Source organism: Tyto alba, unplaced genomic scaffold (genome assembly GCF_018691265.1).
Source record: "Tyto alba isolate M040663 unplaced genomic scaffold, T.alba_DEE_v4.0 Super-Scaffold_7, whole genome shotgun sequence".
Classification (NCBI taxonomy): domain Eukaryota; kingdom Metazoa; phylum Chordata; class Aves; order Strigiformes; family Tytonidae; genus Tyto; species Tyto alba.
Genome location: NW_024881328.1, coordinates 1,640,743 through 1,876,343, shown reverse-complemented (window position 1 = coordinate 1,876,343; position 235,601 = coordinate 1,640,743). Strand labels below are relative to the sequence as shown.

At 47.7% G+C, this 235,601-nt stretch overlaps 2 protein-coding genes across 13 annotated transcripts; both read left to right on the top strand.

Moving 5' to 3' along the window:
• The first annotated feature begins 10,347 nt into the window (after positions 1–10,347).
• GALNT13 (polypeptide N-acetylgalactosaminyltransferase 13) lies at positions 10,348–153,429 on the top strand. 8 transcript variants are annotated; one of them, XR_004407744.2, is made up of 14 exons: positions 10,348–10,497; positions 56,473–56,641; positions 74,945–75,111; positions 76,916–77,123; positions 78,158–78,328; positions 87,015–87,132; positions 95,919–96,099; positions 118,150–118,289; positions 121,585–121,683; positions 135,305–135,439; positions 140,875–140,904; positions 142,119–142,317; positions 151,677–152,104; positions 152,529–153,427. XR_004407744.2 is itself a non-coding variant. In XM_032997347.2 (13 exons), the coding sequence occupies exons 1-12, from the start codon at positions 10,356–10,358 to the stop codon at positions 142,302–142,304; spliced, it is 1,746 nt and encodes a 581-aa protein (XP_032853238.1). In that variant the 5' UTR covers positions 10,348–10,355; the 3' UTR covers positions 142,305–142,317; positions 151,677–153,429. The 8 variants fall into 8 exon arrangements, 7 of the variants coding, with proteins under 7 accessions (XP_032853238.1, XP_032853237.1, XP_032853240.1 ...); XM_032997347.2 differs by having other exon boundaries at positions 151,677–153,429; XM_032997346.2 differs by lacking the exons at positions 151,677–152,104; positions 152,529–153,427 and adding an exon at positions 145,347–145,456.
• A 22,549-nt stretch (positions 153,430–175,978) lies between these two features.
• Positions 175,979–230,450, top strand: KCNJ3 (potassium inwardly rectifying channel subfamily J member 3). 5 transcript variants are annotated; one of them, XM_042784322.1, is made up of 4 exons: positions 175,979–176,802; positions 183,100–183,316; positions 216,343–216,447; positions 218,882–219,061. In XM_042784322.1, the coding sequence occupies exons 1-4, from the start codon at positions 176,125–176,127 to the stop codon at positions 218,896–218,898; spliced, it is 1,017 nt and encodes a 338-aa protein (XP_042640256.1). In that variant the 5' UTR covers positions 175,979–176,124; the 3' UTR covers positions 218,899–219,061. The 5 variants fall into 5 exon arrangements, with proteins under 5 accessions (XP_042640256.1, XP_032857155.2, XP_042640257.1 ...); XM_033001264.2 differs by lacking the exons at positions 216,343–216,447; positions 218,882–219,061 and adding an exon at positions 229,148–230,450; XM_042784323.1 differs by lacking the exon at positions 216,343–216,447.
• The last annotated feature ends 5,151 nt before the right edge of the window (positions 230,451–235,601 follow it).

The window sequence follows — 235,601 nt, the reverse complement described above, 5'->3', positions numbered from 1 at the left end:
AGAAAAAAAGGATTGGACAGTGCATATTCCAATTCTGTGATGATCAGTTTTAAGTTAGAGTAAGTATGATGTGACAACTTATTGCTTGTCAAAAATGGCTTTTGGTATTGACAAGCTTTGCTTTTTCCACGGCTGTTCTTCCATTAGATTGGAAGAAGTGAGGGAGTTCTGGTCTCCCAGCACTTTAAAGCAGTTCCTTTGGCCTTAGGATGTAGAAAAAAGACTCAACAGGTCCTTCTCTTCACAAAATAGGTGAACTACCTGTTCTCCATGGGTGAGGGTACCTCCTCCCAGCTTGTGGGAGCAGGAGTGCCTTACGGTTGCTGTTTGCTTGACTGATTTTCAGGTTCAAGTCGATGACTAATGCTGAGTGCTGTGCTCCGGCTCTTCTGCACTAGTACTGCATGGTGCTGAGCGTGGGTTTGTGCCGTGGCCTTGACCTGTACACCTGCATCGAGTAGCTTACTACCCTCTGAGGTGATGCAGAGCAAGAAGTGGCTCTTACAAACAGGACTCAGGTAGGAGACTGTCTTACAGAAGGCAGTGGCTAGTTCTTTGGTGACGTTCTGGTTCCAGCAGTTTGAAGTTTGGGGTTTGCAGTAGTATCTTTGTCCCTTTGGTCAGCGGGCTTGCTGCAATGTGGGTGTTGAATTATTTTTTTGGTGTGAGGTTAACGTTGATAACGAGTACATCTGGGCAGCTGGTCCTGCGTCTCTGGGGGATGCGTGGTGTCCACGCTGGCAAGCCACACGTTTGGCAAAGGTTTGTGGTGAAATCCTCAGGTCCGCGTGGCAACAGCTGCTTGGGCTGTGTTTTCCCTCAGATACTTGTCCTGTAGTTTTTCCCCCTGATCGTTGTGTCCGCTGCCTGCCTTGCTCCAGCGTTTTCTTCTTGTTTGAATTGCTGGGAGACTGGTCCTGGGTCGTATCTGTCAAGTCATCAATACCACTCAAGTACTTGTTACTTTTTAATTTCACTGGTATGTGGGAGAGCACCCACCATCTGAAAACAGGATAAATATAGTCAGGTTAGTCTGCTAATTAGCTGTGACAAGGTCATGCAGCAGCTTACAGGGCGGGTACCTGCCTCTGGCTTGGTCAGTGTAGGTTAGAGAGAGGGGAGATGCCAGGTCTGACTGTTGAGGGGAGGAAAAACCTGTGAAGTCGGTGACCAAAGTCCTTGGATTTGTTTATATCTGTTCCGAGATGGGCTGCGCTTTGGGGGAGGGATGTGGAAAAAGGAATGAGAGGGCTTTGCATCTCTTCTGTGAGCGTGGATTCTACTGTTGAGGGCTGAGTGTGAGCTTGTGCCGTGGCCTTGACCTGTACTCCTATATCCAGTAGCTTATTACCCTTTTAGTTAGTTTGGAACATAGATTAGAACACCTGGGATTGTCTTCTGGTATCTGGATTATGCCCATATTCTTTTGGAGTGTTTTTTATTTTAAGTTGGCTTTACATTTTTTTGTGCTTTGTGCCAACACATTGGTAGAAACAGCTCGGTTTAGTACAAGATTAGTTTCTGAAGACATGGACTTCAAAGGAGGGAGTAAACCCAGGTAAATTCTTCACAAATTTGACATCATTTTCAAGCTAAGTGGCTTACAGTGAGGTGGCTCTGAACACAAAAGCTTTTTTTTTGTCTGAATGTTGGGGATGTGGTGCTTTGAGGTATCGATTCTGGGCGAAACTGGTGCTAGTCATTGCCTGACTCTGGTCTGAACAAAGCAGCGCAAAATAAAGGGTAGGCTTTTATTACACAGAAGTTTGGTTAGATGAATTAATAAGTCTTTTCCACTTTAATTTCTGAGTCACGGAAATGCATTTTAAAATGAAGAATAGGTCTATTGTTAAATGCCAAGCAGCCTATTTCAGGAAAGGAGAGAGGGGGAGAAACTTACCACACAAAACAGTGGATAGTTCTAACTAGAGATACCTGATTTTTTTGTTCCCCCCCCTTTTTTTTTTTTTCTCTTCTTACTAAATGTGAAGGAGCTTCCTGTATTGATCTTGAAGATTGATAGTTCCAGCATTATAAGTTCTTCAGATAGCTATACATGAATTAATAAACTGCTTATGGTATTAAATGACGATTCATGTTTTTTGGTTAGATCAATCTAGTCATAAAACTTTTGTAGGCAAATTATATTTTAAAAGTACTTATTTTAAAATTAAGGTATGCCTTAGAAAGATAGGGTTGCAAACCTCAATAGTTCTTAATGGAAGCTTGCCTCTTCAGTTTTTTAATAATTGCTCTTGTAGCAACTCTGTTAAATTTAATTTATAATGCAATGAAGCACATTTTACCTAGAGCTTAAGCAGTGGACTTTAGCGAGTTAGATTGTATTCCATGGTACCATGGTGCTAGTATGCAGGGATGCTGTTATGTTTTAATAGAGTTTTGTCAGTTCACGCTGGCTAATTGCCATTTGGTGCAGTACTGCCTGCATTGGACCCGGCTTCTGCAGCAGAGATTGACAAAAAGTAACAATGCCAAATCTTTCTGTGACTGGCACTTAAATATTGTTATTGTCTGTTTTATACTCCCGGCAGCTGCAGTGAATCGCAGGAAAGCTACGAGGAACAGTTGCATTCATCCTTTGATTTATTAGAAGTGAAGGCTGGAAATCTTAGGTTTCAGATGAGCTGCACTCTGGTCTGCCTTCTTTTAGGTGTGAAAAAGACATTTGCGATAGCTCTCACTTCTGCTTGGGAATTTCTTCCAGCAAACTTCTTTCTGATTACTCTTCAGCTGACCTCTTCCCCATCTTTTGAAAAAGTCTGTTTGGAGTGGCTGTGACGGAGCAGATGTGCACTACCCATCAGGTCTGAAAGGTTGAAACACAAGTCTGCTGGAGGGCTTTATGGATGCTTTCACTACTGAGTTGCATTCATTTTATTTATTTATTTATTTATTTTAAATTAAGCATTCTGCTACTGTCACGAGCTCAGCGTTCATTAATATGTGCATCACTTGAGTGTCAGATATTGCGTTATAACAAGGGTTTGTCAACAACAGTAATATTTGAATTGACTGCTTCATAAAATGATCTGGTATTCTCATATACAATACTCTTGTGGTCAATAGCATAACAGTATCTATGGCCATCCTAAGGTTTCTATTTCTTTGCATTTAGCCTAAATACTTTCAAGTGGGGATGAGAGAAGCACTTGAAAGGCTGTGAATTGAGATGCTTGCTAACATACCGAGATGTCAAACAGGATAAATTTCAGTGCTGACTGAGGTGTTAAGTTGCATACATTAAAAGAATGGTCTACATGACAAATAACAGATTCACTGGTAAATGCAGCCTGCCCCAGTTAAATAAGGAAAAGGCAGGAAATTACCACTGGAGTCATAACAGGAATGTAACTCTGTCCACTTACTTGTCTTTCTAATGTGCCTGCTGTCTGAGGGCCGTGTCCAGCAACGGACATGGACCCCGAAAGGTCAACCAAGGCAGCTTTTTCCCCCTCGCCCCTGCCAATAGCATATTTTTTTTTTCCCTTCATACTGTTAGTTTAGAGGGGTGAGGAGGAGGAGGACTTCTGCTTGTACTTTAGTGCCATGCAGAGGTATTGGGGGAATGGTCTCTGTGGAAATGTATAGCTGTACACGGTGACGATTGATAAAACCTATGCTATAAAACTCCAGTACAAACAACAGATTATGAGGAATAGTCATTTTTGATTCTGCTTTTCAGCTGTGAAGCCCTGTGCCCGTGGCGTGTGCTGCTCAGCGGCTGTAAGGACCGTGGTGCCGCTGGGAAAGCCGGTACTGCCGTGGCGTATTTGCTGGCTCTCCTGTTCCCCTGTTGCTCTCCTCATCCTGCCCCTTAAAGCTCCTACAGCAAAACTCATCGACGTGTGTGCTGCCCCGGAGGCAGAAGCAGCCCTCCTTTTCCTTCTCCTGCGAGATGAGCTTCGGGGTGCCGGTGGGATCCCCCGGTGCACCCCGCTGGCCGAGTCCCCTTCCCCTCCCCGCGCTCTGGAAAGCCAGGCTGGTCTCCTGAGTTGGAGGTGTTGCTGCGGGGAAGCTGGGAGCTCAGGGGGGGCTTTTGGCAGCTCCTGGTACCCAGGGGAGCAGCTCCCCCCCCCCCCGTTGCCAGGCAACCACTGGCTGATGCTGCGCCGCAGCACTGTTGTGGATGTATGCAGATGTGGCCACATCTGGCAAAGGAAGGGGCAGTGTTCCTCCTCACGTCCTGGGCACATTCCTATAATACACGGTAGATTAAGCTGCATTTTTATCAGGCCCTAGCTCCTGTAGGCACTTCATTAAGCTTTTACGGCTAACATTAAGATCAATATTGACTTGAAAAATGACGCGCAGCTCTCTTTTAGATTTCATTCCGTCAGAAACTGACTGTTTTGTTTTGAAAAATACCTTCATAATAGTAACTTGCAGTTTGTGTCTCTTCTCATCCGAGCATCTAGACATCATTAGCCAGTTTCGGTCTTCCCAGGAGTACAGATGGCAAACACAAGTTCCTTTGCACAGGTTGCAGCCTTGTGGGGTTGGGAGATTAGATTGAGGTCAGAGTGGGTTTGATATTCATTTGCAAGACGTAATCACGGTCCTGGGGTGTAGGTGGGCTCTGGAACTCTGGGTGCTTCTGTATTAAATCAGTAAAAGTGTGGAGTCATAAATTGGGCAAATCTGTTTTTCTTTTGAAGAACTTTTGTAAACAGTTTGTTTCTGTCTCACTATGGATCAGGACTCTTCATTCACCTTGAGCCTTAAGAGTGGCAACAGAGTAGGGGGCCATTCAGGGGTGTGCTTGTCCTGATTTACAGCAACTGGCCATTTGTGAATGTGTGGAGAGAAAATTCTATTTTCTGAATATAGTTTTTTGCATGTAGGGCTTGAAGCGCTGCTGTGTTGGACTTCCTCTTACCCGTACTCCTGTGTCGCTGCAATTCATGTCTCTTAAGTCCGCAGCAGAGCCTGAAATTGCCACAAGCCTCACTAATAAAGTGTGAAGACAAAAAGCAGTTGGAGGAAACCATCGGCCTGTGAAACAGGTGGACGCTTCTCGAAGGAGCTTGGGTCAAGATGATAAGCAGGCATGTTACAAAAAGCCATTTACAGTGCCTCGAAAAGGTGTTACTCTCGTTAGAAGCTTTCAGTTAACACCTTAAATGAAATTATGTGCAGCATATTTGTAGTTTTAATACTTCTAGTCAATTAAGTCAAGAGATGATGATGATGCTTATCACTTTACAGACCATTCTTTCCCTTGGGCAGCTTCCATCCTTCTCCTTTTCTCTCTGGTGTAAGTTTTGATGCGTGTTCCCGGGGCCAGGCTGGAGCTGACTCCTGCGGGGTGGACGCTGATCCTGCTGGAGCATGTTGGAGGGGGGGGATGGCTTCAAGGGATCCAGGGAGGTGAGACCGAGGGGCTGGTCCCCTTTCTGATAGGAAAATACTGGCTGGAGAATCGGGGCTTTTGTTGAATTGATGTGCTAACGTGAGCTACATGTCAAACTTCGCAGGGTGTGACTGCGGGAACATCACCAGGGAAGCAAAATTGGTGAATGCTTTTCAAAGTCTTGGCCTCAGTCTGTGCTCCTGTTGTTTCTACAGACAGGATAATATTTTTATCTCCCGGAGATATGGTGAAAGTGAATTAAAAGCTTTTGAGGCAACTGGACAGAGTAGTGATGAATGCCGTGGCTCTGAGCCCCTGAGAAAATTAAATATTGTTCATTCTGTGCATGGCTTGGCTGGTATGAAATAAAGGGGGCATGGGGCCTTGTGGTGAGTTACAAGAAGAAATACTGAGCAATTGCTTCGTTTTACCAAACCTGATCTGCTGTGTGCACTCAGTGAAAGTGGGCTCTGCAGAGAGGTTTTTTTTTTTTTAGTACACGAGAAAGGAAAGTCAAGGTTTTGCAGCTATCTTTAATTCTGCCAGTTTTTCAGAGCTTGGATTTGCAACCTCCATAACATTCTCTTACCACAGCATTTTATTGTGGCAGTTTTAGGAAAGGCTGGCGGTGCAGATGATTTCTAAATTTGCATACTGTTTTCTATTATAAAACCCTGTTTTATTGCTTATAACACTGCCAAACTGCAGGATTTTGGGGCAGGAATTTCCCTCGCTTTGTTGCTGCTAGATACTGGTTTTAAATTAACTTTATTTTTAGAAGTGGTAGCTCAGAACCGCAGCATATTTACCTTCCTCCTCTTCCTGCAAACCTTTTTACTCTAGATTTTGGTAACCTCCCCCCCAAAAAAAAACCCCAAACAAAAAAAACCCCAACAACAAAAACCAAACCCAAGCAAAACAAAAACCAAAAACAAAACATACTTTTCTTTGAGAAGCTTCATCTCTTCTGAGGTCTGGAGGAGGCACTTTTGGTTATAAGAACTACTGAGGTGGCCAGAGATGGTGTTTGTGGTGAGAGGTTCCTTCTGCTGGTGTCCCGTGTGCCAGCAGTGCCAGTCTTGCTCCAGGACTGGGGAAGGAGCCCGTTTATTTGAGCGTGGGCAGGAGGGAAAAGTCTGAGCTGAGCAGAAGAGCCCTGGAGAGAAACAGGTATTCGGAGGCAGAGAATCAGCTCCTCAAAAAAGGAGGCTGGGGGGAGGTGGGTGGAGAAGGGCGCTGAGGATGGGTGGTGGAAATAGCTGGGTAAGGAACTATTAAAAGCTGGTGAGGGGCTTTGGGAAGTGAGGAATGCAGCGAGATGAGACCTGCTTTTCTTCCCGTTGCGCTGGTGGCACTGGGGTGCCTTGGTGGCAAGGCTGGGCGGGCAGCGGGGCTGCGTGCCCAGGGGAAGAGGCGGGCGAGCAGGCGGTAACGCACGCGTGCTTTGGGAGCGACCTGACGCTCCCCGTCCGGCTCGTGGGGTTGCAGGACGGGGGGTTTTATTTGTTTTCTTTTCTTTTTTTTTTGATTACCTGAACTTATAATGGTTCTGTTAGGTAGTGCTGATGTTTCCCCTGTGTGACCGGAGCTGAGCCGTGCTCGCATCCCCGAGTGGCTGGTGCTCCAGGCGTGGGGTGAGCAGGTCAGCCCTGCTCTGCCTGGGAGGAAGGTGGAGAAAATGTTTAGTGTAATTCTTACTGTAGCCACAATTCTTTGCTTAAGTTCTTTTTTTACTGCTAAGAAATCTTGGGGAGGCAGCCGAAGGCTTTTAGTTTTGTTTGGGTTTTAGGTTAGTGGCCATTGTATCTAGTTCCTGGTTTAAACATTTGTATCTGAGTTCTTTTTTTCAAAAGACATATTAATTAAATTATCGCTTGAGGAATTGTAATATGAAGCATTTTGGGGGACTGAAAAGCATTCAAAGTCCACGTGTGTATTGACAGAAACGTGGAGATTTTGGCAGAAAATCTGCCAAGATTGGTGTGAGGTGGTCTGGATCATGACTGAAATGTGTTGTGGGTTTTCGTTTTTTGGTGTGGTTGTTTTTTTTTTTTTTTTATTTTTTTATTTTTCTTCTGTATTTTGTATTTCCTCAAATGGGAGGAAGAGAACCTTACTCCAATGTGCCTAGCCCTAGCTTTATACATATATCTATATATTTTAAAATTTCCAATACTTGCTGAAAAATGCTATCTTGGCTAGTCAAAATGATTGTGAAATTTTTGTGCAAATGTGAGGGAAGGGGGGAAAAAAGGGAGAGAGGAGATACTTCCATCTTGAAACAGGCCTAGGTTTAAAAAAAAAAAATCCAAATGATAAACTTTGATTTTTATTAATATTGAAAATTGTTCTGTCTGAAACTGTTTTCTTCAAATTCAACTCAAGCACTTGATTGAAGAAAAAGATCCATTAGCCTATCTTGGTGATTTACGAGTACTCATTTGGCATCCTTTTGCTTATTTTATTTGTTTCTCTAAACCTTAATTGCAATCCCAGCTAATTGGAGGATTGTTTGTGGTGGGGCCAGGTGGAGCCCCGGGGGGGGGTTTGGGGCACGTGTGGGGGCAGTGGAAAGGGAGCAGCGCCCAACCCAGTTACAGGTGGGACGTGGTTCTGGTTTGCCCTGGTCTGGGAGGGCTGAGCTGGGGCCCTGCCCGGGGCTGGGGCAGGGCAGGTGGCTCTCGAAGATGATGATGATGCAGAAAACAAGTGATTCCTCCTCAACCCTTCGATCTTAATTCCTCATCCCACGTGGATGAAACGCAGTGTTCCAGCAGGTACCTCCCCGGAGCGAGTGCTGCGCTTACCTGGGACTACCCCGAAGCAGCTGGGCTTTACAGGACTAAAGCGGGTTTTATTTTTATTTAGGGAAGGGGAGGAATATTGGGTGGAGATGTTTAACTGCTCTTCAAAAGCCTGCCATTGTTGCTGCTAACTTCATCGCAGCCTGTTGCACCCCTGAAATCTGCCCAGCTAGCTAACGCATCGCAGCCGACTGCAGTGGTTTCTGTCCAGGCTGTTTGTTTAAAAACTGCACAGCGTTGGGAATAGAAGCTTTTTTTTTTTTTCTTTTTTTTTCTCCAGTCGCTCATCGGCGACAGCTACGCTTCTGAGGTTTACTCGCTTCTATCAAAACAGGAGCCGACGAAGAAAAAAATTCTTCTATGTTATTAAGATCTTGGGGAGGAAGTGCCTTTGTATCTCAGCTGGTGCTGAACAAATAACTATTCTACTCAACACTACAAAAGCCAATTACAGCCGCCATGGTGACAGAGACTGTGTGGGGAGGGTTAACACTTCAGCTGGTTTCTCCTTTTCTAATAAAGATCTCTGTTAATTTGTTTTTTTTTTTTTTTCCTTTGTGATTTTTCTTCCTATAATTAAACTGTTCCTGTTGACTAGCATGAAAATGAATTGTGCTAACCTGAAACACGTATTCCTGAGCCCTTGAAATTTTAAATCAGCTGGCTGTGAATCACTTCAGCAAGAAAAAGAGCTATTAGTTGTGTTTATATTTAAGACAGATGGAAAACTTTGTTAATGATTACATAGTAAAATAGCACTTGGAGAATAATTTGAAGAGCTGTGTTTAAGTCATGCCATCTTCCAGCTCGTTGATTCAAATGAACTATAATTAAAATGCAATCTAAATTTCTGATATTTTGGAACTATTTCAAATGAACATGACCTGTTACAGAAGCTCCCTCAGCGCTGTTTTTCACCTGGTGTGCGACTCGTTAAACAAGAGTAGGAACCGGCCCAGTTGCGTGAATCTCGTCTCCCTGCGCGCGTTGGTGTGACGGTGTGCGGCTTGGAGAGCGCTCTGGCAGGGACAGAAATCCATTTTATTAGAAAGTAATGCTGCAGGGTGAGGTAGTGTGGCAAGAGTGCGACGATGTGTAAAGAAAGCCAGGCCAGGAGGGAGTTAAATCTGGAAAATTACCAGTTGTGATACTGGTGGATTGAAAAGCTGGGGGTTTTGAGAGCCAGGATAGAAAAGTGTTACGTATAAAATTACGTCTAATTAAGGTAGGTTGGTTTAAAATACAGACAAAACTTAGGAGAGCTTCTTTTTTAATTCTAAGAAACTTCTTTATGTTCTAGAAAAAACGGGTAAGGACCTTCTTCTGTTTGTTTTCTTTTATAGGCACTTGGGAAGTTATCCAGCAGTTCAGTGCTGAGAGAGCGCTTTGGGAGCATGGCCGAAGCAGAACTCCCAGTCTTGACACGGAATGCAGCTTCTAATGGCAAGTGTAAAGGTTTAAATTGTCCTCTAACTTACAAATCTGTGTTGAGGGTAGATACGGGGCCCTTGCACTTAGCTTTTGGTGGCCAAACTCATGGTTACAGGCAGGAGCCTGAATAAGTGGGTGAGCGATTGCAGCGTTCTTTTGCAAGGCATCTTCGGTGGTGGTCAGAATTCTTCTGCAAGATAAAAATTAATTGGCTTTTGGTGTTCAGAGGCCGTATTTAAAATGGCACGATAAACACGTTATTTGGGGAAGATGAAAGTTTCAGTTTTCTCCTTTGTGTTAATATGGCTAATAGTCAATAAAACGACGACTGTCATCTAGAGCTGTTAGCACTGCTTTGTTTGTCTTTTTGTGTATTCTTTATTAAAATTTGCTACGCTGCGTGAAAGGTGTCTCTATTTTGCACGTGTTTCGAAATGAAGGCAAGCCCCATAGGCTGTCCGTGACACGTGCCCGTCAGCATGGTTGGTATTTGTAGAAGGATGGTTGAAAACAGAAAGTACCTGCATATATGGAGAGAAACAGATACTTTAAACATCTCCACGCTGCACTTTTCTATATGTTTTTCAGTTCAAGCTGTGTGCACTTGGCTAATTCAAACTTTCTGTATTTCTTTACTTGCAGTGGGATGCTTGCCTTTGCTTCCATGTTGGATTCTAACTGTGGGAGTTTGAGACATCTCAGCAACTGCTGTCTTTCCTCAGCTTTTGAGCCAGAAACCGAGTAAAGCAATGAGGAGATTTGTTTACTGCAAGGTGGTTCTGGCCACTTCTCTCATGTGGGTGCTTGTGGACGTCTTTTTACTTTTATACTTTAGCGAATGTAATAAATGTGATGACAAGAAAGAGAGGTCTCTGCTGCCTGCTCTGAGGGGTAAGTGCCAAGTCTAAGCTATCTTTGAAGGTCATAGATTTTTTTTTTTTTAAAGTATTTTGGCCTCCTATATGTTTCTCTATACTTTCTAAATTATTTTTCCATTTCAAACAGACAAAATACCAGGATCTGAAGTACTTTGTTTCTATAGTGCTTTAGTGGTTTCTAAATTAGTTTCCGTTATCTTAGTGTTTGACCTTTGCCAGAATGAAGCCTGAGCCTTGTGTGTTTTCTTCAGCAAAACTAATATAAAATGTCTCCGATAAGTGGAAGAGAAAATTGAAGTAAACATATTAACAACCCTTTTTGTCGGAAGTCACTTGACCTACAAGAGAATTGGTGCTCTCTGATTATTTTTATTTGTGAAAGATACTTACTTGCAAGCTTGTTTTTAAACTCTTAACTGGCTGAAACAATAGTTTTAAAAGATACTTCGGTTCCCTCTACTGTGTGAGAACATTAGGATCAAGTCTGGAAGGCAGCTGGAACAGATTATTGTCTCACTCCAGATACTTTTAGCAATGTAATTTACTCCGGGGGAGTTTGTGAAGACTGAACCTTGACAGAACCAACAAGTTTTGGGGTTTGTAATAGCTGATTTCCAGGGCAGTCATTCCCAGGCCAGGTGGTGTGCTCCTGTGCAGCCAAGAGATGCGGGTACTCGTGGCTTAGTTCTTGAAGTGAACTTGGCAGTGACCCGTAGAAGCTGGGACGCTGTCTCCCGGATGCCATTAAGACACTAAATCTGTGGGAGATTCACCAGAAAAAGAAGGAAGAGAAATCTATGAAATATTGGGGTGGGCTTTTCCTTGGGAATGAACATCCTATTCTTAAGGAGTTTAGGCTCAGCATATGGAAGAAGGAAGAGACGTTGAATCCCTGATAGGATCAGAGCAAGATTAATTGGAACTAGTGCAGCTGCTCTTGTAACGTGGTAACTGTTGACAACAGACAAAAATTGGGTCTAATGCTGTTCCTCTCTTTATAAATACGTATGTAAGTTCAACTACTGAACCTCAGTTTTGTCCGCAGGATAAATCATTGTCATCCCTTTAAAATCACTTCGGGGTTATGGTTCAGTTGAGTTTATAACTTTTGCAATAATTTGAAATGAAAATACCATTCAGTGATGGGTTTGTCACATGGCAGTCCTTACTCAGAATGTATTTGGAAGACTTCACTTTGACCTTCCAATCACATAACTAACTACATGGTATTAAAAATAAAAGAAAAAAAGTTATTTTTCCAAATGAAAAGGATATTGCTTGTCAGGTTTTTTTCTGTGTAATTGAATTACTGTAGTTTTAAACAAATATTAGGCAAGAATCTGTCACAGCATGAATAAAACTACCCGTTTTACCTATACTGTCAGCTGCAGAGGAGTAATCATAGATTGTTTTTGAAGTATCCATTGGAATTTTCTCAAAATTGATTACATTTTGTGAAATGTCTTTAATTGGTTGGGTTTTTTTTTTGCTGTGTAATTGGATAATTTGTAAAGAAAAAATACTATTAGAGTGATAGATTTAATTTGAACAGTAACAACTTTTAAGTTCCTCTAGGCTAAAAAAATAAGGCATAAATACATGTCCCTGCCACCACCACTCAAATTTAAATGAAAATGTCTGGAACTTGCAAAAGTATAAATTCACCTTTTTGACAAGTGGTTTTTGTCCTCATGACACTATGTGATCCTTGACATTTATTTTGAAATAGTTTGTTGCCTTTGACTTCTCGAAATGACTTTTTTACATTCCACTTGCTGAGTTCTGTGCGCTCTGCCTGCTATAAAGAGGTGAAGTTTCTGCACAGAAATTCTAAAAGCAACACTTCTTGTTCTTGGTTTTGAGAAACAAGTTATATTGAATCTATAACATTATTTCCACTTTAAAGCCTGGTTAAAAAAAAAAAAAAAATTGGGTCTGTTACTGTAATACACATATTCTGTGTGATCCCAGAAGAATATTTGATTACTATACTTTTTATACGATTATGAAAGCGTAGGTAATGTTTGGGGACGCTAGGACGGTTTTATTGGAAACTGATTGCATGTCTTTTTTTGGAGATTACTGAAATTCTAGAAGGCTTCTGTCACAGAGGAACAAAATGAGAAAAGGCAGAGTTAATCTACTTTATTGTTAAGTTTTTGATTGGTTGTTTAAAAGGAGAGAGGAAAAAAAAAAAAGCCAATACTTTAGAACTTAAAAACATGGCCTTCACTGATACCTCTACTCTGCTTGGTGACATACGGACTTAAATTGCAACAATTCCAGTAAACAAGAATCACTGAGCATTCGCATTTAAAAGGTTTTTGGGTTTAGGAAAAGATTGTTTAGTAGATGAGGGCTGTTAGTTGACTGAAAAATGACTCACATAAATAATTGTAAGAAACCCACTGTTTCTCCTTGGCAGTTATAACTGAAGGTTTGGTAACTTCGTATGTAGTTTGTGGGGTTTTGGTTTAGTGTATCTACAGGCTTGAAATACTCTACAGACTATTCCAAATATGTGTATCTGTTCTTGAATGAAATTTATATTCCAGTCCACTAAATTCAAAGCTAACTTGTCCTACTCTTGGGTTTTTCCAATGTCCTAAATATTTGTTGTTATACTAGATAGCCATATGTATTGCAACGTCATTATGCATATTTGAAAATAGAAAAAAACCCAGAGTAATTTTTAACTTTGTTTTGCAAAATGTCTTCGTTTATTTCTGCCGAAACTTTGTGTCTTCTGGTGGAGTAATTCGAAATGTTTTTTAAACTTCTGTAGCTTCCAGTGCAGCAGACAACTAAAACCTCTTTGCAGTAAGTGCCATGAGCTATTACGATGGAAATGCAGTGTAGTGCTGCTTTTTTGCTGTAAAGTACCTGCATGGGTACCGTTACCTTTGTCTTATTAATAGTGTATTTGTCAGCCTCTGAATACCTCTAATTGAGAATGCAGATTATCTGTAAACGTAAAAAGCAACATAATTACAGTATTTCCACAAGGATATTAAAAAAGACGCAACAAGAATCAATATACTAATAGAAATTTAAATTAGGCAGGGTAATCCAGTATTTGAAGTCACGTAATCCCCCGCCCTTGTCATTAGTTAGAGAGGAAGGATTCTGCTGACGTCGAATGGTGTGTTTAGAGGTGAGAGGGGGGGAAACTTCTTGTGCCTTTTTCAGTCGGAATTACTGCATTCTAAATGATTCATAAAGACAACTTCACGGTGGCTGTTGAGCTGTGAGCAGTGACAGTCCATAGACTGGAACAGCTGTCGGAAATCCCCCTCTGATGTCTGGCTGCACATCTCTAAGTGCACAAGTGACACATATAAAAGCTGAGCGTTACAAAAATGAGCTGGGTTAGTGGTGTTGCTGAACAACCTGCAAGTGTTACCCTAATCAGCCCCGAGTTGGCTTTCGGTCAAGTCATCTTTACTTGCCTCTGGCTTTGTGACATTATTGAAAGAACCAACATTTAGTTCTGAAACTTGCTTCTTCCTCTGGAAGAAAATGACTGTTGGACAGCCTTCCAGCAGCCTGTGTTTAGCAGTGGCATATGCCGAAACTGTGAAAATATCCTATCAGTAGGTCAGCAGATCTGCTTCCCCTTAGTGTAGGGTTGAGTTATGTCACTGCTGCTTTCTCCGAACGTTTTAGTGTAGGTGTTTGAACATGCCTTGGGGTGCCTAATGCAGTGTTGTTTGGGCAACACTGTCTGATAAATCTTGCGGCGGTGACGAAGGAATAAGTTCCCAGGATGTGCATCAGACTACGGGGAAGCTCTTTCAAGAGCAATCAATAACACAGAAACAGGATTGCAGCCCCTTTCCATTCCCGGAGGCTCCTTGCATCTTACAGCAAGCTGCCCAAAAGCATCAAGATTTCCCTGGGAACTCAGGTTTTACCTTAAATTTCAGGAGGTTTAGAGTAGGTCTGACCATGCCTAAACCATTTCGGAAGAGCTAGGAGAGATCTAGGTTTTATGGAGAGCGTCACATTAAGTAGAAGCTGGGTCTGGCTTCTCCCCAAATGGAAATAAAATGCGTATTGTGGTGGGAAAGGAGGCAGGGCAGCACTTAGCAGTGCTCCTGCTAGGAGAGAGCAGTCTGGGGAGGCGGTCCTTCTCTCTTTTTCCTCCTCTCTGTGGGGCCCTTCCCGCAAAAGCAGGAGCCAAAGCTGATTTACGGATTGAAAACATCAAGAGCCAAGGTGCACCAGTCAGCACTTTGCTTAGACAGGGCTTTGGAGGGAGGGAACAAGTTGGCGAGTCTAAAATAAGCCAGACGTGCAGAGCGTGTGCACGAGACCGGAGGGGCATGGCGCTGAGTAAATTGACGGGGGAGGCACAGCGTAGCCATCGCTTAATTTCTGAAGTTTGTGAGAATTCACAACGTAGGGCACTGCCTCTTGAAGGACCCTTACCGCAACCTGAGCCGGCGGTGGACTCAGCACCACCGGGGAGAAAATAGTGCTCGGTGTTTCGGATATGCTGACTCGTCTTGGGCTCCCGGTGCAGTATGTATTCCTTCTTTGACTTCCAGCTAAGAATGGTGCAACTCGGTCATGTTCAGTGCTAGTATTACTTGAAAATGTCGTCATTATTTCTCAAGGACAGGCCTGGTCCTTCCAGAAAAGCTGGCTCTCAAGGTCTGTCGGTGTGGCACTGTATCAAGGGAAGTCTTTTTTTGTGCACAAACTAGAAGTCGGTTTACTCGGCACAGTATGCTTACAATGAAGGAAATGTTTAAACTATACTGGAACACTATTAAATTCCAAGCTGTGAGATTGAAAGGAATCTTGCAAAGAAGTTACGGTACCTAAAAGCTGAAGCCATGTTCCTTTTATTTAAAAAATGGCTCGAGCTTTCCCTTTACTGCTTCTATTGTCTTCTAGCAACTCATGATTGTAAATACTTTCTTACTAACTCTGAAAGTTTTGTTTTCTGAACACACAAATGAAGTGCTTTTGAAAAAATATTCAGTGTGTAATCCTAAAAAGCTAAGAAGGGGTTTACGTCTTGAAACAAATCCGCAGCTGGTGTGTATTACTGCAGCTAGAGGTATTGGCCTACATATATATCGTAATAAAGCTGGCTGCCACCAAAGATGTCATAACGTCTCTAATAAGATGGTCTAAGCACTGCAAGGCCAGCACTTTTTTTTGGGGGGGAAAAAAAAACCAGGGGTGTGTGTGCAGGTGACTGGTGAGGGTGTCCCAGCAGAGGTGTCTGTCCCAGACCTTCCTCCTCTGCGGTCTCCTGTCGTGGGGATGGGGGTTACTGTCCCATAGGCTGCACCTGTAGCAGCAAAGCTACCGCCTGTTTCTAAGCCGAGGCAACTTGTCAGCCTGGCATTTTATCAATTAAGCTTTATTTGAATTTTCTACTAATTAGGGTGATGGTGAATGCCTCCGAGACCTCTGTTTCACGGTTACTCCTTGCTGGGAGCCCGGTGAAGGGCACTGTCCCCCGGGGTCAGGAGCTGGGACAGGGCCAGACGCTCCCCGGCCGGGTAGGGGGTGTTGGCGGAGCCCTTGGTGTCAGGGCTCCGGCTTCTCTGGTTAAAGATGCCCCTGGGAGGAGGGGGGAACAGGACTCGGAGGAAGAAGACCTCCTCCTCTTTTGATCTGTTTGGCCACTCGTGCGGATTTCCATCTGTAACCTCCGTCCGTGATCTCAGATACTCTTAGAGCATCCTGTTGTCTCCCCAAGTCTCTGTCGTGCCAGGAGGGAGTTTGGTTTATTGTGCCTGGTGCAGCAGTTGGGAGAAGGAGGGTCTTAATTCATCTCTAGGCATCTTGTCGGGAAGAACATGCCCTGGAGTCAAAAGAGGGGGTTTTGTGCATATGTTTTGGTGGCTCTCCTTCATTCATGGTTCAGGAGTTCGAAATGGGAAAAGGACTTCACTTCAGAAAACCCTCTAATCTTTAATTTCAAATTCAAATATGTTAAATAAATTTGGTGGTTTCTGTTTGGGAAGCTGTTTTTGAAGGAAGTTGCTGCTGGTCGTTTAAAATCCAGATTAAGAGTAAAATATGTAGTGAGCTTGGGGGAAGTAAAATACTGCTCTCTGAGTAATGAAATGGGGAGCGTGTGCTGTGATTGAAACAGTAATTGTAAAGGAAGTGTGATTAATTAAAATGAGTGCATATGAGTAATGAGATGAAATTGTAATTTGAGCGCTTGTCTTCGCAATGTGAATAATGCTTTTAATGCAGCTTGTAATGTCAATGTATGTTTTAGATTTTCAGGAAGTGGTGACATCTTTAATGTTATTTTGGTGTCCAATGCTGTTATGCAGATTTTTCTTTCTGTGTTGTTAACTGTGTTCTCAAGTGCTACAAAAAGGATCCATCATGCAATCAGCAGAAATTATTAAAATGCTATTTTGAAGAAAACTCAATATAAGAGGAAGGTTCATTTATTCAGATCCTGTCATGCGTTTATGTATTAAAGAGAAAAGGTCTGTGTTATGATCATATAAAGCAAGTGAATGAAACATTTGGATGCTGTAATAAAAGTTTGGGGTTATGGCCAAGTTTAGAAAATAAGGCATTCATTTTGGTAGTTTCCATAGTAACATGTTTATCTGTCAGATAACTGTATGCATTGGACTGTCTGCAATAACAATAGTAGCAAATATTTTTAATAGCATAGCATAAAGATTTAATAGATGGATGGATGAGTATGTACATTGCACTGAAATCTTGTCACAAATTTGTTGACAAATAAAATTTAAAGTGCTCATTTGGATATTGTGGCAACACATTAAGTTTATTTATAGATCTTCATCACACAGTTCAGGAAAAAAGCTTTTCTGAAGCTTGAGGGAAAACTAGCATAGCAGACTTCTTTTTCTGATTGCAAACTTTAAAAAAAATGATAAATGGAGGCTGTCTTGCTGAGAGATGTGGTGCTCGCTGGTTTGAATGTACAAGCTTCAGCCAGAAAATGTCATGTTTCTAGCACACTGTGGACTCCCATCCGAGGACGAATTGACAGATATTTCTTACAGTAGCGATATTGTTCCACAGCTTCCCATTAACTTTTTTTTTTTTTTTTCTTATTGGTTAGGTATTTTAAATACTAGACATCAGAAAAATGACCGCTAAGCTGTTTTGACAGAATGAAGGGCTCGTTTGTTGTGGAATGGCTCTTGGTAAATAAGTATCTTCGAAACTATGATTTGTGTCTCCTGGAAATGGTGTTTGTCATCCTGCTCCGTGTGTGCTGAATGGTGCATACATAGTCCCTCGCTGGGGGTATTGCGAGGAGCAAGTGAAAATGTTGACAGGCACTATATAACCTTTTCCTTCCTTTAAAGAAGGGGGGGGGGGGAAAAAAAAAAAAACGAAGCCCAGCAAGTATCTCTCAGTAATTTCTGACCCCCTGAAAAACAAATAACCGGCCCCGTGGTCTGGAATCCCTCATTTTTCCACACCTCGACCAGCGGAACTTTGAGTGCCGCCCAGCTCTGGGGGTCGAGGTGGGCGATTGCCCAGCGGGCTCCGCGCCATCCACGTCGGTGGTGCTGGCTGCAGCACCGGGGGCTGGTTGTGCTTCCCACCCCTGCTGCTCTCAGGGAAGAGGGAACACGTGTTTCTTGGTGCCCTAACCAGGAAACAGCTCCAGCTTCCGGCACCGAGAAGCGCGTGGACTCCTCCTCGAGGGATCCAGTTCGAAAAAACAAAACCACAAAATCCAGAAGAGAAAACACCATCGCCATCATCTCCCCTCAAGCAAAACATGGGGTGGTTTGATTAAATTGTACATGATTATCCTGACATACAGAAAATGTTGATTATTACGCACGGTAGTTTGCCATAAATGTAGAGTAGGAAGGGGAGGACGTTCTCCCAAGTCTCTGAGTTCCCATGGAAATCTGAGTGCACAAAGTATCATTTTCACTTTTTTTTTTTTTCTCTTTTGGTGTTGCTTTCCTGATTATTTTTGTATGGATAGGCTTATCTCAAGGTTTATTGTTGAAAGTATTTAGCCGAAGAAAGAGTGAATGAAAAAAAAATCTGAAGAATGATGTAAGAGTGAGCGTGTACAGTATGTATATACGCACAGTATGTATACGTATCACACACTACACGCAATCACATGGATGGACTTACAAGGTACACATGCTCAAGCCAAAAGTCTGCCCTCTCACTCATCCTTCCTTCTCTCTTGCCCAGTGAGAGGTTCTGTATGATCGGAATGGCTTATGATTTTTTTTTTTTTCCATTGTTTTTTATACTGCCTACAAATTTAGTGTAACAACTGAAAATCTGGCAAGGGGAAAAAAATGTCGTTGCTTATGTATGCCATGTTTTGAAATATTGATAGTAGTTCTGTGGTTAAAATGAGGAAGAATCTATCATACCTTTCCAAATAATAGGAAAATCTGTCAATCAAAGGTTGGTAGGAATGAACAATATTACCTATATTATATTTTGCTGACATTCACAATACCTTCCTTATCTTCAGCATTTCTCTATCTAAACAAGTGTTGTGTTAGGCCCTTCTTCACATAACAGCATGAAAATTTTAGAGATGCTATTGGGGAAAACTTTTTGACTTATTTATAAGCGTGTAGCATACCATGCTTGTTCTCGTAAGTAGGTACAATTTAAAAATTCAGGTTTGCTGTATGAAAATGTGTTTCAGCATTTTTGTACATCACACGGTCCTGCTGTAGTATGTCAACGGTGTCCAGGCTTCTGAGCTCAACTGCGACGGGAGTTTCAGGGCACAGTATCCAGGGGAATTGTTCAGCGCACTCTTAGCTTGTTGACAGTAAACACAGAAATATTGGAAGATGTCAGAAGTACTTTCCATCTGTAGTAGCTGACAGAATAATGACATGGTAGTGACAAAATTGCGATTATGTTCTGCCTTGCTGCCAAAAGTCGGATAGCTCTAGTGCAGTGTGGGGTAGGACTGCATTTTAAAGCCTTATAGAAACTTGCAGTTGTCAGTCCCTGGATTATTTGTTGAAATGTGATTGTTTTGGTTTTTTTTCCTATGCGGTAAGGGTTTTATAATGATTCGTTTTAGCTTTGTGGTGGATGTTCGGGAAGTAAATTGTTGGTGTGAAAAGCTTGCGTGGGTCTATCCGGTATCCTAAAGGTATGAATAAAATATTGTTAACTTTACATAAGATCTGAAGTGTTAAGGGAGAAGGGTAAAAACCGTTGGGTTTTTTGGCTTGTTTATTTTTTTCCTCTTGAATATTCCACATTGTTTTGAAGTGCAAAACTTGTGACACATTGACAGTATTATCCCTGGTGCCCAAGTACTATTCCAGCTGTCCTCCTAAAGCCTGCGTAGGATTTTCTGGGTGGCAGGGGCCCTGGCTGTAAGAGGACTGCCCCAGCTCATCCGACCTTTGTTAGCAGGTACCATTTATTAGGCTGTACTGTTAATTATTCCTTTAAATTGATCTTGCCGTTCAGAAGCGTCTTCAGTTAAGCTTTCCATGGTTTTGTTTCATTGCTTCAGCTTGGCACCAGGCACGTTTGTCAAGGCAGAGCTCATGAATGAAATGTAGCCATGGAGAGGTCTCGCTGGTTGGGGCTGCCTATATTTAATAAATTTCTGTATTTTTCCAGTAACAGCTTAAATTTTTATGTCTAATAGTGCAAGAGAGAAACAGTTTTCATGTAAATGGTGACATGTAAATTTGCTTTCCTTGATAGATTGATCAATACTAGTGGTTTTAGTGATGTAGGCATTATATAAAATCTTAAGTACAAAACCAGGAAGCTGTAAAAAGTTGAAATACTTAAAGGGCAGCGATCTTACTGTAAGCTGAATGTGGAGATAGGCAGGCAAATGTATTGTCCTTTCTAGAAAGAGGTACTTTGGGCTTGACAGTTTTTGAGGCAGCCAGTTCGGAGTGATGAGTGGCTGAGGATGCTGGTGACTCCACGGCGCACACAGGTGCGCGTCTGCGGTACAGGGGTGGTTTGATGTTGCACGATAACTGATGCTTTTCTCAACAACAGTTACTCGGATAGCAAGATATGTGAATTGTTTGGCTTCTTTCTTCTGCCTTACAATACAGTCCTCTAGCCGTGTTGAGAAACCTCAAGTCATTCTCACGAGGATTAACAGAAACCCAGAGTTTTAGATCTACTTTCTTTTGGCGATGGCAGAATATACTTTCCAGCTGCTTTGAAGGTTTTTACATTTTTGGTTTTATTTTTTATGTTTAACAGAGGAATCATAAGATTTCTGGCAGTTCTTCCCGGGCACTACCTTTTCTTTTTGCAGAATACCTATTGCCATTTAGACCTACTTGCTTGCAAAATTTGTTGACAATCGATACCTCAGGAGAAAATAGGTGTATGAAAACCTCATGTACTTCTATCATCAGAAGCTTTTATAGTGGATATTGTCTAAAAATGAGGACTCCTATCTTGTTATTGATGCCACACTTCCAGACTGTGAATGAAACCTCATTGATTTCAGGAAAGCTCTACAAATAGTCTCAGTGCACACAAGTCTGTTTGCAAGAATCGAACTGTAAAAATGCGAAGCTCAGGCTGCCATCAGCCTTTCTTAATACAGATTTAAATAATCTTTAAATCGTTGCACAAATCACACGGTATATTTGAATCTCCTCCGTACTGTTTGAAACTTCAGCACAGCAGAGTAGTTGTTCACCTGGAATGAGTTCTGTGTAGGAAATACAACACAACACCGGAGGAATCGGAATTACTGAGCAGGCGTACAGAATCGTAAGCGGTACCTCAAGTGAGGTCGCCGTATGCTGCAACTTTTCTATTTTGCAAAGGAAAAGTGGGGTTTCTGGTAGCTTTAAGCCATCATTTTTGACTGCTGGTTTCTTTTATTTTTCCTGAAGCAGAATGATGGGAATTCAGGGGAAACTTTTGAAATAAATAGCGATTGGGTTTACTACTAAGAAGTACTTTAAAATCGTGTTTGTCAGTATTAGTGTGGTCTGGAATTTGAATAATGATTCGAAATCATGACACCTGTTGTAAAGCCGTGATTGTTTATATATCTGAGTGCCATCCTTTGAGACTTCTTAAAGTAGATGTCACGCACAGTATTTGTGAATGCTGCAGTGAAAGTTTTTAGCTACAGACACTCTCTGGGGCCTTGATTGCCAAATCTGACAAGCTAAAGTTGAGCATTTATTTGCATAATAAAGACTGAAGAATCAGAGTGAAATTCATTCCAATGTCATCCTTCTTGTCCTTGGGATTCTACTCTGTGTTCAAACAAACAAATAGAAACCAAAGCGGGTTCTTTACTGTCGAGTTGCCATGCAGAAAAATGAGTTTCTGTAAGTGAGATTAACCATACCATCTGGTATTTTGTGCCCTTGGTGATACGCCAGCTACGAGTGGCAGAAAGGTGTCATTTACCTTCAGCGTTTGGCTAAAAAGGGTTTATTGTTGAATGAAAAAGGAACTAGGAAGCATTTGAAGGATGAGTTGTATGGCACGGTACAATAGTGAGTCAGAGGGAATTTCTGCATCAAAGCGGTATGACTTCTGGCACCTCCATACTGAGTTTCATTCTAATTTAGCTAACGGCTTTTCTGAGGCTAAACAGCAAAATAAAATGTACAAAAGACCAGTTCATTATTTTTTTTCAAATGGTTTAAAAATGATCTGCAAATGTGCAGAATTTTGTTTTTCACGGATTGATACACATTCACCTAGAACTGTTAATGCAAATACTCAAAACCTCCCAGTTCATACCTTATAGAAAACGTGCAAATACACTTTAAAATTTGTGGATTTCTTTTTTTTTTTTTTTTTTCCTTTTAAAAAGTAAGTAGAGTGCATTACCAGTATGTTGCACCCTGCTTTCAGTATTCTTCTCTAACTGTGAAGATTGATGTTCTTCCCCATTTCACCCTGCCTGGTTGGGGGATCGGTGTGGGTGGAACCCGCGGTCGTGTCACGCATGCTCAGAGGAGCTGCTGCCCGTAATTAGATCTCACGTATTGGGCTCTTTCCTAATTGTCTGTCTTCATTTACCTGAAACTTTTTTCATGATAAATATTGGCTGGATTTAATTCAAGGATAACATAGTCCTATAATTCTATGTGGAAATTAATCTTTTTGCATTGTATTGTATGACTTCAGTGTTCGGGCTCTATTAAAGTTGGAAGTAAACTGGAAGCATTTAAATCCTGAATCGCTCAATTTTCTGCCCCTATAGCGCTGAGTGTAGCTGCCCAACATTTCCTTTCTTTCTCTTCCCTCTTAAAAGTTGGTTTTTGGCAAGAAATTAATGCTGGGAGTTCATGCCAGCCTTGGGCTTGCTTGCACCTTGCTGGCAGGATGGAATCCTGGGGTCAGGATGCCCGGTATTAGCTGTGCCAGAAACAGCCCTGTCCTCCCTCAAGCCACCATTAATTACATGCTTCATAGCTGATCTACGTGAAAAAAAAAAAAAAAAAAAAATTAAAATAATCCGTAGTAGTGCTTCCACGTGGACGGAGGCAGATATGGCTGTGGACTCTGCCTTCCATCAAGAGAAGGTAGTATGCACCTTAAAGTTTACAAAAATTTGACCAGCGAAGCAGCCTTTTAGGATAAATGACAATATAAAGTTGGTAGGTAAGTCTAGTAGTCTTAAATCTGCGAATTAAGAAATATAATTCCATTCTAGGTAAAGCTTTGTTTATAGGCTTATAGGAATAAGCAGCATGCTGATCTCCAAGTCACAACTTTTTCCCCTTTTTAGTAAGGTTTTGTCAGTCAATGCCAGTGTTTTCAATTTCCTTACACAGAAAGCTAGCACTGTGTTAATGGAATTAGTGTGTCGTGTGCATTTGCGAAGCGAAGGGGGAGGCTTCTGCAGTGTTTGACACCTCTCTTCCACGAGAGGCAGGAATTTATAGAAAGCCATCCATGTGCTGCCTGAAACTGGTGGAATTATTCCTGTAAAAAATTTGCCTTCGCGTTTCAGTGGTTTCCTCTTCTGTGCTTTGCACAGCTTGCTCTTAAATGTTAGATAATTTTAAATCTAATCATCTGGAGAATATTTTTATACGCAGAATGCCTACTTGTACAATTTGACTACAGTGCTAGCAGACACCAAAAAAACCCCTGGAAAATATTATTTTATATTAATTTAAACAGTACCTCGTCAAATTATGTTGTGAAACTGCAGTGGTCAGCAGCACGTTTCGATATCCTGTGCTGAAGGAATATACTTGCTACAGTAGGTTACAGAATATTTGAAAGTCTAAAAGACTAGTGTATAGTTCAAGGGTGTTTCTTTTGTAAAGGAACATTCTGTTTTCGGCAATGTAAAGTTACATTTATGCTTAGCTTCTGTTTTCTCCTATTCAAACTGAATCTCTGACTTGCTTTGGCCTTGGGCAGTGATTAAACAGTTGAAAACCTGTGTTGGGGTCTCATTTTTTTTGTAACTTACTTCAAGTTCTTGTTGACAAATATTTGCCAAGCACAGTGTGAGACAGGTTTGTGCAGAGAACTTGTCTTTGGGCCTTCAGTTTAAAAACTAAGTTGGATTTTTTCAGATGTAGATAAAACTGTATACAGAGAACTGTTGCTAGGTCAGTGTTTTGAGCTTAGTAGGGTTTGGGGTCTTTTTGTTTTCGTGAGCCCATTTGAACAGGAGTGCAATGTGTTGGGGTGTGTTGTGTTTTGTTTTTTTCCTGTTACAAACCAAAGTAGATTAGATCTTTAATGCATTTTTGTTGGAATTTCACTTCTTTTTGTAAGTGCGTTGTATTGTAGTGTGTTTTTTAATTATTTTAGCTAGGCACTTAAAACATTTAGACGTGAGCACGTGTACAGTTTGTATAAAAACTACAGTAGCACAAAGGCTGCATCAGATTAATATTTTGTTGCGTTCTTTTTTAATACACCAGAAGTAATGAAAAAACTTGATTATTTTTTTCCCTCTTTCCCAGTTTTAGGCAAAATAAATCACTTCTGTACGGTGTTTCTAGCTCGTTTAAGTTTCCTATGGGAAATGGCAGATGTAGGCCTATTCCACAGAATGCTTATTATGAAACACACGAGCTGCACCATTTGGGAGTACTGTGCCGTTATCACGCAGAGAGTTCTTCATGAATCAGTCCTTTAAAATCCAGAATCCCCCTTAGGACAAAATGGAATTAGCTGGGATACAAAGATCCTCTTGTGTGCAGGACACCGCGTTAATTTGCACAAGCTTGTAATGGGGGAGTGCAGTCTTAAATTGCTTCGCTCGTGTTCTTTCCTGGATTATTTTATCCTGCTTTTCTCCGGTAGATTCAACTCATTTCATTAGCGTACCGAGTCATGCCTTGCATAAAATAAGCAAAAATACCTGTCCACTAGTGTCGGCCAACGCTGGGGAGTGCCGTGGCCCTCCTGCTCTGCCGGGATAATTTAGAGCCGGCGTTATTACACTCAATTTGCCTCGAGTCGTTGCGCGAGGGCTCAGGCGAGAGGAGCTGGCTCCCGCGGTAATTCATCGGTAGGCGCTGTGGGGCGGGAGGACGGGGCGTGCACGGGGCGTGCGAGCTGCTGGTTGCTTCCCCCACGTACTTCCCGAGGGGGCAGGGAGTCGGAGGGAAACCTCATAACGTTATTTAGGAGTGGGCGAGGTTTTACTCTGGGTGCATGCATGTGTGAGCTGTCTGGTAGGTGAAGGAGATGGAGCTTGAGTACCGAATATTGAGAATATTCGCGAAGAGCAAGGAGTGCTGAAAGATAGCAGTGAAATAAAGTATAACCCGGTTTATTTACGGTGCGTGGCTCTTTGTGTGGTGATTTAAAGGTTGCAGTAGTGATTGCTTGTCTCTGTGGGATTGCAGATTTTCAGCGCACTTCAGAAGTCCGTGGCATGCTTAGATTTGCCAATTTGGTGCATTTTTATACTAGAACTTAATTTAATAAATGGCACTTTCCAATCACATAGCCTTTAAAGCCCTCAATTTTATTTATACTTAACGTTACGGGACCTCCGCAGCGGTGATGCTGTCTTGGCAGAAACGATGAAACTGTGTTGTCCAAGTTTGCGTTGTGGAGCCAGGCAGGAGATCAGATTCTGCGCTTGGGGACAGGTCTTGGCTCCCCTGAGGTCCACAAAAGTGCCTAGGGACTAGGACAAACAATATTTAAATAAAAACCCCCGAACCGCAAAAAACCTCCACCAACCACCCCCCGAAAATCCGACCAAAGCACAAATGAAAACCGCGTAGACCTCCAGGATATGACATCCTGCAGAATTATTGTAGTGGATTCAGCCATAAGTATCGCAGGCTCCTGCACCGAGGTAATTCAGTTCTCCAAAATGTGTTGAATTACAAGAACGATATTCTTTGTGTAATGTTGATATCTGAACACCAAATAAAACCTTAATCATAAGAGACTTTCTCCATTAAGTGATAAGAGCCCTTTGTAATAAAAACTTGTCAGTCTTTCATGGTTGAGGAATAACTTAACCGTGTTAAATTCTCTTGTTTTAGACTTTACATAGCAGCAATCTCCCTTATTTGTTACTTCAGTGGAAATCATAAGTTTAAATATGGTGTGTTGGGACTTAGCGCTCGCGGGTTCAGCAGTTGGTTCCACTTCTGATAGTCTTAAAATTTATCTGCATTAAATGATCCTGTTTTAAACTTCATAAAATGTCAATTTGCCTCATTTTGCTCCTCAGTGGAAGCCGTAACTCTGGGCTGAACGCGCCACGGCTCCGCTGCGGGCAGATTTCGCTGTTGGTAGGGGCGTGCTGGGAGCCTTGAATCGCTTTTTTTTTGCCACCAGCTGGAGGCAAAGGGATGGCGGGTGGTTTTTTTTTTTTCGCGGAGCCTGCGGGTGGTTTTGTCAGCAGCGCCGGGGGGCTGGGGCGGTTCCTCCCGCGGGGACACGCGTGTTCCTTGGGGGGACGGGGCAGGGGCGCCCACCTCGCGCTCCCCGGGGTTGTCTGCTCGAAGGGGAGATGTGGAAGTAGCAGCGCCGAGCAAAAACGGGGTCGGGGGAGGCGGCTTTTGTCGGCTTGCTTTGCTGTTTTGATGACTCACGGGTCTGTTTCTGTCTTGAAAGTTAAAGATTTGTATCACTGATAAATGCTCCATTCCAGCCTTTAGTTCAATTTCCTCAAGGATACTGTATCTGATGGTTTTCGTTATTTAGGTATCTGTAGAGTCCTGAGGGTTAGGTGCTTTAATCCTTATACGACAGGACAAGACAATGAAATTGAAATATATGCTGTGTGAAAAGCATTTGCATTTATATATTGTATTTGCTCTACTTCAGGAGTCCTTTCGTTCTTTCTGTTTTAAGGATGAGGAGCCGGGTTGCCCTGTTACGGCTGCAGAGCTGCCACAGTGTGTTTACCCCGCGCACCCCACTGGGGCCGAGGAGAAGAGTGCTGGGGGCATTTGTGTACATCCAAAAAGAAAACAGCAGGATAGGATTTGGTTGGTTGGGGCTTTGGGTATTTTCTTTGCTTTCATTGGAGTATTTTATTTTATTTTACTGCATGCTGGCAATTGCTATGAAGCTCGAGTCTACCTGTAGATAATTTTTTTTTTTTTCTTACAGAAAATGCACGTAGTTTTTCTTGCTGCTTTGTTGTAATTCTGAAGATGCTGGTGCTAAAGGAAAGCGCTATGCTATCTCTACGATGGGGATTTCTTTAACTGTCTTTTAACTGCTGGTTATGTCGTCTTTAATTAAATGGTTATGCTTGAAATAATTTTCTTCTGGGAATGCTTGTGACTTTCTGTAGATACAGTAATCGCTCTGATAGTCTGAGGGTGTACTTAAAATAAAAAAAAAAAAAATACAAAAGTGGTGGGGGGAAAGAAGCCAGAGTTGTGAACCACAAATTAGGCAAGGCAGATGGTACAACAGTAAACGCTGTTTATCTCGAGTTAAATTTTATGGTGTGATGACACAGTGAGACTTGGAGAAAAGAACTGCTTTCCCACAGGTAGCTCAAGCATTTCAATTGTAACTTCTAAACTAAACTGGCTGTGGTGTATTGTTTGTTAATGCTAGTTACAAGGAGTTAAAAAAAAAAAAAAATAAAAAATGTACTAAAACGATTCACTCAGGTGGTGTGATGGATGTGTATTATTTCAGTTAGTAGCGTAGAAAAGTAATTTTATAAAACCTTAAATATCGGGTATTTTGTAAAATGAACTTTGGCTGTAGATTCACTTAAAACTCTCTCGCTCTTCTGTGCAGGGCTGGGGTTTGAGGGTCCCTCTCCTGTGCCTGTGGGCAGACGTGGGGAACCACGGAGGGAGGGTGGAATATCCCGAGAGGCTGGCCCGTCTGATTCACTCGGCAATCCTTCGGAACTACCCACTAGCCCTCTGTGCTCGTGGCGGGTGGCCCGGAGGGTTTTGGGCTGAGCTGTGGCGCGGCTGGAGCTGCCCCAGCTGGTCCCACAGCCGGGGCTCGGGGCTCGCCTCGGGGTGTTGTCCACAGCTCGGGACGAGCGTGGCCACTGATCTCCTCGGGCCACCAATTCCAGAAACGTGGCACCCTCCTTTTTAAAAAAGTGGTTTGCTTATTTTCTTTTTTTCTCTTTTTCTTTTTCTTTTTCTTTTTCTTTTTCTTTTTCTTTTTCTTTTTTCTTTTTCTTTTTCTTTTTCTTTTTCTTTTTCTTTTTCCCTTTCCCTTTCCCTTTCCCTTTCCCTTTCCCTTTCCCTTTCCCTTTCCCTTTCCCTTTCCCTTTCCCTTTCCCTTTCCCTTTCCCTTTTCCCTTCCCTTTTCCCTTTTCCCTTTTCCCTTTTCCCTTTTCCCTTTTCCCTTTTCCCTTTTCCCTTTTCCCTTTTCCCTTTTCCCTTTTCCCTTTTCCCTTTTCCCTTTTCCCTTTTCCCTTTTCCCTTTTCCCTTTTCCCTTTTCCCTTTTCCCTTTTCCCTTTTCCCTTTTCCCTTTTCCCTTTTCCCTTTTCCCTTTTCCCTTTTCCCTTTTCCTTTCCCTTTCCTCTTTCCTCTTTCCTCTTTCCTCTTCTCTTCTCTTCTCTTCTCTTCTCTTCTCTTCTCTTCTCTTCTCTTCTCTTCTCTTCTCTTCTCTTCTCTTCTCTTCTCTTCTCTTCTCTTCTCTTCTCTTCTCTTCTCTTCTCTTCTCTTCTCTTCTCTTCTCTTCTCTTCTCTTCTCTTCTCTTCTCTTCTCTTCTCTTCTCTTCTCTTCTCTTCTCTTCCTTTTCCTTTTCCTTTTCCTTTTCCTTTTCCTTTTCCTTTTCCTTTTCCTTTTCCTTTTCCTTTTCCTTTTCCTTTTCCTTTTCCTTTTCCTTTTCCTTTTCCTTTTCCTTTTCCTTTTCCTTTTCCTTTTCCTTTTCCTTTTCCTTTTCCTTTTCCTTTTCCTTTTCCTTTTCCTTTTCCTTTTCCTTTTCCTTTATTTTTTTTTTCTTTTGGTGTCATCAAGCCCACTGTTTCCTGCCGCTGCTTCCGCAGAGCCCCAGGTACCCCACGCCGCTCCCGCAGCGGTTGGAAGCCGGCGCGTCGTGCTCTCTTCAGGCTGGGCAGCCGCCGTTCCTCCGGTCTTGCGTGATTATTTTCCGTCCGTCCCGTCCCCCCCCGCCTCTCCCCGCGGTTCTCCCCGCTCTCCTCCGGCGCCTCCCCACGCCCTGGCTACCTCCCCGTTTGTAATTCTCTGCAGCTCTCCTGCCGTCGGCGGCGAAGTGGAGCCAGGGAGAGGAGAATTGCGGTACAAGAACAGCTTAAAGGTCAACTAAATGCGAAAGTGGTACGATGAGAAAACAATAAGCTTCGCAGGCGCTAGGACTTCTCTTCCTGAAGAATTTCAGGTGCTTTTTTAAACAGTGGAGACGTGGCCGTTTCTAAAAGAAAATTTAAAAAGCCAGGAATTTTAAGAGTAGAAGTTAACAGCCTATTTCTTCTGCCGTATTGTAAGGTGTAATTAAAACCTGCTGCCAGAATGAAAGCGTAATTGCTAATGTGAATTATTATACCAAGGAGACCTACAACAAGGGAAAGTATCAGGTATGGGGTGACAGTGTGGAGCTCCCAACTCTATTTTCAGCTTCCTACTGCTTTTGTAGTCAGAATTGTTATACCATAAATGTGGAAAAAGTAAAAAAAAAAAAAAATAAAACCACCTTCCTAAATTATCACACAGGGTACAGTTAAAACAACTTTGAGAGACGGTACAAGTAGATAAACACTACCATCACTTTCATTTGTAAGTCTGAATTTTAGCTCTCAAATACTTCTACGCACACTTTTTATTAAAAATGCCTTTTGCTTTGAGCTTTCCATGGTTAAGGACGGCACTGCTGCCTTGGCTGGATTATGTGAAATCCTCGCCGTTACAGCAGAAATTCTGGGTTAGAACAATACTGAGCCCGTGGCGCTGGTACTTTCCTGTCCGGTCTGCTACCGGCGAGCTCGAGGCTTTGCTAAGCATTTGAGCGTGAGATTTAAGATTTCCTTCGGTGGCCTTACGGGAAAAGTTGTGCAAAAAACCTCTCGTGCTCAGAGTTCGCGGTGCGGGGGGGGGAGTGGCGGCAGCGGGCAGGAAATCTTTGGGCGGGCGCTGCCAGGAGGGCAGCAGCGTGCTGCGTGATGTTTGTGAAGGGAAGAAGCTTTAATGTTTCCAACTGTCGGAAGGTACCGGGGAGGGGTGAGGCTGTAGGTGTGCGCTGATGACAGGCGTACGTCCTCTGCTGCTGTTGCCAGGCCCGCTGCCGTGCCACGCCGTCACCTGGCTTCCCGGGTGCGACGGCCGGAGCGCTCTGGCTGTCGTCCCTCTTGGGTACCAGTTCTCCGAGCGGCAGAAATCATCCTACACGCTTCGAAGCCCTCTGTCAGGGAGGGGCGGAGGAAAAACTTGGGGGAAACTCTTTATCTAATAAGCTTTCAGGGGCTTGTGGATGGAAAAGGTCTCCGGTGATGGCAGAATCTGTTCAAGGGGTGGCCTGAGTTGCTGGTAAGCCAGTTACAAAAGTCATTTGTAGATTCTTCAGGTTTATGGGGTGGCTCTGCACTCGTGTTTTAGAATATACGCTTAGTCTGTAGAGTGCTTGGTCTTCCTTATGTTGGAGTGATAAAACCACACGAAGAAAATGATAAAAGTACACAAAGAAAATTATATAAATAACAAGTCCAGCCATAGAGCAGCAGAAGTAGTTGTAAGACGTGGCAGTGGGACTAGCTCCCTTTGGAGCTCAGGGGCAGGGTTTCAGTCACTTCACCCCAATCACCTCCTTGGTTTTTGCCTTTGCTAGTTAAAGCTTATCCTCTCGGACCGAAGATTGGAGACAAACATAGCTCATCAGTGAGCCTGGGCTGTAACGGGAGCCATCTCGTTTGTGTGTAAAATCGGGCTAATGCGCAGTTGTGCTTCTATTCCAGGCAAAAGTGCAGAGCTGAAGGCGGGGAGAATGAGCCCTCTCAGGGGGTGACTTCGGGGTGCTTTCGAGGGTGTCTTTTGTGAAAGTCTGGTGCAGGTCGGTGGGCCAGGCGAGGCTTTTATTTGCTTGTCTTCAAGCCACACGAGTAGGAGGGTTCTAAGTGTGTTCTCTTGACTGATTTGCCCTGTCTGCACCTTCTAGAAGGTCCACGGAGACGGGCTGGGAGCGGTGCTGCCCATCTCATCTCCTGACACAGGCAGGAGGGAAAGGGGGCCACAGAAAATGGCCTGGCAGACACAGTGTTTGCTCTCGCTCTCTCAAAAAAAAAAAAAAAAAAAAAAGCTGCCTTGCAACCCTGCAACTTGTGTTTCTATCCTGCAAGCTAAGAGGCTGGTAATGAGATTTCCGTAAGTACTTCTGGGAATTCCCCAATGATCATCTCCTCATTAATTCCACATGGTAGAGGGCTGCTGGCAGCCGCCCACCTCCTTTAATTGCTGCGGGGGCCGTCTGGGGTGGGCGCAGGGGAGGAGGGCAGGAGCTCGGGGGGTCAGCGGGGGAGGAGGGACGGATGGGGACGTGCTGGTTTGGGGAGGTGATCTCCTGTGATCTACGTGTGATCTGGTTTTCCAGCGCACAGACCTTCTCTTGGATCAAGTAGGGGCTCCTTGCGCTTGCTAAATTGTTACGGGATTAATTATTGCAGTCCAATGTAGTCGCTGGGTTATGTGGGGAGAAGGTTGGGGAAAAAAAAAAAAAAAAAAAAAAAAAAAGGCAATCTGTTAGGAAGAATTTTCATTCTGGCCAGCAGATTTGGAGGGGGGTGGGGGGTGCTACTTGATGTTTGTGTCGCAGTGTAAAAGCAAACGGGTGCACGCGCAGAGCCATGGTGCGCTTTAGAAGAGAGGAGGAAAGGACTGTGAGTTAATGAATCGTTTTGCTTTAGCTTTGGCAGTTCTGGAGTCGGGCCCTGAATCCCTCTGCCCATCCTCTCCTTTAGCAAAGAGTGTAAGAAGATTGAGGGGCCGGGGGCGAAGCACGGGTGCCAAATCGGGGTGCTCTGTGCCTCAGGCCGCCAGGAGAAGCCTTTGCTGGGAGGAGGGGGTGAGATGCACCCAGTAAGTGTGCAGCCCCCCCCTCTCGGGGCTCCTGGGCTGACGTGCCCCGTGTTTCGCACGAATGCAGCCAGCCCGAGCTCGGGGCGAGCGGGTTCTCGGAGTGAAGCGATGGGAAAAATCCCGTCGCCCGATTATCCTTGGGAAAGGCTGCTCCCGGGGTGGGAGCGGGGGCCGGTACGAGGAGAGGAGCGCTGTGCTTGGGTCCTGAGCTCTCCTCTCTTCCCAGGGCAGCACAGGGGGGCCTTCCCCCCTCACTCATCACGCCGTGTTTCGATCTAGCTCTGCATGAGCACCGAGTTACTGATGGCTGTGCTGGCCGCTACAGGACGGACATGGAAAGGTTCACTCTGAAGTTATTTCCCAAAGCGACTTCGGATTCTTCATTTCGTGGAAAGGTGCTTTCTTGAGTCCACGCTCACCCTTCTTCAGATATTGAAATGCGAGTCTTTGATATTAACTTTTATAATGCTGAGACATTCACGACTATGAGAGCAGCTATGGTTGTTGACGGGTGTTGGCTTTGCTAGCTCTAGATTCATGCAAGTTAAGAGAAACAAAGTAAAGAAAGGGCAAAGAAGTAAAAGCCTTTCTGCCTAGTCAGCTTGGGAACATTGAAGAAACCCAGGAGGCCATCGGCTACATACAAATGGGATTAAATTTTCCTTTTCCCCGCTAAAGGACAGCGTATGTCCATTGTGTATCAGTTGGGGGGGCCCAGCCCAGGGCACCCCATTCAGGGTCTGCGTCGTGCCGTTCCCGCGGCTTGGGCCGAGCGCTGCGAGGGCAGGGGGGGTGGGTTTGGCTGCGTTTGCTCCCCCCCCGGGCACGGGGAAGATCCAGCCGCTGCCCCGGCTCTGCCAGCGCCCCGTGCGGCATCGCTCGGGCCGCGCAGCCGGAGCCGAAATTCCCGCACGCCTGGCTTGTGCCGGCTCCTAAATGCCACGGATAATCTTTTACAGGTGAAGAGGAGCGGTGTGAGGCTTATTAATGCTTGAAAATGTTATCGGCTCTGGCGAGGAGAAAAAAAAAAAAAAAAAAAAAAAAGCATTAACCTTCTGATTAAACAAATAGTATCTAAATGAATTTTAATTTAGTTTTCAACCTCTGTGTTTTACTTTCCCTTATTGCTATTCTGAAACCTTTTGGAACAAGTCTACGAAGCGCCTTCACGCGCTGCAGGAGGAATTCAGGCCTCTCTGTGCTTGATTTCACTATGCCTGTGTGGAAGTCCCCTGGATATCACCGCTTTAATCAGTATTTCTTCCCTTGTCTTGCAGATTTTTTGTTCTTAAATGGGTTCTTTTCCAGGAACACAAGTAATTACATTCATTGTTGTGCATTAGTTACTTATTACTGTAGCTTGTGGAGCTGACGAGTTTAAATTTGTTTGAAGTCTATTAATCTTTAGACCCTATACGACACACTACCATAAGGATGATGCTAACACATCCATTAATTTAGCTAATGCTTTACAAAATTGACAATTTTCTCATCTGTTGCAGCCATACATAACTGCTGAAACACACACAACATGTCACGCCCCCACAAAACCTCTTCAGAAGAATAAACATATTTATGTAGCCTCTAAATGCAGTCTGTTTTCCTGCAGACTTCATGCTGTGCTGAAAATAAATTTAACTGAGTTTTAGAAGCACATGTTTAAAACATAATTAAAGTGAGTTTACATAGAAATTTCTTCTTCTTTGCTTGCCCACATACATGCACGCTCACGCTAATTCCTTGACTGGGAAACCATCTTTGCTTTCAAGTTCATTTCATCCGAGATCTGATAATTTTTGACTACTGGGTTTCTATTTTTGCATTTGACAAATTCGTTTTTGTTGACAGCGCATTTCCTGTCCCTCTTCTGTCTTACTAGATTAATTTTTGCCACTGTAGTCTTTCAGATCTTCTTTGGTTGTTCTTATGTAAAGAAGGACCCGGAGCTGCTCGAGCGGGGCCAGAGGAGGCCACGGAGATGCTGGGGGGGCTGGAGCAGCTCCCCTGGGGGGCCGGGCTGAGAGAGTTGGGGGGGTTCAGCCTGGAGAAGAGAAGGCTCCGGGGAGCCCTTCGAGCGGCCTCCCAGGGCTTAAAGGGGGGGCAGGAGAGGTGGGGGGGGACTCTGGGTCAGGGGGTGGGGATGGGATGAGGGGGGACGGTTTTGCACCGAAAAAGGGCAGATTTAGGTGAGCTCTGAGGCAGAAATCCTTCCCTGTAGGGGGGGGGAGGCGCTGGCCCAGGGTGCCCAGAGCAGCTGTGGGTGCCCCCTCCCTGGAAGGGTTCAAGGCCAGGTTGGACGGGGCTGGGAGCCCCCTGGGCTGGGGGAAGGGGGCCCTGCCCGGGGCAGGGGGGGGCACTGGGGGGGCTTTCAGCTCCCTCCCCACCCAAACCATTCCATAATATTCACTTTTTTCTAACCTAGGTTGGTATTCTGTGGAGTTGTTACTCTTTTAACTTTGCCACGTTAACGCTTCTCATTAGAGGTCTGATTAGGCTCCCGTGTCCGTGGGTTGCTCACCACCATGTCCCCCTCGGCTCCCACCGCCCATCCTAGCCGGCGGCACGGCAGCCTGCGCGCAGGAAAATCCCGTGCCTTCGTGTAACCCCCCCTGGTGCTTCTAGTCCCGATGGTCAAAGGCTTTTAAGTGAGAGGTAGCCTCTAAGAAAGGGTAACGCATCTTTTGTTTCTCGGCTGATAGAGCTGGAAGGGAAAATGCAAGCTTTCCCGGCACGCAGGAACCTGAGGAAGGTCCATCTATCAGCTGATCTAATGAAAACTCTTCCCTGCCTCCCCCCAACCCTCGTTAGGATGAGCTTAGTGGAAGCACAGCCAATTGCTGAGGATCTCTTTTTTGGGGTATCACCGGGCAGTCGCTTCGTTCTCATGAAATAAGTTTACAGAGGCGATGATGAGCTGCTGTTAAGGCGGTGATATCGATTGGCAGGTAATCAAACACAAATTGTTGTTACTCCTCACCGCCGGTGACGCAGTTCCCAGGGCAGGATGTACCCTGTTTTTTTGTTTTTTTGTTTTTTTTTTTTTTTTTTGTTTGTTTTGTTTTGTTTTTGTTTGTTTGTTTTTGGTTTTTTTGTTTGTTTTTTTTTTTTTTTTGTTTGTTTTTTTTTTTGTTTTTGTTTTGTTTTTGTTTTTTTTTTTTTTTTGTCGTATCTAACAAGCAAACGTATGCTGGAAGGTGACACAAATGAAGTTGCAGCTCAGCGCTGAAGCCTTTGAAATACTCTTAACGTGTCAAAGAAGCGAGGGTCAACTGGCCGCCCTTACTCTGGGGAGCAGTGGGGGCCCTGGAGGCAGCCTTCCCCCCCCGGCGGCCGGAGGAAGGCCTCCTCCACCTGCCATGGGTAAACTTCAATCCGATTAACCCCACCCTAACTTTATTTTCCTGTCCAATATTAATAAGGTCTAAATATCGCTGATCTCCTAATCAGAAGGCTTGGATTTTATGTTTTATTTTTCGCCGGTAGGCACGCTTGTATCTTTGTGCATGCTGGAACTAAATAGTAAATTGTAATCTGAAACGCCAAACTCTGCGGGTGGTGTGGGAAGGCCCTTCCCCTGCTCGGATATGAAATAGGAAAGGGAGAGAAGATGGAAATCCCAGAGTTTTTCATTTAGGAGGCAGTTCAGTACTTTATTCCGGCCCCGGGAGAGGGTGGTCCACGTTGCTCTGCTCCCAAAGGTTCATCTTGGTTGCATTTGGGCACAGAAACTGTGTGGAAATGTAAGGCATAATTTCGTGCTTAACTTGTTTCAGCGGAGTGCTGGAAGATGTTTTGTCATAAATTTAAGAAAATGTCTTTTCTAAAAAAGAGGCTGCTCATCTAATATCAGAAGGAGGAAGGTTCTAGAGATTGAGAAAGGAATATTTGTCCTCCCCAAATTCTTCATCTCCTAAACTTAGTCAAGAGTCCAGAGCAAACGTATTTTCCATGGCTGCTACTCAGCCATTTTTGTGGCTAATGTTAAACTTCAAACTCCTTTTGTCTTTGTTTTAAAATCAGAGTGAACTTGCTCTCTCGCTGCAAGTTTCCTCCTTTTTTTTTCCCTGCTGGCTGTGGGGCTGTGCTGCCAGCCTGGCTGCCAGGAGATAAACCGCTCGTGGGTTTATTTAAATGAAAAACTACAGCGCTGCTGACTCGCGGTGATGGCCTCGTGCGACGCTGCGCTTCCAGCAAAGGAAGAGGGGTAAAATGCAAGCTCATTTTAGAATTATTGGGTTTTTAATGTGAATACATTCATCCTAGCCATGACTTAGTGTAATGAATTTCCTGGCTCTGTAGCGCAGCTTTAGCGCAGATTCCATAAGAGCAATGAATATATGGCAGGAATCGGGGGAAGGTGACTCTTCTCAGGTTAAAAAAAAAAATGGTTCTCAACGAAACTTCATGTAGGTTCAGCTGGGAAATAGTGACAAGATAAATACTGCCTAATTTAATTATATGGATTTTTTTTTTTTTTTTTTCTTTTTACAGTTCTGGTTTTCCATTGAAATATGTTGCAAGCTGGAAGACGTTACCTGTGATATTGTCCTAATTTTCATTGGAGCCATTTCTCTTACAGCTTTTCTGACTTTCATTACCCAAGCAAGGTTCTTTTTCTCAGCGTTTGCTGTTAAACAAGAACCCTCGGTACATTTACAGATATGTGTTTGTGGTTGTACTATTTTCTTCTCCAGGAACATCTTTCGGGAAATATATTCCATCGAAAACTAAGCTTTGAATATAAACCATAGAAAAAATTAATATATATCTGTGTTGTGTGTCGTTAATAACAAATTACTTTTAAAATGGTTTTATGTGTTTTTTTTTTTTTTCTTTTAGCAGCTCATGATTTATATAAAAAGAATGTGCCAGTAAAGTGTCATCTATTGTATCGTGAGCTCTTCTTAAAAATACAATGCTGTACTGATCATCCCTGCTGTCCTGTATAAATGCGATCAGCCTGACTGAATTTGTCTATATAAACAGCCTCTTGTGTTTTTGTTTTTTTTTTTTTTTCCTTAATCTATTTCAGCAATTAAAAATGCATGAAGTGCTTTAATGAAGCCATCCGGCGTTTGCACGTAGGATGCAGTTTCTTGGAAGAGTGATTAGTTTTGTGTGTGCAGGGATTACTGGCTCTGCACAGACTGATACCGTGCTGGCGACCAGCAGTTGGTGGGGTGACGCGGCGTATCGGGCTCGTCGTAGGCTGGGCAGAAGGCGCCGTGCATCCAGGGCCTTTTCTCACTGACTGGAAAAGCAGAAAAGTTTCTGTTTTCAATTCTAAAGCAGATGTCATCTTAAAAAAAAAAAAAAAAAAAAAAAAAAAAAAAAAAAAAAAGTGGACTTAGTTAGTCTAAATGTATTTTAGAAAAGCTAAGTTACACGTTCCTATGTATAAAATGCCTTTTAATATCTTACAGTTTAGCTTGACAAAAGCAGTATTTGCACTCCTCTGAAACAACAGAAGAGCTATTTATGGAATTACCCAGTCCAGTTCTAGTCTCTTAACGATTCTTTTAAAGGGGGAGCGTTTTTTGCTTTACAAAAGACAACTCACAGAAGTTCTCCACATGCCTCCATTCGAGCGATTTGTCCCAAATTGCAATTATGATGCGATTCATTCGTGAGGTCCCTGTCCCCTCAAGTTGCATGGTTTATGTTTTAACTTTCTCTTTATATGCTCGACACAATGCACCCAACATATATATTGTGAGTGTAGGCAGTATATGTCTGTGTGTCACCACAGACTTGCAGTTACGGTATTTTTAATGTGGCACTCTGGTATCTCCCTTTTCGGCGATGCTGTGGTTAGCATCTTTTGCAAGGGAGGACTGAAAAGGAAAGTGAAGTTTCGGAATCAGTTACGGTCCTCCAGTTTTAATTGCTGTCGTCCCACAGTCAGGTTTGTTAGTGCCCTTCATTCCTGCTCCTGGGTGGTGCTCAGTCATCATTCACAGCGAAGGGCTCAGGAAAAAAACCTGCTTTTCCTGCTAAATGTATTCATAGCGATGGATGGGGGTTTCCTCTTTTTTTTTTTTTTTTCATGGTGTAGTCCAGCTAATTAATTCTAGGCAGCACTCACGTAAATATGTGAAATTCGTATTTTAGGAAATTTCAGATTAAGTAGGAGTCCTGTAAACAGCGTATCGCAGGTCACTGATCTGAGGCAACTAATACAGATTTTATGCTGAATGAGGTTGGTGTGGGGACTGTGGTTTGCATGCAGTGAATTGGCCTAATGGGAAGATCGATAGACATTATTTTTTCTGCCTGATTCTTCTCTTGTCTGTAAATCAAAACTTCCTCTCCTGCAGATGTTACGTGTGTGCTCCTCTTATAAGTGTAGATTGCTTTGGGTTTGGAAAGCCAATTTCTAACGGTGTTCAGGTACAAGTTTGAATTTTTCAGATATTTTACTGTTAGGAGACTTTCTAGTTTAAACTCAGATTGCGTATTTTTTCTAGTTATATTTTTTCTTTTTTTTGCGTATTTTTTCTAGTTATATTTTTTCTTTTTGCCCCCCCACCCCCACCCCCGTGCCTCTTTAGGGTGTAATATGTATTGACTTAATTTTACTTACCGCTTTCTGTACAGACCAGTCACTTGGCTGGTTTATGTAGGTGGGAAACTATGGATTAAGTCAGTCAAGGATGGGATGTGTTACTGTTATGAAAAGGATAATCTGGTCCTTTCTTCATCCTTAGATAGCTCTTCCTAATAGGATTAAGGTGGATGTGTGTGGCCTGCAAGCTGATGTTTAAAATATGTTGCAAATAATAAAACCTGAAGAATTTAAAGCCTGCAAGTTAAAAAAAAGGTACCTGTTAATACTACGGATCGTCCCGCTGTCATTTAAGACTAAATCAGATGTGATTTCATATCAGTGTGGCCCTTAACCTCGTTATTAATTCAGGGATGCTCTTTCTGGAGTTGATTACCAGTTCTGTAGCTGTTTATATTACACAGCGTCTTCAGGGTTTTTTTTTTTGTTTTTTTGTTTTTTTGTTTTTTTCTGTATTTCTGAATAATAAACCATGCTAACAGATGGCAAGGAGAAATGAAAATAGATTTGTAGCCTTTAATTGGAAATGAGAAACATTTTTCCAGGTTGCTTTCAGTATCCATCTCTCTCGTGTTTTCCTAGCTACTTACCAAATCCTGGTGCACGTTCACGTTCCCTCTTGCTGGGAAGCGACTAATTAGGCTGATGCATAATTTTGCCCAACGCACAACCCGTCTGTGGGGGAGAACGGCGTGTCCTTGGAGGCTCTAGGCCCCGTGGGAATCCGTTTTTTTTTCAGCTTGCTGCTTTTGCTGGCGTCGGGTCTCGCTTCGGCGGCGGAAAGCAGGAGGGCGAAGGCGGCGGGTTCTTATTAATACTCTAACCATGAATTCTGAACTGTTCTGTCCATTATTTTGTAGACATGTTCATTTTTTAACTTTCCAGTTCTTCCTTTTTTTCATCAACAGAGTTAATTTATACTTCACACTTGCTGCAGTTAAAACTCCTGGGTATCTCTGTCCTTTTCTGTATTACTGCACAAAGTTTAGTAAACTCAGTTTTACTAGCCACAGAAGGCATTTTATTTCTGTGATGGATTCTGTGTGTGAACACAGTCACCGATCACACCCTGAAGAATCACAGGTGCGTGCTTGTTTTATCATTCGTTATTTTATAGTTATTTTATCAGTCGTCGTGTGCAAGTCTAGAAAGGACCGGCTTAAGTCTAAAATTCAACAGGAATCTCTTCCTAGACCGCTGTGATTTACTGTCTGTGGGAACTGTCGATCTTCCTTTTCTTTTACGTATATCGCGAGTTTTCGTAGTTTGTGACATGATAGTAGGGGACTTACTACAGCCTCCACAAGTTAGTAAGTTTAAATTAGTGATAAAAAGAAGATTTAGTGCCAAGCAGACACCATGATTTAGGTCAACAGGCCTAGACAGGGAAGTGCTTCTCTTGATAATGTAGAACTTTTCAGTAGCTTTTTTTATAAGGGAAGTTGAACTGTGATTCTTTTGGGTGAAGAGAACTTTCGTTTTTGCACTTAATTTTCATTACGCTTAATACAGCCCAATATTTGTTAAAAAGGTATATAAATCTCTACAATCACGTCAAATTTCGCTGATTTCTTTGCAATAATGAAATACTTCCTTACGACTGTTTTTCGTGTAGGGAACCGTTCGATAAGTGGAACATAGCAGTAATTAGGGCGAAAGTGCAACGTTCGAAGCTGCCGAGAGATACGGAGCTTCACGTCCCGGGCGCTGCTGTTACTCACAGGGACCTGTTTGCGCACCGTCTTTCCTTTATAAAAGGTGGTGATTTTACACGGGAACTTCCCAAGCTGCCTCTTGCTGGGTTTTGAGTCTCTTTGCCAAGGTCGGATTTGCCCGTCCCGTCTCCTCTAGCGTGGCTGGTTGCCCGTCCGGGCGTGCGGCTTCCCCACCCGCGGGGGGTCCCTCTGTACCACCCCGCCAGCGTAAAAAATCCTGCACGTCCCCCTTCCCATCTGTAAGTGGGTTTTGCCCCTTGCAAAGAGGAGTGTGAGTTTTTCAAGGAGACGGGAGATTTCTTAAGTAACTTCAGGCTTATTCACAAGTCGGTGGCTCTTCAGGAGGAAGCTCTTTTCATTTTTCTTTCACCAAAAGAACGTTTGCTGGGCTAGACCAAAGTACGTCGCGTCTGTGCGCAAGTGATTGATAACTGCTGCTGAAATATGACATAATTACCCGTCAAGCCTCATCTCAAATACCAATTAGGGTAATGGATGGTGCTCTGCGTGCATCCCGGCTGCGGGCTCAGCGGGTCGCTTCAGGTGGCGGTCGTCCTGGAAGCAATTAATCCCGGTGCTCATAACTAACTCACCGGACGCGCACACATCGAATCGCTCTTCCTCGGCCTTAGGGCTGCTTTTGCTACCTGCCGGCGGGTGCTGAGGGGAAGCCCTGAGAGAAGGGGGATTTGGGGACGTGGAGGAGGAAGCCTGCGGCCCTCAGCCCCGCTTTTCACGAGCCGAGAAGATTCAAGAAATCCTTTTCTCACCAGGCTTTTGCCTCGTTTAGGTATAGCACGGTAGACCAAAAAACGTTGAGTTGTTCAGCCCTGCAGGAAGAAAGCGCAGAGCGACCACAAAGGATCTTTTACTAAAGATTTACTGGAGATATGTGTAACTAAATTCAGGCAGCTATTAAATATTGCCTCTTTCATAAATGTGGAAAAAGCAAACCTGTTAATGAAAGCAGATAAAATGCTGAGATAGAAAAACTGTATGTCAGTAGTGGTTTGACTTTATGAGGCACTTTAAAATACTGGAATGCCAGCCAAGCAGGTCAGGGAAGGTTCAGAAACTAAAAATAAATGCCTCTTATTTTCATACCATTCAATTACTCTCTCTTTAATATTCTTTTGCAGAAGTCTGGTTTCGCTGTCACTGTTAATCTTACATTTCTTACTCTGCCTTTACTTCAGTATGTTTGGCTTTATTTGTGATGGTGATTTTTTTTTTTTTAATAAAGCGCCGCTACTGCTGCAGCAAAAAATGATGCAAATTTATGTACGTGAACTCGTTTGAGAAAGATCTGTGCAGGCCGATAGAGCCACAGGCGGTAGTTACATGGAGTGTAGGCCATGCCCTTAAGGCAGTAGAAAATATTCTTATAAAGAGCAACCATCGCGTGGTGCCCGTGGTGGGCAGGAGGGCAGCGGGAGCCCAGGGGGGACCCCCCGAAGCGAGGGACTCTCTGAAATGTGGCCCCCAAATGCGTGGCAGGCCCCATCCTCCCTCACCCTGCTTCCTGCTGATTGAGTGCTTAGCATCAGTCAGGTACTTCCGTTACGTTTAAGTTAATACCGAGACACTAATACGTCTTTCCTCGGTTGTTGCTCATAATCATTTTTAGAGAGAATTCCGGTGAAATTTGTGGTTCTCTGCAAGGTGAGCACCTTCCACTTTTCTTCCCTCAGCTGTTCCCAAGGCGGCCTTATCCCCGCTCTTTCCTCCGATGGCTACGCTCCACGGTTCTGAAACAAAAAGGGGCCCAAACAATCGGCCTCAAACCCAAGTTGGCTTCTGAGTGAATTCCCCGACCAGCAATCAGCATCTTATCCGCAGACTGAAGCAACCAGTATCTTATCAGCATGAAAATGTAACCCTGGGAACAATCCTTGGGAACTATAAGTAAACAACAGGAAGTAACTATAAATCCCAAATGTAAAGAAAAACAGAAACTCCTCAGACATGCCCGGATCCTGGCCAGATCCGGACACGCCTGAGTGAGGCATATCAATCTACCAGATATCTCCTGTGCGTTTTGTTTAGACTTGTTTGTTAAACTGTACAAAAGCTGGACCCTCTCCCAGCACAGACGCAGACCTCCCCTACGAGCGGACGCCCTGCGTGGGGCTTCCCAGCTGCCGGGACAGGCTCTGCGACCCTTCGCTGGGACGGGGCTCCCCAGCTGGTGCACGGGTCTGGATGATGGTAAAGTAGGAGGGCAATTGGTGATGGATCTTTCTTAATCACTATAGCTAGCTTTAAATAGTAATGTCTAGGTGCATTCCCTTGCTTATTCTTTCTGCTATTTCTCCTATAGTAAAATTTCTATTTCTACTAAAGTAAAATAAGCCTATTTCTTTAGCTTGGTGTCTGTGTCCTTTGTGTTAACCCCGTCAATTGGCAAAACAGTTTCCAACTACAACTTTGAGAGGGAGAACCACCCCGGAGGAGCGGGCTAACAAGAGCCTGGTGAAGGTCAACAAGGCCAAGCGTAAGGTCTTACTCCTGGGAGAGCATAACCCAGGAGTGCAGCACGGGCCGGGATCTACCCGGCTGGGGAGCAGCTCTGGGGAGAGGGACCTGGGGGGCCACCGAACGCCGTCGGGAGCGAGCAGAGGGGTGCTGCTGCGGCAAAGCAAAGCCAGCTTGGGCTGCATCAGCGAGGGCATCGCCAGCAGAGCTACAGAGGTCGCTGTCCCACGCTACTCAGCGCTTGTCAGGCCACCCCTGCAGTGCTTTGGTCGGTTCTGGGCCCTGCTACTGCAACAAAGCTGTGGCCAGGCTGGGGAGAAGCCAGAGGAGGGTCACAGAGCTGAGCAAGGGCCGGGGGAGGGCTGAGAGAACTGGATTTCTTCAGCCTTAGGAGGAGAAGGCTGAGAGGAGACCTTATCCCCATGTTCCAGTATTTGAAGGGTGGCTCCGAAGAAGACGGAGGCTCCCTGTGTGCAAGGAGTCCCGTGGAAGAGACAAGGGGTAACGGGTACAAGTTACACCTGGGGAGATTCCAACTGGACACAAGAGGAAGATGTTTCACCATGAGAACAACCAGCCATGGGAATAATCTCCCCAGGGCAGAGGTGGATTCCCCAGCACTGGACCCTTTTAAGATGCAGCTGGGCAGGGTGCTGGGCCGGCTTGTCTAGACCGGGCTGTGCCCAGAAAGGTTGGACCAGCTGATCCTTGAGTCCGGCCTTGAAGCCGACCTGGGGTCTGATGGTCCTATGATGATAACGAAGAGTTAGTGAAGGCAGCGTAGAGCGTGGGAGGTTTTTGGGCTTTGCTGTTGTAAACGTGCCCTGACCGGTGCCTGGGGTGCCCCGCGGGCCCAGCTGAGCTCCGTGGAGCAGCGTCTTCCGAGGGCCTGGGTGGAGGGGAAGAGGGTGATTACTTGTGAAACAGGATTACAGCGAAACCATTTGGCAGCGTAATGAGGAGCAACGTATTTAGTTTCTTCTTTCGGAGCCGATAACGCAACTGTGGAGAATCGAGAGAGGCTGAGGTTTCACAACACCTTTCCGCAGCCGACTGACAGGCTTTTTCAGAGATTCTGTGATTACCTAATATCGGGGCTTTCGCGTTGCTTCATTCTCTAGTTTGTCTTGAAGTCCATTATAGTGGAAAATTAAAGCAAGCAATACCTGGAGATGCTGTATTTTTTTTTGAAAAAGATACGAGCCTTGCATTGTCATGTACCTAAAGATACTGTTTATTAACTGATGAGATATCGTGCAGTAAGATTTGAAGGGGAAGGGCTAGAGTGGATAATTGTTTTTATCCTCTTGAAAGCAGTTTGACTGCTCAACCCAGTCTCTGTTTTTTTTTAACTCTGTATTACAGCTGATTTGCTAAAAAGAACAGTTATGGTTCTGAATTGCGTTGAACTAGCGTGATATTTAATCACTGTGAATTTTTATCAAAATCTAGCAGTAGCTGTTACTGCAGTGTGATAGCAAAGGCTCGTGATTGTGGACACCTTTTACCTTTAAACTGCGTTGTTTAACTGTGTGTAGGTTTCTTATTTATGAAGAATGTTCCTGAGAGTTGATGTATTTTTTTGAGAAGGTGCCTCCTTTCAGATCTTCGCTTAGAAATGGCAGCCAGTAGGCTTCACATCCATCCTAAATGCTATTGTTTCTTAAATCTGATGTTCAGTTTATTTATTCTCTCACTCCAGATCCCCTTGCACCTCTTGGGGCATTCTGCCTTGAGGCTATCAGTAGCAGAGTCGATGTAGGCTGGTATGTCTCCAGACAATATGTGTAGCAGGAATGCTAAAAAAAGTGTATTTATGTCAGAAGTTACAATGAGTTCTGATGCTTTTAGTAGTGGAAAGCAGCATTCGTTTTTTTTCAGAATCATGAAACTCTTATGTTGAGAAATACTGTGAAGTAAATGATCTATTTAATGATGTTTATGACAGCTTTACAGGATTTATGGCTACCGTGTAATTAAAACTAGAATTCTTTATGCTCTGGATTAAGATAAGTCTGTGTATCATTCTGAGCTGCAGAGATACATCACGTAAATGGCAAAGGACTGCGAATTGATCCTTTAGTTTATTGGGTTCTGTATGGAGTTTAGGACAACAAATTATTTGGGGTAAAATATATCCACTGTAGAGATGCAACTGAGAATTATTTGTTCAGGATTCAGGTTTAAAAAAAAAAAAAAAAAAAACGAAAAACCAAAACCCCCCCCCCCCAAAAAAAAAAACCAAACCAAAACCCCCCAAAATCCCAGCCTTCTGTGTAGCAGGCTGCTAAAAGGTTACTGCAATTCAGATGGTCGTGCGCACAGAAATATGAAATAGCAGTGGTGGGGGTTGTGATGGGTTGCACCGGGCCGGGGCTGCTCCTGGTGACTGTGAACTTGGCCGTGTGCTTTGGGGGGGGTGGAGCAGGAACCTGCCTTCGCTTCACTGCGCTTTCCTCTCTGAACTCGGAGTGGAGGTTGCGGGGGCTTGTCCTGAATTTTGGATGAAGGCTGCTGCGCATCGCCGTGGCTGGCAGCGCGGGGCGGCAGGCCACACAGCTGTAAGGGGTTGCTCAGGCAAAACCGTTGGGAAGACAGTTATTACCTCCAGCTGCATTACTGAAAAGGGAAAAAATGGAAGAGGATAAAAGAAGCAGTAAAAATCGGGCTTTGCACTGAAATATTAGGCAAGTAATTTGATGACAAACTAGAACGAAATCCCAGAGCTGGCGTTTGTACAGGAGGCTGGAGGCTTTCCCTGTGAGATGGCTGCTGCAGGGAGCGTCTCCAGTGCAGCTCCTGCTGGCAGGGATTCCCCGTGTTTGCTTTAGAACCAAAGAGCAACGTTACACGGCCTGGAATAATTGCTTATGCGATCTTTTTTCCCCCTGAATTTTGTTTAGCAGTAGGGAAAAACCCCAAGGAAGTTGGTCGATACTGTGTGACAACTTTTTGTTTAAAAAAAAAAAAAAAAAACAAATAATGAAGAAAACCAAAAAGGAATGCTGTGTCATGCTCATGATGAGTTACTGATTGCGGTTGAAGCCCTGCAGTTCTCCCGTGTAAAGCTATCCCCAAAGTGTTTTTAGTAAAACCGAGTCATTGTTATTTAGAAAATACGATTGTACACCATGTATAGGTAAATTGGATAGGGAGGTACAAACCGCTGTTGGTCTTTAAATAACGGAGTTATGAATGAGTCTTCTTTGGACTTAGCCCTTTAGATATCGCTTCTGCCGGAGTCCAGATGCTGCTCCGACCGGCACGGCCGTGCGGTGGAGGATTTCTTGCTGTCTCCCCTCCCTAAAGACTAACCTCCACCCTCCCAGCTCCAGCTGTGCCGTTGCTTCTTTTCCAGTTAAGCCGCGGTTTGTCGAGGGTCGCCCTCGAGGGAGCAGCCACGCGAGGGCTGCAGACCCCATCCCTGGGAGAACGCAGCACGCCTGAGCCCTGCGGCCACCCTCCTGGTTTGCCGGTGGCCGGCAAACCGCGGGAGGAGAAACCTCCTAGGATTTGTCAGATGGTCTCTTCAACGGCTCGTAACGCGGCTACGGCAGCTCCTGGCTGGAAGGGGAAGATGCTGGCAGGTCTGTTTGTCCCTGGTGGGTGCGCGGGGCAGCGGGAGCGGGGCTGTGCTCCGGCCACGTTAAATTTGGGAGCATCTTCCTAGCGTAGAGCTCTTGGTTCAGCCAGCTTGCCTAGCTGAGGATGCGTGCGGTATCGGAGAGACCCGAGCACAGGGTTTGGGAAGATTCCTCTCAGGATGAGACTAGCCCGATTGATTTTTTTTTTTTTTTTTTTTTTTTTTTATGCCTCGTATTAGTGTTGCAGTAAAACCTAAATCGGTGGCAATTGCATAATGAATAACCTGCGTCTGGACAGACGCGGTGGAGGCAGCGGCCACCTCTGCCTGGTGTCCGGGTCCCAGCTACGGTACTACCTGTTTATGTATCTGCCTCTTTCAATCAAAAGTTTATTTATGAAATACGTTTTTCAAATTTTCATCGTCAGTAGAGAGAAATTATCACTTACTAAGATGCGTTTACCGGTAAGCCGCTCACATTTTATCTTCTCCATGTCCTGTGTAGGGGGATGGCTGAGAAGACTTTGTGTATCAGGCAGGTAGTGACTGCACGTGGCTTACATCCCTTTATCCACTTTCATCCCTGTCTCTAGACTGAGATCAGTTTTATCCCCGTCTGAGTCGTTTTTACCTTTCCAAACAGCGATAACATAATTATTTCCTCGCTGTCTTACAAAGTTGGGAATTTTTCATTTCAAATAGCTGATGATCCTGGCAGCAGAATAAACAAGATTTCAGGCTGGTGTCAGACCCTTTAAAAAAGGAGTTTTCTGCCCCGTTGTTCAAGGAGTTGCCATCAAGAGTTGTCCCCGCAGAGGTGGTAGGCAGCGCCGTGGTCGGGCGCCTAACGCGTCCCTACGGAGGGAGATTTTGGATTTCAGAGGACGGCTCGCAGCCCGTGCAGCAAACTGGTAGTTTTGAAGCTCTCTAGTCTCATCGTTGCTGTTGGGGAAAACCGAGGGGTTTATCTGTAGTGGAAAAGTATAAAGTGGCATTTCCAGCGTCCTCTTTTAGAAGTTTCAACCAATTAATAATATATGAGTAAGATTGGAATAACTTACGGACTAGGCAGTTTCTGAAACGGGAAAATGCTTTTTGATGCTGCGGGTATTTTTAATTTTTTGCAGTGCCTGTTGACGTTTCTCCAAGGTACCCACAGATCGCCCCTCGCCTGCCAAGGCGTTTGTGCCGTCCTTGGGGGTTTAAACCAAAAAGCTGTGGTTTCTGCCCGTCGGCATCGCCGCTGCTTGGGTGTCACCGAGGGGGGCTGAAGGTACTCCTCCTCCTCCTCCTCCTCCATCTCTTCCATCTCCTCCATCTCCACCATCTCCACCATCTCCTCCTCCTCCTCCTCCACCATCTCCTCCTCCTCCTCCTCCACCATCTCCTCCTCCTCCTCCTCCACCATCTCCTCCTCCCCCTCCTCCTCCTCCCCCTCCTCCTCCATCTCCTCCTCCATCTCCTCCATCTCCTCCATCTCCTCCATCTCCTCCTCCTCCATCTCCTCCATCTCCTCCTCCTCCTCCTCCTCCTCCTCCTCCTCCTCCTCCTCCTCCATCTCCTCCTCCTCCTCCTCCTCCTCCTCCTCCTCCTCCTCCTCCTCCTCCATCTCCTCCTCCTCCTCCTCCTCCTCCATCTCCTCCTCCTCCTCCTCCTCCTCCTCCTCCTCCTCCTCCTCCTCCTCCTCCTCCTCCTCCTCCTCCTCCTCCTCCTCCTCGGGTGGGACGAGCCGGCAGCTAGGCTGTGCTCCCAGTCTGAGGACTCTAAGGAGACCATCAGGAAGGAAGATTGAACATTTGGGGTGAAAAAAACGCCACAAAAAGGCAGGGATAATGAGTCCTTATCCCTTCTGAGTGTTGCCGGGCTTATTTGTGCAACAGTCCCTGTGTAGTGCCTTTACAGGATTGTTAAATAAATTGAATGCTTTGAAATCTACTGGCTTCTGCTTTTTCCCCCCGCCTCTTCTTCATCTTGAATTTTGTGCTTTCTATTCTCCACTCCACCAAAGACCTCAGCACTTCTAATAAGCCCTTGTGAGGGGGTTGTGTTCATTTCCAAAGGAGGCCTATCTCCTCTGACAGATGATGAAAAATGTCTGCAGGCAGAATGCTGGAAAAATAACATTTTTATTCTTTGTGGGCATGCTTCATGTCAGTTCCATTATCCCCGCGTGCACCAAGATCGTCATTGAAGAGATGAGCTGTTAATTCTTGTGCTTGGAGGTAAAGCTATTTTTGATAGACTTTTTTTTTTTTAAAAAGAGTGCACTTCAAAAATATTTGCAACGCGCTCCAGTAAGTTAACAAGCAAAACTGCTGAATCACTGCTCCTGCTAAGTTGCAACTGTTAAATGGAGTGAACTGAAGCACCGTGAGGCACATGCAGCTGCCTCCTTCGAAAGGTGTGATGTGCACGCAGCTCCTCCTGAAGTTACAGAAGTGTGACACGGTGTAGAGCTCCGCAGAGATTTGTAGATTACTTTGGTTTCAAGATCTTGAGAGATAAACACAGAGTTCTGCTGCAAATGAAAGCAGCCTTATTTCCTTTGCTAGAAGCATATGAATTTATGCCCTTGAAGGACAAATTTTTTTTTTTTTTTTTTTTTGGTGCTCGATTCAAACCAAGCTCGATTTCACTGAGTGAAACCAGTGGTTCAGAGAAGGCAGGCAGGGATGATTTTGAGGTACTGTTTGGCCTCTGTGGGGAGAGACTAAATTAAATAATTCTGCCGCTTGGAAAAGCGGTAAGCAACGAAGGATAAACTGAGGATTTGTAAAGGCATAAATAAGCAGAGAAGGTTGATTAGGTAGGGATTCGCCGTGTCTCCCAAGGTAAAAACCAATGAAAATGTGAGATAGCAAATCCAGAGCAAATAAAAGGGACGCTTTTTTGGCCAGCACCGCTCAGTTAGGTCACGTAATTTGTTGCCAAAAAGATAAATCGATTTAAAAGGGGCGCACGCAAGCTGGTGGCGATCTGTTGGACACAGCGGTCTGGGTACAGCCCCCACCTGAGCAAAGGGAAATCTCTGGAAGAATTATTTTGAAGTCTCTGTCTCTTATCTTCTCTGCCATGATCTATTAGTTGCTCTGAGACAGCGCATTAAGCCAGACAGACCTTTGTCCTGATCTGGAAAAAGGATTTGTTGTCTTGGGATTTATTGGAAGCCTTTCCCAGATGGGCACAAAGCGCAGAAAGGTTTTTTTTTGGTTTTGGTCTGCTGAATTACAATAGTGAAAACCAGAAGAGGCCTGAAGACAGGTCATCTAATCAGTTCTGCTGTTGATAGAATTTATTCCTGTGTTTTCCATAGTTCTGTTGTAAATTCCTCGACAAACAAGTTTTTCTTCATCTGCGCGCTGAGTGCTCAGCGCAGACCTTGGTTTCGGTCCGAAGAAGCCTGACCTGCTCCGTGCCGCTCACCCTCTGGCTTCAGCTGAGATTTCCCTTTGCTCAGTTCCCCGCATGTACTTCTAACTTTGTCTACCTGTGCTCAAACCTTAAATATTCTGAAAGAGCCTCAGTTCTCCCATTTTTATGTGTTTAGCTCATGAAAATTCCTTTACTTCCTTAGGTGTATTGAGGTACGAGTATAATTTCATCTCGATTTCCTTGAGAGGCTGTAAAAACTCTTTATCTTCAGAGGTTTCAAAGCAAATATTTTAACCCCCCCCCCCCCCCAAACCAAACGCCCACGTATGCTGTGGATGTTTTAAGCCCAGTTAATTGTGTCCTGTGGTGTGGGGAAAGCTCAGGTGACCTCCTGAGATCCACCTCCATCCCAATTCTTCTCTCGTTTTCTTTCTTTCACCTCACATTTAAACAAAATGACAAGTAGACCGCAATTTCAAGTTCATTAATCAGTGTGATTTACGGAGGAAAAAGAGGGATCTAGGTCTCTATGTTGTTAAGGGTTTTCACAGCATGAATTCTTACTATTAGATGATTGAACTAATGCAGGCTTTGTGGAAAGAAGAATCGAGGTGTGGTGTGTATTTGTCATACGCACCTGGCAGCAGTAATGGGATTAATGTGATTGCAGCTCTGTGCAGCTGTCCTTCTCTTTATTTTGCTTACCGCTGAAGATGTGTATGTGTATGTATGTGTACATATGTAACTACATATAGGTGTGGAAGTATTTTCCTCCTGCTTTTTTTGCTGGAGCGTTGTGTGCATCACAAGCTCGTCCTCGTGTGTCAGGATGGCCAGTTGTCTTTCAGATCTGCAGTACGTGTTGCCCCAAACTGATCTGTACTGAAAGCAGAAAGGCTCTCTGATGCGAGCACCCAAGTTATTTGAGCTATGACTACGAGGAGCTTATTTAAAAAAAAAAAAAAAAAAACAAAACCAAAAAACCCAACAAAAACAAAACAAAACAAAACAAAACAAAAAAAAACCAGGACAAAATTGCTGAAATAGTCCCTGCCTTTGAGGCACACGTGGCAGGATCTCTGATTACCACAGCACAAGCCATCTCGGGCTTTTTCAAGGGTGCACAGAGGGCACGCCGTGTAGCTCGCGTCAGATCTCGGCGGCTCCTCCAGGGACGGGTTCTGCTCTCTCCTCCCCAGCTGAGATACTGCTGGGTAAGGACAGAGCCGTGAAAAACAACCTTTGCACCTCTGCAGTATTTCAGTTTCCTCAGCCTCCCCTGGAAGCGGAGTATTCCCTTAAATATTTCAGATATCTAAAAAACTAATTATTTTGACTTAGCATCATCTCATGTAACTAGTATACAAGAAAGATACTTGATGAGCTTTGATGGTTGCTGAGGATTAAGACATTACTTGTAAATTCACTAAAATATGTTTAGGGATGTCACGGATGCTTTACGAAACGTTGATAGAATGTCTGAGGTTATGAAATGTCCTTTGCTGTTGACTGAGACTCATTTCACTCTGTGAACGGTCAAGGTAAGTTGGAAATTTTGAGTGTGACTCGAAACACGGTATTCTAATTAAGTTCTCATAAAAGTGAATTCATCTGGTGTACAAAATCATTTTCCTCTCGGCAGGATACCCAGGCTCTCAGTTTTCAGGTGCCCCCATGCAGAGGGATCGCTTGTACACGGAGATGCTGGTGGCTGAAAGCCCTGAGCAGCACTTTTTGGGTGGGATTTCACGCAAAGCGAGTCAAACGCAGACAAGTTCAGGGTTGGGTTGTTGGTTTTTTTTTTTTTTTTATTTTTGCAGCATATATGGTCAAAACCGCAGCCTGTCCCAGTGCTCAGAAGCAACGTGAAGTACGGCCTGACACAAAAGTGCCGGCACCTATGACCCCGAAGCCCAGAAAGTATTGTACAGTAAATAAAAATTCAGTCAAATTGCCGAGAAGTGCTGTGAAAGACCAACACGAGCCCCTGGGGACCCATCGTCGAGGCCAGAAGTAGCAAAGGAGAGTGAAGCGTGGCACTGGAGTATTGTACAAGTGTAGCAGCAAGGGGGGAGCCTGATAAAAAGTGAGGTGGGGGTTTCCACACAAAGGAAAAGCAAATACCGGATGAGTTAAAGTTCTTTGTTTCCTGTTTTTTTTTTTTTTAGTATTCGCTAAAACTTTTGACTTACCAGCACTGTCAGAGTATTTATGGGTCAGACATGCTGGTAAGCTTATTGATAGCTGGGTGGTTTTTATATAGAAAAATTAAATAAGTCCCTCGGCTGCTTCCACCCTGGCTTCAAGGATCGTGGCAACCCCTGAGTTCCCCCCGCCCGGGTCCCCATTACGACTCCAGGTTATTTCAACCACGAGCCCGGAGGTGAGTTCCAGGGCTTTGAAACTGTGTCACCCGTGGGTTTGGGCTGGGACGGGCTGTGCCCGATGGGGACGTGCGGCTTTCTGCGGGGTCAGTCGGCTCCACGGAAGAACTCGGAGGCAACAGGGGCTGGGAAATCTCAGACCTTTCCCAGTTGGAGGATCCGTGTGATTTTTTTACAACCTCTGGGCAGCCCCTGCTTGTGAAGACCCATCTTTCCGTTCCTGCTGCAGGGGGCTGGAGTTGTTACTCACCGCCGAGTCATTTGAAGTCAGTGATGGTCACCAAGCCGTTGAAAAGGAGTAGAGAAGCTGGGTAGCAAAAGCGGTGCTGACAGTAAGTTCTAAGTGATATTTTGGAAGATGCACTGTAAGGAAGTGGCTTGCTACGCTCATTTTAGCTTATAAACACCAGTACAGGTGGAGTAATTCATAATCAGCAGCGTGCATGCACTGATTGTTGCCTCTTTTACCATTCATCCATTCTGAATACTTAAACAGATTTTTTTTTTTTTTTTTTTTTTTATCCTCTAGATGAAGTGATTCAGTGTTATGTTTATGTCTTCTGAGCCTATGTGTGTTTTACATAAAGATTTTGGTATGGAAACTTGAACACAGATTTGGTATTTCATAAAATAATCCGAGCAGTTTGATTTGAAGTGTGCTGTACTAATGAAGTATGCTGTACTTCCTAGGAAGAGGGTAAAGCAGAATGTAAAACTGTGGTGAAATGGCAATATCAATATTATTAATCAATAGTGTTGTTTTGTTTGCTTTGGATAAAGAACAGATCATTCAGTAGAAATATTTGTAGTGGCTTTGTGCAATCTGAAAGCCAACTTTGGTGACGTGCCTGGTGTTAAAAAACTTTTGACACCATTTTTAGATTCTCACATCTATTCAGCGCTGGCAAAACCTCAATTTTCTATGAAAAGTTTGGTCAAATTGAATATTTGCAGAAGATCTTAATTTGCCAACTGTTCCTGCCATCTCTGGTGCCGTGATGTTTACTTGGTTCTTATTTTAATATTTTACCTTTCGTCTGGAAAATGGAAACTGTCATTTTTCCTAACTTGAGTATGGTTGGATTGTTGTGTGCTCCACGTCGGCCGGGTTTGAGATGGTTGAGGACTGGTTCTTACAGAGTCTCTGGGCTCAAAACTTGTTTATTCAAATACGGGAGAGAAAATGCAAGAAGAGATGGTCCTGGGTATGGATTCAAGTTACACCTCTGCAAATACTCTGTTAGTGTATATGTGGTTGTTAATTCATAAACTCTGTGCATCTTCTCTAAATATTTAATAAGTTGAGGTTGCTGCATTTTAACCACAGCGGAATTAAATACGTTTCTCCATCACAGATATGTGTTAGCTATGATTGAAATGTAATCTGATAATACTTTGGTTTGAATAAAACTCTGAGAGTGGAAAGGCTGTTTAGGAAATTTCTTATTAGTTTTATAATAAGCTTCAGGACGGGAAAATCTCTTTGAAGTTCTATCTTGATGGTCCTTAGTAAACAATAGAAGAACACCGAATCTTGGAGTGACAATGAGTTTTGCAGATGAAGGAACATATAACTCGTGCTTTCAAGCAGAATAAACAGAAGTTTTCAGGCTGAGTTTAATCCGAGTCCCTGTGATGGTACACTGCAAATGAGCTGGGATTCCTAATGAATTTACAGTGAGCTTACATTGGAGCATAACATCCTCTACAGCTGTCTTCCTGTTATTTGGGCTTAGACTATGAAACCCTTCACTGTTGGTGTTCCACACGTTTTAGGGAGTTACAATTTTGATATTTGGCTTACTACAAGGAGAGGCAGCAGATTTACTGTCACGATAATGACTGTGGTAATAACGGGTTGCTAAATGTTTTACTTTTTTTTTTTTTTTTTTTTCCCTCCTTGAATAATTTGTTTTAATGGAAAGTTTCCGATTTCTACAGGAGCAGATTGCCAGGAAGATATTTTTAGCCAACCCCGAAATACTTCAGCAGAAAAGAAACCCGTTTGGCTATGCTGCCTTGCTATTTCAGCGCCGTTTCGTTTGGGTGCCTCCTCGTGCTCTGCCTCGTGGTGCTCCTCCAGCTCTCGTGCTGCGTGGCAGGTTCTGGCATGAGATTCCTGGAGGGAACCCCCTCTCCTCTCCCCCCCTGGAGCGAGGGAACCCCCTTTCTTCTGCCCCCCCACCCCTGCCCGTGCCGGGGCTGCCGCGGGTCGGTGCGGACGTGACCCGGACGGCTCCCTGCCCGGGCTGGGCGATGGAGAGGGTGGTCCTGGTCATCTGGGTGGGGTTTGTAAAGTCCTTGGAACTAGTACCGGCCCCGAAATACAGCTTTGGAGGCAGAACAACTAAGAATTCCTCTTCCAAAAGATGACCAGACTGCAGGATGCCCCGAGGACAGACTTCTCAGCGCTCCTTTTTCTCCTCGGGGACGCCCGTGCCTTTTTTGAGGAATTCCTTTCCATTTATGTTGTGTTTCAGGGGGAGAAACCCACTGGCCAAGCTCCTTTCTGTTTGCCCACGGTTGCACCAGCCGGGCTGACCCTTTTCGCCTGCTCCCCGCTGCTGTTTCGATAAATTTGTGCCCTCTGCCTCTTCCAGCCAAAAGGAGGCAGAATTTATTTCTGTAAACAGCAGTTGCCGCTTGAGGGACTGGCGCATCAAATTGCCGTCTCTGAGGAGTCTCAGCGTTTCTCCAGAAAGTGATGATGTGACAGAGCTTAATTACCATCCATTAATCCCAACTATTTCAAGCTCGTATTACGCGTTACATAAAAATAACCTCGGGAGATGGTCCGAGAGGAATTTAATAGCGTCTATAACGTATAATTGTGCGATGCAGGTTTCCACGCGATTCTGTGGGTGAGGCGTAGCTGCTACCAAGGTGCTACTGCTGATCGAAGGGAAGGAGAAGGAAATAGATCAAATAATACTGTGAAATGTTCTTGCTCAACTGAAGCATAAACTAGAACCGCAGAAGCAAAATGTCTGTGCCCAGAGCCTGTAATGCTTAATTTTAAAAAGCCTTTTTATGCAAATTTGTGCTGAGTTGTTCTAGCAAGCCCTGATGTCTGATTTGCTTGGAAAAATCATAGATTTTTTCCTGAACAAGTCACTTAGTCTACTTCTGTGCATTTTGTAGAAGAAGGTTTAATCTTCGAGCATTTTATTCTTTGGGTTGCAAAAATAAATGATTTAATTACTCTTCAGCTAGTAGAGAAGCTTTCATAAGTGACAGTCTTTCAGGAGATGAAGTATCAAATTTTTCGAAGTCATTTTTGATACTAAAGATGAAAAATGAATGTGATGGTAGAAAAATAAAGCCAGGATCCCTCCGTGAAGATGAGATGGTAAGGTTGGAATATGGCACAGACGTTTTCCAGAAGCTGGCAGGTCACCGTCAGCGCCGGTTGGTGCCTGGGCCGGGCGGTCCCAGCTGCCTCTCACACTTCTGCTTCCTCATGGGAGGAGCAAGTACCAGTCATCACCGAAGAGAAATTAATCCGTATTAATGAATCAGCCTCAGTCAAGAGGCTGCTTTAAAGTGTGAATGTAGGATCCCTTAAAAATTCGGGTGTTTCTTGTTCTGTTGGTTGACGCAGCATCTGGGTAATAAGCAGCTGGGAGGGAGAGTGGTCTCAGCTGCAGGTTGAGGTTGGAGAAGGAAGCTGCTGGTGATTCTACCACCCTTCGTCTAAAGCTTTTCCTTTAGAATGATGATCAGAATTATCGGTGTAAGTGGGACGTTTCCTTTCTTTTCATATACCGTTTCCTGAAAGGGCAGTCTGTATCTGGTTTATTTTTGTGTGCTTGCTTGAGATGATACTATAATTTTCAATGAAATTCAGAATTGACTGTACAAATCTTTCTCAAAGGTAGTCTCTCATAATATGGAAAAGATACAGGTTGGAATACTATATTTTTCAGGATGCATTTTTTTTTTTTTTTTTCTTTTTTTGGTCACTGAGGATTGATTGATTTATTTACAGGGATGGGATTACGCTATCACATGCCTGGTGATTAAAACTAATAAAAAATAAAAGAAGTTGGTTAGAATTATTCTAACATACATGTTCTTCAAACATTTTTCAATAGCTATAAAAGTCTTTTCCAAACCTTTTCTGTCTGGAGAATCTGGTGCTCTGCTCTCTAAGCCTGGTGTAAATCTTGAGAACAGGCATTTACTGTCACTGTGATTGCAACCAGAAGCTACAAGTGACCAAATCTGGGGGTTTTAATCATCTGGGAAAGGAACTAGATATAAATTCAGATCCAGAGGGACAGAAAACTTCACAACGGAGCACAGAAAAGATTGGGATGTGTTGTTATTATTTTTTTTTTTTTTAACGTTCCTTGTTGAACACCAAAAAATTGCAGAGCCCCGTCGGTGAAGAATAAAACTGCCGCCCACGCGCTAAAATTTCCCTTTTGCATTTTTGTGTTCCAGCCGTAATTTCCCGAAACCAGGAGGGACCTGGAGAGATGGGAAAGGCTGTGCTCATTCCGAAGGATGACCAGGAGAAGATGAAAGAGCTGTTCAAGATCAACCAGTTTAACCTTATGGCCAGCGACCTGATTGCCCTGAACCGCAGTTTGCCCGACGTGAGATTGGACGGGTGAGTCCCCGGTGCCCTCTCCAGGCGCGAGGTGCGCCGGCGTCTCAGGGTTAATTAGTGGCCGTGATTAGCAGCGGGGGGCCTGAGGAAGTGGTTTGAAAATGCTGGGGGTTTACCCGTTCCGGATTTGGCTTCTAAAACAGACTTTCCTAGGCGAAAGGGTTACTGCATCCCAAACGCCATTACCCTCTGCAATTTATGTTGTGAACAGCTGGAAGATCGTCGACGTGGAGCGATGAGTTTGCACTGTGGCGCATAACAGAATGCCCTCTGGTGTGTCTTATCACCTGGAATAATTTAAATAATTTTTTTTCTTCAGGGAAAACTTTATTTCTAAGGCTTTAAAATGATAAAAACATCAATGTTTGCTTCATAAATTTTCATAACTACGCTGTCGGCATTTAAAAATTGACGTTTTAATGCCGATAAAGAGAAGATGCTACCAATACCAAATACTGCCCGAAGGATGTAGTTTTCTTTTAGTTTTATCCACAGACACTTCTGGCACAATCAGGATTTTATAGAACATCTTTCAAAATGTTTTGCAACAATATAAAAACTGAAGGGAGTTTTGTGGTTGGGGGTTTTTTGGAGGTTTTGGTTTGTTGTTTTGTTTTTGGTTTGTTGTTTTTTTTTTTTTTTTTTTTTTTTTAAAGTCTGGTAACTTTTAATCAATATTTTTGAGTGAAGCCTGAAGTCTGTGTGGTGACTTTGAGACCGTGGAATAGCTTGGGGGAGTGTTTCACCAAGTCCACTGAGTTATTTTTAATAGATTTTAAAGATTAATTTTTTCCAGTCACAACAGTGGACTTGTGTTTGCGCGTGTATTTGATGTGAAAGTACTGATGTGCATGTTTATCTCCGGTTAAATAATGATTCTGATTGCTATGTAAAGATTGTGTAACAAGTTAGAGTCCTTAAAAAAAAAAAAGAAAAAAAACTCTAGGTCTGTTGTATATATTGTTTTCAGCAGTCAAAAGATTTCCTTCTCTCTCCCAGTAGCAGTGTTAACACTGGCTGATGGGGTTTCAAGTTAAATAAAAAGCCCATTTTATTTAACTTCAAGCTTTTGCCTAAAGGGACATTTTCCTAAGAATCTTTAACTGCAACTGCGTGCACAGAGTTTTATCCAAATTTACATACTTTTGGAAGTAAATTTTTAGAGGTGGGATTTGTTTTTTTTTTCCCCTCCCTTAATTTTTATAGAAACCTAGTGTTGATCGAATTTTGTCTTTTTCCAATTCAGCTTTTTTTCCCTGTTCCCCCTTCAGCTCCCTGAACGGTCTGATTTCTAAGTGCTGCAGCTTATAACAAATAAAAATTTAGAGAAATATAAGCACAGCTAAATATATACAAGTGGTCAGGTCTTCCAAAATCTCCCGTTGGTTTTGCTTTTCGAGCCGAATTGTCACTTAGCCGAGAAGGGGCTGAGTTGTCACAGGTCGTGGCGGGCGCTCGCGGAGCCTCCCGGTGCGTTTGGGCAAGCCTTCCCCTTGCCCCGGGAAGCGGAAGAGCATGTTGAAGAATCCCATCAAATGTTCAACTTAATGAACAGCTCTGCTCAGTCTACGGGAGATGAGCTATTTAATATTGGGAGAAATCTGTCTAAATGTGTTTTCTTGATGAACAGAAGTTGTCTAGTATCCTTTCTTGACAGAAAGTATGATGGGATTTAGAAAAAAAAAATAATTTTTTTTTCTCATTTTCCTCTTCAGAGAGATGCTTTCTGTACATCTTCTGTCTTCAGGGAGTATTAAATTGTTCTGAAAGCCAATTTATAACGCTTAGCCATTAAGGAAGAATATGATTTTACGGTTAATATATTTCGTGTATGACAGAAAAAACGTATTTTTATTGACGTGGAGGAGAGAGGCATCTGATTTGCGCTGGGTCTCTAAACTCACTATGCCTTTCACATTATAAATGCAAGCTTTTTTTTTTTTTTTTAGAGGCCAGGAAGCTTTTCTATCTCTACAGGAATTACTTATATTTGCGCATTATAATACTATGTCCACGCGGCAAATGAGTGTCTGCAAACGGACGTAGGAGCTCTGATAAGAAACAAACAGCTCAAGAGAATCTTCTTGCAGTTTCTCATTCTGGAAATTCATCCTTCAGTTGCGCTGCAGTACCTTTGTTGGCAAGGTCACTGGGAAGCTGGCGGTGAAAGGCAGGCAGTGCTCTGGCACGGTAGCTCCTCTTACGACTCTGTTTCTGATTAAATGTGTGATGATTGTGAGCTGATCCTCGATTTACACTGCAACCACACTACTTGTAAGATGAGGGAGATTATTTTTTTTGCCGAAGGAAAAATGTTACTTTTTTTTTTAAAAAAAAAAAAAAAAAAAGTTTCACTTTATGAGTTGCAGGAAGAGAAGGAAGTTTGGGTTGGTTGGTGGCTATTGAGAAATTCCCTTTACGGTTTTGCGAAAGGCGTCGTCTGTCTCTTGTCTCCTCCTCCTCCCAAACAGGGGGGTTTGCGAATAGACCTGCTGTGGTGTCCTCACCTCCGCGAGGTCAACGAGAGTTTGCTCTGACTCCCGGAGGAATGAGTTCTCTCAGCAGGAGACCACCAAAATCCACCTCCATCGTGTCTCTGCTCGGGTGTCGACACTGTAATTCCAGCTAGTGCAGGCGACTGTCAACGCTAACAGTTCATCTTCCCTCCCATGACATCTGGCCTTGTCTACCAGAGCGCGTCCCTCGACTGCCTGGGTTCTGCTGGCAATGGCCAACTTGAAGATTTTAATGTGTCAGGTCTAATTGGAAGTAGCTCTTGATTAAACCTCAAACGCAATTTAATTCAACACAGCAATGGTTAATTTTGCTTCTAAGTATTTCCTCCAGCAAGGGAAGAGAGCCATCCTCAATCTTTTCTGGACGAGTGAGGCTGCAAGTGCTATTCTGCAAATTGCTAAACCGTTATAGTTGGATTTTATCATTGAAATTTGAGTTGAATTTAGCCGTTGCGTTGTGCTTGTGTGTATGCGCTTATGAGCATACATTTCTGATCAGAAACAAAGTCACATTACGATTTTCTAAACAGTAACTGCGGCTTAAACTCCGTGCTATGGTTTGGTGTTGGCTTCTGCAAAGCAAAAACCTTGACAGGTAGTCCCAGGGTGGGGGGAAAAAAGGCTCTGGAAGGAGGAGTGTGGAAGTGGCAGTCACTGCCTGCGAAAATTCCCTTTGTGGATAGTCTGTCAAAATCATTTGGTGCCTCGAACTCGGTGTTACAGGGCAGGAAGCTTTGATTAGACCTTTTTTTTTTTTTTTTTTTTTTTTTGCGAGACCACTATTTGTTCTTTGTGCAATTCAGCCCTGATGAGGGAGGGTAAATTGTTTTATTTTGTGATCTTCACATTTAATCCATTTGTCTTGCACCACAAAGTGTTGTATTAGGTTTTTTTTTCCCCCTCCTCTGAGTTGTGGTGGATAAAGTCCGTAAGAGTTCATTTGTTGCCAGGTTTATCTGCTTGCAGCTTTATGTAATTAAAAGCTAATTTATTTTTTAAGATACACTGTATAGTATAGTATATAATATGTAATTATGTGCAGAGAATCTGTAAACCACTCATGAACAAGTAAGCTCAGGGAGAAATCGGTAATTAGTTTTGGCTAGAAATTACTCTGAAATGACAGTTTAGAAATTCTTTCGCCTTGTTTGGCGGGAGAAAAATCACCCAGGCTGACTGCCAGGAGAGAGAGAAAGTACGTACAGGTAATCTGTGCAAGATCAAAGCCAATTCCCAATGTATAAATTAGCTAAAGACGCTTAAGATTGGAAAAAAAAAAAAAAAAAAAAAAGAGAAAAGTGATTCTCCGGTAAGGAGAAAAATATGTTCATGAGTCAACAGATGGCTTCTAACCTGGCTTTGTGAGTCTCTCATTTGTACTTTCACGTCACAACAGGAACGATTAAAGCGGGTGGTCCCTCTTTCCCCCCCCGGTGCTGTTTCTCCCGTCGGAGCCGGGCTCGGGTTCCGCTCCCCGGGCGGCCGCAGCACGCCCCAGCCCCGATCAGCGCAGCTAAGCTCGGGGAAGGAGAGGAGGAGAGCTGCTGGGTCACGGTTCCAGATAAAACCTAAGTCGGCATTTGCAAAACTTGTCCTCGCTGAGGAGCACCTTGATTTATTTTGGGGAAATTCCACTTAGAATATCTGTTCTAACCATTCGGTAGCTGGTGGGTCTAAGGGCGGCTATAATGGACCACAACAGCTTACCAGGTTTTTTTTACTCATTACTTTTATTTTGGCCGTGCCCACTGGGAGCCCAATAATGTGCAGCTATAACTCAAGAAATGCCTGTAGCGCTTTATTTACTAGCTTGCCATCTTATTAACTTCCTTCTAATTGCTGGAACTCTCAGTTTCCCCATCCTGCCACAGCAATAGCAACCGCCACGAGATTCTAACCCCAGGGGGTTGCTCCTCAAATTAAAAATGCAGCGGTGTCACAGCTTTGGCAGAGGGTGACCGAGGCGAGGAAGGCTCTGCTCTCTGCCCGGTGCTCGAGAGCTGGTGGAGCCTGTTTTCCCAGCTGGACTTTGGGTCGCTCCCAGGAGCTGCCTTCAAGGCAGACCAGCAGTTTGCTTCGCTTTACCCGTTCCCCGGTCAGCAAAAATAAACGCTGTTCTTCAAACTGACAGTTAGTTTTGTGGTTTTAACTAGGAGTGAGCGATGCTGTGATCTCTCTATACGTGCGTGCCAAGCGAAGCCTCCTGCTGTACGTGACAGAACAGCCACGGATACAGAGGGAGGATTTTTGGTTCAAACACCATCCGGCAGAGCACCCACGGGGCAGAAGAGAAGAAAATGTGACTGCTCGGTAGAGGTAGATCTGTACGGCTCATCTGAGTGGAAGTGGCTCACCCTTGTTAATCTGAAAACAGATTAAACTCCTCTACGTCTGGAGGCATACCAAAGGAGCAGAAATGCTGCTCGGGAGAAGGGATTGCCTCCGGAGGTTGTGTAAGTGGTTTTGGCTGTTGACCTACTTAGTTCTTTATACTTAGAACTGGCGGTTTTTTGTAGGCATTGATGCACGTGGATCCTTGAAGATGTCCTTTGTTCAGCGAACTTCCAAAGAGTTGGGATTCCAGAGAGATAAACCCGCTCCTTGTTGACGTGCTGTTTCATGTGGGCTGTAGTCTGCTTTGGAGTAAGGCAGTCAATCGGAGGAGATAAGATTGTAAAATAGAAGTCAGCTCCTTACTTACCGTTAAAATAGTTGAAAACAAATTCCTGGCAGCACTTCTGTCAGCTTGGGATAGTGGCCTTCTACAAGAGAGGTGTGCCCAAAATATCATTCTAGTAAGTATAAAAAAAGATTTTATTTACAGAAAAATGGAGCTAAATAAGAGATGTGTATTTCTTTTATTTATGGCTGAAAGTGACTTTGAAAACTTACTATGTAAATGCTTAGATATATGTTTATGTACCATATTTGCTTATATAAATGCTCAAACAGTTTGTATAAAAGAAAGGAGGACCTCAGTGTTCTTTGGCAGGTGTTGTTCTCATATTTTTTTTTTCTACTGATGAATTTGCAGGCTGCCTCGGAAGCCAGCCCTGATGGGACCTCACCTCCTCCCCATCCTGTCTTCTCCTAGAGAGTCTGCAGGACAGCTGGCGTGCAGCTTTCCCCCAGACCTTTGAAAATGGGGGATGGTGACGGTGTTTAATTGAAGATTTTGATTTGCATGGGTTACTTATTTTTTTAAAAAATCACAGAATCTCAGACTGGTTTGGGTGGGAAGGGAGCTGAAAGCCCCCCCAGTGCCCCCCCTGCCCCGGGCAGGGCCCCCTTCCCCCAGCCCAGGGGGCTCCCAGCCACGTCCAACCTGGCCTTGAACCCTTCCAGGGAGGGGGCACCCACAGCTGCTCTGGGCACCCTGGGCCAGCGCCTCACCCCACCGCACAGGGAAGGATTTCTGCCTCAGAGCTCACCTAAATCTGCCCTTTTTCGGTGCAAAACCGTCCCCCCTCGTCCCATCCCCACCCCCTGACCCAGAGTCCCTCCCCCCCTCTCCTGCCCCCCCTTTAAGCCCTGGGAGGCCGCTCGAAGGGCTCCCCGGAGCCTTCTCTTCTCCAGGCTGAACCCCCCAACTCTCAGCCCGGCCTCCTGTGGTATGTGCTTTAGGAGAATACGCAGTATTCAAGCAGAAGGGATTGGCTGTTCGGGTGGGTCGCTCTCGTATCAGTTCTGCTTTTCCCTCAGCAGCTCGCCCCAGGACGGGTCCCCCGTGTACCCGCCGGGTGATCCTGCCCCTCGCTGGCAGCAGAGTCCACCCCCTGAAGTGGCTGCAACTCAATTTCCTGATTTAATAGTGCAGAGCTGTTCAAGCATGAAATTGCTCCCTTCCCGTGGAGCCGTCCCCTTGCCTGGCAAGTCAAGGCTCGGCAGCGGATGGCGGCAGTGATGGCTGGTGTTGGCCCAGCCAGTTGTTGCGAGGATCAGAGTTCAGCCTTTCTGCGTGCCTGTAAGGGGAATGTGGGAATGAGGCTCCAGACTCAACTGAGAAGTGAGAGGAGCCTGCCAAAGTCTGTGCAGCAGCAAGAAGAACTAAGCATAGTTTCTTTCCTAAAACGAGAGTCTTTAATGATTAAATCATGTTGTTACGTTTATTTTTTTTAAGAGTAAGGGCAGTGAGACAAGCAAATGCCATCTCGGCCACGCAGCCTGTTAAGACGATGCTTCCACAACCAGATCATCAGTGTAAGTTCATTTCTGCAGGCAGCTGAGCACGGAAGGGTCAAAGCAATAAAGATCCTCGGTTCAGCCTTTATCGGCAGGTATGGAGATGGCTTTGGCACCGGAGGGGTTAACTCCAAGCAGAAGTCAGGACCAGTTAAAGCATCTGGCCCAGGCAGTCCTGGCCCAGCAGTAGAAGCTCTGTTCTGCTGCATCTGGTCATGGTGGACGTAACACTGGGCAGCTTCTCTTCTGGGGTACCTGTCCTGCTCTGCTGGCAGTGTGGTCTTGGTTTTTTTTCAAAACTGCTTCTGGCACGTAGAGGAAATTCGCTTTGTTGCCAAGGAGTGATCCAAAATGGTTGTGAGGAGGCCAGGAAATAAGCCCCTGGGGGTAATTCGTGCTCCTGTTTTGTGTCCTCCAACTTCGTGGTGTGCATCCACTCAGAGAAACGGGCTCCTCTCTACCTTACCGCACAGACTCCGTTAAAAATTTATGCATTGCTATTGCAAGTAAGAACGCAATTAAAAAAAAAAAAAAAAAAAAAAAATTTCCCTGTAATGTATACGGTAGTGCGCGCAGGCTGGAAAAAGCACTTTGACTTTTGAAAACTGTCTTTGCAGACTTCCAGCAGTGTACTGACTTACTGCTCTCGACTTGCTTTATGGTACAGTACTAATCCTCGTGAATTTAGGAAACGAGCTGGCAGCCTGTTCCTTCAGGCAGGAGGTGGAGGTGTGGGAGGAGGGCACAGGAGCCGTGAGTTGCCCCGGGGGGACCGGAGCATCACCGAGCCCTTGGCTGACTTCTTGCAGTCCGTTTCTTGCCGGGAATTCAGGCGTGGGAGGAAGCTCCCGGTCCAGCACGTGGGTTACTTGCTTCGCCAAGCACAGCATGGAGACGTGTCTTACACCTGTGAGCAAACGCTGAGCAAAGACCTGAGCAACTGCGGCGTGGAGGGGTGCCGCTGCTCTTCTCTCTGCTTCACGTGATGCAGAATTTCATGGTCTGTGTGAAAGCAGAAGCATGTCAAAATGATTTCTTTTGTTTCTTGTATGCGTTACTGGAGGGATGAATAAGAGATTCGGGGGATTCAAAGTTAGTACTTGTTAAAATATTTTTCAAAAGACTATTTTTCAGAAAAAGTATTTTTCGCAATATTTTAACAAGTAGAGGAAGTTGGAGGTGAGCTTCGTGAGGTTCAGAGAAGGTTCAGCAGTGACGAAATAAAAAATGGCCCTGGACATGGAATGACATTAGTGATCAAAAATGACCCAAGAAAGCCTGATCTCATCTGTAATTTCCATTACAGATCTTTGATTTTTATTGGAAAAAGCGGAGAAAGTACAAGGGGCCAGAGCAGCTGTGGGTGCCCCCTCCCTGGAAGGGTTCAAGGCCAGGTTGGACGGGGCTGGGAGCCCCCTGGGCTGGGGGAAGGGGGCCCTGCCCGGGGCAGGGGGTGCCACTGGGGGGGATTTCAGCTCCCTTCCCACCCAAACCAGTCTATAATATTCACTTCCAACCCAACCCAGTCTAGGACTCCATGATCCTGTAATCCTCTGAAAAAGGAATAGTCCCCTCGATGCTGCATTGTTCGCTTTTAATAATACTGTGCTGTATTATTGTGTTCTTCGTCAAACGTAAAAGGAACTATGGACGTTTAGTAGATGACTGCTGAAGTAACTTTTAAAATATTAAAATGGAGTTTGGGGTTGAAAGTCCCCAAGGAAGAGTTGATAGTCAGGGCTGTCCCCGAAGCTTTACGAACAATGATAGCTGAAGTGTGAGTGAAGGGTCTTTGCTCCTGCAAACCTATTTATACTCTGTAATGAAACACCGGAGAACAATTTTCATAAGATATTTTCACATCCGTCATCTGCTGAATATAAAAATTGGTTAGCTGAGGAGTATTGTGATACAATAAAATTTAGTGAGACAATGTAGACGCAGTTCTGGCGCAGTTCTACTTTCCTCTAAGTGAAATAAATTCCTCTTCAATTATTTTCTATTTACCTTTCACTTGCATAAATTTCAGTTTAAAATACGAACTGGTGCAATTTAAGTAAATTTATTAAAGTAGGGTTTAAAGCTGTGCGCTTCGAAATGCTGCGGGAGAATCTCTTGCAGGAGAACGCCGTATTTCTCTGGGCTGGGAGTGGTGCCTCTCCGTAGAGCTGGCACAGACTCTTCTGCAGCTCCTGCAGAGCTGGGGGGTGCGTGTGGCTGTGGCAAAGGGGAGACTCAACAGCTCAAGCTTAAATTCATGCTGTTCTCACAGGGAACTCAAACACTCGGACAGTCCTCTCTTCATAATCCTGCGCTATATATTTCATTTTCACACTTTCAATTTCCCTAAGTAACTTACAGATTTTATTTAAACTAGATAGGAGGACGCTATTTCAGGCAATAGGATTCTTGTAGTACAGGAGTTATCACTTACTCTGGAAATAACTTACTGCTTGCTGGAGGTAGTTTTAGCTTATACTCCAACGTGTGATTTTTAGAAAGAAAAACCAATAAGGAGCAGTGGTGATCCGCACAGGGCACCGTTAACCGTTTGGAAGGGAAAATTTGCAAGATGGAAGTATTCTCCAAATGCAGTTTTCCGTCAGGGTGCTGGCCGAAGGCCTGGCTGCGGAGAGGTCTGGAGGATGTTTTAGCAGCTCCCACGGCTGGAGTTACGCCAGGGATGATGCACTTGGCTTCCCCTGAGGTACTCGGTGTTCCCAAACCACTTCAGCAGAGCGAGGTGGGGGCTTTGGTTGCCATTTGTTGTGGAGGGAAACCAGAAATGGTCTTCCGTCACCGCTGAACGTGGAAGAAGCTGTTATTTTGTCAGGATATTTTTTTTTTTTTTTTTAATTAAGTGTACCTTTCCTTATGTTTTAAATCCTATTCAAGGTTAGAGGAAGATGGAAATACTTTGAATATTCCTGTGGATACCAACACTATTCCTGTGGATACCAACACTATCCCAGTGGAATAATGCGATATACGAGTGCGCTCTTGCGCGCCAGGTACGGCAGAGCACAAATAACATCCATGATCTGCTATTAGCGTGGGATAAAGCATCAGAATTTGCCTTGGCATGCAATCAGTACGCACTGATAGGATTTGGCATCTTGTGAGGCATCTGAACGCGGTGGCGGTGCGTCTGGGGCCTAAAGAAACGTGAGTGGCATCGGGGGCCGCGCGTGCTGACTTGCTGAATAGCTTGTGCTGCCGGGGCGGGGGATGCTGAGGAAGCGGGGTTTCGGGTTTTCTGCATTTCCTCATGAGGAGAGAGGTGTGCCTGGATTTCAAGCTCTCGCCCCGCAGAGCTGCGGGGCGACGGTGGAGAAGCGCCGCACGAGTGAGCGCACCCCTGGGGGGGGGGGGGGGGGTAGTGTGATGGCCACGGTGCCGGCGTTGAGGGTCAGCGCTGGCGGGAACGCCTCGGGCTGCTGTCGAGCGTTCCTTGAGGGCACCCGGGAGCTGGGACCCCCCCCCAAAGAAACGCTTCCCGAGGTGGGAGGGCACGTGGCTGCACGGGGGGCAAAGCGCTGCGGGGTCCCAGGGGCGGCCCCTCTCCTTCGGCCTCGAGCCGGGGTTCTTCACACGACCAGCCCGGCCTTGCCGTGGGACCCCACGGGGCCTTTCGAGGGGGAAAGGTGCTTTCCTTGAAGGGGAAATCTAGGGTTTTTGTTTTTTTTTTTTTAAGCGCTTCGCGGCACTGGGAGCGGTACGCTACAGAAAATGTACTTTTACAGAGCAGCAGAGCCACACCAGCCCTCAGCTGCGAGATTCAAACACCAAAATAACCGACAAGTAGTCTATCACGATCAGCAGTTCCATAATCTTTTTTCAGTGTGTATCTGTGTCGTGGTTTAGGCCTGGTTGACAGCCAACCACAATGCAGCACCTCTCTCTCCCTTCCCCTCCGGCAATGAGAAGGGACAGAGAGCCAGGGTTGGGGTTCAAGATAGGACTGGGATGGGGGAAAATCCCCCTTTTATGATCATGAGCAAAAGGCAGACTCGTTAGGGGAAGAAAAAAAGAACATACATTTATTACAGACACTAACAACACATAACAGAGTAGGACAGTGAGAAGCATTGCCACATCTTGAGAACACCTTCCCCCCACCCCTCCCTTCTTCCCGGGCTCAGCTCTGCTCCCGATATCTCTACCTCCTCCCCCAGTGGCGCAGGGGCAGGGAATGGGGGGTGCAGGCAGCGCTGCCACTTCCTTCATCTTTGGTGAGGGGAGTGTCCGGAACTTGTTCCTCCTGCTCCATCGTGGTCCCCCTCTCACAGGAGACAGTCCTCCACAAACTTTCTCTGACATGAGTCCCTCCCATGGGCCGCAGCGTTCCCCACACTGCTCCGTCATGGGTCACTAACTTCCTCCGACTGGATTCCCTCCCACGGCTGCAGCCCTTCCCGAGCTGCTCCGGCGTGGGACTCCCCCGCATGCTGCAATCCTCCCAGCACTGAATTACAGCAGCGGGGCTGCCTTTTCCCATGAGACCCCGGCCTTCTTCGGGCACAGAACCTTGATCAGATGAGCAGGAACAACAGGCTGTAAATCAATGTCTGCTCCACTGTAGATCTTCATGGGTGGCAGGGGGGGCCGCCCTGCCGTCTCACCACAGGATACAGGAGGGTCTCTGCTCCGGCACACCTCCCCCCTCCTTTCTTCCTCCGTTCCTCCACTGACCTTGGTGTTCACGCAGCTGCAGCAACTCCTCCTCACCAGTCCCAGTGCCCGTCACCACGTCCCTTCTTAAATACGTTATCGCAGAGGCGCAGCCGATGGGCTCAATTTCCTAAACAGAGGTGGAGCTGACGTGGAGCTGGGGGAGCTTCGAGAAGCTTCTCACAGGGGGCCGCCCCGATAGCCCCCTCCCCTGCCACCAAAAAACTCCACCGCTCACTCAACCCAGGACAATCTGGCCATATGTTTTTCATTGGCAAGGTGCTGGGAGGGGAAGAAGGGTGGAGGATGGTGACAGGCAATTACCGGTGGCGCGGCAGGGTCTACCCTTGTCTGGTCTCTCAAACTGCTGATCCTTTCAGGTCATGCCTCCGCTCGCTTTTCAGAGACAACTTCTGCGGCGCTGATCAATATACAAGTCGTGAACTTTTGGCAGGCCGCTGACAGTATTGTAGAGCTCAGCTGGAGTGCTTTGTTGCTGGGACAGCTTTCAAAATGAAATTTCGGCGGAATCAGGGTGTGGTTAAGGTTGTCCAACCCCCCCCCCCGCTCCCTCACTCCAGTTGAGGTTGCCTTCGATTGCTGCTGTTGGCCCAGGTGCTCCTGCACCACCCGGCCGCAGCCGCTGGCGACCGAGAGCCCTTCCTTAAAAATATTGGTGTTGAAGTGGTCCTGTAAATACTTGAGTTTCCCGGAGCTCGTCTGAGAACTGGTAAACGCTTTCCTAAGAATTTGGCGTGTGAAATATTGCTCCAAATAAGAACACACTTGCTTACATGGAGTTGTTTTGCTACGTGTGATAAGCTGTTTAATGGTCAAGTCTTCGCTGTTTACAGGTGAACTCTTCCGTTGTAGTGATAGGACGAGGGGGGACGGTTTTGCACCGAAAAAGGGCAGATTTAGGATGAGCTCTGAAGGCAGAAATCCTTCCCTGTGCAGGGAGGTGAGGCGCTGGCCCAGGGTGCCCAGAGCAGCTGTGGGTGCCCCCTCCCTGGAAGGGTTCAAGGCCAGGTTGGACGGGGCTGGGAGCCCCCTGGGCTGGGGGAAGGGGGCCCTGCCCGGGGCAGGGGGGGGCACTGGGGGGGCTTTCAGCTCCCTCCCCACCCAAACCACTCTGGGATTCTGTGATTTTGTGCAAAATTATTCTTGATGGTTCTTTAGAAATCACGTGTGGATATGATACTAAATTAAGACAGTAAGGCCAACTGCGAGGTATAAACTTCACTGGAAGGTAACCACGCCTATGAGAAGATAAATGTATCGATTTAATTTGCTTTATAGCTGCTGCTGTTTTGGCAGTTTGCTTAAGTGCAGCGCTGTCGTTTTTAACAGGCGCTTCTGCAGAGGGTCTTGCGTGATGCTGGATTCATCACCTCCGCTCGCGCCGCTCTTTGCTCTGGGTTTTTATGTGCCTGACTGTGAGATCAGGAGCGAGTTCTTCTCGTGTCTCGATAGCGCTGTCAGGTTTTCACCTGGCGCTAGCGGGTGAGCGGCGGAGGCAGGGTGTGGGTGGGAGGGCCGGCGGGTGGTTTGTGCTCGCCTTAGGTGAGGTTGGTGCTCGGGGAAGGGGATGCACCGAGGTCAGGTCGCTGTGGCCAGCGGCAAAGAGGGAGGTGCAGGTGCTTTGGGGAATTTCTGCCGTGGCCCCCAGCTTTCCCCAGCCCCCTCCCGGCGTGGCGTTCCGCTCGCGGCTCGGCGTTAATGAGCGGGTGGGCGATGCTCAAGGCTTCACAGTAGCTGGGCAGGGGGTACAGCAGCAGGTCGTGATATCACATAGCAGGTTTTTAAACGGGGCTGGTTTTAAAACGCAGCGATTTCAGCAGGGGAAGAGGCAGGAGCTAAGAAGCCAAACAAAAACAAGTGCAAAAAGAGAAGCAGTGAGGCAAAGAAGTGAGGAGCGAGCTTATGTTTCTATCAGATGTTACCTACTTACTGCACATATTAATGCTTTTGCACCATCACAGGTACTTTATAATGCTGGAAGTCATGATTCCAGTGGAGTGTAGGTTTGCATTAGTACATTCAAGGACATTGTTCATCATAAATACCTTCCTGTGGGGAGAGAGACCTGGCTAACCCACGGAGTTCAGGTTTCATACGTGCATATATGTAGGTTTTATGTATGTATAGAAAATGTATCTACATACGTGCTCATATAAATATATATAAACCTATATACATTAGGTGCTTGAATAAATAGGCTGCCACGGTCGCACGTGGAACTTTAATCAGAACATAAACATGAATTAAAAGCCGAGGCAGAGACTCAGTGTGTGGCAAGCCCAGGGTTTGTGTGTTTAGCACTGGGAGATGGTACATTCGCCCCTTTCTCATCCCATCTCTTGTCCCCCACTGCCACCACCTCTGCTTCTTGCGCTGTTGCTGGCTTCTCAGTCTCTCTGTGCCTGGAATTCGGGATCCTGACCACCAACTCCTGCACTTTGCTCGATTTCCAGGCTCTTCTGTGTTTCCCTTTGCACACACGTCAGCGGCTGCTCCACAGCAGAAGGGTCAGTCCTGCAGCAGACTGGTTTCCAGTGCCCCGCTGGCACTGGAGTCTACAGTAAGTCTGATTACACAGAGGAATCGTACCAGTGCTCTGCGTTACCAGCCTTTTCTTTATGGGTGTTAATCTTTTGTATTTTCACTGAAGCAAAGCAGCAAAAGGTAATGACTAAATAATCATGAAAATCCCTCAAGTCATATAAACTACAAATATTTAACAGAGTTCTATATGTTCCCAAATGCATCACATAAAAAATACCACAGACTAAATTGTGTGTAATAGTTACGGCCTCGTTTTTTCCCTCCAAATACTTCATGCATGATCTTTTGCCTCGAGTTGCTTCCCTGAGAGCTTCAGCACAGTTCTGGAAGGGATAAACCCACAGTGCAACCCTTCACGCTCACATAATTTACACAGACCAATGGGAAGGGTGGTAAATAGGTAGAGTCTCGCTCGGTTTCCATGTTATTGATCGCAGAAAATGTGTCTTTCTCACATTTAAACAGCTGTATTTACTTCATGTGTATTCATAAAGCAACATCTGATGACTGCACGAGAAAAAAAACGACGTTTCTGGGAAAGTATTTCCAGTGTCGGTGTATGTGGAACAATCAGTATGCATTGTAAATCGTGCAGGGGTGGCGGAGAGGGAGCCCTTGTGCTTGATAGCATTGTGAGTGGCAGATGACTTATTTATCACTTCTTCGGCGCGTGGTGTATTTCTGAATTAGGAAAAAAAAAACAAAACAAAAAAAAAAAACCACCAAACTACAAACCAAAACGCAGCGTGAGTCACGGCCATCGTTTCAGTAAAGAGACGTGGAAGATTTTTTTTTTGTCTTTCGTGCACTTGCAAACGCTTTCAAGTCAGCAGGGCGTTGGGCGGGTGTGTGTTTGGGGCTGAGACACCGCCAGAAGTGTTTCTTCCTCTGGAGAAGGACATGGGGGTGCTACTGAGCCCACATCCCTGAGGTGCTGCCCCTCTCGTGGGGCGCGCTCCCCCCGAGCCCCTCCGTCCAGGAGCCGGTCCCTTGGGTGGGTACTCACGGACGTGGCCAAAAACCTGCCCGAGAGGTGGCCCTGGGGGGGCATCTCGGGGAGGCGAATCACCCCATGGCGAGGTGTAAGGAGCCTCGGGTTGCGAGCGGGGCCGTACGCAGCCAGGTCGGGGGGGGACAGGGTACAAATCAGTCGCATTTGTACGGATTGCGGTGTTTTCCACGGCGCATCTCGTAAATGGCGAGGGGAGTTACTTTCAGAGCAAGAACGGTGATTATACACCCACGGTATGGTTGCATTGTCACCGATCTTTGTTGCTTAAGCGAATCCGGTACTCAGGTAAACTGGTTTGGGTGAGTTGAGTGAAAACTACTCGCTGCCTCGCTTCTGCCGAGAGAGCAAAGGCCTGCTGGTAAAAGCACGGCCTTCCCGGCCCAGCACGGTCTGGGCCTCCCACCGGTCGGTATTTCGGCTTCTGTATCTCCTCGCCTCCTGCCTTCAGCTCCGTCAGGGGTTCCCCGTGGAGCGGTGCCCTCGGTGTGTGCCGGGGCGCGGGGAGGCAGGAGCCGGGACGATGGCGCCGCGCGTCAGTCCCCCTCGGCGGCGGGAAGGGAGAGCGGCGGGTGCGTGAGGGTTGTGTGGACGAGGCGAGGGTGTGTGTCGGTCCGTTCGAGCCGCAGGTGCTTTTTCCGTTTTGTTCGAGCCGCAGGTGCTTTTTCACGGCCGCGGGATGCCGGGTCTGGCCTCGAGCCACCCCCGGGGCCGGGGCGGGAGCCGGCCGCGGTGCACAGGCCCTCCCGGGTTCACAAGCCCCGGCAGCCTCTTGTCTGCGACTCCGGAGCAGCTGCCTGCGAAGAATTTGGTCTTCAATACGCTAGACTAGACTGTTTCAGGCGGAAGGGGCCTACAGCCACCATCTAATGCAACACCCTGGGCACTTCAGGGCTGACCGAGCTAAATCGTGGTGGTAAGTCTCTCCAAATGGACACCAGCAGGCTCGGGGCACCCGCCGCCTCCCCGGGAAGCCTGTTCCAGCCTTTGGCCACCCTCTCGGGGAAGAAATGGTTCCCCTTGTCCACCCTGAACCTCCCCAGATGCGGTTTGGAGCCGTTCCCGGCCGTCCTGTCCCTGGAGCCCAGGGAGAATTGCTCGGCACCTCCCTCCCCACGCTTCTCCCTCCGCGTACCGTCAGATACCCTGGAGAGTAACGAGAACGATACTTAAAGTACTGAAGATCCTGACGAGTACTGCGTGGTGATAAACATTCTGTTCCTTAGTATTCCATTTGCACTACAAAATTAGTGTCAAACTGCAGACAAGGCAATATCCTTTTTTCCTTCTCGTCTCATTTCACTAGTGACATGCGTTTCTGAATAACTTTAAACATAATTTTATGCCGTAGTTCTTTTCCAATTTCTAAAATGGTTTCTGGTTTAAATGTAATTAAAATGACTGTTGTGAAATACAGGACAAGCAGAATTTATTCCAGCTTTGTATATACTTTGAAGTGCGATGTTAAGCTCTGGAAGACAACTCTGAATGTAAACAGCCCTTCTGCTTTTCAGTCTTTGATATCTGACTTTCAGAGGCCAGGATTGACAGGAGACGCCTTCCAAGGGCAATTACATGTGCAAGGAAAACTTTTACTGTGCCTTGGAAACCGATAAATTCAGAATGTCCTTTGCTGGACGTACTGTCCTGCTGGCTCAGCCTCCTTTAGGCACCTCTGGGTAAACAGAGGGTGTCGTCGTGGTTGATGATTAGTAAAGGACTTTTATTTGTTTGTCTGAACTCTGAGTCTAAATCATTAATTGATGGATAGTTGCAGCATTAATTAGATTGCTGGAGTTGTGACGGTGGCACGGCTGCCAGCAAACTTCAGCGGTCGTCAAATTGATATCAAGACTGGAGGGGGTGTGTGTATGCATTTTTTTTTTTACATATATTTTTATATACACACACATATATATGTAGTCATTATTAGAATTGGAATTTCTGCTGTCAGATCTAGTTACCAGTTATTATATGTGTATATGTGTACGTGTACATATATATACACATATTACATATAGGTGGGTGTACATATATATGTATATATATCATTGTGTATGTATGTACACCGTGAACCCTTTACCTGTGCCATAGAAATCAGTGATAATCTGTGTTCTTCTCTATTCTCTCCTCACCTTGTGCTTTGAAAGCCGTGGTCGCGATGTTGTTTTTTCTATTTTCCTTTAAATGTCAGTGAGGCAGAAGAAAAGGTTAAAGAGAGTTTTGTTATGGTAGATGATGTTTGCGAAGGAAACTGTATGGACAAGCTGACTTTATTATTTTTTTTTTTTTCAAATAACAGACAAAAATTATATGCTGACCCTGTGTCACAGTTGGAGAACACAGGGTATGTAAATATTAATGACTAACTCGCAAATTTAGAATTTTTAAGCGAAGCCCCAGATTTGTGGCGTTACAGAGAGGGTGCTCTGAGAAGCTATAGATAATTTCTTCTCGCTTTACGTGCAGTTTAAGTCGCCGGCGTGTGCGTGCCACTGCTGAAGAAACACGCTCTCCTGTCCCTTCTGGAAGGGTTTTCCTGAGCCAGGGTCACAGTGGGAACAGCAGAGCCAGAAAATCATACAGTGGTGGAACAGCAGGAAAAAAAGTGCAAATCATTTTAAGCCACGCAAGTTAAGAATCCCTCGGAGGTGTGTTTGAGTGAGGTGACGTGGCCTGGGTTGACAGGTTGATGTAGGCGTGTTTGTATTTTCAAAGCGTGTCCAAGATGTGGAACAAATACGCAGAATTTCGGGTTGTCTTTTGTGATGAGCAAATAGCTTTAATTTGCTTCCACCAGATCAGCAGTGTTTGCTTATCCGTTGCTCGCTTTGCCTTAATTTCTAGATTTTTCCAAAACCAGGTGTTACTATTGACCTCTCCTTCTTCCATTGGTTGGACATACAGAGTGTCCTGTAAACCGGCAGTTTTCTTCTTCTTGTTGAGAAACCTCCAAAGATGGCAAGGTCTCGGGGGGCTGTATGCTTCAAACCATAGGATTTGGGATTTGTCGCAGTGAAAGGCTTACTTGACCTAACTCTAACCGCTCGAGATAGGAATTTCCCCGCGTCCTGTGCGCAGCCAGGAGGTTTCTGTTGGGGATGTCGGGCTGCGTTGACGGCGAGGCTGCTGGGTGCTGATTTCTCGGCGCAGTGAGCGGGAGCCCAAGGGAGCAAGAAAACAGGATTTGAAATCCCCTCTGCCTTCGGGCTTGAAGAGATCAGTAACCGGTTTGAAACCAATCCTGCTCAAGAGGCTCGAAGCCCCTTTTCCGGGCTGGGCGGTTGGTAGAGCTCCTTAGGGATTTCCTTCACGATTGACCTCCCTTTTCTTCTGCTCTCCTTGCGTATTTTTGGGCAGGTGCAAGACCAAAGTCTACCCCGACGAACTGCCCAACACCAGCGTCGTCATCGTGTTTCACAACGAAGCCTGGAGCACCCTGCTCCGGACGGTGTACAGCGTTATAAACCGCTCGCCGCCCCGCCTGCTCTCGGAAATCATCCTGGTGGACGACGCCAGCGAGAGAGGTGGGTTTTGTTTTTTTTTTTTGGGGGGGGGGGGGGGTCCAATTCTGGGCTCGGGGGCGGAGGTTGGGCATCGCCTCCTCAATCCCACGGACGGTGCTCCTGGCCCCGCTGTCACCGGGGCGTTTCTGCACGGGGGTGGGCACCTCCTGCTGCCGGCAAAGACGCTCCTTTTCCTTTTTCACATCCCTGGCTGGCTCTCAACCCACCCCCCCTCCCCTCCCCGTTCTGGATTTCACATTTTCCTGAATAGCCACACTGAGACAATTTCCTCGGGTTGCTCATATTTCTGCTCCATTTCTTCTGGTCAATCGCTCTTTTATTATTTTTCTTTTTTTTTTTTTTCTTTTTTCTTTTTTTCTTTTTTTCCTTTCCCCTTTTTTTCCCCTTCTCCCCCTTTTTTTTCCCCCTTCTCCCCCTTTTTTTTCCCCTTCTCCCCCTTTTTTTCCCCCTTCTCCCTCTTTTCTTTCCCTTCCCCCCTTTTCCCCCCTTTCCCCCCCTTTCCCCCCTTTCCCCCCTTTCCCCTCTTTTCCCCCCTTTTCCCCCCTTTTCCCCCCTTCTTTCCCCCCTTTTCCCCCCTTCTTTCCCCCCCTTCTTTCCCCCCCCTTCTTTCCCCCCCTTCTTTCCCCCCCTTCTTTCCCCCCCTTCTTTCCCCCCCTTCTTTCCCCCCCTTCTTTCCCCCCCTTCTTTCCCCCCCTTCTTTCCCCCCCTTCTTTCCCCCCCTTCTTTCCCCCCCTTCTTTCCCCCCCTTCTTTCCCCCCCTTCTTTCTCCCCCCTTCTTTCCCCCCCTTCTTTCCCCCCCTTCTTTCCCCCCCTTTCCTCCCCTTTTCCACCCCCTTCCCCCCCATCCCTGCTCCATTCTCCCCAACTTTTTTTTTCCCATTTTCCTCTTTCTGCTTTTGCCTTTCTTTTTCTTCTTTCCCTTCTTCTCCTTTCTTCCTTTTTTTTTTTCTTTTTTTTTTTTTTTTTTCCCCCTTATTAAACACCAGGGTTTAGAAAGAGAACTGTCTGCCTGTGAAACTGATATTACCTGGAAAAGCAATCACATTACATTCTATAAATGGAATCAATGGAATGATAAATTTTCCTGGGGTAGCCAAATGTACATAATGGCAAATACAACATCCAGCTGCAACTGTTCAAGAGACAGAGGATGTGAGCTAAACCGCTCTTTATTTCTGCTCCATGCAGCATTAACTTAACTCTATTTACTCTCCTGGATTTTCCTGCTTCGGAAGACAAGTAGCCTTAATGTTTCTCTGTGCCAAAAGGTGGAGGAGGACTTTAGCCCAAGTAACTACAATTTTTCCTAAAAGCAAATTTTGGGATTCCTAAAGGGCCCAAATGGTGAAATTTGTCAAAAATGGCTGTATTTGTATTTAACCACATAGAAATTAGCAAAAGAATAATCATTCTGCACTCGCTAGCGATCGCTGCTGTGTTTCAAGGGAACTGATCGTGACTTATTTCAAATTTCTGGGATATTTTCCTGAGATGCTCCGGGAGGTGTGTGTGTACGGATGGGCCGTCTTCCCCGTGGCTGCACCGAACGCGGTGCCAGCGTGAACCTCCCTAGCTCAGCTGTCCCTTTTCAGAAAAAAAAAAAACAAACAAACAAAAAAAAACCAAGACAAACCCCACCTCTTAAATATGTTTCCTGCGTTGTGGCAGTCTGTGGAGGGCCGAGCGTGACGCATAAACTCCATGGTAATATTTGGAGTCGTCGGCGGTCGGCTGAACCTGGCTGAAAAATAACTTTTTTCCTTCTGTTCGCTGGTTTCTTTCCCCCCGCCCCGGGCTTTGGCAGAGTTTCTGAAGGCCTCGTTGGAGAACTACGTGAGGAACCTGGAAGTCTCCGTCAGAATCATTCGGATGGAGCAGAGGTCGGGGCTGATCCGCGCGCGGCTCCGCGGGGCCGCAGCCTCCAAGGGGCAGGTGATAACGTTCCTGGACGCGCACTGCGAGTGCACGCTGGGCTGGCTCGAGCCGCTGCTGGCCCGGATTAAGGAGGACAGGTAAGGGTGGCCGTCCCACCCCCGGGGGCAGGGGGCACCCCCCCTGCCTCCTGCCCAGCCCTTGGTTTCGGGCTGCCGCCAAAAAAATAGAAGCGAGAGCGATTCATCCATCTGAAAATTGAGATTTACCTTTTTTTTTCTTTATTGTATTATTTATCGCGAAGGGATTCTCTGCTGTTGGTATCCAAATGTGATTTCTACATCAGCACGCGATAAGGTTTTCAGTCTTGCAGCAGGATTGCTGCTGCGGGCAGTAAGAATAATAATGTGGGTAACAGGGGGGCCCTGGGCCGTTGACCCCCACCCTGACAGCTGCCTCCCCCCCCAGCTTCTCTCTGTGTGACCCACTACGTGCTGAAATCTGCACTCTTTTCCCCACTCTTTCCCCTTTCCCCCCCATTCCCCTCACTTTTTTCCTCTTTCTTCCCCACTTCTTTTTTTTCTTCCCCCCTTCTTTCTTCCTTCCCCTCTTCTTTCTTCCCTCCCCCCTTCTTTCTTCTCTCCCCCCTTCTTTATTTCTCCCCCCTTCTTTCTTTCTTCCCCCCTTCTTTCTTTCTCCCCCCTTCTTTATTTCTCCCCCCTTCTTTATTTCTCCCCCCTTCTTTCTTTCTTCCCCTTCTTTCTTTCTGCCCCCCTTCTTTCTTCCCCCCTTCTTTCTTTCTTCCTCCCCTTCTTTCCCTCTCCCCCTTCTTTCCCTCTCCCCCTTTTTTCCTCCCCCCCTTTTTTCCTCCCCCACTTTTTTCCTCCCCCCCTTTTTTCCTCCCCCACTTTTTTCCTCCCCCCCTTTTTTCCTCCCCCCCTTTTTTCCTCCCTCCCTCCCTCTCTTTTTCCCTCTTGTTTCTTCCCCCCCCCCCTTTACTCTCTCCCCCTTTTTTCCTCCCCCATCAAGCCCCCATCAGCAGTGGTAACTGGGGTTTTATGCAGAGGAGCCTCAACATAAGTGCAATATCCAGCATGCTAGCATGTAAACATAAATATTTTGTTTAAGAGCCTTTTTTTTTTTTCTTTTTTTTTTTTTTTTTTTTTCCTTACAGGAAAACTGTTGTCTGCCCAATCATTGACGTGATCAGCGATGACACATTTGAATACATGGCTGGATCAGATATGACTTATGGAGGCTTTAACTGGAAACTTAACTTTCGCTGGTATCCAGTTCCCCAGAGAGAGATGGACAGGAGGAAAGGAGACAGGACCTTGCCTGTGAGGTGAGCGAATCGAGAGCACTCTGCTCTTTGACTCTGCTGTCACCTTGTTTATGTAGATGATAATGCTCAATACCTAAGATTTTGCTGCAGTATCAGAGAACACATGGCACAATTAAGGATAGGTCAGATTGTGGTCTTCTCTACCCTGATCTATCCTTAGTGCTGCAATGTAGTTATCAGAGCTGAGAAAACTCATTTATATCTTCTTTTCGACATTCAATAATTTAAAATATTGCCTGCTTTTTAAGTTCCCTCTATATCTGTTTTCTGCAACCAGCCTGTTGACCTTGTGCTTACAGATGTTACTGTTTTTTCATAATTTAAGGCAAATATTAGAACATATTTCTGAAATATGCACTTTTGGACATTGAACCCAAGTATTCGGTTATGACGATTTGCACTTCAAATGCATGCTTTTATTGCCTAGAAAATAAAATTGATGACTGTGCACACTGGTTAAAAATGATCTAAGAGTGTGGCCTGTGATCATTCCTGACCTCTTGCATTTAATTGCTCAAACCATGGACTGTAACAAAACCTCTGGAAAGATTTAAAATGAAGCTGAAACAGAACAAATTGAATAAATTACTTGCAATGGATTGTTTGCTCAGCTCTAATAGCTTCAGTGGTCTTCATGAAAAGTTTGGGGAAAAAAAAAAAAAAAAAACAAACAAAACAAAACATGAGAAAAAATGGTGCTTTCACAAGTGGATGTAATGGTTTCAAACCTGTGAGAGAGACATGATGAAGTGGACAGAATTCCAGTCCTGCATACCCCCGATTGTGCAACAGGCAGATAAAGGGAGAGCCAACTCAGGGGACAGCACTCACAGCACAGCTTTGCGAAACACTTCCAGGTAAGGCAGTGCTTGGGCAAAGAAAACCCTTTCAGAATTATTGATGCTGGAAACTGGCCCAAATCCGTCCTTTTTTTTTTTTTTTTTTTGGTCCTTCGAAGCCTGGAGTCAGGGAAGGGCTGGATTTTTTAGATTCTGTTCTCAGGAAATAACCTCGGGAAAAGCGAGAGGTTCCCCAGAGCAGGAGCGGACCCTGCCGTTAGCAGAGGGGGGATGAAGCTATTTTTGAGTGGAGAGCTGGCTTTCTCATGCTCTAAATTATTATCGCAGGCAGCTATTTCATTCCAGCTGAGGTGTGTGATTAATTACCCTAACGAGCTGCGGAGCCCCACGCCGCGCCGGGGTTTCCAAAGAGACGCAAATCTCAGTTCTTATTTCCTTATCTTGAAATGGTGCAGGACTTCAAGTTAATCCAGAATCAGACATGTTATTGACTCTTAAAATTAAAACCAAAAGAAAAACAATAGCTTGCTTCTTGCTTCTTTTTTTTTCTCTTTTTTTTTTTTTTTTTTTTTCCCCCTTCCTCCTTCTGTTTTTTTTTTTCCCCCACCAGCTTTTAGCTGGTGATTGATTGCCGGGGCTTCTGGTAAGACGGGTGTTAGCAGAGCGTGGGTGAAGCAGTCAGAGGTCCATGCCAAGTGCCACGTGTCCCACAGTTCTCACTCAGACAAGTGGTTTAATGTGGAGAGGTGGCTCTGGGGGGGTGTCATTGTGCTGGATTAAGACCAAAGTGTCGGCTTTTAGACATACAGGTGCCCTCCCTGACCACGTAGCGGGGGCATTTCAGCCTCTTCGGAGTCAGAAGACGATGCTCCCTCTTTCATTTTCCCTTCTACCCGACGGGAGGGGAACCAGCAGTGCAGGGAGCCGTGGAGCAGCTTTCCTGGGGGAAACTACATTTCATAGGCCATCGGCTGCGTTCCGCGCTAGCTGGTGTTTCCAAAGGTTTATCAAAAGCAGTCCAGGAGACTGCGGCGGTAAATCGGGAGGCGTCGGAAGCACAGTCACAAATTCTGCATGCAAAGGGGAAAAGTAGAATATTTCAGCTAAGTGAAGAACGGTTTTGGCAGCTCCTGCCACCTGGCTGTTCAATAAATGAAGGGTAAAAATAAACAAAAGCCTAACCCATGCCAAAAATTTAGAAACAGATTGGTGAGTTCTTTTTTTTTTTTTTTGTTCCACGTTGCTTTCCGCGTTCTGTAACGTTATTTCAGTCTCACGTAGATGTAATATGTCTTTATTCACATTTTTATTTTGTAATCAATGGAACAAGTAGAGAATATATAAACAGCATTGGCTTACATGTTTCTATGCACGTTTGCATAATAGAACCGTTGCACTCAAATTCTGCTTTTTGTTGCATTAAAATTCCATGTAATTGACAAAAGTTTTACTCAAAACCTCTTCCGTAATAACATCGATACATTCCTACCTTTGCTATTTAAGATACGTTTTCCAACTGGGAATTATTTCATCGACACTTTATTATTTATATTTGCATTAATTATTTATTGTATTAATAATTTATACAAATTACAAATTTCTATTAATTTGCATTATTTTATAAGTGTTTTTACGGAAGGTAGCAGAACAGCGTACTGACACAAGCTTGCTAGTGGGTATGAAGAGAGCTCAGCCCTCACACCCGCTGTGACCCCCAGCCCCAAGGAAATTAAAGGCAGGAGAGGAGGGTGCCTGGCCCTTTCTCGTTCCCAGATGTGACGCGCTGCTTGCTTGTCTGCCTGGGGACTTCAAGGAGCTGTGAAATTCCTGACTTAGGTACTTGAGCCGGCTGAAATACCTGCCTTTGCTGGGATCTCTAGTTTGAGTGGGAAAAGGTTAATGAATTCGGTGACTCTGATTTCGGAACCCCACAGCTAATTGTCACGCGGCACCGCTGTACAGGAGTTTCCGTACGGACACGGTAGAGGAGCCAGCCCGTTTGTCCCAGCCCTGGCAAACAGAGCGGGGGGTCTGCTCCGAGCGCCGGACGGGGATGCTCCTCCTGCTCTTTGCTCCCAAGGCCCTGCCACTTTTGCCCCTCATTTTCCTCTTCTGGTTCTTAAACCCCAGCCTGACGTCCCTTCTCATTTTCTTCTTCCCTTACCTGGTTTTTCTCTCAGGTCAGCTAACGCCACGATAGCGTAACCTTTCCCAGAATAGTCTAAAACGGTAACTCTTCCCCAAAGAACCAGAGGTTCTGCACAGGTAGCAAAAGCCTTTCCAGTTTGCAAACGGTCCCAGTTTAAAGGCGGTAGATGAAGGGGGGGACGTGTCCTGGGCAAAGAGAGAAGTCAGTGGTCATCAGATACTGGGATTTCTTGGGTTTTTTTTTTGGGGGGGTTTTTTGTTGTTGTTGTTGTTGTTTGTTTTTTTTTGTTTTTTTTTTTTTTTCACAAATGTACTTACATTTTTTTGACACCTACAATGATCAGAAGGAAGAGTAACATCAGGGAGCTTTCAGTTCGTGAGGTGTCTTTGCTAGGCCTGAAACTATCAAGTGGGAACAGGAAGGGGACATTTAGATGAAATCCCCGAAGAAAAGATTCGTCCTGTAGACAGAGCTGTTCAAGACCAATATTTCATTCTCTGAGGTTCGTTAGGGTCAGCTGAAACATATTTTTTCGGGTGTATTTGCAGAAATCAAATATGGACTGTGGCTTGGAGTGCAAATGTTGCCTGAGCCCTGGAGGGGCTTCTGGGTGTTGCTTCAGGGGTACGTTTCTGACTTGGGAGGGTACAGCAACCCCCAAGGACTCGTGTCAGGGGGCACATACGTATTTTAATTTGTTTGAACAGCAAAGGTTATTCATTGCTGTTCTGGCGCACCTCAGGATTTATACCGTGTTTCCATATTGAGCAAATACTGTAACTCCCACTGCCACCAGTAACCTCCGGCTCTGTAAACGCTGTTAAATTATCAGACCTTGTCAAAATGTGTTACTGCAAAGTGCAGAGCCCCTTTGTGGGCCCGGAGGGCTCTCTGGGAGCAAAACCCGGGTGGTTGCCCCGTGCCGTGGTGGAGCTTAGAGCTGAAGGTTCCTGCAGATGGAGGGGTGGATGATGTGGGACCTGCGAGAGCAGAGATCCCTGGGCAGTGCAGTTCTCAGGTGAGCTCGGGTCAGGGGTAAAGGTTCCCGGGTAGTGCCAGCTGTAGCCAGCAGTCTTGCGAAAGCTCTCGTTCTTCTTTTCCCACGGAAAAATCCCTGCACGATATTTGCACTTCGCAGGGCATCCTTTGCCTTTAAGGGAACTCGTTTCTCCTTCTGTGATTTTTGCCTCCAGCGCCAGAAAACTTCTCTGCAGTGAGATCGGTTTACAAATACCTTTTTTTACATCTACAGTATGAAAAATATAAAGTATGTCTGTGCCGGACAGTTACAGTCTCTCCGCAGCACGTTTCTGTGGGTATTTCCATACTTGCCCTTAGTTTTGTTCTGCTGAAGACACTCCAGGCTAGTATTAGAAATACCAAAAAAAAAAAAAAAAAAGAGAATATGGAAAATCTCTTCTCAAGCCTAAATTCGTTACTGAGGGGAAAAATACAAGCTCAAATATTAGGAGCGTATTTTATTTGTCATCTTCTTACGGCTGATTGAACTTCGAGTTGACCAGAACTAGTGCCGCCTGGGTGATGGATGGGCAGCGGTGTTGGGTGTAAGAATCCTTTTTCGGAGCTACGTCACCCGTGGTCTGGCCCGTTAGCGGCGTTGCCGTTGTGCCTGTCGGTCCCCGTGGGCGGGTGCGCGGGACGGGGGGCTGGGAGGGTGCAGGGTGAGGTGATGTTCCGTGGCTTTTGGGGGAGCTGCCGGCCCGGGGGACCCGTGGCAGCCCCCCTCCGGGCTTTGCCTCCCCGGCTGGGTCCGAGGGGTCGGGGGGGGGGGGATGAGGCAAACCCCGGGGGTTCCCGCGCTGCCTTTATGTTGGGCAGCTCTTCCTGTGGGAACGCAAAGGTGCAGGCGCGGGGATGGGAACCCTGCTTGCTGCTGCTAATAATTGCAGGGAGGAGAAGCGGACGTGAGCTCTGAAATAAAATTAGAAGCGGGTTTGAATGATGATCGGGGTTAATCATAACATACTCCGGTCGTTGTCAATACGACTCCGAGTAGGCAAAACATGGCTAATAGGTGCAAAGCTGGGAAAAAACCTGTAGGAACCCTTACTCTTTCTAAAATTACCATTTCAGCCGTTTTTACAGTGAGAGCTCTGCAGATCTGTTTGTGTAACATTAAATTTATCTAAGAGGGAATAGTCCTGCCTGCTGTGTTTCAGTTATCTGAGACTCCGCGGTGTATATGGGCGCACAGTTACTTCCATTTTACAGCGTGAAACTCAGCACTTCCAATTCCAGGTAGTGAGTTATTAGGGAAACACTGTCTGGTTTTCACAAATAGGTGCTGATGACATTTCAGAAGAACCCAGATCTGTGTGTACACCTCAGCTGCATTCATTCAACAGTTACTGAAGACTGAATCTTTGCAGAAATGGGAAATTCTGTGCCGTTACAGCAAAGACCCTCTTCCTCCCAGGAAAGAAAGGAAAGGAGGAAGAAGCAGAGGAGGGAGAGGGTGAGGGGTTTTGTTGCAGGCAGAGGGGTGGGGATGATTTTATTCGTCTGAAACAAGCAAAGAGAGCCACTGCGGTGAGGTTGGTGAGGATGGGAGAGCAGGGCAGGCGGGAGCTGAGGTTTCTTCACGCGCTGCTGGGCACGGGCTCCTCAAAATGTTTGGGCATCGCTGTGGGTCTGAGGGGGACTCGGCCAGTTGTCAGGTAGGTGAGGAACCCAAGTCCTGACGCAGCTTTTGGCATCAGTCTAAACAGCTTTGCATAGATTTCTAGGTGATCAACAGTCGAAATTTCTTTTAAATACTGTATTTTCGCACTGGTATTTATTTGGCACAAAGCTGCTTCAGTTAAGAAAGATTTCAGGGTCGGCTTTATTCTGTGCTCCCCGGACCAGAAGGTCTTTAGCTTTTGTGGTACCAGTCAGGTGGAGGGTCGCACCGCCCGGCCGGTCCCATCTGCTTGCAGAGGAGCTCGGGGGGGGGCAGCGATACTGTTTGTGGCAGAAACCCAGCAAGGCTGAGGGGCAGCACAGCAGCTTTGAAACCGGGGAGGGTTTAGCCCTGTCCAAAATGACAGTTAATCAACTGAGCTTTCAGTGCGGAGAGCAGGGGGAGAAAAATAGAAATGAAGTGTTGGTAAACTCAGCGTCCAGTATTATTTCACTGCTAAACCGTAGTTTGTTGTTGTTGTGTTTTTTGGTTTTTTGTTTTTTTTTTTTTTTTTCTGGGAGTAATGATAGTCAGCTCTTGCAGAAGAGGAAATAATCGCACAGCAGGCAAATTACCCGGGTTTGTTGAGTTTGGGAGTAAGGCTGCCAGGGCTGCGTGTGGTGCCCCCCGCGGGAAGAGCTGCGTGGGGCACAGCACCGTCACCTTGGGCGGCCACACCTGGGATACTCTGCCCAGTCTTGGTCCCCGCTGTGCAAAAGAGATGTGGCCAAGGTGGAGGGGGTCCAGAGGAGGGTCACAGAGCTGAGCAAGGGCCGGGGGAGGGCTGAGAGAACTGGATTTCTTCAGCCTTTGGAGGAGAAGGCTGAGAGGAGACCTTATCCCCATGCTCCAGTATTTGAAGGGTGGCTCCGAAGAAGACGGAGGCTCCCTGTGTGCAAGGAGTCCCGTGGAAGAGACAAGGGGTAACGGGTACAAGTTACACCTGGGGAGATTCCAACTGGACACAAGAGGAAGATGTTTCACCACGAGAACAACCAGCCACGGGAATAATCTCCCCAGGGCAGGGGTGGATTCCCCAGCATTGGACCCTTTTAAGATTCAGCTGGGCAGGGTGCTGGGCTGGCTTGTCTAGACCGGGCTGTGCCCAGAAAGGTTGGACCAGCTGATCCTTGAGTCCGACCTTGAAGCCGACCTGGGGTCTGATAATTTTGTGATCCCCGCAGGTCCCCGGGCATCTGCACTCTGTGTGTGTGCGTAACCCCCACGCTGAGCCGTAACTCAGCGCCGTGGTGCGGGGTGCTGCCCCTGAGTCACGCTGCCTGCAGGACACACGGAAGCTGCTGGAGGAAGATCTGAGACGGGCCCAAGGGATTCAGCTCCTGCCACGGGTGGGGAGTGCCCGTGAAGCCCCTCTTCCAGCTTCTTCCTGCGTTGCACGTGCGCGGTTTTGTGGCTGTCGAGTTGCTTTTCAGAGAAATGCGGGGAGCTTGGTCGAGCTCCTCAGTGTTTGCGTCAGGCTGCCTCCGAACACAGGAGCTCTCGCAGAAACTGAGTTTTGGCCGGGCAGGAGCGCTGATCCTGGAAATGCTGCACTTGCATGGGTCTAATCTGACCGGCTGAGTATCGCGTATTCCTGACAGTCTTCACAACCAGTTGGCTGAATAAATAACTGGAAGAACGGCTTCGTCTTTGCGAGCGAATCCTTTGCAGACAGCCCGTAGCGACCGGCGTGTTTTGGGGGGGGGGGTTGCACAGGTCAGGGTGTGCATTTTCAAAACCCGGGCTTGCCCGCTTTGCTGTTGTTTCTGAACCTGAGGACAGAAACACACGGCTGATGCTTGATCGACGCCCACGTCGACGTGCCGGTCAGTCCTCGCCTGCAGAGCCCGTCGGCGGGGGGACGCCGAGACCCCCGCAGGGCCCTTGGGGCAGAACTGTCACCCCACATCCCACCCCAGCATCTGCAGGGGGACCCGTTTGGGCTTAAACCCAAATGTGTTTGGGGTTTCAGCAGCTTGTGGGAGAGCCGCGGTTTTGGTGGGTCTGCCCGGGTGCAGGAGGGCAGAGCCGTGTTCCTGCTGGCTGCATTTTTCATTGCAGGTAGACTTCAGGCTTGCATTTCATTTCAGGTAGATTTGGGGCTTGCATTTCATTTCAGGTAGACTTCAGACTTTAATTTCATTTCAGGTAGGCTTTGGGCTTGCATTTCATTGCAGGTAGACTTCAGACTTTCATTTCATTTCAGGTAGATTTGGGGCTTGCATTTCATTTCAGGTAGACTTCAGACTTTAATTTCGTTTCAGGTAGACTGCAGACTTTCATTTCATTTCAGGTAGATTTTGGGCTTGCATTTCATTGCAGGTAGACTTCAGACTTTAATTTCATTTCAGGTAGATTTTGGGCTTGCATTTCATTGCAGGTAGACTTCAGTCTTGCATTTCATTGCAGGTAGACTTCAGGCTTGCATTTCAGGTGAGCATTTTTCATTTCAGGTAGACTTCAAATGCTGAAAACGCATAGAGCAGATATTTACGGGGAAATAGGACATCTTTACACAAAGAGAAGTTGCACTCTGACTGGATTTGCCTGTTGTAAGGATTTATAATCCTGTTAAGAGAGATTATGCCTGGTAATTTTATGCACATTTAGTCTCCCTCTAAGGCAAAGCTGAGGCATTAAACTCTCTTCACTAAGCATTTCAGATTGGATTTGAACTGCTGTGCCGGATGCAGAAGGCCAAAATTCCATCCACTTTACCATTACAATGCTGCTGAAATAATCTCTGGAAATGTGGTTTTGCGGGTAGGAAGCAGTCCTGCAGCTCTCACTCGGGCAGCGCTCTCATCGGTGCCGGGGGAGCTCTGCCCGAAAGGCAAGCGCCCAGAGTGTGCAGTCAAAACCATATTATTATTGTTAGTAGCTTACTTTTAAGTTGCTGTACATGGAATATATTTACAGTCGAAATGTCTGAGGTAGTGAAATGTACTGTAGTGTCACTTATTAAATTCCACAGTGTCTTTCAAAAGGTATTTTTTCTTTTTCCTCTTTTTTTTTTTTTTTTTTTTTTTTTTTTTTCTGTTTGTTTTCAACTAGGACCCCTACTATGGCTGGTGGCCTATTTTCTATTGACAGAAACTACTTTGAAGAGATAGGAACTTACGATGCAGGAATGGATATCTGGGGTGGCGAGAATCTTGAAATGTCTTTTAGGGTAATTGCCATTTTCCTTCATTTTCTGTCAACAAACACAGTTGTGCTGTAACGGTTCCTACGCTGCGGGCAGGGCGCTTCTGCTTTAGCTGTCATGCAAGTCATGGGTTAATTTAAATTCTCAAGATATTTGGGAATGCCTCATTATAGTATTTTGGTCCTTTTTTGCTGCATGAAACGTTTTATTACTGTTTAGAAACTTTTACACTTTAAAAAAAAACATGTATTTTAGTAATACCTTGCTTTATAAAAGAAACGAGGCTTTCTGTGAGCTGGTGCAAATGCTCACTGACATAAACAAGATATAAATTTGTATAGCGTAAAAAAAAAAAATCAAATATATGTTTTAACAAAGTTTTTGAAAGTGTATATTGTCATGAACTTGCAAGTCCTGGCTGGGATTTTTATTCTGTGTGAGAGCTGAGCTCGCATAGAAATTTCACATCCTGCAGAAAAGCGCTGGTATTTCTGCCGGGGATAGGTATGTTGCCCATGACAAGAATAAAATCTCTTTGAGTGAAATGCATTTAGTAATTGTCCTTTAGACGTAAAGGAAAATTGGAAAATTGAGTCTTTGATAAATAATTGTTAGAAAGGATGTTGAAAATTACTTGGAACGTCTCTGATGTATCACAATTTATGCACATGGAGTAAGTATGCAAAATAAACCCTGGTATGGTATGGTGGGTTTGGTTTTTTTTTTTTTTCTCTTTTGTCTTCGGCCGGGGCTGGTAGACTATTGCCTATTGACAGAAACTACTTTGAAAATTTTTGTGAAACAGGTATTTCTAGAGAAGATCAACTGCATTTTCGGGCCATTTTCTGAATTTGAAAGCATTTTCAGGGCATTTTCTATAAACTATAATAGTTTACTTTCCGGTAAAATAAAAGAGTAGAGTTACTTCTGCGTGTGGATTTCAACATTTTTTTGGTATGTAGAGCCCTAAGAGTATTCCTTGGATGTGTGTAGGCCCCTATACAGGAGCTTATTTTTAACTTAAGCCTGTTAGCAGGCTTATTTTTCGCATCTTAAGAAGTGATCCCCGGAGCAGGGAGTGCCTAGCGCTGCTTTAAAGCGTTAAATATGTGTCTGTCGTAGACTAAATCTGCGTATTACTGTTCATTTTTCACCGAGTATCAGTGTGTGATTTCTGTAAAGTGACGATCACCCAGGTCATTGAAATTTTAAGATCGGAATTGCTGATGCACGTTAAACCCTGACAGAGGGAACCTCGAAGCCGTTCGTTGTTGCTGGCGTTGGTTATCGCTTGCAGTGAACCTTTTGCGGGACCAGTTTTGGGTCGTTACCGTGGAAAGGTCCCGTTCTCAGTGGTGAAGAGTCTAACATATTTAGCTCTCCTTCTGGAAGAGCACTGCTTTTCATCCGAAAAATGATAATCCCCCCAAAAAACCAACCCTGATACAAAGGGACAGGCAAAGCGATTTTTGTTACGAGTCCGTAATGCAGAATATGTGGACGTTGATTCTCCGTGGGCTTCCTTTGGCAGTGGCTGGTTTTGTTAACAAAGCTACAAATATCGATCAGTTTTCTGTCAGGCCTCGTAAGCGCAACAGAATAAAATAATTTACAATTCCGCGGCCTTTTCCCGCTCCCTGGAGTAATCGATTCATTTTGGCAGAAAGCATTTGATCTCCTGCTGAGTGAGAGCAGGACGGGAGCGTGCGTTCGGCTTGCAGCCTATGCTCAAAAAATGCCCTGGCTAGGATGTTGGGAATGCCTACCCTTGCTGGGTTAGCGCTAATATATTTTGAAAACCCTTCCCGAGGAGCTCAGCGGGTTGATGGTGGTGTTCCCGGTTTCGTCTCGGGCTGTCCTGCTCCGGCCCTTGGCGGCCGCGGGGGATTCGTGGCGCGAGCCCACCAGCCCCTTCCCCGGGCTCATCCGGGTTTTGCGGTCGCGGGTGTCGCAGGTCGAGCCCGTTCCTCTGCCTTTGGCACAGTTCCTCTGCTCCTGGGCACTTCTATAATTTATATAATACAGACAACAAAACTCAGAGGGTTTGTTTCTATGTGTTTTGTTTTGGTTTTTGTTTTTTTTTTTTTTTTTTTTTTCCTTCCCAAAATAATCATTGCCCCGAGTCCTGTTTCCGACCGGACTTGAATTCTATCCGATGCTTAGCGTGAGCAAGGCAGTGCTGAGCTTAACTTGTGTAAATTTTGTGAGAATTCTGTCACGAGGTCTTCAGTTCAGCTTTAAAATAAAATCTCGGCCCAAAATACGTGGAAAGACGAAGACCAACAGTAGCTGTGCTCCCCGTGGAAAGCCCCGCTGATAAAGGCAGGGAAGCAGCTCTGCCGTTACTCTTATTTTACTCGTTGAGACTGAGGTGGGGGGAGCGAGGAGAATGAATTTGCTGGTGGACTCTTTGGGCATGGCATCAGAGAACATTCTTTGCTGTCTTTGGAAGGTTTTCCCACTTAAACTTCAAGAAACATTACCAGCGTGGGAAGCGTGCATCAGCCTAACGAGAGGGCAGGGTGTCAAGAATAGAAATAAAATGATGTGCTTCCAGCACCGGGAGATTGCCATGGAAATGCCGGCAGCCACGCTGATGCTGTTCCTTGGTGTTTAGAGCCTTTGTCTGTAAAAAAAAAAAACAACACATTGTCAAGTGCATCGAGTACGGCTGGATCAATAAAATCCTATATCTGATGTAAAACATCTGCAGAAAATGGGTAGCAAAGGGTGCCGAGGGGCTGGGGAGGTTCCTCCAGCAGCCGCCCTACACACCTGCAGTTATCCCAGAGGTTGCCAGAATATCTCATTGCCGTCAGGAAAACACTGAGGCTAAATCTTGGTTTGGAAAATTACTGTAATAGGAGTCAGCCAAAAGGAGCTCTTATTACATTGGGTGGTTTTGTCAGCGAATGGGAAGGGCACAGTTTTGGTGTTGGTCCGGTAGTCAGAAAACAACCCCCCAAACCATCCCCCCCCCAATGGGTATTTCGTCTTTTAGCTCTGCTGCTGCTCGTGGCTGAACGAATGATGCCTTTTGGAGGGTGTCTGTTAATTATGGCAATTGGGAGGGAAAAAGAATAGATTCTGGCGGGAATCTCTTATGGCTGTAAGAGTCTACTTTAGCAAATGAAAACCTTATTTATTCTTCAACATTTACCGTATTTTTATTTATAGAATTCCTTAAACGTTTTTAATTTTCTGTCAGATTCGGTAAGTGTTTTTTCCCAGTTGGAGAATTCCCTGTAAAACAGGGTAGTCAGAAAGGAGCTCTTGGAGCTCTGGAAAGGGTATTAAAAGTAATCTGTCCGTCAGCAAAAAAAAATAGATTATTCTTTAGAATAATCCAAGTAGGCCAAAGCAAGGCTAGAGAAAACCAACGCGTACTCTACCAGGAGTAAGATGCTGTTTGCTCTTGGTTTTCTGGCAGCTGTTAGAAGTGCAGGAGAGGGGATGGGGAGGTTTCCATACGCATTTCCTAAGGAGGGGGACATACGTCGTCCTGGGTCTCAGAAATTTCTGGTTTGACCGTTGCAGGAATTCCTGTAGGAAATGAACGAGGAGCGAGGCTGTTGAATTCGCTTCTAACTGAGCGTGGTGTCTGATCTTCACAAATCCTCCGATTCCAGCACGTGGGAGTCTTCGTATGGCCCAAGGGACTGCCTCCCCGAGGAGGGGGCACGGCCCAACCGCAGCCCCCGTCCCGTCCCGACCCGCTCGTGGTGCTTGAGGAAGCTTTTCCCAGAATATTCCAGAATATTAACAGCAATTTTTCAGCCACCCCCTATGTGAGGTCTCAACTTGGGGCTGCAAAATTCTAGGTGTAAGAGAGCATTTCAACGCGCTTGAGGGGACGGGTTGAGCGGAATCCTGGATTGGGATTTTTGCCGTGTGTGGCCGCTGGCGGGGCTGGAGAGATTAATTCTCAGAAGTGCGCGGTGACCCTGCAGTTAATTTTGTGCGGTGGTGAGTGGGATTTGGGCTGTGCAAGTCCCTAATCACCCGGCAAACAGGGTGAAAACCCACCTCTGCGCTTCTCAATGGCCCTTCCCTGCGTGACTGCATCAGCTCGTTGTAGGAGCACAAGCGTTTGCTCACAGATTGTGCTCAGAAAATCTTTGTTTGCTTACGTTTAAAGCGCGCAACATTTTTCCCTTTCTTTGGACCGCATTATTTTTTCTGTATGTGTCAGGTTTCTTACATTCCTATAGGGAAAATATTCAAGATACGCCGGTTCAGTTGATTTCATTATAGAGATCTTTGGTATTAACATTTTCAGGTTAGGGTTTTTTTTTTTTTCCTAGTTATTCCTCACACATCACTGCATAGCAACAAACAAGTTTAACTCATTTAACATCACCGTGCTTATGTGTAGGTTTGCTTTCCGACTGCAGTAATCTTTGGGGATTTTTTTTTTTTTTACCATAACTTTGATGTGTGCATATATGTGAGACGTTTAATCGAACACCAACATCACCACGCACACACACACACGTGCCAAAAGAACCCCTTCATGTAAAGGAATATTTTCTAAAATGAGGTAAATAGAATTATTAACGTGGAAGGCATTTGCTTTTGGTGTTTATACCTGTAACCCGAGATTTTAATTTTATTTTACTCTAAGTTTTAATGAGTATCGTATCTCATTTGGAGTTAGTTTTGCATACTTTGTCATAAAGGGAGTATTTTTTTTCTACGTGTTTTAAAATTTGGAGTAAAGCCTCAAAGGTTTTTTTTGTTGCTTGTTTTTTGTTTTATTTATTTATTTTATTTATTTATTTATTTATTTATTTGTTTGTTTGTTTGTTTGTTTGCATAGAAATTATTATTAGCCTTAATTGACATGCACTGAGGTTTGCAGGAACTGACATTGACTCAGTGTTCAACAATGATGGAAGGAGAAAACATCCTGACAGCGAGCTGCGCAGGGATCAGACGGAGTTTAACGCACTGGCGTTAGGCGATAATAGGAACGGTTCTGAAAGGTCTGTGAAATCAAAGGTGGTTCTGAATAGTTAAAGTCTGCGTTTAAAAAGGGATAGATGGGCAGATACAAGCCTTGGTTTTAAGTCCATGGCGTGCGGTGTCTCGCCACAAAGTCTGAATGAGTTAGGATTTCTAAGCAAAAAGCTAAATAGAAAAAGAGTTAGTCTTGCACGGGTTTATAGAAGGTAAATGCTGACGGGCTGGGTCTGGCAGTTCCCTTTCCAGCGCAAGGAAATGTGGCAGAGCTGCTGGGTCCCTTCCCCAGCGAAACCCCGCGGTAAGGGGCACTCTGGAAATTGCCTCTGGGATCGGGAGAAAGGGGGGAGGTTGATAGGGGCCGGGTGGGAAAACGGGTGGTGCTGCGGGCCGAGGCGTCAGGCTGGGGGCAGGACACTGTAGGTTGCAGCTGGATATTGGGTTTGGGGGTTTTGTTTTGTTTTGTTTTGTTTTTTTTTCACTAAATAACTTTTCACAAAAGGTGGGGAATAAACTCATGGAACGTGCTGGGTCGGAAGGTGCAGAGAGGGACTTGAAATACGATTGAAGGACCATGGTTGGAAGAACATCTGATTCCGGGGAATTCATTCAGGTGGAAGGAGAAGGGGTAAACTTCAGAGGAGAGGGGAAGGAAGACACCTTCAACCTTAAAAATTGTGATGTGACAAGAACTGGGTTATGAATAATTCAGCGTGAAAATCAGAGTTGGTTTTTGGGGGTTTTTGTTTGTGGTTTTTTGTTTTTTGTTTTTTGGCTTTTTTTTGTTTTGTTTTTTTGTTGTTTTTGTTTGTTTGTTTGGTTGTTTTTTTTTTGTTTTGTTTTGTTTTTTGTTTTTTGTTTTTTTTTAATTAGCTACATCAATCCTGTACCACAATATTTGCCATCTGGGTGTCTTTAGTCCCTCGGTGCATTTAGTCGCCGGCGGGGCCCTTATTGCCTGTTGTGATGGGTGGGGGGTCAGTAAATGGGAAATATTGCTGACCTAAGGGCTGTGGTTCCTGCCTGCTCCCCCCCCCCCCCACCCCACACACAAAAAAATGTGGGTTACGGGGGTTTGCCAAGGGCAGAAAGTCTCGATGGGGCAGCCTGGGGTGAGACACCGGCTCCGCTTCTTGTTTGGTTTGTTTTGTTTTGTTTTTTTTTTCTGGGAAGAGAGAACTAAAAGGACTGGAAGGGCTGTAGTAAAGCAGCAATTCATAAAATCCGTGCCACGTTCAGAAAAATCTAGGTGTGTTGGAGGAAAGATGGAGTTCACTGGAAATACCTGATTCCCAAGCTCTAGGATCAAGTCAATTCTAGCATGGGAGGTTTTGCCGATTAAAAAAGTAGAGTGAATATTAAAATGAAAAAAAAAAAAAAAATCAAACCTGCAGTAATGGCAGTTTCTCCCCCAAATTCTTGGGGTGTGACAGGGAGCAGCCAGCAGTGCCAGTGGAAGGGTGCTGGTGGGGGCCGGGGACCTGAGCTGGGGTGCCCGTTGCTCCCGGGTAGCGGAGCGTGGGGGTTGGCTCCGGCTCTCGCCGCTGCCAGTGCAGCGTGTCTGCAACCCCACCGTCCTTAGCCATGGTTGGAAAAGTAAGCATTTTACCAAGAATATTCGGAGAGGTTGATTTGTTTGGGTTTGTTTTTGTTTTGTTTTGGTTTTGTTGGTTTTTTTTTTTTTTTAATAATACTGAAAAGCTAAAAGTCCTTTTCTTCGGAACAGGGTGCGGGTTCATCCGCGTTCCCGTGACAACTGTAACAGCTTAGCAGATTGTACCAAGGACAGCCCAAAATGTGCTTTAAGAAATGTGCAGGAACACGCTTTTTCAAAAACGGTGGCGTGGGAGGAATTTCCTGCCAGGGAGAGGAGTCGGAGGGGGAGAGCAGGAGCAACCGGGGAGGGGGGGAAAATGCTGGTCCTGAGGCAGAGACCGTGGGTTAAAGTGCACCTCAAATTGCACGTGCTCGTTACTGTCCCGCCCGGTGAGTTACTCCCGGGTGGCTTTGTGAATATGTCAGTGGGGTATATTTAGGTTTTAATGCACGCTGCCTTTTTGGTACAGCCGCCTGTTCCTCGGCACCCGTCAGCCTGGAGCTTCACCTGAGCTGACTGGTTGGGATTGAGCTGCGAAGCACAAGGTGTTAAACACAAGAATATTTTGATGTTGTCATTGCTTATCCCAGCAGAGTACATCACTTAGCATACTAATGAAATTATGTAAAAGGGTTTAGCCCTAATTAAGTAAAATCTGCATTAAGTTACTATGGTAACTTAGTCTGTGTCGAGGAGCTCTAATTACAAGACCGCACCAGCGCTCCTGTTTGAAACACCCAGTGGTTCTTATACTCTGTGTTTTATTACCAGGAGATATTGTGAATTTGAGTCGTGCTGGCTGCTTAGGAGGAGACTAAAGCAAAGAGTGGGACGAGCCTAAATAAGGAACTGGGCAGCTGGTGATGCCAAAAATGTCAGCGAACCTTAGGGAATCCCGAGGGGCCGAGCTTGGCTGGCAGGACAGCAGAGCTTTGTAACCCTGCAAGCAGCCGGCGGAAGCCTTGGCTCGCCCCTGCCCGCCCTGCTGCTGCGCCTCCAGTCCGGCAAACTTCCCCCTTCAGCCCCAACTCAGTTTCTTCTCCGGTTCTTCCCAGAGCCTAGAAAGACGAGAGATTGCAGAGGAGCAGTTCATACACAAACTGATGTGTGTCATACCAAGGCTCTTGTGATCTGGCAGGAAAATACCTTCTTTCATTTAACAGCAGGGTATTAAAGTTCAGGATTATATGATTTTATTTTTTTTTTTTTTATATATATACTTGCGCAGTCATATTGAAGGCACTGAGCTTACTCAGAGTGTCGATTTTGGCTCCAGTAGTGGAAAGGGTCAGTTCGCATCTAGAAGTTCATCAAATTCTCTTGTCTACATATATATATATTTTTTTTTTTTGAGTTGATCACGGCACTCAGCAGCATACAAACCATCAATTCTCTTGTCTATGTATATATATTTTTTTTTTGAGTTGATCACGGCACTGACCAGCATACAAACCATCAAATTCTCTTGTCTATATATATATTTTTTTTTTTGAGTTGATCACGGCATTCACGAGCATACAAACCATCAAATTCTCTTGTCTATATATATATTTTTTTTTTTTTGAGTTGATCACGGCACTCACCAGCATACAAACCATCAAATTCTCTTGTCTATATATATATTTTTTTTTTTTGAGTTGATCACGGCACTCACCAGCATACAAACCAGAGAACATACTGTTTGCACCTCTGTTTCATTTCTGTGGTTCTGTGATGTTCAGAGTACCTGTGCTTGCTGCTTTCTGTTGCTGTCGGTGATACCAGCCCAGATCTGCTGCACCTTTGCTCAGGCTGGTCATGAACAAGATTCTGCTTTGAAAAACACATGCATATATATATATATTTTTTTATATATATAAATAGAAGTAGAAGTTCTTCTCTGTTTCTTTAAGTACTTTGAAATCCTGGAAAATTCAGATACGGAGGTGACAGCCCCACCCTACAGCTCACCCACTCTGGGATGGCACCTTCCTAAGACGGTTTGTGCTGTAAGGACACAGAGCCGGGCGAACCGTGCACACCAGCTTTCGCCGTGCGGTTAAAGCCCCTGCACTCCCACTGCTGGCACGAGCTGTGCCCCTGCTCTCCCCTTCCAACTTCTGCTTGACGTTCCCCGCTGGGGGAATAAGTGAGAGGAGATAGCTGCTAACCTGTCTGTCAGAGTGTGTGTCCCCCCCTCCCCGCCCTGCTCTGAGCTCGGCGTGCCTTCTGTTTGCTTTAGCCCGCGGTCTCTGCGTGTTTTTAATTCCAGATTTGGCAGTGCGGCGGCTCCCTCGAGATTGTCACCTGCTCCCACGTTGGGCACGTTTTCCGAAAGGCAACGCCTTACACCTTCCCGGGTGGCACGGGCCACGTCATCAACAAGAACAACAGGAGGCTGGCAGAGGTCTGGATGGATGAGTTTAAGGACTTCTTCTATATTATATCCCCAGGTAAGAAATCCTTTTCGGATCGTATTATGGGGCGTAGAGCTGTCGGGGGGAAAATGGCAAGTGTAAATGTAAGGTGCGTACAGGTAAGTGTAGACATGGATGCATGTATATGTGCTGAAAGTTGAGACGTAACAGCAAAAGTGCTTTCAAAATTCAAGGGAACGTCCTTTCCGCGTGTCAAACCCTTCTATATCCTGTCCCCAAGTTAAAAATATCAGTTAAGGCTCCTCCTCTCCCAAAGATCCTACTTTTTTTTTTTTTTTTTTTTTTTCCAGAATGTTATTCTCATAATGTTAGTTCGCAGCCGAGCGGGAAAGCTCGCTGACCCCATTTGGTCTTAGAAATGCAGAATTTGGCCGGATTATCCTTGTGAGCCCGGGAGGTGCCTTCGGGAGGTGCCAGCGGGTGCTCTGGGAGCTCCAACCCGTGAGATGCCTTCAGCGCATCCTCCCGCCTCTCCGCTGCCGGGCGTCGGTCCTCGGGGCAAACACCTTCTTGCAAACATCCACATTCCTCTTCCTTTGCGTTAGGGATGGGCAGTCACATTTCGCTGTAGCTGGTTGTATTTCAGCGTAGCTGATTGTCGGTTATATTTCAGTGTATGTCCTAAATAAATCTTAGTCTTTAGAATAATATAATAATGACCCTCAGGTCTCTCACGTGGCAGTTTTCATGTTCTTACACAATTTTAAAATTTACCTCTTCATTCGAAAAATTCGACTCGGAGACAATTCCGCTTTTATAAAATTTAGAGTTCTAAACAAAACTTTTTTTTTTTTTTTTTTTCTTTCCCCCCGCCCCAAACAAACAAACACAAGAATCAAAAACTTTAATGAGTGGCCGTGCTCAGGAAAGAAAGGGTATGTACCTTCAGTGCTGGCTCTAGTAAAGGCTGTTTTGCACCTGTATTTCACGTAGTCCTTTGGTCACAGCCAGCCTCTTAAAGCAGGCATTTTTGAGCTAAGCCTTTTCTTTCTATAAATAAGGACCAGTAGTTTTATTTAATTTGATTTGGCTAAAATAAATGAAAGCATAATGTTAATATACTTTACAGTGTTTATTTTTCTTTTAAATATTTGTATATAAAACGGGAAACTATTCTGGGTGGGTTTTTTTTTTTTACTCCAAACAGTTTTACTGATACCTCAAAATTATACAGTTAATAAAAACTAAATTGCTTCTGTTCAAAAGCCAGAATATACAATGTCTCATGTAAGAAAGCCAGTTATTTTTCACAGTATTTATAAATTATTACTTTAAATGTCTGTCGTAGAGAGTAGCCACAGACTGTGTAAGCTATTGTTACCGTTTTATTGTGTGCTCTGGCATAATCTTCCCATTCTCCCATCTTTAAGCTTTCTTCAAATTTAAATTCTGTAGCAACAGAATCAGTTCAAATTTTCACTGTCGCCAAAAAATAAACCCCACACCGTATTATTATCCATCGGAGTTTTGCGTTTCATCTCCAGCACAATTTACTGTTATTAGACCTCAGCTCATTCCGGCTGCAAACCTGCTTGTTTCCACAAGCTGGTTTGGTGCTTTTTTTTTTTTTTTTTTTTTTCCCAGGGTTTCAGGACATCTCAGTCAATATCAGGTGCCAACATGTAATTCTCAGGCTGTGAAGTCAGAAAACTCTTGGGTTCTGCATGGGTTATTGCACGTGTACTGTGGTTCTCGCGGTACGTGCTCATGAAAATATTCTGAGCCTGCCCTGGAAAACGCTTATCAAGCCAAAAAATTTAAAGCACTATAAAAGAAAAGCCTATGCACATCGTAAGTGCCCTGTTAACGGCGTAAAAAAGATATTTATATATCTTTTTATAGACACGTACACTACATTTGAGTGTCTATAAATGTGTATACGGCCAAAAGATGTGAGCGTGAAAGAAGTCTTGAAAGAAATGTCAGGGAACTGATGGTCCCCGTGGGTCCGAGGTTTGGGGTGGCAGTGGGTGTGCTGGGGAGGCGTTCGCAGGGCCCTGCCTCCAGCTGGCAGGGAGGGAGGGAGGGAGGCGCGGGCAGATTCCCTCTGCCCCCCTGAAATCCCTTCTGGGGCGCGTCCTCCTGCGGTGCTGTCGTGGTTTGGGCCTGGTTGACAGCCAACCACAAGGCAGCACCTCTCTCTCCCTTCCCCTCCGGCAATGAGAAGGGACAGAGAGCCAGGCTTGGGGTTCGAGATAGGACTGGGATGGGGAAAAATTCCCCTTTATGATCACGAGCAAAAGGCAGACTTGTTAGGGGAAGAAAAAAAGAACATACATTTATTACAGACACTAACAACACGTAACAGAGTAGGACAGTGAGAAGCATTGCCACATCTTGAGAACACCTTCCCCCCACCCCTCCCTTCTTCCCGGGCTCAGCTCTGCTCCCGATATCTCTACCTCCTCCCCCAGTGGCGCAGGGGCAGGGAATGGGGGGTGCAGTCAGTGCTGCCACTTCCTTCATGTTCGGTGACAGGAGTGTCCAGAACTTGTTCCTCCTGCTCCATCGTGGTCCCCCTCTCACAGGAGACAGTCCTCCACAAACTTTCTCTGACATGAGTCCCTCCCACGGGCCGCAGCGTTCCCCACACTGCTCCGTCATGGGTCACTAACTTCCTCCGACTGGAGTCTCTCCCACGGCTGCAGCCCTTCCCGAGCTGCTCCGGCGTGGGACACCCCCGCATGCTGCAATCCTCCCAGCACTGAATTACAGCAGCGGGGCTGCCTTTTCCCATGAGACCCCGGCCTTCTTTGGGCACAGCACCTTGATCAGCTGAGCAGGAGCCATAGGCCACAAATCAATGTCTGCTCCCCCGTAGATCTCCATGGGTGGCGGGGGGGGGCCGCCCTGCCGTCTCACCACAGGATACAGGAGGGTCTCTGCTCCGGCACTCCTCCCCCCTCCTTTCTTCCTCCGTTCCTCCACTGACCTTGGTGTTCATGCAGCTGCAGCAACTCTTCCTCACCAGTCCCAGTGCCCGTCACCACGTCCCTTCTTAAATACGTTATCGCAGAGGCGCAGCCGATTGGCTCAATTTCCCAAACAGAAGTGGAGCTGACGTGGAGCTGGGGGAGCTTCGAGAAGCTTCTCACAGGGGGCCGCCCCGATAGCCCCCTCCTCTGCCACCAAAAAACTCCACCACTCACTCAACCCAGGACAGGTGCTCTGGCGGCTGGGCTCAGAGCCGAGCAGCCAGGGAGGAGGGTCTGCTCTCCTCGGGGGAGAAGGCGGTCTGTGCTCAGCGGGGAGCGGCCCCTGGGGAGGGGGTTTCTTGGCTGGTAGGAGGGCTGATGGCCCCCTCCCCTGCCACCAAAAAACTCCACCGCTCACTCAACCCAGGACGCCGCAGAAGAAGAGGAAAAATTCCCGGCTTCAGGACGGGTGACAAGAGCCAAAGCAGGCAGGGAGGTGACCCGCCATCCCCTCCGGCCCGGGTTTCATGTGGGTGGCTGGGGGGGGGCCGTAGGGGGCAGAGCAGGGGCTCCAGAAGCCGGCGGTGTCTCCGGGTGTGGTTTGTCCCCTGCTGCCCGTGCGTCTGCCGAGGCGCGGCGGGGCCGAGCGGCCGCCTTGGTCCGGGGGAACTGTGATTGCTCCTGCTCCGAAAGCTGCGGGAGTTCGCCGTCACTCGCCGTGCTGGCTGTATGGGCGGTGTGAGGCTGTACGGGCGTCGTGTGAGGGACTGTACGGGCGCTGCTGGGTGGCTGTGCTGACAGTATGTGACTGACTGTACGGACGTTATGTGGCTGCAGGGACGGGATGCGACTGTACAGACATTATATGACTGGCTACACGGACAGTATGTGACTGTATGGACAGTATGTGAGTGACTGTATGGACGTTATGGGACTGAACAGACATTATATGACTGACTGTACGGACATTATGTGACTGTATAGATGTTATGGGACTGTACAGACATTATATGACTGACTATATGGACATTATGTGACTGTATGGACAGTATGTGAGTGACTGTATGGACGTTATGGGACTGTACAGACATCATATGACTGACTGTATGGACATTATGTGACTGCATGGATGGTATGTGAGTGACTGTATGGACGTTATGGGACTGTACAGACATCATATGACTGACTGTATGGACATTATGTGACTGCATGGACGGTATGTGACTGTACAGATATTATATGACTGGCTATATGGACATTATGTGACTGTACGGGTGTTATGTGACCAACTGTGTGGACATTATGGGACTGTACAGACATTATATGATTGACTGTATGGACGATATGTGACTGTATGGACAGTATGTGACTGTATGGACGGTATGTGACTGACTGTATGGACAGGATGTGACTGACTATACAGAGATTATGTGACTGTACAGACGTTATATGACTGACTATACAGATATTATGTGACCATATAGACATTATATGACTGACTGTATGGACGTTATGGGACTGTACAGACATTATATGACTGACTGTACGGACATTATGTGACTGTATAGATGTTATGGGACTGCACAGACATTATATGACTGACTATATGGTCATTATGTGACTGTATGGACAGTATGTGCCTGTACAGACATTATATGACTGACTGTAAAGACATTATATGACTGACTTTATGGACAGTATGTGACTGACTGTATGGACGGGATGTGACTGTACAGACATTATATGACTGCCTGTATGGACGGGATGTGACTGACTATACAGAGATTATGTGACTGTACAGACATTATATGACTGACTATACAGACATTATGTGACCATATAGACATTATATGACTGACTGTATGGACGTTATGGGACTGTATAGGCGTTATATGACTGACTGTACGGACATTATGTGACTGTAGGGACATTACGTGACTGACTGCATGGATGGGATGTGACTGACTATGGACATGACGTGCCACGCCTGATGGAAGTGCCCTGCAGACTTCACTTGTACTGGATTTCCCAAAATGTAGAGGATGAACATACCATGAGTGAAAACCAACCACCTTGACGGGGTTCTCTTAAATATGGAAATTGAGCTTTGTGTGAGGTAGGCAGGATTGTGTCCCTTTATAGTTGATAATTATATCTGTCTAATTAAATCTGAGGGAATAGGGCGCACGACAGAAAATTTGGCTGATTCTTTCTAACATAATTGGCTTCCGTTCTCCTGCAAGAGGAAGGGAAAAAAATGGAAAAAATAAATATAACGCTAACAAAAGAATAACTGATATGATGTAAAAGTGGGTTCAAAACCCAGGCTAAGATACAGTCAAGTTCCAACCATAAATATGCCACATGGGATGAGCTATTCTTTAATTCACTTCTCCCTTATTAAGTTTTTTTTTTTTTTGTGCAGTCTCATACCAAGTTTCTGTTGCATTTTTGTTGAACTAAATGCATTTCTAATAATTTACCCTGAAAGCATACATTTTCTTAAGAGTGTGAGGCAAGCAAGTACTAACAATGTATATTCACCACGTAGCATATGTGGTGAATACATTACGCTCTCTCTGCTTTCATATTCTGCCTTGACAGCAAGTTTTTCTAGGCTGATTAGGAGTTAGTTGCTTTAAAGCTGAAGCTCTAAAGTACCGTACTATGGGCAATTTAAAATACAATACATTTTAAATGAGATATTAGCAAAATGCATTTAAAGGCGACTAGAATAGTGATATACGTTGTAGAATGATTTAAAAGTTCCAGTTTCAAAAAGAGTGCCAGATGAAATTGCTGCTGTGCACTTTTCTGAAATGTTGTTAATATTTCATTTTAAAAATGCTTCCAGATTGGTTATGTTCAAGTTTTCAGATTCCTAAATGCAACATGCCAAATCCTGGATCAGAACGTCTTTGGTTTTTTTTTTCTCTCCTTCTCTCTCCCACTGCTTTTTTTGTTTTGTTTTGGGACCTTTTAAGCAAGGGTCCCTTTGCTTACAGCGGGGCTTCCTATAGGACTCGATTATTTTTTTCAATCCTTTTTTCCACAGAATTTTTACTGAGATATTCTGAGTTGTGGGAGTGAGGAATTTAGTGCTGAGCAAAAGGTTAAGTTCGGGTGTAGAAATTAAAATAAAAAGGCCGTGGAAAAATATATCTGATTTAAGCCCACCTTTGACTAGCTTGACTGTTGCTCTAGCACGTCTGCAAAAGCTGGAGCGACACCCTCACTACGGACTTTACCTTTTCTGCTTCACCGATTTGACGTGTCAGACCTCCAATGTGAGAGATTAATTTGGAACCACCCAATTAAAAAAAAATAAGACTCAGAAGAGCATCAGTAAGAAATACCTCTTTCCATCTGTCAGAGCGCACACATTGCAGAATGCCATGTAAATGGAACGATGAAGTCATAGCTCTGTCAGTCTAAGTGGTTTAAATACAAGATTTAATTTTGAGAGTGGGTGTGAGGAGTGTGTTGGATGATTTAAGTCAGGACCTTAATCCTTTCTGCTGCTGGTTCCAGCCTGGAGCTATTCGGGGGTGTTATTTGGAGTGGGCATTTTCTGTCAAGGTGCTGGATGGGTGGGTGGATGGATGGGTGGAGGGATGGATGGATGGATGGGTGGATGGATGGATGGATGGATGGATGGATGGATGGATGGATGGATGGATGGATGGATGGATGGATGGATGGATGGATGGATGGATGGATGGATGGATGGATGGATGGATGGATGGATGGATGGATGGATGGATGGGGAGGTGGATGGATGGATGGAGGGAGAGAGGGAGGGATGGATGGATGGAAGGATGGATGGGTGGATGGAAGGATGGATGGAAGGATGGATGGGTGAATGGGTGGGTGGATGGATGGATGGAGGGAGAGAGGGAGGGAGGGATGGATGGATGGATGGATGGATGGATGGAAGGGTGGATGGGTGGATGGATGGATGGAGGGAGGGATGGATGGATGGATGGATGGATGGATGGATGGATGGATGGATGGATGGATGGATGGATGGATGGATGGATGGATGGATGGATGGATGGATGGATGGATGGGTGGGTGGATGGGTGGATGGGTGGTTGCTCTCCGGGTTTGGAGGAGTGGTGAATACTGACGTGTTATCTTCTGAACTGGCTGGTATCCCGCGATTCAGATGGATAGAAAATGCCCAATTTGGACGTTTGGAAACCTGCAGATGCTTTTGATGGCAGAAGCCATTGTGAAGCTCTGTCTAGATGAGCACCTGCCATATAAGAGGTCAAATGAGCGCACATTTTGAAGTTGCCTCGTTAGCACTTGTATCTTGGGCAGGAATTACGGATTATTTCCCATTGTATTAGAGAAGAGCTTCTGAGATCGCTTTGGATAGTCAGTTTTGTGGCTACCTTTACAATTTCTTAGGTTTCAGTGAGCAGCGGCGGAGGATTCTGTCAGTGACATTTTTTAACTTGGTTGTCCAATATTAGACTTTCTAGCATGCATTTCATCAGCTGGTTTCTGAGGTGAGAAGACATCCCTTCTCCCATTGAAAAGACCAATTCTTGCCGTAGGCTATTTTAACTGAGGCTCCTAAGCACAGGTATAAATGTAAGACTATCTTTAACGAAGCATTTTTCAGCAGTCTGACATCCAGTGGGATACCATGCATCGCAAATACTGCTTTTCACAGCGATTCCTTTGGGAAGGAAAAGCCGCTAGCGGGGCATCCTTTCCCTCCTTCCCCCTGGGGAGGAGATTTCTCTATCAATTTCCCTATCAAAATTTCCACACCCCACCCCACCCCCCCAGGTTGGTACAGGACTGGGGTCCATTTGCCCTTTCTGTTATACCAGTATGATGCCAAGGTGGCTCTACAAATGCAGTTTTCATCCCAAAAGATGGGAAGATACGCCACAATTTAAAAAGCACTGCAGCATTTCAACTCTAGGTTCAGGACTGTAGAGGGGGGGCATTCCCTCTGTACCCCCCAGGGTAGCCACGTTTGAGCATGCCTTCGTTTATTGGTGATAAAAAGACCTTAATTAATCAAAGCAAAAGCGGCTTAGCTTGCCAGCATTTATATACATGTGAATTCTGCTACCTGGGGAGGGGAGGAAGGCTGTCCTCACCACCAGTTCCTTGCTGGTTCCTCACCAGTTCCCGCCCTGTCCCACCTGATGGGCTTCACTCTTCCATCTCCGCTGTGCGTTGGTGTGCTCCTCGCTGCTGAGCATCCTGGTGGGACAGGCGTCCCCCTTTCGCACACGTTAGCCCAGTAGTGGCAAACAACCCCGGAGAGCTTTCGGTGGGCAGAGGACATGCACAAGAGGTGGGGTTGGTCTTGGTGGCTCAACTTTGGCTGCTCTTGAGCTTTCGGTGGGCAGAGGACATGCACAAGAGATGGGGTTGGTCTTGGTGGCTCAACTTCTTCTGCTCTTGAGCTTTTGGTGGGCAGAGGACATGCACAAGAGATGGGGTTGGTCTTGGTGGCTCAACTTCTTCTGCTCTTGAGCTTTCGGTGGGCAGAGGACATGCACAAGAGATGGGGTTGGTCTTGGTGGCTCAACTTCTTCTGCTCTTGAGCTTTCGGTGGGCAGAGGACATGCACAAGAGATGGGGTTGGTCTTGGTGGCTCAACTTCTTCTGCTCTTGAGCTTTCGGTGGGCAGAGGACATGCACAAGAGATGGGGTTGGTCTTGGTGGCTCAACTTCTTCTGCTCTTGAGCTTTTGGTGGGCAGAGGACATGCACAAGAGATGGGGTTGGTCTTGGTGGCTCAACTTCTTCGATGTTTGAGCTTTCGGTGGGCAGAGGACATGCACAAGAGATGGGGTTGGTCTTGGTGGCTCAACTTCTTCTGCTCTTGAGCTTTCGGTGGGCAGAGGACATGCACAAGAGATGGGGTTGGTCTTGGTGGCTCAACTTCTTCTGCTCTTGAGCTTTCGGTGGGCAGAGGACATGCACAAGAGATGGGGTTGGTCTTGGTGGCTCAACTTCTTCTGCTCTTGAGCTTTCGGTGGGCAGAGGACATGCACAAGAGATGGGGTTGGTCTTGGTGGCTCAACTTCTTCTGCTCTTGAGCTTTCGGTGGGCAGAGGACATGCACAAGAGATGGGGTTGGTCTTGGTGGCTCAACTTCTGCTCTTGAGCTTTTGGTGGGCAGAGGACACGCATGAGAGATGGGGTTGGTGTTGGTGGCTCAACTTCTTCTGCTCTTGAGCTTTCGGTGGGCAGAGGACATGCACAAGAGATGGGGTTGGTCTTGGTGGCTCAACTTCTTCTGCTCTTGAGCTTTTGGTGGGCAGAGGACACGCATGAGAGATGGGGTTGGTCTTGGTGGCTCAACTTCTTCGATGTTTGAGCTTTCGGTGGGCAGAGGACATGCACAAGAGATGGGGTTGGTCTTGGTGGCTCAGCTTTGGCTGCTCTTGAGCTTTCGGTGGGCAGAGGACATGCACAAGAGGTTGGGTTGGTCTTGGTGGCTCAACTTCTTCTGCTCTTGAGCTTTCGGTGGGCAGAGGACACGCACGAGAGGTGGGGTTGGTCTTGGTGGCTCAACTTCTTCGATGTTTGAGCTTTCGGTGGGCAGAGGACATGCACAAGAGATGGGGTTGGTCTTGGTGGCTCAACTTCTTCGATGTTTGAGCTTTCGGTGGGCAGAGGACATGCACAAGAGATGGAGTTGGTCTTGGTGGCTCAACTTCTTCTGCTCTTGAGCTTTCGGTGGGCAGAGGACATGCACAAGAGATGGGGTTGGTCTTGGTGGCTCAGCTTTGGCTGCTCTTGAGCTTTCGGTGGGCAGAGGACATGCATGAGAGATGGGGTTGGTCTTGGTGGCTCAGCTTCTTCTGCTCTTCACCTCAGCTCAGCAGGCAGGAGTGCGAGTTAATACTTTCTAGGTCATCTTCTTGCAAATTGTTAGTTATAGGTAAAACCGTGGAGCCAAGGTTTAATGAAACCATTACTTTTCATTAGAAATGTGAGGGTGAATTGCCAACGTACTTTTTGTGTTTATTATTAAGTTATTACTCATCTTTCTATGAACAGAACCAATATTCACTTCTGAAATGAGCACAAATCAGCAGAAATTTAGTGCTTCTAAATATACTCAGTCTTCTTTACACAGTTATGCATTTGTAAATTCGTACAAAAGTCAAATAGAGAGCCCATGAACATAATTTTATTGAAATAGAAGGGTGAAATTAGGTCGGTAACAGTGATGTTGGCAGGGCAATATTTGTTGAATTCAAAACTTAACGTCTGTTGCCGTTTCAGTCACTGGAAGTAATTTCAGTATAGGTCTCCTTTACATTTTCTGGTGTTTTTTGAAGTTATTTATGAATATGCTGTATCAATTGACGATTAAAATGTGATGAAGATGTTCCCCAGGATTAAGAAGCAAATGGAGGAGAAAGGTACGTAGGGTTTTTAGAAAATAAAATTCATAACATGTTAACTAAAAAAAAAAAAATTCTTCTCAGAAGGGAAATAGTAGATTTTTTTTAGTAGATCATTTCTAAATGTGAGAAATTATTCCCCATATTATATAACTCCTTTTTTTTATCCTTTTGTCTGGCGTGTATTTCTCTTAGTTTATTAATCTGAAAAACACAGATCTCTAGATAATTCTCTTAGAGAACAAAGAAAGTTGCATTTTAGTAATTAGGTCTCTGAAGCTATTATCTGTCAGTGCACACTCATCTACCCAGTTCTCCTCTGGGACCTGATTAATTTGATTTCTTAGATGCTGTCCTGAGAGAAAGAGGAACCAACGGTCGTTCACAGTGGCGTTGTGTTAAATATATCTCTTGGCATAATGAGGGTGCACACCTAGTAATTATACTTCAAGGTAAAAGTCTTGATCAGTCAAGTTATGAATCGCTTTCTTGAGGATGTTTGCTTGTAAAAATATAACCCCCACCGAAGAAGAGCCCACCTGAATTTTTTTGTGGTTTTAGACATATTTAAAATTGCTGCCTGCCTTTATCTTTGTAGAAGCTGTGTGTGGATAAGAATAAAATCTTTTATTCTCATTTTATTTCTGCTACCCTTGAATTTGGCCATCCTATGTGCTGTCTGCTTTTTCTTGCCACATGCTCAGATGAGTTAGGGGCCAGAATTTTTAATGTATCCAACCTAGATTAATTAAAAAAAAAAAAAAAAAAAAAAAAAAAAAGGAAACCCATAAACCCATACAGATTAAATTCTGTGCAGAATATTTTGAGTTGAAAAATAGGCTTAGTTTGTCACGTGGCGAGAGGAGGAAGAACAATTCTTGTAGAAAAAATACTCTATTTGTGGAATATTTGCATTGGTGTGTGGGGAAACTGCAGTTCTATTTTTGCTGTGTGCTTGGGAGTGAGGAGCAGCTTTGCTCTCTGCCTGGAGCGGAGCCTCAGGGTTGTGACAGCTCGGTTTGCTGAGCCTGGGATGGGTGTGAAAACTGAGCGTAAGATCACAAAACATGCTTGTAGTGGGGAACACTTACCTTTTTGGTTTAGTATAAATACTGCATTTGACAAGGAGTTTTGAATTTGTCTTGGCAGGAGCCTAACTGAGAGTCTGCGGTGTGATTGCAGCCTGAAACCGTGAGAGCGAAATAATGCAGGAGGGTTTAAAGAAATCTCAGAAATGTTGGATGGACTTCAGAGGGGATTAAAGGAAGTCCCTTTCTTAGAAAAGAAAAGAAATACATGATTTTTTTCTGAAACACAGAGGAGCTGCTGTGTATTGCCGTGTTACAGTTGATGTCAGTGGCACTCTGAAGCCCGTCTCATTTATGAAAAGGCTCAAATGGTGCCGGGGAATTGGGCTGACAGGGGAGACTTTCCTCCTAACTCAGTACAAATCCTCACAATTTTCTGGCTGCAAGAAGTGTTCTCTCCTGGCTCCGTGGGACGCAGAGCCCCCCGAAAGGGGATGGCCGACCTCATCGCAGTGAGGCAAAGCCCGATGCAACGCCGAGCTGCGAAGCCGAGTGCTGCAAACGCATTTGCTTTCAGCAATCCTCTCTCCTTCCTTCCATGTCGGTCTTCTATTGGCATCTCTAATAACAAAAAAAAAAAAAAAACAACAAAAAAAAAAACCACCTAGTTTCTGTTAGTATATTTAGTGGTCATCATTCTGTTATTTTCATAAAATTGCCAGTGTAATTGATGTAAATCAACAGTGCAGGATGACACCACAGGTAGTTCTTTGCTATTATACCACCATCAGCATCATCTCGTATGGCAAACCACGCGCCTTATTGTGCAGTTCCCAGCACGTGTAAGCACATATTTGTATACCCAGGTGGATTTGCACGTGTGTCCCTCCTCAGGCTGTTCCCGTCACCCTGCACGCTGCTCCTAGCAGCCTCCTTCACCTCTGCTTCGAGTTGTTCCGGCGTATCGCATTCCACTCAGCCTGCCCAACTCCAGGCTGGTTGTGTCCATTTATGCATTAAAAGACTGTATCTAGTCACTGAGTGGAAATAATGCCACGCTCAGAATAGGCCTGCCTTTGCACAGTCAGCTGAAAAAGATAATGCACATGATAGTTCCATTTCTCTGTACGCTTAGTGCATTGCTAAACCACTTTATCTTAATAATCAGTTAGTGTTCAATTCCCATGTCCTACCTAGTCTATTAAAGTGAGGCTAAAATGCAAAGTTACATTATTTTTTGGAGCACTTTCTTTAAAGCATTATTGAGAATTTAAATGTAGTGCTTCATAGTTTTAATTTGGGATTGCAAGATAAGTGCTTGCATTTTACTTAGATTTACTCAGCAGATGATATGCAATCCTCCTTTCAAGTGTAATTATATAATTAGGTTGATAATGACTCTATCAATTTAAGAAATAAGAGCTCTTGATAAACATTTTCACTCTTCTCTTACCTATTTAGCATTTCAGTGCTAGAGGACCGCCAGAGCTGCAAAGAACACTATTTCCTAAATAAGTTTGTTTAGGCTGTGGCGTTACCATCCTGCAGGGAATGCGCGTGGCCACGCGGGGACGGCGGAGCTCGGCACCCATCCCCTTAGGAAAGCGCTTGCCCAGGGTGAGGAGGATTTTCCACGGGTGCAAAGCACTGAGCTGCTGAGTTAGGATGGGAAATGTGTGTGCTGGGGATAAAAAAGAAAAAAAAAAAAAAAAGGGGGGAAAAAAAAAAAAAAAAGAAAGGAAAAAAAAAAAAGAAAAAAAAATGAAAGAAAAAAAAGGGAAAAAAAGAAAAAAATAAGAAAAAATGAAAGAAAAGGAAAAAAAAATGAAAAAAAAAAGAAAAAAATGAAAGAAAAAGAAAAAAAAAAGGGAAAAAAAAGAAAAAAAAAATAATGCAAGTACAAAATTTAATACAACTTTTTCAACATCGTAGCTACCAAAGGTCATGTCTCGGTTCCTTGCTCAGCCAAATGCATCTGTCGGGCTGAACGCATCATGAAGGAGGGGTGGAATTTCTGCCGGTCAGTCTCGGCCAGGCTTTAATCCTGCCCCAGAGAACTGGGAAGGCGTTCATGTGGGCACTCCTCAGTGCCAGGAACCTTCTGCGGCTCCGTGTGCCCAGGGGTCTCCTCCTGCTGTCAGGGAGAGCAGCAGTGCAGGGGCAGCTGAGCTATTGCTTCCTGAGTCAAAAAAAAACACCAAAATATTTCTTCTGTTGCTTCTCTGCTTCTATTTAAGGCACTAATATTGAAAACCTGAATCATATTAATAGTCCTTGCTTATTGAGCTTCTCTGAAAAAAAACCCAACCCCCCCAAAATATTTAAAAGCAATTGTGCTGCAAGATAGTTAGTCATTGTTCTTAACTTTTCAAGTAAAAAATGTGATTTTTTATTTTTTTTTTTTAATGTCTCTCTCTATATGGAGATACATTTTTTGCATGAGGAGGTGTCTGAGAGGAGAGCCGTGCCAAAAAAAAAAAAAAAAAAAAAAAAAATAAAAAAAGGGTTCTTTTGGAGGCCGTGTGCCTGTGCTGGGCAGAGGGGGACGCGGGGGCGGGAGGGGGGACGCGAGGCTGGTGGGGAGGGGGCAGCCTCGCATGGGCCCGTGAGCTGCAGCACTGCCATGAATGAGTTTGCTGACAGCGTTGCTTGTAGCAGCAGAAGTTCTGAAGCGTGTCCTGAACCGGTTTTTGGAAAATAAGCGCGTTTACGGTGACGGTGTTCGGCTCTCAGTCGTTGGTTGGCTGGTCGGGTTCACCCAGCCAGTGTGATTAATCGAAGGTTAACGATCTAAAAACGACTAACGCCCTTCAAGCATCGCTTGATGGTCAAGAGCCACCCGAAACTAACGCTCAAAAGGAGCAAAAGTGAGGAGTTGAGCGGATTGCTCCTTTTTAAGTATCCACCCCCGTCCCATTTCTGGTTGGTGTTCTTCCACTGGAATTTTTTTGTTACCGTTCTGAGCAATAAAGAGCGTAGTTAGCCTCGGGATTTAGCCCAATGCTGCTTTACTAAAACCAGCAGCGGCCTTGAGAACTAATGTTCGTTGACTTGGGTTTGGGGGTCATCTCGCTTGGTTTAATTCGAAGGTGCTTAGGAGAGGAGGTGTGAGAATTTGGGGTTTCCTGTCTTGTCGTTGTTCCAAAGGTCTTGACTTGTTAATACTGCCCTAACCTCAAGCTGCAGCCAAAAGGGAGCTTAAAACCCCTCTTCCGAGGTGTGATCCCTCTTTTGTGTCCTTGTTTTTTGTTTTTTTTTTAAAGGTGGAAGACAACATTTGTAGATAAACACACACAGAAGTGCTGCCGTGTAATTAACGTATCCGGATCAAGACAGATCAGATTTGTGTTTTATCTTTTGTGTCATTTATAGCACTGATATTTGCAAAGAACGTTTTATTAAATGTGTCATAAAATGGAGCATAAAGAGTGGTTTGGCAGATCATTGCCAGATCATGGCCGGCCAGCCTGAGATTATTTTTTCCTAAAGATAACCCTTGTGGGGTGTATTACAAATCTCCCGTGACTCAGTGTGGCCTTTCAGCTGATAGGGAAGGGCGGAAAGAAAACCTTTATGACTCTACACGTGCTACAGATGGAATAGGAAGAATAATACACTGATGGATGCTGTGTACCATGCCCAATATTGAAATACCAGGTAATACAAACCATATATTTGAATACATTGGAGAGGGGGCCTGGTTTTGTATTTTGCCTCTAAAGTTACCACTCTGTGTTGGAAACAGTCCTGTTTTGTAGGGTGGCATGGACGTTCAAAACAAGACTCATCTGAAATACCTCCAAAATAGAGATCGATGCCTGAGCCACTTGTCTTAGTACAGTGGATGTCAGTAGAAATCAAATGTTTGAATTTGGAAACAGCATGACTGCAATAGTCTCTTACGAAGGCGTTCGGTAATTTTTCCAGCTACAAAAATACATTTTTTTACATATGCACTCTTATAAATTAAATCAGCTCTAGCTTTTGCTATGCTCCCAGTAGCGCAGGTTTCACTCCTGTTAATCTGACATGTTAGTAAAAAAGACTAAGTTTCCCAGGAACACTAAAAAAGACTAAATTTCCATATTTTTTTATGCTGAAGATGATCTGTAATGTAGCAGGGTTTTATGGTTTTCACAGGAAAATGTTTTCACTGTCAAAATTCTCTTAGTACCTCAATAATTTTACTACTTAATTTTCACTCTTTGGTGGTTAATACTAAAGTCAGAGGTTTCTTTTCAGCTCTGCCTTCTCTTAGAAGCTTTCCTCAGATATGGACTGGAGAAACATCTTAATGCAGGTTTCAATTAGTAGTGGTCCCATTAATATCTATTTCAGTAAAATTGGTATTTTTTTCTTTAGTGTCTGGACAAAATTGGCAACGTAAGAGTTAATTAGTTTCTGTCTTTCTCTCTAAAATATGTGTGTGTAAGTATCATACATTACCGGTATGTTTATGGGGTAAAACAAGATTTAAAGTCTTCACCCTTTGCCATAGAATAAGCTTTTAAAGCGCAGCACACGATCATGCAGTGCTTTATTTGCAGAAATATTGGCAGTATTGACTCATGTTCTGGAGCGATAAGATTTTTTTATGTTAGAAATTGTAAGCGTATTTTCTCCAAGCAGATACAGCTGACGTTTACCCATGAAAAGCTCAGAATCTTCATTCCACGCTGTATTTCATATTATGAAACCACTACCTATAGTTTATCTAAAACCACTCCTCGACCGATAGAACTTCTCAGGAAGAGGGGGGAGGGTGGGTGGTGGGTTTTGCGGGGTTTTTTGAGTTAGCACGGTTTTTGTTTATTTTACTTTTTAATGGGTTGTGCACGGGTTTTGGCAACAAAAATAAGACGTGTCGAGGAATGAACCTTCTGGCTAATTAGAAAACGCGCGTGTTAACAAGTAGTACACCTGGGTTTGATACAGATATAACCTGAAATTCCCCGGATTTTAGAAGCGTAGGGCACTGTGGGTGTTATTTGCTGGGTTGTGTTGTCAGGAGCTCCTGAGACACTGCAAAATTTGCCCAGCGTCCAGCCGCCCTCCGGGAGGGATGGATCGCTCCCCCGGGGTCGGTGCAGACAGAAGCGTCCTCCCAGGCACCGATTAAATCATATTAATACAGCAACTAGTGTTTTTCCCAAATTATTAGCAAGTGTCCCCGTTGCCTCGCTGTGACGCGTGCCATGCCAGGCATCCTGGTGTTGCAAGCTCAGTTTTAATTTAGCGTTTTGCCGTCTTTAGTCCTGTGAAACAGTTTTGAATGCTCCTTTGGTAAGGAAAAAAAAAAAAAAAAAAAAAAAAAAAAAAGAAACTAAACCTTCTCCATCTCTGGAGGTTCCTGGTGGCCTCTGACTTGGTTCTTTGCTTTCTCATGCGAAGGAGGCACCTCGGAGAATGAGCTGGCTGCCGGGCAAGGAGGTGCAGGTGTTCAAAGCACAGACCAGGTTCCCTGGGCACGCTGCCCTCCCTTCCAACACGCTAGAACAGCGGTTCAGTGAGGCAGCGGTTTTCTCTCGGGCTTTTCAAGGCAGCAAAGAGGAGCAAAAGCCTAATTCGGATTAAGTTTTCAAAGAGTTGTTCTTACGTAAAGAAAGTTGTTCTCAGTTCCGCAACTTCTATATCATTCCAGACGATTTTTTTTTTTTTTTTTTTTTCCATCTGTATCATCCTGAATTAGCGTCTTGTTCTGCAGAAAGGGTACATTTCACCAGTTTTGAAGCTAAACCCTTGCAGGCCAATTTGCAGGAGGTGCCCATTAGAAAAAATGCAGGTGTAATGCGTTCCTGCAACTACTTCATTGGTTCTATTTGAAGCACATCTGTTAAAACAATTTGCTTCTTTCCTGAGGTGTTTTTAATCCATTCTTTTGCACGTTACGTTTTCTGTAGCTTCTTGTGATGTTTCATGGTTCTATGATTTATTTCTGCCTTGCACCCGAGGACATTCTACGTAGGTTTTCTTACTTAAGTGCAAGCAGACGTATTCATCATTAATTCTTTTTATATTTCCTCTGAGTCCCATTCATTATTTAGCAGGTAGTGACAATAAGTAGGTATTGATTCATCATAGCGTGGTTTTAAATCGAGCAGAAGGGAAGGGAAAGGTTTACTGGAGATCTGTACAAACGAGGCCCTTGCCTGAGGATGAAGGGGGGGGTGTGTGCTGGCACCGCCGCCTGCGATGGGATTGAGGCAGCCCGGTGCAAGATGAGAAATATCAATATAATAGAGGAGCTTGAGGAAGGGAGATCCTGTTGCAGGGACCGTTCTCGATGCGTGTTAGGAGCCCGTGGAGAGAAAGGGAAGAGACAGCTTGAATGGAAGGAGGGGGTGGTACGGGCGCGTCGGAGACCTGGGTTGCGCAGTGCCCGCGGTCTCTGCATCACTTGTGGGATCCCAAGGCTCAGAGAGCCTTAAGCTAAACCTACCCCAGTGAGCTGAGCACACCAAACCCACCAAAGCCTCCCCACCTCTACCCCCGAGGCTTATTAAAATGTAAAAGTAGAGTTTATTTAGCTGTAGTTTGTTTAATGACAGAAGACTCGAGTATCGGGTTGAGTCAGACAGTGTGGAAAATGGTTCATGGCTTTTTCTCTTCCAGCAATTGCAGGGCTGAACCCGATGTGGAAATGGAAATCCCTGTACGAATCGCAAAGCGAAATAGAAACAAGGTGTTCGGTGAATCCACGGGGTATTTTCATGGAGAGACGGTGTTTCTGATTTGGTTTGTAACTCGAATATCAAAGAGCGTGCGTGTGTGCGGGGGGAAGGCCGTGTTGTTTGCGCTCTCAGGCTATAACTGCGTTAATAACCTCTTTCCTCATGCTCAGCTTCATCAGATCCCCGCAGTACAAAGCACTACGAAACACAGATACTGCTTTTCTCCTAACACCCCAGTGCCCTCCCGTGAGGAAGATTAGCTTAATTAGAGATAAGGATTGAGTAGCACAAATAATAGCAGTAGTGCACGTCTCCTCCTCTGGAAGAGGCAGCAATCGCAGACCCCCAGTCGCCCTTGCCCATAAAAGCTTGCCCAGAAACATAACTTAAAAAAAAAAAAAAAGGTTGATTTTCTGAAAGCAAAGCTGTTTTCCGCTCAGTCCCGCGTAGCACGCGTTGCACAGGTGGCTTGCAAAGTCAGACAAGTATTCTTGACCTCCCACTGTTGGTACGTACAAATGACAAATGCTCTGCAGCAAAACTCGTGTCACAATCCTGGTCATGCTTGTACTCGCTGGTGTCCGTCTCGTTTGGCGCTTTTTTTGGTCAACATAGAGACACACGAAGCAACGAAACAGCCGTAAGATGCTGCTTAATGGCAGCACAGGGGCCAGGCGCCTCGGTGGTTTCGGTAGCGTAAGCTAAATCAGTGACTGCGTGAGTTGTACTTAGAGAAAAATTGCCATCTGAAAAAGTAAAATATTAAATAACAACTGTAATACTGACCTTTTGATGCTTTTCTTCCCCTAAGTCAAATGAAACGCTGTGATCAGCCTCCTTGATTGCAGAACAGCTGATAAATTACCTCTGGCTCCTGGGGGGAAAACCAATAGAAAAGATGTTTGAATCCTTTAAGAATTTTATAAAACCTCCCCAGATATCTTACTGAACGTACAGAGGACGCCCTGTGAGTTGCAGAGCAGACGAAGCCTCTTGCCCACCACATCTGCCCCGCACCCGGCGTGCCCCTGTGCCGGGAGCTCGGCTTTTGCCTGGATTTGACCTGCATTTGATTCATCTTCACTTTTCTGCCACCCCCCCCTCAGCTGCTGTGATTTCAGTTCTCTATATGTGTTACGGCTGGAGGTTTTATGGGAATTCTTCTTTTTACCGCAGTTTAAAATTTCATGCTTTCCTAGTGCCTGAGTAAGTGCCACTTAATTTCTTGGCACGTGCGGTTTCTGGGGAGTTTTTGCTGATCCGGAGCTGCTGAAGCATCGGTCGCCCCCAGCCATTGGGATCAGGCTGAAGCACCCGCCTTGATTTTAGCCCGCAGCAATAATTTGTAGTGTAGCCCGTATTTTGGTTCATTATCTAGAATTACATCATATCCTACAACTACATAATGATGCGTAAACCTCATTGGGCAAAGACGTAACCGGTAGAGATTTGGAAATACAAGTAAGAGTGGTTATCTGAAATAAGTTAAATTTTTATTAATATTAATGAATAGTTTCGCTGTTGCTGTATACTGAGTTTCTTTAAAAATTGATACCGTCTTGTGCTTTAGGGCATGATTTCCTAGCAGGATATGCTGATATCCTTGAAGCTTCACCTCTACGATAATTTCAAAATAAGATCCCATAAATAATGGAAAGCAGAAGATGATGGAAATGCAGCACGGATTTCAGTTATAAATCTGGGAGTGTCTTTCAAACTCTTTCAGCTAAGTGCTGGCAGTTACTACTGCTTTGCCTACCAGTGTTTCTGTGAATGATAGATCTCATCTAAAATTAGATTAAATTAGGCTATGGAGAATATGGGATGTGCTTTTGGGGGTTTCTTGTTATCTTAGTAAGTTAGCCGAGCAGCTTAAGACTGGCCTTTATGTTTCTTTCCGTGATGCACGGTTCCTTCCTGAGCTGTCCCCTTCCTGGAGTGTGTTGGTATTGAAAAGGATATTGCAGGTTATTGGTTCAGTGTTATTTTAAACTCTGAAAGTCATAATGCACATCTGCAAAAGGCAGTTTGACAAGAGGGTGGAAAATGGAAATGATATTTTCCTGTTACACTTTCTTCATGTAGAAAGTTAAGAAGTTGAATGCATCACCGAATCCTGGAGTGGTTTGGGTGGGGAGGGAGCTGAAAGCCCCCCCAGTGCCCCCCCCTGCCCCGGGCAGGGCCCCCTTCCCCCAGCCCAGGGGGCTCCCAGCCCCGTCCAACCTGGCCTTGAACCCTTCCAGGGAGGGGGCACCCACAGCTGCTCTGGGCACCCTGGGCCAGCGCCTCACCCCCCGCACAGGGAAGGATTTCTGCCTTAGAGCTCACCTAAATCTGCCCTTTTTCGGTGCAAAACCATCCCCCCTCATCCCATCCCCACCCCCTGACCCAGAGTCCCCCCCCCACCTCTCCTGCCCCCCCTTTAAGCCCTGGGAGGCCACTCTCAGGGTCCCCCCGGAGCCTTCTCTTCTCCAGGCTGAACCCCCCCAACTCTCTCAGCCCGGCCCCCCAGGGGAGCTGCTCCAGCCCCCCCAGCATCTCCGTGGCCTCCTCTGGCCCCGCTCGAGCAGCTCCGGGTCCTTCTGCTGTTGGGGGCCCCCGAGCTGGCCCCAGCACTGCAGGGGGGTCTCCCCAGAGCGGAGCAGAGGGGGACAATCCCCTCCCTGGCCCTGCTGCCCCCCCTGCTCTGGCTGCAGCTGAACGACGATGAAATTCTTCCTTTCTTTGCCACTGGAACCGTATGTCTCACCCTCTGCCCCGTGCACGGGTTGGAGAGGGAATGCTGCATCCCCAAGGCTTCAAGAATACTGTTAAAACTTCCCAGTTCCTTATTCACGCACGTACAGAGTAGATTTCTAAGTGCAGTCGATCTCGGACCCGACCTGTCAGCGGTGCTGATGTGCTCGTGTCGTGCGCGGCACGAGGCGCAGGCACGGCTGATCTCTGGTTCCCCCTCCTGTGTCTGGGACCCGCAGCCGTGTCTGTGTCCTCCCGCTTCTCTTTCTTCTTTCCTGGTGCACACTGCTAGCATCAACAGGGAAAGAAATTGCTTGGCTAGCTGTCATAAATCTTGAAGGCATCATATATTCTCTTCCTTTAAATAAGATTGCACTTTACGGGGGGGGGTGTCTGACTGATTTTCCCGCTCCTTGATTATTATTCTTTTTTTTTTTTTTTTTTTTTTTTTTTTCTCTCTCTTCATGGCCTGTATTTCTGATTTGTGGCTCCCACACCACTCGGGATGCTGCTGGCTCAGGTCGCTGATGTGTAGGCTTGCGGGAGGAACGGTGCCACCGGACCCGGTGACAATTTAACTGGGACGTGAGGTGACACCTTCTGCCTTTAGCAGAAGCGTCCCGCCAGCACCCTGCCTGTGCTGGGGGGGTGGATCCGGGGGCCTGTCCGCCGGCCGGTCTCTGCACAAACCTGCTGCTGTGTTCCCCCCGCCTCCCTTATTGCAGGAGACACTGAATTTTGTAGTAGCGTTTAAAATATTGTTGAGGGGGATGAGGTGTGCCCCCCAGGCCTGCGGGACCTTGTGGGGTGCGGGAGGGAGGGAGCAGTGGGGTTCCTCGGGGGGGGAGAACGCGCCCTGGCTGCTGGAATCACCCAAGGGGTGGTTTGGATGACATCGGTAAAACAGCCATGCCTGGTCTGGGCTGTTTCCCTCGGGAGAAGGTGCTGGAAGACACCAGCAAGATGCTTTGGGGAAAAACGGTTTGTAAAAAGGTACATGGATCTCTTCATTATTTCGGAGTATAAAGAAATCAAGGCGTTCATCCTTTCTGGATTGATGAATTACCTGAAAAAAAAAGAAAAAAAAAAAAAGTAACACTCCCAAGAATTTCAATTTGCTAAATTAATTATTTAATGCTTTTAAAGAGCTACGGTGTAGGTCTTGGAATGCAGCTGCACGTGTATTCGCATGCTGCTGCGCCGCAATTCCAGCAAATGGATAGTGCTAAAAAGGGAACCGTGACAACTGGAGAAGGGTCTGCGACCGATGCTCGGCAGGTCTACAGAGCCTCTGCTTTGACCGTCTGTTCTCTTCACAATTCCAGGTGTTGTTAAAGTGGATTACGGCGACGTATCCGTCAGGAAGGCACTAAGAGAAAATCTGAAGTGTAAACCCTTCTCGTGGTACCTGGAAAACATCTATCCCGACTCCCAGATTCCACGGCGCTATTACTCCCTTGGTGAGGTACGAGCCGTTTCCTTTGGCTAAATTAAACCAGTGAGTGTACGGTGCGAGCGGAGGATTCGCTCAGATGAAGTGGTTTTGGAGAGGGGAATAAAGTGCTTGTGTGCAATCCCCGTGCCTTACTTATCTTTACTTTTGAGCAGATCGTATTGCCTCTAAATCTTTCACAAGGAGGCATTCCTATTCTCAGTGTGTGTGCTCGCCATTAAAAATTTATTTTTTTAATTGCGTAGCGTATTGGAAAAGTGAGGTTTGTGACTAATACTTTGAAATAATTAAGTACTATGCAGTAGCTGAAGGGAACTTTCCATCATCACTTATCACTCCCTACCATGTAGAATAGCAAAAGCTTTCTTTTTGCCTTTTTTTTTTTTCCAAACAATGTGTTTTTTCACTGATGCAAGGCTTTCCAGCAAGGCTGCCTGGAGCTGAGCATCACAGGCATTCCTAATAATCCGATGGTTCTAGTACCACCAAGAACCGAAATCTCTTTAAAATTCAGATAATTCACTGTTAAAAGTACTCTATTGAGTTCTACCTATGCTGACTTTTAAAAGCTCTCGAACGGCTTGATTTGAGGATAGCTGTGGATAGAATAGCAGTCAAATGTGCAAATGGCTTTTTTACATCCAGGAAGGTAATTTACTATTGAAACTCGCAATTGTAGGGAAAAGTAAAAGCCACAGCAGGGTTTCCAGTTTAACTACGACAAAATAAAGTGAAACACGGTTTTACAGCAAGGAAAGAACTCATCTAACAAGTGTCAGATAATAAGGCTTTGTACGATCTTGTCAGACTGGAAAATAAAAGTATGAGAAAGTAATAAAATAGTTATTAAAACACTTTATTTTTACCAGCACAGCCTCAGTTTCTATGGAAACGGCAGTTCAGGCAGGATCCCTGAATTAAAACTCACACTTGGCTCTCACAGCGGCCGACTGCCAGTTGAGCGGCAAAGTGGGTTTTTAGACCTAAAGCTCAGGTACCAGCAGCAGCAGGAACGGACGGTTTTTAAGACATCGGCAGTGTATCTCTGAGTCATTTTTCCCCTCTTTCAGCCGAGATTTAAGGTGAGACAGGGATGAATGGGTGAATAATTTTGTCAGGTTTAGGGCAGTCATCCTGAATTTGCTTACGACCTCCCGCAAGATAGCGCGGGCGTGACTCAATATTGGACAAAGTCCAGGCGCCCTTCACCTGCACCCTGCAGCACGTTAGAAATAAGAATCAGTATTTTATTAATTGAATTTGCATTTTATTGGGCTGTCGTGCAACTAATGCACATACATCTGTTGCTTTTATAAATGAAGCAGGCAGTTCTTAAATGAAATTTCAAAGATGCAGAGTTGTGTGGAACTGAAGTCCGTCAGGAGTTGAGGAAGTTTATTCGTTGTGCACTTAGCAGGCAGATCCTGAAGACTGCCAAGCCTTTAACTGCAACAAAATTTTCCATTCAGTTAGAGCATAACTTACATACAGTGACTGTATTAGATTTGAATTGCCTAGATGGATGAAAATACGCTTCAGAATGGGCATTAAATGTGCAAAATGTGGTGAATACTGAGCATTATTTTTTTTTTTTACGTTTTCATCGTGGAACATTGAAAGTAAACGCAAGACAAGAATTATTTTGTGAACCCAAGATGTAATAATTGCAGGTGGGTTTGCAAGTCACTTTCTACTTTAGTCCTCTGATGGGAATGCAAAAAAATAAGTTACCTTTCTGCTGCCGGCGATGGCGCGGTTGGTCCGAGGCACGTGCAGCGGGTTGTGCCAGCAGCCACGTCCTGCCGTGGCCACGTAAAAGCCATTTCACGTTCAGTGGGCTCTAAAGAAGGGCCGTGGGTTTGGAAAGCAGCTGGGAGATGGTGGAAACCAGAGCACTGGTGGCCACGGGTACCCGAGGTCTGGACGCCCCGGCCGGCGGTGTTGCTCCTGATTTGAGCGGCTCTTTTTTTTTTGGGGGGGGGGGGGGGGGTGTTAAGCGATTAGGAGCCTCTGAGAGATTATTCGCCAGCCCTCGGGGGTTGCAATTTCTTTCTGAGGGCTTAACGAGGATGGAGCGGATGAAGAAGTGACCCCCGGGAGCTTTGCTGAGCCCGCTGGCCCCCGGCGTCGTCCGTCGGATCGCAACGTCTCGTTTCTCTTGCCTTGAGCCCCGGCTGGTGGTGTTGGGTTCCCACCCCCCCCCCCGCCTGCTGAGCCCCCGGGGGTGGCGCTGGGGTTGGCGGGGGACCCAGGGTCGTGCTAAACGCCAACGAACTCTTTCGAAACGGAGAGTTTTGGCGGGTTTTAGGAAGGTTCGAGAGCTGGAGATGGCGTTTTTGCTTTGCACGCGTTGGTAAGGGAAGCGCCCCGAGCGAGGAGGAGCCGGGGGGGGGGGGGGGGGGGGGGGCCGTGTTTGTACAGCCGTGCTGACAGGTTTGTGGGGGTTAAGAAAAAAAGCCCGTGCTTTATGTGCTTTATGTGCCCCTGCTGGGGTTTGTACAGGCTGAACACAGACGCCGTCGTGGAGAGCTCGGGGCGGACCGTGGCGTCTCCCCTCCGACGAAGCTGAAGTTGGTCGTTTGCTTTTATCCTCCTCCTAGCAGTAGCCTAAAAATGCATTTTGGGGAGCATCGCTCAGGACCTCGCCTTGCTGCTCCTTATTGCTTCGGGGGGTTTTCCAGCACGCCAGCACAAGCTGAGCCTCACGGGAAGGATCTGGTCACGGCACGTGTCTCAGACCCTGCGGAGACGGTTTCTTTAAGCAGAGGCGTTCACTGAGCGCATGTGTTCTTCTCTGAGGATTCGGAGGGGCAAGGTTTATTTAAAAGCTTTTGGAAAACCTGTCGTGAGTCACAGAGCCGTCCAGCAGCCTCTGCTCTGAAAAAGTCAGACGTCAAACGCTGCTCATACTCAGTTTTTCTCTTTTGCAGTAGCGTCAGCCCTGCTGGAAGGAAAAAAGGAAGTGCCGGTCTTGGGCAAGCCATTAGTTTAGCATTGCTTAGCACTGAAAGGGTATTATATTTGTTAAACAAAACAACAAAGGGCAATGAATGAGATTTTCCTTGAATGCTGTTCATACTTAACACCTAATATGTAATTTAAAATCTCATTATACTCTTGGTAATTATTTTCATTTTCTTTTGGGAGTGTGGCGTATTTTACAAATTGCAAGTTAAAATATATTCATATAGTTGAATGCATGGGTAATGTACTTTCTCCTCCAGTGACGTATTTTTTTCTGCACGAATATGATATTTACAGGCATTTTTTTTTTTTCAAGGAACATTTCACCTCTTTCTTTCTTCAGATCAGGAACGTTGAAACCAACCAGTGTTTAGACAACATGGGCCGCAAGGAAAATGAGAAAGTGGGCATTTTCAACTGCCACGGCATGGGAGGAAATCAGGTAAAATAAAAGCAAAGCAAAGCAAACCAAATGTATTATTTGTGCAAGAATTGCTTCATTCTGCTGCCGTGTAACCGCGGGCACAACAGCAATCAGGAAAACCTGATTGGAATTCCCCCAGAGCGGGGCGGGAGCTGCAGGTCCACGCGTCGGCGTTTCTGCCCTGCTGCAGAAAGTGGGGGGTCCGGGGGGGCCACCCGTTGTACTGGGTGCCCTCTGGTTCCATCCCGAGGGAGCTGGGATTCCCGCAGTGACTGCGGCTCAAAAGGCGTCAGCTCGCTGTAGAAAACAGTAGCAGCGAGGAGCAAACATATGAATGAAAGTTCCAAAACGGGATTTTGAGATTAAGCGCTTTAGGAGTACTCAGAAAGCCATTTTCCTGAGTAACAGCTGCAGGTTTTGAGAACAAAGCTGTACATATCTGTAGGTGCAGTGAAGCATCCAAGTGAATATATTGAATATATTCCTGCTGTTTAGAGTGCAGAGAAATGCATGTAAAGTTTCAGATACTAACACAGAAAATTTGATCATGAATTTTAACTTATTTTTTGGCATAGGGGGGAAAAAAAATCTTCTTTAAAATCACAGAATCCCAGAGTGGTTTGGGTGGGGAGGGAGCTGAAAGCCCCCCCAGTGCCCCCCCCTGCCCCGGGCAGGGCCCCCTTCCCCCAGCCCAGGGGGCTCCCAGCCCCGTCCAACCTGGCCTTGAACCCTTCCAGGGAGGGGGCACCCACAGCTGCTCTGGGCACCCTGGGCCAGCGCCTCCCCCCCCGCACAGGGAAGGATTTCTGCCTTAGAGCTCACCTAAATCTGCCCTTTTTCGGTGCAAAACCGTCCCCCCTCGTCCCATCCCCACCCCCTCACCCAGAGTCCCTCCCCCCCTTCCCTGTCCCCGCTTTAAGCCCTGAGAGGAAAATGAAACAGGAGAGAATCTGTGACTTGCCTCTGAATTCATCAGTTTCTAAAACGTGTCTATGAAAAATAAACATGCAGAATATTCATGCACGTTGAGGTTTTTTTTCATTAGTGGAAATTCGAATAGTGGGGGCGTGGGGTGTTTCACTCGTGTCTTGGCTAAGTTTGAAAGGGAGTGAAAAGGTAAATGGCAGTCATTTAGCTCATTGTACCGCTGATGACTGTACCTGCTCTCTGTATAAATAACAGTAAACTTTGCATATTCTAATGCCTCAAATTCAAATTAGCCGAGCTGATTCACTTGGATTTAGTTGGGTTCTGCAATGTAAACCTATAATTAGGGGACTTTTACCCGGGGATGCCGTAGCGTGCGGCTGCAGGACGGGGAGCGTGCGGCACCGCGCGGCGTGTGGCTGCCTGCGGGGAGGTCTCTTCTTCCCCCTAATTCTTCCCCCTAATTCTTCCCCCTAATTCTTCCCTCTAATTCTTCCCCCTAATTCTTCCCCCTAATTCTTCCCCCTAATTCTTCCCCCTAATTCTTCCCTCTAATCCTTCCCCCTAATTCTTCCCCCTAATTCTTCCCCTTAATTCTTCCCCCTAATTCTTCCCCCTAATTCTTCCCCCTAATTCTTCCCCCTAATTCTTCCCCCTAATTCTTCCCTCTAATTCTTCCCCCTAATTCTTCCCCCTAATTCTTCCCCCTAATTCTTCCCCCTAATTCTTCCCCTTAATTCTTCCCCCTAATTCTTCCCCCTAATTCTTCCCCCTAATTCTTCCCCTTAATTCTTCCCCCTAATTCTTCCCCCTAATTCTTCCCCTTAATTCCGACAGCTTCCTCAAATTAAAGACACCAGGTCCCTTCATTCAGCTTCTGACACACCCCAGAGCAGAGGGCTGCTCTGCCTTCGCCCGCTGCATTTAAAATCCCTGGAGTTCCCGCAGCGGGACCTTAAGGTTGTGCTGGCATCTCTCCCCAGGAAGGTCTTTGGACCATATACCTTCTGGGAAACGCTTGGTAAGGTTGGCTCTTCCTAGTGCTGCACCTGCTAAAAAAAAAGTTGAGAAGATGTAGGACCTTAGAGCAAATTCCTGCGTTTCTTTCAGTGTGAGGTTGACCGTCGGATTTATCCCAAACTTCACTATCTTTCTAAATTTGGCTTAGGAGCTGGAATTGTGAGCATTTGTGTGTGGTCAGTGAAGGTTCTCTTTGCACCTCGGGTGTTTGGTGTTTCCCCTTCTTTCCATACATGGCAGGAAGATCCCTCTCTTTTTGTGGAAAGAGGAGAAAAATCCTAGATGACTGTCACGTCTCCAAACCCTCAGTTCCTCTGAAGAACCAGGTGTGAGGTTAGAAGGACTGTAAGGCTCTGAGATAAAGACGGATGGGTTGTGAATGTATACATGGACCATATAGCCTAAAGAAACCCTAATAGCTAATAAATACAGCCATTCTTCCTGAGCCTTCTGAAGCCAGGATATCTCAAATCTAAAGGATTTTTGGCTCCATTCCCCTTTTTACTTCTCACATCAACCAGAAACCACAGATAAATCTGTTGTGTGCACCTGCACACTTAATGCTTAATTAAGAGACTCTCCTCCCCTGCATTTGCATGAACAAAGAGCAGTAGCTGTGATCTGGTGGAGGTTTTACCAGGAGTACCTGACCTACATGCAGAACATTATTCATCCTTTAGTGCTCGTACACAACACCCATTAAAAGTTATCTTTATTAAATTCTGTTCTAATGAGAAATTAGAACTGAGCTAAGGCATGTAAATGCTGGGGGCGGGGGGACGTTGTGTGGCTACAGAAATAGCTGAGGAACAAAACAACTTCGGAATGAGAATGAAGCAAGAATAATACCTAGCTCATTAGAGCCGAGCAAGATGCATGGGCGCGATCCAGCCTGAGGCAAGGGCAGATAACTCACAGCTATCCAGGTGGTTTAAAGGACTTAAGGGTAACGAGATTCTAAAAATACAAATTTCTTTAAGAAATCAAGGAAAACGAAATACGTTAACTGAAGCCCTTCACGTAGGGAATTGTTTTCAGAGTATAAAACTGTGGAGGGTTTGTTATGTTGGCGTGGGTATTTCGGGTGATCCTAACTCAGTTAAGATCTGGTGACTAGTGATGATCAATAAAATAAATACTATGAATCTCCTAATGCAGTTAAAAGCAATCTTGGAACTGTTTTCTTTGCTCTGTCTGGAGAGGGGAAAAAAAAACCCTTGGTCCTGCCTACAGTCATCCCGCCGGGCGTAAGGGCTACGCTGCTCAGCGCTACCGCGGGAATGTCATCTGTCACTGCCCTTACCGGGCGCGTCGGGCCTCTGTTCGTAACAATAACCAAATTGTACAACCCCACACAGGCAGGAGGGGGGTATTATTAAAAAAGGGGGGGTTGGGGCGGGTTGCTAACTGGGGGGGGGGGGGGGGGAGCAGGGCTGCGGCCTTCGTTCGGGGAGCGAGCGTGGGTCGGCGCCTGCTGCAGAGCTAACAAAACAACCACACTGCCATTTCTTATGTTTGTTGGGTTTTTTGTTTGTTTTTTTTTTTTTTTGTTTTTTTTTTTTTTTTCTTTTCATCGCCCCATGCCTTTTCTCCTGTGAGGAGCTTCAGCTGGGCTAGGTATAGCGATAAACCCGCTTTTTGTCAGTTGAAATAAAAAAAAAAAAAAAAAACATCACGGGGGAGGTAAGCCAGCACACCTGGGTTGTGGCCGTGCGGCGGCGGAGCCCCGGGGGGGGTCCCGGGGTCCCTCCCGTGCTGTCACACGCTGCCATCTCCTCTCAGGTCGGTGTCACTGGGCCCCGGGGAGAAGCCTGGGGCGGTAGGAGCGTTTTTTGTTCGCAGCGGGGAGGTCAGCTCCGCTGTCAAAGCGCGCTCCCTGCATTCCCTTAGCGGGGAGGCTGGGTGGGGGGCAAAGCCGACGGCAGGCCTCCGGCTGACGAAGGTGGTAGCTGGAAGGGGCTGCTTTTCCTTGCCGAGATGTTTCCTCTCCAGAAATATCGTGGTGGTTCTCCAGAAGAGCGGAGCCAAGCGGGGCTGTGACCCACCCGGCTGTTCCTTCAGCATCCCGCGCCTTGGCGCCAGCCCTGCAGCTCCTGCTCCTGGCAGAGCCAGGATGCTCCGGGGGGATTTTTCAGTGTTTTACATCCTGCCCCGATTCCCCGAGCACGAGTGGAAGGAACTTGCTTCGTGCAAACCCTCTCCCCGGGGCAAGTCAGGGCTCCCGGCCGCGCTCGCCGGCTGCCCAGGCTGTTGGCATCTTGTGTGCGTGGGCGCTTCATGGGGGAGAAGGGTTTTGGTTGTTTTTTTTTTTTTTTTTTTTGGAAAGGACACTGTGGTTCCCACGGGCTGGGGGGTGGTTTGTCGGGGTTCATTTTGAGTGAATGGGGCGTTGCACTAGCCAGGAGTTTGCTCAGTATGGATTCAACCTGGGGCAGCTGTTGCAGGGCGAGATCAGAAGGCACAGAACGTTTTATGTGTTTTAGGAAATGTGCAAGGGGATCATGACTCCCTTCTGGCAGTGTTTTATACAGAAAGTTCAGGCTCGGTACTCACTGGCAGTTCAGAAAAAAACCCAGCACACTTCGTAAGGGTTGTTAGAGGGTTGTTTTTTCGCCGGTTAGCTCTAAATAATGAGTCTTTCAGAAAGTGTTCTGTTTCACAGAGTTTCCGGGTTTTTTTTCCCATTCGCAGTAAACGTGTGTATTTCCAAATGTCTTCCAAACACGAGCACTTTCTCTGTAGCCGTATGTAGAAAAATAATTTGTAAACTCTCTCCCTGCAAGAATTTATCGCTGTGCTATGATAATACGCTTACTACTGGGAATAGGTAGGAATGTGTGAGCTGCCTGACTCGTGAGGTGTTTCTGTAACGGGAGGCTGCTGGTTTTGGTAGGTGATGAGGAGTGATTTTTTCCTGGGTGAACATCGCTGCCGGGTCAGGGGGGAGAGACCCCGGCGGCATCCGCCGGCTCACGGCTCGGCCCTCGGCCGCCGGAGGCTCGCGCAGGAGCCACAGCTTACATGGCCAGTTAGCTGGTTCATCCAGCTCTTCGGCAAGTTCGTCTAAAAGCATTTTATGCGCGAGACCGAAGGGACCAAAGCCCTCTGGTTTAGTGGCAGTGAGGTGTTTCTGCGTGCGGCTGATGGGAGTTAGGGGCAAAAAGAGGAACTGAGCAGTCCTCGGGCGGCTGATCTCGAACCGAATACCCTCCTTAGAGAGGTCGCTGGGCATGGAAACACAGCACCCGGTACAGACTCTGTGAGTTCAGTGCTTTGATTTTATTAATTGTAATATCTTAAGAAAATAATTGGATTTCGAAAGGGGCTACCAGAAAGTGACTTAGCCCTTCTTTGCTCTTTCTACCTTTTCCCCCCTTTGCACTCGCCTGTTTTCCCTACCTTAGCTTTCTGTGGAGCTTTTCATCTTCTAAACAGACCCATCATGAATAAAACTAGTTTTTGCTTACATTTTGTCAGTCCGTTTTACAGAGGTAAGACTTTACATCATTCTTACGCGTTGAGGTGATAAACCTTTGGGGCAGGAACTAATACTCTGGATTTGCTCAGGGTGCAGCACAATGGTGCCCTCGGTGATCTTCAGCACCGTTATAATAACTGTGATTAATGGGGAACGAAGGAGCCAAGCCTGCATGTTAAATAACAGTATCTTTTATTTAGCACAATCAGAACGAGAATAATGCCTTCTTTTTAGAGTCTATGGAAAAATTGAATTGCGGCTTCTTTCAATTGGCAGAACTAGTCACCAGGGAATGTGGGAAGACTAGCATTAAGTGCGTAACGTTGCAGTAATGAAGCCTGGGTAGATGAAATGCAGAACCCGAGTGTTTGCTGTACCTGCCTAAGAAATGTGGCTTGGGCGCGGTGTAATGAGCACTGTGAGATCCTGGAAGCAACGCCAGCTTTTTGTTGCAGATGTGTAGGTAGCCATCCTTTCTGAAGTGACAGCTAGCTATCTGGGGAAAAAAAAAAAAAAAAAACAAAAACAAAAAAAACAACAACAACAACAAAAAAAACAAGAAAAAAAAAAAAAAACAAAACCAAAAAAACCCAAAACAAAACCCAAACAAAACAAAAACAAAACAAAAACACAAAAAAAAAAAAAAACAAAAAACAAAAACCAAAGGGGACATTGTGCTTCCCAGTGCTGTTGTCTGAATGCAGTAAAGCCAATTTTCTTCGCGACAGAGTGTTTCCTGCACTTCCCCACATGTATGGCGCGCGTCCCCAGCAGACGCTGCCAAACAGTTTTCTGCTGTTTTATTTTATTTTTATTGCACTGACCATTTAGTACAGTCCCCACTATTGACTTCTAGTCTGTGATAGTGGTGGTAATGACGGTGTTTCTCTGGATTACGGTGAATTGCCCTGAATTACAGTGTTTCTCTCCTCAGGGCTGAGCACCAGGATAAATGAATCCTCGGCACCGGTGGCTCGAGGTGGAAAACAAGTTTTACATGAACTTTCCGAAATGCGAAACGCACTTCTGGCTCGGCAGGGTCTGTGTCATTCACAGGTTTAGGTGGCTGCCTGTGGGGTGAGCCGAGTTGCTCCCATGGCATGGAAGGTCTTGGCATAACCTCTTCTTTAGGAAAAAATCCAATCCCACTTCCAGAGTGGCCCCAGGGAACCTCGTGAGCTGTTCAGGAGCTCCGAGCTGGGCGCATCTTCAGATCATCCAATAAATTGAAGATTGGCCCTCGAGTAGTTTTGCTGTCCTGCTGGCGGGATGCACTGTCTTGGTGGGTTTGTGTCCTTTTAGTTTAAATACCTTCCTTCGGGGTGAAAAGAAACCATTAGAGTAGCAAAAAGCAAAACCTGTTCTATAAATCACCTGGAATTTAAACAGCGCTGGGGATGCGCAGTCCCGAAGGCTCTGGATGAAGGGCTGGGTCTCGGAGGACTGTTGCCACAGAAATTGCTGTTCTCTACCCAAGTGAGCCTGGTGAGCGTCCGGGATGCTCCAGGAGCTTCTGGGGAGGTGAAGACAACGTACGTGCACTTCTTTTCATATGATTAGTTTGCGTACTACACAAGTAGGAATGAAAATCAGATTTTTTTTTTTTTTTTTTTTTTTTTTTTTTTTCCCTAAAGAGCTGTTCTTTGTATAACGGAGTGTTGGAACTGGGTGGCTTTTCCTCCAAAGAGTTAATGCCGCTGTTCCCTGGCACGGGATGGCCTTGCCTCTTGAACACCGATCTCCCCAAAACTCCCCAGGGGTGGGAGTGCTGGACTGCCGGGGCGGAGAGGTGCCGTTTCCCCAGGGCTGTTCTGGATTTGTTCATCGGGTGCTAAAATGCTTCAGTGATTGGCTGGCCTCGAGAAGGATGAGATTTCAGTGAACAGGAAAATATCCAGATCCTTGCCCCGCAAAGCGACTTAACTGGCAATTTAACTGAGAGTCCTGGATCTTTTGGGGGGTGGTAGGGGAATCGGCTTCAATTCCCCTGTTTTGCCCAAGGTGACTTTCAACATTTAATGTGTAGACAGTTTCAGGAGGAGAGGAAAAGTGCTTTCCTTGCAGCTTTTATTAGAACATTTAAAATCAATTATAAGAGGTGACTTCAAAACTTACCTTTGGGAGTTCCACAGATAATTAAAATGGTTGTCAGAATAAATTAGATTTTTCTGTACTTGGCTATGTCCAGTTTATAACTGTCTTTATTGCATGGCGGACTTCTTCCTCGACTGCACAGATGCATCCTCAAGATTTAGTTCCACTTAATGAAGTATAAAACAGAGGTTTATGAACAATATTCTCAGTATTAGACTTGTTACGAGTTGACAAAACACCCTGGCTGTTTTCCAAAGAAAAGGTCAACCAAATAACAGGAGAGGAAAATTCTGGCCGTGGGCTGTTGCAGCCCTTATATATATATATATATATATATACACATATATATATATATATATATATATATATATATATATATATCTCTACAGATTTGTATTGACCACTTGACTGATTTCCAGTTAATGATGTTGCTTGGCACTTTACTGGTGCTGAGCAAATGGATTTTCTCAGACTTTTATCAAGGGGAATACTTCATTAATTCCTTTTAGCATGAAAGAAATCATGAAATTGTCAAGCGATACGTGAGGCGTCTCCGTTCAGTCTGGCCAGCGTCTCGGGCCCAAGCATCAGCTTTAATGGGGCTTTGGCCTTATAGGGCTTATGCCTGCCTCTAAACTTGCTGCATGGAAACGTATGAGCAAAGGTTATTAACAAAAAAAAAATGCAAAATACATTAATTCCTATAGAAAATCCCTGCTACTCTTTATAGGTAATAGATCTGTCTCTATGACAATTATGATTGTTGGTGAAAAACACTCGATGCCTTTTGTTTTGATCAGCTCCACAAAAATCAGAAGAGAGCGACGGTGTCTCTTTGTGTCTGGATGGAGAAGTGCTGCAATCACTTGTGAAGAGTATTTTGTAGCGTGTCATTCCGGAGACTTGACATTAAGCCCCTGCTTCGCTTTGCCTCGGGTGCATCGGGGACTTGCTCAGCCTCTCTTGGAAAACCAACTGGGGTCAAGCAACGGGGCGAACACCCGCTGGTTTTGGGGGGGGCGGCTGCTGGCCACGAGCTTTCCCCCTGGTGAAAGGAGCCTCGGGGTCAGCTGGGGGGAAAAAAAAAAAAAAAAAAGAAAGGGGCAGCCAGAAGAGTCTTGGCACCAGCCCTGGGGAGTTCGAGGGACTTTCCCCCCCCCACACACCCTGTTCCCGTGGGTTTCCCCTTCGCAGGGCAGCTCCCCGACACCGCTGGAGGGTCTCGGGGGGGTGGTGAGATGGGGCCCTTGGGAGGAACAGCCCAGCTTCCTCGGGTGGGGCACGGGGGGGGTGGGAAGGGGGGGAGCGTCTTCTTCCCGCTGCGCCAGGCTTGGGGGGGGGGGGGCGGCGGGGCCAAGAGCGTTTCTGGGGTGGCTTCTCCTGCACCCCTGCTCGGGACGCCCCTCCGGCGCTGCAGCGCCTGCCCGGAGATCTGCTCGATGATTCGCTGCGAAATGCAACGCGCTCTCACCCTCTCTTTTTCTGTGACATTAATATAATTATAGCTGTAATTAATATGGGTGGTAGCAAAATGCCAGCCTGATAATTCTGCGTCGTCTTAATTAGCATTCATTTTTCTTTCTTGAGGCGGCATGTTTTTCAGACCCGACTTCTGTAGTTGTCAATCCAGACATCGCTTTTTCTTTCAAAAGCTATAATGGACCCGTGTATTGCAATTATCAAAGATGAGAGGAGAAAAGAAACATGCAAATGGAAATACCTTTCAAATATAAGTATTTGCTTTCTATAAAACACAGAAGACAACATCTGTCTGCGGCTAAACGCGTGTCTCTCAGGCTAGAAGAAAATGCCTGATGCGAACGTGTTCAATGTAAAAAAACAACACAAATAAGTTGAAAATTAAAGTTGCTTCAGAACAAGTGGTAATGGATAAATCTCTTAATAATGAGCACAGTGGTAGCGGATAAATCTCTTAATAATGAACACAGTAAAAGGTGAACTCTCTGTGCAGTATATTCGTGTGAGTGGTTCTTGAACCCAAACTGCTGTTTGGGTGAGAGAGACTTTATGCTGCAAATGGTGTCAGTGATTTTGAGAATATTAGATTATTTGGCCGTGTTTCTTGTTCCAGATGCAGCATGACAGCAAGCAGTAAGTCCAGTATTCCACCAGTAAGAAACATTTTTGGTTGAAGGTGTTTAAAGGAGGAACCAACCCTCCCCCCCCCAAGGTTTTGTTGTTGGACATGAATTTTGGTAGCTTGCAAGCTGAACATTATTATGGTATCTGGTTTTGAATAATGATTGTTTTAGCCCAGGTCTGCAATACCTCAACTACATGATGTCTTTCTCTCCTTCAGCAAATAAGTATATATTTATGTACATATTTATAGATATCACAGCTTAATGTTATAGTACCAATAATCTTTTTGACCCGAATTTTCTTCTTTTTTGACTCCTGTGCTTATTATTCCCAAAATAATTTCAAAACAATGTACTGGAAGGGGATTTTTGGAGGTCTGGCTGAACGATTGAAGAAGGCTGCTTTTGTTGTTGCATTGTTTTATTTTGAAAAGAGTTTTCAGATGTTGGTATACATGAGAAGGTCAGAAACGGTTGAATAATTTGTTTCTAAAACCTTTAGATATCAGTTTAGACCAGAACACAGATTGCTCTTGTACCTCTTTTGAAGAAACCTCACAACGGATCCCAATTTTTTTTTTTTTTTTTTGTAACCTTATGCACTTCCATGAACTTAGCCTGATGTGCTAATATCAGCTCATCCGATCAAGAGGGTAGACATCTGTATACAAGCCAGTGACCAGTCTGAGCAAATGTAAATGTTTTTCATGAGAGTTTGGTTTTTACTTACCAGAGATAAAGTGTAGGCAGACATCTTTCTATTAAAAAAAAAAAACAAAAAACAAAAAACAAAAAACAGTTGGAAAAAACACACAGATTCACAACACAAACTGAAACTTGGGAAGGGCATATGTGCTGGCTTGTAAGAATATCAAAATTTGAAAACTTTGCTTCCACTGCTGTGCATTTAACGTACTCGAATACCCTTGAATGCTTCAGCTCTTGCTGAGATTTGCCAGAGGTGGGCACAGTTGGAGCTGCTTTTCAAAATGACACCTGTGTCCCCTCCTCGGTCAGCCCTCAGCTATAAACTCCCTTTTCTAAATAATTCCGGAAGGTAACTGAGTGAACTAGTACTCACACGGAGTTTCCAGCACCTTGGCTGAGGCTATATGAGGTTTTTAAAGGCTTTGGGACTTGCTTTTGCACACGGAAAAGTGGGGAAGGGAAACAAAAAATATCCTTACGAACACAAAGTGGAATTTTGGATGTGACGTGGACTCATTCCACCTCCTTCCAAAAGGACAGCACGCTTCGGAGTGGGATCTCAGCAGCAGGTCGATATTTAAAAGTCTCTCTTGCCCCAGGAGAGGAGCCCAGGAATCGGCCTGTGGCTCTTGTGTTTGTAAGTGAAAGCAACACTTTGAGGCGCTCAGATCTGATCTGGGTGATTTATCACTGGACGAACAAAAGAAGAAGGTGGCTGGTGCTTTGCCGTACCTTTGGGTGCCAGATTTTCACCCGGAGAAGTGGCTGGCGAGCGGTGAATAAGAAATCTGGCAAATGGATTCCGTCATTGAAAGATTTCCCCAAACCTCCAGCTACAAAACCCCTTGCCTTCATTCCCTCGGCTGCTTTCAGCAGGATGGAAGTTTTAAGATTTACATGGGGACACTTTCCCTTAGTCGTGCACCGCTGCCAAGCGTCGCGTTTCCCGGTGACGTGGTATCTCCCGCCCTCTGCTTAATTCACTGAAAAAATTTTTCCTTTGCTGCCTGGTTGGTTCTTCTTCCTTGAGTTCAATTTAATGCTTCCCTGGAAGTCTCGGCGGATAGACATCCCCTGGGGCACTGCGTTTTTTGTGGTTCAGATCTCAGTCTCGGCTCTTTTAACGATACTGTCGTCCTTCTACAAGAGGAAGAGGTTGTAAAGGAACCCTGAGATCGCCGGGTAATTGAGGTGTATGTCCACGTGCTGTACTTGTCTATGCTTTTATTATATTTCTATGTTAATTTAAGCGTTGCCACGTAAGTGAATATCTCGCATATTTTTGGCGGCACCGTTTCCCTGTTGCAGGTGTAGATACAGATTTATACTCATCAAAACCTGGATGAGACATGGTAGTTCTATCATTTGTCGCGGCCTTGACGTTGCTTCATTAAGCTCAGGCTTTCTCCTATTCCTGTTCCCACCGCGGTGGTAGCGCAGCTGCCTGAGCTCCCGCGGCAGAGCCGGCGTGGTCTGGCGGGGTGGTGGCTGCCGGTGGACGGGCTGCGGCTCTGCTCTCCTGCTGCTGCGGGGAGGGGACCACAGCACGGGAAAAAAAAAAAAAAAAAAAAAAAAAAAAAAAAAATCACTTTTTGCTCAGATAAGGGTTTTCTGCAAGGAAAGCGTGAGGCGATCCGGACCCAGGGCTGTTTCCTAAGGCCATTTCTGGAGCTTTTGTACTGGGGCCAGCGACTTTACGGAGGTTGGGAGCAGTGGGTTAGGAGCAGAGAGATACTTCCTGCGGAGCCGCGGACGAACGACACGCCGAGACGGGTTCAGTGTGGGTGATAGAGCATCAGTCAACGTGTGTCTTTATTGGTCCAGGGTACATATATTTATACAGACAATGATAATTATTATGCCTAGTAGTCACTAGCTGATTGGCTTAAGCTCTAAAGGTCGTATTCGCACAGCCCACCTACTTGCAGTTAGCTTACAGCACAAGCTGCTCACAACACTAAGTTTCTCATGCTACTATTTCTGATTCCTGTTGACTTGTTTTCGATACACGACAGTACCGTAACACAATGTTTCTCAGACCACCGTTACCATAACACTGGGTTTCTCAGACCACTATTCCTAATTCCCCTTAACCTGTTTTCGACACACCACAGTACACAGGGCTGAAGCGTCCTTGACATTCCTCCTGTATCAGCAGCTGCAGGCAAACCCTAGTGAGGCTCAGCATCAGCAGCTAGAGCAGGCTCTGATCATACAACTGCTCGGTGGGCTCAGGACCCTTGTCTCTGAGCCATTCTCCAACAACTTCCCTTGTGTCCAGGCCGTGTAATTTGGTGTAAATGCTCGCGGTTCTCTACCAGCTGCCCTCCTTTGCTCCCCCTTCTCCAGCGGTCTCCACGTTGTCACCCCGCTCCGGGCAGTGGACCTTGCTCCTTGTGTGGCTGGTGGGGAGCATGCACGGGGGGATGGCCGGAGCCCCCCACGGCGGATTCAAGTTATCAAAGAACTCCAGTCACAGTTATTTAACGTTTCCCCAGCTCCCGAACCCACCCGCAAAGGGCCGAGATCTGATCGAGCGTGGTTCCTCGTGAGCGGTGATGCCGCGAGGGCTCAGCCCGTGCTGCGTGGCCGCTCTGCGAGGCAGCGGGGCCGCCTGCTGTATTTATATTTAGTTACCGCAAGTGAACGAGTCCTCATCAGGCTCGTGGTCAAGGGAGAAGAGCTGGTCACAGCCTGGGCTTTGCCCAGCGGGCTCCTGGCTGAAGGCGCTCCGTTAAACAATCCCTCGGAAGCTCATTAGCTGCTTCGGCAGAAGTTCGTCGAGGGCGCGTTCTCTCGTGTCTTCATTTATTTCCTAATTTTGTTAAGCGACGCGGTATTTCTGAAATAGCCATGCACGTGAATCTTTAACACAGATAATCCTTGGTACCCAAAGTTGAGGTAGATACTAGGAGGAAGACTTAGTTTAGAGAAGTTTGGATTCTTCTGATGACGGACTCGGTTTATCCGTCGTATTGCAAGATCTGTGAGATTTCTCTTGAAGACGCTGATGGCAAAATGTTTCTGTAGAATTCCCAGGAGGTAAAACGAAGCGTATACCTGGGTGATTCCTGGGCTTGGTCCCATAAAATTGCTTCTCCTGAACATGATATTCCTTCTCTTACGTACAGCAGACATTCACTAGTGGAGGAGCTTCCACGAAACTCCCGTGAGATCCAAGGCACCACCTCAGTGCTTGGAGAAGAAAGCGGTTGGGCTCCACTGGAGTGAAAATGCTGTATTTTATGTATGGCAAGTTGGTTAGGACGTGGGCTGACTCTTTGTCTCTGCAATCATCCTCTGCTTCCAGGTGTTTTCCTACACTGCTGACAAAGAGATCCGCACGGACGACCTGTGCCTGGACGTCTCGAGGCTCAACGGCCCCGTCACCATGCTGAAGTGCCACCACATGAGGGGCAACCAGCTCTGGGAGTACGATGCCGAGGTACCGTGCCAGGTTTCTGCTGGATCTTAAAGATCAGTGCCTCTGCATTCCAGTTGTGTTTAATCCTTTTCCCGAGCCCAGTCACCTGTTTAGTTCGACGCTGCCGTGGGACGGGAGGTGGCTCCTGCTGGGTTTTGAGGGGGGGGGGGGGGCTGCAGTTTGAAGAAATTTGGTGGCTTATGGAGAGGTTGCAAAATGGATGCAAAATACGTGTAAATATCTCTTACGGCCGAATAGCTCTTTTTTTTAAACGAGAGAGGAAACAGCAGATGAAAATTAAAGCATTCATTTTAAGCTTTTGCTTTGAAATGTGACTGTGCAGTTTTGCGGGGTGACATCCACGCAGAGGTATTGGCATCTGCTTCAAGATAGGGTCTTTCTTATATGTTAAGAAAAAAACATACAACCTTGCCGTTGGATAATACTGATCTGCCAAGTAGAAGAACAGTGATGATACTTACCACTGAGCTGCAGTTGACCTGGTGACTTCTGATACATTCTTGAGCTTAACATTTGAATTGAAACCAATTTTCTCTTTCATAAAGAATCTTTCTCTTCTTACAAAAAACGCATGCATATTTTGGTAATTTTTACATCACTTTGAGGATGTTCATGCCTGCGATTAACACCTGAGATTTAAGATCTTATATCCTCCTCCGTCTCAGGTGATAACTGATTTTTGAATCGGTTTTAGACAGTTTTAAATAGAAGCCAAGGAGCACAGTGCTGACCGGTGGCTGAGGACGTGGGGTCGATGTCGCAGGTTCCTCATCCGCCTCCGTAGGAAATTAAGCATCACCCAACCCAACGGGCACGGTGTCCTGGGCCGTGCAGGGAGGGAACATCTTGTTCTTGGGTGCCCTGAGCGAATCCAGGCAGGTCCCTGCTTGGGTCCGGGGTGGCTTCTGGGTTGTTTGAGGAGAGGTGGTGGAGGGTCACGCTGGGTCTGACGCCCGCTGATGCGGCATGCCCTTTCGCTCCTTAAAATACTGGGTTTTCAGACTCTTAAATTGGAATATTTCAAGTTTCTCTCAGCAATACCTTAAAGGATGAATTTTGAATCAGTATTTCTTTAAAAAATATTTGTAACGTTATTTTTTTACATGCTTCAACAGCCCAGAAATTTCTAGCTAAGCAGAAATAGGGCAGAAGGCAAGGCTGTGTTTCAGCTCCCAGCCCAGTTCTGGCCTTTCCCCGGCCCCGTGCCGTGCCCATGCACGTGGCCCAAGGCAAAGCTCCTCACAAAATGCTCTTTCTCTACCAGAAAGGTAGAGAAGACTCCTTCCTGATTTAAAAAAAAAATAAATAAAATAAAAAAATAATTATACTGCCAGTCGCTTTCCTCTGAATGTTTTTGGACACAAGCCACGGAAATGAATTTCCCCACTGAGCCCAGTTTTAGCACTGGCTGCCCCATGCTCTGCGCTTGCACGGCTCTGCCAGTCTCAGTGTAAAGATGCCGAATTAGTACTGGCACGTTTTCCTGACTGCAAACGTTGAAAAATACTGCGATGCTAGAAAAATGCTGCCTTATTTGAAAGATGTTGCCTCTTAAAAAGTGCTTCCGCCATTTCATAGGAACAGCCGCTTTCACCTTTCTGCGTGAAAAGCTACATTTCTTTCAACTAAATATGCTCTCCTTTATTTGTAACATTGGAAACGTGCTGGTTTTTTCTTTTAAGTTTAGCATGAGAGATCCACAGCGGAAAATTTCTAAGTGGCTGTGTAAAACCAAAATCCACCGTTAGATGGAGCTCATAAAAAAGAAATGCACCATTTTTTTTTTCTATATAAATGATCTCCGGGGCGACGGTTTTGCTGTCCGTGCTGAGCATAAACCACAGCCCGTGGCGTTGCGTACCCCTCCGTTTATCGACAGGAGTGTTTTGGTCAACAGTTCCACGCTGAACGCTCAGACTCGAGCTCGCCAACTTTCCTTTGGTGGCAGAACCTGGTGGGGTTGGTAGCGCGGTGCGGGGTGGGGGGCGCTGGCTGAGCCCCCTCCCCGCCTGCTCTGCGGGGCCAGGGCACGGTGCTCACCCAGCTTTTATTTCATTTTGCTGCCTGGTCACCTCTGAGCATTGCAGGAAACCTCCAAATACACACCTAGGTGCAGTGGGCAAATCTATACCCAATAGTTTTATTCCGAGAAAACAAATGGCCAGTCATATTTTTATTTTTTGGTTGGTTTTTTTTTTTTTTTTTCTTTGCAGAGAAACAGTTGCAACACGTTGCCTGATTTGCCTGTGTCCGTTAATTTGTTTTTCACAGCAAAGCTGCGCTCAGTTTTACATTTCTTTACTTATTCAGAAATAGACTGGAGGCGATTTCCAGGCGTTGTACCGTGGTTACAGGCCACATTCCTCCTCCTGTGAAAGGTGTTTGGGAGTTAAGGCTTGGTAATGGGCAGCGGTGCCTTGGCCACAACTGGAGGTGCCATGAGAGATCCAAACAAGCATAAAAAGGGATTTCTCAACACAGATTTCCAGGCAATTTTCTTTGATTTGCGTACTGTCATTAAATTTTCTGTAATTTTCTAGTTTTAATTATGGCCTTTAAATATTCTATATTTTAAAACCACAGAAAGTATTTTCCAAGAATGATACCTTAATAATACTTCAGTTCTCTTAGATATTCCTAGCATTCATATTTTTTCAAAAGTTATCAAGGAGCTGAGAAGATGCTGTGGTGATAAGGAAGGCAAATATTAAACGTTTTCATCCTTATTTGTGAAACTGTCAGATTTAATCGGTTTCGAGCAGGCTCTTCAAGAAGCACCTTTTTTTCATACCGTAAGACTGTGGTAAACGCTTTTAACACTTAGAATTTTCAATACGTTTTCACTCGCACTTGGGATGCAAGTTAACTTGAAACGCCGGAGGCAATAGCGACCCAAAGGTGTCGGTTGGTTTGTCAGGGCAGAAAATCACTTGCTGAGAAGCAGCCGTTGGGATTTTGGGTCAAAATTGAGCTACTTGGGCAGAGCTGAGAGAAATAGTGACCCCACCTTCAGCACCGAGCACGGCTCCCGGGCGACTGGAAATGTGATTTGGGCTTTTCTGTCAGGAATCCGGGTTTGGGTAATTCTTGTTGAGAGGATCGGCTCTTGGCGGGGAGTCAGCCACACGAGCCGGGGGGGGGGCTGCAGTATCTTAAAGTGGCTGATATCTTAAAAAAAGGCTGCCCGTGCGAGTTGTGCCGCTTAAAATTGCGATGTCCCAGCTGATAACTGAGGTAAATCAGTTTGTGCCTGAGCTCAGTGAGTCGGTCGCTGCCTGTCAGCAAAGTTCCTGCCTGGGAACGGAGTGTTTTGCGTTACGCCCGGTAGAGTTAAAATGACAGTGGTGTCTTTGTGGGTCGAATAAATAACGCAGATCTTGTCAGGGTTTGTACACTTTTCAAGAAAAACAAAACAAAAAAACAGCCAAACAAACAAACAAAAAAAAAAAAAACACAAACCCACAACCAATCTGACTTTAAATGCATTTTTATTGAGCAAAAGCAACAGTGACTAAGGAGATACTAGGTGTTAGCCACAGGTCGTGTCACTGAAAAACATAATTGAGGAAAGGAGAGAGTTTTAAAAATTAAAAAAGGTAGATGACTCACATATTATGGAAGGGAATGTCATCGTTCCCAAATGATTGCTCTCACCTTGAAGAGAGCAAACGCTGACGTTGGTGTTTGCAGGGATTAGTCATGTCCCGTAACTAGATGAATGGTCAGGGAGCTAAACTCTTGTTGCATCTTTCTCCAGAAAAACCCTTAAAAATGAGTTTTGTGAACTTTCTGCTCAGGGATGGGAGAGTAGAATAGGAACACAGAAACGCTCCTCAGGGCTGCTTTCCTGCTGGGAGCAACCTGGCCGGAACCCCGGTGAGATTCCACCACCACCGAGGTGGTGTGAATGACCCGTTGCTCGCTTTTTTTTTATTTAATTTACAGGGAATATTTTACATCAAGCCTAAAAAGCAAGTTCAAATTTTAATTTTTTTTTTTTTTTTTTTTTTTGGCAAAGCCCCAAGTGAACCGAATCAGATGAAGCATGCTCTTTTGGCATCCGCGTAAAATGGAAGCCCAAGTTTGAACAAAATCATTTGCAGTCGAGAAGTGATTTTTGGTGTTGTTGGTTGTTGTTCAGATAGATTTTTTTTCCACCATTCTGGTTTTCACTCTGACTAAAGCATGCCGGGTGCTGGCTCTGGGGCTGCCTGCTCTGGCCCCACGGGTCACGCAGGGTTGCCTAAACCTTTTATTCCATTGCTGTTTCCTACGAGGCAGTTTTCACTCAGCTGCATCTTAGCCCGAGAGGATAAATTATTTAGATATTACCCGGAGAAGAAAAAAAAAAAAAAAAGCCCAATATTAATATTTATAGAGTCCAAAAAGAAGCCCTTATACGCACAAAATGTTGATGGTATGGTCTGGATTTGAGGGAGCACTAAATAAAAAACCTGCTGTCACCAGGAGCAACCGCAGCCGCGAGCTGGAGGCTGCAGATCCCCCTCCCGAGCCCTTGGCAGGAGGGGCACCGGCGGCCGAGCAGCGAGCTCCAGGTCGGATGCAAAAAGGCTTTTAACACCTCAGGCAATCGGCGTTTACAGCGTTCTGAAACATTTTTTTTTTTTCCTAAATGTTTTTACATCTTGGCAGGAATTTCTTTTTTTTTTTTCCCCCCCCCCCTTTAAATCCATTGCCTTCCATTATTGAATTTTAATGCTTTTCTTTCCCACTTCTTGAACAGCCCATTAGGATTCCTGGCCCTTTCTCAAGCTGCCCATTACCTTGCAAGGGCAGCTCTGTGAATCGATGGGTGCCACGTTAGAATTTCCCAGCTTTCCAAGGCTTCCTATCAGCGTGTGTTTTATAACATATTTATAATGCATAAATGCTATTTGCCTTGGAATGGGGGTGGGAAACGAGGCGGCGGATCAGCAGAAAAAGACCTGGGAGTTACGATGTGCTGGGGCCAGGAGTTGCTCCCTCAGCGCAGGATCTGGCTTGCTTGGTGAAACCTGGATTTCCAATTTTGCTAAACAGCCATTTGCTTGGTTTCCCCCTGTATTGGGGCACCAGGCTGGGCGGGGACACTCGTGTGGGAGTCACACCCCGCCGGCGTTTGGGCCCGGTCGTGTTCTCATGACATGTAACATACGTGAGTGAACTCAGGGGAAAAAAAAAAAAAAAACAACAAATAAAAAAAAATGCTGTAAATATGTCACATCTGATAGAAAACTGTTGCATTTCCTCACGCGGGAATAATGAGTCAGGATTTGATCTTGCTCAATTATTGTGGTTTGTTCCTAACTGTGTGTGCAAAGCAGTTGACTTTGCATTCACGGCGAGGTGAGCGTCTTCACAAAAATGTTTCTCGAGTCACTGTTTGATTCCAGTTTCCTTTTTTTTTTCCTTCCCCCCCACACCCCTTCCATCAGTATGCTGGTAAATGGGAATATAGCTTTGAGGTAAGTTCAGTAGCGACCGCCACCCCGCTAGCAAACCCTAGAATAGCGCGCCTCCCGCTCGCTCCTCTAGCAGTGCCCTGACTTAGTGCCTTCCCACAGATCCCGCTCCAACCTGCCAAACCGGATTCACTCCGGCGCTCGCTGCGCGGTGTCGGGCTGTTTAATAAAATGAGTGAAGGGGACAAGTGATCTCTTGCTTCCGTTGCTATAGATTTTCTACAGTCAGCGCAGCCTTGCTGATGGGCGCAAGTTAAACTTGCGTGTACCGGAGGAAAGGGTCGGGTCAGATAACACCGAGGTAATGCTTAGTGCTCTTTATACCCCTGCGAAGAATCTACCAGATTTAGGCATTTAATATAAGCACGCAATACAGAGAGATCATTACATTTGAAAGTAATTTATTTACGTACCTCTGCTTTCCCTTAAAAGAATAGTAGAAGCGAACACAAAGCGATAACACGCAGTGAAATCAAAACAAGCGTTAATGTTCACGCCGGTTACTCGAAGTGACATTACAAGGACATTTATTCTTGATATTTTTAGTGACCTCTTTATACGTACGTTACTTTTTCCCTTCCCAAACCAAACACGGGGATGCAGGAGGAGCATCCCCAGCCTGCCACAACAGAGGGAAATAAAAGCTCCCCTCCAGCTCGGTGCCGGCACGGTAAAGGAAGAGCTGAGATTGTAATTGGCCAAAAAGTTCCTGTCTCCTTCCATGTAAATGTTTATAATTCGTTATATTTTTGATTCAGTAAAGCCCGAGAAAGCTTCGGGATGTTTAGTGCAGGGTATCGGTGCGGTGGGAACATCATCTCTGCCCAAACCTCGCTGGGCCGTGGGGAATGCTGATGGCAGCAAGGCAGCGTGTATGCGATGGGGAGGAGGGTTCAGGGGCACGCCCGGGGCTGAACTGCGAAACGGGGAGGGAGTGGGTCCCTCAGAGCAGCGCAGGGAGAAGGGGTTTTTGGTGAAACTAAAGCCCGGATCACGAAGAGGCCTCTGTTTGTGGGCGTGTTCTGTGTGTGCAAGCTAGCACAGTTTGCCTGCAGTCCCACACCGGGGTGTTTGCAGGCACGGTTACCCACTGGAGCGCTCCTCCCTTCCTCTGGTTCACTGCCATGGACGCCGAAGCAAAGTGCCTGTTGCTTTTTCCTTTGTTTCTCTCTGTCCCTGCTGGTTTTGTTCACTTTTACCATTTCTCTGTCGTGCAGACCCGTACATTTCTTCATATAATCACCCAGTCGTGCCTGACGCTAGGCAGGATAGAGGATGGCACCCACGGTCCCACGGTGGAGGCTTGCAATGGCAGCCCCTTGCAAACGTGGATGCTAAGGAACTACACGAGGCTGGAAGTCTTTAGAAACATTTTTTACAGCCCCACTGACTATTTCCTTTAACGAACGGTCGGAGGTTGGTATCAAAAAGCAATTATAGTGTGTAATGATTTAAGCTTTTCCCAGAAAAATGCTTCTCCGCTCTCTTCCTGTCCAACTCACCTGAATTCCTTTCCTGTTTTCTCAGATGATTGTATGTTTACAGCATGTTGTGTATGTTTAGTGTTAGTTATTATTCATTGTAACTAATTTTAGATTCATTTAACTGTCTTGAGCTACTTCTGTGATATTGATGTCAGCGTGACCGTTGCTGTTTGCAGTAGCTGAAGATTTGGTCCCTCATCCAAGACGCATAAATGATGCCAATCGCGTAATATTTTTTGGAGACGTAGGTTCCTTTTGAAAAGTCCCAATTGTAAGTGGTCCAGTCCTAGAGATGGTAGTCACGGATAATTCCAAAGCATTGACGGAAACTGCTGAAATATTAATCGCGTAAGGAATCACAGTATTGTGCCAAAGACTGGTTTTTTTTTTTCCTGGAGGGTTTTGCTGGGTGATGTAACGGGCAGGGCGGGCAGGGGAACAAGCCGGGGCTGCTCTCATTTCTTACCTGCTCCCCAAACGACGTTCCCCTCCTGCCCGAGGAGAGGGTCTGCGCTCCCTCGCGGTGCCATAAAGTGCTCAGGGTCCTCACTCGTCAGAGTCGGTATTTGCATCCGTTTGGTAAGCGGGAAACTGCCGAGCTCGCTCCCGTGCGTGCGCATGTCTGCGCGTTCTCACGTTGGAGCAAAATACAGATTCGAGGCTGGCTCGTGTGAGCGTCGCATTGCCTAGTAATTAATTGTTTTCCAAGCAAACGAGACCTTTTTTTTTTTTTTTTTTTTTTGGAATAGCATAAATAATGATAGAACGCAGAAAGAAGAAATTTATGAGACAGTTGAAAATCCCAATGATATGGTAATCTAGCATGAAATTGTGCGCTGAATAAAAGGGAACAGCTGATGAAGGCAACAGCAGCGTTTTTAGACTTGTTTGCATTTCTGGTTATAGTAGAAAATGATAGTGGCTTAATTGCACTTAAAACAATATAAGTGAAGAATCAGTGACGCTTTGAGCAGTGCTATTTAGTAAACAAGCTACTTCAGTTAGCACTACTAATTCTTTCCTCTTGTAATTAGGGGGGAAAATGCCTTATATTCATCACCGAATGCATATCAAATGGCCCCTCGGTGGTTTGTTATAAAATCCGCGGGCTGCTTCTCTGAGAATTGCGTGACAGTTTGTTTTAAACCGAGGAGCGAATCTCGAGGGACAAGCTATTGAAAGAATACTCATAATAGAAATTAGGGGCGTTAATATGTGACACGGCGGTCGGGTGTGAACTGCAGTGGAGAATTCCGCAGTGCGCTGGAGCAGCTACGGGTTTGGGTAACAAACCCGCACCGGCTGTTGGCAGTGTTAGCATTTCCCAGCAGTTTAATTGAAACACCAGACAATAGGCGTCTTTTTTTTTTTTTTTTTGTAATATGAAGATACACAAATGGTGTTTTATTAGCAGTGAGACTGCATCAGAGACGCTAGCTGCTAAAATGACCCCTTTTCCGTGCGTGTGGTGGAGCGAGCAGCCTCCACCGCTCTGGAAGTCGCTGTCTCGAAGGAAATCGCCGCCGTCCCGCAGCCCCGAGGCTTCGGGTCGGGCTCCGCGGTCGCGGGGGCTGCCTCCCCCCCCCCCCCTTCTCCCTCCTCCAGGAGGCTGCAGAATTTTTGCTGCCCGTTCTCGCTCCCCTCTCCGTTCCTCTGCGCGGTGTTTGACGGTCGAAGCCGGCCTCTGCTCCAGCGGAGGATCCGCCAACCGGGTCGCAGCCCTGAAATCCCGTATTCCCTTGGTTGCTCTTGGTGGGGCTGGGTTATCAGCCGCGTGGAGCTGCCGAACGACAGCTCAGGCTTTGTTTGACCGCTTCACCCGGAGCGTTGACCTGCCCCCGTAGGTCGCTTGACTGTTTTTAAAAGCAATGGAAGAAGGGGCTTGCGGCAGGGGACGGGCGCCCGGGCTTGGGTTTGCTCCGCGGCACGGCCTTGTGGCCCTGGAGGGAGAGGATCTGTAAAACACCCGGGGGACAAACCGAACCAAACCAAGCCCGGAATCCTGACTCCCCAAATCGGGCGCGGTAGCAAACACGGATATTTACTTCGGGGAGGATTAAGGTGATCTCGAGCTGGGGCGCAGGGCACGGCCAGCGTTGCTCCGTCCCGGCTGCTGACGTAACGTGCGGGCAGGCGCCCGCGCGCATTTGCACATCGCACGGTCTTAATGGGGTCTTTTTTTTTTTTTTTTTTTTTTGTTGAAGGAACCAAAAGACCTTTTAGGAAACCCTAAATTGGTAAATGCAATGCTTCTTAGCAAAGGCGCTTAAGGGGTGTGCTTAATTGCGGTGATTTTGTGTGTAAAACCCCCAGATCAACCCCGGAGGAGCGCTGGGGAGAACACGGGCTGCTCAGCTGCAAATGTACCTGTCTCGTTTTATCTAAGCACACAGCTTTAACTTCCCCGGATCTCTTCACGAACATGTTCTCCCAAGGCTTTTGAGCAGAAGATGATTTCTTTCTTCCAAATAAGTCCTATTTCCCTTCTGACTCGCCCGTTCCTCAGAAATACGGTGTCATGTGGTAGGAATAGAAAGGGACGGGCGTCCCAAAGAAGAAAAATAGTATTGGAAACGGAGGAGTTTTCATCTGCGTGTTGCTGTTGTTCATATAAGACTTGGCAACTGTTTTTTTCCGTTAACAATTATTTCTGACCTAGCAGTGCCCTGGCCTGTGAAACGCACACGTGTTCGGGTTGCCGGAGACGAAGCTCCTTAATCCAAAATACCGTTGCTTCGAGATAACATTTCCTTGCACTTGTTTTGTACCTTCCCGCTGCCTTTGTTTGTGGCTGGGCTCGGCAGAGGCGCTCGCTCCCCGGGTTGCTTGGCCGCGGCGGAGAAGGTGAGCTGGGTAGAGTTCTGGTAGAGCCTGGGTGGTGACTACGGTAAGACCGAAAATGCAATTCCTGGGTTTCAGCACTGCTTACCTCGCTGCAGCTCTTACCCTTCTCTGTTGCAGAGGCTCACCCTGAGGCACGTCAACAGCAACCAGTGTCTGGATGAGCCGTCGGAGGAGGACAAGATGGTTCCCACCATGAGGGAGTGCGGCGAGAGCCGTTCCCAGCAGTGGCTGCTGCGCAACATGACCCTGGGTGCTTGAAGTCGGCGCCGACCTGCTGCCTCGGCCGGGACGTCCTTCTCCTCCTCCTCCTCCTCTTCCTCCCCCCTCCTCGCTGAGGCCGGCGGTGCTGGTGCCCCTTCCAAATCCCAGCTGTCAGAGCAAAGTCACGGGGCGGGGGGGTGGGTGGGTGAGGGTTTTCCTTGATGCAGCAGCTCTCCACGTGCCCCTTCGAAACGTGCGGCCGTTCAAAAGAAGCTCGTCTGAGCCCATAAACGTCAAAACGTGCGCCGTTGTCAACACAAACGTGCTCAAAAATGGTCCCGGAGAAACCTCTAAGAACCCTACGTCGCAGAGGTCGGGATGGGGGGCGTTTTCGGCGCGTCACGCGCCGCTGTGGAAAAGCCACCCGGTATAAAATGCCTTATGACACGAACTGGCACTGGGAGCCGTCCTGGCAGGCGTCTCCTGCGCTGGGTGGGTTGGTGCTGGCCTCCCTGGGCAGCGCGGTGGGGATTTGGGGATTTCTCTGGCGTCGAGCCGCCCTGAGCAGCCACGTCGCCCGACGGAGCGCAAGCTCTGTGGTTTGTGCCAGGAGATTGAAAAAAAAAAAAAAAAAAAACATACATAAATGGATCCGGTGTGTTGGGAAAAGCAGCAGCAAAACTGAGCAAGGACTGCGCTTGGGAATGGGCTTGAAATCCAAAGAGGCAACGGCAAAAGATGCGGGATTGTTGAGAAGGGGGAGTGACACACGTGGGTAACTCAGACCAGCGCGGTTGCAGTGTCCTCTGCGGCGAAGAGCAGTGGCTGGGCTGACACCCGGGGAGCTGCAGCAGGGGTACCAAAAACTGGGACCACTGGGGACTGCGACTGGGTCCACACTCGATCCCTGGCTGCTACCCTGAAGCGTTACTGTCAACCTCCACCCCACGTAAGACACGGGAGCTTCATCCGTGGATCCCCTGCGCACCGAGGGTGGAGCTGGATCGGCTCCGAGTCCTGGCTCCGGGCACCCTTGCTGCAGTAGCGATGACAGATGATGCTTTATATTTTTAACAATTTTGTGGCTTCATCGTTCCGTTAGCGTGGTTACGGAAAACGTGCCGGCGGCGCCGCGGGAGCTGGTGCGGTGGCGGGGTGTGGGGAGGGGTCCTGTATGTGCGGGTGATGACATTCCCCATACGTCCGGGTGATGTTTCCCATACGTCCGGGTGACATCTCCCATATGTAAGGGTGACATTCCCCATACGTATGGGTGACATTCCCCATACATCCGGGTGACATCTCCCATACGTACGGGTGACGTTTCCCATACGTCCGGGTGACATTTCCCATATGTCTGGGTGACATTCCCCATACGTCCAGGTGACATTCCCCATACGTCCGGGTGTCGTTTCCCATACGTCTGAGTGACGTTTCCCATACGTATGGGTGACATTTCCCATATGTATGGGTGACGTTTCCCATACGTCCGGGTGATGTTTCCCATACATCCGGGTGATGTTTCCCATATGTACGGGTGACATTTCCCATACGTCCGGGTGACATTTCCCATATGTACGGGTGACATTTCCCATACGTATGGGTGACATTTCCCATATGTATGGGTGACGTTTCCCGTACGTCCGGGTGACGTTTCCCATACGTACGGGTGACGATTCCCATACATTTGGGTGACGTTTCCCATACGTCCGGGTGACGTTTCCCATACGTACGGATGACGATTCCCATATGTACGGGTGACATTTCCCATACATCCGGGTGACGTTTCCTCCAGTGACCCCAGCAGCACGCGCTCCCCGGAACGCACCCCTTTGCGCGACGGGCTGGGCTGGGTTGTCGGCAATAGTCTGTAACTTCCCCTTGTCCAGAACATTCAAGAGACCCGAATCGCGGGGCAGCAGCCGCAGCGTAATTTCAGCACGGGTAAGTGGTGAAATGTTTTCCCCTTATTTCACTCACCGTTCCTCAAAAGGTCTGTTTATGCACTGGGTCATGAAAAATTGCGGTATTTTCTGTATAATGCTCTGATTGTTATGGATTAATAGTGTCATATATGTACGTATTATAAATTTATAGATCATATTTTCTTGACACACATCATTAAATGAAAAACAGGATATTAAATTGGAAAAGTGATTACTGTGCATGCATGGGAGCTAGAGTATCGCGGATTAACACGGACTGGAAGCTTGTCTAGCCCAGCCTCCCTGCTCAAAGTAGGGTCAAAGTCTTCCAGTTATCTTTAAATCACCCCAAAAGTACACGCTGTAGCTTAAAAGCTAGCAAAAGAGGAGAAGGCTGTAATTCTGCTTCACAGAAGGAGCCTCGCAAACAAATTGAAACTCCAATCTCCATGCAGAGAAAAAAAAAAAATCCTTTCCTCGCCTCCTCTCCAAGGGCTTTGGCCACATCACCAGCCACTCGTGCCGGTAGGTCGGGTACCCGGGTGCTGGGTTTTTGCGTGTCATTGCGGAAGGAAATGTCACGGCGGGTCCCACAGCGCCCGGGAGCGCTCGGGGAGGGCGGTTGGTGGTGCCGCCTCTCCCGGGTGCTGCTTGTGAAACACCCCGGGGCTGCCGAGGGCGAAGGCTGCCGCGGCCCTACACCGCCCGGGGCAGAGCCCAAGGGGGGTTCTTGGTGTCGTGGCTGGAGGGTGCAACCCCTGCGCGGCTCGCCTAGGCTCGGGGCGCAACCCCCGGCGAAGAAAAGAATGTTTTTCCCCTTAGAATTACTCTAAAGGTTCGTACGAAGTGTGCAAGCCCTTGACTGAGGCAGCGAGCTTGCAGCGTTGGGTTGCCTGCACTGCTGCGTCCCTGCTTTGGGGGAAAAAAAAGCAGTGAAACGCCTCCGTGTCGGATTGTACTTCTTTAGGAGCAAGGAGGCGCATCCCTCGCGGCCAGAGCAGAAGTATTGCGGGTCTGCTGCACGCTAGCGGGATGGCCCGCCGTCTAGAAATCATGTTCAGACCTTAAAAAAAGGCACGGGAGTACGTGTTTGACTTCAGTCATGACCAGCATTCCCACGGGCTTCGAGGGGCTGGAGCCTGGATTTATCTCCTGGGTGAGGGTATGGAAACCCCCTGAGTCTCATTGCGGAGGAATTTCACCCAAAGCCTCATTAAGGGAGAGTGAGGTGGTGGCGGTGGGGGTGTCTTAAATGCTGATACGGCATCAGAGCGGGGTAACTGATGGGGTTTAATGAATTAAAGTAAGTTACTGCGCTTGGGCCCCAGCCCGTCCTCCTGCCACTGAACTCCGGTGTCGCCTTGGCAAGCGATTTGGGCTAAAATCATTTAAAGTGGCTCCTTTGGTTGCCGCTGTTAGGGAGTGTCTGAAGTTCGGAGCCCTCAAACAGGCCACGGCCGAGAAGCAGCGGCTGGTCTTTGTTTCCCCATTTATGAATTATCTCAGAAAGGCTTTGGGGAGGGTCGACTTCTCTCTGCGCAATGTGTTTACCAAGAACTCTGCAAACGCTGAATATTTACTGGTTTCACTGGGCAGGTGGTGCTGGCTCCCCTATTTTTTGAGGGCTTGCTTTGATGACATCAGAGCGAGCTGTAACGGCGTCGGCCGACCGAATGTTTGGAAGAATAGGTCGAAGCGTAATCGTCGCAAAAAAGCCATGTTCCTTTTTATCTCCCGGCGCCTTCTGGCGACCCACGGATGTGGGGGGGCCCGGGCACACCCCCAGAACTGAAACAGGTCGTTCGGCTCAATCGGCCGAGGGGGGTTTTCTCTGCCGACGCGCATTTCCCCGTCGCCTCCAGGGTTTATTTATTGGTGGCACTCTTCATGCGAAGAGCGGCTTTGAAGAAAAACTGCAAAACTCCCCGAGTTCCGGGGGGGGGGGGGTTTTTAGTTGAAGTTGGAGATCTCGTCTGCCCCCGCGCCCGGGGGGCTGCATCTCGTGGGGGTGCTGGGCAGAGCCTGGCGCGAGGCGATCGCCGGGCCAGAGCTGTTAAATATTGGAACGTTTTGGGGCGGTGGGAAGGAGTTGGGCCGTGCCGGTGGATGCCGCAGCCCCCCCGGGACCCTTGGCATTTTTTTTTTTTTTATTATTTTTTTTTTTTTTTTCCGGGGAGCTGCAGTCCTTCCCGGCTAACACAGCTGGTGAGACTACACCACGCATAACCTGCGACTAACCACGAACTGCTGTGTGACCCGCGGTGTTGAATGAACACCAGCAGTGTGTTTTAGTGCTTCTGTGGCTTTCCGCGTCCGCGCTTAATTCTCCAACGTGTAGCAACATCCAGCCAGAACCACTGCTCTGATACGTGGCTACCCCCATTTTATTTTTATTTTTGCTCTGCGAGCACAGCTTCAGGGCAGCTCGGTAAGCGTCGCCTTGCGGAAAGGTCACAGCCCTCTGAGATGGTACAAAATTTAGTTGAAAAAAGTTGGAATTCTCAGTGTTTTCTGAAGCAGGAAAAAAAAAAAAAAGAAAAAAAAAAAAAAAAAAAAAAAGAGGTGCGGTGGTTTGGGGGACGCGCTTACAAAAGCTCCTGAATAAGTGCTGGGAACACAGGTTTAAGTTAAAATTATAAAAGTAGATTGTGGATAAAGAATCACACGTTTTAAATGTTGTAACAGTTATTACATGGTATACTGGTACTCTCTGCTGTACATTTAAATATTTATACATTTTTGTAGTATTAAAATATACCGGTTTAGTTTTCTTCTGGTGCGTTTGCCTTTTTCTGCCTGTACTTATTTTTTTATGTGGTTAAAAAAAAAAAAAAAAAAAAAAACACCGAACAGATTTCCCACTCCAACCCCTATATTTTTAGATCCTTTATTTACAGGTACAGCCTCAGAAACGGGCAGAGGAGCTTTTCCTGCTGGGATGTGAGTGGCGGAGAAGCGGCCGCAGGCGAGTGCTGCTCGGCGGGTCGACGCGGGTGTGTTTGTCCCTCAGTTGGCATTTTAAGGCTCAATTTTCCAGCCATCCCCTCGGAAACGTCATCGTGCAAGAAAACCGAGCTGGGCCGTGCATCCGTCCGAGGAAGCACGTCAGAGTCCGCGCTTGAACCCCTGGGTTTTGCCCAAATGCCGCATTAACCGTCAGTGGTTTGGGGGGAAAAATGGGAAAAATAATAAAAATAATAAATCAGTGGGCAGAGAAGGGCCAGGTTGGACAGCCGCCTGGTTTGTGACGCTGCTCATCCCTTGGGTAACAATCCTCCTGTAAAGAAACAAAAGAATCTGGGTATGTGGTATAGATAATCTGTGATGCCAGCAGCGGAGCCTTAGGCTTGTTTTGGTGGTCGGGGGGATTTTCTGTTTTTCAGCCGCATCTTGAATCCTGAAGCGGATGGGTAAGTTCTGGTAAAAAGGGAGGAAGGAGAATATTTTCAAAAACAAAGGGTTTCTAAACATAAATGAAAATTAATCCTCAGGAGGCTGGGAGGGAGAGATCAGTTCATGTCATCACTCTAGCGGAAGTGATTCCTGAGAAATTTTAGCACGAATAATAGTTTGCCAATGTTGAATTATTTCAGATTTTACTGTTAATTTCAGTTGCTGGACAAAATCAAGCTTTTTTGTTACTAGCCTTACAAAAAGCTAAGCGAAACGGTAAGAGTGTTTTAAGCGATAGAAGATTACGCAGCCTTCATCTGCATTACCTTAAAGTAACTGAAAAAGAAGCTGTAACATTAAAAAAGCTAAAGATTTTTTTATAATAACAATTTTACGTGAGTTCTATAATTCATCCTTCTACACTGCTACAGCGTACTTACCACCAGCTCATGTCTCATTTAACAAGATTAGGCCTGTCCAGAGTAGCATCCTTGCTCACGCAACTACAGAGGAAAAAAAATCAAATCCTTTTTATCAAGGTTCAGGTTGTCTTCGGAGAAGCGTGCATTTGTGTATTTATTTCTGATGAGCTGCAGTTTATACAAAACAGTCATCGCATATGTGCGATTAAAAAAAAAAAATGACTGTCAAGTTTCTACTCCGATTATTAAACTATTTTGCAAAGATGCAATTAACTGTAGAGCTCGTGTTAATTATAGTATGTGAATCATTTAAATGAATCATAAAATAATCTATTTGTGAGTAATGAATGCAGACGTAGAGGTTTGGGGTTTTTTTTTTCGCATTTCTTAGAAATGTTAATAATTAGGACTGATTATAGAACTAAAATTACAGTGAGGGGAACAACATACATTTCATTTCCCTTAAAAATTACGTGTTTTTATCTCTTCTTTTGAGGTCTGTTTAGGGGTTTTATGGAGCCAGACCCCCCCAAGGATGAAGCCCCGCAGGGTGTCACCGGGGGTTAAGGACAAATCCCCTGGCACCGCTTCCACCCGCTCGAACTGGCATTTCAAACCTCAGCTGGGAAGTATTTTTGCGGCATCCAGACGGTAGGATCTGCCCTGAAATCCACCTGCAGGCAGCTTGCAGACCAGTGGGACCGGGCGCCACGAGCTCGGGGACTGTTCCTGTAAATGCAGGTCACAAATAATCGGCTTGATCATTCTATTTGTCATCCGCTCGCCCTGCTTCTCAGACCCACCGTCCCCTCTGGACCCGCCGGGCACGAGCCCCGCGCTGTGCTCCGCACCAGCTAAAGCCTGAAAACGCTGAAATGTGCGGAAATTACCTAATTGCAGATAATAAATGGAAATAGGCTAAGCAGCTCCAGAGGTAACTATTGCCCGGGTGAGTTTAAGTCGAACCTCTGCCCATCCCCGACCCCCGAGCTCCCAAGCCCCAAGCACCCGGGTCTGGTCGCTCCTCCCGGAACCGAGGGGTTAAAATACATCCGTCCATACGTGCCAGACATACATTTACCCAGCAGCAGCCCCGGGAATTTTTCAGGGCTCTTACTGGCAGTGTGTCCTGCATCGTGGGGTGGGCGGGCAGGGAAACCTCCCGGGTAACACAGTTGACTACGAAGCCAAGCAGATACAAGAAGTTTAGATTGGTGAGCTGATTAAATTTCCGTCGGGTTGGCAGCTACAAAGCTTCCGTTTCTGTTATTCGATACAAACATTTTAGATCCCTATAAACCCAATTCGAGGATTACATTTTATTTCAGTTCTCAAAAAGCTTCTCTATTTCTTTCCAGGTCGTTCTGTTTGCGGCACCTACGGGAGAATGACGCTCATTATTTTTCAGTTAACCTGTTAAGGGCCACGTCCTGACATCCTTCGACGTGTGACTTGCATTTTAATCAACGTGTGTCTCTGTCCGGCGCTGCGTAAGGCGGGCGGGAGATTTTGGCAGAGGAGTTTGGAGTTTAGGCAGGAGATGGGGTGTCCCCTCCAGCCACCCCTCATCCCCCCGCTTCTCCCTGGGCGCTTGCGTGTTTGTATCTGTCTTCTCTGCTACGATCCCTCCGTGGTACAGATCGTTATTCCCGCGTAACGTGCCTCTTTGTGGCCTTCCAGCCTGGGACCGTCTTAGGGCAGCTGATAAATTGGGGGAGCGCCCGCCAGCCTCGGCGGCACCCGTCGGTTTGGGGGTGCTCGTGGGATTCCCCTGCTCGACCCTGGACCTTGGGCGGAGCGGGGCCGCGGAGGGAGAGCAGCACTGCGGGAAGGTCTGGGAGGGGGTGTCACCGGTAACCGGAACAGAGCTGATTTAAAAGCGAAAAAAAAAAAAAAAAAAAAAAAAAAAAATTTTAACCGTTTTTTTAATTGCAAAGAAACCAGCAGAGGAAAAGAGAGCCTTTTCTTGGAGGGCAAACTCACCGCTGCGAGGTGCTTGTCGGCAGCTGGGCTTTATTCTGCTGGGGAGAGGGGTGAGCTGCTGAGAAATAGCAAGGGGTGCCCGCACCGGGGGGACGCGGAGGGCTCCCTGCCAGCACCGCGCCTGCCAGGGGCTCCTCCAGGCCAAGTGACGGAGCTCGCTGGCATCCAGTTGATGGCATAAAGCTAGATCGTTAAAAGGGAGCTTACACTGGCTCAATGTCCTGGGTTGAGTGAGTGGTGGAGTTTTTTGGTGGCAGGGGAGGGGGCTATCGGGGCGGCCCCCTGTGAGAAGCTTCTCGAAGCTCCCCCAGCTCCAAGTCAGCTCCACTTATGTTTGGGAAATTGAGCCAATCGGCTGCGCCTCTGCGATAACGTATTTAAGAAGGGACGTGGTGACGGGCAGGGGGACTTGTGAGGAGGAGTTGCTGCAGCTGCGTGAACACCAAGGTCAGTGGGGGAACAGAGGAAGAAAGGAGGGGGGAAGATCTATGGTGGAGCAGACATTGATTTATGGCCTGTGGCTTCTGCCTGGATGATCAAGGTGCTGTGCCCGAAGAAGGCCGGGGTCTCATGGGAAAGGCAGCCCCGCTGCTGTAATTCAGTGCTGGGAGGATTGCAGCATGCGGGGGAGTCCCACACCAGAGCAGCTTGGGAAGGGCTGCAGCCGTGGGAGGGAATCCAGTCAGAGAAAGTTGGTGACCCATGACGGAGCAGTGTGGGGAATGCTGCGGCCCATGGGAGGAATTCATGTTGGAGAAAGTTTGTGGAGGACTGTCTCCTGTGAGAGGGGGACCACGATGGAGCAGGGGGAAGAAGTTCCAGAAGCTCCCCCCACCGAAGATGAAGGAAGCAGCAGCACTGCCTGCACCCCCCATTCCCTGCTCCTGCACCACTGGGGGAGGAGGTAGAGATATCGGGAGCAGAGCTGAGCCCGGGAAGAAGGGAGGGGTGGGGGGAAGGTGTTCTCAAGATGTGGCAATGCTTCTCACTGTCCTACTCTGTTACGTGTTGTTAGTGTCTGTAATAAATGTATGTTCTTTTTTTTCTTCCCCTAACGAGTCTGCCTTTTGCTCGTGATCATAAAGGGGGATTTTTTCCCCATCCCAGTCCTATCTCGAACCCCAAGCCTGGCTCTCTGTCCCTTATTGCCAGAAGAGAAGGTAGAGAGAGTGGCTGCGTGGTGGTTGGCTGCCGACCAGGCTCAAACCACGACACTCTCCCAAGGATGGAAACCACCTGAGAAAGGGCAGAGCAGGGAAAGGGAAGTTCAGGTTCTGAGGAGGAAGCTGTCCCGTATGGATTTGCCTGGTTTGGCCCACGAAAGCTGATAACGTTGGGCGGTTCGTTGGTTAAGGAATGCAGAAGTAGCAGGTCCGGTCCTGCTACTTCCAACATATTTGACCTGCTCGTAGGGGTTGAAGAAGAAGAATTCCGTTCACCTCTGCTGCTATCGTCACAGGCAAAACCCACCCTCGTAGCCTGCAGGGTGGTGTCTGGCACAAGGCTGGAGCCCTGCTTGGGAGCGGGCAGGTCGCTGCTCTAATCCACCTTCCGTTAATACCGAAGTTAAATACGGAGTTAATATTTTTATTAATACTGGCGTTTTTCCTTTAGCCATCATCCTCTCATTGCCTAAACGGAGCTGGAGAGCGCGTTGTCTTCCGCCCGCTGCCGAGTGAGCGTGGGGGGGGGGGTCGCAATGGGACGTTTCCACCGGGGAGCTGCCCCAGCGTGGGCGGCAGAGCCGGCGTGCTTCCCGTGGCCGCTGCCCCCCGTGGGGTTTTCCCACCGACGCCGGGTGCTTTTACCCCAGGGGAGCCGCGGCGCGTGCCGGGAGCCGCTGCGAACGCCTGCGGGCGGGTCATCGCCGGGGCCAAACCTGCGATGGGGGCAGTGACAAGTGCCAGGAGGTGAGCAGGAATCGCTTAGCGCTTCCCCAGCCCCTTTCTCTCTTGCCACAGTTATTTCAGTTTTACGGGGCTTAAGTCCCAAGAAGTGCTGGGAGGAACAGAAAAACAAACAAAAATTGGAATTAACTTCCAGCGCAGGGAACGTCGCGTTTCAAATCAGATTGATATTGGTTACAAACCAGAATGGAGTAGCTTCTTTATATTAATACTTATATTAATATTATATGTTAATATTAAGGTCCTGATTTTGCGGAGAGGCCTCACATTTAGGGGGAAAAATGCTATTTTTATGATCTTTCTGTAGATCCAGGGCTGGCACATGTGAGGAGCTGCAGAAGTGGTTACAGGACGCTCCACCTCTCTCTGCCGGTGAGCGGGAGCTGAGCTGAGAACCCGCAGCGTCTTTAGGGGATGTGGCTGGGGCCAGGCAGCAAGGGGGGGGCCAGAAAATCCCTGGGTGGGATTTCAGCTCATCCAAACCCACGCGCCCACCTCGTGCCCTTTCTGCTCTCCGTGCTCTCCCGCTCCCGGCAGACCCCCCCAGCCTCAGTCTGGCCGCCGCAAAATGCAAACAAGAGGACTCGGTAGCGCAATGATAATATCAATTATTTTCTGACCGTCGCGTGCATCTAAGTTTGCTGGCAAGTTTCTTCTGGTTTGCGTCGAGATTTAATCGGATTTGTTCAAAGTTCCATGGCTTTGCCCCCGCACGCACCGTGGAGCAGCCTGCCAGCCCTGCCGGCAGCTCAAGCTTAACCGGGGTGGCTGGAAATCAGGTCAGGTCTCTTAGATGGCATGGTAATATTGAAAAGTGTGTTAATTTTCCTATTTAGCAAAGAAGATAGCAAAGTTTGTATTATTAAAGACACAAATCTTCTCACCCAGGATATAAAAATTTAGAGGGAAATAAATCCAGGGTGAGCAGGAGGGCGGGCTCCGTGACCTGGTCAGGTCCCTTCTGACTTGACTTATTGTACAAGCCCATAAAAAAAGCTACAAAAACTGGTTTCAAGGGGGGCTAGTTTTATTTAACAACAACTATCCATGCCATTTCTTTGCAAAAAGCTATTCTTGCTAGCAGCTTACTTATTGCAACGGCTCAACATTGTCAGGGTTCTTTTCCTCAAATGGTCAACTTAAGATGCTGCCGTGAGCCTGGCGAGGCTCGCAGAGCATTGTAGCCTCCGGGCATTTTTCCAGTGTGTGTCTGCAAATAAGTGCATTTTTCCAGTGTGTGCAAATAAGTGCATTTTTCCAGTGTGTGTCTGCAAATAAGTGCATTTTTCCAGTGTGTGTCTGCAAATAAGTGCATTTTTCCAGTGTGTGCAAATAAGTGCATTTTTCCAGTGTGTGTCTGCAAATAAGTGCATTTTTCCTGTGTGTGTCTGCAAATAAGTGCATTTTTCCAGTGTGTGTCTGCAAATAAGTGCATTTTTCCTGTGTGTGTCTGCAAATAAGTGCATTTTTCCAGTGTGTGTCTGCAAATAAGTGCATTTTTCCTGTGTGTGTCTGCAAATAAGTGCATTTTTCCAGTGTGTGTCTGCAAATAAGTGCATTTTTCCTGTGTGTGTCTGCAAATAAGTGCATTTTTCCTGTGTGTGTCTGCAATAAGTGCATTTTTCCAGTGTGTGTCTGCAAATAAGTGCATTTCTCCAGTGTGTGTCTGCAAATAAGTGCATTTTTCCTGTGTGTGTCTGCAAATAAGTGCATTTCTCCAGTGTGTGTCTGCAAATAAGTGCATTTTTCCAGTGTGTGTCTGCAAATAAGTGCATTTTTCCTGTGTGTGTCTGCAAATAAGTGCATTTTTCCTGTGTGTGTCTGCAATAAGTGCATTTTTCCAGTGTGTGTCTGCAAATAAGTGCATTTTTCCTGTGTGTGTCTGCAAATAAGTGCATTTTTCCAGTGTGTGTCTGCAAATAAGTGCATTTTTCCTGTGTGTGTCTGCAAATAAGTGCATTTTTCCAGTGTGTGTCTGTAAATAAGTACCTTTACCAAATCCCGTGGCCGTTCTGGCCCCGGTGAGGAGCCGTGCAGGGATCCCCACTCCACCCCAGGGGCGCGGGGGTACGTCCCCTCTGTCCCCACGGGACCTCATTCAAATCCACACACCCCATTTCCCAAGTGCGAGGCTGGTTTGGAGAGTTGGGGGATTCCCTCTCCGGCGAGCACGTGCATGTTGTGTTAATCCCAGAGTGGTTTGGGTGGGGAGGGAGCTGAAAGCCCCCCCAGTGCCCCCCCCAGCCCCGGGCAGGGCCCCCTTCCCCCAGCCCAGGGGGCTCCCAGCCCCGTCCAACCTGGCCTTGAACCCTTCCAGGGAGGGGGCAGCCACAGCTGCTCTGGGCACCCTGGGCCAGCGCCTCCCCCCCCGCACAGGGAAGGATTTCTGCCTTACATCCTAAATATTTCATCCTACCTGTTGCACACCCTGCTTTACCCCCGCTGCCGTTCCGGAGCTCAGAAAAGACATTCAGCTTTTTGTGTTTTCCATCAGCGACGCCGTGGCTGAGGGGTGCGGGAGGGGGGCAGAGCTGCACCCCCATAGAGCCCGTTTGGGGGGGCTGGAGCCCGGACCCCCTGGCAGGGAGCAGGCCTCCCTGCTCATCCCGGGGACGGCTGCAAGCTGCCATCCTCCGCCACCCCCAGCAGCTGCTTCAGATTCCCCGTGGGCATCTGGTGTTTTTTGGCCACGAGGAAAGGCAGGGTGGCTTGAAGGGACTTTTTTCTGCTCCAAGGGCTTTTGCACAAACATCTGAAAGCACCTACTGCTTGAACGTAACGCAGCCTTCACGTCCTCAGACCGACAAAAGTGCTTTTTCTGTTGGGTGGTCTTTTGTTGGTTTGGGTGCGTCGATTTGTTTGGTCGGGTTTTTTTGGGGGGTTTTTTGTTGTTTTTTTTTTTTTTACTACAGAAAACCAGGTTTCAGTGTTGTTAGCAGGGAGCTGTGTAGGTGCAAGGCACGCAGGACGTCTGCGGGAAGAGCTCCTGCCTTCACTCATTTTCTGCCTTTTTCTCCCTTTTGGCTGAGTGGGAGGCTCAAGATGCAATCTTGGAGAGGAGTGCCCGCGCCACGGGACACACAATATCACCCAAGAGCTCTGTCACGTCTAGAAATACACATTTATTCTCCCAAACAGAGGCCACGTGCTAATTTCTGCAGGAAAGCAGCTGAATTCTGCTCGGGAACCGCCGGCACCGGGGCTTGCCAGTGCTATGGGGCCACTTGCCCAGCACCAACGAGAAAATGAGGAGTTTTCCAGCCTTTTTACAATTCCCCGTGGTTGCTGCGGTCCCCTCTGTAGCAGGGCCAGAGGCAGCGTTCAGGCAGTGCGGAGTCCTCCTGAAATTACCTTTTGAGCAGTTTTTTCGGCTGTCCCCACGTGCCGCTGACGGGCAGCGGTTCTCACTCACACGGCGTTTTGCTTTTTTTTTGCTCTGAGAACCGTTTGGTACCGCCCTTGTCCAGAGTCTCTGGGCAGCGTTGAGGTCCAGTATCCGGAGCTCAGACACCAAATGGGAACCCAGGTCTTTCACAACGGCCTTTCGTCTCAACCCTGAGCACAGAATTTTCCAAATCCTGATATTTGGAGTTTCTTTTCCTAAATTCGGGAAGTATAGATGCAATTTCCTGCACTAGTGGGGGAACTTTGCACTCGTGACAGAAAGATCTTGAAGCACCGTCCCTTCAGACCCAGAGAGCTCCGCAGTGAATGTTAAACCGTCACATAATTAAAGGTAAGAGGAAGTTGTTTTGTTCAATTAACCTCCGTATTTGCCGTGTCTTTAATCTCTCACGATGAGACCCAGCCAGGACCCAGCCCGCCGCCGGGGGAGATGCCAGAGCATCGCTCTTCATCCCGTCTAAGGCAAAATCTGAAAAATATAGGACCTTGGTGAGACGGTTATCTGTGACAGAGAGGCACGGTTTACTTGTACCAACTTGTCCTTCCTGAAGGAATTGTAATTATAATTTGGGGTTTTTTTTTTTTTTTTGGAAATGAAGATCGTTTCCCCCCCCTGCCTTCCGTGTGCTTTGCAAAGCTGCAGCTGGTGGGAGGTGGCAGCGTGCCTGCACGGGGTATTCCTGCCGACAAACACCTGAAGCTGCAGGAGCCATAAATGTATAAAACTGACGTCGCGCAGCCGTGCTTCACTACGTTTGTAAGTCCTGCCCCCACTCCCACACACGTTGTGTGTTTTTCCTGAAAAAACTTCAGTCTCTGCCTCTCCTCATTACGTTGTAACTGAATATCAGAGTCTCCACATGCCAAAGCAGGATGTTAAAAAATAAGCTAGTCGCAAGCGCATATTTTATCTCTACATGAATGATTTCTAGACAAAACTGTGAAGATAATTTTTGTGTAGTCTGTGAATAAGAGCACGCTTTGTTTTATTTACCGCTTTTCTAACTCTGAAATGTCTTTCTATGACTCAGAAAAAAACCTAAGAAGCAGCAGTGCTGCTGGCCCGGAGCGTGAGGTGACGTGTGTGGATTTGGATACGCGAAAGCATCCCAGCGCATCACGGAGCAGGCTCTTGGGCTGTGGCAAGGGGGTCAGAGGGGCTCCAGGGAACTGAAAAGTCCGTTTTACTAGATAAGTGCTTCACTCAGTGCTGGGCATATGTAAAAAAAGAGAAATATGGAAAATGTTGGGAGAAGAGGAAAAAAAAAATGCTAAGGAGATGCTAAGGTTGGAAAATGTCTGGTGAGTTTTGCAGAATGGCATCATCTGCTGGCAAACAATACGGAGAGGCTTTGAAAACCAGGTTGGAAAAATATACTGTAGGAAGCTTTAAAATTTGTGAAGTAGATGAACTGAATAACCTCATGGAGCTCTCTGTCTCTGATAAATGTGTGTGTATGTGTGTGTGTATATATATATATAAAATATATCTATATAAGTGTATATATCCATATGTCTGTATATTTACACGATGCTGTTTTCAATCAGATTCTGATGGACCTGTTGCAGGTTGCTCCAGGCTCAAGCCTGACTTAAGATACTTTCAGATCAGGGAAGACCAGTCTGCTCTTCACAGAGATACAACTAATAACCTTTTATGTTTTTGTTAGCAAAAGGGAGAAAGCGAGGGCATTGCAACATTGTTAAGATCAGCGAGTTTGTTTTGAGATATTTGAAATCCTTTTTCTTTCTACCTGTCTTGTAGAAAGAAGAGATTATGGTGGCTAGCTGCTTGGAAGGATTATCAACGTATTCATTAATCTCTTTTAATCCTTACAATATTGCTTAATGAAGCAGATTTATATTCCAGTAAACTACAGTTCCTTAGGATGTGAAACATATTGGAAAGTGATATTCAGTGGGAAATCCTGTTCTCAGAGAGATCGTATACTTAACCTTACAAAATCTGGGTGGTTTTGTGTTTTGATTTTTTTTGTGTGTGTGGTTTTGGTTTGTTTTGGTTTGGTGTGGTTTTGGGGTTTTTTTTTGTTTGTTTGGGTTTTTTTTTGTTGTTGTTGTCACACCCTGGCATTTCTTTACCACATAAGAGAAGGCAGAATTCCGACAGGCAAATTTGGCGCAAGTGTATTTTAAGCCCACCTGCTGAGGGCTGGGCGGTGGGAAGCGGGCACCCCTTGCTGAACCCTTGCCACCCTTCTGCAAGGACACGCACCTGGCGCCCCGGCTCTCCGTCCCCCCACGCAAGAACCGAGCCAGGACTTTGGCGGGATTTGCCAGCAAAATAACAGTTTTGCAAAGCAGATTGGGGGGTTCTAAGCTCACCCCTCAGGGCTGGATGGAGCTCCTCTCCACCGAAGGTTTTTTTTCTGTATGGAAAAGAAATCTCTCAGGGCAAGAAATCCATATGAATATGGAAAGTCTCTCTCTAACAACTCAAATGCATCTTGCCCTGCGTAGGTGAGTTTATAATCCACATTAGAGCCAGGACTTGGGGAGAGAAGCACAAAACCCCTGGACCAGCGAGCGTGAAAGCCTCCCGAGCGGGAAAGTAACTGAGTAATGGGATCCTGGAGATTATTTGTCTGCAAATGTCCTTTTTAAAATTCACCTGGCTTGAAACGCATGGGTTTGTTAAACCGTTGAGCCAGGGTCTGGATGAAGAGCGGGGGGGGGGGGGTGTCTGCGGGGTCCCTGGGGGGCAGTGGGACCCCCAAGGGCTGGCTCTGCCCCTGCACCCACCGCCTGAGGGTGGGGTTCCCCATGGGGAGAACAACCAAGGCCTAACACTACCCGATTTTTTTTTTTGATTGGTTGGTTGGTTTTTGGTTTTTTGTTTTTTTTTTTGTTTTTTTACCTTCAAAGTTTGCTGCGATTTCTTCTGACAATTTAGCACAAACCCATCGGAGGAGCTGGAGTCCAGGACGGGAATCGCGGCGGAAGAGCGAGCGGTTCCCCAGGTCTCTCCGCTGCTCCCCCATAGGCGAGCAGGTGTGAGAAAAATGTACTTTAAATCCTTTTCGTTTGAAGTATAGTAAAGATGTTTGGCATCTCATAGATGCAGCAGCAGGAAGAAAAGGAAGTTGTATATCCCATGCATTTAGAACAACCTAACAAATGTTTTTGAAAGCTCTGAGGTGATGAGCACCCAAAGGAGCTAACAAAGCTTGCGTTTCCTTCCTTGTGCTTTTGCACTTCAGTGCTTACTCCTAGTTTTAAACTAAAAGGAAAAAAGAGAACACCCTGCTACTTGAGCTCTTCCTTCTTACTGTTGGTGTAAAAAATTACTCCATCAGTGTCTCAGAAATCCTGCATCAGCTCTAGGTGAGAAAAGCAACTGTCCACATAGTGCACATCCTAGCGCAAAACCAGTATTTCTTCTAAAAGATACCACTGTTACAGCATACCTAATGCTATATGTTCTTGATATCCATCTAAATATTGATCATCCTTGTGAATCAAGATATTTTTTTTTCACTTTAATGGATTCCTGGATTCTGTTTCACTGATTGTGCTCTTCATTCTGCCCTGAGTCAGGGAATATGGAATATAATTTATTATTAAGTAAAATGCACACGATAAAGAGAGATCTATATGATATATAAAATATATGTGTGCAGCGGAAAGTGATACTAGCCTTTACTAGTATGACGCACCTGCATTTAATGTTGTAGGTGGTGGTAATTATCCTTTCTGTCTCGTGTCAGCTCCTCGGAGGCTCTGGATCTGGCTCAGGTCTTTCCATCCTCTTGCCCTCTGTAGCCTCTCGTTCCTGCCTTTCCCGGTAGCCTCCCCCCTGCAAGACTGGGATGAGCCGGGGGCCTCAGCCCAGCCTTAACGTGCTCTCAGCGATAACCATCGAAAAATGCCAAAATAAGCAAGGAATGATATGGGAACAGCTCAAGTGCACGTAATTATAGCAATAAACTTCTCCTATGAACAAGAGCAGAACCAGGCTGTTTGCCAGCCTGATGGCCACTTTTATCTCTCTGCTCTGAACCTCCGCCAGCTCTGTGAATGCTTTGGGGAGGGTGAAACACCCCGCGCTGCCTCAGGAGGTTTGCTCTCCGGGTTTGCAGGCTGCAGCCCGCGTCCTGGGGCAAAGCCGGGCCCGAAGCGAGCGCCCAGCGAGCGTGTCTGCCCTCCTCCAAGCCCGCCTGCCCGTTTCGGGGCCGTTTCTGGTCTTTTTGCAACCACAGAACAGGAATCTGGACCAGGCGCAAGGCGAGGGTAGCGAGGAGAGCTACCAGAGATCTGGGGAGCAGAAATTCAGCTGGACATTGGCCAATGTACGAAATAGGAAAATAGCAGAAAGCCCAACCAGCCAGTGGCTATGAGCCCACGATCCCAGGCCCCCTCTTAGGACCGCCGATAAACTATTAATTAATTGAAGCCAGTCCTCTGGTTGATTTTTATCCATTTAGGAAGGATAACCTCGGCTCACGAGCATCGCCTCGATCCTGATTTACGACCAGGGCAGAGGAGACCAGGGACGGGGCGGAGGCGGAGCAGGGAGGTTACTGCCTCCATGCATTAGAGCTGGGAAAGATGTAGAGAAGCAGAATAGAGAATTTCCCGGAAAAAAATGATGACTCCCTTCCTCTTCCTCCCGCACAGCAGTTTTGGTCCCAGGAGAGAGCACACCTGCTCTCCCTGCGAAGAATATCTATATTTTTGAATGTTTGGGTGGGTTGGTGTGGGTGTGATTTTTGCTCTGGCTGTGGGTGCCCCGATGCTGACCCAGCCCAGAGAGCTCCTTTGATTCATAAGGTCAAGAAATCCAACTTAGGACAGAGTCTAACTTCCTCCACAAAGCTCAGTTGTTTGTTTTTTTTTTTTTTTTCCCCTCCTTCTTGCAGACTTTTCCAGAAGCCTCTCCCATGCCTGGATTCACATTCACTTCTCTCCTAGATTTCAGGAGCAAATAAAACTTTCTTTCGGAGTGGAGACTTAAGCTAGTTTATTTAAGATGTGATGGGAAGGGAATAATTTCCAGACGTGTCTGTGCTGACATTTCAAGCACAAATAATTGGGCATGCTTTCCAGCAGGAACAGAACTAACTGAAAATTTTTGCAAGGTGTGAGTTTATTTGGGGAAGAATTAATGATTCGAGACTTCCATTAGGAAGCTCGTAAAAGCCTACAAATGACCCAGGGTCAGCTCCCTGGCACTGTAACTTTGAAAACGTATTTATAAAGGAAGTCAAAGAGCTAGAAACACACATTTTTTATATATATTTTTTTTTCTTTTAGCCTGTGTGAATCTTTTTGTTCTGACAAATGTCACCGCCGTGTCTTGCAAACTTCAGTGCGAGCGGTGGGAGGGTTGAAGGGAGCGCAGGAGTCGAACAGCCACAGCAGGAACGGGAGGCATGGCAGATATATCAAAAACAACAGTCGTCACAGCCCGATGCTGTTACATATCAGACAGGTTTTGTTGCTGCGGGGGTCACAGGTTTTAGACTTTAATTTAAAGAGTGGATGTACCAGGAATCGAGGCAGCTCAGACTGAGAATAATAGAAGGGGCACGTCGGCACATCCTTAGGGCCCGTGGGATGGAGGGCTGGCGGCAGGTAAATGGGAAAAAGAACGTGTATGTTTTCCACAAGGACTCGCTCATTTGCTCATCCCAGCCCCAAAACCCCGTTCCCACCCCTCTGCCTCAGCACATCCAGGTAAGCCCTCGTATGGCCCACGCAGCCTGCGCACACCAATGCAGCATCCGTGGGAAACCCTGCCCTTGGTGACATCCTTTCCCTGCCCTTGGTGACATCCTTTCCCTGCCCTTGGTGACATCCTTTCCCTGCTCTCAGGGACATCCTTTCCCTGCTCTTGGTGACATCCTTTCCCTGCTCTCAGTGACATCCTTTCCCTGCCCTTGGTGACATCCTTTCCCTGCTCTCAGTGACATCCTTTCCCTCCTCTCAGTGACATCCTTTCCCTGCTCTCGGTGACATCCTTTCCCTCCTCTCAGTGACATCCTTTCCCTGCTCTTGGTGACATCCTTTCCCTGCTCTCAGTGACATCCTTTCCCTGCCCTTGGTGACATCCTTTCCCTCCTCTCAGTGACATCCTTTCCCTGCTCTCGGTGACATCCTTTCCCTGCCCTCAGTGACATCCTTTCCCTGCCCTTGGTGACATCCTTTCCCTCCTCTCAGTGACATCCTTTCCCTCCTCTCAGTGACATCCTTTCCCTGCCCTTGGTGACATCCATACCCTCCCCCAAACCCTACTAATGGACAAGAGCTGGAACAAACCCTCTTTCAGTCCATTTTATTTGCAGTTATGCACGTGTGTGTGTTTAGGGCCGTAACACGCTCTTGTAATACACTCTTCTTGGCACAGCTTTAAAATACTCCAGTAATATTTAATCTCATGCAAACTGAGGCTGCATACCCCTTCTTGTTCCCGCGAGCGGCTGCACTGTCTGATGGGATTTTGCAGGCAGGGTACAACAGGGAATTACTCTTCCAGCAGCCGTCTGCCTCGCTCGGCAATCCCGCAGCACTCCCAGTCACTCCAGTCCCAGCCCGGGGATAATTTGAGGCAGTTACTGGCCTCAGCCCTGGGAGCCGGGCTATGACATGGCTGAAAAGCAGATGCTGGTTTGGGGTTTTTTTTAATTCATTACCCAGCAGTGCCGTTGGCTGTACCACTTGATTTAATGCTCTGGAGGAATGCAACCCCTCGGGGTCAGACTGTGAGCGCTGCTTTAAGGGCCAGGCTGGAGACACCCCGACTTAGAGTTAAAAAACAAAAGCCTTGCACTAGGGGATATCCTTCCAGGTCTCCTGGATGTTGGGTGAATAGCAGAATACAAATTAACCTTGCAGAGTCTGAAAGTGCAAAGGAAGGCTGGTGCTGGTGTTGCTGAAAGAAATGGTTTGAAAGTGGATCACAATTTAAAAAAAAAAAAAATAATCAGTAGCTGCGGTTGCCAGTCTATATTAATGCTGCACAGTTTGTCTTAGCTTTTCACCTTTCATTTGATTCTCTGCAAGAGCTTTTGGTCTAATAGTAGAACAAGTTATTTTTCCATCCTTGCCTTCACTGCAGTGTGTTGATTTAATTAGGGTATTTTTTTCAAGATTTGGTGGTGGAAGGAGACAAGACAAGCTGAAATGCTGCGACGGAGCAGGCCTCTCATTCACTCCAGGGATGAATATAGTACAAAGCAGACAGTAGGACATTTTGGTTCCTTTAATTGAGACTAATTTACTGGAAGAAAAGTACAGAGCACAGTGACAGCTGCCACACTGCTCGGGGCTCCCGTCCTCCCCCCGGAGCAGAGATCCTGCTACCGCCTTCTGACGCTATTTCTTGTATTTACTCGTTGCATTGATTCGTCCCAGAGGTCCCGTAACCATCTCTCAGGTTCTCCCCATTGTCTGTGTGCTGCCCGGCTCCTTGGGGTCTCCTCAAGGTTGCTTGTCTTTGCACTGAAACCATGAAAAAACATGAGAATAGAATTAGAATTAGAATAGGATAGAATAGAATAGAATAGAATAGAATAGAATAGAATAGAATAGAATAGAATAGAATAGAATAGAATAGAACAGAACAGAACAGAATCAAATCGTTCAGTTGGAAGGGACTAACAACAATCATCTAATCCAACTGCCTGACCAAGTCAGGTCAAAATACTGAAATAGTTATTTTCTCTTTCCTTCTTCTCTTTCCTTCTTCTCTTTCCTTCTTCTCTTTCCTTCTTCTCTTTCCTTCTTCTCTTTCCTTCTTCCCTTCCCTTCCCTTCCCTTCCCTTCCCTTCCCTTCCCTTCCCTTCCCTTCCCTTCCCTTCCCTTCCCTTCCCTTCCCTTCCCTTCCCTTCCCTTCCCTTCCCTTCCCTTCCCTTCCCTTCCCTTCCCTTCCCTTCCCTTCCCTTCCCTTCCCTTCCCTTCCCTTCCCTTCCCTTTCCTTTCCTTCCTTTTCCTTCCTTCCCTTTCCCTTCCCTTCCTTCCCTCTCCTCTCCTCTCCTCTCCTCTCCTCTCCTCTCCTCTCCTCTCCTCTCCTCTCCTCTCCTCTCCTCTCCTCTCCTCTCCTCTCCTCTCCTCTCCTCTCCTCTCCTCTCCTCTCCTCTCCTCTCCTCTCCTCTCCTCTCCTCTCCTCTCCTCTCCTCTCCTCTCCTCTCCTCTCCTCTCCTCTCCTCTCCTCTCCTCTCCTCTCCTCTCCTCTCCTCTCCTCTCCTCTCTCTCCTCTTCCTTTCCCTCCTCTCTCCTCCCCTCTCCTCCTCCTCCTCCTTCTATGTATTCATTGTCACATCTTTGAAGGAAGGAGAGAACAATCACCAGAGAGTTTTTGTTGGCCTTGGGGTTGGTGTTTTTTTTTTTTTTTTTCTTGATTGGCTGAGTGGGGAATTTTGCTTTCTTCTGGGGGCTTTTTTTCCTAAGGAATCCCAGGTCTTTCATTACTAAGCTCCATCCCCTATTTCTTCTGCCTCTGCCAGGACTTTTTTTCCCCGTGGGAGCAGAAAGAGCTGAAAGCAGGGATGCTTCCAGCCTTCACCGAGGAGTGAATAGGCTGCTCCCGCGGCAGCGGAGGGTGCTGGGGCTGGCAGGGGCGCGGGGGCCGCAGCCGCTCGCAGGGCAGGGGGCTGCTCCCATCTTCGGGACCTTCTTTAGGATGGCGAGGGGAGAGAGCCACCCGAGAAATGGGATTCCCAGTTATCTGCTGGGGGGCTGCTCCCTCGGGTTCCCGGGAGCCCGGCAGCCGCCCTCGCGCCGGGCTGGTTTGAGGAGCGGGCCGGCCGGCGCGCGTCGCTCAGCCGCAGCTCGCCCGTCGTTTTGCAGCCCCAGGAACAACTTCTGAGAGCAACAGCATTTTATGGTCGTGATTTACGCTTGCTTTATAGGAAAAATGGGGAAAATGCTGGTTTGCTAATAGCACAGATGGGAAATTTAGATACTGCTTGAGTGCTTGTCTTCAGCTAATAGCCATTTCTTCTGTGTAGAAAAAGATGTTTGCTGCATTTCTGCTCTGTTTATCCGAAATGAAGATTGATTTCATTTTCTGATCAACACAGCCATATTTTTCTATAATTTGCCAGCTTTGCTTGTGCATTTTGTTGAACTATCGCTCTAAACTTGAGTTAGTTATAACTACAGGCCGTGCTGTCTTTCTTTGACGGGACTATTGCAGTCACTCTTTCCTTTCGCTGCGTTGGGCTGAAGGTGATTATTCCCCCCCCAGGTCTAGTACTTTGAACTGCTTCTTATTGAATTGCACTTATTTTTAAAATTCCAAATTATCATTTCAGCTTGTCAAAACATTTTAAATTCTACTTTTGTCCTCACTCCTCTTGAATTGCCTCTACATTTGGTATTGCCTGTAAATCGAATAACCCTGCTTATAGCTTCTTCATCCATGGCTCAGCCCAGAACCGAAGGAAGCCACTGCAGATTCGCGGTTATTACTCTCTCCAGGCCAGCCCTGAGCCTCTAAATCTTGGCAGAGACACCGGCTGCAGCTGAACTTGCACAAAAGACACCGCAGATTTTACAGGAAAGAAAATATTCCAGAAACCATAATGGCTGTCAAAAATTCCGTTGGTGATATCGTAATTTTGATTTACGAGGGAGGTGAAGCACGGCGCACTGGAAGAAATAAGGGTCTGGTGATGCTTTCTGGTAGATAGTGTATTTACATCATGGAGCAGTTTCATCTTATTCCTCAGTTCTGCTGGCACCGCTTCTTCTCTGAACTATTTGGAGTTAAAAATGTGAAAAAACAAACAAACAAACAAAAAGCATCTACGCGAGACTCGTGTACATCAGGGTGGGACGTGGCGGTTCCCACCGTGAGCTCCGGCGGGGTGAATACTCCTAACAGGGAGGAGCTGGAGAAACAGGATTTGCTGACAATTCTCCCAAATCCTGGCAAAGCATCCAGCATCCAGCCCTTGTGCCTGGGGCCAACGACCGGAGATGGTGTCTGCGTGCCCCCTCCTCCGGGACAGATCTGCACTGAATTCCCCCCGTTGCTTGTTGAACCCAGGTATATTTTTGTCTTCCTCGACACCCCGTGAGGGGTCCCACAGAAAGGCTTGGCATACGCAGCATGTGAAGAAACACTTTGTTTGTAGTTTTATTTCCCCCCCCCCCCCCCCCTTTGGATGTGGGTCTGTGTGTGAGCTCACGAGAGCAACGCAGCAAATGAGTGTCTGTGATTAAAGCAAAGGCTCCTGAGCGCCAAGGCAAGTGCACGTGCTGCGATCGCGTCGATAGCTCTGACCGTCTATTTGGGGCAACCCGACGCCTCCTCCAGCCAAAGAACGCGGCCCTCAACGCCAGGCATCATCCTCGGCGCGAGGAGCTGCGGCACGGCCAGCAGCTTGTTTAAAACCTGAAAAAAATTAAAAAAAAAATAAAAAAAAAAAAAAGCATGAAAGCGGCGTGGATGGGGAAAAAGTACTCTTTTGGTCAAGACCATCTTTTGACCGATATTTTTACCATATTGGTCAAGACAAGATTTTAGTGTTTTTTTTTTTTTTTTCGTATTAAAAGTGAGTTAGGAGTGAATATTGGGCTGCAGCACGTGTACAGCTGGGGGGCTGCTGGGAGGGCTGGGGGACACCTTCCAAGGCCGCTGCTGCTGTTGCCGTTAGCTGCCGCCTTCCAGCGGGAAAAATCGAGGAGCAAAGCAGGCCTGAGCGGGAGGCGAAGGAGGCAGCGACCGGCGCGTCAGGGCACCTGTGTTTTTCAGAAAAACGTGTCATTTGGCTTCCCAGCCCAGCAGAAAGTGGATGAAAATATTCTAAATTTGGAAAGCGAATACAAGGCATCCTGACTTTGCCGGGTTTTACCAGCAACCATAAAACTGAGGTTAGCTTCAGAATAGCGGGGGAATAAAATCATGTTTGATTCCATTTGCATTTGACGGCTCAAAGTTTTGAAGCCTGATCGCCCTGGTTTTGGCCGCGACAGAGTTAATTTTCTTCCTGGTAGCTGGTACAGCGCTGTGGTTTGGATTCAGTGTGAGAATAATGCTGATAACACACGGGCGGGTTAGTTGTTGCTAAGTAGCGCTTAGGGTAAGCCAAGGACTTTTGGGTCCCCCGTGCTGCCAGCGAGGGGGGGCGCGGGGAGCCGGGGGGGGAGCGTGGCCAGGAGAGCTGGCCCCAGCTAGCCAAAGGGCTACTCCGTGCCATAGGGCGTCATGCCCAGTATAGAAACTGGGGGGATCTGGTCGGGAGGGGCTGGTGGCTGCTGGGGCATCGGTCAGCGGGTGGTGAGCAATTGCACTGAGCATCCCCCGGCTTTGCTTGGGCTTGCTTTCCCTCCCTTTTTGTTCTATTCCTTTTCATTACTATTGCTATTGCTATTACTGCTGATTATTATTAATTATTATATTTATATTTTATATTTTACATTTTATATTATTTTATGTTTTATATTTGATATTTGGTATTTTATATTTTACATTTTATATTTTATGTTTTATATTTGACCTTTTATCTTGTATATATTTTATTTTACATTTTATATTTTTATGTTTTATATTTGATCTTTGATATTTTATATCTTATATCTTATATTTTACATGTTAATCATTTTATGTTTTATATTTGATTTTTGATATTTTATATTTTACATTTTACATTTTATGTTTTATATCTTAGATTTTACATGTTAATTATTTCATGGTTTATATTTGATTTTTGATATTTTATATTTTACATTTTACATTTTATGTTTTATGTTTTATATTTGATCTTTTATATCTTATATTTTACATTTTACATTTTATATTTTATGTTTTATATTTGATCTTTTATATCTTATATTTTATATTTTACGTTTTATATTTGATCTTTTATATCTTATATTTTACATTTTACATTTCACGTTTTACGTTTTACATTTCATATTTGGTATTTTATATTTTATTTTAGTTATTAAACTGTTCCTATCTCAACCCACGAGTTTTCCTTTTCTTTCCGCTTCTCCTCCCCATCCCGCCGCCGAGGCAGGAGCGAGCTCACGGCTGCGTGGCGCCTCGTTGTCGTTGCTTGGCTGGGGTTAAACCACGGCACTGCTGCTGCTGCAGGTCGCTTGGCCATAAATCAGAAGTAGCTCCTCCGAAGTCACCAGGGTCACAAGCGCCTGCAAGCCGCCCCCGGGGCCCTGAGAATAAATCCCTGCCCCTCCGCCGTGAATCGTGTAGCAAATAACAGGAATTGGTGTCGGGGCGGCGCGGGTTTCTGGGTGTGAGGAGGTGGTGGATGAACTCTCCGCGCCACGCCTGCGGCTCCCCGGGCTTGTGAGCGCTGCTGCGAACGGGTTCCCTCGCCCTGTTCCTGCTCCCACGCGGCGAAGCAGACGGGTCCCGTCACTCTCGCGCTGCTGTCACGCGGTTTTCTGCCTCGCGGGGAAGAAGCAAGAAGTGAAGTTTCCTGAGAAGGGTGGGAATCGTGGCCCTGGGCGACGCCGGCGGCAGGGGAACGCTCAGCCCCTTCCCAACGCTCTTGAAGAACCAGCAGTGCACATCTCCTCCTGCATTTCCCCCCCGCCCCGCGGCAGGTGAACCTCCCCGGCTTCAAAAGGGTCAGAGTTTCACCTCCAGTTTTCCTTCTCGGCCCTCAGATACCCCAAAACGCTCAAATCGATGGATGTGGCCGGGATGCTCTGATCGTGACTCTGTGTTTAAGTCGCGCACCGCGGTCCCCAGGGGTGCAGGCCACCGCGATCGCCCATAACCCCTGAGCTCGTGTTTGACACCCCCTTGCACCACACGGGTTTTTCTTCGGGTTTACCCAGGGCTTCCGCTGAAACTGGAAGCGAATCCACGACCTGGGTGTGCTGATGCCAAATGCCACCCCCCCCACCCCCCCCCGGAGCAAGACGCCGGGGACCGCGTCCCGTGTCGCTGCCGCAGGTGCCACCCCGCCCGTGGCTACCGGGTTTTTGCACTCCTGGGTTGGAGTTTCGGGTGCGAGGGCACTCGCTGAGCTCGGTAGTGGCTCAACAGAAACCTCAAGGCTCTGCCGTGACGGGGCTGAGCTCTGACAGAACTCGTGCTGAACCTAACGCGTGTGCCGTGGGGTGTGGAAGCTGCTCCCCCCCCCCTCCATCCGTGGCCACCCCAAGGCGCAGTTAGCGGTGTTTCTGATTCCGGTGCGTGTTTCCTTAGGAACTAATTTGAGGATTCCTGGTGGAATCTTCTGTTCTGCAACCCAAGGGCGTTCAGGATCTCACTGTGAATCCCAACGGGAAATCCCCACCCGGGTTTCCGGAGTGGCTTTGCACCCGGATGAGCGTTTCATCCCGCCGCCAGGCGTCATCGCGTCCTCCCGTCCCGGTGGCAGGGCTGTTTGTGTCGAGGGCACACCTGATTCCCAAAGGGAAAAATCAACCAGCTTGTGGTTTGGGTGAGGAAAAGCGTTCTGGGTTCTTCCTTCCTGACCCTGGGGCTGCCGGGCTCTGGGTTGCCTCGAGAAGCGGACGTGAGGCGAGCAGCCCGTGGCCAGCAGCAGGAATCGGCGCTTACGACACGGTTAGTTCCCGGGTGTTTTCCCTTTGTCCCCAGACTCGGGGACTTCCACCCGCTGCGGGCGCCTGGCCGGGAGAAAATAACTTCCCAGGGCTTGCTCGTGATCTTGCCACCAATCCCATTCGCACACAATGGAGGGCGTTTTTTTTAGTCTCTATCTTTTTCCTTTCCGCTCGTGTTCTTTCCATACCTCGCCGTGACTGACAGAACAAGTATCTTGTCAATCTGCTTGTCTCCTCAAAAGCAGTAATAATTTTGATTTTCATTTCAGTCAGGAGAAGGAAATAGCTCCCCTTAGACTGTCGTAGTTCTGTGAGCATAACATTGTGGTTAATAATATAAAATCTTTGCCTACTTCTAGACTCCAGATGGGAAAGAAGAGGCGAAAGAAGCCAGCCTGGGAAGAAAGAAAAAAGAAATATCCCAGTTCAGGAGAGGGGAAGCTGGAGGGGCCGGTCAGGCTCTGGCCCAAGAGGATTTTGGTAGCGTGGTGCTGCTTAGCCACAGCTCGGGATGAACTTCAGCCAGCATTTGTGTTAACCAGGGGGGGAAAATGAGCTGCAGGAAGAAAAGTAAGGTAGGGGAAGTGAGAGATTGAACGTGAATAGAAAATAGCAAAAGTGAGACTCGTTTTGGTAAAAGGAAATTAATTTTGCAACAATAAAAGAGTTAACCCGAGGCATGAACGCGGTGGCAGGGAACAGCTTAGGGAAGCGGTGCTGAAGAAGGGGAAGCGGTGATGGACAGAAAACGGGGTGTGTTGTGCTTTCAGCGGGTGTGAGCGGGTGGCACCGGCCCCGGGGTGCGAAGGGGGGAGCGAAGGGTCCCCGGGGACGGGCCCGATCCTGCCGGGAGGAGAAAAGCGCGTCCCGGCTCCGTGGCAGGGAAAGGGGGGGGGGGGGGGGAGGTTATTGGGGACACGCAGCGGCAGCGCGGATCGCTGGAGGAAATCATCGGCTGGGAAACCACGGTGAGGTTTGCACGAGCTGTTAGAAAACATCATTAAAGGAAAAAAAAAAAAAAAAAACAAACCAAACCAAAAAAACGGGAGAAACAGCCAGAATAATGAGTGTAGTACAAACAGCCTGACAGCAGCGAGGGCGATGGACATCCCCAGCCTCCCCTCGTGGTAAAACCCATCAGTTTGGGCAAACCCCATCAGTTTGGGTAAAACCCATCAGTTTGGGCAAACCCCATCAGTTTGGGTAAAACCCATCAGTTTGGGCAAACCCCATCAGTTTGGGTAAAACCCATCAGTTTGGGCAAACCCCATCAGTTTGGGTAGAACCCATCAGTTTGGGCAAACCCCATCAGTCTGGGCAAACCCCATCAGTTTGGGCAAACCCCATCAGTTTGGGCTAACCCCATCAGTCTGGGCAAACCCCATCAGTTTGGGCAAACCCCATCAGTTTGGGTAAAACCCATCAGTTTGGGCAAAACCCATCAGTTTGGGCAAACCCCATCAGTTTGGGCAAACCCCATCAGTTTGGGTAAAACCCATCAGTTTAGGTAAAACCCATCAGTTTGGGCAAACCCCATCAGTTTGGGTAAAACCCATCAGTTTGGGCAAACCCCATCAGTTTGGGTAAACCCCATCAGTCTGGGCAAACCCCATCAGTTTGGGTAAAACCCATCAGTTTGGGCAAACCCCATCAGTTTGGGCAAACCCCATCAGTCTGGGCAAACCCCATCAGTTTGGGTAAAACCCGGCAGGTTTATAACCAGGCTCTGAAAGCGTGGGGTAGGGACGAGGACTGGACCGGCGCCCCCTCGCCTGCCACGCGCTGCAGAGCCACCGGCTTTTTGTTCACTCAGCTTCATTAGCTGAGCTTTTTCAAACCCACAGGGTACATGTTCCCCGGGGTGAATTTAATTTCCCACATGCTGCCGAGCCCGCCCGGTGCCCCGAGGTCGCTGCGACCCGCTCCTGGCCCCGACGCTCTGTGCCAACCTCCCTTGCTTCACCACGGAACTAGATCGTCCCCTTCTTTTCCAATATATATATATATATTTTTTTTTTTTTGTTAATAATTTAATTTAAAAATCCCCAGTGACCAAACATCCACCATACCCTAGATAGAATTTCCAGGTTTGGGTTATTTTTTTTTTTGGCTCTCAGTTTGAAAATGTGTACTTGTGTGAATTTTTGGAAGGACTTTTCCTCTCCCGTGCTTCACGGCTCTGCTGCATGACAGGATCTTGCTGCTTTTTCCCATTTTCTCATCTTCCCGTGGCCGCTCTCCCCCCACCCCTCTCATCCGCCTCTTTATGGAAGGATGGATACGAGGACTGGACACCATTACCCAGTTGCACTCGGGTCACTGCCAAGGACAGAGATAATGATGCATTCCCGGTCCCTTTTTGCTGCAAACATCCGTCACACGAGACTTTCTGATCACGACACGATTTTCATGTCCTTGTGCCCAAGCCTCTCCCCGCCGCGGGCTCCAGCTTGCCTTCCTCCCACCCGCGCTCGCCGCCGGCCGTGTTTCACTGGTCAGCTCCTCGAACCGAAAGGCAGAGCAGGTTATTTTTAAAACACCTATTTTCCATAACCCTGAGCTGCTGAACCGTTACAGCCGCCTCCTTTAACACCTTACACACAGTTACTGCTCGGCTATTTGGTTATTTTGCCCGTGACCATCACCCGTTGAAAATCTCTATTTTATTTACTCTTCTAAATCCAGGAGCTTGGTTTTCTTCCGCTCTTTACCCCAAAATCTCTTTTGAAACTTACCCAGTATTTTCAAAGTGCTTAAAAAATGCCCACTAGCGATCGAGAAATCCTCGAATCCACCGATTTTTAAAATCCCCTGTGCTAATTACCTTGGCCACGGGACCCAGAAATACCCGTGCGTGGGAAAGGTGCCCTTGCCCGCTGGGACGGCTGCACCGCCCGGCTTTGCCACAAACACGTTAAGAATCATTTTCAGCCATCTGCAGATTATTTTTGGCAGTTCGGTTTGCAGAATTTGCCCACTTACCGACACTTAATTGGAAGCCCGTTAATTATCTTTGCTGGCGGTAGGGCTTCCGTGGCATTTTTGTTACTCTTGGGAATTTGCTTCCAGCCACTGAGTGAAAGGATTGAGGGGGGGGAAAGCCCTTCCCGGCCGCTTCTGCGACTATAAAAAATGAAAATAAAATGGACCGCGAAGGAGCCGGGGTACCCCATCTTCCCCCCCTCCCCGCTCCGCGGGGCTCCCCTCTGCCCGTCCCGGGGGGCAGGATGGTGAGGAGGAGGAGGAGGAGGAAGAGGATGATGAGGGGATGGATGGTGCGGAACGCACCGGGCCGGGGGGTGCGGGGGGCGGTGTGTTGGACGGTGCGCGGGGCGCTGCGCGGGGGGCGGAGCGCGGGGGGCGGTGTGTTGGACGGTGCGCGGGGCGCGGAGCGGGGCGGTGCGGGGGGCTGTGCGCGGGGCGGTGCGCGGGGGGCGGAGCGGAGCGGAGCGCAGGGGCGGTGCGCGGAGGTCGGTGTGTTGGACGGTGCGCGGGGCGGTGCGCGGGGAGGTGCGCAGGGGCGGAGCGGGGCGGAGCGCAGGGGCGGTGCGCGGGGCAGTGCGCGGGGGGCGGAGCGCGGGGGGCGGTGTGTTGGGCGGTGCGCGGGGCGGTGCGCGGGGGGCGGAGCGGGGCGGTGCGCAGGGGCGGTGCGCGGAGGTCGGTGTGTTGGACGGGGCGCGGGGCGGTGCGCGGGGCGGTGCGCGGGGCGGTGCGCAGGGGCGGAGCGGGGCGGAGCGCAGGGGCGGTGCGCGGGGCGGTGCGTGGGGGGGCGGTGTATTGGACGGTGCGCGGGGCGGTGCGCGGGGGGCGGAGCGGGGCGTATCGCAGGGGCGTATCGCAGGGGCGGTGCGTGGGGGGGGCGGTGTATTGGACGGTGCGGCGGGCGGTGCGCGGGGCGGTGCGCAAGGGCGGAACGGGGCGGAACGCAGGGAGGGTGCGCAGGGGCGGAGCGCAGGGGCGGAGCGGTTGGGGGGGAGGGGGGGCCGGGCGCTGCCCTGCCCCCGGGGTCCGCCCCGCCCCTGCCGCCGGCTCCGCGTGGGTGGCGGCCGCGCAGAGCGGAACCTCCGCGCCCGCAGAGCGGCGGGGCCGGGCCGGGCGGGGGCGGGGCGCGGAGGAGAGGCGCGGAGAGGCGCGGAGAGGCGCGGAGCGGAGCATGTCGGCGCTGCGGCGGAAGCTGGGGGACGACTACCAGGTGGTGAGCACCGCGGCCAGCGGCGGGGGGCTGCCCCCCCCCCGCGCCGCCCCACGCGGGAAGCGCCAGCGCTTCGTGGACAAGAACGGGCGGTGCAACGTGCAGCACGGGAACCTGGGCGGCGAGACCAGCCGGTACCTCTCGGACCTCTTCACCACCTTGGTGGACCTCAAGTGGCGCTGGAACCTCTTCATCTTCATCCTCACCTACACCGTGGCCTGGCTCTTCATGGCTTCCATGTGGTGGGTGATCGCCTACATGCGTGGGGACCTCAACAAGGCCCACGATGACAGCTACACGCCCTGCGTGGCCAACGTCTACAACTTCCCCTCCGCCTTCCTCTTCTTCATAGAGACCGAGGCCACCATCGGCTATGGGTACCGCTACATCACGGATAAATGCCCCGAGGGCATCATCCTCTTCCTCTTCCAGTCCATCCTGGGCTCCATCGTGGACGCCTTCCTCATCGGCTGCATGTTCATCAAGATGTCCCAACCCAAGAAGCGGGCCGAGACGCTGATGTTCAGCGAACACGCCGCCATCTCCATGCGGGACGGCAAGCTCACGCTCATGTTCCGCGTGGGCAACCTCCGCAACAGCCACATGGTCTCGGCGCAGATCCGCTGCAAGCTGCTCAAAGTAAGTGCCGGGGGGGGGGAGACACTGCCTGCCACCCCCTTGTCGGGACCTGCCACCCCCCCTGTGGGGACCTGCCACCCCCCCTCGTGGGCACCTGCCATCCCCCCCCTCGTGGGAACCTGCCATCCCCCCCTCGTGGGAACCTGCCATCCCCCCCCCCTTGTGGACCTGCCACCCCCCCCTCGTGGGCACCTGCCAAACCCCCCGTGGACCTGCCAACCCCCCATGGGCACCTGCCATCCCCCCCTCGTGGGAACCTGCCATCCCCCCCCCCGTGGGGACCTGCCACCCCCCCCCGTGGGCACCTGCCACCCCCCCTTGTGGACCTGCCATCCCCCCCCTCGTGGGCACCTGCCACCCCCCCTTGTGGACCTGCCAACCCCCCGTGGGCACCTGCCACCCCCCCCTCGTGGGCACCTGCCAAACCCCCCGTGGACCTGCCAACCCCCCGTGGGCACCTGCCACCCCCCCCTCGTGGGCACCTGCCACCCCCCCCTGTGGACCTGCCACCCCCCCCGTGGGCACCTGCCACCCTCCCGCCGGGTCCCCAGCGCCGCTCTGGGGGCGCAGCTTCGCCGGCCCCCACTCCCACCCGTGGCCCTGCAATGCTCGGCGGGCTCAGCCCGCCTGGCACCAGGTTTGCTCCCAACCACCTGATTGACCAGCAGCCTTGTAAAGAAATAGATATCGATATATATTGTATATGTGTATTTACCTGTATTACACATATATGTTTATAAATATATATATTTCCATATATCGCATATATATGGAACATATATTACACATACATATTTATAAACATATGTATTTCCATATGTTACACATATATAGAACATACATGCTTAGAAATATATATTTACATATATTGCGTATATGTAGAACGTATGTTACATGTATATATTTATAAATATATATATTTACACATATTACACATATATAGAAGATACATACTTATATATATTTACATATATTGCGTATATATAGAACGTATGTTACACATATGTATTTGTAAATATGTATATTTACACATATTACACGTATTTAGAACATACATACTTAGAAATATATATATTTACGTATATTACATATACATCGAATATATGTTACACATATATGTTTATAAATATATATTTACGTCTTTTGCACATATATAGAACATATATTGCATGTATATTTATAAATATATGTATTTTTATGTATTGCATATATATACGCATATCACATATATATATTTATAAATATATATATTTACATGTATTGCATACATATAGAGCATGTATTCCATATACACATTTATAAATATATATATATTATATGTTGCATACATATTTATAAATACATATATATTTATATATATTACATATCTATACTTCCATATTAATATATATAGACATAGATGCAGAGATATACCCCCCCGTATATGCGCCCATGTGAAAATACATCTATAGATACACTTCGTGATGTTGTAGAGGAGTATATTCTCTATCGAGAATGCATTATCGCTCCTGAGCGCGGGCTGGGTGTTCCGCGCTGGCTGTGCGCACACGCGGAGCTGGGGGGTGCGGGTTCCGCCGGGCACTGCGCTCCGCCCAGCCCGCAGCGGCCGCCGCGCGGTTTGTGCGCCGGCTCCTGGGGCTCCGGGGCAGCGGGGGGGGGGGGGGCCAGCCCCACGCGTGACCTTCAGACCACTCCAAACTGGGGCGACTGGTCCTGCGTGTCGGGGGAGAACCGCGGGTTTGGCTGAGCCTCGCTCCGGCAGCCGCGGGGGGCGCGGGGGGGGGGGGGGGGGGGGGGGGGGGGGGGGGGGGGGGGGGCGAAATAAGGGGGGGTGGGAAGGGCTCGGGGGGGGGGGGGTGTTTGGTGGGTGCTGAGCACCCCGCGTGTTGCTGTGGGTGCTCTGCCCTCGGGGTGGGTGCTGTGCAGGGGATGTGGGTGCCCTGCCCTCGGGGTGGGTGCCCTGCCCTCAGGGTGGGTGCTGTGCAGGAGATTTGGGTGCCCTGCCCTCAGGGTGGGTGCTGTGCAGGGGGTGTGGGTGCTGTGCCCTCAGGGTGGGTGCTGTGCCCTCAGGGTGGGTGCTGTGCAGGGGGTGTGGGTGCCCTGCCCTCAGGGTGGGTGCTGTGCCCTCAGGGTGGGTGCTGTGCAGGGGGTGTGGGTGCCGTGCCCTCAGGGTGGGTGCTGTGCCCTCAGGGTGGGTGCTGTGCAGGAGATTTGGGTGCCCTGCCCTCAGGGTGGGTGCTGTGCAGGGAGTGTGGGTGCTGTGCCCTCAGGGTGGGTGCTGTGCAAGAGATTTGGGTGCCCTGCCCTCAGGGTGGGTGCCCTGCCCTCAGGGTGGGTGCCCTGCCCTCAGGATGGGTGCTGTGCCTTCAGGATGGGTGCCCTGCCCTCAGGATGGGTGCCGTGCCCTCAGGGTGGGTGCTGTGCCCTCAGGGTGGGTGCTGTGCCCTCAGGGTGGGTGCTGTGCAGGAGATTTGGGTGCCCTGCCCTCAGGGTGGGTGCTGTGGCAGGGGGTGTGGGTGCCCTGCCCTCAGGGTGGGTGCTGTGCCCTCAGGGTGGGTGCTGTGCAGGGGCAGGCAGGGTCCCTGTGCCGGGGGGTGGGGGTGGGGGGTCCCCACTCGGGGTGGGAGGGGTGCTCACCCCCGGCTGCAGCACCCAGCGAAGCACAAGCAGCTTTTTTGCTCAGAGGCTCCCAAAGCCGCCGCGTTTTGGCCCAAATACGTGTTTCCACCGGGGCCCCTCCACCCGCCTCCTGCGACGAGGCCATCCTGACTAGCGAGAGGTCAGACTGTCACCTCCAACGTCGCTCTTTAGTGGCTTTAAAGAATAAAAAATAAATAATAATAAAAAAAAATAATAAAAACAGCCCTTTTTTTTTTGTAAGCAGAGGTGCCGCAAGGCGGGATTTTAAAAGTGGGTGCTTAAAACTTAGTGTGGCTCCAAACATCCTGAGCTTCAAATATGTGGAAGAGCCGCTTGGTAGCCGTCACTCCTCTTGGTTTTGTGACAGCAGCGCTGGAGCCGGAGCCGGGGGGGGGGTGTGGGGTGTGTGAAGGTTTTTGCAGCTGATTTAAAACCAGCAAGAAACGGAGAGGAGCTCGGGGAAGCCCCATGGCCGGGCACCCCGGGGTGTCGTTGCTGTTAGACCAAGGCCGAGGGTGCGTGGTGGCACACCGTGCCGTGGGGGTCCCCCCCGTGCCCTTCGCCGTCCCCTGCCCAAAGCCACACCAGAGCCCTCAACGTGGAGGGAGAAGGGGAAAAAGGGCTAAAATGCGGCTTTTTTTCCTGCGTCCAGTTACAGCCGGCTCCACACGCCCCCTCCCCAGTGTCTCTGCCAGGGCGCATCTCGCCGCTGCCGGCCAAAAAAAAAAAAAAAAAAAAAAAAGAGTTAAAAATAAAGATTTGCAGCAGGGAGAGTGATGTCAGGTCCCGGGGGTGCTGCTGTGCGTGGACAGGAGCACCGAAATGTGGGGGCGGGGAGGGGGGGGGGGTTGCTGCTCGGGTGGTTCTGCTTTGGTGTGGATGTAACCGGGAGTGCAGGTTTCTGGCCAAACCGGGAGGGCAGGGTTAATGGTAGGGCTGCTCACAGGTTTTCTGCTGAAATGCTGCTTTTTTTTTTTTTTTTGTAAAAGGTCATTCTGCTTGCAAAAGCTCTGTAAAATTGGAAATCCCAATATACTGTCATTATTTTTTTTTTTTTTCCAGTTAAGCTTAGACCATGCTGGAGAAAAAAAAAAAAAAAACAAAAAAACCAACATATATAAAACCTTAAAAGCGGCAAGTTAATGCAGAGACGCATTCACTGTAATTTTCACTTTTTAAAATAGGATTGTGAAGAACTTGCATGAAACTTAGGCGCCCTGTACTTTCCTCTCTACATTACACTGAGTTAAAAAGAATCACTCAAGGTCATTTCTTCCTAGAAATGTCTTGGCAAAATAGTCACTAGTCCGAGTTCTCACACCCTGCCTTGGGCTGAGTCCTGCCAGCAGCTCAGGGGTAGTTGTAAAACAATATTTGGTTTGTCCGTAGCATTTTAGCTCTCAATCTTTATCTCAATTCCCTCCGAGCAGAAGCGATCGCACTTTGTGTGTAAGACTTCACAGCTGAATAACGTAACCCCTGTTTTTACCGCGGCTGTTACAACAGGAGGGTGTTTGTGACGGAGACGCCGAATTCCCCGGGAATCCCGTGAGCTCCCGTGGGGGGGGGGGGGTGGGGGTGGTAGCGTGACCGTGCCGTGGGAGTGGGAGCAGGGTCCCCCCCCGGCGCTGCGGTTACAGCTCGCAGCACCCCACCCCCTTTTCCCCTTTCCTCCCCATCATTTTCTCCCCCACCCCCCACCCCCCCAGTTCACACCTTTTTCTCAGGACCTCGAGTCCCTCAAGCACCACGTTGCCTTATAACTCTCCTTTTTCATCACTGTTCCATCCGTTAAGGTGTCGGCTCGATAGGAATATTTTTTTTTATTTTTTTTTTTTTTGCCAAATAACAGTTCACCTCTGCGCGTGGGTGGGGGGGGGGGGGGTTTGGCTGGCCGGTTTTCATTTTCCACCTTTTTTGTCCCAGCGCCGAGCCCGGTGGCAAGGTCTCGGTGTCCCCGGCACGACGGTGTCCCCCGGAACTGGGCCAGCCTTCGCCTCCCCCGTGGCTGCTGGGTCGGGCTGTCTGACAGAAGCAGTTCCCTCCCTCGAGCTGCTCCTTGCCCTGCTTACGGGTGTTAGGTGGTGTTCTGCCTGTGTTTTTGTCTTTTTATTGAAAACCAGACTTCTCTCTAAAGAAAGAACAAACAAAACCCCGCAGGCAGGATATTTATGCAGATGTGCTCTAGATGTTTTCTTGGCTCTGATGCCTTTGCCTAGAACTGCATGGCATACGCTAGGATGGGGTAGCAGAGGCAGGTGTGATAAATCTGAATTTTCACACACAAAAATCAAAGCACGCGATTGTTCGTTCGGCATTAGATCTCTTGCAGGTCCAGCCACCGTTCAGGGAAAATTGTAAAAATAGAAATCAAATCCTAAGCGAGGCGCATAATCCGTTTTTTTTTTGCTCTGTCTGCTGCCATTTGCTTTTAGGCTCCCAACTGCTGGCGACCTCGGGGGGGCTCAGCTGTAGCTTCACCCCCCGTGCCCCGGGGGCACCCAGCAGCCTCCCACACCCTGCAACGGGATTTAAAAAAAAAAAAAAAAAAAAAAAAATTAAAACATCCCACATCAAGTCAGTGGTATTGCTAAATATGGGGAGTTTCACATCCGGAAGGATGGAAGGGCGCCTCAGGTAGTGATTGAACGCGGGGTTTTGGCTGTGTATGATGAATACAGCAGTTTGCAAAACTGCTTTTGAAAACCTGAGTAGCAAATAATGGGAAAGTGTATAATGAAAATAATGACCGGGAAAAGCTATAACGTTCTGTTCCTGCCGATGTATTACAAGGGAGGGGAGAAATCCAAGCGGGAGAGGGAGCGTTTGGGCTGGCGGTGCTGATGGCAGGGCTCTGTGTGGAGCGTGGCTTGCGACGAGGGGCATGAGCCCGAGAGCCAAATCTGAGCTTTCAGCTCCAGCCGTGATTTTATGGACGTGGTGCGGAGCTGTGAAACGCTGCTTTGCCGTGTCTCAAGCGGCTCCAGCCAAAGCAGTAACAGCATCCCCTTCTCCGGGCTTCTTTTGGCTAAAGGAGAGCGATGGAAAAGCTTCCCCGGAGAACTGCGAGCTCGGCTGGTGCGGGGCTTGCACCAGTCGTTGGGAAGCAGTGCTGGGGAACTCGCTCTTTTGGGAAAATCTGGTAATTAATCCGATCGCTGCCGCTTTCTGCCAGGAGTTCGCGGACAGTCCCTCGCCGAGGGGGGGGGGGACCCTGGAGGTGGCTGCGAGCCCTCACCTGCAATCGCTGTGTCGCAGCGTGGATTTTGTGAGGTTTTGGGTATCGTGAGGGGAGATTCCCCCTTCGTTGGCACACGCACCCCCCCCCCCCCGGGCAGGGGCACAGCTCTGGGCCCCCTGGTTTGGGGGGGCGGGGGGGGGGGGATGGCGTGCAGAGCTGGGTGACGGGCGGGATGGGTGCTGCGGGTCGGTGCCCAGCGCTCCCAATCCCCAGGGCTCCCGTGTCGGTGAGCTGCGGCGGCGGGAAGGTGTGGGTTCGGTTAGGAAGAATTTCTCTGTTTCCACCCATTCCAGGGCCGGGCCGTGCGGCCGGAGGGGGGGTTTGTCCTCGCGCCGCGGGTGACGCGGGATGCTCTGGTGATGGCCTCTCCGGCGGTGACGTCTCTCTGTCTGTCTCTCCCCTCGCTGCCCGTCCAGTCCCGCCAGACCCCGGAGGGCGAGTTCCTCCCGCTGGATCAGCTGGAGCTGGACGTGGGCTTCAGCACGGGGGCCGACCAGCTTTTCCTCGTGTCCCCGCTCACCATCTGCCACGTGATAGACGCCAAGAGCCCCTTCTACGACCTCTCCCAGCGCAGCATGCAAACGGAGCAGTTCGAGATCGTCGTCATCCTGGAGGGCATCGTGGAGACGACGGGTGAGTAGAGGAAGGGGATGCTCCGCGGAGCAGACGCCGCCCTCGCCGGTAAAAAAATCAGATTGCCCTTTGATCCTCCCGGCGAGCGCGCCGGGGTGGCCGAAGGCGTGTTTTCCTACCGAGGGAGAAGGTTGGGAGGGATTTTTTTTGGCAACGTGGCTTCGGCGCTCCGGGCAAGGAGGAGAAACCTCAGTGGTGGTGGCCACCGTGGCTTGGGGATACGGCACCGCAGCGGGGTCAGATATTCAGAATATTTTGGGTTGTTTTGTTTTTTGTTTTTTTTTTTTCGGTTTGAATGCTGTGGTGTCCCAGCGTTGCTGAGCTGGGTGGCTTTCGAGCGCAGGAGGCCACGTCCAGGAGCCTCGGGGTGTGGTATTTTAGTAACTCAGCCTGGTACCCTGGGGGGGCAGCAGAAGCGACCCGTCCGCGCTGTTCAAGAAAATATCCCTGATACTTCAAGAAAAAAATCCCTACTGTTAGCATAGCTGGCTCACGTGAGGATTTCAGGGCTGACACGCAGACCAGAGAACTCCAGGTTGTCTCCTTTCCTGGCAGAACGGGTTTGAAACAGAAATGATGGAAGAAAAGGAATTTGTTAAATGACTCATTAGAATTTTAAAGCGAAGCGGTGTGTTTGTATACGGTGAGTTTATTTCGGTAAATTTCTCAGACTTAGAAATTATACACAGAAAAAAAAAAAAAAAAAAGGAGATATTTTCTGAATCTGTAAAGCCTAACTCACGTAAGCTTGCAAATTTTGTGACCTAGTTTTAGAAGATGAGATGAATATTGGGTAAAATAGAGCAAAATGTGCTGGATCTTGATAAAACATGGAAGGATGAAAGGGTTTTAAAGTTTTAAAAAAAAAAATCTTTAAAAATGTGAGTAAATGAGAGAGGAAGAGGGTATTGAGCTGGAGAGCAGGTGGCCTGGAGGGGAACTGGGTTCAGTGATGGGAAGAGGATGTAAATAGGAAGGCGGAGGTGCCGCAGGTGGTGGGGAGTCTCGTTTCATGCCCTCCCCACGGATGGTTTCCAGCTGGGAGCCTTTGCTGAGCCTGGCCGAGGTAAGGAAAGCAAGCCCAGGTGCGAGGAAGGGGGGTCATCCCATCTAATGGGTGCCCTTTGATTTTAAGGGAGGAGGGGCGGGCACTTGGTAGGTTTTAAACTTGCAGAAAGTCAGGACCCACCTCTCCGTCCCAGTGCTCCCCCCCCCCAGCAGAATCTTTACGGCGGTTTCCACCTCCCCAGCCTTTCACCTTAACGCCAGAACGCTTTCAGCAAGGTGGAGGTCTCGCCCTGGGAACACGGGGTAACCTCTGCACGCAGGCGTGGGCGCTCGGTGTGCGTGAATGCGCGTCGTATAGCAAGAAAAACGGGAAGTGTTTCGTACGGGTTACGTAGCTGAACGCCTCTGCTAAGGTAAGAAAACGGGTTTAAGTCGGAAGTAGTTTTCTGAGAAGTTGAGTCCGATGCTGGGAAGTGGGGCCGCCGGAGCTGGGCTGGCTGAAGGTCAGGAGGCATCAACCCCCGCGGCGATAGTACGTGTTGCACCCAGCAGGCTGCTTCCCTTTGCGGTGGCGGCGCGTGGCAGAAATCTTCCATCTGAGCTGTCTCACCTCACGGTTGGCATCCCACCGCCACCCCAGAGCAGAAGCAATCACTTGAAGGCGATTATTAGAAATACTGTGAAATAATTCGCAGCTTGCTCTGTGGGCTGTTTCGTAGATAAAGGTGATAGGAGACTCGCTCTGTGCTTTCTTCCTCCTCGGTGCAAGGCCCTCACCTGCCCTTGCTGTAGTGTGCACCCGCTGTCCGAAGCTCAATGCAAGTCTGGGATGTCTGCTGGCGTGGAAAGAACAGAAATAACTTGCAGTTGTTTGGAAACCAGGGTGCTATTTTTGGTTAGGTATAAAAGCAATGCTTTGTTGTTGTTTGTTTGTTTGTTTGTTTTTGTGTGTGGTTGCTTTTAGTTTGTTTGTTTGTTTGCTTGCTTTTTGTTTTTTCATCTCGGAGAGTCGGCGAGTAGGTCACACGCTTGAAAAGGCTTTTCCAATTAATTTTGCTTGCGTGTGGCTGGAGAGGGAGCAGGGGCTGAGCCCGACTGGTCGGCGGGTGGTTGGGGAGAGCCCTGCGGAGGATGGATACGTGGCCTGCGGGAAGTAGGTTGGAGGACGATTAAATAAACTGTGGTTGGTTGGCAAACGAGCCGCAGTTGCAGCTGCGGGTGCTTGAAGCGGGGAGTGCGCTGGATGGGAGAGGGGTCTGGGGTTACTTTTTGTCCGGTCCAGTCACGTCCCGTGCAGAGGAGGGAGACGAGTCACTTCGACTTGTAAATCCTGACGGAGCAGAGAACGGTGAGAAGAGTCTCAAAGTCCATGCACAAATGTTTCTTATTTTCCAATAATTGGATATACGGTAACTGGCTAAGTATAGGACGGATTATGGCGAGTGATAGTATGATTTGCATTACTTAATGGTAATAAGGAAAAAGGGGAAAAAGAAAAGAAGAGAGAGAGGGTAGAGGAATAGAGATCACGGGTCCAGGCTCCTGCGTTGGTCCTGTCTGAGTTTCAGGGATGCGTCCCTCCTGCTTGCTCGCTTCTTTCTATCCTGCCTCCCTTGCTTCGCTCCGCGCCCCCCCCCTCCATTCTTGGGGAGGGGGAAAGGTGCTGCCAACTTTAATGTGAATTGGGTGGCCAAGGAAGCCCCAGGTGGCCCTTGGGGCTTCCCGGGCTGCCCCCCAGCAGAGCCGTCCTGCCTTCACAGGACTCCCTGCCCCAGCCTCACCCTGGGCTAATCCGGCCGCTTGAGCAGCTCCAGCCTCCCCCTTCTTCACCCCGGGGCTGGAATTTCATTCCTGGGAGTGTTTTGGAGGGGCTCCGCTCTCCCCCCCCCCCCAGCCCTTCGCTCTTTCTCAGCCTGTTTGCCTCAGAGTTACCTGGGGGGGGGGGGTTGTGCCTCCAGCACCAGCCCAGCCGGTACCTGGGGCGATGCTGCAGCCTTCAGCCCTTCCAGCTGCCCGGGAGCCCCTTTCTGGTGGCTGCTGCCCTGCACCTCCGTGGGGTTGCCTCGGGGTGGGAGTTTGGGAGTTTGGAAGCACAATCACAACGTCCCGTTCATCCTACTGGGAGCGGTATTTCATTTAATTATGAGTGAAACCCGTGCAGATAGGACAGCAGCCTCCCGAGAGCGAGCTTCTTCTACAATCCTGCTCTTGCAATGCACCCCAGGAGTAAAATAGATGTTTAGTGCAGAGCGAAGAACTTTCTACCTTTGGCCTTTGCCGTGGTTATCTGTTCCTCTCCTATTGAGAACTGCGTGAAAAAAATCATCATCGTTTTGTGTCGTTAGATTGAACTGGACGTGGAAACTCCAAGGGCTGTACTTCAACACCAGAACGCAGTGAAAGCGGAGGAGTTGGTACAAGGATGCAGCCTTGGCATCTGGTTTCTTTCTGAAGAATATTTTTTATAATACAGCCAATTCTCTAAAGCTGCTTTTTTTTTTTTTTTTTTTTTTTTTTTTCCGGTAAAATTTTCGTGAAGAGCATCAATTCCATGGAGATAAATTGTTTTCTTACCCATCCCAGAAATGCAGCGCAGAGGAATTATTGCGCTGTTTGCTCCCCTCTGCCACATCCTGGGCTGCAGGAGAGTCCTACCCTGCATCTTTGCTGATGGGAATTGAACGAAAAAGGCTTTGATATTCATCAAAGTTCTTCAACTCGCATAGTTTAAAGGGGGGGAGCTGGTGTTTTCAGCCTACACTCCTGGTTTGGTTTTTCAAGTAAATTATTTTCTGTGTCTGCCCGAAAAGCGCTGTGAAACTGTGCTTAGATCTACAACGTCCTTCGTAAAGAGCCGAGCTACTCGTGCACCTTTCCCGTGTCCTGTGGAGATCTGCTGGCCCCAGTGTCAGGAATTAGATGGCAAGCGAATAATAATAAATAACAAAAATATTTTCATGCTATACTCTTAGCACGTCTTTTCTTCTGTTTGTACTGACACAACAGGAGCGGCCTTTAGTCTGGAACTGGAGGAGGCAGAAACACCTGTAAAAAATAAACGCGGGCTTCTGGTTCAACGTATAAAAAAGATGAGAGAATTAAAGTCACCGGAAGGATCGATGGGGTGGATTCAGGGCTCTTGACATGTTTTGAAATGCTTCCATAAATCATGATTTTGAAATATATTTAGCAATACTGTCGCGTTTCCCATCGGAGCACAGAGAGGCTTTTCGTGGCAGGTTCTGCCAATTCGACAGCGCAGTTCGAGGGTCTGAAGGGGCCCCTGTACTTCGCCCTTTCCCACGTTATTCCCATTCCACTCCTCCGGTGTCGCTGCCTGGTGCGGGCCGGGGTGCAAGTGTCTTGCAAATTATAAAAAGTATTAGAAGGTATTGAGTATTTCTCACTCTAATATAGCCCTTGTATTCATAATAAATAAGGATTTAGGAGCCCTAATAGCATTTGATTTGAGTCAGCTCTGCCTTTTGAGAGGGACTTACAGCCTCTTGGTTTTCTTTATCAGGTGCTTATGAAGACCTTTTTTTTTTTTTTTTGACTTTGTTTTCTGCTTTAATCAGTTGAATTTTGATATGCAATTTTCCAAGGGATTTAGAGAATTAGTAAATATATACAATAAATCTCGTTCTGAATGTCTGCAGGGACAGTAAAGACTTTTTTGAGAAGTCTAATGAGTTGTTTAAGCAGGATCTTCTTGCTTAAAAATCCCACTTGGCTGATTAAAATCACCATTTCCGATGCCTTCTCTCATTAAATCGTATAAAAAATCATTTCTCATAGATGCCTCCCAACTTGATTAAGTTAATTTACCGCCTCGTCACTGAAATTTTAATTTCTGGAAATATAAACATTTCTTTATGCTTTCCTTAGCTTCCTTAATTACAGCTTTTAAGTTGTTTAGCTAACACCACGTGGAAAGAGGGCGGCGGGCCCAGCGCATCCCTAGAGGGGAGGAACCCGGGGGCCTTCTGACCCCTCCTGGACCTCCCCGGGGAGCAGCAGGGCTGAGCTCAGCAAAGCCTGGCTCCCCTTCCCCTCCCTCCTTCCCCCTTCCCCTCCCTCCTTCCCCCTTCCCCTCCCTCCTTCCCCCTTCCCCTCCCTCCTTCCCCCTTCCCCTCCCTCCTTCCCCCTTCCCCTCCCTCCTTCCCCCTTCCCCTCCCTCCTTCCCCCTTCCCCTCCCTCCTTCCCCCTTCCCCTCCCTCCTTCCCCCTTCCCCTCCCTCCTTCCCCCTTCCCCTCCCTCCTTCCCCCTTCCCCTCCCTCCTTCCCCCTTCCCCTCCCTCCTTCCCCCTTCCCCTCCCTCCTTCCCCCTTCCCCTCCCTCCTTCCCCCTTCCCCTCCCTCCTTCCCCCTTCCCCTCCCTCCTTCCCCCTTCCCCTCCCTCCTTCCCCCTTCCCCTCCCTCCTTCCCCCTTCCCCTCCCTCCTTCCCCCTTCCCCTCCCTCCTTCCCCCTTCCCCTCCCTCCTTCCCCCTTCCCTCCCTCCTTCCCCCTTCCCCTCCCTCCTTCCCCCTTCCCCTCCCTCCTTCCCCCTTCCCCTCCCTCCTTCCCCCTTCCCCTCCCTCCTTCCCCCTTCCCCTCCCTCCTTCCCCCTTCCCCTCCCTCCTTCCCCCTTCCCCTCCCTCCTTCCCCCTTCCCCTCCCTCCTTCCCCCTTCCCCTCCCTCCTTCCCCCTTCCCCTCCCTCCTTCCCCCTTCCCCTCCCTCCTTCCCCCTTCCCCTCCCTCCTTCCCCTTCCCCTCCCTCCTTCCCCCTTCCCCTCCCTCCTTCCCCCTTCCCCTCCCTCCTTCCCCCTTCCCCTCCCTCCTTCCCCCTTCCCCTCCCTCCTTCCCCCTTCCCCTCCCTCCTTCCCCCTTCCCCTCCCTCCTTCCCCCTTCCCCTCCCTCCTTCCCCCTTCCCCTCCCTCCTTCCCCCTTCCCCTCCCTCCTTCCCCCTTCCCCTCCCTCCTTCCCCTTCCCCTCCCTCCTTCCCCCTTCCCCTCCCTCCTTCCCCCTTCCCCTCCCTCCTTCCCCCTTCCCCTCCCTCCTTCCCCCTTCCCCTCCCTCCTTCCCCCTTCCCCTCCCTCCTTCCCCCTTCCCCTCCCTCCTTCCCCCTTCCCCTCCCTCCTTCCCCCTTCCCCTCCCTCCTTCCCCCTTCCCCTCCCTCCTTCCCCCTTCCCCTCCCTCCTTCCCCCTTCCCCTCCCTCCTTCCCCCTTCCCCTCCCTCCTTCCCCCTTCCCCTCCCTCCTTCCCCCTTCCCCTCCCTCCTTCCCCCTTCCCCTCCCTCCTTCCCCCTTCCCCTCCCTCCTTCCCCCTTCCCCTCCCTCCTTCCCCCTTCCCCTCCCTCCTTCCCCCTTCCCCTCCCTCCTTCCCCCTTCCCCTCCCTCCTTCCCCCTTCCCCTCCCTCCTTCCCCCTTCCCCTCCCTCCTTCCCCCTTCCCCTCCCTCCTTCCCCCTTCCCCTCCCTCCTTCCCCCTTCCCCTCCCTCCTTCCCCCTTCCCCTCCCTCCTTCCCCCTTCCCCTCCCTCCTTCCCCCTTCCCCTCCCTCCTTCCCCCTTCCCCTCCCCTCGCTTTTAGGAAACAGAAGCACCTTATCTCAGCAGGTTCTTTTTTTTTTTTTGGAGGTCACGGTGAGGGGGTCACAGCCACGGATGCTTTCGGTGACAGTGGGTGGCTCAGGGCTCTCCTCTCTCCCTCCTGCGTGACCCACCGACTCGGACTCTGGCGTGGGGAGTGCTCGGGGCTCATCCCAAAGCCAGACCCCAGGAGCTTTCCCCGGGGACGCTGGAGGATGCTCAGCGCTGGCTCTGGGCGTTGGTTTGTCGCCAGCGTTGGGCGCGTCAGTCGGCGATGGGAGAGCTTCACAGCTGAGATGTTCACGTGGCTTTCCAGAATCCAAAGGTGGTTATGATTCATAAGGGTAATTGCTAATAATTTAGGATTATTTTTGATATACGTTCAACCCCTCCATTGTTACGATAACATATAATTTCGAAGAACACTCGAAGCGTTTATTTTCAAAACCTATTGTCCTGATCTCACATTATTGTGATGGAGAATTTTAAGCTCCGTTGTCAGCAAACCTTCCCGGGGATGTTCAGGGGGAGAACGAGTTTTGACTCTTGCACTGGGTTTCCCCTTCTGGGCCTTTGCCTTTGCATGCATTTAGGAGTACATAGCCTTTTACAATTGCTGTATTATCCTGCGACTTACCGATAAGCTGCTGCAATTGCTAAAAGAATGAACAGTTAATAAGAACCTGAAACGTACAGAAACCTGGCAGCGATGGTCTATGCATCCATTTTCAAAACTCATTAAATGTTATTTTGGAAACCTTTTAACATCATTTTCTGATTAAAGAAATCAAACAGCCCGCTAGGCTTTTTAACTAGATAAATAGAGATGAAATCAAAGGCTTATTCCACCGGTTTTACTTTTAAAAACATTTATAGCTTGAATTATGAAACTGTTGGTCTCCATAGGAAGGTTGCTCTCAGAAACAGAATCATGGGAATGATTTCAAAACTGAAACAACTTGAGTGAACAGAGAACTGTAACACAGATCTGAAAGCTAATGTGATTTAGATAATTTCTAGGGCTATTTAAAAATGTTTTTCCTATCCATTCTTCTCAAGGTTGCTTAGCTTCAAAAAAAGCCCAATACAAATTTAGCAGCTTTGAAGGTGGAGCATAAGACGCATTTATTCTGCCTTTATGTTATCATTTGGATTTTGAGGGTTTTGTGCAGATGTGTGAAAAGTGTTGTGGGCAGAGAGGGGAAAATACTTTGGAGTTAATGGAGGAGCTAACCCCAATCAAACCACTGCATCACTTGAGAGTTGGGAGACTTCGTAAGTTGTACCTTGTTCGTCCTCTCGCTCTCCTCCTCCACCCTCGGATCTTGGTGTCCATGAGGTATCATCAATCTCATCGCATCCACGGGGCAGGAATTTGGGTGGGGAGGCGGAGGGAGGAGCTCCAGGTGGGGGGAGCAGACTCTTGCCCGGGATCACGCGTGCCGGCGTCGCTCCGCCGCGGCTGGGTCCTCGCTTGTTCCGTTGGCCGGTGCGATGGCAGCTCGGAGCATCAGTCCCTTGGGTTGGGTGGGGTGGGGACCCCCACGGGTGCCGGGGACCCCCACGTGTGCCGGGGACCTGCTCGTCGTGGCCTTTGGCGAGGGGTGAGGGGCCTCCTCCCGTCGGTGGGGTGGGACCGGGGTCTTGGGGAGCCCGCGCCAGCTTTCACCGGGGATAACTCAACGGCGTAGAAATCCCCTCTCCCAACCGCTTCTCTGCACAATATCACAGAGTCACAGGCGGTTGAGGTTGAGGGGGGGGAAACGTCTGGAGGTCATCGGTCCAGCCCCCCTGGCTCAAGCAGGGCCACCCCGAGCTGATTGCCAGCCGGCTTTTGAATATCTCCAAGGAGGGAGACTCCACCGTTGTTTTAGTGCTGAGGCATCAGTGAGGTGTCTTAGATGGGCAACCGACAGGAAGAGAACAATTCAGCAGTTCTACATGATGAAAGGGGCTTTTTTTTTTTTTTTTTTTTTTAATTTCCCTTTTATTATTATTTTTTTTTAAGCATAACTTAAACATGATAAAATACTAATTTAAAAATCTTGTGATCTTAGCAGTTCAGCAAATCTTTTTCCGGTGCTGCCGTTAGGTAAAATCTTTTAGCGGAAAACCCAATATTTGTTTGCCGCACAGGCAAACGCGTTTGTCACTGTCACAGCGAGGATGTGCTGGAATTGGGACCTTCCTCACCCAGGTTCCCTCTGCCCCTCCTGCAGCTGCTGCTCAGGTGCAGCACAGCCAAAGGGCTCAGCTGGATCAGAAAAAAAAAAAAAAAAAAAAAAGGGGGGGGGGGAAGGCATTTTTTAAATGCTAATCAAAACATTTAAGGTTCTGGGAAAATGTAGCAGAAGTGTAGGGGTTTGTGTGCTAGTTCTAAGGAGGCACAACTGGAAGAGAACAGTTTTGGTAACTGCGTCCCTTACATAACTTGCAGCCGTTGTATTTTGGATAACCCATCCCTCTTCCTGCGTAAGGCAGCAATTCCCCAAAGTACTGAATTTCACTGCATAAAGCCTTCGTGGCTCTTTCTCCTTTTTTTTTTTTTTTTTCCCTTAGATCTCTTTGGAGATACAGGAGAGAAAAACGATAGTGGTTTTAATCTAGAGCTCTGCAGGAGCTTTCCTTTTACCATATATCATCTGAATAACTGGTGATTCATCAGAAGTCATGTCTTTGCAAAAAATACTTGTTCATGCTTAATCAAACAGAATACATTCTCCTTGAACAAGCCTTCTTGTGCTGTGTGTGCTGGCACAGGCGGACCCTTGTACCATCAGTCTACACATCCAGTTCAATTTTTTCCATGTATAAGTACTGGAGGGCTAAGCACGAGCTAGTAATCTCTGGGGGGGTGACATGTGCAATCATCCAGAAAACTCAGGAGCACTAGAACTTGATCTCGGATAAATCTGTGCCATGCCTCCAGGAAATGGAACGTATCTAGGAAGAAAAATAGGAATACCCAGTTTCGTGCGAGCTGCGTCCCTTCTGCAGCTGGAGCAGTGTGGGTTCGGTTTCGGGGGTGCTGGGGGGGCAGGATCTCCCCGGTGGGGCTGGAGGGTGGTGTCAGCTCAAGCCGAGCGCTGGTCGGGAACGTGCGGAAGGCGAAGGGGGCTTGAATTTTCCAGGGGGCAAAGGCGATGGGGCTGCGGGGGGTGTTTGCTTTCCCGTGCTGCGGCACCGGGCAGGGAGCCTGTAAACCCCCCAGCAGGCAGGGACGTGGAGATGCTGCTTGCTAAATATAGACCCGAACTGCTCCTCTCTGAGAAATTCCTGAATGAATAAGAAAACTCTACAGTGCTCAAATTGTGTGCTGTTTCTCGCCTATTTTTTTTTTTTCAGTTATGGGGGATCTTAAATTTATTCTTTTCCTCTTGCCATCACTACTGCTGCTCCTGAGTCATATAAATGATTTAGTGATTTTTTTTTTTTTTTTTTTTTTGTGTTTCTGGTCAAAAAAAAGCTTTGGCTACAATAGCCCCAGTACTGGAGTCCCAGGGATGCTGTTGTGGATCTGTGAGAATATTGGCTTAGAGCACCGCTCAACTCGTGCGCGTGTAGGGGTTGGGCCGGGATCTAAATTGGAGCCACCATGAACCTGCGGGACATTTTACCCACCCGCATCTGGAGGTGGGGTGTGGCGTAGCCAAAATAAGAAGATTCCTGCTGTTGTGGTTTAGGCCTGATTGACAGCCAACCACAATGCAGCAGCTCTCTCTCCCTTCCCCTCCAGCAATGAGAAGGGACAGAGAGCCAGGCTTGGGGTTCAAGATAGGACTGGGATGGGGAAAAAATCCCCCTTTTATGATCACAAGCAAAAGGCAGACTCATTAGGGGAAGAAAAAAAGAACATACATTTGTTACAGACACTAACAACACATAACAGAGTAGGACAGTGAGAAGCATTGCCACATCTTGAGAACACCTTCCCCCCACCCCTCCCTTCTTCCCGGGCTCAGCTCTGCTCCCGATATCTCTACCTCCTCCCCCAGGGGCGCAGGGGCAGGGAATGGGGGGTGCAGGCAGTGCTGCCACTTCCTTCATGTTTGGTGAGGGGAGTGTCCAAAACTTGTTCCTCCTGCTGCATCGTGGTCCCCCTCTCACAGCAGACAGTCCTCCACAAACTTTCTCTGACTTGAATTCCTCCCATGGGCCACAGCGTTCCCCACACTGCTCCGTCATGGGTCACTAACTTCCTCCGACTGGATTCCCTCCCACGGCTGCAGCCCTTCCCGAGCTGCTCCGGCGTGGGACCCCCCGCATGCTGCAATCCTCCCAGCACTGAATTACAGCAGCGGGGCTGCCTTTTCCCATGAGACCCCGGCCTTCTTTGGGCACAGCACCTTGATCAGCTGAGCAGGAGCAACAGGCCACAAATCAGTGTCTGCTCCACCGTAGATCTCCATGGGTGGCAGGGGGGGGCGCCCTGCCGTCTCCCCACAGGATACAGGGGGGTCTCTGCTCCGGCACACCTCCCCCCTCCTTTCTTCCTCCGTTCCTCCACTGACCTTGGTGTTCACGCAGCTGCAGCAACTCCTCCTCACAAGTCCCACTGCCCGTCACCACGTCCCTTCTTAAATACGTTATCGCAGAGGCGCAGCCGATTGGCTCAGTTTTCCAAACAGAAGTGGAGCTGACGTGGAGCTGGGGAAGCTTCGAGAAGCTTCTCACAGGGGGCCGCCCCGATAGCCCCCTCCCCTGCCACCAAAAAACTCCACCACTCACTCAACCCAGGACACCTGCAAAATGGTTTGAACAAAGAATGGAAATACTCGTTTGACGACAGCTAATTTGATCTTAATTCAGGAAGTGTTTCAGTTGCTGATGCAGTTTGAATGGTTGGTTTTGCCATGTCAGTGTTTTCTCTGCTCGCTCTTTCCGTGGTAGCTCTGCTTGGGGTTGTCCCCAGATCTCCATTCAGTGCCAAGCAGTTTTGCCCCGAGAAGAGCAGCTCTTCCCCAGGAGGAGATGGCTGGCTCAGGGGTTTCCCTCGTTTGCATCAAATGACTCAGTTGTTGAACCCTTGCCCTAAAGGAATCCTTCAAAAGTGACGCCAGCTAATACCGATCCGATTTAAATGCAGTTGGGCCAAGTTGCCTGTTCCTGTCGCTGCATTTCACCGAATCCCAGACTGGTTTGGGTGGGGAGGGAGCTGAAAGCCCCCCCAGTGCCCCCCCCTGCCCCGGGCAGGGCCCCCTTCCCCCAGCCCAGGGGGCTCCCAGCCCCGTCCAACCTGGCCTTGAACCCTTCCAGGGAGGGGGCACCCACAGCTGCTCTGGGCACCCTGGGCCAGCGCCTCCCCCCCCCGCACAGGGAAGGATTTCTGCCTCAGAGCTCACCTAAATCTGCCCTTTTTCGGTGCAAAACCGTCCCCCCCCGTCCCATCCCCACCCCCTGACCCAGAGTCCCTCCCCCCCTCCCCTGTCCCCCCTTTAAGCCCTGGGAGGCCGCTCGAAGGTCTCCCCGGAGCCTTCTCTTCTCCAGGCTGAACCCCCCCAACTCTCTCAGCCCGGCCCCCCAGGGGAGCTGCTCCAGCCCCCCCAGCATCTTCGTGGCCTCCTCTGGCCCCGCTCGAGCAGCTCCGGGTCCTTCTGCTGTTGGGGGCCCCCGAGCTGCCCCAGCACTGCAGGGGGGTCTCCCCAGAGCGGAGCAGAGGGGGACAATCCCCCCCCTGGCCCTGCTGTCCCCCCCTGCTCTGGCTGCAGCCCTGGGCACGGGTGGTTTTGGGGCTGAAACAAGCACAGGTTTTGTGCAGAACAAGCACATCCAGGCAGCATCAGGAGCAGCAGCGGGAAATCGGGGGGGGGGGGTGTGTGTGTGTGTGTGTGTGTGTGTGTGTGTGTGTGTGTTAACCCCTGAATGGAACTGCCTGAGAGACTGCGGGGACTAAACCCCTTTGGTCCTGGGCCCCCCCCCCGACATCCCAGGGCTGGTCACTCTGAAGGATGGAGACGTTCATTTCTGAGGGGCAGTGCTGCAGCAGGGACCACCCTGGAGACCAGGCTGGGGGTTTCCAGCAAGGCTGTTGCCTTAAATGGAGCTTAATGGTGAATAAATGGAAAATCTTCCATTTTGTGTCGGTGCAGCAAATACATTCCTACTTCCAAGAGCTGCACTTTTTAGCCCGCCCTTCTCCAAAAAGAGAGCTTTGTTGTGTTTGTGACAAAGGGAGGATTTGTGTTTGGTGTTTATATACCTACTGCTTTGATGCCCTTTAAGATGTGTCCCAGAGCATCCACCTTCTGCTAAGTACGGTTTTCAAACACCAAATATTACCTTTTTAGCTTAATATTGAATGAGCAGTATTGTGCTAGCTTCCCCCCCCGTTGCCTGAGATCCCAGCTCCCACAGCCATCAAGCAAAGGGAATTTTTACCTTGTCACACAGATGTCCTTGTTTTAAGAATCTGATGCTAATAAATTTGTTTTCTCCACCTTGTAAACACGAGTGCCCATGCACTCTTTGTTTACACGTAAGCTAACGTGTCCCACAGGGGAGGGAAACCAGCAAGCTGTTCCTGTTCTGAAAATACACTTCTGGCATGGAAACAGGGTTGCAGAGCGATGCCGGCGGGAACCGCCTCGTGCTGCGCGCGGGGCAGGGTGTGTGCATCCTACACCGGCCCACGCAGGCGGTTTCCTGCGATGGAGAGCGGCGTTCGAGCGCGTTTTTTCCCCCCCGATGCACATCCGTGGGGGCAAGGGGTGTGCAGGGGGGTTGGTTCCTCAATTCCTCTGCCCCGGGGGGCTTGCCGTGCCGAGCCTCCTCCAGCAGAAACGCGGCCGGGCGCTGCTCGGCGCAGCGGGGAGAGGTTTTCCCACGTGCGTTTTGCTCTTTTTTTTTTATTAAAAAAAAAAAAAAAAAAATCACGTTAAATGCTGCCGGGGTGGCGGGGGCACGACCTGCGCCGTTGTTTGCTGAGGTTTCTCATCCTGCAAAATCTGCAGGAGGCTGGGGAGCAACCGCAAGTTTAGGCGATGCTCGAAAAATGAGCTTAACGTACGTGCAGTAGTGAAAAGGCAAATACGTGTCAGGGAGATTGTAGAATATTCGCTTTTTCCGCCTTGACGTGAAATAGAAACGATTGAAAAAGTTGAATCGAAGGATGAGGTTTCTCAGCAAGATGACCAAATCGTTGTTCACTGAAATAGGATGTGCCCTTTTCTGTCTTAATGGAGCAACTCCAGGCGACTGGTTTGAAACCATTTGCACTCCCTCTGCCCAGTCGGCACAACAGGCTGGCGCTGCCCTTCTGCACTGTTTCCCAGGGCTGCTTCTGGTTGGTTTTTTGTTTTTTTTTTGTTTTTTTTTTTTTTTTTTCAGTGCAAGCCAGTAAGAGCCTGTCAGGAAGCAGTCTGCTGTGATCTGCCTTGCTTACCCAAGTGCAGAGTAGGCGCGTGGTTGTCTTGTTGTTCTCCCCGTTGCAGAGCCGGGGCTGTCCGGGCAGCGTGGCCGCAGCCGCCGGCACTCGGGGCGCTTTATTGTCACCGATGCTCGGTGGCAGAGCAGTGACCCAGGGTGGCACCCAGTGCACATCAAGGTTTGGGATGCGTGGTCGTTTATCATTTGTAGCGGGGTCGTATTTGCAAGAGTGAGTTCACTGAAAAGAGGAGGAAAACGTGATTCTGGGAGATTAGGAGAAAATAATAAAGTGGATGTTTGGGGCTAGGGCTGCTTAATATTTTAATATCATTGTGAACTATTTACTCATGGTTTTAGATATTCCTTAAAAGTACTGCCCGTAGTGAACTTCATTATTAAACCTATGTTACTGCTTTGCATCCCGCATCACGCGCGTGTCACTCGGCACGTCACAGTTGCACTTTCCTGGAGTTAGGGTCTATTATTCCATTTCTTTCTTTGTTTGCACGCTTGGTGTGTAAAAAAGGCTCCAGGATGAGGCGATCTTGGGTGTGTTTTGTGTTTGGAGAGCATCTCTCCAAAAGCCCTAACAAAAAAAAAAAAAAAAAAAATAAAAAATTTAGGGAAAAACCCAAACAATCTTCCGTTTTGGGGCATGCAGCTCACCGGATATTTTGAAAGGGAAATCCCCCAGCCCAGCGCCTGGGAGATGGCCCGTGGTGGCCGTGGGTCACCTTGGCCTCGGGGGGTGCTCAGGGTCTGGGTTAGAGCTCACCGTACCGTTACATAAATGTGTTTTCTCCTTCTGGCCTGGAAGAAGCGGGGAAGGGGCGGCGGCGAGGCGAGCGGCCACGCTCCGTGGCGAACGCGTTTGCAGCCCTGCCTGCGTGGGGAATTGTGCTGGACTGGAAGTAGAGCCCCTGGGTATCCTGCAAGCTTAATAAGCGTTACGTTCCTTACAGTTATAAATAGCCACACGGCCTTTCCTTTTACAGTTTAATGCGTGGTGGTCTTGATTTTTACAGAGCTGGGTGGGGGGGCAGAAATGTTTTCACTTTTGTTTTACCATCTTTCTTTTTTCTTTTTATTTTTCCTTTCTCTTTACTGTTTAATACACAGCGTTCTTGATTTTTGTGTAGCTGGGGGGGGGGGTGTAGAAATGTTTTTTTTGTTGTTTTGTTGTTTTTTTTGTTTGTTTGTTTTTTGTGTTTTTGTTTTGGTTCTGTTTTGTTGGGTTTTTTGGTTTTTTTTTTTTTTCTGCACTCCATCACACATCCGTACTGGGGAGGGAGCAGGCTTTCCCCGGAGGGTGTACAAGCTCTGCCAAGGAAACACCTTCGTGGCAGCCTCCCAGGCTGAGATGGGGTCTCTGGTCCCCAGGGTGCTGAGGAGCTCCGGTGGGGCTGGGGCTGCTCTGCTTTAAGGAGAACATTTTGCCTATTCTATCAAAGTCTTCGCCGTTATTTTTATGTAGCAACTTCCTTCCTTTCCTTAATTAATATATCAGATCGACTGGCAAGGCAGACTTTTCCCTGGATGGTTATCAATAAATTATTAACAATATTGTCAGTAATTTTTGTCAGCAGCCAATTGATACCTCTTAAGTATTATTTATTGTTTAAATAATATTCAGCCTCCGGCAGATGTTCTGTCTGCTTAAAACCTGGAAGAAATGCCCAGCTGTCTTCTCCATGGATACCTGTTACTTGTCCTGGATACCTTTATGCTCACCATTCTTTATTTAGAGCACTACGCAGCAGGGGTTCTTTTACTAAATATTTCAGTTCCCAGCAGCTCGCTCCCAGGTGGTTCCTCATGCACTCACTCCCCTAAGGGATCATGAATTGCAATCCAAGAAAAAAAATCTTAAATATCCCTGAAACCTCTCTCATCAGCACTCTGCAAGCCCGAGAAGAGGCCCCTCCTAATAGAATTTCTGTGTTCAGAGTGCTGAAGGACACTCTTTTTTTTTTTTTTTTTTTTTTTCTTTTTTTTTCCCCCCCAAATTGCTTACCTGGGGTTTGTTTGTTCTGAAATAATGTGATTTACTGGGCTGTTTAGATGGGCTGAGCTGCTGCTGGGGGAAGGCAGAGCTGGAGAGCCCCCCCGGGGAAGCGGTGCCCAAAGGGCTTTTTCTGCTTACAACCGCAAATCCTATTTATGGCAAAGCTCTCCCCATCAGAAACCTGCGCGCTGGATTTGTCGTCGGGGTTGAGACTGCTTGTCAAGCCCAAACTCATCATCATCAAGCAAAAGGCGCGTTTAGGTGAAATCTTACAGTGGCACTAAAAGCAGCAGCACCCCCATATTGCAATTTTTAAAGGGCTTTTGGGGTGAAATGACCGTAACCGCTGAGCAGCAGTGCTCGGTGGATGTTTTTTGAAAAAGACTTCATTGGCGCGTAATCCCGGCTTCTTCTTCGTGACCAACTTCTGTTGTTTCTTTTGCCTTTCTGGGGTTTTTAAAGCCGAGGGGCTCTTTTGGGGAGCGTGCGAGGCAGCGGGGTTCTGGGCGTCAGTTCTAGTCCCGAAGCAACCCGAGCAAATCAACCCAACCCAACCCAATGACGGCGGCCTCCCACGCGCCCCCGCAACCCGCAGCTGGGTCACAGCCCCTGGGGCTCCTCCACGAAGGAAGAACCTCGACGAGGGTCTCTTGGTTTGCCTGGAGGGAGGGGGACAATTTGCAGCCCGCGGTCGAAGCAGCTGTGGGGCTTGCGTGGTTTTACGGGTGACGTAAAATAGTTGTTTCTTTTTACAACCTCGCTACGTGTCTGCTTTTTCAGGTTTGTGAAGCCAAGGTGAGACTGAAGGTGAAGAGGACAGCTGGGTTGGGGGGGGGGGGGGGGCGTGTGTTAAAATCAAACCTTCACTAAGTGCTGCTTTTAACTAAATTATAATGAAAGGGTTTGGCAGGAAGAAGGGGAAAAAGCCTATTGTGGGTAAAACGCTGTGACGTTTCAGGAAACAGTCATCCAAAATGTAATTAGGAGCGCCTGAATTTTATGGAGGGGAAAACTGGGTTTGGGCTGCAAACAGCCCCGAGGCTCTTCCAGAGCAGGGGAGGGAGAGCAGGAGCCGTCCTGCCTTCCAGAGACGTGGTTTGACTCCGTTATTTAACACAAATCTGGTGTTGGAGGCATCCAACGAAGATTATTATCTTGGCTTGTTATACCGAATTCATCTTGAAGTGAAAAATAAACCCATTAGCAAATGCGGCCGGGTTCAAACGTTAATGCATTACTGATAAACAGCAAACTACAGCTGCGGAGAAAGTTTATTCAAAAAAAAAAAAAAAAAAAAAATTGTTGAAGAGAAAGGAAGGTGGAAATCAGGCATCTGATATTGCGTCCGTAATTCTCCATCCTTTTCTGTTCTGCTTGGACAAAAGTTCCAGCAATGCTAGAAAGAAAGGAGGCGCTGAGGAGATTCTCTTGCCTGGTTTTCTGTCGGAGCGGTGCAAAGAATTTTTTTTATCTGCCCCTGTCATCACGGCATCGCTAGAAGATGCTGGGAACAGCATCCTCCCCCGGTTGCAGTATTTATTTACAGGCTCATTGTCTTTTTCGTCTCACTTATTAACTCTCTGTAGGTCTTCAGCGTATTGCTCGTGCAGTGCTGTAAGAAATCACAAAACTCGCCGCGCAGCAGGCTCAGCCCTGCTGTTTTGAGTACCGGCGTGTAAGCCCTCGCTATTTCAGGGGAGAGCTGCCAGCCCCGGCGTTCAGAGGGCGGGTAAGCCTGGCACCAAAAAGCATATTTTTTCCCCTTATTTCAGTGAGTTCCCATTTTCTGAATCAAGGTTAGGAACTTCTGTTCTTGGGAGATCTGTGTACTCGCTGCCTTCCCCCCTGGTAGGGTCAAAAGTGTACTTCAGCTGTAAATCTCTGCTTCCAGTTATTTATAACCTTCCAGTCAATTAACTTCTACGAGTGGAATTTTTCATGCTTGGTCTTTGCTTGGAGGGAAATATATTTTGGCAAGTTGGTAGACAAAAACATATTTGCATTTTGTGGATTATGCATTCATGGTACACAGCTGCACGTTCCCTGGCCGGTACAGACAGCTCTCTTGGTAGGCAAGGAGCAGAAGTGCAGGAAAAGAGGGAGAATTAACATCGCTAAAAAACTTTTTCTTCTCAATCTGACCCAATTTCAACCTCCTGTCACATATGACTTGCTAAAGAGTTTCTTAATTGCCTGAGGATCCCTAAATACTGAGAGGCATTTCGTGTTGTGAAGCAACATTTCCGATGGGTTTCCATGGAGAGGTGTTGAAGAGCTCATGGAATTCACCTCAGAAGTACCAGAAAGTTTCGATTTTCTTACAAAAAAAAAAAAAAAAAAAAAAGTCTGATATCTAACAATTAATTTCTTAGTGAAAGTTAGGAAGAGCCCTGCTTGTTGTTTGATATTCAGTGTCCACAGTGTAGAGGCTTTTTGATAAGAATTACTGTTTTGGATTACTTATGTAAAGAAAATATAACGTGTCACCTTTGCGTGCCTCGCTCGGGCGGCGGCGCGCGTTGCTGCCGGCCAGTTATTTATTAAGGGCCTTTTTGCAATATTTTAATTTTTGAGTGATAAATAGGCAAGTGTGCCAAGGTGATGCATGATTATCGGGGCTTCCGAGGGGCTTTTGGTCATCGTACTGTAACTGCTGTTGCGCTTAAATCCATCAATAAATACGGTCATCAGGTAACGGATGGGCTGTCAGGCACCCTGGTGTGATTTTTTCCCTGATTTTTCGCTAGATGTGGCCACTGGAAGAGTTATGGCTAGCCTTTACTATTTCCTATTTATCTACGGTGTGGAAGGGAAGGCTTTCTTCTGCCCACACCCATGCCCCGGTCTCCTCCCCGGCTCCACGACCAGCGGGACCTGAGCCCCCATCCAGCGATGCGATGGTGATTTACTTCATCGTGAAGGTGGCGAGCGTGGAGCCGGGGGGATAAATGCACTTTTCCTGAGAGGAGACGACAGGTTTCAGGTCCGCGGTGGTACCCCGGGAGCAGCGTTCCCTGGCAGGGCCACGCGGCAGCGGCCGGCGGGGAGGAGGGAGCAGCCCCAGCTGCCCGCGGGGACGCTTCCTCGCAAAGCTGTTAAGTCGCTCCTTGTTGTTTAGCAGCAAAAGTCAACGTTTGGTGGGGAGTTTGGGAATTCGCTTTGGATCCGGGCGTCGTGGCCGAGGGTACGCCCTCGTGTCCGGGGTTTGGTTAAGCGGCTCTCCCGGAGACGCCGTACCTTGGGAGCCGGTGGCCTGTTCTCCTTGCTCCCCCTTCAGCCCCAAAATGTGAACAGTGGGGAGAGCCGTGGGGGTGATTTCCCACCCCTGTGGCAGTGGGGAGGCAGTCTGCTTTACACACCCCAGCTGTCCGCTGGAACGGATTGGGGCTTTGGCACTCAAATGCTGCAAAACAGGGAAAAAAGTCAGCATTTTGGGTGTTCCCCAACCAATCCTCCAGAGTATGTACTATTTGCATTTATTTCTTTTTATCAGCCCTCACAAGCTCCTTGTCCAGAACTCCTTGGCTGGGTCTGTACTGTGAAACCTTGGGATTGATGCGACTGAGGGTTTGTTTTGTGTGGGTTTGTTGTTTTTTTGTTTTCTTTTTTTTTTTGCAAGGGGTGCCTGGACTCAATGCTTAAGCTATGGCTAGTGGTGCTTGGCCACAGGATAACCAGGGGTATTATTGATTATTGGGATTTTTGTGTACCCGGGAGCCCTGCAGTCACATAAGCACACAAAATTCATTGCCGAGGTCTTCACGTCTTCGTCGTACAAAGGTTCCTTGAGTCTTTATCACTTGTGACAACACCCGAGCGCAACGAATCCTTCTAGGAGAGAAATGGAATAAATCTCTGAACAGCACAAGGAATTTTAACACAACGGGTCGGGCACATGCATAAAGCAAATCCAGAAGCTGAATAAACAGCAGATGATTTCCAGCCCCGGACTGCATCGTGTCTGCCACGGTCTCTCACAGATAACACGCTGAACCAGCTCTAATCCCACAATCAATAAATCTCCGGATGAATAGACTTCACAGACTGTTTTACTGTCTGGTGGCAGAATTGCTGATTTCTTTGGGGTCTTTTGTTCTGCCAGCACCAAAGGTGCCTGCAAAATTCGTATACTGCCAGAAAATCAACCCCTTGATATAGTTAAGAGAAAAAAAAATAAAAACAATAATTGGACGTGATACACAGTAGCTATCACTAGCAATTACAAGGATGCATGTGCTGGTGACAGGACATTAATCAGGAGGTGGGAGGTGTGTACCAAGATTTTTGCAGCCCCGTGTAAGCACAGGGGGCATCTGCAGGGGTGCCAGCACCCTCGGGGTCCCTTCTTGGGGGGCACAGGTCGTGCTCAGTGGGTTGGGAAGATACACCTACATGTACTGAGGGCTAAAAGAGGATGATGATTAGTAAGTCTTTTTTTATTTATTTTTTTGTTTTGTTTTAATGCGCATTGTCTGCAGTTGGCACTGCCCCTGCAGAGCAAGCAGGGCTTCTGTCGGCTTTAAAAAAAAAAATAAAAAAAAACTAGTGGCCCCCGGCTGAGCTAAGCAAACGATGTAAAAAGCCTGCTTACCTGTCACAAAGGCAAAAGTTTAAAAATAATCTCTTCCTTAAGCCGTTGACCCTGACGGGCTCCCCCAGCATTGGCACGGTCTGAAACAGCGGATTCTGGCGAGGAGGCGATGCTGTGAACGGCGAGAGGAGCGCTGGCTTGGAGGCGAAATACCCGGGCGTGGGTGGCTGTAGAGAGACCCCCCCAAAATGGTCAGAAATTCTGGGAAGAGCAAGCTAGCAACGGGGGGGGACTCGCTTTTTTGGGTAAACCTGTGAGAAAGGGAGGCTGTGGCTGCGCCTGTCGTTCACCGCTGCTGTGGGAGGAAGCGTCTGCGTCCTTTCCCCAGGCGGAGAATGGATTTTATGGAATGTTTGGGGGAGTGATGCCTTTGAGATGCTGTGGGGTCCCACGGCTGCTGGGCTGTGCGAGTCGGGCACCCCGGTCCCAGGGGGAACCGCCACGTGTTTGGCTGGGGTAGGTGCGAGGGAGGAGAACGCGGAAATGCAGAAATTAACGCAGCAGAAATGAGTGGAGCAACAGTTTTTTGAACAAGAAAGGTTTCTTCCACTCCTCCTTAAGATGCTGATCTGTGTCTGCAGCGGGATAATTCCGGACAAAGCTGAGCGCTCCCATCTCCTGCATAAATAACCGAGGACATGGCGTGACTAATTTTTTTGTGATTAAGGACATGTGTACGCCGCCACGTCCGACTAGGCTGTGCTGTGTTAAGGTCTTTCAATCTTTCTTCTGCCAATTGCTGTTAGCCATTTCACGCTTTTGCATTGCAGAGTGGCTTCTCCAGCAAACCCACGATGCTTTTCCCTCCCTTCAGTGGTGTTTTTAACGTCACGTGGATGTGGGTTTCTGGCTAATTTTGGCTTCTGGAGTGCTTTTGGGACCGGAGTAACTAAGAGTGGAACAACTTTAAAGTTAAAATTACGACCTGAGAGTGTAGGAAGGTGCAAGGGTAATAAAGATGACGCCTGGATGGAGCTGTGAATTAATAATGTGCTGCTTCCAGGGCTGAATTGGGCTCCCCTTCCCTGGGGAGAACTGCAGACCAAGGTTCCCAGCCCATTGACCACTGGGGCTCTTTCTGCTGGTCGTCCCCTTTTCACCTTCGCTCCCCGGGGCTGTAATTTTTGTTCCCGCATTAAAAAACTGAAGTTTCCACCAAGTTCACAGCTGTGCTGCTAAATGCTGTGACAGCGCTGGAAGTGCAAGATCTCTAATTTAGGAATTGTTACCCTAGATGAGAGGCGGTAAAAAGGCCAAAATTGGCCCAGAGGTGGTCCAGCTGCAGAGGGCCTGCGCATCCATGGCGAGCCTGAGATGCTAGGGCTCTGTGCCCCCTCGTTGTGCTCTGCAAATACATATTTGTGAGTCAGCAAAGAAATACAGAACCACACAAAGTGCGATGGAAACTTCGGGAATTACTGCAAAAGAGCAAGACACGCTTATGAAAAGTAAACTATTTTCTGTTCTGTGATTTGTTACTGCTGTGGCTAAGGATATGACAGTGTTGTGGTTTGGGCCTGGTTGGCAGCCAACCACAATGCAGCAGCTCTCTCTCCCTTCCCCTCCGGGAGTGAGAAGGGACAGAGAACCAGGCTTGGGGTTCGAGATAGGACTGGGATGGGGAAAAATCCCCCTTTTATGATCATGAGCAAAAGGCAGACTCGTTAGGGGAAGAAAAAAAAGAACATACATTTATTACAGACACTAACAACACATAACAGAGTAGGACAGTGAGAAGCATTGCCACATCTTGAGAACACCTTCCCCCCACCCCTCCCTTCTTCCCGGGCTCAGCTCTGCTCCCGATATCTCTACCTCCTCCCCCAGGGGCGCAGGGGCAGGGAATGGGGGGTGCAGTCAGTGCTGCCACTTCCTTCATCTTCGGTGAGAGGAGTGTCCAGAACTTGTTACCCCCTGCTGCATCGTGGTCCCCCTCTCACAGGAGACAGTCCTCCACAAACTTTCTCCGACTTGAATTCTTCCCATGGGCCGCAGCGTTCCCCACACTGCTCCATCATGGGTCATCAACTTTCCCTGACTGGATTCCCTCCCACGGCTGCAGCCCTTCCCGAGCTGCTCCGGCGTGGGACTCCCCCGCATGCTGCAATCCTCCCAGCACTGAATTACAGCAGCGGGGCTGCCTTTTCCCATGAGACCCCGGCCTTCTTTGGGCACAGCACCTTGATCAGGCAAGCAGGAGCCACAGGCCATAAATCAGTGTCTGCTCCACTGTAGATCTTCATGGGTGGCAGGGGGGTCCGCCCTGCCGTCTCACCACAGGATCCAGGGGGGTCTCTGCTCTGGCACACCTCCCCCCTCCTTTCTTCCTCCGTTCCTCCACTGACCTTGGTGTTCACGCAGCTGCTGCAACTCCTCCTCACCAGTCCCACTGCCTGCCACCACGTCCCTTCTTAAATACGTTATCGCAGAGGCGCAGCCGATGGGCTCAATTTCCCAAACAGAAGTGGAGCTGACGTGGAGCTGGGGGAGCTTCGAGAAGCTTCTCACAGGGGGCCGCCCCGATAGCCCCCTCCCCTGCCACCAAAAAACTCCACCACTCACTCAACCCAGGACAGACAGAGAAGGCTTTAATTTCAAATACTCCAGGTTTTTTTAGATGTGGATGTCCCACTGAATTCGCCCCCGGTTACTGCTGTGTCTTTAGGCAAAGAACATCCAAAGAAGTGGTGGGTGGGGTTGGGGGTGCCCTGGGGCCATGAAGTAGTTAATCAGGAGTTAGCTGGTAGCTGGTGTCATTCTCTGAATTCCTCGCTCGGAGTTGTGCTGCCAGATTGGGGCTTGAATGTGCCAATAAGTATTTTGCTGGTAAAGGAAGGAAACGGCATAAGAAAAAGAGAGAAAAGAATCAGAAGCGTATTTATAAACCAAAAGGAGTGTGTGGGGGAGATAATACGTAACAAACTAAATTGCAAAAATATTTTTCTTAATATAAAACGAGCCAAAGTTTCGCGCTTGAAGAGCAGGCAGATTGCTGTGTTTCTGATGTGGCTCGCTCTGGCATTAAGATTTATTGTTCAAATCGTGTTATTACTGTTACTCCTGATGGGGAAGTACATTTCAAAGTGGTGCTGTTGATGTTGTCATTCGGAAGTGTGTTTTCTGTTCTCTTATAATACCCTGCCTTTCCTCTAGCTCACCTGTGGAAACACGAGGGTTTTCTCCGCCTCCTCGCTTTGTGGGAGAACAACAGAGGGACATTTTGCTCAAGAAAAGCTCAAACCCCTCTTGCTTCATACGAACCCCTTCTCCGGGCAACGCAGGAACAGCCTTTTGGCACCGGGGGCAGCGATGCTTTCTAAGGATGGTTTATCTGGGTCTTAAAATTTAAAGCCGGAATATTCCCGGAGGATTTGGGTGGCTGCCGCCGTTTTCAGCGGCTGGGCTGGTTCTGTCGGGCCGGGGTGGCAGGGGCTGCCTTGCTGCCTCCGTGGGCACGGGACATATTTTGGAAGGTGACAAGCGTGGGGATGTGGGATTTATTAGAATCTCCCCAGAGACGGGGATGGGAAGGAGAGTCTCCGGTGGCTTTTACTTTACGGTGGTATGCAAGCTGCGGTCGCTGCCCGCAGGATTTCCTATTTAAATAGCTATTGCCCACAAGGGTAAATACTTCAAATGAGCTTTTAGTGTCTAACTACAGCTGGAAGCCTGCGTCTCCATCCCACAGCATGCGTTACTGCCCTGTCTTTTCCTTTTCCCATAAATCGTTCAATGCATTGCGTACGAGCAATCCAGGTTCGCCAGCAAGTTGCTCTTGGAAATGTTTATGCTCCTCTGCCTTTAAAGAACTGTTTATATTTCCATGAGTTCCAATCAGGACAAAAACACCTGGTGGAAGGCTGAGCAGTGTTGGTTGCCTCCCTTATTTTACGTAACGGGGGAAGAGCCAGGCTGGGGTTGAGGCGGGGACGCCTCTTCTCAACAGCCTGTTACGGGTTTCTGGAGAGGGCTTCAGCACGCTGAGCTGCGAGAGCCGGAGAAGAGCAAAGCCAGTGTGGGCACCCTCAGAGGTTTTGGCTTCCCTGCCCTCCCTCCCGTGCTCGTGGTGCTGTGGCTGGAGCTCGGCCAAGTGTGATAAAGCGATGCTGCGCCGGAGCACCGGGGTGGGGGGGGAGCGGGTGTCGTGCTGCCGGGTGCCCCCCCCGGCTGCACCGCCGGCGGTTTTCTGAGACAGATTTCATCTGCCTTTCCCTTAATCTCAAAGTAGCTGAACCCTCTGTCTTGTTTAAATTATTCAATCCTTTCCAGTATTTTCCACGTACACCTACTTTGCGCGCTGTTGTGACATGACCAAGCCAAGTGTATCTCACAGCTTTTGCTTCTGAAACGGGTTCTGCAGCACAATAATTAAGGTTTTTTTGTTTTGTTTTGCTTTTTTTTCTTCTTATTTCCTCATCTCCAGTTTATCACCTTCCATGTAACAGAGGCTTTGCTCCCGAGGGTTTTGCATCTCAGACTGGCAATTTCAGCTCTTGGAGGCGCCGCCGATGGCTGCAGTATAGAAGCTTGGCTGGGAATGGGCTGGGGTTATCCATGTCCCCTGGGGCCGCCTGGTTGCACCCAAAGCTGTGCCTGCTTTTGTAAAACCTCAGGAGTCACCAGCAGTGGTAGGGCAACGCGTGGCAGCTCGCCCCGTCTGCACCAGCCCAGGGTCCGCAGTCCAAGTACCCGATAGGAAGCAGACCCCAGAGCCTCTCTCTAAATATAGCTATTTCCAAACTACCCTCCGGAGCCCTATTAATTATTCATTCTTTTTTTTTTTTTTTTTTTTTTTTTTTGCCTTTTTATTTTGTAGCGTGGCACTTCACATCTATTAGCTGCAATCATCCAACGGGGCGCAAACCATCGTGCTAAGCATATTCACAGCGTTGCGCTGGAGCTCCTTTCGGCTTCCTCATTATGCTGCAGATGCTTTAAATTCACGCAGTACGCAGTAATGGGGATGAAATTTCCCACAGTGGAACATTGCTGACTTAATGTTGCGTGATGAAATAGCACAGATTTATATTTAATATTTCTTTTCAAGCCGGCATCGCAGCGCATGATTTCTCTGCTCGTGGCTGTTTCTTGCAGTACTGCTCGGCAGCCAGACCTGGGCAGGTTTTTAAAGCTGTGGGGAAATTCATATAATGCTTTATACTAAGTACCTCATGCATAACAAAAAAATGGATTTTTAGTGTTTTTTTTTTTTTTAAACTTGGAAGACCTTAAGACTTTAAAACCCACCTGACAAACATGCCTGAAGATGTTGCTTGATCCATGGTGCCTGTGAAAGCATCCCGTCTTTCCGCTCTAAATCTGTTTGTGGGTATATATTACCCATGTGAAAGTGTCACTAACAGTAGCGTTAAGGTAAATAATATTCTCTGGGTGCCATGGCTCAGGGGGGAGGAGAAGCTCCTGCAGAAGGCTGAGCGCACCGTTGTAATTAATTCATCAGCAAAACTCACTGGGATTAGAGCTCTGTTCTGAGAGAGGCTTCTAATTGAGAGTAAATGGCTCATTAGTGTTGAACAGATCAACCTGAGAACATCAGTAAAAACAAACAAAATAATTAATGACTTTCAGGTACGGGCTGCCGCGATTGCTGCTGGGGAGGGCGGAGGTGGGTCTGGCCCCGAGGTGGTTTGGAACAGCCGGGTTTTGGGGACTCGAGGTGTGCCGCTAAGAAAAAAAGATAACTTCCCTGGGGGGTTGTGGAAGATGCTGAGGTGAGGCTGCACGGGTGGGTGCGATGGCCATCACCTCCAGCGCGGCTGCCTGCCCCCCCAACACGGGAATAAGAGGCATGTGGGGCTTAGGGATGAAAAAAAAAAAAAAAAAAAAAAAAGAAAAAATGTAGAAAATGAGCTGCAGTGGCTGCTAGCCAGGTTATTAAAAAAATATATATAAATGTGAGGTAGTTTGCTGATGGTAATGAAGGGAAGGGTGGGAGGTTGGGGTGGTGAAGCCAGCACGGCGGGATCAAGCAGACCTTTGGGCTTTTCCAGTGGTCGCTGTGCGGTTCCGGCTAGAAGCCAGGATTTTCGAGACGTCGCTGGACTTCTCTTAGAAACTGATTAAAGTTAACAACTTCACGTTGCGTTTGTGCAAGTTTAGCTGGTTTTTGGGTTTTTTTGTTTGGTTGGTTGGTTGGTTTTGTTTCGTTTGGGGTTTTTTTGTTTGTTTGGTTTTTTTAAAATGCACATAGGAAGCCTGACACTGCAGATGAAAGTCCTTCTGGGGGGAGAGCGAGGCAAAAAAGCTGAAGATCATAGCAACGGGCACTGGCAGCCAGGCAAGGGCATCCCTGAATCCCTGCCAAGAGGAGGAGTCACCTTTGCTGACTTTGAGTGAAAAAAGTTTTTTTTTTTTACCTGGGGGCTGCCCTGACCACCCCCCAGCCCCTGTGCCCAGCCTCTGCTTTGACTTTTCCATCAGCCCGCTCGGGCCGTTTGGGCTCGGCTCTTTATTTTCTCTAACTTGGCACTTGCAGAGCAGGGTTTTCCCTCTCCAAGCTGCAGATGGGGCCTGGGTGGGCACTGCTTGTGCCTACAGCCTGTTGTGGCATTGCCTGGCTTTCAGGCGATGAAATTGGGCTTGCTTTAAAAAGACAAAAAAAAAAAAAAAAACAAACCAAAAAAACAAACCAAAAACCCCACCATTTAGCAGAGTGATTTAAAGCTAAATTATTATTGTTGTTGTCACTGTTGTTATTATAATTATTTATTATTATTTATTATTTTATTGTTGTTGTTGTTATTATTACTATTATTGATATTATTTTGCAAGAAAATAAATGGTGTCTGATAAGCTGTTGTCCTGCCATGTTGTGCAACGCCAGCTGTGCATGCCCAGAGACAACTGCACAAAGAAGTGGAAGGGGTTAAAAGGCACCTGCAGCTGCTTTGCCCTGCACCCACCCTCCAGTAAAAAAAAAATGACGATTCAAATGGTAATTCAAGTTGTCCCCACGAAAGCATCCAGATTATTGCAAAGCTGAGTATATTAAGTGTAACGCTACTATTTAAAACTGTGGAAACTTTGAACGCTGGCGTTTTTGCTGAGTGTTTTTCATATTTGAGAAGCTCAGGTGGGGAGTCTGTGGAGGAAAAACTGCGCGTGACCATGCAGGGGCTGGTAAACTCTTTTTATTTTCTTTTTCTCTCCGTTTAATGCACTCCCCCGTGCTCTCTGCCGCACCGTGCTGCTTCATCCCGATGAGGAGCACCCGGGTGTTATAAATGAATGAAGCCAGTCTTTATAAAAATATATCATTTTATTTGGGTTCAGTCAATTTAGGGCGAGAAGCAGTAGGCAAAGCAGCGCTGGGGGCGCGGGGAGCCTCAGCTCTGCCGCGACGCACCCCGAGTTCTAAAAGCAGTGTCTCTCAGATTCTTCCCATCAGATACTCGTCCTGCTCTTCTTCCGTGGGGTCCTTCGAATTGCTGGGGTAGTGTCCCCCTCCCAGGGGATCTTTTGGAAGTTTGAAGGTTTCCACCTCTTGGCGTGCTTTCTTCTCATCGGGTCCTTTCGAAGTCTCAGGGTCTCAGCTTTCGGCAGGCTTTTTCTAAACGGCTGTTGTCTCAGCTCTTGCGGGGGGGGGGGGGTTAAGGAGTGTGTCTAAAAGGCAGCAGTGCTTACAGCGTTTCAAGTTTAAAGGTGCATTTTCTTCTTGTTCTCACACGTTCTCGATTTGATTCCAACATTCACTATGGTCGCTCTACATGTCACAGTGATCACAGCTCAGCCCAGCTCCACACAGGGCACGGCAATTACACTTCTCACACCACGCTCTATCTTGGCACGAATCTATGCCTGTGTTTTCCACCCGGGCTGGGGCGAGTGGTGGGGTTTGGGTGGGAGCCACGCTGCCTGGACGTGGTGGCCAGGAGGTGGGACCTCGTCCTCGGCGCTGGAGGTGGGTCCTCTGGGGCTTTGGGCTTTGGGCTTGCAAAGCAGCAGCGCTGGGGCCGTAGCTGCCGGCGCTGGGAGGGTGCTGAGGGTCTGTACAGAAGCCCTGGAGGGGAACCCCAGAGGGAAACCCAACTTTTTTTTTTGCATTTCCTTCTTTTATATTCGGTTTTACACATCCTACACGTCAACACAAGTGGGGAGCCAGATGATGCCTGCAGCCAACGTGGCCGCTGTGTTTGGCTGGGCATCGTTTTCCCCGTGTCACTTTTCAGCGTGTTTGCTGATTATTTTGAATGCACAACTGCATCTGGCTGTACCCAGTCTGGATTAAATCACGATTTGACGCTGGGTGTGCGGAGGAGCGTGCCAGGCGGTGGGGCTGGGGTGGAGGATGCTCGAGGCACCCGGGCAGCCCACGAGGCAGCAGGCACTTTAGCTCTTGACAAAATCCTTTTTGTTTTTTTGTTTTTTGTTTTTTTTTTTTCCTTTTTTTAATATTTTTTTTTACATTGCATTTGGGAGCAAAACCTGGGGCGGAATATCTCAGTCATTAAGAGAGTCAAAATCCCCAAGGGAAAGACGCTGTCTAATTCAAAACAGTCTGGGCCAAATTCACAGCTACTGGGGCAGTTTGGGGTCTGGAGGGGGGATTTGGCCATGAACTGAGTGAAATTGTTGTCTTCAGGTTCTTCCAACTCCCCAACTTCTTCCCCAAGCCTCTCTTGATTCCCTTGTGCTCATTAAAGACACTCTGGGATTGAGTACAAGCGGGTTTGTCCTCAGAAATTGCCAGGGCATGTGTCAGTCTGTGTATTTGTCCTTGGAAGTAATATGTTTCTTTCTTCTATTGGCTCTAATTTGTGTTTCAAAAGTTGCTGTACGTAACTCCTTCAATAGAGGAAAAAAATTACAGTAAGGAAGAGAAAGCGGTGAAAAAAGGGAACAGGACCTGCAAATACCACTTGCTTCGTTGTCTGTCAGGACACTGAGTAGTCATTAAAATGTGTATTTTTCTATTAAACCTGGCAAGTTATGTTTTCCTAACAATAATAGAGCTGCAAGTGGACTTTTTAAACAAATAAATTGGTCTGCTAATGGCTATACCTCGGCTGCTAGAGCAGCCCACCTGCATGGCAGCAGATTATTTGTCCTTGGAGGGATGGGGGGAGAATTGTGTCAAGGGCAAAATTATTCACAGTGTTTATTTACAGAGTTAGGTTTTCACCGCTTCAGCCTCTGGCTTCCAAGCATAAAGCCTAAAATATAGATAAACACGGGTTTATCTTTTCCCAAAGTGAAACCTTGGTTAGTCCTCCAAGCCGTGGGCACGTCTGTGCATCGTGCTCTGTCCTTCCCTCGTCCCAACACCTCTTGAACTAAGGATATCACTAAAAAAAAGGTTCTTGCTGTAGCTCAGTCTGGGATTATAAAATCAGCTTTCCTAGTCTGAGGCTAACGCCGTGTTTCCTGGCTGCAGCATTTAACCCAAAGGGCAATTGCAGTTTTATACATTCATGATGCCAGGCTAACAAGCAGCAATCTTTTTCTTGGCTCACGTGGCTTTAAATTACCGTGAGAAATGGTGTATTTATTGCATGGTTTTCTTAATTTCTTTCTGGTCTTGTTTTTTTGACAAAACCCACTGAATTTTGCCATAGAAGAGCTGCATCCCTTGCCCGGCTCGGGGGGCTTGGCGGGAGGGATTGGCTGTGAAAGATATCAGCACCTTCAAAAATGGAGTGGGGTGCCCATCCCCGCTGGCTCCGGCCCGTGGAGTTTCAAGTAGAAGAGAGGCTTTGGTTTTGTTGTGACTCACCCTTTTTTGCCCAGGAGTTCAGAACATTACATCATCTCTTTTTTTTTTTTTTTTTTTTTTTTGTAGTGTCTCTGGAAATCTGATTCGTTTCGGCATGGCATTTCTGCTGCTGTGTTGAAAAGCAATGTCTGGGGGGGGGACACACACACACTAATCAATGTCCCACAAAACCTCCCGTGGTGTCAGACGGGCTCTGGTGAGAGATTGCAGCAGCTAAAAATCCTGAACCGGGCTGTGGAAAGGGGAAAAAAGCCTGGGTGCCACAGTGCTGGCACAAGGCTGGGGGCCCTGCTTGGACATGGAAATAACACATTTATAATTTGGCGTAAAGAGTTGTGTCCATCAGTGGGTTAAAAAGCTGTATTTCTCAAAAAAAAAAAAAAAAAACAACCAACCAACCCCACCTTTAAATGACTTTTCTGTAGCAAAGAATGGCAATTCCTAGAGTCCTGGCAGTGTTTGCGCCTGCTGTGTTGAATTTCTGAATACAACAGGAAAAATTGGGGTGGAGGGTGAAGGAGTGTTTTTTCCATAGAGTGCTTGGTGGTGGTGCTGGTGTTTTTTCAGAGTACTTGTTGGCAAATCTTTGAGCTGGGAAAACGATTTAGCTCTGAAATACTTGCTAGGTTTTATGTGTGCATCAAAGGCTTCCTCAGTACCTTCTTGGATTTATTTTATTTTTCACGTTTAACCTAAAAGTGAAGGAGTGATGGAAACTGGTGAACTCTGCTCTTGGCTTTGAACAGGTCTTTCGTGGTGATTCCCATGAAAACAGCTCAAAGTGCTTCTTGTTAACTCCTTCGGCCTCGGCCTGTGTGAAGGTGCGGAGCCGCCTCCGCAGCCCAACAGCTCTTTTCCTGGAAGAAGAGCAGTCCACTGAAATTTAGGTTTGGAAGGGAAAAAAAAAAAAATACCGTACAAAAGTCACAAGGAAATGTCAAAAACACTGACTCGCTATTGAAATTTTCAGGAAGTGAAGTCATGATTTTCCCCAAAATGTCAAAAACGGCCCAGACTTACGTGATTTTAAACTAGGCTGGTGAGAGTTAATATCAGTGCAATTTGAATGTAAGGAAAAGGGTTTGTCTATAAAATTAGAAACTCCTCACAGGCATATGGTTATTTCTACGGTACAGCTTGGAGTTGTGGCTTATTTATTCTCCTGGGGTGCACATGGAAATAACAAGTACGCTGCATGACATCACACTGCAATATATATAGTCACTAATTAACCTTCGCTGACTGCTGTAATAGCCTCTCTCCTGCGCACACTGCAGGAAATTATTTTCTGCTATATTATCTTCTTGATGCTTTGTATATAAACCATAATGGAAGATGGGGCCATGTGAAGAAAACAGCATTCAATAACTCTGAGCCTTATCTGCCTTTCCTGCCTCTGCATCAGAAAATGTTGGTCCTGTTCTATTTGGGGATTTTTATTTTAATACAGGAGAGGTTTGATGACGCTGCAGATGAAGGAAGAGCTCTGAACTGTTGTGCACCTGGTGACAGGAATGCACCTGTATAATCTGTAGAGATGGGTCAAACGTATTCCCAAGGGGAGAAGAAGAACCAACACGAAATTACTGAGTGCACGAAGAGGGTTTTTTCCGAAGTTTGCCCGGAGGGAAGCCTCAGTTTAGCAGGGTCAGAGCTCGGTAGGGTGAGGACGTAGGGTTAAGACGCTCTGCTCACCGCGTAGGAAGGGGAGACCTTAGGTTTGGGCAGGCTGATTTTCACAGCTCCGATCTGTGGGAAGGCACAGTGTTTATTGGTTACGAGTGGTAAGGCTTCTTTGCATCTTCTTTACGTGTACCGTTGGGATGTTGACTCGGTACATTGGTTCAGAGAGAAGAAGGCGGCTGCCGGGTGACTGCTGTGTCTCTTCAGGTCCTTCACCCCCAACACCAGCCAACTTCTACCACGGCTTCTCCGGGAGGGAAAGCTCAGCTTTCCCGAGGGCAGCAACCTGCCTGCGCACCCCACGGTCCCACGAGGAAGGGTTTTGGGTGGGACCTGCAGCAACCTCCACGCGGAGGGTGGGATGGCCAGTTCGGGAGGGGCGGGAGGAGGACAGACCAGGGAACACCGCAGGCGAGCTGTCCCCTTTAGCTGCTTCTTTGTCATCGAGCTGCTCGCGTGTCGAGAGCTCCGGTCTGAGCCTGCCTGCAAACCACCCGGGTAAAGTACCTCTAGCAAGAAATACCACCCCTCCTCTGGGGCCAGCTGCACGTGGAAACGGGATGTTCTTCACTGGCTCCCGCCGGGACCGTACCCTGCGGTGGCCTCCAGCTCGCTCCTGGGATTAACACCCCCCACCACTGTGCCCTGAGGTGGAGGGGGTAACGGGGTCCCCTGTTTGTAAGGAGGAGCCCAGGGCTGAAGTTGCAGAGCTCCTCTGCCCTGGGGGAAGGGCGAGGGGGCCCCCCCCCCCCCGCTCACCGCCGCCCACCCGAGACCATCTCCTGGGATTTCACCTGAGGCTCCGAGCTCCGTCCCGTTTAAAATTGGGTTTGTTATTAAGCAAGCATGGTGTGTGACTTCACGTAGCCAGCGTCCAGGTGGTAGTAGCTACAAAGCTTTGCACGCTTTCTCCTAAGGAGCAAGGGGGAAGCAAGGAGGGAGCTTTTGCTGAGAAAGGTTGAACCAGATGATCCTTGAGGTCCCTTCCAACCTGGGGTTCTGCGATGCGAAGTGAGCTAGTCCCATGTTTTTTCCAATAAAAGCATCTCTTGTCTTCCATCTTTTCTGCCTTAAAGATAACCGTCAGTCACCAGGCCAGGGCTTAGAGACTGTCCTCGGGCAGGGACCAGCGTGGTGGGGTTCTGCTGAGCGAGGCCGTCTGCAAAAGCTGAAAACCCAAGGTAACAGGCGACTTATTTCACTGCTCTTTGCGGTCAGGGACTGCTCGGGTGGGAAGAACAAAACCCGGTTATGTCCCACTGGGTGCCTGGGGCTCAGTCATGGCTCTTAGGAAAATTAAAGCCATTGCGTTCCTGTTAATTAATTAATGCTAGAAAGCATCCTTAAAAAGTATTGCCGTTTCAACTGGTCAGGCTGAGCAGAGTCTGCCCAGCTGATAACAGAGGCAAGCAGTGGTGTGCACTGGTATTTGGGACTCACACCTAGGTAGAGCTTTTTGCACAGAAGGGACAAGTGAGGACGTCGTTTTGCCTCCTCGCTAACGGCTGAGAGGCATAGCATCTGGCTGACACCAAAAAGTGCCATGTCCTGATCAAAGGGGGCATGGCAGATTTGTTGAAGCTTGTGCCGAGCCTGTGCCTAAGGATGTACAACACGCCAGAGAGGGAGAGAAACCTGGAATGAATGTTCATTACCTCCCCAAATGTAAATAGATGTTGGATGAGGTGGATATGCTGATAGAGCCAGGGACTACCTGCAACACCATCAACAAATTACTGCATAAAGATGAGAAAAATCCTGGTTTTGAAGGTGTTCTCCTTGCTAACGTTCTCGATTATTTTGAAACGTCAGAGGCGTTTCGGGATGTCTATACATACACAATTTCCATGAAAACCTGAAACAGCTCTCAGGAAATGAAGCCTAATGAACGACTGTATTTGCAAGGATATACTGCCTGCTCTTCTACTCGTCTTCATGCAGCTGTGTTTATTTTCTGTGGGAGCTGCCAGGACTAAGAGCACTATTTAAAACTGCGTATTTTGGGTGGGCACCTGGCTGGGTGTTTGCTTCTCCTCGCGAAGCATCCCATCTCTCCCAGGCTTTGCATGGGTGCTCTTCTCACGCATCGCTTCTGAAAAGCTGCGCGAATACTCTTGCTTTCACGGCTTTGCTGTAATTTACGTGTAATTCTTGACATTATGGAACAGTACAGATAATTGCTGCTGGCGCTTGGGTCCCTGTAGCAACCTGTGAGGGCACTCTCCTGCCGAGGGGCACACAGCACTACGCCGAAGGGCGTATCTGGTTTTCTAAATATATATATATATATGGGGTATATATACATACGGTGCAGCCAGGTGCGTCTGGTTTCCTGAAGAGACTTTTACAGCCCAGAGGTTGTCAAGTCCAGCCTGATACTCGTTTTCCCCCAGCACGGACAAAACCAACGCTTCTCTTCCCTAGGAAATTCTGCGCGCCTGATGGGTTTGCGAGAAATAGTTGTCAGCTAAAACCGAAGACTGTGTGGCAAATGCTATGTTTAGTTCCAGAGATCTCGTGTTAAGCACTGTGCGTTAATTTTAAGTACGTGACAGAAGCTGCACCAGGCTGGGAGATGCTGGTGAAGGAGCTGGGAACTATGAATGTTTCAAGTGCAAGACGAGCACCCTTGGGTAGATGTGGGTGAGAGCTGTAGTTAGAAATGCTGGGTTAAACCCAGCGTCAGAAGTTGCCTGCAGCAGAAAGGAGCAGAACAGTCCCCCAGAAGAGAAGGCGGTGGTTTAGGGTTGTGAGGGTTGCCAGCGTTAGGCCGTCCCCGTCGCCAGGTATTTGCTGTGGCTTTGCTGGAGGCAGCCCCTGTCCCATAGCGGGAGGTCATTTCTCCCCGTCTCCCTTTTATTTGGGGGCTGTCCCCTGGTTTCCAGCAGCTGAGTGCCTCTGTCACCCCTGGATCTAGCCCCAGGATACCTACGGGGTACGTGTGAGCGCTCAGGCCATCGGTGATCGCTATGGTTTTTAAATACTGGTGCGCCCAGAGAGGACGGTAAATGAGGTTTTCCCTCTTTTGAGGGAGGCTCACGGTCCGCGTGGGGTGTCCCGCGTTGGATTTTCTGTTTGAAGCAGCCACGGGCCGGCCGGGGCTGCAGGTCAGGAGCAGAAGCCACACCAGTGCAGGAGCAGGTTGGTTCGCAGCAGTTCTGGGGGTGAGCTGATTGCCTTGAAATGTTTAGCGTCGCAAAGATACTCAGCAAATTAATACATATGTTAGACCAACAGCACTAAATAAGGAAAGTTTATTTCCAAACCCGGCGCCGTGTTGTATTTCATCCTTCTATTGATACAGTTCATACCAAATGGCACGTTATTTTCAGCGGAGAGCTTGGCTGCCAGGTTTATGGTATATTTAAGCAAGTCTCCCAGCCGTCCCCGTGAGGCTCTGCCCGTGCCGTGGATGCAGGCAGCGAAGCTGGAAGGAGGAGCCGGTGCTGCAGCAGCAGGTCTCTTTGCAGGCAGCAGTTAGGAGACATCCCCGTAACTTGGAGCACCAGCAAATGGTGCTTTTCAGCATCAAGAGAGAAGATTTCACCATCCCAGGAAGGCAGTCTCTAACATGAGATACTTCTTCAGATTTATTTTTTATTTTTTTTTTTTTAGGTCTGCCAAACCCCTGAAGACTAAAGTGTGCTCTATTTTGGTGCTCAGCGGCATATGGCTGGGTGGGTGTTTGGAGAAGCATGGGGCTGCTGAAGAAATTGTGTGTTCAAAGGGAAAGGTTGGGGTTTGGAGTTGTGTTTCTTGTCTCATAATTAAAATGTTCTCATTCGAAGAGGGTAATTTATTTTAAATGTCATCTTTTTTTTTTTTTTTTTTTTTTTTCTGACTAACTGGTTGGCAGACTTCTGCCAGGCTTCACTCTAGCCTTATCTTTCTGAGGCATCCTCTGACCACAAACAACTTCCTTCTGATTTAACAAAACAGCCCTTTCTTCCCATGCCCCTTCCCCAGCATCCCCAAGGGACAGTCGCGTCGTGCCACAAATGAAAACACTGCATTTTTGGCTGCACTTTGGAGCCAAATCTCCCTTAACTGCAGAACCCAGCTTTTTAATTCTTACTGAAGAACTGTAGTCGCAATTTGAAGAAATCCAGCACAGAGGCAGCTACCCTGGGCTTTCCTGTAGGCAGCCAAGGAGAGGAGGCGATTCAGGCAGCTTGGAGGTTAAGGGGAAATCACTTCTGCTACCAAACAAGGGAAAAAAGTGAATTTGATATTAATTAAGGATAACTAAGAACTTCTTGCTTTTAAAATTCAAGCTTGCTGTTGATGGAGCGGGTATGAAATAACAGAAGAGTGGTGCTTTCCTCACTGTCCTCGGGCCGCGGCCGCCGGTGCTTGCCGATCAACCCGGGGCTCGACGCTCATGAGGTTTCGCAGCCGTTCGCCTCTGTCCCTTTTATTTTCAGCAAATATTTCTCCTACGATAGGAGCTACGCAGGGACTAAACAAAATGCTTTTACTTCACAAAAACTTGGGCAGCCCAGCGGTGGATGGTTACTGGATTATTTGGCGATGTCCCCTGGCCAGTTGCAACGTTGTGCACAGCCGGGGGGGAATTGCGGTGGTTTGTGGGTGTGCGGTGCCCGGGCTGGGGAGGTGGGTGAGGACATCCCCTCCCTCCCCGGCACCGCCACTGCCCGCTGCGTCCCCAGCTGTGCGCACGAGGAAGGTTATCACAGGACTGCGCATTCGGTAAAAAACGACGGAGTACTTGAGGCCGGAGGGGAGCTCTGGAGAGCATCCGCTGCGCTTTGTCAGGGCACGGATGGGCAACTCAATTTTATGTCAGACTGCCTCTTTATACGCAGTGCCAGCTCCGTGTGTGAGCATCCTGTAAGTATCCCCCCACCCAGTGAAAACGGGTGTTCTTACCCCGTTACCATCCTCCCGCCCGCCGCCGGCAGCGCTCCCGATGCATCCTAGCAGAGAGCTGTGTGGAGCAGGGAATTAAATAATTCCATTTTGGTGCTGCTGCTGCTGCTTATTCAATAACATCCCGGTAGGAGGGAAATGATGCAAAACCGGGAACGTGGCAGATGGCTCTGCAAAAAAAAAAAAAAAAAATTCTGCTCAAAGAAAGGAGCTGAAATCGGCCCTGACGCACTCCTGCACGTAGGTAGAGTCTTCCAGAATAACATGGGGAGTTTGGTTATAAGAAGAATATCAGGCAGCGTTCTCAGAGAGCATAAATTCCTGTCACTGCACTAAATGCACGTTAAACAGTTTTGTCCACATAACTGAGATTCTGGCCCTGTTTGTTTTTTTTTTTTTTTTTCAAAACAGTGGAAAATACTGCTGCAGTCGTCTGCGGGCTGAGCACAGAAGGGCCAGGCTTTTATTTTTTCCCCCCCTTTTTTTTTTGGTGAGTAGCTAATGTGCAAGAGGGGGAGGTCAGCTCACCTGACAGTAGCCTGTTGCGTTCCTTTGCATGGGAACAGCATTACTGCAGGCGGTGGTGCCTTGCTTTTACGCCCAGGTTTTACGACATTTTTGAAACCCGCTATAATTTGTGCTGATGCTGGGTAGCTGCGGTCCTGGTGAGCGTCAAGATGAGCTGTCTGCGAGGTGTCAGAAAACTATGTGTGTATGAGTGATTAAAAACCGCCCCGAGAAGAGGACCAGCTGATAAGAGAAATACCTTGGCTGTCACCGCTAGTTTTTAAGTGTCAAGAGAGCTCCCGGGAGAACAGCGCAGTCTGAATAAACCAGGCGGTATTTATAGTGCCGGAGCACAAACACCGTGTCTAAATGGAGTAGCAGGGCAGGAGCCTGGGTTTGCTATTCAGCTCGATGAGAAATTAAAATGTTTAGCACGAGCCTGATGTCTGCCTCCTGCATAAACGCCTGCGTTCCTTGGTTTGCTCTGCTCCCTTGGTCCCTACCTCTGCATACGCGCTTAACGTGCTTAGCCTCTGACCTCCTTTTGTTGGGGCAATTTCTAGATCGCGGTAAGAAATGGTGGTTAAGCATTAAGTGTTCCAGAAAGGTCTGCTGCAAAATCAGGACAGTTTTTTTTCATTTTACCAGAGCGCCTTTTTCCAGTTGTTACCTTTAAGACTCCTTTTTGTCTCTTTCAGCATTTCAGGAAATGCTTTTTTTTTTTTTTTTTTCTCTCTCTTTAACAAAAGTTTGTGTTTTTTTTATTGAAACATTGCTTTAAAAGTGATCAGCAGCATTAAATGCATAGATAGCAAGGTGGCGGCCCATCTCCCTTCTACTAAAGAAAATCAGGCTGCAAAATAGCAGTGGATTAAAGCAGACATTGACAGCAGACAGCGGCAGAGGCTGGCAACTACAAATTGACAGAAAGTTTTATTGCACTTCAAACTATCATCAGTTCAATAAAAAAAAAAAAAATATATATATACCCCCTGAAATTATGATGGGAAAATGTTAATGCTAAAAATAGCTGTTCTCTCCAGATAGATGGGAAGTGTTAGAGTTTAGACACCACGCTTTCTGTCTGCTTAGAAACCCTTCCGTCAGGCTGTACATTTCTCAGCCGTGCATAGTACAGCTTGTCATCTTAACTTACATTAAAAAATAACGTGGCAGTGAACACCGAGAGGAAAAGCTCGAGAGCATCCTCCGCTCCGAGTTTTGGTCCTGACCTCCCATTTGGGGCACCCATTTTCGGGCTTATCGCAGAGCTCAGACATCTGTTGGCGTTTTAGATCCAGGGTCACGCAGGGGCCAGATGTTAACATCAGGATGGCACGCTCTTACTTAGCGCAAGGTGATAAAACCAGCTTCCCTTCCCTCTACAGTCCTGGAAGAGGAGGGATTGCTGTGGAAATCACCCAACTCCTATTTTTCTGCAGAGGTAAATCTTCCCTTAGTCCTGCGAGAGTGCGGGATGAGCGTGGTACGTTTTTACATCAGGTCTCACGTCACGCTTTAGTCTTGCCTTCATGGGCTGTAGGCTGCAGTTGTAAATTAGCTTCATTCTTAGTGATTGTTACAACATTGCTGGCTGATCAATTTTTAGCAGGTATTTTTGAAGCTTTACAGATAAAGTGCAGATTTAAGGGAGGTAAACGCCCCCCCGAAATGGACAGTAAAGTGTGTAGAGAAAAGAGCCGCCCGACTGCCCAAGCAGCCCCTTGGACCCAGCTCAGGTCCAGGCGTTTTAACGTGCAGGGCCCTAGCTCTTAATAAGACAAAAAATGAAAAAAAAAGTATGACAGAACCTAAACATGTTTGTGCGTTTTTGCCAGTAACTTCTGCTGGAGGATTTCTCTTCACCCCGTCCCGGCGGGCGGGACGGCACGATGCCCTTTTCGGTGCCGTTGGGGCGGTGTGCTGTTGAGTCGTCGTAGTGCCAAAATAATTATCTCTTTCCCCGACTGGTTAAGATTAACTTTTCCATGTTTCCATGGCAAGAAGGACATCTCCTGGCGTCCCTGCAGCCAGCCCTTGGCCAGCAAATTGCAGCCCAGGAACACAAAAAAGGCTTAAGGTGAAATTTCTGGCATTACCTCGGAGATTGAAGAGAGCCATACAGCCTTTGTGTGCTTAAATTGCTTCTGAAGCCTTTCACGGGGGGGCTGTTACAAGCTTATTAGCAATCTTTGATTTGGCAACGATCAGCCAACTTCTGTAATAAAATGTAAGAGGGCCATATAAATAACAGCACGCCTGTGATTTTTTTCAAGACAGTATATTACGCGTTCTAGAAATTGCCTGAATACAGCCAGCTCCATCTGGGTACTTTAGAAATTTAGAAATAATTTGAGGGTTATTATAGGATAGAATTAGTCAAAGCACTTATTTACGGATTTTTGTTGTCCTCCATCTGCCCCCTTATTAATTCGGGGAGGCAGCTCTCAGCTGTGCTGACAGCGAGTCGCAGCGGTAGGATGCTTTGTGTTTTCGCCCTTCGCTTTGGGAGGGACCGCGTACCTGGGTACTTTAGGACGCGTCTAGATGTCTAAAGCCAGCACTAACCAGGGTAGTGACCGTCCTTGAGCTCCGGCTTAGAGCCCAGCCTGGGGACGAGGGGCAGGTTGTCCACATCCAGCTGCCTGCGGTAACCTCGGCGGGGTGCGCAGCGCCCCTCGCAACCCAGAGCTGGCGCTGGGGATGTCATGGCCAGGGACAGGACTTCGGGCCGTGCAAGGCGACGCGGGATTTTTGGTGGGTTTGGTGGCAACAGTCATTGTCCTTTGGGATGCCTTCGCCTTCCTGGGGAGCTGGCCTTAACCCTGTAGCAAAGCTAGAAGCTATCTGGATCGTCAAGTGAATTATTAGGATTTCAGATGCTGGGGAATTCTGACCTGTTGTGGTTTAGGCCTGATTGACAGCCAACCACAATGCAGCACCTCTCTCTCTCCCTTCCCCTCCGGCAATGAGAAGGGACAGAGAGCCAGGCTTGGGGTTCAAGATAGGACTGGGATGGGGGAAAATCCCCCTTTATGATCATGAGCAAAAGGCAGACTCGTTAGGGGAATCAAAAAAAGAACATACATTTATTACAGACACTAACAACACATAACAGAGTAGGACAGTGAGAAGCATTGCCACATCTTGAGAACACCTTCCCCCCACCCCTCCCTTCTTCCCGGGCTCAGCTCTGCTCCCGATATCTCTACCTCCTCCCCCAGGGGCGCAGGGGCAGGGAATGGGGGGTGCAGGCAGTGCTGCCACTTCCTTCATCTTCGGTGAGGGGAGTGTCCGGAACTTGTTCCCCCCTGCTCCATCATGGTCCCCCTCTCACAGCAGACAGTCCTCCACAAACTTTCTCTGACATGAGTCCCTCCCATGGGCCGCAGCGTTCCCCACACTGCTCCGTCATGGGTCACTAACTTCCTCCGACTGGATTCCCTCCCACGGCTGCAGCCCTTCCCGAGCTGCTCCGGCGTGGGACTCCCCCACATGCTGCAATCCTCCCAGCGCTGAATTACAGCAGCGGGGCTGCCTTTTCCCATGAGACCCCGGCCTTCTTCAGGCACAGCATCTTGATCAGCTGAGCAGGAGCCATAGGCCACAAATCAATGTTTGCTCCACCGTAGATCTCCATGGGTGGCAGGGGGGGGCCACCCTGCCATCTCCCCACAGGATACAGGGGGGTCTCTGCTCCGGCACACCTCCCCTCTCCTTTTTTCCTCCGTTCCCCCACGGACCTTGGTGTTCACGCAGCTGCAGCAACTCCTCCTCACAAGTCCCACTGCCCGTCACCACGTCCCTTCTTAAATACGTTATCGCAGAGGCGCAGCCGATGGGCTCAATTTCCCAAACAGAAGTGGAGCTGACATGGAGCTGGGGGAGCTTCGAGAAGCTTCTCACAGGGGGCCGCCCCGATAGCCCCCTCCCCTGCCACCAAAAAACTCCACCGCTCACTCAACCCAGGACATGACCCCAGTGTCACCCCAGCAGCACCAGACCTCCTCTATGTGAGGTGGGTTTTGAGTGCACGTAGTGGGAGCTCTGGTCCCCGTCAGCTGTGGCAAAGGGTTTGCACAATCCTGTTTCTTGTTGGTGTGTCCTGGAAATGGGGCATCGAGTCTGAACCTGGTGCAGCCAGAGGCAGAGAAAAATAAAAACTGGAAGAGTAGCTGCTGGGCTGAGGGTGAGATAATTGCATCCGCTTTCTCGGCTCGGCTAAGGTTCTAAAACCAAGAGTTCTACCTCACTAGAAATAACAACTTGTAATTAATAACTTAGGATGTGACAGAGAGATGTGTTTTTCTCAGCGATAGTGTTGGCTTCAGACAGAGTGAATGCTGAAAGGAAAAGGCGTGGTTATTAAAAAAAAAAAAAAATAAAAGATCCTTCCATATCAAACCTGAGGAGAGAAATACATCGGTTTAACCTGTGCTCATCCTCCAGAGCTGCTGTGCTGTACATTATCTGAGGAAGTTAACGGAAAATTTTCCTAAGTGTTCAGGGCTGGGATTTTGCTGTGTTATGATCTGTGGCATTATGTGCCAGACTCTACAGAGGGATGCCAGACCACTACGGGTGGGTGTAAATGACTGAATTTAATCAGTAGCAGAATTTCTAACAATGTCTAATACTAAAGCTCTCTCTAACACCATTTCAGCCTCTGCCCTTGAGGAGATGAGTCCCAAAACTTTGCCCTTGCCTTCCTCTAAGCTCATTATTCGTAATACTTTGAAAACAGAGTCGGCTCCTGGTTTCTGCAGAAAGAATGTAATTCCTGGAGAGAGCGAGGGATGATTTGGGTAGGGGTGATCTCAAATACGCAAGGGTGAGGGTTCTGAGAGTGCGGGGTATTCAGACAAAACAGCGTTGCTTGCCCCCTTAGGAGCCGTGTTTTGGGATGAAAATTTCTGCCCTCGGACATAGTGAGCAGTGTTTCTGCAGCCTCTGTTTTTGACAAAATAGGGAGGGGTCTTACTGGCCACTGGGTTTGGGTTTTCTGCTGGAACATGTGCATAAGCGTGCCCCGTTTTCCAGGCGCGTTGCTGCGATTTGTCTGCAGGCAGAGCTCTGCTAATGCGCATCGCGGTCGCCGGCCGTTAACAGCCCCGGAGAGCACTTCGTGATGGGAGCGTGTGTGAGGAGTGGTGAACAAAACGCACCGAAACCTTTCACTTGGACAAATGGATGGCTTTTTAATTACAGGCACTGCACACAGCGTGTTTGCTTCCAAACGAGAGTTTAAAATTTATACTGCAAATGAATATTAATAATACAGGCAACTCGGTAAAATTTTAACAAGCCCATTAACGTGATGAAGGCATCGAGGGATCTGCTGGCTGCGTACCCTGCTGATGAATAACTTCTTAGGGGGGGAAAAAAAAAGGCACAAAAACCCCAAAAGCCTTTCGTAGCAACAGGAGGAGTAGAAAATGTGAAAGGGCGGGTGACCACCAGCACCCCGACCCCGCGGCTGCCGGGCTCCGGCTGCTCTGCGCCTTTTGTTTTTTAAATAGCAAGAGACTGCACCTGCGTTGCAATAAACGGCCCGTAGTCACCCGGGCCGTAGATCGGTGGAAGGTAATCCCGAGGCAGTTATCAAGAACCTTGCCTTAGGCGGCGACGTGGTTATTGCTCTGATAACCCGGAGGAGCTGGTGACCACCGCTGCCTGCGCGGAGCCTCTACGGGCAGAAAGGCCCCGCGGAGCTCATAGCCGGGAGTCGGAGGCTTTGCTGAGAAAACGGAAAGGGAAGGAAGGAGCCGGGCAGCGAGCAGAGCTGGAAGAGAACCTGAGAATTGATTTCTTGTCCAAGGGCTTATCAGAGCACGTTGGCACCTCTTAGCATCGTCTGCTTAGCATGACAGGTATTCCCTATAATGACAAGTGTTGTTAGTCGCTGCTGTTCATCCGGAGAGGCTATTAAATAATTTGCACCCTCGGGTTTGTTAGTGAATAAGATAAATTGATTTTAAAGCAAAATTATATACCTGCAGATATTTATCTCTCCAGTGAGCTTACAGAGGGTTACATCAACGGAACAAAATGCGAAGCTGATCTTCCTGAGACTTAGCTAATACGTTTTTCGATAGGAAGCAGGTATCAGATCCCTCCTTTGAAAGCCTCCTGGCAGGAGCAGTTTGGGAGAGGGCAGGATGATGGATCGGAAGGCAGAAATAGCCCTGCAGCACAGCGGGGAGGGGGGGAGCCTCACCCGGCGGGTCTGGAGCCCAGCATCACCCTGGGCGTGCAGCAGCGGCTGTGGGGATGGGGATGGGGGTGAGATGGGGATGGGGGTGAGATGGGGATGGGATGGAGATGGGGACGGGGATATGGATGAGGTGGAGATGGGGATGTGGATGGAGATGATGATGCAGATGGAGATGCAAACGGCGATGAAGCTACAGATGCAGACAGAACTACAGACAGGGATGCAGATGCAGGTGCTGGCCTGCCCTGTGCCCCGGTCCCCTTCCCCGAGCCCTGCCAGGATTGCTGACCCATGCGTTCCCTGCACACCCCTTGTCACATTCCCCATGGCATTTCAGTAGCACACCTTTTACAGTGAAGTTGTTTGGTTTTTTTTTTTTTTTTTGTTTTTTTTTTTTTTTTTTTTTTTTGTGTTGCCAACGCAAAGAAAAAGCCGTGCAAGGGATCTCCACCCCACAACCAGCGTCGCTGTTAGGGGAGCCCTTGGGCCGTGCCGGCGGCGCGGCTCCCCCCGCCCGGCGAAGCCCGCGGCGAGGTCGGCAGTTCCCCACTTCTTTCCCACACGGGGAGATTCGCACGTGAAGCAATTTGTTCTCTAAAGCGTAGGTCACCGGCGTCAACCAGCCATCTGCTTCACAGGCCCCGTAGACCCAATCCCCAGGACGGCTCCCTCCCGCCGTTTGCATGCATTATTAGACGCGTTCGTTTGCTAATGAGGGCTCCCTCGGAAGCCAGGTCGGAAGAAGCCGAGGGGGGAAAGGTCCGGGCTTTCGCGGCAAAGGTGCGGCTAACGAACATCTGCAGGCTGAAGGACACAGGTGGAAGAAGCGCTCACTCTAATTGCTATTTTTCTAAAAATTGCAGGGTTTTTTTCCTAAATCTAGGTACGTGATTGCTTCCACTTCACCGAGTAAGCAGAACTGAAACACGTGAGGGCAAATAAAGCATAACGTATAAATAAAATACTGTCCTGTCTGAGGTGGTGGGAATCGGGTAGGATTGCTTGGTCTCTGGGTACGCTCCTGCAGGTGGGTGAGCTCAGGTGAGGCCCCTTCAGTGCAAAAAAAAAACCCCTTGGATTCGTGTTTTTCTCCTAAGAGACAAATCAGAAGACTGAGTTTTATGTCTTGTGGTGTACTCAGACGTATTAGCTGCAGAAATCGCTATGCAAAGCTAAAACTTGTATTCTATTAGCAGTCACATAAAGAGCAATAAAATTGTGGTTTTCTGGCTGTATGTCACCAGGCTCATATCCATCCCCCGCTCCCCCTCACTACAGCCCCGCTGTCATTTTTCTTGTGCCTTCCAAAGTTTCCTTTAATTTGCTCCTGACTGAAAGGCATTCTTGCCAGCTAAGCAGAGGATGTGTTTGCAGAGGTAGATTTAGCTTCCCGAAAACCAAATGTCGTATTTCCAGTTTGCTATACTAGGATAGAATGGTAGGGTAATTCTATTTACGGATTGCTACAGATACCGTGTGAAAAAAAAAAAAAAAAAAATAGCAGCAGTAGGATTTCTTCTAGAAGCCTCCATCAATCTGCGGTCATCGTTTCCTTCCGATTTCCGAGGTCAGGTGGGTCACTGGGATGGCGACCCACACCTGGGTGCTCAGGGGGAGGAGGACTTTTCTCCGTGGTGGGAGGCAGTGGAGGAGGAAGGGCAGTGCTGTGCCCCTTAGACATGTTTCTCCTTCCCTGCTAGTTTTTTGAAGCTCGGGTCTCAGCCTGGCAGCGCTGGATCTGTGAGCAGATCGCCGGTGAAGCCCTTAAAGAGGGATAAATGTGTTTGATAGGACGGACCCGCTGCGGGTTGGAACGTGCCCCCACGGGCTTGGTTCGTGCGCCCGATTCCTAAAGCGTCGGGCCTGGTTTCGCCCGCGTTCGGCAATATGATGAAGACATGGAACAGCTTAGTAATACTTTTAAGATCCTGACAAGTCCAACTTTACAATTAGCAGCTCTTGCTAATTTAATACCGGGGTTTAGCAGTTGGCCCTGTGTTTCCCTTTGTCAGCAGCACCTGCAAAAGTGTCCATAAGAATAGAGGTGAATTATTCAGTTACACTCCGTCCTCTGTTGTTGGCTCCTTTCACCCCGAGGATGACAGTTTAATAGCGACTGTGTGGAAGCAGTAGGCACGCCAATGCCTTTTTCCTTTATACATTTAAAACCATACAGTATGTTTCACTGAAATGTTCAGAAAACCCCGGGATTCGTGTGCATCCACAACTGTCCGTAACTGGTGCAAGTTTTTCTCCCTTGCTCGTTGCAGGGATGACGTGCCAAGCCAGGACATCCTATACAGAGGACGAGGTGCTCTGGGGTCACCGTTTCTTCCCTGTCATCTCCCTGGAAGAGGGGTTCTTTAAAGTCGATTACTCCCAGTTCCACGCGACGTTTGAGGTGCCCACCCCGCCGTACAGCGTGAAGGAGCAGGAGGAGATGCTGCTCATGTCTTCGCCCTTGATAGCGCCGGCTGTGAGCAACAGCAAGGAAAGGAATAACTCGGTGGAGTGCCTGGATGGTCTCGATGAAGTTGGCACGAAACTACCTTCAAAACTGCAGAAAATAACTGGGAGGGAAGACTTCCCCAAAAAACTGCTCAGGATGAGTTCCACCACCTCCGAGAAGGCCTACAGCATGGGGGATTTGCCCATGAAACTCCAGCGGATCAGCTCGGTCCCGGGGAATTCGGAGGAGAAACTGGTGTCTAAAACCACAAAGATGACGTCGGATCCCATCAGCCAGTCGGTGGCCGACCTGCCGCCCAAGCTGCAGAAGCTGTCGGGCGGCGGCAGGATGGAAGGCCACCTCCCCCCCAAACTGCGAAAAATGAATTCCGACCGGTTTACATAACCCGCCGGGACTCCTGGCTGTCGCTGAGAGCTTGAACTGCTGCTGGCGAGGGCGGCGTGGGCAGGAGAGCGGGCCCTCCACCAGCCCCTGTGTGTGTGCTGAGCTCCGTGGTCCCCGGGGGGGGGGGGGGGGGGGGGCAGGAGCATCCCCCCCCCCCGGGAGCGGCGGCTGCGCTGTAAGTACGAACGACGGGACGATCGGCGAGCTGGTGTCCGTTGGCATGTAGTATCACAACGCGCATGCAATAATAGTGTGCAATTTTTGCATATAGTTTTACGGCATGACTCCTACTATATTTATACTGTATATTCTGGAAAAATATGGAGAGGGGCGTTCCTTTCCCCTGTATTTCTTAAGAGTACGGAGTAGGTAAAACATGCGAGTGGGTAACTTTCAGGGTAAGTTATAATTCGATTTGAAAATATTTATTTTTTTTTTTCCTGATGTGGATCGTGATGTTTTGTTCGACAAAGTAGTTATGGTGCATGTCTTTTTTTCTTAAAAGAAGGTGTATTAGTTAATTCCTAACACCAAATCTGCTAGCCTTAAATTAACTGCTGGTTTCTATTTTGCTTTAACGTTTTCTTGGGGTTTCTTTTCCTGCGTCTAGGCTACTGGAAAAAAACTAAAATGTGTTTCATAAGGCATTGTTTAGAGAAGGAACTTGTATTAATAAGCCTAGGCAGAACAATAAATAAATGAATAAAATTCACACTTTAGATACGATTAGTAAAAATTTTTTTAAATCTTCATGGTTTGTAATGGATGTGCAAGAAAACCGTTTTGAGTAAGCAGGACGCGCTTGATTTCTCATGTTGCTAGAGTAGCTAGGCATGAAAAGAGCTGAATGTCTCCACGAAGCCGAGCAGGTATTTGTTCTGGACGCGCTGCACCCCAAAGGCAGAGCCACCATCCCCCCGGATTTCGCTCCCTCTTGCTTTGGTGGCCCGGTTGGGCCGGCCGCGATGCAGGCGATGGGTGTGTGAGCCGCGGTCTGGCAGCCGGCCTCGCGGCACAGCTGCCGGTGGCATCGCTCCTTACTGCTTTCTCTAGGGTGAAAATAATGTTTAAACACGTTCTTAACTGGCGTTGACCCTGTGGGTTTCAAAATGAGTAATACTCTGTGTAAATGTTTTGCTCCGCTCCCCTTCTGTGCTTGTGTTTGGGTTTCCTTTTCCATCTCTGGGTGTCGGGCGGGTGGCCCCGTCATCGTGGCTTGCGGTGCCGGAGCACCCGGACCCTCCCCGAAATGCTGGAGGTGGTCGGCTGTTGCAGGGGGGGGGGGGTCTGTGTTGGGGGGGAACCAGGTCGCAGTGGCTTCCCCGGGGGGGGGGGGGGGAGGAGGAGGAAGAGGAGGAGGAAGAGGTTTGGGCAAGGTGGAGCGATGGGCAGCACCGTCGGCGAGCGGGGGCCCAGCGTGACATCGCCCGAACGGCAAAACCCTCGGGACCACGGCCGCGCGTGGGTCAGGAGGTGCACGCGGAGCTGCAGTCAGGGACGGGCTCTGCACCATCCTGCACGAATGCTGACCTCTGCACCATCCTGCACGAATGCTGACCTCTGCACCATCCTGCACGAATGCTGACCTCTGCACCATCCTGCACGAATGCTGACCTCTGCACCATCCTGCACAAACGCTGACGCTTGCTGCGTAACGAACAACTACGGATCTGGTGGCCTTGGAGGAAGAAAAATTGGTTTTGTTGTAAATGTTGGCATGGAAGAAGAACTCCTGAAGCTCAGCGCCGCTGGAGGGTTGGCTCAGACCCTGCTGTGGCTCGGCGCTTTCCCTGGAGGTTGCAGTGTGTGACCCATCAGGTGTACACCCAAGGACTTTATGCAGACTTCCAAAGTTTCTTTTCATCATTTATCATGGGTTTTGAGTAGCACTGTGTGCTTTTTACACCTTTGGCTATACTTCAACTCCCTGCACGTTACTGTTGAAGGGAAGGGCGTGAGTTGCTCCCTGCATGCTGATCCCGTGCTCTACACGGGTGGTGGGCAGATTCCCGATGTGACAAGGTGAAATCTGGACTTCTTTTCGCCCGTTTGCTAGCACTTCCTCAGGTTGCCTTGTAAAATACCGCTGATTTTTGTACCACCCGTAACTCTTCTACCAGTCCTTGACTGACAGCAAAACCGGCCGTGTACAATTGCCGGGTGTCAACAGTAAAAACACCACCAAGTCCAAACCAGAGGGCTGAGAACATTCATTGGCACGGTAAACCCTCAGCCAGTGGCCCAGCCGAGTGATGAGTCCTGCCAGCAGGCTCGAGCAGGTCGGTCTGGGTTTGAAAGAAGAGTCGCCAGCCGTTTGACCCCTCCTCAAAAACTCCTTTGGTTTGTTTGGGGCGGATGGGGGACCACTGCCTCCTTCCCGGGATGCTGCCAGAGCGTGACCCGGCCAACCTGCTGCCCTTCTGTAACAATGCAGTTGGACTAGAGGATCCTTTTGTAGGTCCCTTCCAACTGAAAATTGTTCTGTCCTATCCTATCCTATCCTATCCTATCCTATCCTATCCTATCCTATCCTATCCTATCCTATCCTATCCTATCCTATCCTATCCTATCCTATCCTATCCTATCCTATCCTATCCTATCCTACCCTACCCTACCCTACCCTACCCTACCCTACCCTACCCTACCCTACCCTACCCTATCCTATCCTATCCTTCTCCTAAGTATCAAGCGATAGGACAAGAGAAAATGACTTCGAGTTGCGCCAGGGCAGGTTTAGGTTGGAGATTAGGAGAAATTTCTTCACTGAAAGGGTGGTGAAGTGTTGGAACAGGCTGCCCAGGGAAGTGGTGGGGTCACCATCCCTGCAGGTATTTAAAAGACGAGTAGATGTGAAATTTGGGGACGTGGGTCAGTAGTGGGCTTGGCAGTGTTGGGTTAACGGTCGGACTTGATGATCTTAAAGGTGTTTTCCAACCTAAACAATACGATTCCTCTTCCTCTTCTCTTTCCCTCTCCTCCCTCTCCTCTCCTCCCTCTTCTTGTCCTCTTCCCTTCCTCTTCCCTCCCTCTTCCCTCTCCTCTTTCTTTTCCCTCTCCTCTTTCTTTTCCCTCTCCTCTTTCTTTTCCCTCTCCTCTTTCTTTTCTCTCTCCTCTCCTCCCTCTTCTTTTCCTCTTCTTTTCCTCTTCTTTTCCTCTTCTTTTCCTCTTCCTCTTCTTTTCCTCTTCCTCTCTTCTCTTCCTCTTCTTTTCCTCTTCCTCTTCTTTTCCTCTTTTCCTCTTCCCTTCCTCTTCCCTCTCCTCTTTCTTTTCCCTCTCCTCTTTCTTTTCCCTCTCCTCTTTCTTTTCTCTCTCCTCTCCTCCCTCTTCTTTTCCTCTTCTTTTCCTCTTCTTTTCCTCTTCTTTTCCTCTTCTTTTCCTCTTCTTTTCCTCTTCCTCTTCTTTTCCTCTTTTCCTCATCCCTTCCTCTTCCCTCTCCTCTTTCTTTTCCCTCTCCTCTTTCTTTTCTCTCTCCTCTTTCTTTTCCCTCTCCTCTTTCTTTTCTCTCTCCTCTCCTCCCTCTTCTTGTCCTCTTCCCTTCCTCTTCCCTTCCTCTTCCCTCTCCTCTTTCTTTTCCCTCTCCTCTTTCTTTTCCCTCTCCTCTTTCTTTTCCCTCTCCTCTTTCTTTTCTCTCTCCTCTCCTCCCTCTTCTTTTCCTCTTCTTTTCCTCTTCTTTTCCTCTTCTTTTCCTCTTCCTCTTCTTTTCCTCTTCCTCTCTTCTCTTCCTCTTCTTTTCCTCTTCCTCTTCTTTTCCTCTTTTCCTCTTCCCTTCCTCTTCCCTCTCCTCTTTCTTTTCCCTCTCCTCTTTCTTTTCCCTCTCCTCTTTCTTTTCTCTCTCCTCTCCTCCCTCTTCTTTTCCTCTTCTTTTCCTCTTCTTTTCCTCTTCTTTTCCTCTTCTTTTCCTCTTCTTTTCCTCTTCTTTTCCTCTTCCTCTTCTTTTCCTCTTTTCCTCGTCCCTTCCTCTTCCCTCTCCTCTTTCTTTTCCCTCTCCTCTTTCTTTTCTCTCTCCTCTCCTCCCTCTTCTTTTCCTCTTCTTTTCCTCTTCTTTTCCTCTTCCTCTTCTTTTCCTCTTCCTCTTCTTTCCCTCTTTTCCTCTTCCCTTCCTCTTCCCTCTCCTCTTTTTTTTCCCTCTCCTCTTTCTTTTCCCTCTCCTCTTTCTTTTCTCTCTCCTCTCTCCTCTAATTTTCTGTTCCATTCCATCCCCCCCGCACAGCCCCCGGTTTTGTGGCTCTGGTGTGGAAGCGCCGGTGCAAGGTGGGGTCCCCTGGGGGGTTCCCCATCTTTGCCGAGTTCTGCCATCGGCTTGGGGGATGGCTCATGGTCCGCTCGACTTTACGGAGAAGTGAATGTGACGCGTGTCACAGCGGTGTTCCACCAGCCGTGCCCCGGGGCCGCCAGCATCCTCCCTCCCCCCAAAAACCATGGGGAAGGTGCCCGGCTTCCCGTGCCCGGGCAGGGTGGGTGCCAAGTCCTGCCTTCGGGAGAGCCAGGCGGCGTTTTCCTTGGGGAAACTTTGGGAGGAATCTGTGTACGGGATTGAAATAAGTAGGAGCAGTGTGGATGGGTTCTACAAATTGAACTTAAAGTAGGGGACAGGAGGAAGTGCTGCAGCTGTAAAACATACTGGCTGCAGCTTAGTCTGGATAAAAATACCTGCAAGGATGTGAAACACTGGAGAAGTTGCCTTGCTTTTATTAAATTCATGCCATAGAAAATATTAAGTTATGATTAACTGAAAAGTTTGATTTTTTTTTTTTTTTTTTTTAAATCAAAAAATGCACCTGTCCTTGCTGGATGCAAGATTTCTGAGGCTTGTGGCTTGTACCGCAACGCCTTTCGTGTGTTGAGGTGACAATGTATGCATCTTCCGTTAACAAGAGTGAAAGTACCAAGATGGATGATAACTTTTGTTATTTATTTTAGGAAGTTACTTCTAGTTAATATTTCATTTTTATTGATGTGGCCACTTTTTTTTTTTTTTTTTTTTTTTTTTTTTCCTCCCCTAATGAACATTTTAGCCCAGCCCTAACACTTACGCTAAGAAAAAGTAACTGATTGCACAGCTGGTCTGTGTTCTCTACTGCTGAATTTATGTTTGAATTATATTGTAAATTGTACATATTCAAATTAGAATAAACTAAATGCATTTTATGGCATGCAGTCTATAACTGTATAAATGTGTAAGTTTATTTGAATTATACAAAATAACAAATTCATTAATACTGCAAGCTCAGTTTTATCTAAAGCTATATTAAACTTTCAGAAATTGTTCGGTTTAAATGTGTTTGTCTTTTATCCCCTCCACTTTTTATTACTTTAATAAATGACTATGTATTCAAACTGTGTGAGGGCTTCTGATTTCACATTTGGTGTGTGCAAAAGGCCAAGCTCTTGATTGCTCTGGAAAGCAGCAAAAATAAAGCCTGAGGGTAGTTGAGCTGCACTTTGGGGGTCTTTGGAGGTGGCTTGGCTGAGCCCAGCCCCAGCGCCCCCGAGTCGGGGGCCGCAAGGGAAGCGAAGAGCAGAAATCTGCTGGGCTCTCCGATTCAGGCAGCCCTGACAGGCCAATGTCCTGCTGAATTTTTGAACTTTATATTAATTTAGGCAACACCATTTCCTCGGTAGCACAGAGACCGGGGAGCTCTCTTTCCCTTTGTGTCGAGAAATAGGAATTTTTATCATTATCTCCCCCCGGGAATTAAAGCTCCAGAAATCAGTAGAGGCTATCGGATCTCCCCGTTAGCAGACCAAACCTTCCTCTTTGGTTTTTACTATAAATTGCCCTGTCTGTGCCTGGGCATCACCTCTCAGGGTGAGCGAGCCATGTTCTGCGCTAACAAAATAAAAATAAGAGAAGCGTGATAAAAGATGTG

Excerpts from the sequence above, each read along its gene's own strand:
- GALNT13 (XM_032997347.2), top strand. The coding sequence starts at position 10,356 with ATGAGGAGATTTGTTTACTGCAAGGTGGTTCTGGCCACTTCTCTCATG. Across the intron at positions 87,133-95,918 it reads ATCTTGAAATGTCTTTTAGG|ATTTGGCAGTGCGGCGGCTC; the intron begins GTAATTGCCATT and ends TTTTAATTCCAG. Across the intron at positions 135,440-140,874 it reads TCTGGGAGTACGATGCCGAG|TATGCTGGTAAATGGGAATA; the intron begins GTACCGTGCCAG and ends CCCTTCCATCAG.
- KCNJ3 (XM_033001264.2), top strand. The coding sequence starts at position 176,125 with ATGTCGGCGCTGCGGCGGAAGCTGGGGGACGACTACCAGGTGGTGAGC. Across the intron at positions 176,803-183,099 it reads TCCGCTGCAAGCTGCTCAAA|TCCCGCCAGACCCCGGAGGG; the intron begins GTAAGTGCCGGG and ends CTGCCCGTCCAG. Across the intron at positions 183,317-229,147 it reads GGGCATCGTGGAGACGACGG|GGATGACGTGCCAAGCCAGG; the intron begins GTGAGTAGAGGA and ends TGCTCGTTGCAG.